Raw genomic sequence first — 288,358 nt, 5'->3', positions numbered from 1 at the left:
ATGCCGGAATGCAGTGTGAAGACCTCCGGAGTGCATGAAGAGTAGGTAAGCCTTTGTCTTTCAGATGCCGGAATGCAGCGCGAGGCGTTGGTGACAGCCGATGGACCAGGTAAGTGAAGAGCTGTCACTGAAGACCGTAATGCTAACCTGTTCTTTCTTGTCTTTATAGGTGTTGCTGAAGACTGGATTCAGGATGGTAAGCCTTTTTCCTTAGGCCCAGGATCAGATGCAGAAGACACGATGAGCGTTCTGCTGCAGAGGATGCAGAATAACGCAAAGCAAGATTCATCTATCGGGTGTGGTTTAAATAGCCTCCTGTAGTGCTTAGGTGTCTCCTTCCACAGCCACGCCTAGGTAAGAAAAGAGTTCCTGCTTTCCAGAAGAGTTCCAGTGTTCTGAATCTAGGGAGTGGCTCCTGCCCCACCCAACAGGAAAAGTAGTTCCAAACAGAAGAGGATCAGAGGCTCAACTGGCAGGCAAGTAAGCAGCATGGTCTGCTGCAGGTAAGTCCACCCAAGCATTATGAGCCCGGCGCTTCCAGCGCTGGGACTGGGCATATTTATGAGCCTGGTGCCACTGGCGCCAGGACTGGGTCCAAAAGGTCCCAATTGAGACTGGTTGGCACTCGGAACCTGGGTTATGGATCTGCTTCCAAGGGAGTTGGGAAAACCCTGACCTTTTGGAAGCAGAGATCATGACAGTACCCCCCCTCAAGGCCCCTCCCAAACCGGGCTTCTCCGGGGGTTTTGGCTTGTCAGGAAATGTTGGGTGAAATCTTTTGATTAGGCGAGGAGCGTGGACATATTCAGCAGGTTCCCAGGATCTCTCTTGGGGGCCGTAGCCTTTCCAGTCAATTAGGTAAAATAGTTTAGATTTGGAGATCTTGGAGTCCAGAATGCTTTTGACTTCAAACTCGAGTTCTCCATCAACTAGGATAGGTTTTGGAGATTTAGTTAGTCGGGTTTGAGGTTGCACAGGTTTTAATAGAGAGACGTGGAAGACCGGATGTATCTTCATGTGCGGGGGCAAGTCCAACTTGACCGCTACTGGGTTTACTATGGTAGTGATGGAATAGGGACCAAGGTATCTTGGGTTGAATGTGTGTGGCCCTTTTAGAGGTAGATATTTGGTGGATAACCAGACTTGATCCCCTACTTGATATTGAGGGGCTTCCTTCCGATGTTGATCTGCTCCTTTCTTGTATTGTTCTTTAGCCCTTTGAAGGTGAGAAACAGCTTCCTTAAAGGCTTGGGTGATTGTAGAATGCAGGTAGTCTACTGCTGGTGTTTCAAGATCTTGGAGGGGATCCAACTCCGAGGTTCGAGGGTGACTGCCGTACAAAAGAAAAAACGGGGTTTTCCCAGTTCCCGAATGGACAGAGTTATTGTAGGCATATTCGGCCATCCAAAGGATGTCTTTCCAAGTATTTTCAGTTTGTTGCAGCATGCAGCGTAAATACTGTTGCAGAGTTTGATTGGTCCTCTCGGTTTGTCCGTCGGTCTGAGGGTGGTGACTGGTCGATAGTCTCACATCAATTTGAGCCGACCGACAGCAACTTCGCCAAAAATGAGAAATAAATTGACTACCTCGATCCGAAATTAGAACCGAAGGAAAACCGTGCAGTCGGACGATGTTTTCGAGAAATTCTCGGGCCAGAGTTGCTGCTGTTGGCAAGCCTTTGAGCGGAATGAAATGCGCCATCTTGGAGAATAAGTCCACGATTACTAGAATCGTATTGTATCCGGAGCATGGAGGTAGATCGGTGATGAAGTCCATAGAAAGCGTATGCCAAGGGCGAGGTGGGATGTCAGTAGGGCGTAAGAGGCCTGCTGGTCTTTCCTTTTGACTCTTGTTTTGGGCGCATACTCCACAGGACATTATAAAGTCTCTGATATCTTTTTTCCAAGACGGCCACCAGAAGTAGCGCTTGATCTTTTCTGAGGTCTTGGCCATACCGGGATGTCCTTCCATTAAAGAATCGTGATAACAAGAGATTACTTTTTTCTGTAAATCTGTGCTGGGTAGGTATAATCGTTCTTGGAAATACAATAAGTTGTCCTTTACTGCAAAGTCCTTTCCCTGCAGATGCCAATTCTGTATGTCTGCTGGAGTTACAAGTTGCCTGGCTTTATCCTTAACTTCCTCTATGGATTCTGTGGCGATTACACCCAGAATTCTTTGTTCGGGAATGATTGGTACAGGTTTAGGGTTGATCAAGTGTTCTTCCACTCCCATCCGAGAAAGGGCATCAGCTTTACCGTTCTTTATACCAGGTCGATAGGTAATTATGAAGTCAAACTCGGCAAAGAATAATGCCCAACGGAGTTGTTTAGAGGATTGGGCTTTTGCGGTTTTCAAATATTGCAGGTTTCGGTGATCCGTAATCACAGTAACGGTGTGTCGGGCCCCCAGCAGATAATGCCACCAAGCCTTAAAGGCAGACTTGATAGCCAGAAGTTCCTTGTCAGTAATCGTGTAATTGATTTCAGGAGGCGAGAATTTGCGGGACCAAAATGCCACGGGATGCAACTGATTGGTTACCGGGTCCTTTTGTGATAGAACTGCCCCCATGGCAAGGCTTGAAGCATCAGTTTCCACGATGAAGGGGAGTTCGGGGCGAGGGTGTTTTAAGATTGGTGCAGAGATAAATTTAGTCTTCAAATCCTGGAAAGCTTGTTCCGCCTCGGTAGACCATTCAAAACGTTTGTTTTTCTTTAACAAGGCAGTGATGGGCTGGACTATTCGAGAGAATTCGGGGATAAACCTGCGGTAAAAGTTAGCGAAGCCTAACATGCTTTGCACACCTTTTACGGAGGATGGTGATGGCCATTTGAGAACTGCATCGACCTTCTTTGAATCCATACGCACTCCGCCAGGTGATAATATGAATCCCAAGAATTCAACTTCAGTCACGTTGAAAACACATTTTTCCACTTAGCGAAAAGTTTGTGTTGACGCAATCTTTCGAGGACCATTTTCACGTGTTTCCGATGTTCAGATTCCGATGAAGAATAAACGAGGATGTCGTCAATGTAAACAACAACACACACATCTATGAGCTCTCTGAGGACATCGTTCATAAAATATTGAAAGGCGGCCGGGGCATTGCAAAGTCCGAAGGGCATGACCTGATATTCAAATAGCCCATACTTGGTGCGGAAGGCCGTCTTCCATTCATCGCCCTCTTTTACTCGTACCAAGTGGTAAGCTCCTCTAAGATCCAGCTTTTGTATATATGCGTGCTTTTCTGACTTGGTCCAGGAGTTCAGGGATCAAAGGTAACGGATATCTATTCTTAACGGTGATCTGGTTCAGGGAGCGATAATCTATACAAGTTCTAAGGTCTCCTTCCTTTTTTGGAACGAAGAACAAAGCTGAAGAAGCAGGGCACTTGGAAGGACGAATAAACCCATTTGCCAGGTATTGATCCAGGTATTGTCGAAGGTGAAGGTTCTCAGGTTCGGTGAGGGCATAAATTCTACTACAAGGAGGAGTAGATCCAGGTATCAGGTCTATCTGGCAGTCATAAGACCTATGAGGAGGTAGAGAGTTAGCCTGATCCTTCCGGAAAACATCTTGGTATTCTAGGTATTCGGGAGGTAACTGGGGAGTCTCTGAAGAAATTGCTGCCAGTGCAACACCAGGTGGAGGGTGACAAGCAGAGACACATTCTGGAAACTGGACCGTTCTTGCTCGCCAATCGATCAGAGGACTGTGTTTCTCTAACCAAGGTTTTCCTAGAATAATCTGAAACTGAGGGGCCTTGATCACATCGAACACGATCTTCTCATGGTGTCCATCTTGACTTACTAGCGTCACCTCTTGAGTGGTATGCGTTACTGGCCCGGAGGCTATCTCCGTACCATCCACCGTAGTAATGACGTCCTTTACAGCCTTGGGACAAAGAGTTAGATTCATCCTCAAAACCATTTCATGATCCACATAATTGCCGATGGCACCGCTGTCGACGTAAGCTTCAATTGCATGTAATCGATCCGGATTATCAGGGCTAATGAGGACCATAGGTATCACGAAATGCGAGGTCACGGAACTGGTTTTCACGCTCGGCAAGAGGACCTCTATTCTTGTCGGGCGAGGTCGTTTCCCTGCTCAGAGTTTGTAACTTTGGTAACTGCAGCTCCTACTGCCTTCTTGGCAGGTTTCACCGGACAGTCTCGAAGAAAGTGCCCTGAGTTTCCGCAATAGAGGCATAATTGCAACTGTTTTCTCCTTTCCCGCTCCTTTTGTGTTAGAGGACCTTTCAGACCCCCTATTTGCATGGGTTCCCCGGAGTCTACTCCTTTGGAAGGAGTTGGCGGTTTGGAAAATACTCGAGCATCAAACTTGGAACGATCGGCCTTCCTGTTCTGCAGTCTGTGATCTATTTGAACGACTAAGTCTATATAGTCCGAACAATCTTGTGGGGGATTCACTACTTGGGCTAACACATCTTTGAGCTCTCCACATAGACCTCTATAAAACAGCGTAATCCTTTTGTCCTCAGGCCATTGAGTTTCCACTATCAGTCTGTTGAAAGACGCAATATAAGCCAAAGGTCTTGATTACCTTGTCGCAACGAAAGAAGCTCATTGTCCAAGGCCTGCCCCTGTGAATGTCTTGTGAACAGTTTTTCCATACTGAGCTGAAAAGCTTGAAAATCATGGAGGACTGGATCATCTTGATTTACTAGAGGGATCGACCAGTCTGCCGCATTGCCACTAAGGTACGAAAGCACGAAAGCTACTTTAGCTTGATCAGTTGGAAAGGCTGCTGGCCGGCATAAGAAATGCAACCGGCACTGATTGATAAATACTGCAAACCTCTTTGGGTCACCAGAAAATCGTTCGGGCGCAGCCAGAGGTACATTCCCAGATAGGTTGATCTGCACTGGATTCATAGAGGATGTAGAAGGAAGATTTTCCCCAGATGCGGGTAACGGGGTCTGTCCGGCTTGTGACTGTAGCAATTGTCTAGCGAGATCATCTGTTTGCTCCTTGGAAATAATCAGTTCCCTTCTTAGAGCGTTTGTTTCCTGACGGGCTGCATGCACTTCTGCCCTTAGTTCCCCAAGTAACTGGGCTAGCTGGTCGGTATCCGAGGTTTCCATAGCGCCTGGATGGGAGTTTTGTGGTAGGCTTTGCGTTCTGTAACGCTCACCTGATTCCCGTAGAGGCGCCGGTCTTGACTGGGCGTATACCATATCTTCAAAGGTGATGTGTAACACACGGCTGGCTCTTTGGGCTGGACCTCTGTGCACTGTATGTCTGACTCGAAGGGTAAGATGTCTGCAGATAGAAAATATGGGATTAAGGAACTGGGTTATTGAATGTCTCTCTCTTCTTCCCTTTCTCTTCTCCTGTAGAACCCCAAAGGTTAACTCTCTCACCTTAGGTAAGTGAACGCCGTGCTCTCCATCTGCCTCGGGGCAGGGTGCTGTAACCAGTTTCTACACTGGATAAGGGGAGCAGGCCTCTTGACTTCAGAGGACTGCTGTCCGTCGTTTACTGCACGAACGGTAAGTTTCGAGTAATTCTAATGTCTTTAAAGTCTTTAGTAATGATGTTTCTTGTTTTGCAGGGTTCCGGCAATGGCGGATGACGGGCTGAAGTGAGTTGAAGATGGAGCCTGTGTGATGAATAGAAGCGCCTGGAAGCACGTAAGTAAGCGCTTGTTGCCTGCTTCACGATGCACTCTAACTGTCTTTTTATTTTGCAGGTACAAGTTCGGAGCGGCTGCAGGGTGCCGGACTACCCACTGGGTTAGATGTGGAAAGGAGTAATGGCACGTGAGTATTAAAGTTTCCCAATGTCTTTAAACGCACCTTGTTTTGTCTTTCAGATGCGGGATGCAGCGCCGAAGGCCTCCGGAGCGTGCGAAGAGTTGGTAAGCTTTTGTCTTTCAGATGCCGGAATGCAGTGTGAAGACCTCCGGAGCGCACGAGGAGTAGGTAAGCCTTTGTCTTTCAGATGCCGGAATGCAGCGCGAGGCTTTGGTGACAGCCGATGGACCAGGTAAGTGAAGAGCTGTCACTGAAGACCGTAATGCTAACCTGTTCTTTCTTGTCTTTATAGGTGTTGCTGAAGACTGGATTCAGGATGGTAAGCCTTTTTCCTTAGGCCCAGGATCAGATGCAGAAGACACGATGAGCGTTCTGCTGCAGAGGATGCAGAATAACGCAAAGCAAGATTCATCCATCGGGTGTGGTTTAAATAGCCACCTGTAGTGCTTAGGTGTCTCCTTCCACAGCCACGCCTAGGTAAGAAAAGAGTTCCTGCTTTCCAGAAGAGTTCCAGTGTTCTGAATCTAGGGAGTGGCTCCTGCCCCACCCAACAGGAAAAGTAGTTCCAAACAGAAGAGGATCAGAGGCTCAACTGGCAGGCAAGTAAGCAGCATGGTCTGCTGCAGGTAAGTCCACCCAAGCATTATGAGCCCGGCGCTTCCAGCGCTGGGACTGGGCATATTTATGAGCCTGGTGCCACTGGCGCCAGGACTGGGTCCAAAAGGTCCCAATTGGGACTGGTTGGCACTCAGAACCTGGGTTATGGATCTGCTTCCAAGGGAGTTGGGAAAACCCTGACCTTTTGGAAGCAGAGATCATGACACAATAACTGCAGAACCACAATCCAAAGCATGGGAGAAGAAGAGACTGCCTACTATGAGAAATTACACTACAAGTGAGGTGAAAAGAAAAAAAGGAAAAAGCAGAACTCTTGAAGAGACAAGAGGAGTTGGAGAATAAACCCATAGAGACAACATTAACAAGCACACATGATCCAATGAAGGGCACGAGTAAAAGTCCTACAATGCAGCCGATTTCAGAGTGGATGATATGGGCATTTCTAACCAGAAGAAAAAAGATGCAAGAGGACGACGATAGAACTGCCAGACTTTTGTCTACTCAAATGGTACAGATGAGAAGACCTGCAACATGAACAAGGATACCCGAGAATCCTCCAGCAAGAAGAAGCCATACAGATGCATTCAGGGATGTAGTTATACCGAACTACATGAAAACTTTAAGAATCAAGAGAAGCATATACAGAGATGACAGTGAACTAAACGATTACTTGGACAGCACAGCACATTTGGGAAACAACATATGGTACCAGCACATAAAAGAAGTTGGAAGACAAAGTTCAGAGGGGAATGTTTTGTTTGTGCACTCCTGCCATACAGCATGGGGAAGTCCAAGATCTTCGTAGCTGTCAAAATTGATGTCAAGACAGCGCACAGTCTTTCACACGTAGCAATGTGCAAAACCAGAGGCCAGTTCATGGGTAGTGATGCCTCATTGAAATGGGCAACTGAAGCAACCGATCCAAATGAAGATGATTATGTCCAGGACATAAAGACAAGAAACAATGGAAAGACAAAACACATTGTGATCAGATATGAGAAGCCTGGAGTTAAAGGAACGGAAATTAGAAAAGAAGCAAATAAAAAATTGAACGTCCAAGGAAAAATTCCAGAAGAGGCTCGAAATTGGAAAAACAGAGGCCAAATGCAGATTTGGGGAACAGTGCTTTCACCAGACGAATGGGAAAAAGGAGTAGTGGTTTTCAGGGCATGGATGGTCCTTGGAGCCTGCAAAGAAGCAAATGAAAATGCCCAAGGGATATGCAAGCCATTGTGGAGAAAGCTTGAAAAACTATTGACATGGGTCAAAAACAGAGGAGGACCCTTGCAGATAGTGCCACTGGAGAGTACAAAATTATGCTTCAGGAATAATGGCACAAGAAAGATGGTAGAAAATCAGAACTGTGGATGAATCTTTGACGCTCCAGGAATGATGCATGCAACTGCACTAATTATGGATCATTACTGGGCATGTGGATCCAAAGCATACATCAGATAGCCGAGAAACTGGGGAGGTATATGCACAATAGTGAATGTCAACGTTTCAGCATTGGTGATCCCAAAGAGTGACCTAAACATTGACAGTTTCCCGAAAGCAGATGCTCACCTGAGGAAGAAGAGATCTGTGGAACTGCTGAATAGAATGAAGAGAGAGAATTACTTTTCTGCAAATCAGAAGAAGCTTTTCATGCAATCCCATTTGAACACAGGCTGTTCAGCCTCACCTCATCACTGTTCACGACAATCTTCATGCCAAGATTTCATTTTGGAGCAAATACTAAATGGTTGCAGATAACCAGATGGTAGTTACTGCAGACCATCAACACAACCATAAAGAGATTCAATGCAATCAAGGAAGAGTTAAGGGCAGGCCGACTGATGACTCCCCAGAACAGATATGTACTTGACATGATCACAGCTATGGGTGGAGGTGTTTGTGCAAAAATTGGAGGATCATGTTGCACATTTATACCATCTCACAATGAAGAAAATGGAACTCTAACGGAGGCTGACGAAACTACAGAATCAGATGATTGATGAAACTGATGAAGTTGATGATGACAGTTGGTTTGGATCACTATTCTCATGGGTTCCACAATGGATGGCAGATGCATTCAAGTTCCTGGGAGCCCAGCTTGTGATGATATTGCTAGGATTCTGTGTTATCAAGATAATAATCTCTCAGTGCCAGAAAACCATGAAAAAACCTATAGGGATGAAAATCATGATTGATATTGAGCCAGGATGGAAGCCCCAAGACCTGACTGACGAAGAAATAAGAGACTTTGTAAAGGGCAGCATTTATGCACCAGAAGAAACAAAGTTTCAATATCCCAAGAAGCATAGAAATTATGTGGGAAGATGGGTTTACTGCAGCCCAAATGGACAGTGCCAACTGATGACGTGGAACAAGGACGAACACGTGAGAACAGCAGGAAGTTTAAAAGGTGTAATAAAGATATGGACCCCAAAGAGACATTTCTTCAGACCATCGTGTATAGACCCAGAAGATGAAGAAAGAATGAACCCAGACAATGAAGCTAAAGTGAATACAGAGGAACAAAAGAGGTTTGATCCAAAGTAAGATGTGAAAGTGGTCAATGAATCGCCCAGAGGGGGGAGTGTAGAGGAGGTCCCAAATATAGCCTGCACTCCAACCATCCATTTTGAAGTACCAGGAACGTTCAAAATGAATGTTCACGCCGGAATATGTGTGGTATGATGAGCAAATAAACCAGCAGAGAGCCGCAGTGAATTCTACCACCCCAACCAAAACACCAAAATAAAGGTTTTCAAAACTTGCATCTATTGTGTCTGTGTCTGTGTCTACTATTGATAGCATGCCTAACAGTCTAAAGCCAGGTCCAGCATCGCATCCACTACAGAATAAACATCAGTGTAGGTGCATGCCAACTTTTAAGCGTTAAACATCAGTGATGACGAGATTTTAGTATAAATGATGTTGTTTTTATGAAGTTCGTTGGAGTTGTGAAGTGAGAGAGAAGATCATGCAGCGGCTGATATTCATGAGACTCCCCGTTTTTGGACTTGTCATTAAACAGACTCCCTTTGCCAAACCGTTGAGTTGTCATTATTGATTTGGTGTTGGAGTATTAATCGGCACCCCCATCCATCTCAGGGGTACTGCTATCTTGTCTTAAAGTGATTCTGGGCAAACCCGACTCTATGGGCCTGTTGGGGGTCCCGGAGCACAACACATTTACCAGACCTGTTTTGTTAGATTAAGCCGCTCGGAGAGACTAGGTGCTGGCCTAATAAGAACTGAAGAACTTTTACTTTGAACACTTTTGAACCTCCCCAAGAGACACTACCCTTTGAGTTTACCTAGAAATATGACCACATCCTGGTGAATGATTTGAAAAAGAGTGCACCTTCCTTTCCCTGATGGAATTAATTTGCTTTGCCCTTGCAAGATAACATAAAAAAGGACCGTTAAAGACAGTTAATTCCTGTCTGGCCTCTGTTTGATCCCACTCGGTGTCTTGAAAGACTCTATAGCTTTTCAAGCCATCCTGGTATTTTTGGTAACTGCCCCTGTGGCTTAAATACCATAAATCATTGTTTTCACTCCGTTTAGCCCTTGTATACTTCCTGGTATAATCCTCTTCGTTTTGGCTGCAAATATGATTTGGATCGGTTAGAGATCCTGTGCTGGTCTGTAAAGTAATTATTTGATCTTTTCTAGCCACTTGTCCTTGTGCATAGGCAGTACTGTGTAGCATCCACTGTTCCGTCACTCATGTCATGAATTGCTGCACTGTTCTTGCCATCAAGTATTCTACAAGCTTTAGAAGTATTGTGGGTCTCTGTGTAAAAACCCTGTTAATGTATTTGAATTACTTATACGTAAACCATACCTGCAATGTATATATCGCTTACTTGCTTTACTTCTGTTAAAGAGTATATTTGTCAATAAGTATATTGTGTGAACAGTCCTGTATTGTGTGATTGTGGGTTGACAATTTGTTCTTATGGCCCCCAACTCCCCTCCTAAGAGTGAATTCTAACTGTTCTCTCACATTTCCAGGATGAGAATCAGGTCTAACTTGAAGGAAAACCCTGCCTAGCACTGCAGGTCGATTTCACTAAGCCCTTTCCAGAGCATACTTGAAAGATCGCCCTGACAATGAGCAAATATTTGCTTCCACGATTTTTCTAATTCTTCTTGGTGTTTTTTCCACAGTATTTCGACTCCTTTTCGTGGGAGGCTGAAGCTGAATGCAACGCCTCCTGACTATGTCCCAGCAGTCTCATCTCTTCCTCTCCTGCTCGCTGTGCGTATTTCAGATCAGTTATCCGCGATAGTCTTACTGAATGGGAACCCTCAGCACTATGGAATCTTTTTTGTTGACGGCAAGTCGTAATTTCCCAACATTATTTTCTGCACTCAAGTGTCACTGGGGCAAGGTCAGGAAAGACTTTCCAGGTTTAATTGCGGAAATGAACCTCTGAAGTTTTTCGAGCTTTTGTTGAGAAGGCTTCTTGGTATGCTCTAGTTAGATTTCTGGCAAGTAAGGAAATTGTAGTAGAGTTTTGATGAGATGTTGTACATATTCTTGCAGTTCTGTAGTAGAAATTCCAGTTGGTATACCTCTTATATGGACATGTATTCATCAAAATCTATTTTCTTAGGCCTCTGTGCATTGCGGAGCCAATTGAGTTCTAGGGGAGTGAAGGTTACTTCCAAAATGTTATTGTCAGCCTCTATAATACTGTTGTCTAAAACATTAACTCCATCAGTGAGTTCGGAAAACATTTCCTTCCATTTTGCTCACAATTAACCCATTTCTGATGTTTCCGTTGCTGCATGCTTTGGAGAGTTAGAGCTTTCTGTGATTGTGTGCCTTTTTTGTCCTGATAATGTGTGTTTGTTGGACTGCCTTTTCAGCAAATCTTGACACACCATGAAGTCTTAGATAGATGCTCCTCGTTCATTGATCCTTATTGTGGTTTCCATGATGTTAGGAGCACGCACTGTGAGCAGCATTGAAAAATTTGTATAATTTATCAAGTATTTGGCCCTTAATATTATGGTAGCTATAAAAAAATAAAATTAAAAAATGTGTGTATCAATCTTCATGCCGAAATCCAGCCTCTAAGCACGGGACTAGATTTTGAACTCTAAGCACGGGACTAGATTTTGAACCTGTGCTGCTTTGCATTGTTTGGCTTCCAAGACAAGTGTGCTGCCTCTAAGCTATTCTCCCGGCTATAAGTGCCGGTCACCTTATTCATGGTCCATGCACATTTTGTGATTACCTGATCATTTTACAGTTATTATCATTGCTCATTGTAATTGAGAATGTCCACTTGTCATGATTTGCATCCTATCCGAACCTAACCTCCACTCCAAAGGCGGTTGAAATGCTCACCTGGGGCTGTGACTGGTTTCGGGTCAGAGACTTATGATGTACCCGACGTTCTGGAGAGAGTTGGATTGCTTCTTTTAGTGCAAGAGAAGCCACTACCACTGAGCACCTGACAGACTTACTAATGGACAGCAATATTGTCGTAGGTTGTAATATATGACCCAGAGATGGTAGGTGAATGCACACTTATTTAATTAGGGTAATGATAGGGATTATAGTGGGATCTAACTTAAAAGGGAGGAGGCACCCTTTTTTGACACATATACCCGTACTTCAGCATGTCTCCCTTTGAAATCCAGCGTCGCTTTGACCAAGCCAATTAAATCAATGTTCACCACTCCATATGCTCTTGGTTTTATGCCAACCTCATGTAAATATGTAGGGCTGATACTCTTCCACACCCTTTCCGGGATAAGGGTGTATTTAGCACCCGAGACAGCCATCATGGTGATCGGAGTACCGTAAACTTGAACAATTGCCATCGGCCTGTCTGTTGTATCTTCTCCATCTCCTACAGCAGATATACATTCTTCTCCTTCATCACTCTCTTCAGACCCAATCGAATTGGCAGAATTTTAGTTTCTACAACATGTCGCTATGCAAATCCTACATATCATCCTTAATGCTGGGCAAATTGGACTGTTGGCTAGATGAGAGGTGCTGTTACAACTACAGCACGTTTTAACCATTCTTCGTCCTCTTGAGTATTGCCCTCAGCCACGTCCTTCCATGTACGATATTCTACCAGCACCTTTATTCATTGCCCCTCTTGCTTTCATTGTTGTATCTGAAACCTTTGTTATCGTTACTCCATTGTCTTAATCCAACTTGGCCATTTCTCATCGTTATGAAATGCATGGCTGAGGGGTAGCTGCAGGTGTGGGATTAATAAAAGTTACTTTTATTCTGTCCTTGGAGGTCTTTATGCATTTTTCTGTATGTTCAACCTCTTAGGCCATCTTCCAAACTGTTTCCGTTGGTGGCTCGTTTTATGCCCACAACCTTTCTCTTACTTTGCTACTTCTGCACTCCAACATAAATTGGTCCCTAAGTCTGTCATCTAGCTGTTGATTAAATCTGCAAGTTCTAGCTAGTTTGCGTAGTACAGTAATGTAGTGTTCAACACTCTCTCCCTCTTCTTGTGTGCGTTTATCAAACTTGTATCGCTCTAGGATTCTTCTCAGTTTCTTCTAATAATGATTATTCATTTTCTTTATCGCTTTTTCGTATTCGTTCATATCTTGACCCTCATCAGCACTTAGGTCCAGTAGATCCTCAAATTGTTCCTGGCCAGCTGGCTCTAGACCGTGTAAAAATAAAGTTCTCTTCCGAACAACACTATAATTTGCGCCGCACACTACGTTGGCATAGCGTTCAAAACACTTTAGCCATCTTTTCCAGGGTATGCACGGCTCACCAGCCTCTGGTAGAAACATAGTAGGCGGAGGAACGCTGCCCATTGCCATGTCTCCAAACCTCTGTAAGTAGCCATGCTGTTGAAATCTCTATGACCAGTTCATATATTCAATATCTTATTCACTGCATCATATTGCATTAATGTGCCTTTCCTTTTTTTTATTTATATGCAAGCACTGGGACAAGGAGGGGCGTATGAAGAACAGATGCAGATCCCTGTAGTGCTGCCTGGCCCTTAAAAAGGGCCGCACGTCACGTGACAGTGACACCTGGGCTGGGTCCTTTCCTTGAAACTCTTCCGACTCCGTTTTTTTTTTCAACACAGAGCTCTTCTGTTGTACACTGTTGTAAGAGTAATTGCAGGCACACCACTCCTTCACTTCGGCACGCTCACTTGAATGCAGCCGTCATCGCTTCACAGCAGCTGTGACCTCCCGACTGCACACCAGTCCAATATCGAGGCAGGGCTTGCTCCTCATCGCCATCTGTAATATATGATCCAGAGAAGGTAGGTGAATGTACACTTATTTAATTAGGGTAATGATAGGGATTATAGTGGGATCATATGAGCCCCGCTCTCTGGCCACGCCAACCGTCCTCCTGCTTGCAGCGTCCTCCATGGGCTCGTTTCCTCACATCGTATCATGGTTCCATGACGCAATGTGCCCAACACTACATAGGTCTATCCCTAAAGTATACAGAAACCAGTTCTTATTACCTTGTGCGAATGATTACCATTAGATGTTCTTGATATATACCATACGCTGTTTTATCACTAAACAGCAAGTATTTTCATTTTCAGTGTGTCGACTTTTCATACTCATAAATAAAAACACACCAACTCTTTTAGTTTAGCATTTATGTATTTATTCTCTTGGAGAGATGATATATGGGCATTCAAAATATTTATTGGCATTTTTAAAGCGTGCCGCAGCCCGTGGGCATCGTGCCACTGTTACAAAAAAGATCTTGGTGATTACAAAGGAAAAAGAGCTTGGTGGTTATATAGCAATCAGGGTTACAGCTTGTTGCAGGGGATACGTAGAATGTCGTTTGTGACTCACTATTTTTTATTTGTTTTTATTGATTCAGCTGACATGTCAGCTTTTCAAGTTTTTTATATACAAACAATAAAACATTTTTAAAGTATACAGAATATTAATGTAACATAAGAAACGAAAACATAGGCACATATTGCAAATGTGATTATGCATCTTGCCATTCCAATTTAAGAGCTTTTAAGAAATTAACTGTGGCTAAGTAGATTGACAAATTACCAGCACATAAGATTTACTGCCACAGGTGGTCTGTTACCAAAGTACTCAAAAAAATAGAATGAACTCCACAATACATCTGCCGAAGACCCATCAACTTACAACAAAGAGTAATTAAATGCTGGAGGGACTCCGGGGTATCTGGGTTTAAACAAAAGCGACAGAAAGTCGATTCTTGAGATATTGTTCTTCGTCTGCCTTGGTGTTCACGAGTGGGCCACAGATTAAACCGTAACCTCAAGATGGCATTTCTTATGACAGGAGAAGGATATTTCAATAGGTATGGTTCCATCATTTTAACATGTTTCGGGTAAAAAAGATGTTCACATTGATTTTTATATTTCAAACATGTGTCTCGAGTTGCAATCCAATCACATTTGTATAACAATTGTTTAACTTTGTCTGGGTTTGTGATTAGTGTCTCTATCGAAATATCAACTCTGCTTAGGGTCAGATAGATTTCTCTCAGCCATCTTTGGACAAACACATGGGTAGTTGAAAACAAGGTGACAAAATTCGAAGAATATTATTGGATTCTGTGGGAATCAGACATTTTCGAAATAATGCACATAATCTCCACAAGTAGACAGCATGGAGTGAAACTAGTCCGAGTTCTTAACGAAGCCACGCACTAGGTAAGCAGTGCAGTAGGACTAGAATACTATGCCAAAATGTGGCTTCTAATTAGTCTAAAGTCATTTGTGTCCAAATAGGTTCGGTTTTAAGGCTATATAGGAGGCACAGGGTGGCCTTCTGATGCCAATAGACTAATGCTGTTTTCACTGTGAATTTGCCATATTGGGATAGAGTGATTTTCGTCTGAGAAATGGCGGTAGCTAATTTTCGCTCCACGATATCTGCCTGCCCAGACGCATTTGGATTTCCTTCAAAACTTGAACCTAGATAGGTAGAACTTGGTACTATTAAAAGTTTAGTTTCTTTCACTGCCCAAACAAATTTAGTGTGTGCTATTTTGGAAGCCAAATAAATCACAATTTGAGATTTGATGGTATTGATTCTAAGTTGGTTTAGATCAATATATGTTGTGAAGGCAACAAGTAGCTTTTGTAAACCTAGCAGTGTTTTTGCAATAAGAACTAAAACATCCGCATAGATGAGTGCTTTGATGGAGACACCATGTATGCGTGGAGAATCAGACAGCACATCAGCAAAAGATTTGCTGACATCGTGTATGAAATAGTTGAAAATTGCTGATGCCAATAGGCAACCCTGCTTCAAACCTCTGGCGGTGGCAATAGGTGTCCATAAGAGGCCATCCAAATTCAATTTAATGCAAATTGAGGTCTGAGAGTGCAGTGCATGGATAATTTCGCGTAGAGATGCAGGGCAGTAATCTCTTTCCAATTTTGCCTCGTGATAGAGTCAAAGGCTGTGTGTAAGTCTATGAACGCAAAATAGATTGTTTAGTTGCATGGCATTGGGCTTTTATTGCATTGAGACATAGTAGGTTGATGTGAATACCCATTCCTGTTACGAAATCCGATTGTTGGGGGTCTCTATATTGGCCGGTCTTAGTCTAACTGTTGAAGTCCCGTAGAATCAGTTTGGCAAATCATTTTCCTGGGACATCCAAGAGTGCAATTGGCCGGTAGTTCTGTGGTAATGTATGATAGCCCTTTTTGTATATTGGCACGATGATGGATGTTTCCATGACTGAGGTATGTTTTTGGTTCGTAATACTTGCTTAAAGATTTTGTTCAAAATGACAGACCACATCTCTGAATTGGATTTAAACAATTGATTGTGAAGGCCATCAGGCCACAGACTCTAGATGAACTTGCTTGTTTAATGTAAAGTTCTAAGATTTCAGGGGAGCGCTCCACAGACCACTGTGGAGCAGAATTAGACATTAGTACGAATTCATCGAAGCCTGGATCACTGTATAAAGAAGTGAAGTGATCTATCCATTGTTATTGACTAAGAGTAGGAAGGCTTACAAACTTGCAGGCAGATATAATGAGACCACTTTGTCTTGTCTGATTGCCGGTAGAAGGATTGTGTCATAATTACGCCAGATTGGGGTTTCATATAGCCAGGTTTCCTGAAGTGCCATGATTTCATAGTTAACTGGGAAGTCAAGAAAAGAGGTCTGTAAATGTGGAAAGCCCCGGGTATTCCAGCTTGCCAAAGTAAATGGGGTTGCACATGCAAAAGGTAATGGTTACTGTGTGTGACGGGTGTCTGAAAAAAGCTCAGAATCATTTTGCACACTGGAATATATATTTGAGGCGGGCAGCTGATGGTGTGATCTGGAAGAGTGCCTTTCCGGGTCTTGTACTACTAGGAAAGCCATCTCAAATAGTTTCATCTTTACTTGCCAGATAGTATTAAGCACAACCCCAGAGGGTACCCATAATCTAATGATAGAAGCAACTTTGTCTGAAATGAATTTGATTTGTGCAATGTCACCTGAAGTGATGTCTTCTAATTCAGGCACATTGCCACAGATGTTGAGCACGCTCTGTCTGTTAAGAGTGTATGATGGAAACGAACCCTCTCAGCATTTTATTATCAGTGAATGACAGTCAGAGTTGAAAGCTTCGGTACGTCTAGATGATCTATGACTGTCATCCAGAAACATGACATCAGAAGATTGTTTCACTCCCAGCCAAGAGGGGCCAGGCTTACTGGGATAGGTGGGAGCTGGGATAATGGCATATATCTGACTTGGTAAAGAACCAATGGAAATAGAAATTGTTTTGAGATTTCCTGTGTATCCGAAAAGGACACTTGTGTCGGCACTTTCGCTGTTGATACAGGGTGAGCGACTGTGGTTGGCATGGGTAGTCACCTTATTAAGTAACTATCCACCGCTCTCTTCAATTGTTCAATTAAAAGGGGTGAAGGCTGTTCTTCATTAGCTTGTGGTTTTGTACTTACTGCCTGAGGGAGGGTCGGTTACTATTGGCGCTTGTTTCATGTGTCATGGGCAGACTAGCTTTGTGAATTTCATTAATTAGGTCATTTAAAGGGGGATAAGACAACAATGGTGTTGTTGACTGAGTAACAGGGACAGCAGAATGTGATTGCGTCCTTGGAGCATTGATTATCACAGATGGCTGTACTTCGGTCAGTTTTTGAACAACACCAGATTTGGACGTGGGTGCAGTTCCTAGTGCTTGAAAAAAGGAGGTTAATGTGTTTTTTTGTCTGCCTGACAGAAGGTTGGTTTTTTGATTTTTTCATAGTGACAGAAAGACCCTTTTTTCGTTTTTTTTGGGGGCAATATGCATCTATTTTGGGGGGGGGTGCCCCGTTGTTCAAAGGTAATTCAGAACCTGATGTAAACAAGCAGCCCGTAGGAGAAGGTGGAATGCTTGTTCATGATTGATTATCTGCAGGTTTGACACTCGCATTCACAGGACGGACAATCGGTCGAATGTCTGCGGAAAAGGTAGGGAGCACCGACTGCGGTGATATTATGGAATTCACGGAAACCGTGTTCTCACAAATACATACATCTTCATTATTAACAGCCAATGTGGTCACAGAAGGTTGATTTGTGGGAAATCGGTCAATATGAAGGGAATTTAGCCATTGCGTTAATTCATCCAACTGTTGTGACTGTTTAGAGATTTTAACATCCATCGATTCATATAACTTGAAAAGAGTTAGCATAGTGGTGTTTATGGCAGATAGAGCTCGATCATTGGGTTGTGTGTGCTCACAGCTTCTACGGGCGGTAGATGGCTGGGGCGCCTCGGTGTAGGATGCACATAGGACAGCAATGGTGACCGATGTATGGTAGAATTTGGTTACCCCCCTTTGCACGTAGAATTTGTACTATAAAGTGTGATGGTGGATTCACATTGACTGGCATAGATGGAAATATCTGTCATGTCATGCTTGGTCGGTGAGGGGGAAACTGAATGAATGGGGCTAACTCTAGGTAAAAATGCTGGTCTGCTTTCTTGTAGTTATAAAAGCGTTGTGTCTGACAGCGTGTTCGCCTCTACAAGGCCCGTCACCACCAACTGTTGGGTAGTTTTAAGAGTCTCAATGGAAGAATAGTGATGTTGCATGCTTGAATTATGAGAGGCAAAGAAAGGAGGTCTGCTTAACCTAATTGATACTTCAACGTCATGTGGCATTGTAAAAGCAGGTGAAGGGGTGAGGACAATAGATTTATAACTCAAAAGTAGACTCGCATTTGTGGGCGTACGGGTAGCAGGACCATTATTGTGAATGTCACTCGGCATGTTGGTGTTAAAGAATACGGTCGAAATGAGATAGACATGTTGCAATACACAAACACAACTCAACCAAATGTAGTATAAGGTAGGTACACTGTGCTACCAGAGTGAAAATAAGGCCCAAGTTATGTCAGGCTAAGAAAGAGTGATTTAGGCCGAGCCGACGCTGCTGCACGGCGAAGCAGAAAAGCGATACTTCTTCGAGTACTTCCATGAGCGCGCACGCTGTGCACATGCGTGGTACAGTTATAGGAAGCAGGCCAATCCCGTCGCCGACAGGCAAACCAGTCCCACTGTATAGAACAAAACAAAGATGAGCTACGGTTGTCATAACAAAAGAAATCCGTGCACATGTGCACGTGCCACAGTCATCAGCCACAGTCACCTTAATTCAGCAGGTGGTTTCTCCGTGTTGCAAAGGTCCACAGGTTATTTTTCAGTAACGACTGCAAAGGGCCAAGCAAGACCAAACGGAAAAGCGGTACTTCTTGACTATGCTGAGGTGTATGATCGGTGTGAGCTAGATGAATAGAGTAGTTTTGAGTGATTTGTGAAATGCTGATAGGGAAGGTTCAGCTCTCCCAGTGTTGGGAAGGGCATTCCAAAGTTTGGGTGTTAGGTGAGGAAACCCGATGCCTCCGCTATTTGCTCTTTTGATGGGGGGGACGCGGAGTTGGTTGGCGTGGTGACTTCTTATTCGGCGTGTTGAAATGTTTCTGTGTATTGTTTCTGATAGGTAGGGTGGGGCAGTGAGATTGAGGCATTTGTGCGTGAGGGAGAGGATCTTAAAGTTGACCCTTTCTTTTACAGGGAGCCAGTGGGCTGCTCGTCTTGCCTGGGATATGCGGTCTCTTTTAGGCATGCAGAGGGCTGCGCGGAGCGCATTGTTTTGTACTGTTTGGAGCCTGTGTAAGTTTTTTTGCTGACGTGCCTGCGAGTAGAGCATTGCACTAATCCAGTTTAGCTCCTATTGTGGCTCGAGCTATAGAAAGGCGGTTCTGGATGGTTAGAAAAGGTTTTATGGCATTTATAAGTTTGGTGGTGTGTGCTGCAGAAGAGGCAATTGCGCTAACTTGTCGCAACACGGAAAGGGTTGAGTCAATGTAAACTCCAAGAGTCTTTACTGAGGTGGAGACAGGATGTGTTGTCTGTGGTGAAGTTGTTGTATTTGAGGTTGAGTTTGGGCAGTATTTAATTGGGACCTAAGAGGATGATCTCGGTTTTGTCCCCATTTAAGCAGAGACTATTGGCTGCCATCCATGTTTGGATGGTAGTGTAGATTTGCAGGAGTGCTTCTGCGTCGAGGTCGTATGAACCAGTGAGGGGAAGGAGGACTTGGGTATAGAATAGTCAAACAATAAACAGTTCCTAATATTAGCAATAATGCCGTTGAATATAGTCCTAGCATTCTCTGCTACAAATTTGATGCAACCTAAAAGCAATCAACAATTTGTGTAGCCATCTAAAAATGTGTAAAACTAAGGTATACTCACCAACCCATGTAAACCCATTAAATTAAAATGGCTGAATAGATCTTCATCAAAATCCCATGGCTTTGAAGAAAAGGTACCTAAAACCATCTAAAGCATTCTAAAGCCATGCATTAAGGAATAGTAATTAAGCCTTTTAAATGTACATGTTTTGATTCCTCTCTGCCATCCTACTGTTTTGCTTGGTCAACCTATCCTTGACAAAAATATGATGGGGAGCAAAGGTCTTAATGTGCTATGTCCAAGCTCATATCATGATAAACCCAGTAGCTCAAAAAGATAGTTGAAAGCATGCCTGACAACAATATCTTAATGACTGAGCCATAGAAAAGAAACACGTATTGCAGAAAATGTATTGGCATTGCTTATTTCTGCCCCCCAAATATTGAAGCAGACAAAAATATTTAAATTTTGAAAATACCAAAGTGCCTCATTTTTTAGGCCCTTAGTCAGATTTTCTCTGCCATCGTAAATGCATGGAAACAATTGATTGCTTCATCTTACACGGGCAGTCTAGCCTTGTGGTTAAGATATTCCTCCCATCTCTGCCCCTACTTATTTCCTCTAACTATTAACACCACATTTGTCGGTCTCTGTGTCTTAGCTTTGTGATTCAGATTGTTATATAGCCTGAAGCCTACTTCATCTAAACAACTCCTTTTTCCTTGCCAGGCAATCCTGGTTTGCGCGTGTCATTGTCCTAATCACTGGTTTTGATCATGGAAGGGCATTTCCCCTTGATTTGTTATTAATTTCAAGAATTAACAGGGCAGAAATCAACCATGTGGTGTGTGATCTTCCCTCCATCCAAAACGGAGCCAGCACACCATCAGAAATGAAGAAGTGTCCAGGAGGTCTGTTTTCCATAGACTTGCATGGATTTTGCAGAAATTACCCAGCACATGTCAATCGGAGACTATTCTAAGGTGACCACGGATAATATAATCTTATCCAGCCCATGAGGAAAAAACATAGTCATACAGTTGCTGTATGGAAGTATACTTTGAAGCCTCCAATGTTAATTTCCCATTGGCATTTGACACTCTATTTTTGAATAGGATAATACTATATTTCTGAAAATGAAAGTGCCAACTAAATGACATTGTAAAAAAAACTGCCTACTAATACATTGTTAAAATTCTAATTTACAGAATGGCCAAAGAGCCAAATTATATTTTGCATGTATCCCGCATTTAGCATGACTGTGCAGAATTGCCAAATCCAGCATTTAGCCTGAATGTCTTTAAAGATATCTCACATCTAGCCTGATTGTGCTCAGTTAGCGATATCTCGCATTTAGCCTGATAGGTGCTTAGTAAGTCATACTTCACATTTAACCTGACTGTGTTTTAGTTAGCGATATCTCGCATTGAGCCTGATTGTGTTTAGTTAGCCATACCTCACATTTAGCCTGATAGTGCTTAGTTAGCAATATCCCGCATTTAGCCTGGTTGTGCTTCGGTAGGCATATTCTGCACTTAGCCCAACTGTGTTTAGTGAGCGATATCTTCCATTTATCCCCATTGTGTTTAGTAAGTCATACCTCACAATTAGCCTGGCTGTGTTGAATTGCCATAGCCCGCATTTAGCCCGACTGTGTTTGGTTAAAGATATCTTGCATTTAGCCTGATTGTGTTTAGTTAGCCATATGTCGCATTCAAACTGATTGCTTTCTGAAACCACAAATGTAAGTGTTACTGCATTTACTGTTGTGCCCCCATTTTAGGCCATTCTCCCTCTACCCAGGTGCCCTAAACCCAGGTATCACTACAATTTGACAAATTGTTTTTGGACCAACTGTGTTACTTAGCCATATCTCACACTTTAGCAAATTCTGTTCTAACCATATTTGGTTTGGTCTTAGACCAATTGTGTCAGTTAGGCAAATCTTACACTTGATCAGATTGTGTGAGCTAGTCATACCTCACACTTGGGCAAATTGCGTTAGTCAACCATATCCCACGCTTAGGCGAATTGTGTTTTAGCCATTTTTGAATTTAGACCAACTGCGTCAGCCATATTCCACACCCAGACAAAAGGCAGAAAACAAACTTTCAACAAATATAGAAAGGTAGGAATCCCGTCCAGGAATCCTCAACAACCGTAAGTGGGACAGAACCCGGAACCAGATTAGTGGCATAACACCACCCCATGGCGAGAAACTAGGACTCCCAACAATTCCTACCCATCATCCACACAATTACCTGATCCCAACTCATCAAGACCACACACTGCGTGAGACCACCACCTCCTTCACCCATGGAAAGAAAACTCATTAGGAAACCACCATTGAAAGAAACTCAACCCAAAACCTACAAGACGGACAACCGCAAGGCAGACAGAAACACAGAATAATCAAAGTAGGAGGACCTACACCCCTATAACGCCAAATAAACCAGATCAGGGGAAGCCACCTGCAGCCGTGAGGCAGTAACCAAATAACCTCAGATCACAGGAAGCCACTCACAACCATGAGGCAACCTGAAAAACACCAGAAAACAACAATAAAGGATATCCAGAAGGGAATCACAAAAGACCCCCACCTGACAAATCCCAGAACATCATCAGAACACACAGCCACAATCATCACAGGAATAAGAGCCACAGCAAAAACAAGACAAAAAACACTCTATCTTACACCATACCTCTCAACAACCAGATCAACAAAACAGATGCCCATACACAACAGCACGACACCGGGACCCGATAGGAAAAAGGCAGAAACAACTTTAAGGATGAGGAGCTGCAGCCCCACTCCATACATCACCAAACCCCAAGAGAGTCGCCAACACCACACTGAATCAAAAGAGGAGCCGGAAATGGCCATGAACCCAATTAGAAACCTAACCGACTTATTCAATCATGAAACAAGAATAACTGAACACCCCCAACAAGCAAAAGACAATAAGGAGATTCACCAACAAAACCACCCAAAGATGCAAACCAGAACAAATCTATTGACTACAAAGAGAAAACTACAATGCAACCTAATCAACACCAGATCTATGTTCAAACATGCAACCGAGATCTACTACCTACTCTGTGATGGGGGAATTGACATCTTATTCATCACAGAAACTTGGCTAGCTGAAGACTACAAAGTCATACTACACAGCTGCCTATCGGATAACTTCAAATGTAAACAGGTAAACAGGAAAGGAACTTGCAGTAGCTTACAAAGAACACCTACAATTTAAAACAGCCGAACCTGTAAACGTACAGAACTGCGCATCCCTCGTCCTCCACCTTACCAGGGGCCCACAATCAAACCTTACATTCTTACTAGTCTACAGTTCTTCAACCTATGACGCCACCTTCACAGATACCTTCATAGAAGCAATCGCCAATCTTGCCATCAAACAGGATCATATAATCATTCTCTGGGATTTCAACATATGGTTCGAAGAAGGGAACCCCAACACGCAGAAAACCTTAAAGGAATAGTGCACTCAAAAATGTTATTCTCTCGAGGGTTCGGGCATGTGTTTTTAAGCATACGTTGATTGATCGTACAAACATTTCCTATGTACCTTACCATAGTTTTCCTCTTTTTTACACATGCAAAATCAGGCAGCAGGGCACGGCCATGTTGTGATAATCTTATCCGTTGCCGCATCGCCCTAAGGTGAACTGCCCTGGCGGCACTGAATCATATCCCCCGCCCCTGAGGCTGAGATCACTAGACGCGTACCACCCATTCCACAACGCCAATGCACGTCTCGTGTCAACATTCTCTGCGTTTCAGCTAATGACGTATCTCCATGGAACTGGCAGGACGCCTCTTTCCTCAATAAGTATAAACAGACCGCTTCTCATCAGACAACATCAGATTTGCTTTTCAAATCGTTTCACTGTCTTTTTTTGAGTATTCTGTGCCTCCTTTCTGTGCTCTGGTCAGATACCTTTGTTGCTCGTATTCCGTGAGAACAGATACTAGTACCATTACCATCCATTTTTATTTTGTCCCATAATGGCAACAATACAGCCCTATCAGTACGAGCCGGAGAATCCTGAGGTGGAATTACTCGAAAGAAAAAGATGCGGAAACGATGGGGCTTTGGACGACAGTTGGGAGGACGAATCAACAGGTCAAGAGCCTGAGCCTAGTCGCATGGACGACATTTCCACCTGGTGTACCTGCATCCGGTGCGCGCTAATGACAACCGAGGAGGAGAACTGCTGCTGCCAAGAAACCTCTGGATGCTTGTCCTACATATCTGAAGGCGAGACATGCCCGCAATGCGTTACCGAGCTGCAAGACTTCAGGGCAGCCTGCCTCACATGGTCCGTGTTGTGGATTTTGATGGTGTTTATGTACCCTATCAATGACTGTTAGTACCTGTGGCCGTGCCCTCCCGAAGTGGCTGGCAGGGTGGGAACGGCCATGGTGTCACACAACATGTACACTTCAAAGGTATCTTACGCGCAGGGGCCATTGTTCACATGCCCTCCTCAGACCCAGTGTCTGCAGGCAGGCTCCCCTGAAGCAGGCAGCGCCGCTGCAATCCACATAAGTGTGTCTCCATTCTGCAGTGTTCCGGCCCTTTCCTGCATGCCGCATGCCTCATGCCCCTCCATCCACCCCTCCAGAATCAATTACTGTTAGCAACTTTGAAAGTGCCCTCCCAAGAGGGGCTGGCAGGGGTGGGAACGGCTAAGGTGCCAAACACCATGTACACTTCAAAGGTATCTTACGCCCAGGGGCCATTGTACACATGGCCTAGCCAGACCCTGTGTCTCCATGCAGGCTCCCCTGAAGCAGGCCATGCCCCTACAATCCACATAAGTGTGTCTCTCCCTTCAGCGCTGTTTCGGGCCTTGTCTGCACGCCTCATGCCCATCCATCCCCCCTCCATTATCAACGGCAGTTCACACCAGTGGATGTGCGCTGCCAAAGAGGGCTGGCAGGGGTGGAAACGGCCAAGGTGCCAAACACCATGTACACTTCAAAGGTATATTATGCCCAGGGGCCATTGTTCACATGCCCTCCTCAGACCCAGTGTTTCCAGGCAGGCTCCCCTGAAGCAGACGGCGCCACTGCAATCCACATAAGTGTGTCTCCATTCAGCAGTGTTGCGGCCCTTTCCTGCATGGCTCATGCCCCTCCATGCACCCCTCCAGAATCATTGACTGTTAGCACCTGTGGCCATGCCGTCCCAAGGGAGGCTGGCAGGGGTGGGAACGGCCAAGGTGCCACCCACCATGTACACTTCAAAGGTATCTTACGCCCAGGGGACATTGTACACATGGCCTAGCCAGACCCTGTGTCTCCATGCAGGCTCCCCTGAAGCAGGCCGCGCCCCTACAATCCACATAAGTGTGTCTCTCCCTTCAGCGTTGTTCCGGGCCTTGTCTGCATGCCTTATGCCCATCCATCCCCCCTCCATTATCAATGGCAGTTCGCACCAGTGGATGTGTGCTGCCAAAGGGGCTGGCAGGGGTGGAAACGGCCAAGGTGCCAAACACCATGTACACTTCAAGGGTATCTTATGCCCAGGGGCCATTGTTCACATGCCCTCCTCAGACCCAGTGTCTCTGGGCAGGCTCCCCTGAAGAAGGCTGAACCCCTGCAATCCACATAGGTGTGTCTCTATTCAGCAGTGTTGTGGCCCTTTCCTGCATGCCTCATGCCCCTCCATCCACCCCTCCTGAATCAATGACTGTTAGCACCTGTGGACGTGCCCTCCCAAGGGGAGCTGGCAGGGGTGGGCACGGCCAAGGTGCCAAACACCATGTACACTTCAAAGATTTCTTACGCCCAGGGGCCATTGTACACATGGCCTAGCCAGACCCTGTGTCTCCATGCAGGCTCCCCTGAAGCAGGCCGCGTCCCTGATATCCACATAAGACCACACCATATACACATCACTCATTCACATACACACCCACTTTTCTAATTCTTTATAAATCGCTTGATATTTAACATGAGAACATCTGTGAGCACTGCAAGTCAACTCGTGAACGTGCTACCTGAGAACTTCTGTGACCACTGAGTGTCAGCTCGTCATCGTGCTACCTGTGAACATCTCCCTGTTCTCCTGCTTCTAACTACCCTGCTTGCTGAATCTAACTGTTTGTTGGTGAAGGTAAGGGCAGGTCTTTAAATTTCTATCTATTTCGAACAAACATACCCAGTAGTGTAATGTTCATTCATCTCATTGCCATTACCATTGACTTGAGTTTAATTTGTTCTGTTCTCGATATATAGCAATTGTCACCAGTGTCAATTGGGATCGAACTGCATCCCTCACGGACCGTGTCTATAAGCATGTTTCCTTTTGATGCATGATAGTACATTCAAGGGATGAGTAACATGTAACGATTTGCGTCACATCAATCAATTGTGTATGAAAGTTATCCTATAATACAGTCGGCTATGTTACACAGGTTTTCCTTTGGTGACCAAAACATAGATTGCATAGAAAAATGTATGATATAATTCCATTTTGTCGTGCTTTTATGCGAAATAATTTTTTAATGATGTGGAACTTTTTTTTTAACAGAATTTCCAACAATGTCTGCATGTATGGTTTATGGTTGCCGTTCTAAGACTCATAATAAACCTAAAGGCACAATAATGCATATATTACCAAGGAATATAGATCGAATAAGAGAATTGGTCAGATATTGCAGATTTTCGCTGGACGAGATTGAAAGTAGAGCCAAGGTTGTCTTGGCGGACTTGAGGGTTAATCGATTCCGCATCTGCAGCCTGCACTTTACCACGAATATGTACGACCAATCGCAGTACACAAAGAAGCTTCGACTCAGAACGTCTCGTAAATTGCTTCTAAATGCAATTTCAACTCTATTCATGCAAACGCTGCCGCAGGTGAGTCACAGTTCATGATTTAGCTCTAGGCCTTGTGGTACTGAACAGGTGAACAGATTGGTAATTTAGGTGTAAATGTCCCTTATAATACTTTTCACATTTACAAGATTATATTGCTTTATAACTAAACCCCATTTTGCTACACATCTGTCCTTGGTTTTAGGAGCATCATAGAAACTATTTATGGGCACAGATAACTATGCTACAGTGCCCTTAGAAATAAGCATAATCTTTTCGTAATCGGTTGCTTTAGATGTCAATTGTTTTAGGTTAGCATTTCTAATTCAAATCTAATTTCCCCTTTACTACTCCATGACAATGCACTGAATATGAAGGAGCAAGATTCGACATCCATGTTGTTCCCGGAGGCAACAACAATTTCGAGCGCATATAGTTTTATTTCGCTATTCAGTTCCGGAAATGAATTATGCATGGAATTAGAGATAATATGATAAAGTTTACGTATCCTGTCGTTTGTCTACATAATGTTTCATTTATGGGTTTTTATTGATATGTATCATTGTCTGCATCCCAATCCCATTGTGTGTGTTCAATTTCACTTTTTTCATTCATACTAAAAGAAGTACTGTGTTACAGGGTGATGCTGGTACTTCGACTACAATTACATCATTCTTTCAAGCTGATCCAGAGCCTGAGGTATGCGTACTGACAGTTCCCTTGAATGAAAGAAAGTATATTGTACATCTGATACTATTAGACAGTGACATTATTATAAATGAGCATCTTTTGCAAAACGCTTCAGTGCAACATTACAATCAGTGGGTTTCGCATAGTGATCTCTGATCGAGTACACTAGCCACCAATCAGGTGCAATTCGAAATGTATATTTTGACTAAATGACGTACACAGTGTACAAGGGTATCTATGTAAGCCATGTCTGCAAGGAAATATTTTGATTTCAAATACGATTGACTTTTTTTAAATCAATATTCTATTCTAGGCATGTATACAAGATCGGGTAATAGAAGAGGAGGCACGTGGACCCGAGGTGGCGGACTAACTTGCTGGTGCAGTCGTTACAGTGAAGAACACGGTTTCAAAGAAAATCAAGAAAGCAAGGGCAACTAGTGAACAATTGAGATTACAAAAAGTGTTTTGGGGAGGTGTCTTCATAACATGCTTTATTTTAAATCTAAAGTGTTATATACTGTATGTTGGTTTTACATTGAACATGTTTTCACAACCCATCTCCTAGAGGCCCAGAAGTAAACAAACTTTGGTGACACAGACAGCTACTAAAGCCAGAGATGCTGCTTGCCAAACTGATTTCACAATGGAGCAACTATTATTTGAGGCGCAGCGTGTTCAAATCATTAAGCAGACTCGAGATGCTTATGCCTGATGGCCTGAAAATGAATTGAATGCGAAGCCAGCAAAGTGTTGTTGGACCATTGCTACATTGCGAGAACTCCACAAGATGAAGACGAAACTGAATATAATGATGATGCTTTTGAAGTACTCGCAGACCACTTGACAGAATCGACAGCAGCAAAAAAAGGGCCACACAACAAACAATCGACATTGATGTTTTCTCTGATTCGTGTTCAAATAACACAAGCTGAATTATCAGAGACTGAAGCCTCAACATAATTGACCGAGGAACTTGCCAAAGATCTCAAATAATCATCTACTTGACCAGGCACAAGTAGGTTTCAGACCCTTGAGAGGAACAGAGACAGCACTAGTCTCAATATGGGACAATCTAAAGATGAACGCAGAATCCAACACCAAATCTGGTATGATCCGCTCGCCCACCTGGTCTCTATGGCGCAGATGGAAAAGGATAGATGTAACATAGTATTATCCACAACCAAGTTGGAGTCAATCTGTTCTAAACAGCAGTCTAGTGTTTCGTAGAAACGGCATCCATTTTGCATCACCTAACAATGCTTATAGCAAGTAATTTCCAGCATTCGTGCTGTTGCTTCTTACTTGAAACGGTAGCTCCAGTGAATGCCCTTCGGTTTCACATTTCCGACTTTATTGCAGGTTTGCCCTTTACTTTCTGCTCATCGCCGCTGTCTTTTCCCTTTGCTTGAGCTTATCCTGTCCCTGAGTATATCTACCTCCCTTGGCTTTTATTCCTTTCTTTTCCGCATCTATCTTGGAGCCACTCTCCCAATTAGAACGGGTCCCCCTTGCCTGGGATCCTTTCCGTCCCACTGTTTCTCCCTCCGTTTTTAACGGTTCTGCAAGGCTCTTGTTCCCACCACCGCTACGCTCTCAGAAGCTTGCTTGTAATTCTGGCTCTCCCACCCCCCTTTCTGCAGCACATCAACGGTTGAGCATTTGTTCTGGGACAGTTCATAATCCCGGCTGTGCTTCCTCATTCCTTCTCGGCACAGCTATGGTTCAAACTATCACACTTCTGCAAACCGCAAAGGAACATATCCCGGCTGTTTCTAAATCACTCACTGACGGGATCTCTCTTCCGGATAGCTTCGATTTATCACAGAAACACGTGTCATCAGGATTACCGGTCTACAAACCACGCCTTGCATCACTTCTCAGCTAAGAATGTTCTGCTGCTACATCCCGTGGAATTTCAGAGAAAGAAATAAAGAGAACATTTTCCATTCTACACTTAGGTTTTATTCCCTGGAAGGTTTCCCATACATTCCTTGACCCCATGCTTTTAACCACTCAGCGGCTAGAAGGATATTTGAGAGGCTTTTCCCTTGCACCCGACAGTCTGGATAAAACTTCAGGTCAGTGACTAATTATTGTTACATAAATCGCTACTAGTCATCACAAAATCAGCACAGATATTACTGGATCCCTCAGCTGCCTTTGGCACAGTCAACCACAACATCCTCATAAAAAGACTGGAAGAATTAGGGCTCACTGACACAGCGCTGCTCTGGATCAAATCCTTCCTCTCCAAAAAGAACAGAAACAGTTTGTTTAAAACCTTTCGAATTCGCACATCGGGAGACTGCATGTGGAGTACCCCAAGGCTCATCACTATCACAGCTACTCTTCAACATTTACATGACACCGCTAATCAACCTCATCAAAAAACACGGTCTAACATGCTACAACTACGTAAATGATACACAAATCATCTTCAAATAAAGTGAGATACAAGAAGAGGATGCACCCCTAATAGAGTGTCTCAAGGAACTCTACCAGTGGATGAACATCAACAAACTCAAAATTAAACAAGGCAAAACTGAAATTATGATTGGACCTGAAGACAGAGGAACAATCAGCAGGTCCCATGGCCCACACAACTGAGAAAGCCACCCACACCATCTGCAGCTGTAAAAAACCTTGGACTCATCATGGGCAAAGAGTAAACACTAGAACCCCAAGTTGATACGATAATCCAGAAGTGCTTCTTTCAACTACAAATGATTAAAACAATTCTACAATTCATCTCATTCATACACAAAACACTGGCTATCATATTCCTCATCATGTGCAGGATAGATTACTCTAACTGCAGATACATAGGAAACTGCAAAGAATACAAAACACGGCAGCCAGACTTCTCCTTAAGCTCAACAGAAGAGATCACAGCACACGAGCACTTAGGATGTTAGACTGGCTCCCGGTCAAAAAAAGAATAACTTTCAAAACCATGTGCATAACGCACAGAGCAATACATGGCCACAGAGCGGAATTCCTTTGAATGAAACTCTCCATCTACAAACCAAACAGAACCCTGAGATCATTCAACAACATCTGCCTAGAACCCAGACAATACATGAAGAACACAATGGGTGGATCAGCATTCTCCTGCTTAGCCGTGAAACTTTTGAACTCACTTCCCAGAAAAATACAATATATGAAGGACCATACAAAATTCGGAAAACTCCTTAAAATCTGGCTCTTCAGCTCCGAACACAATAACACTGACTGAACAGTGCACGCATACTCTGTAACTGACCAAGCACTGAAAACAGAAAAGTAGTCCGAAAACAATACAGGAATAAGGGATAGGACTGGGAAGAGGGACCTTAAACAGAGACGCCCCCTCCCGTATCCCCTAAAGAGGGACTACTAAGAAACAGGATAAGCTGGCAGGGCCAATATGATTAGGCCAGGGAAGGAGACTCAAGAGAAACCGGGGGAGGGAAAATCAGGCAAGGGGTTACTCACGGACATTCAAGGCAAAAACCAGAACTGGCAACTAGAAGGAGACAAAATTCACATCTACCACAGGTGACGCAGTTAGATGAATTTCGTGGGTAGGACATTTTGCACACTGGGACAGATTTCAGGAGAGGGAATTGTGCTTGGAATGGGATGGATTTCAGGGCTGGTAATCTGACATGTTTGGGTGGCTTTGGAGGCGAAAATGTGATTCACTCGAATGAATTTGCAGATGACGGGGAAGGTGTGACACACTCGGATTGACTCCTGGGGTGGGAGGTGTGACACGCTTGGATGGATTTCAGGAGTGGGAGTTGTGGCATAGCTGGCTGAACTTCAGCCGTGAGAGGTCTGATGCACTTGGATAGATTTTTCAGGGGGTTGGGGGCATGATTCACTTGGCGCGATCTATGGGGTGGGGGGAGTGGTGCACTTGGGTGTTTTTTTCGGAGGAGGTGGAGCGCAGCTAGATGGATACCTAGAGTGTGAGATGTGGTTGACCTAGGTGGATTTCTGGGATGGGAGTTTTGGAACACCTAAATGGATTACCAGGACTCTCATCAAAAACCTCTAGCAATAAATTCACCCTCTGCATACACCTCTCAAACTCTGAACTTAACACAACCAGACCTCCACAGCACTACAATCCGCACATGCTTCACAACACCACAACAGAAAAACAAACCACACATAAACCTTGCACACCGGCACACGGTGCCCAACTTCCAAAAATCACATTTATGCTCAGTGAACGGATTTTCTGAACTGAGGCTGCCAACAACACATCACAGCTCTATTGCTCTTCTCCCGCTCAACCCCACTAAAAACCAACCCTCCGACCTTGCATTACAAATCCACCTGAGCGCCTGGAGATGACACAGTTGGCATTGGTGCACGGTATGAAAACCATTATCATTAACATTCTTATAATGAAGAAATGTATTTGACTAACAAACTGTATTCTATTCATTTTTCCCAATGACATATTTTAAACAAAGTGTTCCAACTGAATAATACAATGAAAATAAACCCTATCAGGGCCAATCATTTTTTATTTTTTTAAATAACACTTTCGTGCTCACGTTCATGGGGGCGTGTGTGATGCTGGAAATGCATTGGAGGGACAGGGCCTCCATGTCCTTGTCCTGTGCCCCTTTTATCATGTGCGTTCTGTGTTATTTTCTGCACAGGAGTCCATGTGGAACTCCTGGCAGTGCAGCTCTTCCTCTTTTTGGTTTGGTGAGCAGACCCTTGGGATACCCTTATGGCACCCATGGGTGGGAGTACAACCCTGTATCCCTAGTGTATGTTTTTGGGCACCTATGTGTGTCCCACAGAGCAGGGTATGCTGAATTTCACAGGTGCTCTGAGTATCCTCCATTTTGGGATACCCAGGCCCTTCCATTGGAATCATTTGGTTCCTGATAGGAGACAAGATGACCCCTGTGGCCTCTTGCTTTCTATTGCCTGTTACCTTGTATTGCCTGAGCCCTTACTCTGTCCCTTCCCCTGACTGGCTGTTGGGTGGAAGTTCCATATATGGTATTGTGGGGAAGTCCAGGCCAGACTGACCGGAGCCTTCCCAGTGACTTATGTTGTAGGTACACCCTTGGGGTGTGACCTGTGTGAACGGAGTGTGTGACCAATATGCATTTCATGTTATGAGTGTCTGGTTTCTGGTATGTGACACAAAGACTGAGACAGCCCTATCCGAAACTGGTATGAATGCAGTGTGGAGTGCTGAATGGCAGCGTGCTTGTCCCAATCCACATTCCTTGTTGTGAATGTCTTGATGGAGAAGAATGGCCTGAATGCATTGTGACCCTGATTGGCTGCCTACCTGCATGAATGCCCTTCGGAATGATGGGTTGCCTGTGTGTGATCCAGCAGAGTGAATGAGAGACCAAACAGTATATATGGGGACCTCTCACTGATTCCGCCGACGACAGGAGCCGCAATGCTCCATTGCCTAAGAACCCTTTGAATTAAGGACCCCCTTGCTCATCACCGTCGACCGCTTTGTCCCGCCGGAGAAAGTGAAGGTCACTGACGAACCGAGGAAAATCCGCTGGTGGGTTTCCTGCCACTCGAAGACCACAAAGATGCTGATGGCCCAACGCCCTTGCTTGGCCAAAGTTCTTCATTGAATCTTTCCGCCATCGAACTATCACCGCAGAGGTGCACCGCACGCCTTGTCTACGTCCACGAGCACCGTCAGGAGCGAAGCTGCTGCCTCAACGCCATTGTTCACCCTTTTCTTCGAGGGATCTCGGCGATCCATGGCTCCTGCCTTAAAGGGAGTTCACTCAAGAAGGATCCATCTACGACCCAACGCCAAGCTCTGCAAAACCAGGTATATTGGGGTAGTAGAACTTTTATAGAAGGAAATAAGACTCTTATAAACAATATATGGACTGGGGTTGTCAATATTCTTTATTTACAGGTTGCCCAGGTAGGGGATCCTCACACAGAACTGTGTCTATTGGTAGGGGCCAGAATTTTGCCAATTGTTTAACCAACTTGTTTTCCTCCTCAAGTCTATTGTTGGTTGACTTTATTAATTGATTTGTGTGCCATTTGAAACTGCCTGCAGTTGATGCATTTTAATGGAATCAAAGAAGAAATTGTGGTACCACATAGAAACTGTATATATTTATCATTTTAGAATTGCCTGAGCACAAAGTGTGTTATTGGCTGTTTACATAATCCAAGCCTTATTTATATAAAGAACTGTGTTTTCACTAACATAGTGTGTGGATATTAAGAACCAGCCTGCATCACCTCCTGAGAGCTTAAGCCTTGATTGCTCGCCCATTACTACCCTATAGAGAATCTTGGCTGGGGTGCTCTGTGCTTCTACTCTGCCATCTAGAGGGCAGGAGTACAGATAACCCCCCTCCAGTCTTTACAGCGTGACATGATTGAAAGGCGTAAAATTGAACACCTTTCAATCATGCTACACCACATTTTCATGCATTTGTATGGCATAGAGGAGGGGCAGAACGCAACATGCATTTCTGTTGCCTCCCTTTTTCTCTGCCATACAAATTCTCCAGCATTTGCACTGGCATGGATTTTCAAGCCAGCGCAAATGCTGGAGATTCATATGGCAGCATAAAGCAGGCAGACCACATATGTATCCATTGTACGTGCTGCCTGCCATGCTTGCAATTAAGTGCTGCCCAACATGCTCGCATGTTGGACCCGTTTCTTTGCAATTCTGAACACTACTTACCATGCGCCCATGGTAAGGAATGTTCACAATGAAAATTAAACGTTCCCTGACATATAAGCATGCAGGGCAGTGCTTAATTGTAATTGTGAGCTCCGCTGGCCATCCTCACATGGCCAACGGCACTCACAATTGACAACAAACTCACTTTGTACAATATAGTGCAAAGTGCAGGACAAAAGGTGGCATACACACATATATGTCGCCTTTTACCGTGTACTTTTGCACTCAGCCGTGCATAAGATGAAAATTTGGCAGCGGGGAGCCGCCTACGTTGATGTCAAGATTTAATGGCTCCCTGCCGCCAAATCACTCATTTAAATAAAAATGAACTCCTCACCAGTGTCTGCAAACGTGTCTGCTCAACCTGCCGCCACTCTTAGTTCTGTTTCTGCTGCTGCCTCTTTCACAGCAGTCTGCTTTGGGGTTTCCCATTGCCGGTGCCAACCGGAAAGGAGTTTCTCTTGATCCCAGAGCACTCTGATGCTTGCCAGACACCGGGACACAGCACGCCAGTGCACTCTGATGTTTGCCAGCTACTGGAACACAGCGCACATTAAGGAGAGCCTCTCTCTCCTGGGGGAACACTTGCTACCACACCACTTCCCGCTGTGCAGCCTGTGCAATTAAGGCCATCAAACTTGGAGGGAGACCCTCTCAGGACCGACATCCACATATAAGGTAGTGACAGCTCTGGCAGCTCCTTTCTCCTTAATCTTTCAATGATCAGTCCCCACGTTTGTCAAAGAGGCAAACTAATTATGTCATAATTGGGAGGACGTTAGTCTAATTTGTATTTTACCAAACCAAATAAATGTTTTCCCTGAGGAAGCACGAATGTGTGAAACATGTGCCCATGTAGGGTTGCTTCTGCTATATTTTTTTTGTAATTATGAACTGTTAGCAAAAATGATCATTTATTCTTATGGTGAAATAATCTTTACTGTGTACATCAATTCAATCCACATTTTGAGAAATCTTAGTTGGAATGTTTTTAATTATTCCTAAATAGATGACCTTTTGAATTATTGAACCTTTACTGTCTCCAGCATTCAGACACAGAGGTCACAAGAGCGCAAACCAAGCCGACAGAGAAACTTTTCTTCTAGCCTGTACATATTTGACACTTAGCAGCTTTACTATCTCAAACACATCAGAAGCTCAGCACAGAAGATGGAACACATACATGTATTTGAGACTTGAGAATGAGAATTTTCCCACGTCGAAACTATGACTTCTTTAGGGTATAAAAGACGTTCTGCTTGGAGAAAAAAAGGGAAATGCTGGCGGATCCATCCTCTTCCTTCTCTTTTTCATCAGACCAATGATTTTACGGGGGAGTTTGATTCCAAAGCTGCATCTAGGGGACAGATTGTTTTGTAAGAGGCACCAGACTCAGAATTGTGTTCTCTTTGACTCAGATAGTCCAGCTAGAGTGGCCAACTACCCGGATTTAATCCAGACTGATCATATTTTTGGAGCTCTATCTGGTTGTCTGGTTTGAAGACAATAAATCTGGATTTTGTTAAGTATTTCAATTAGGCGATACACCCTGGTCTCAGCCTAGTATGCAGCACACAACTGAAATGCTTATTTTGTTTTATGTATGGATTCAATATTTGAGAGATACATCACTCATATCACACCGCTTTTTCAAATACCCCAGGTCACGATGGACCAGGAACCAGGCTGGTTGGTAAAGGCAATATTTATTTAACTTTTTAAAATTCAAAGAATTCATACTCTTTTTAATATGGAGCAGCAATCACCAATGTGATGATAATACAATAGGAATGTAGGCAATGCACTTAAATTAACCCTTTAGCAACACAGGTAGAAAACACCAGAGAATAGAGACACTTTTGAATTTTGGGAAAGATAGCACTCAAGTTAGGATTTCCCCTCCAATATTTCTCAACCCACAAATAAGCAATTCTAAATAGATATAAGGAGGCAGCGGGTAATCAGGAATGAGGAACAAGAAACCAAATTCAAATCCAACCTTCCCTCCTCAAACAAGAGAGAAAAACGTATCTAAAACCCTTGCAATGTTAAAATGACACTCAGAAATGGCTGAAGAAAACAATGAATATGTGCAAAAATCCCTAAATCAGTACAAATCTTTACTAGAGCAACATTGGAAAGATACTAGCAATCATAAGCAACAGGTTGAGCAAAAGCATACAATTCGAAATTGAATGGAAGGTTTAAAACATTTGATAGTAAAAATAACACGTGTAAAACTTTTCAAAAATGTTAATTCCTGCCTGAAATTAACCCGGACGTTTTTTGGTAAAAATGGGTGAAATTCACTGATTTGGTTGGGGTGTAGCAATAGATCTAAGGTAAAATCAGGAAGTGAAATGAAGTCTCTAGCTATTAAACAGAGGGAGATATGCAATGTAGAATAAGAGGTGTTTTTAGAAAAACCGGGTAGTGAAAATAGAAAAGAAACTCAGTTTGGACAAGAACAGTTTTACTCTATACTAGAGCATTCAGGCTAGAATACCAAAGAGGGACACAGTAAGCTCCAGGGTTGATTCATGAGGACAAAATCAGTGGGCATGGGCTGGATACCGAGTAACACTTCTGGTTACTGGATAAGATAGGGCATCAGAAGTGCAGGATGGCAGCAGCATGCAGTGAGTGGCAAGCCAGGTTAAATTCAGGATGCTTTCCCAAAACACCACAGCATTTCCCTTTGGTTGTTGGGATAGTTAAAAATTGAGGCCTAGCTGAAGCAAGATCAGCAAGGTTTGGCCTTGTAGTTGGGATCTGGAGTCTAGATGAATAATTGCAAGAAGACAGGAACAGACAGGACGCCGGGCCGGAAATCAGGAATCAGTCAGGAATCAGTGTGTGTCCTGAGTGCTAGTCAGGGGCCCTTATTTATAATGCCAGATGACATCATTACAGTATATGAAAGGAGTAGGGTTTACTACCCACGCCCCTAACAATAGGATTGGGCAAGGGAATAGTCTCTGCCTTGTTCACAATTGGTTGGATATCAGAAAAGAGATGTCATGTTTATGAGGTGATTTTTACTATCTCTAGAAACTCCCACATTTACTTTACTGAAAATTCGTTTTTTGCCAAAAACACATAGTTCTGCAGTTGCAACCTCTTAGTAAGTCAGATACACAGGTTACATATTTTGTGCAGCGCAGATTAGTCCAAACCTCCAGTCTGTGTGACCTTGTTTCGCCTTTCTGACACATTTTGGTAATTTTACACATTAAAGATTTGGCCTAAAATTCCACCATTTTATACGCAGATGTGAATTGTGCCCAGGGATGTATGTAAAAAAATTTGACATTTGCAACATGGATGCTTTTCTGGTAATACAACATATATCACCATTTCTGTCCAGAGTGTGTCACGACATTCTACCAAATTTTCAAACACAGCCCACAATTCTACTTTTACGCTGTGAAAATTTCACATTTTTACCAATTTTGACAGCTGAGATATAAATATTTTTAAAGTTCTTTATAAAATAGTCTTAAGACAACTGGGAGTCATTGTCTGTCATTTTCTTCTTCCCAGCTAACAACAACTGGCAGTTTCTTCCAAGCAGGTTGGGGGCCTCTCTCTTAATTGAAGGTTTTATTGCCCTTCACACTTGACAGGTGAGTGTCCCAAGACTGCTATTGTCCCAGCCTGGAGCACAGACAAAAGCATGATGAGCTTGTGAACTCCATTGTCCTGTCCCATACAACGTTTTTCAAGCTGGCAATTAGCACTTTTGGTGTCCTGGAAGTTTATGGTGTACCTCACTTCCTAAAGGAAGTTACAGGGCTGGACCTTGAACAACTGGAAGACCAGGTTTTTTTGAGAGCTTGTCAACTCAGCCCAGTTGATTTAAAAGTCTTTATGTCCTGATTTCTGAGTCTCGATTTAACAAACCTGTGGAATAAAATAGCCTATGCATGTATCATCACCAGCCACATAATCCCTTTACATTGCTAAGTAAGCAGGCCTTCACTCAACAACATACTTTGAAACAGGGCATTTCTCTTCAGTCAGCAAAGCCCATTTTACCACATGTGTTTAAAAACTGCTAACATTTCTTTCTTCTAAATTCGATTTTCATCTCCAGCAAATTCACACACTGCCATGTAGCTATGGTTATTCTCTTGAATGCTGTAGTTGTTCTGAAGCATGGATACATTTAAAGAGGCATGGTTCAGCTATTTAGAGTCTTTCTCTGAACAGCTGATTTTTAGATACTTTTGCAAAGCAAATAGACGTGTTTCCCGTGTAAACTGAAAACAAAGCCCCTGGTTGATTTCTTTCCAAGCTAAAATGACTGGGCCTGTCATTCAGGAACTAGACATGGTTTTGCTAATGCACAATGACTTCTCCTGGGCATGGCCGGGCCTTTTCAATCACAGCAGTTTCATAGTACATGGATGGATTTAGTCTCAAAACAGAACTTTTAAAGGTTTGAAAAGGTGTCATTTTAAAGGGAATTTTGGGGTTTTCAGCAAAGCAATGTTGCCTATTTCACTTAATTCAATGTTAAACATTGCACAGCACACTGGCACACTCCTGCGGTGTATACTCTGTTCCACCCCGCCTGAAATGTGTGTGGCAGGATGATGCAGCCATTTTCTTTGGTGGTTGTAAAATCGTATTTTGAGATCCTGGCGCGCACAGGAGTTAGCGCACAATTTTGCTGTTTCTTGCACCAATGCAGCAAAGTGATGTGGTAAAGCACATCTGAGTGGGTCAATATATCCCACATGTATGTGCCCCCAACCCCCGCCCTCTGGGACATTAGTTTCAGACTCAGAAGCCAGGATCGAGGGAACAGCCTGTGGGGTTTTAAGGTGGGTCACCCAGGGCTGAATAGGCTTCCCACAGTGTTCCTGGGAAGCTGTGATGTATTGCTCTGTTATCAGATAAGGGTTGCCCAGTGGGCAGAAGTTAATGGAAAATGGGTCACAAGGAAGTTCACATTCAGTGATCCTTTTATTTGAATAATCCCACCTCTTCACGCAAAGTGCTAGCGTTAGAACTGTTCATTTTGATTGCCCAAATGCATTTTCAAGGCAAGTCCAGGCAACAGATCTCCCAACCTATTTGGTTTATTTGTGAACGAATAGGCCAACTGCATATTTATCAAAATGTACACGCCGCCAGTAGCGGGAACCCACCTCCTCTTGACAACCACCATGCTGAGGCAGTCGAGGGAACACACCAACTCTTCACATCCAGCATGCGGAGGCAGTGGCGGGAACACACCTCCTCTTCACAACAACCATGTGGAGGCAGTGGGGGGAACACACCTCTTCACAACCACCATGCAGAGGCAGTGCCGGCAGTGCCAGGAACAAACCTCCTCTTCAACACTCCTGACTAATGGTCGGAATGTTTGTTTTTAGCCAATGACAACTTTAATTTGATTTGCGGTATACACATTTGTGAAAAGCTTATATACAACTCCCAGAATGCAAACTACTGTTGCATGAACAGCCAGGGGAGGACGGGAGGTTCCAGGAACCTTATGGGACCTCTTCTCAATATTTAAAGCTTTGCTGCAGTGTATTCCCCCTCGCAATAGATTTATCTTCTTAGCCAAAGTCAAGTGAGAGTTACACCATTCACTACCTCCCTGCCAACACCAGCCTTCAACCGTCATGCCTCCTACTAGGAGATCTGCAATTCTGTGGGGAGGATTGTGGAAGGGAGCGAGATATCTATAATATTGCTGTATGATATGCTTAACAAGTGTAAAATAAAGATATAATGGGGAGATTTAATGAAAGAAGAACCGGGTAATGGGATGCACAACTCGTTCACTTATCCTATGTGTTTTATGATGATTAATGAAATAATCACTATTTGAGAATATGCTTCAGGTGAACTGTGCAAGTCCCTGGCTGCAAGGACTAAAATACATCTAACAGAGGTAATGCCCAGGCACTCCTATGGGGAACCGCCCTCCAAGAAGACATTTTTATTAAAGTATGTTAGAGTACTATATTTCTTTGTCAATTTCAATAAGATTTATTGTGCAGGTAGTGAGATAAATCCACTATTTTTATCGCATTTTTTTATAGCATAAAATAAACAAATGCCTATTGGTTCAAGAATAATTATAAATCACTGGCCACCCCCCCCCCAACCTCTGCCCTAGAGCTGACCGGAAACGCTTTTGTGCTTGCAAACACTGCTTTAAATGACTGTAATGTAGTAACTATTCTATGTGACCTTTGTTGGCTTGTTTATTTGTTGGTATTTAATTATTTTATTGGAAATAATAAACAGAGTTATTTAAAAAAGAATAATAATTATAAATCACTTCTGTCTTCACTTCACAAATAATACAAAGGATGAATACAATGGAACAACCACATATTTCTGGTGATTCCAGGCACATATACTGACATAACACTGCCTATGTTTTATATAATATGACCATGTACATAATACAACAGTAATAAATTGAACATCAGATTGACACATCATCTATTTCTCTCTTGTAACCACTATGCATTTCGGAATGTGTCTGTCCCTTCTTCAGGTGAGTATGCAATGTCTCACTGTATTGATAAAAACGTGAAATAATCAATATAAACTCTCCTACGTTTGTGAAATGCTAAGATAAACAATGAGGATCCTGTAAACTTCATAATCTGGTATCTGCGGATACTGAAGTGTAAATGTCTTAAAATCCAAAATAAAGGGCGCTTTCAATGTCTAGATAACCATTGCTGGCTGTGCACATAAAGACCTTAATGTGAGATCTGACTTACTGTCCCACCGGAATATCTCTGCGGTTACCAATCTTCAAAACTGTTATCTCAAAGTACTGAGCTGTAAACAGACACAAAAAAGGTCTTAGATGAAAAGGTTCCACTCATCATTAAATAAATGATACCCGCTTTCTCAATGGGCTTACTTTCATATGATTAACGCCGGGCACAGAGCAGAATAAGCTGTGAAAACAGCCTACTGCTCCGCGTTCGGGTTTCTACCATTCCTTAGGTCACTTCCCTTGTTTTGGGCTCCACTAGCCATTTCCTGCCCAGGTCCGTTCCTCTTCTTTTTCTGCTCTTCACAGAGGTAGGGCTTGCTCTGTGCGAGTTTGTATTATTATGTAGATACATGTAGTTTATTGACTACATTTTCATGGATATATGTGTGATACAGTGTAAGCATATACACTAGATGCTAGAAGTTCATTCAGTAACTCAGTAACTTGCCAAATGTGGGTTTATTGCATCGCACGTAGCAAGTGCAGGACTTTCAGGGGCGCGAGCCAGGTCCGTAAGCAACTATATCACTCTCAGGTTACTGGATCGCACCACCGTAACCCAATAACACATCGATCCGCGCGCCTGCACGTGTGCATAGACTAGAGGGACCCCCACCTGACAATGTCGGAGCAGGGCACAGTCCACCTGCGTCATCAGAAGTGCATCAGAGCTCATAAGCCAGCATAGGAGCATAGCGACAGCGGCATTGAGCAAAGCTTTCAGCAGCTGTTAGCCAGTAGAATGAGAGCCATAATTAGCATGCTTACAGAAGCGACCAGCATTTCATTTCATATAGGGGTTAGTTTAACTATTGGTCAGGAACTATCTGCTAACTCCGCATTAGACTACCTTCTAAATTGCAGCAGCTAAAAACATGTCACCTGTACACTATATCATTGGACTATACAACACTGTGTGAGGCAACGTGGACGGGAGGGTATCTTGTAATAAGGTCCCTATATATATGGTTGCCATACATAATGTCGCTGGGAAAAGGTTGTGGCGACATTATATAGGTAACCATATATAGGGACAGGAGGAGCAGGGGGTGCAGGGGTGTTTCCTGTGCCCCTTGAAAAAAAAAGGTTTTGGGGTTTGGGGAGGTGTCCCAGTATGTTCCATGTAATAACATATCTGCAAAAAACAGCAATTTTTTGGCAAATTATTTGCATGGCGACATTTTTGCAGGGACATTATCACATGGAACCGACAGGAGGTCGTAATTGGTCAGCAGTGGCTTTCTCCACCTTGGAAGTTTACCAGCACATGAGCACAATAGGGGGTGGTGAGAACGACACCAAGGTGCTACTTGTCCCAATAAGGTTACCATTTCAGATTCTCTAGGCCAAGGGCCGGGACATTGAGCTTTAAACATTTCACTACCTTGTATCCTTTGCACCGAGAAATGGATGGGTACGAATGTCTCTGTCTGTGTTTGCCTTTAATGAATAGACATTCTCTTCTATCTGTGGGTCATGTGTGTGGAGACCACATTTTGGAATATTTTGCTTAGTATTTAGGAGGATTGTAGCCCTTTTTTATGGGTGTCATTACTTCTTTTGGCCTCTAACAACTTGTTTTTAAGTCTGAGTTGGCGGGAATCTGACCTTCCAATATTACTTTTTCTTTGTTAATCTAAAAAAGACTGTGTCTCTCGTCTGGGAACTAGAAATCATCTGTACCTTTTGGGTGCTGATTCAGGCCTTTACTTCTCGTATAGTCTTGCAAACAAGTTCCTTTATTGTCTGTGCTATTCACTGTGGGTTTTTCTGCTCACTCAGTGAGCCAGGTGTAGAGGAGGAGCCACTCCAACTGCCCCACCTACAGTACCTGAAAAGTATGAACCAAAATATGTGATGTATACTGAACAGTTAAACAAGCAAATAGAAGAGTGTGGACTCTGTGCAGTACCCATAAGGATACCTATACCTAAGGGAATATGGGAGGTAAAGTACACATTAAAGCAACCATACCTTCATACAAGACAATATAAAGGCCATTTGAACGAGATTCCTGAAGAAGCAGAGAAACTAAAAGGCAATGATGAATGGTGACGTCATACAAAATCAAATTGACACACATAGAAGAGACAAACAGACCAGAGGATGCAGACAATTTATAAACCATCAAGAACGTATTAAGGATAAGAGACATCTTGGGATCAAGGTGAAGAAACATATGCCACAGACGTGATGAAGATACTTAGTTAGTTTAAACGTGTAAAGATGCATTGAAACGCAACTAGCAAAGCAATCATTAAGCTAGCCACATGCTTTTGAATAATTAGACCGCGGCAAGCGCCAGCATATATACATATATAGAAACATATGGACAAGTAAAGGATGGATGTTTCCACTATGCATATAAGCAGTACTGAACAAAGCAAGAAGGCCTCATTTTAGCGCTGCATTTAAGAAAAGCAATTGACTCAAACAGAATAAAATCTCAGCTGAGGATGACTAAGCCAAGAAAACCAAGGTCTTATCAAAATGGAATTGGCTGACATTGGATACAATAAACGTGAAAGAACAGAGGCTCCTGTTCAGAGAGGTCAAGCAAAAACAAAAGACGTCAGAGGACTATTGGAAAATAAAATCAAATACACGAAAAGCTCGATTTCATGGTGTCCAGTCACGTGTTAGAGGAAAAATGGATGGGCAGGATGTTCCAACCTACGCACGAAGTCTGTCTGGTGCCCACACTCCCTAAAAATTCTTAGAGCACAGTACATACTCAAGGCCAAACTTCAAACATTAATTGACACTGGACCATTGAGGTGATGATCGATGATATGCTAATTGGCGAGAAGCTGGTGCTAAGATGAGCTCAGCCGCACCTGGTTGTTCAGTCTGCGTGCTGCTAAACGTAGGTGGAAAAGTACTGACAGGGGTTAGGAGCTAACCAATTGTAGGGGACCACGTACTTGGGAGTCCTATAGCTTGTGTAGCAAATGGGACGTTGTACATTTAGTGACGTTCATAGTGGCCATTTTAAGGGGAGGGCTTAGTTGCCCCACCTGATGTAAATTATCCTACCACCTTCTTTTGTTACTCCATACAGATATAGAGCTTATACTTAGAACTTCACTTAGACCCAATCACACCCTCTGTTAGGTTTTTGTAGTTTTCCACGTAGGATGATGTTGGTAATGACGCAGGTCAAAACATCAATGATGACCAATTGTGGGTATAAAAGGCCAGTTTATTATGAAGTAAGTAGAGTCAGAGGATCAAGCGATGGCTGATGTTCGTTGTACTCCCTGTTTTAAACACTTGATATTAAAACAGACGAACTTTGCCAAACTATTTGTGGCATCTTGATTATTGATGTATGAATATAATCTGCATCCCCATCCTTCTACAGGGTATCACTACTTATCTTAAAGGGCTGTCTGAGAGAACACCCAGCTCACTTGGTAGCAGAGTTGGATGGTTAGATAAAATAACCATCGGCCGTCAACATAAGTAACTTTAAAGTCTCGGCAATATCGCACAACCTTTGCCATTCGGCTGACAGGACGTGAAGCTCCCCGTAGATAGTGGATAGTGTAAACAATTCCTTGCAAGGGACGGTTTGATGGGACCGCTATTTTCAGATAAACACCCCTGCCACAACTACGAGAAGCGGATCAAAAAGCAGCTCAAAGAGGCGGTAATGAAGGCGGTAATCCCGAGGGTCCGAAGAAGAAAAACATGCGAATAGTGAGTAAATAGACCAAATAGTGTGGCAAAGGAATACATGTATAGTAAATCATGGAGAGTAATGGAGGGAGGTGGGATAAAATATAACGAAAGAGTATATGGGAAAGAAGATATTGGGCCATATTACGAGGTGGACAGTGAGGGGTTAATGGCGCCGGTAAAGGTGCCGGAGCCGTTAACCCTTTAACGCCCTATTACAAAGGTCCACTCGCGGGACCCGCTCTGGACGCCTGGTTTTATCAGACATCCTTAGCGGGTCCAGCGAGTGGCCCAGCATGCTAATAACGGGCCCGTCATTAACGGGCCAGTTGTTAGCATGTTCCCCATTCCCATTCGAGCCCTATAGGGGATGGTCCAGGTCCGGGTTCCCTGAATGGGGAAATACCGGGCCCTCCAAGGTCGGAATGGCCCGGTATTTACCCATTCAGGGAACCCAGATCTGGACCCAAGTTTGGAGGTAGCCATGCCCTTGTTAAGGACATGGCTGCCTCCAAACTCGTAATGAGGCCCATTGTCTTGAGTGTGGCTGGGCAATATATAAAGAATAATAATACCAAGAAGAAAAGGAGGAGGAGCCTCCTTTAGCTTGGATACTTAATGTATGCAAGCGGGGGGTGAACAGCCTTCTGCTCCGCCCACCCCGTCTGAAATAAAAGACGAAACTAAGAATGACGATGGGTTAAATCCATTACGGGAACTTAAAGCAGCGGCAGGATATATCAATCCCTTATATGAATCACCTATGCAAAGTAGTGATGAGGGCCCAGAGAAAGATGTAACCTCCAAAGGCCCAAGAGACAAAGAGAGACGCAACAAGGAGAGTAGTGATAGAGCAAGCACATCTCTAGCTATAATGAGAGAAATAAAGAGATGGAAAGGAGCTAAGCATAAAACTGATGAGATAGCGCTCTTACAGAACAAATGGATGGGTTGTCAGATTTTACTTAAACTTGTAAAGGCATCGAGGATGTAAGACAAAGAGGAGATCAAGACGAACAAGACAGAAAAGACAATGAAAGGGAGGAACGATTGAAAGATGAAGGAGTGAAAAGAAAAGATAGACAAGGACGAGAACAGTTATATCAAGATGAGCAAGATAAAAAACAAGAGAGGGCAGAAGAGCAAAGAAAATGTGACAATAGACAAACAACGGCTGATGAGCAGGATAAGATAGAAAGACAAAGAATAGATCATGAACAGGAAAGGTAAGAGAGAAAAGAATACAGAGACGACGGGATGAGGAGATACGAAGGGCATATGAACGAAGGGATATGAAAAAGAAAGAGGAAGACAGCGTAAGAGAGGAAGCAGGAAAGCGCAGAGAAGTCGATGATGACATGGAACGTAAAAGAAGACAGAGAGCACGCGATCATGAGTATTTGGAAAGGGAAGTAAGAAATCCCGATCCATTGGTAGTATGGAAAGATATAGAGGAATCTTTTTCCTAAATACGAGTCATTACCAGGCCCATCTAGAGCAAATCTAGAAGACGAGTTTCTCAGAAGGAAGCTCAGGGGAAAGGAAAAAATATCATGTTGAGAGTACACAGTTGTATGACACAGAGGAAGCCTCACGTAGCACAAAACATAAGGAGCTGTCTTTAGACAGACTAACTCTGAATAGAAATGATGGTGAGAGAAGTTGCACAAGTTGAGCACAGGATGTGTCAGATGACAAAAGGGAAACCTTGTGGCGGGAAGAGAGAAGTAATGTATGTGGTCCAGAGGGATGTTCGCCTATGGATAAGGAAGTAAGATGGTCAGATTTAAAAATACCTGGGTCTAAGGCATCAGAGCCACTGACACAGTCAGACCGACATAAGGAGCAACCCCACAGTCAGAGGGGGGAGTCCCCGCCTTATGTAAGCAGGTTAGGATCATTGCCAGGCAGATGGCGATGTGGAAATATCACCCCTGCGGTGGATAGACAGATGATGAGAGATGAGAACGAGTTTGGCGCGTCACAGTTCCCTTTGCCCGCGATAGGAGGAACAAGAACACAGTATATACCATGGCCTCAAATGGACAGAGATAATTTAAGGTGTAAACTCCCGATTTTGACTTCTGGTGCCTTCTGGTGCTGGGAAATGGACACATGAGCTAGAAAAGAGAATGGGAGGAAATACGTTGGCTATAGGGGACATTAAAGGTCTCTTGATCGCCAAACTTGGTGAGAAAGCAGACAATGTATGGACACGAGCAGGCTACCCTAGTGTAACTACAGTCAACACCGTGCATGAAGGAGGACCATTTAACAATTGCAGAGCAGCAGTTTGGAAAGCGCTTCGAGTACTATATCCGGACACGTCAGATATGGGAGATATAATGACAAAAAAGATGAAAGAAGGAGAGGATCCTTTGCTTTACATTCAAAAGAGGTTTGGACGCTTGAAACTCGGGAATCTTGGGGGAAATCTATACCTGTGTTCTATCATATATTATGCCAATGGCTGCCAGGGCAAGTGCAGAAGCAGCTAAAGGAAATTAGTGGGCATATAAGCTAAACTGTGGTCGGAAATCCAGTTAACCATTGCACATTACTGCAGACTCCTGCAGAAAAAGAATCGCAAAAAAGATGATACTCGAAAAGGCGAGAAGGCAAAATTGGTACAGAAGAAACTGTCCAAATACTCCATTGAAGGGGCAATGTTAACTAGCTTAGATGGATCAAATTCACAGCAGGCAGTAAACATGCCACAGGTGAATAACCAAAGACAGTTTGATCAGACAAATAGTGGATATGCTCCATGAGGAAGGCGATATCGAGGAAGAGGTTGACAAAGTAATCAAGGAAATTGGCAGAATAATCAGGGAGGTTGTCAGAATATGCAAAACGGTAATCAGAATATGCAATATGGGCAGATGGGTCGACCACCGCCTATATGTTGGACATGTGGAATGACAGGGCACATGGCTCGTATGTGTAGAATTCAAGGGATGGTGCACAATGATCCGTTTTCAAGACAGGGAATGCCAATCCATCTGCATATTCTTAGCAGAGTGGAAATGGAGTTGTGCAAAATCAAACAGTGCAGCAGCAAGCGCCAAGAGTGCAGCAAGGCTTGCAACCAAAGCAAATGGCAGGTAATCAACCGCAAGGACAATCGCAGCAATCCCCTATGCAACTTCAACAGAACACAAACACAGAACTACCAATGACTCGTAGAATAGGAGGTGTCACTGTTGATGGAGGGAATCCATCCATGAGTGATGGAGCGAGAATGTACCCATAATAGGACAGCTCACGGGGAGACCTGATTTGTTAAGTCCTATCTATAACACCAAATCTTCATGAGGAACCAAGGACATACGTAAAAATAGGCAGCAAAGCTTTTTCGTTCTCAGTGGGCACGAATGCAATGCGCTCATGTATATGTGAGGGCATGTTTTTAATGTCTGGCAATGCGATGAATACTCAGGGTTTTACAGAAGCAACAAGTCGAGTTCCTTTCACAGAAGAATTACCAGTCTCTGTAGGAGAATGCAATATGAAGGTGCCACTGCTTTATTCGAGGCAAACACCTGTCAACATATTAGGACGAGATTTGATGACAAAATTGAATATGACCATTTCGTTTACAGACGAAGGCATAATTTGTTCAACACCAGGAATGCATTATTTTAACATGTGCGAAATGATCATGGCATTTGCGGGGCAAATAGCTCCTAGAGCGATACCGCTTGAACCCTACGTTTTTCATTATGGGATACCTATTCTGTTAAAAAACACCCGTTCTGGACTAGCAGGGGGATTACCTGTAGATCCCCCTTTTATCTGTGTTACACAAGCTAGATATCCCAGGTATATGATTCATTAGCTGTTTGGAGCATTTCTACCAAATGTGTAGCCTATATTTACCTTGCCCTCCAGCATTCTAGCTAAACCCTAGTGACTATTCTATCCCTAGCCAGCGCTGGTGGTCTGCTTATCTAGGGTTAGGGTAAAGAGAAGAGAAACTTGCCCTAATCTATTTCTAATCACCAAATTCGACTTTATTAACAAGATTTTATTAATAAAACCGTGTGTAATTGGCTTTGCAAATTAAATTGTTCAATTTTATTCATTTTCTTTGCTCTGTATTTTCTCACTTCTAGAATGTATTCAAAGCAGATAGTAGATTGCTCTGTTTTAATTCATAAAAATCTAACACCGTTTTGCCAGTGTTTGCAACAGCACACCTTGCACCCACATTTGTTTGAGGTGCAGTATGTGTTGTTAATGGGAATGATTTTCCACCCAGATGGGCAGAAAGGAATAGTGCTAAAAAAGCTGAAGAAGAAACATTTTCTCCATTTAATGACCCATTCTTCTTGCTTAGGGTCACTTCTGGCCTACCGGTTTCAGTGGTTTCAAAATGTATTTCCCACTTTCTTCAGGGCCACAGCATATAGTGCCATGCTGTCAGACAAAAGAGATTATATCTCTGCACAAACACCCCACCTGCAGATGAGACACAAGATGAAAAAAAGGAAATGATTTTAGTACATTTCCGATGTCTATTGTGTTGTTCCCCGCCAAAGGTTATTATAGTATTGCTTACCCTCGTTTTCCAATGGTTTCCTATGTACGGGATAGATTCGGTGACTCTTAATTCATTCGGATGCAAATTTATTTCACTGCATTCCGCTGCAACCTGTGGATGATTAAGTATTTGTTAGGTTGTAGTAGTGGAGGGCTCAGTATTACACGTATGAGCCATGTCTACATGATTTATGTTTAATTGTTCTAGCGTTAAACTATCTTGTGCACCTACCCCTGCTGGGCAGTGGTGCATGATACAAAATACAAACTATGGGTCAGAAATCTATGCCACACCTTCACATATAAAGAACAAAGGCCTCGTACCTGCTCATTCCGGTCGCGTACTAGCAGAAAGCATCTGCTGTTTTCAAAAACGCACTCCCGATCTCTGTTTATTAGTTTTTTAATTCCGTATACGTCACGCTTGCGCATGCGCAGGCGTGTAGTGCGGATGCCACGTCTGAATTAGATGAAGGACTTCAACAGTGCGGTTGCTGTTGAATAGATGCCATCTTGAGATGGTGTCTAGTTTCCCCGTACCTGTCATATTCTAATGGGTGAAACTGTCTCATGGGTCATTGCGGAGGGGAAATAGTTATACATAGCAGTGGGTGAACTGGCTATAGTGTATTGTATGTAAACTGCGGCTCACCCCAGTTATGTAGAGTCACGACAACATGTTGGAACATATTTTGAAAAATGTCGAAAAATATATTGAAAAATATTTTGTTGAAAAATATGTATTTTGTGAAACATGTATTTTGCCCACACCCAGGGATGCTGAAGATGATCTCTTACTGATCTCTGATTTAACCAAATTGAACCGAATGGGAATGCACTGGGCTTCATTAGGAACCTGGCGGCCGTGGAATGAATGGTGTCGGTAAGGGACCGGCACCGGTCATTCCGGGCCGCCTCATTACAAGGTCTGTTGCAGGTCCCGCTCAGGACGCCTGGCCAGACCAGGCATCCTTAACGGGACCCGCTAGCAGACCAGGATAATAACAACGGGCCCCTCATTAACGGGCCCGTTGTTAGCATCCTCCCCATTCCCATTGAGCCGTATGGGGCTCAAATGGGAATGGGGATACATTTTTTACCGGAGCCCAGAAACTGGCAATTACTGGATCCGCCAAGGTCGGCATGACCCGGTTATTGCCCTTTTCTGGGCTCTGCTAAAAATCATTACCGGCAGCAGCCGTGCCATTAATAAGGGCACGGTTGTTCTGCCAGTCGTGTTTTAATGGGGCGTATAGTCATGCCCACGTACCGTATATCACATGGACATGTGATTAAATATATAACATTGCTGCAGTTGCAATTAGTCAATGTTTGTTGTGTCCATGGGTAACGGCAGCCAATTTCAATGGTTGTCGTCCTGGTTGTATTGGGTCAGGCACTGCATTGGCCACACAGTGTATGTCCCATTGGCGGGAGTTGGTTCCAGAGAGTGGTTTGGGAGCGTTCACTTGGTTCTTTGTAGGTTTTAATAAGTGTATCTCATAGGTTTATTTTCCTTTTCATAGCAAATCTTGGTTTATCCAGTGTTGTGTCATTGACATTTAGAATGGGCCAAAGTTTCAGAATTTCCTTTTTCAATTTATTCACCAAAGGTGAGAAACTCAGTACTGCTTTGATTTTATCTGGTTTGGATCTTCTCTCCTGTTGATCTAAGGTTGTATCTACCTATTCTGGTAACATGGCTGCCAGGTCTAGTAGATAGAACCATGAGGATACCAGAATATTTTCCATTTAGGCCTCAGATACCCATGAATGAATAGGAAGGGCACATTTTTCCCTTAGATATAGAAGCAGCAATAGTCTGAGGAAACATGGCTTTACTTGATGCAAATGATGATAAGGGTAGATGATGGAGCACAATAATTGCCATCGAGAAGTGCTGCACAGTGACTGATGTCACTGATGAAGAATTGTTTGGAGATTATTTATCTGATGACTTTGTGGTATTTGAAATGTGCATTACTTATTGGGTAAGGGCAATCAAGAGAGAAGTGCCTCAGAAAATGATGTTAGCACAGAAGCGTCCTAAATATTTTGATGAAGATATGGCGAAAATGCCAGTTTCATTATAGACCACTGGCCCCTATGAAGTAGGCTTACTAAAAGGGGTTGTGGAGGTGAAGATTAAATTAAAACCAGGAGCTATTTTACCTCGAGCACAACAATATCCCATGTCTCGAGATGCAAATGAAGGCATTTTGAAAAAAAATTCCGCCATGCTGGACCAAGGTATCTTAGTGACGTCAGAGTCACATGTAATACGTCAGTGTACCCCGTGAAAAAAATTAAGGGGGGTCGTGGCGTTTAATACAAGATTTGAGACCAATGAACCAAATTGTAGAGGCCGAGTTTCCTTTAGTCCCGAACCCGTCTACAATTCTATGTAATATACCTGTTGATGCACAATATTTCACAGCGATTGACTTGAAAAATATGTTTTTCTCAATCACATTGCACAAAGACTCGCAAGATTAGACTTTTTTTAGCTTTAGACAAGTTCGCCTGAAAAGCACAAGGCTGCCCCAGGGGTACTTTGAGTCCCCATTGATCTTTAATAGAGTCCTCCAGATGGATTTAAGCAATATTGCCTTAGAAATCGTTGTGCTGCAATACGTAGATGACATTTTAGTTTGCAACACCTGAGGGGAAGAGTGCAGACGCGATTCTGTTCAGCTGATGATTATACTTGCTGACAAAGGATAAAAGGTTGACAAGTAAAAGTTACAATATTGTCAACAAGAAGTGCTGTACATAGGCCAATTGATCTCACATGAAGGAAAGAAAGTTACTCCAGAAAGAGCTGAGGCTATTTTAAAAACAGCTAAACCACACACGATAAAAAAGATGCAGAGTTTTTGGGGACTATGTAATTATGTCAGAGCATGGATCTTTGACTACAGATCATGTACAAGGCCTCTTTTACAAGCCCTGAAGAAAGCACAGGCAATGCAAGAAAAAATTGTGTGGACTAAGGCAATGGAAGAAGGGTTTTATGAATTGAAAAAAGCCATTTGCATGGCTCCAGTTTTAGGGATCCCCAATTATGCAGAGGAATTCTTTTTATTCTCACATACAGATGATACTGTTATGACAGCAGTGCTCACGCAGAGAACCACGTTAGGGTACAAACCCCTTGCATATTACAGTGGAATCTTAGACCCAGTGATGAGAGGAAATTTTCCGTGTGAACAAGGTTTGTGGCCTTCTCTATGGCCACGTTCGCCATAGAGAAGGCCACAAGCATAGTGATTGGATGCCCTATGATGTTATTTGTTGAACATGCACTATTTGCTATTTTGGAAAAACCGAAAGGCACGTTGACTTCTCAAAGGGCTTCTGCCTATGAGGTAGTTATATCAAATCCAGCGATTAAAATAGTTAGATGTAAAATAGTGAATCCAGCTATGTTTATTGTTGAGCCAATCACAGAAGGAGAGCCCCTACACGATTGCTCGAACTATGAAGAGTTCTGTGATGAGATCCCTAGAGTAAAGGAGAATGCAATAGCAGGGGCAGAGATTGTGTTTATCGACTGGTCTTCGAGAATCGATCAAAATGATGGACAGGGATACACAGGGGCCGCTGTGGTGAAACATCTGGCAAATGGAGAATTTCGAGTGCTTGTTAGTACTCGATTGCCATCTAATTATACAGCGCCAGCTGCAGAATTATTGCTGTTGAAACTCGCGATCGAGAATCACGCAGACCAGGAAGTAACACTGTACAGCGACTCCGCCTATGTGACTTTGACGGTGCACGCAGGATAAGCGCGCTGGAAAAGTAGGGGCTACCTCCGAGCAGATTGCATGCCAGTGCAGCACGCAGCCTTATTGGACAGGCTTATTAAGGCACTACAACTCCCAGTGGGCATAGCAGTAATGAAATGCGCTGCTCACACTAAAGGGACAGATTTTATCTGGCGCAGAAATCAAGCAGCAGAAGCTGAGGCTAAACGTATAGCAAATACAGATATAGGGATGATGAATGTGGAGACTTTTGATGTGAATAAAAGGATGACTGTAATGATGATTGTAAGAAAAGGATATGATCATATGTTCAAAACACAGATAATGGAGCTCCAAGGGGAGGCACTGCAAGAGGAAAAGAATCTATGGACCAAAGAGGCTGTTCTTTAAAGCCCTCTGAAGCATTGTGGCATCAAGACAAAACTGGTAAACCAGTGATGCCTATAGCCTTATTAAGGGTGGCGCTGGAACAGCTACACTACCCCGCGCATACAACTAGGGAGAATCTTGCTGTAACTATTGCTGAGGAATGGTTCGTACCTAACATAATGGAGCATGTTGCATTTTTTATGGTAAATTGTATAGTTTGTCAACAATTCACGGCTGGGCATACACTGCACATAATTAGGGGAGTCATTCTGAGACCCAATGGCCCTTTTCAGCACTTGCATATCAACTATGTCGACATGATACAAGTATGCAATGGATATAGATATTTGCTTGTTGTGGTATGTCCTTTCTCAAGATGGATAGAGGCAGGTCCATGCACACACCCAGACTCTTCCTATGCAGCCGCATTTTTAGTGCGAGAAGTGTTTCCTAGATGGGGAGTGTGCGAGGTAATGAGATCGGATAATGGTCCTCATTTTGTTAATACAGTTTTTGAGCAGATCACCTCGCTGCTTGGTATAAGCAATAATTGGTATTTTCTTCAGCTTATTATCTACATGGAAATGGGCTCTGTGAGAAGCTCAACGGCCTGTTAAAAGAAAGTATAGCCAGATTGAAGCTAACTCTGAAGAAAGGGTGGCTGCATTGCCTACCACTGGCATTATATGCATTGTAAATAGAAGGGGTACCTGTTTTAACGTCCCTAGTTTTACAGGTCAATCAATCAGAAAATACAAAGGGGCTCAAACTAGTAGACAAAGATAAGGATGACGAAATGCACAAGTGATTTTCTAACTTGGTTTCAGTTCCCAAGATTTTTTATTTTTTATTTAATTTATTCAAGCAAAGAAGCTATGTCTAAAAAACATATTGAACAATTCCTGCAACACTATGGCCCATTCACTTTTCCATTCGTTCACATTCATGCTATTCTCATCAATCTCTCATTCCACAATTCATTCTTTGAAAAAATGGTCTGTATATAAAAAACAGTTCAATATCTGTTATATCTCCATGTAATTATAATTCATTGTAAACCATCCCCACAAATTTGGGGTATCACAACAGTCTGTGTTCTCTTATTCCCACAGATTCACGTGAATCTGTGGGAATAAGAGAACACAGACTGTTGTGATTCACGTGAATCTGTGGGAATGAGAGAACAGACTGTTGTGATTCACTCAGATGTGGTAACTTTTCTGAGAGATCCAAGAAACACTACAAATCTGAATGTAATCTTGGAGGGCATTATCATTCAAGTGAGCATCTATTCTGAAAGAAATCACAGAGCAGTGTAGAAACTTTCCTCCGAGGGACATATCGAGAAAGTGTATAAAGGACAAACGTTGTTGATGCTGACAGGGAAGCAACATGTTGTCTGGACTGAAGCAGATTCGATTGGGAACTGATATATGAAGCAGAGCTCTTATAGACTCACAGAGGTCATTTTTCTTCACAACAAAGGAACATTCACATTTCATCTCCATTGGTGAAAAAACTGGTTCCAGATATACAGAGAAAATGTATACTTGTCATCCAGTGAGCAGACAACTTTTAATAGACGAGGCACTGAGTCAAGACAGCAGCTTCCAGAAGAAAGTCATCATGCAGACCTATTAAAATACGTTTTTCCTTCCTTAGCATCAAATGATTGAGAGGGGGAATTTTAATAGTAACGTTATGCTGCCCTACGAGAACAGACGCTCATATTGTCCAAGAAGTAGATGTTGTAAGATAACTTACCACTGCATAATATACACATGCATTGTGTTTATACTTATATTGCTTTCACTGACTGCGAGAAATGCATTGTTACATAGGTGCAAATGGAGCTAAGACTCCTGTGTTTCTTCCTCAGAATAAGGAAGATGTACGTGTGGCAACTACAAAGCAGCCTAGACCCTACATAGTTATTCCTGTCCCAAGAAAAGGCAGTAGGATACCTGAGCTTGAAATGGATGTTGTTAGTAATCAGTCACACACACAACACTTGTTTCAGAGAATGCTTTTAAACACCAGAGACAGAGTCGGCGAATCAGGCAAATAAGGGGTTAATAGAGGTTGGGCCTACCCAGAAAGTGCATGCAGACACACCTTGTCCAGTGACAGGAGACTCAAAAACAAGTCCCAGATTATGAGAGACATTTTTGTACCTAAAGGATTTGATGAGAGAAAAAAACTTGCTGAGAAGAAGAGACCTGCTGAACTTCCTTCTACACAGGGAACCCGGATGGACGTTCCTATAATTAAGCCAACAAGAAGGAGTTATGTTGATACATTTAGAGATATAGTCATAGAAAATTACAGGATTCCGCCCGCAACATGGGACTGAGACAGCTCTAATAGATCTTAAGGCCCAAATAGACAAATGCAGAGATAATGGCCAAGCAGCCCTTCTCCTCCTTCTGGATCTATCAGCGGCATTCGACTTAGTTGACCACACAGTTCTATGTAGCCACCTTGACTCTGCAGCCCACTTCTCAAAAGAGGTGATAACATGGATCAAGTCATTTCTGAGTAACCGGACTATGAGAGTCTTTGCTCCATCAGCCTCAGCAGATCCGATCCCTATAACATGCTGTGTACCACAAGGATCTTGTGTGTCACCCACCCTCTACAATGTTTTCATGAAGCCCCTCTTTGATGAAATGGATCATCTGGGTATCGCCTACACCAACTACGCAGACGATACCCAGATCCTCCTCCCGCTCTCAGGAGTTTACGCCAAGGATCTGGCCCTAGTGAACAGAATCTATAGCATCGTTTAGGCATGGATGGCCACACACGGCCTATGCCTGAACGATGATAAAACCGAGCTTATCATCCTAGGCACCCCAACCTATATATCCAAACTCAGCCCTGATTATGCCAACTTCATTATTGATGGGAACCACATAAAAGTAGCTAACAAAGTGAAAACCCTAGGATTCTACCTAGACGCCACCATGATCTTTACCAAACAAGTTAACTCACTAGCCTCTGCCACAGCATACACATGCAAACTTATCAGAGCTAGTAAACAATTCCACAGACAACTGCATTACACTTGCCAGAGCCCTATCCAAATTGGATTATTGTAACAGACTCTACATTGGGGCTAATAAACAGACCATCCACAAAATTCAAGCCCTCCAGAACAATGCCTTGAGAGCAGCACTCAAGATTAACAGATATGAGCACATATCCTCTATAAGAAGAGAACACAAATGGCTCTCCACCTCTGATAAAATTAAACTCAAGATCACCTCCCTCACCCACAAATGCCTCAATAATAAAGCACCACCCTACCTCATGGACAGGTTATGCAAAATAACCTCTTCCAGGCCAACAAGAACAGCTAACGCAAACTGCCTCCAAGTTCCGCACTTCAAACTCTCCACTATAAGAGGACATAGCTTCCCAGTCAAGGCTGCGCAGTTATGGAACTCCCTCCCCCATGACATCAGAGAACCTCAGCCCTTCGCCAATTTCAGACAGAACCTAACTAGGTGGCTGAGAGCCAATGACATCTAACTACTCTAACCTGCATGACCCTTTAAATGCTCCTCCCTTGACTCCCACTCCCTGCTCCTGGAGCCTAGTTACCATGTGATTTAAGTTCCGTGCGCAGCACATCATTCTGACATTGGTGACCTGATATGTCACACTGTACATAACTGTACATCACTACCCTATGACTATGCAGGAAACATGTACCCTGTTACCCTTTGTTCCTTGACCCTGACCTTACCTTGTACATACCTGCCTATTGTAACATTGTTGATGTCTGTATTTTTTCCTACTTATCATGTACTTGTAACTAAGTTGAGCATATCCTTGTCTGTTTGCGCCCTGATGCCCCAGGGTATGGCGCGCCATATAAATAATAAACTAAACTAAACTAAACATGAAGAGTTTGAGAACCTAAAGAAGCACCCAAGAAGATAATTATGAACTAAATGATTTTCTGGACAGTACAGCACACTTGGGAAATAACATATGGTACCAACACATGAATGAAGTTGGAAGAAGTATGTCAAATGAAGAATGCTTTGTATGTGCACTCCTGCCATATAGCATGGGGAAGTCGAAGATCTTCATAGCTATTGAAATAGATGTCCTAACTGCACACTGCATAGTGCACCTAGCTTTCTGTCGTACAAGAGGCCAGTTTTTGGGTCGGACTGCCACTCTCAAATGGGCAACTGAATGGACAGATCCAGATGAAGATGGCTTTATCCAAGATATAAAGACAAGAAACAACGCCAAGACTAAGAATCTTGTGATCAGATAAGAGAAACCTGGAGTAAAAGGAACTGGAATAAGAAGAGAATTAAATAAAAAACTGAAAGTTCCAGGAAAATCTGTAGAAGATATTCGTAGATGGAAGAACAGAGACCAGATGCAGATTTGGGGAGCTGTCCTATCACCAAATGGCTGGGAGGAAGGAGTAGTGATCTGCAGAGACTGGGTTATAATGGGTCAATACCAACCAACAATCGAGAATGCACAAATGTTATGTAAACCATTATGGCCAAAACTTGCTAAATTACTGGCATGGGTCGAAGACAGAGGAGGACCCCTGAAGATAGTACCATTGGAGAGTTCTAAACTTTACATCAGGAACAATGGTACAAGACAAATGGGGGAGAATAACAACTGTGAGCGAATCTTCAATGCACCAGGAATGAATATCGGAACAGCAGTAATCATGGATCATTATTGGGCTTGTGGATCCAAGGCCTACATCAGACTGCCTATAGATTAGGGAGGAATCTGCACATTAGTAAATTTTAGTGTTCCTGCATTGGTGATTCCTAAAGGTGACCTGAACATTAACAGTTTCCCGAAAGCAGATGCTCATCTGAGGAAGAAGAGATCTGTGGAGCGGATAAAGAGGATGAAGAGAGATAACTACTTTTCAGCCAAATCAATACAAGCTTTTGACTCTATCCCGTATGAGCACAGACTGTTCAGCCAGACTTCCTCAATGTTCACATTGATCTTCATGCCAAGGATCCAGGTTGGAGCAAATACCAAGTGGCTTCAGATCACCAGATGGGACTTGCTGCAGACAATTAATACTACCATAAAAGGATTCAATGCAATCAGAGAAGAACTGAGAGTTGTAAGATTGATGACTCTCCAGAACAGATATGTCCTGGATGTGATCGAAGCTATGGATGGAGGTGTTTGTGCAAAAATTTGAAAATCATGTTGCACATTTATACCTTCTCATGATGACGAGAATGGAACCTTGACAGAGGCCATAGACATGTTGACGAAACACCATGGCCGGATGATAGAAGAGGTAGAACACATTGCTGATGACAGCTGGTTTGGATCACTCTTCTCGTGGGTTCCACAATGGATGGCAGACATGTTTAAATTTCTTGGAGCCTTGTTATTGTTAGTGATGCTTGGATTCTGTGTGATCAAGATAATAATCTCACAGTGCAAGAGGACAGCAAAGACCGCCACAGGGATGAAAATCATGATTGATGTTGAACCAGGATGGAAGCCTAAAGATCTGACTGATGAAGAAATCAGAAACTTTGTGATGGCCAGTATTCATGCACCTGAGGGAACAAACTGCCTGTATCCAAAGGACCATAAGAAGTATGTGGGAAGATGGATCTAATGCAGTCCAAGTGGACAGTGCATGCTCATGACATGGAACAAGGATGAGCATGTGAAATCAGCTGGATGCCTGAAGAGAGTCATAAAAATATGGATCCCTAGGAAGCATCTCTTCAGACCAGGATGTCTAGATGTAACACATGATGTGAGAGTGGTCGATAAATCACCCAGATGGTGGAGTGTAGAGGAGGAGCCAAGTACCACCACTCCAATGCCCTGCCTACAGTACCTGAAAAGTATGAACCAAAGTATGTGATGTATACTGAACAGTTAAACCAGCAAAGAGAAGAGTGTGGACTCCATGCAGTACCCATAAAGATACCTATAGCTAAGGAAATATGGGAGGTAAAGTACCCATTAAGGAAACCATATCTGCATGCAAGACAATATGATGGCTATTTAAACGAGATTCCTGAAGAAGCAGAGAAACTAAAAGGCAAAGATGAATGTTGACGTCATACAAAATCGAACTGACACCCATAGAACAGATAAACAGACCAGAGGATGCAGACGATTTATAAACCATCAAGAAAGAATTAAGGATAAGTGACATCTTGGGATCAAGGTGAAGAAATTTATGCCACAGACCTGATGAAGATCCTTAGTTTAAACGTGTACAGATGCAATGAAACTCAAGCAGCAAAGCAATCATGAAGCTAGCCACATGCTTTTGAATACTTAGACTGTGGCAAGCACCAGCATATATATATATACATATATAGAAACATATAGTAAAGGATGGATGTTTCCACTACGCATATAAGCAGTACTGAACAAAGCAAGAAGGCCTCATTTTAGTGTTGCAGTTAAGAAAAGAAATTGAATCAAACAGAATAAAAGCTCAGCTAAGGAGTTGACTGAGCCAAGAAAGCCAAGTTCTTATCAAACTGGAATTGGCTGACATTGGATACAATTAATGTGAAAGAACAGAGGCTCCTGTTCAGAGAGGTCAAGCAAAAACAAAAGACGTCAGAGGACTATTGGAGAATAAAATCAAATACACGAAAAGCTCGATTTCATGGTGTCCAGTCATGTGGTAGAGGGAAGTTGGACGGGCAGGATAGTCACACCTACGCACGAAGGCCAGCTGGTGCCCACACTCCCTAAAAATTCTCAGAGCACAGTACATACTTGAGGCCAAACTTCAAACACTTATTGACACTGGACCATTGAGGTGATGATGGATGATATGCTAATTGGTGAGAAGCTGGTGCTAAAACGAGCTCACCCGCACCTGGTTGTTCAGTCTGCATGCTGCTAAACGTAGGTGGAAAAGTACTGACGGGGGTTAGGAGCTAACCAATTGTAGGGGACCACTTAGTTGGGGGTCCTATAGCTGCAACATTGTACATTTAGAGACGTTCATAGTCGCCATTTTAAGGGGAGGGCTTAGTTGCCCCACCTTATGTTAATTATCCTACCACCTTCTTTCGTTACTCCATAGAGATATAGAGCTTGTACTTAGAAGTTCACTTAGACCCAATCACACCCTCTGTTAGATTTTTGTAGTTTGCCACGTAGGATGACGTTGGTGATGACGCAGGTCAAAACGTCAATGATGACCAATTGTGGGTATAAAAGCCCAGTTTTTTATGAAGTAAGTAGAGTCGGAGGATCGAGCGATTGCTGATGTTCGTTGTACTCCCTGTTTTAGATACTTGACATTAAAACAGGCGAACTTTGCCAAACTATTTGTGTTGTCTTGATTATTGATGTATGAATAAAATCTGCATCCCCATCCACCTCCAGGGTATCGCTACTTATCTTAAAGGGCTGTCTGAGAGAACACCCAGCTCACTGGTCCCCCTGTAACCTCAAAACTTCTCCTCTGTTCCCCATTCACCACATGTGGCTGTGTCATCCATCTTGTTTTACAAAGCCACTCATATTAGTCGCATTCTGCATAGGCAAGCATTGTATGTACTCTTGTGCGTCTTGCGTTTCCGCATAGAAAGGAATCTGTGTTTTGTAACCTAGTGTATGTAAGCATATTCTTCATGTCTAAGTGCAGTTTGACCTGTTGTTCATGTTACTTCGTGATGGATGCTTATGTGCTTCGTGTCCAATGCACCTACGTGTGTCACTGCTCAGTAGTGACGCCATTTCAATCACAGCTCGTTCATGTCCTCGATAGCCTGCAGGTTTAGTGTTTTTTCTATCCCTGTGGGGTAAGGTCGGTAGGGTTGGCTCAGTGAGTACGTCTCTCTCATCTGCGCTACGGTGGTGAGGATGAGTCAGAGATCACCAATGACGTAACACCTGCCATTTGTGTAGCGCAGGGATGGTGGAGTGGCGGACGAAATGAATGACACATTCACTTGTGTCTCTTCACAGAGAATTCTTGAAATCAATACATTGAACACATTTCTTCCAACTAAACATGAGAAAACATGAGGTCAAAGCCCTATATTACGGTCTGGTCTCCAATCCTAGCTTGATCATTTAAGTCACATGTCTGACGCTGGGGAAATCAGTTTATTGTTCTGTGCCTTACCTGTGGCATGTCTATTGTGAACAACATAAGCCCTGTCTTTGCATCAACTAGAGGAATATTTAATATATATATGTAAATGTGCCCAGATAAAATAAATAAAAAAATGTGATGCTAAATTGCAGTTGTTGCATTTTTTTCTACATAGTTCAAAATGTTGGTATGTGTGTGTGTGTTAATATTATAGACCCCCTTTTTGACCTTGAGATGAGGCAATGGCAGAATATTTAATACCTAGGAATGGTGGTAGACGTACATTGCAAATAGCAGAAAGGGTGTTTTCATTTTCAACTGTAGGCAGGTCCGATTTCACAATCATTGGATCGGTTTTTTTTTTGTCAAAAGCAGCTCAGCTTTTCAATGTTCCTAGGTCAAAACATGTACGTCTATAATTTAGCGAATTGCCATTTTCAGCCTTACATTATTATCTTATTTTTTTTACAAATGTAGAATGTTTAAAAAAAAAAAAAAGATAGGTCTGTTAAAAAAAGAACTACCAGCGTGATGCGTTTCGTTTCTCTTCCCTTGCTATTGTACTGCAGTTCTTAAATCTGGAAAGGGTGTGTGGCTTGCAGTCCGATTTTTGCTTCAAACAAAGGTGGAAACCCTTGGTCCACTAGGTCATATCATCAGCGGTTCAGATGAGGCCAGAGGTCAGTCAGGCCACGCCTCCAAGAGTTTTCAAATCCATGTGTCAATAGTAAAATCGGGACAGGTCGCATTCGCTCTCCCTGCTCCCTTCTGCAGTCTGGATTTGAGTGTGCCTCTGGTAGGCATAAAGGTTCCCAGGTACTGACGATGTGATAGGTTATTTATAACGGGCTTAATTAATACCCAGAGGTTTGTAAGCGCAGATCCGGGGATCAAATCTGCCTTGCTCCGCATCATCTTGCTTCAAAGGCGAGCACGTTGCCCCTGAGCTATCCTCCCGAGACCGAGTGTTGCGATTAATGTATGCGAACTGAGGGACCAGATGTCGGCGCTGGACTCCGAGCACCGACGAAAACAATGTGCCGTGCATCCCGCAGACAAGAGCATTGGGGCGTCGGCAGTGCAGTCGCTGCCACACAACCCGGCCTAGATGGTAAGCCTGCCACAGAAGGGGTGGCAAGACCACTGGGGCAGATCGCCATTCTACCTCCATCATGCCCATCACCGGAGTGATTGCAATCTCTGCTGCTGGCGCTGCGCACAGGCTTCGAGATTGGCGCCAGCCAGGAAATATTCTCAGTTGTGCAAACTGCTGCCCTCTGTGGGCAGGAGCAAGGAACTCCATAGAGAAAAACTTAAGAATGCCCATAGTTAGAGCTGTCAAATTCAATCCATTTCTCACAAAAGGATTTAACCTGGTTCTGTCTCCTCTGAGGTTAAAAGCTGCTACTTCCAAAGATAGCGCAGCCCACCAGATCTTAGCAGTAATCCGCAGGTCACGGCCTACTCCTCACGCTGGAACACATTGCTGCACAAGCCAAGCGGCAAGCAAAGCACACTCATCACACAGGCACCGCGCAGAGTGCTTTCTGGCTTCGTGACCTTTCCAATGGCTAGGGAGCAAATATTCCTCCAGGCTTGCGCAAGTAAAGAGAGCAAGCACTAAAGGAGTTTACTTTGGTTGTTGTGCCCAGTGCAGGCCTACCTTGGATACCCTTGACCCTTTAAATTTGAGACCCATCGTCATCCTCCCTCAAATCTTCGAAACTCTAGAAAAAGTTGCTACCTCACGACTTCAGTCTTTTACCATCTCCCATTGTGTCCTTGAAGTCTACCATGGGGTGAACTGGGAACCAAAAGAGGCCCTGGAAATAATTTTCAAAGGGGCCACCTATTACACATTTTAAGCAAGTCCCACCCTTTTCCCATGGGAACATTTGGAAATACCACAATAAAGAGACCCGGCCAACACAATCCTGTCTAAATACATATATACAAGACCAATGGGGTCTAAAGGGTTAATGCACAAAATGGGTTCACAACCTAAAAAGGGGAAGGAAACAGGCAGTGCAAATAGTCTTAAGCTTCTTCTGCATCCAACACACTCCTAACTAAGAGGCAGTCCAATCCCTAAGAAGAGTGGAGCCTAATGCTCAAATGTACATGCAATGCCAGCACACGCGGTATTTCAAATGGGCAAAACTGGGTCTCTTCAAGGGACTGTAGCAACTCAGGAAGGTGGGTGAGGCGATGAAGAATAGTTTCCCACTATTCGAGGAGGGTCTCCACTTGAGGGCAGAGTAGATTCCAAGAGTTGGGACTAGTTTGCTAGTTCTCACTAGCAGTGGAAAGGAGAGGGTCCCGCAGGGGTCACTCGTGCGTAAAAATGGATTGTGGCGCTAGGAGCCACCGGTTAGGGTTGCGATTACTCACCGACCAAACTTTGGCAGTCGAGTCCACTCCGGTTGCAGGTTCAAGTGTGGCAATTTGACGGCTCTGCGGCTTTCAGCGGCGAAGATACAGTGATGATTCCCAAACGGGACAGTGGCGATTTCTCAGCTCCTGGTGGATGGATTAGGCCAGTTTCACTGCAGCAGGCTCCAGGGGAAAGAGGGTCACAAAAGCAGCTCACCTGCACAGTTCGTCACCACGGCTGGGCGATACGGTACCCGCGTATGCTCTGGTTCTGGCGCATTCGTCTCACTTCAGACCTGGGACTGCCAAGTATACAAAATTCGACGTGAGGGTGCCATGAACACAGAGCTAGCGATATTCCAAGTTTCGAGGGCCTCCTCAAAACAGCGGCGGTATCAGGGCAAAGAGTCTGTGTAAGCTGGTCAGCCCACTGGTTGGCCCAGGGACACTTCCAAGAAGGCTTACTTGCAGGTTTTGATGAAGGTGCGGAGAATAGTTGGTCCCACTATTCCAATGGGTCGATGCGTCTTCCCTGACCTTCTAGGACGACCAGATGCAGATGGGTCCCATGGGACGACAGCGGACTCGGGGTGCCAAACCTTCCAGCGGGTCACCAGCGGTTCCTCGACTCAGCTTCTTAGTTTCAGGATACTCAGATCCTATCCTTTGTTCAGTGAGAACTCCAGAGATCGACATGTTATGGGTGTTTGGGGCCTTCTCTTCTCCAGAATCTCCTTTGCGCCAAAATGAAGAAGACCCAATGGGAGATCTGCTCACATACAGGCATACCATACGTGGACCAATCACACACCACAGTGGTCCCAGGCATTCACAGCACTCCAGACTCTCTGGCACCCAGGATGTGTATTGGAACTAGACGTTCCAGCCCACATGCTGGAGGCACACACACAAGGCATGCAGAAGCCAGCGAAAGCTTGGCGTTTCACGGGAGAGTGCATGCCCAAATAAGGACTGACCCAGGTCGGCTTGACCTGGGGAAAGGGAAGGGGCAAGATGGCCAAAGGACAGGACAACGAACCTTGTGGCATGGCCATTTTGGAGCCAAGCCACCTATTTGTGCCAAACGCGGTAATCGCGGTTTACCTGGCATGAAAGTGTTAAAAAGATAAGCTGCCACCAGCCCTGACCAAGGCACATCTGCACTTCTAAAAAATCCTTCAAGAGTATCTAGGGCCTTTGGAAATGACGAATAGACCCAAGTGTACTGTATTGGAAGGTACATTGTACGCTTGTTTCATATTGCAGAAAATTTGCAACATTGGAAAGGACTAAGGGAAACAAAGTCTCCCAGTATTGACTGTCTTACAGGCATGTCAGTTTCCCCATAAAAAGTGAGTGAAAAGCCCAGGGGAGTGCAGCAGAAGGCTGGGCTCCCCTGGTAAAGTCAGACTATGGTGTTGAACATCAGCAAAAAGTTGGGGGGTACACAACTGGAGGGAAAAATTACACATGAAATGGAAATCTTTCCTAACACAAAGACTAGGACATGTTTGGCATCGCCTTGCGTTTGTCTGAGCGTAGCTCCTATGCCGTAAGTGCTGGCCTCAGCTGTGATGTCGGGTTACCAGTTCAGATTAGACGGTTTCAAGTATGATGCTTCAAGGATCATCTTCTTTACATTTTCTAACTCTTCTCTTTGTGTCGGTGTCCATTCAAACTCTGTACCTTTTTCTCAGTAGGCATCTCATGTTGGCCATTTGACCTAAGAATTGTAGGACAAGCTTTGCATCATACTCGGCCAACTCCTGGAAGGACCAAAGCTGGTCTTCATTCTTGGGAGGAGGTCCATCTGCAATGGTCTGTAGTAGGTTCCTCTTGGGTTTTATCCCATTTTCTGAGATCATCTAGCCTAGGCACTCCACTTCATTAGTTTTGTGCCTGCATTTGTTATGTTTCAGATTGATTCTGTCATTTCGCAAAGTGTCCAGCGTGTCTCTCAATGCGTTATCACACAGCTTCTCATATGCCGCATATACCAGGATAGCCTCTTGAAAGTATGACACATGCTCTACATTACTCAATAGAGAGTCCATCATGCTTTGAAATACAGAGGCTGCACAGGCCAACCCAAACAACATACGGGTAAACGAAAAGGTTCCAAACGAGGTAAGAAAGGCTATAAGAGGACTGCTTGTGTACGCATACCTTTTGGTATGTGTCTCTCATGCCCGACATGGAGAGGAATTTTGCCCCTTTCATCATTGGTATTAGTTCATTGTAGCTGGGTAGCAGGTGACTACCTCCTAATGGAGACTGTGCAAGTCAGTGCAGCTTCTCAATTCCTTTGATTGGGAATTCTTTATCAACACCACTGGGCTCAACAATTCTGATGATTCCACCGGTTCAGTGGTAACTTGTTGCAGAGTATTCTGCAATTGTCCCTGAAGTGCACCTCAGGTCGTGTCTGGGACTGGACAAACTTAACATTTAACTGGAATAGCTCCAGGCCTCAACAGTCACCTTAAACCGCTATTATGAAGAGCCTCTTGTGCCCCAAGCCATTCATCGGGCCACCCTTTGGGGTCCAGCCCCACAGTTTGAAGGCCACTGCGGTGAACAGTTTGCGATAGCCTTGTTTTGACAAGGTAATTTACGCGGATGACCCACAAATCTATGTGCGGCTAAAAATCACTGTGGATGCAACTGCCTGTGTTTTACGAATGCTGAGGCAATCAAAATCTGGATGTTGAAGAACAAGTTGCAGTTAAATCCGTCCAAAACGGAGATTATTGTAATTGGTCCTAACAATAGACTAGGAAACCTTATGTCAATTCCCTGTCCCTCTCTCTTTAATGTCCAGACAAACTATTAGCAAAAAGTTAAGAACATCGCCTGGATCTAGGAGGCAAATATGAATTGCAATGCACCGATTAATCAGACTATTAAAACAGTTTTCTTTCACCTTAAAAAGTTGAAGCCTCTAATGCCTCTCATTTCGGACAAAGATCGGTGTGCAGTGGTTGGAGCCCTTATTAATTTGAGGTTCGATTATTGCAACTCCCTTCTGCTGGGTATTCCTGAATACCAGGTTCAGCGACTGCAGGTTGCTCAAAGCTCTGCAATAAGACTTATTTTCTGACTGCCCAAGAGGGCATCTATCTCCCGTTATCGTAGGAGTAGTCACTGGCTCCGAGTGCAGCAGTGAATCTTGTTCAAAACTCTGTTTTGTTTTAAGATATATTCATGGCTTGGTGCCAGCCTATCTTTCAGCCAAAATCGTCCCTTACCAACCAGACCGATCGCTGAGGTCATCAGAGGGATGCCTTCTAATGGTCCCATTCTCAAAATCAGTCCCTTATGGGAACAGATGCTTCTCATGTATGGCTCCACAGCTCTGGAATTATCTCCATTTTTGACTTAAGGAGAGTGGAATCTCTGGAGCTGTTCAGTAAATGTCTGCTATCACTGCTGATTACATTTTCTTAAATACCAACTGCGCCCAGATGCATCTCTTTGCGTAAATCCATGGTTATGTGAACTATAAACGTTTATTCATTCATTCATTCATCTTTTTTACAATCCACTGATAGTAACTGGTCGGTGGCATAAGGGTTCAACTTGATATCAAGTTTTGCTTGGTCATCCCCCAACCTAGCAAATCCTTTCTCTGAAACGTATATCTTCGTCCAAGCTTTTCTTCTCTTACATTCTATCCAGCATCTCACGTATCCTAATAGCTGGATACTGGCACCTCTGAAAACCTTTGTTGCTATTATAATGTTTTCTTGTCCCACTATCAGCTCTACTGGCAATAAGGTAAGGTTAGACCCCAAATCAGCCATAACCTTTGTTTCCTTTCCGTCAACTTTAATATTGACCTGAGGGTTTTCTCTTCTGTGTTTCCCGATGCCTACCATTAATAGAGTAGACTCACCATCATCATCATCGGATGGTCTGTCATCCATTTAGTCCTCTTTTGTTTCTGCCAACATTGTTTTGCAGGCTTTGGCAAGGTGGCCTATTTTCCCACAATGGCCGCATTCTTTCTCCTTAACCAGGCACCACCTGTCATTGGCTAAGTGCCTGGAGGCTCCACATCTGTGACAACTCATGGATTGCCTCCTCTTCTCTATACTCTCTTTAGTGTCACTGTACTGCCTCACTCCTTGTCTGCTTCTCCTGATTTGACGTGGATGCATCTCACTGGTGAGTGAGTTTCCTGCCATTTCTTAGGGCGTAGTCAATGTTTCTTTTGCTGCTCTGGCTATCTGGACAGTCGTGTCTAATTTGACTCCTTTCTCTTGGATGAATTTATCTTTTACCTTCTTGCTGTTTGTGTGCACTATTGGCATGTCTCTAATCCTATCTTCCCAAGCAGGTCCCGTTCATAATAATTTCTCCTCGGTGGGCGCACCGCTCCTACTCCTTCTCCTCTCATCTTCTGGGATCGCCCGAGGGCAGTGGATCCTGCGAAATGTGCACTCTACAGTACCTTTCCTATGCAGATGATAGGTAAATATACATCAGCCTTTCCAAACACTCAGATTCAGGGCAAGTTCACAAACTAGGGATATTGCTGCAAGACCTACAGCTTTATTATTCTCTCAGATGGTCTTCATCTCCAAATCCCTTATTAGGCAACTTCCTGCAGCTGCAAATGTTAACCACGTCAGGAGTCAACATTGATTACACCTTACATCATAGAAAAACACCTTACTGCCATCTTTGCTGAAGCCAGGATGATCACTTATCTTAATCTGTTTGACCTTCTACACGTCTACATTACTAACCTTCCTTCTCATCTATATACCACCCTCCTACAGCCCTTCCTTCACAGGCAACCTGGCTGACATTGTTGCTAATCTTTCTGTAGAAAGCCAACACCTCGCTAAATTGGGAGACTTAAACATCTGGGTTGAGAAGGAGGACAATGTGGCTACAAAGTGACCCCCCCCCCACCATCCTCTGTGTGCCACACCTCAAACAAGTGTTTAAAGATCCCGCTCGTGAAGCTGAGCCCACATTGGATAGTGTTTTATTGCAATGAGAACTTCACCACTGTTTCCTCCCCAGTCTGCTTATGCCAGTGCTCCTGAAATCATCCAAGGAACTCCCAGCGTTTACAAGGCCAAGGAAAGAGATCCAATAGGACATCTTCTTGGAAACATGTGTAGCATCAAAACCCATCACACAACCGATATCTAGACATGAACACTGGACCAAAGCAATGACATCCACAAATAGATAAACACCATGCTGGACAGCATAACAACAAAAAACCATTCAAACTCTCACAAAGGAAACAAGCCACCAAATGGTTTACTATCATGCTTAATCACACAAAAATTAGAAAAGACAATTCAAGAAAATATGGAGAAGAAACTACCTTCCTATGGACAAATTGGCCTACTATCTGCAGCTATGGTTTTCAAAGAGGAAACTATCAAAGCAAAACAAAAAGAAAACTTTTCCCGTTGATTCGAATCAATGTGACAAAGTCATAAGGAAGTCTCCACGATCATCCAAGAATTCCAAAACTCTGCAGCCTGCAACGTAGCTCCACCACCTATGGAAAACACTTTGTGAATCACTTCAGCAACCAAATGCAAGACCACCTGGAAAGGAAAGAACTAACCACAGCATACTCAACTATGGAAACTCTACCGAGAGAACCCCCCAACCACAGACATTAACAGTCTTTTATCCATTTACTTGCCAGGATCTCCTCTGCACAGTCAACTCCAGAAACCTAGCAGGCTCTCTGAAAGGCCTGCCCCACCCCAACATCTACAAAATGAAAATTTAGGAACCCTGATTAGCACAGCCCTTTATAACTCTACTCACGGATGCCACATGAGTAGGTGGTTGTCTCTTTCACCTTCAAAACAGCATTAGTCAAACCTCTTCTTAAAAAAACCCAGAGGCAACACAAAATGACCCAGCAAATACCTTCCAATGTCCAACACAACTTAAATCCCATAGAAATGCATCTATCTATTGAGGTGACACTTGATTGACTGTTGCGGCTAGAGGGAGTTGTTTGGCAAGGTATCTAGAGATGAAAGCCGCCAGGGGTCTCTTTGGGAAGATAATGGGTTACCTCCTTGATGGATTTGTAGACATTGTGAAAACAGACTCCTGTGCTTACATGCTTCTTTCTTCCACTGAGAATCTGCCATCTTTCTGACGTGTAGCAGGTTCTTGCTGTGCCGTAGGTACACATGCAGAGGTTCTATAAGGTACACTGCTGTGAGGCATTCTGTGTAACCCTCTGCACGGACCGGACAACAACACAAAAGCAATAAACAAAAGGGAAAAAAGGAGCCCTGGCGTGAGAAGCCGGGCTGGGATCCTTTCAATCAAAGGAAAACAAATTTAGAGTAAAAGAACCCCATGCGTGATGCCGCACACGGAATATTTACTCTGAAAGAGAAAAAAAAACATTGAACTTGGCGCGAGCAGTGCACCGTTATAACTGACATCTCAACGCTCACCGAGGAACGCGGGTCTGCGCCCTTTTACCGCCACCTGGGCTGCCAAATTACCAGCTTTTCTCGTGGGAAGGGGAGCGCCCAACAACTGGCCCGCCTCCGGGCTGATACTGGCATATGCAACGCTCTCTGTGAGAGAGAGGGAGGGGGAGCTCTGCATCCATTAAAAAAGACCCCCCCACCCCCATGCCAGGTCCACACAAACTCTCTGGGCCACTGCTGATGCATCCTAAGGTGAGCAAGGACTTTGCCGTCATTTGGCTTTCCTTTTGTGTGCCAAGTTAATATAACTAAGTGTTTCTTCCCTAGGGGTTTTGGGACATCCTAACCTTTGCCGTTCCATCCACGTAATTTTCCCAGAGATGTGCACCAAGGTGATTTTGAGCTCAGGTAAGCAGAGCTTGGAGACTTGTAAGACTCGGATCAACTGTTAAAGTGTCAAAAGAAATATATTGATGTGCCCGCCTACACCTCTCTCCCAGTCAGTATGGAAAGAGCATCCCCTGCTACACCTGCATAGGGATGCTGAATTTACTTTGGTGCTCCATGAGTCACAGCAAGTAATTAGGCCAAGCAGAGGAACAGGATCCTCATTATGCTTGATATAGGACATCCAAAAGAAGAAGAACAGGCACAGAGGCTCATGCAGTACATCCGTCCTACTGGGCATTCCAGTTGACTTCCACTAGTCTGGAGATTCTATTAAACAGACTATGGGACAATGGAATAAAATGAACTGTCCTATCCTGGACTGTCATTCCTGATGGAGAGAATGGAAACAACACTTTCAAGTTACGTCGTCTTAAGCTGAGATGCGGAGTACCTCAAGGATCCAGCTTCACCACTTATATTTAATATCCATGACCCCACTACTAGATCTTATTACACAACTGTGGCATAAAATGCTTCAACTAAACAGATGGCATGCAAATCGTTGACAAGCTCACAAATGACCCAACAATGAACACACCAGAACTCAGCAAATGCCTTCCACACCTAACAGACAAAAGTGCTGGTAGGGGGACTGTAGGGATACAGATCAACGGTCCCCAGGTGCAGGGGTTGCCAGGGAGGCAGTCCAAGTGGGCAATTGCCGGGGCTTGGGCCAGAGATTAGAAAGAGTGGCCAGGTAACCCGAGCAGTTTCAGTCAGGAAATCAGCAGGGGAAGGGGGAGAGAAAGCATAAGCAAAGAGGAAGGTTTTGAGGTGCTTCTGGAACCGGAGATGGTTCTCCTCGAGTTTCAGGGAGGCAGGAAGGCTGTTCCAGAGAGAGGCCCCAGCCGAAGAGAGTAATCTGCCACCAACTCGTTGCTTGGAGAAGCGACTAACACTGAGGGAGTTGGAGGCGGATGAGCGAAGAGCTCGAGAAGGAAGATATTTAGGAAGAGAGAGTTGAAGGTATTGCGGCCCCAGACCCCAGAAGGCGTTGTGTACAATGCAGAGGGTTTTGAACTTAATCCTTGCAGCCACTGGCAGCCAGTGCAGAGATTTCAGTCCTGGAGAGATACAATCCCTGGGCTTGAGGCCAAGGACAAGTCTCGCAGTCCTGTTCTGGATAAGTTGCAGAGGGTGGAGAGTAGAGGCAGGCAGATTTAGATAGAGGCTGTTACAATAGTCCAGCCTAGAGAGGACCAAGGCTCTGGAGACAGTGAGCTTCTGGGGGAAGGAGAGGAAAGGAAGAATACCTCTAATGAGGTGCAGCTGGTAGTGTGACTTCTTAGAGACGTGACGGGAGAAGGAGAGAGCATAGTCAAAGATGACCCTGATGTTTTTAGCCTTGCAGGTGGGAGTAGGAAGAGGGCCAAGAGAGGCCGGCCAGAGAGCTACAGGGAAGGAGGGAGTGGGTGTACTGACAAGTAGAATCTCAGTCTTACTGGCATTAAGGCAGAGGTAGTTGGCGGCACACCACTCCTGGATGGCAGACAGACAGTCAGATGAGGGAAGGAGAGGAAGAGGCCGTGGGTAGCCTGAAAATGAGCTGGGTATCGTCCGCATAGCACTGAAAGTTGGGACAGAGAGCGGCGATGCGGTGGGCAAGGAGTGCCAGGTATTGGTTGAACAGCCAGGGAGAGAGGTTAGATCCCTGGGGGACACCAAAGGTAGAGAAAAAGATGTCGGAGAGGAAGTACCCCAGTTGGACCTGGGAGAGTCGGTTGGAGAGGAAAGAAGTCAGCCACACCAGAGCCTGACCAGTGATACCCAGGTTATCACGGAGACGGTTGAGCAGGATGGCATGGTTGACAGTGTCAAGGGCAGAAGAGAGGTCAAGCAAGATGAGAACGCACGGGGTATTAGAGTCAAGGTTGGTGAGCAGGTCTTCACAGATGTTCAGGAGAGCAGTTTCCGTGCTTCTGGCAGCTCCGAAGCCAGACTGATGGTCATGAAGACAACCAACAGATTCAGTGTGGAGATTGAGCTGGGAGATGGTCAGTTTCTCCAGGAGCTTGCCCAGGAAGGGAGTGATGGAGATTGGGCGATAGTTATCTGGGCAGGAGGGGTCTGAAGAGGGTTTCTTTAGAAGAGGGTGCACAAGGGAGTGCTTCAGAGGGGAAGGGAAGACTCCGGTGACAAAGGAGTGGTTGCAGAAATCAGCCAGTGCAGGAGTCAGGGAGTCGATGTGGTCCTTGATAGTTTTGGAGGAACAGGAGTGAACCTGTTTCAACGAGACTTTCATAGATCGGACTTGTCTAGAAACCTTATCTGCAGGGAAAAGGGGAAAGGCAGAGAAGGAGGGAGGAGGGGTGGCTGAGGAAGGGCCAGAGGAGGAGCAGGGAGGCGAAAGGAGGAGAGTGAGGGCAGGATGTACTGAGTTTTAGAAATGAAGTGAGAAGCCAGTGCCGTGCAGAGGGCCTGGGAAGGGGCAGGAGAGGTAGAGATCGTGGCAGGATTGGCCAATTCCTAGCAGATTTAAAGAGTTCAGCCGAGTTGTTAGATGCCGCAGAGACCCGGGCTTAGATATGAGCTCTCTTCTTGGTGAGGACGGAGAGCCGGTATTGCCTTTGCAGCAGGCGGCAGGCCAGTTTGTCAGAGGATGAACTTGAAGCACGCCATTTCCTCTCTGCCACCCTGCACTTGCGTTTTAGGGTGACGAGATCCGAGTCATACCAGGAGTTACATTTGGCTTTGGGCTTCAGGCGGATTCTCATGACAGGGGCTAGGATATCAAGAGTATCAGATATAGCAGAGTGGAGCGTGGAGAGGGCTGTGTCAGGGTGAGACTCAGCCAGAGGGGGAGGAGGCGGTGAGAAGGTTGCGGCGAAAGTCTCAACTGACACGCGTTTCATGGGTCGGATGACCGAGAAGGTGGGTGGCAGTGACGGAGGTGGCTTGGCCTGCGGGGTAGGGAGGGTGAGGTGGGAGGAAAGGAGAAAGTGATCACTCCAGGAGAGAGGAGTGGAGAGAGGGACAGAGAGGGGAAGGTCAGAAGAGATCAGAACATCAAGAGTGTGTCCTGCAGAATGAGTCGGACCAGAGGGGAGAATGGTGAGTGAGAGAGAGTCACAGAGGTTGCGAAAGAGTCCAGAGGGGGGACAGGAGGCATCCAGGTGGATGTTGAAGTCTCAAGAAGGAGGAGTTGAGTGGTTGAGGCCAGGAGTGAGGAGGACAGGTCTGCCCACTCTGAGAGGAAGGAAGAAATCTGACCAGGTGGCCAATAGATAGTAGCCACGTTAAGGGAATGGCTCGGGGAGAGAGAGAGCCTGCAGACGAGGCATTCAAAAGAGGAGTAGGCTTGCGTAGGAGTAACAGAGGCAGGAATTCACTCAGGAAAAATAAGGGCTACGCCCCCACCAGAGCGGTTGGGCCTGGGCACGGAGAGGATCTTGAAGCCATCAGATAGGAGCATGTCAAAGCTGGTGGCTGGTGGTTGGTATTGTTAATAACCAGAATAGTTGGTAAGGCTTTCTTGGCTTCAGCCAAAGGGGAAAAGGGTCTTACAATGTCTCTAGGGACCTTCTGGGAAGGTCCAGCAGGACAGGAACACAATGCACCTTTTGCTGTTGGTGTTCTTGGTACTCAACAGGGTCAAGTCGGCTTCAGGGTGGTTTGCAGGGCCCTGTGATCTCGTTTGAGATGGGGTCAGCTGCAGGTATCAGGCAGCAAGACAGTTCGGTGAGCGGAGCTAGACGAATGGCTTTAGGCTGGCCTACATGTCAGCTCGAGGTCAGAAATCATTGTCTCATTGCTGATCAGCGGTTCTGAAGCTCTCGTCAAGATTTCTCAGCAGTTTTTAAGGCACTGCGGCTTGGCAACAGTCAGCGTTGCAGTCGGTTGCAGATCTTAAAAATGTCTTTTAAGGCGGTCAGTGATAGGTGCTTGTCGAGGTACTTCTCCCAGCATTTTCAATGTGCTTGTGTCATCCTTTAAGGTGGACAGTCCAAACCTGAGGCATCTGTTGCAGGCAGCTGCCTTCTCCTTGGTTGTGGTTTCAGAGACCTTCTGACACTTCCTATCCAGGAAGCTTGCTGGCGAGCCTAGCAGGGCACGCTGTGTGCTGGCTGGGTTCTGGTTCTTGAGCCGTTGGAGTGTCCTCTGAGCTCTGTATCTCCCTCTGTTGTCTGGGAGAAGTGGCTATAGCACCTTGAAGCATCTCTTGTGCTAGATGGAATTACCAATAAAGATCTCAGACTAAATAATCGGACAGACTCATGGAATGTGGCAAAGTACTACTTTATTCTCAAGTAAATAAAGCAGGGTCAACTGACAAACATCAGACAGATGTTTGGACACACACATAAACTTCATTACACAGTGGTCTTATACCCCAATATGCGTCATCTATGACGTCATCCTACGGGGCATACCATAAACCTATTAGCGGGAGGGATTGGATTAGGGGAACATATCCACTTATAGAATACTTATGGGTTAGCTTTATTGGCTGTCTCTTATCTGTAAGACAACCCTTGAACTATCTCTAAATATGTATAATACTGATTATAGCAAACAATAATAGCAGTGGGTTGGTCTATGCAACATTGTATAGCAGGTTGCCCCATAGACCCACTAATTGGTTGGCATTCTCACCCAACCTTGGACTTTCAACTCAGCTAGCAGCACGTAAGGAAACCGAAACTCAGGTGCTTGGATCACGTCAAATTACTCCCCAGTTTCCCAATTCGTCCATCATCTCCCATCAGACCGGCCATGAGACAAAGTCTCAAATCGGTAGTTGACCTTAAAGCCTGTTCTCTGTTCTAGGACATTCGAGGGAGTGAAAGTACATCACTATCTTCATACAAGGCTTAATCAATAGCCTTTGTTTTCATCTTCTGAGTCACATGAGAAGAGACCACGAATTTGTACATTTCAGACTCTTATTTACTGCTATTTGATTTAATTATAGTTGGTGTCGTTACTCCTCTTGGCCTCTAGAAACGTGCTCACTCTACTTTCTATAGACTTTATACACTTTTAATTGTCCAATACTTGGCTCTTGCAAATGTTTTTTTTCTCTTTTAATCTTAGAGAAATATGTCTTATGTCCATGATTCATCCGTCTGCCTCCATTCGTGCTTTGCAGCTGTTGCTTACAAATAGCATCCTTGATCCCAAGCCAACATTGACTGATCTTCGTTTTGCACACAAAGCTGTTCTTCCAGCATCTCCTGATTCTGCAACCCTGATCGGTTCCTGAGGTAATTGAATTGAATATTTACACGTGCCAGCATCCATTTTCCAATAATGGCCACCCAAGCCATGTTGTATATTCCTCTATAGCAAGCTTGTATGTCTCTTTTCTACCTTGGTTTACTGCGTATTTACACTTATTGGTCAGCAAGTTACTTTTTCTTCTTTAGCATTCATGATTACTTTATTGTTTCGTACATGTCTCTTGTCACTTCATTTACATCGTCACTTCTTAAGCATTTTCATATTGTTTCAGCATGGCTTCATACATCTTCTCTATGACATCATCCTGTCCTCGTCAGATTTCACTCAGCACTCCATAATGTCCAGTGGTGCCCAGTGGTGCATGCTGACATCCTTCTATACAGCATCATTCCACCCTTTCAGTGCAAGGGTACATTCGGCATGGCTGTCTGAGTACATATTTTCTCTCATACACTTGATGCGGTATAGGCATAACACATGGGGTCCCACATATAGCCCTTCTCCTGCTGCTCCAGTAGGACGGCGGTGAAGGGACGGGAGCTAGGGAAAATGTATCCACCTGCTCCTCTACATTCCCCCTCTGGTCGAGTTCTCGAACACATTCGTCTCTTCATTCTCCTTTTAATTCTCCTTTATCATCTCTTCATATGATCGTTTCTTTGGAAACCATATCTTTGTCACCCCGCTCAAGTGACCTGTATTTTTCAAATTTTCATCCACACTCCAGGTCATGTGGCAGCAATCTCCTGATGGTGGACAGAATATCCACCATCCTATACATTATGTATGCTACTTAGGGTAGTAGAAGGTCATTCCTAGAGTTGCAAGAGTACTCTTCTTTAGATTCTCACAGCTATTTTCTTCATTTTGCATCTGCTCGCCAGTTCCAGCATCTATATCAATCATGATATTCACCCCAATAGCTTTCTTGGCTGTCTTCTTGCAGTGTCCCAAGATGATCCTTATCAGACAAAATCATAGCAATACCAACACTAGTACTGCTTGGAGTAATTTGAAGGCATTTGACAACCAAATTGGAATCAATAAGAACAGAGATGAAAACCAGCCATTGTCCTCAATTGTGTCTACTTCATCCTCCATCTTTGTATGCAGGGATGACAACCTCATTATTGCTTCTGTCAAAGTCCCATTGTCTTCATCATGGGCAGGTTTAAATGTACAGCAAGAAGGCCCGATCTTGGTGCACACGTCTCCTTCCATTGCTGTAATTAAATCCAGGACATACCTGTTCTGGAGGGCCATGAGCCTGATTGCCCTCAACTCTTCCTTGATTGTATTAAATACTTTTATTGTCGTATTGATCATTTGTGGCACCTCCCATCTGGCGATTTGCAGCCACTTGGCGTTCACTGCAGTCTGGATTCCTGGCAGGAATATAGTTGTAAAAATCACTGCTGTTCGGCTGAACAACGTATGCTCATCTGGAATGTCATAATAGGCTTCTAATGATTTTGCTCAGAAGCAATTGCTTCTCCTCTGTCTGCTACGGTAAAAGGTGTGTGTCCATTTTGGGAAGTCTGTAATCTGCAGGTCACTTTTTGGTATGCTTACCAGCACCAATGAACAAACTCTTCCCCATTTTGGTGGCAACTTTATATATGCCCTTGATCCACAGGCCCAATAATGGTCCATCAGGACTGCTGTTCCTTCCTTCATGCCTGGCACATCGAAAACTCTGCCACACTTGCAGTTTTCTCCAACTTTCACTGTACCATTATTTTTTAAACATAAGGATGCATTCTTCAGGGGTAGTATCTGCAATGGTCCTGCCTCATCATCGACCCATGTCAACAATCTTGCAATCTTAGGCCATTGGGTTTTGCATTCCTTTTGTGCACTAGCCAAAACTACTTCCCATTGTCCGGTAATGCCATTGCTTTGCACACAACCAATCCTTCAGCAGTAAGCATTGTTCCTTTAATTTGTAGTTGACCTCTTTCTCAGCATTCTTGTATTTGCTTCCCTTTCATGTCCTTGCATTGTAGCATCTTGTTTTCTTCAATCTTGATTCCTGCTCCATTTATTCCAGGCTGTTTGTATTTTGTTATCTGATTAATTGTTTTTGGCTTTTCTCTTGACTTTATATATTGTACAGAGTTGTCTTTGCTCTGAGATGTCACTTTATTCACCCACACTATGGATGATGTTCTGCCTTGGAACTGTCCTCTGGTTGGGCAAAGGGCCAGATGTGTCAAGCAATGTGCCGTTTTCACAGATACTTCTATTGCTATGAATGTTTTAGATGTTCCCAAAGCATAAGGTATGAGGGAACACATGTAGCAGCTTTAATCTGATGGTCTCCTTCCCACCTTTTTCATGTGCTGATACCATAGGTTAGTCTTTCATTTTCAAGATACGTATTTATATCTTCATGATTTTCCCCAACATCCCTTTTAAATCAAGATAAATGCCTGAATTATAACAAATGCTGTTCTTGATTTCATCGGGAGCAACAGTAAATGTTTCATTGTCACTCATATCTGTATTATTTCTTATAACTTGTCTAAGTGTCATAATGATCAGGAGGAAAACACAAATCATAATGTAGAATGAGACCACAATTACAATTACATGAACACTCAATTTTCTTGATGGCAATGATTCTCTTGTATCTTGAAACCTCATTTTTGCTCACACTTTTAATATGTATCTGTAAATCTCTATGAATCATACCTTTATGTCAAGAGCTGTAAAATGATTGCAACAATTATTCTGAAAATAATATAATTGTTTTTAGGATTTCCAAAATAGTTTAGTACATTAATGTATCTTCTTAGTAAAGCAGGGTAAGACTGTAATATGTAGGTAAAAACAGAATACAAGAATGTGTGAAGTGTTATTGCAATAGGTAACAAAGATAAAGTGTGCTTTTCTACTCCCAGGTCCGGTACCTCAATGCATAGTCTTCAAAAAGTTCCAGGATACTGCAAGTCTATTTACTCCAACCGAATGTTAAAGGCTATTGGCCCTTAGTCCATGGTGCTGCTGTGGTCTTCACTTTCCTTGTCTCTACTCTTGGCCATAGAATGAGTCTGCATACGTGTAACATCTTATCTTGCTTCACTGTGGGTAGTTGCAGGAGGGGTTGAGGTTTCTCCTTTATATGGCTTGATGTTGTGCAAATGAAGCCACGGTCTCCGTCCTTTCAACTTGGCTGCTGTAGGTGTGACTTCCTCCACCTCGAATGGACCTTCAAAGCAAGGAGTGCTCCAAGTACGTATGAACTTGAATACCAGCACCTGGTCTCCTAGGTATAAACTTGGCTGTTTAATAAATCCTCTACTTCAATGGGTTGATCATCACTTCTCTTTGACTCCTCCCTTCGATTCTTGACCTGTTGAGACATGAAAGAAACACTTGCAGTCATTGTTGTTAAGTAATCATGCATCTCATCACTTAATGTCTTCACTACGCTATGGGCATCAGTGTTTAACCTAGTTGGTGGAGCAAAGGGTGTTCTCATGCAGTGTCCAATCACCAACTCTTGATTTAGATTGTGGTCTCAGCCAGGCCAATTCCTCAGAGCGTATAAAGCTAAGGGTAGGAAATGTAGCCATCCCTTCTTCAAAGTTATCTTTATCTTTGCTATCCTCTGCACCAATAATCTATTTAATCATTCACAAACACCATCCGCCTGTGGGAGATAAGCAGAAGAAAACTTGTGCTTAATGTCTAATAGAAGAACTATTTGTTCAAACAACTCATTTACAAAATGAAGTCCATTGTCAGATCGCAAAACCTCACACACACCCCACCTTGGGAACACTTCACGCACAAGGAACTTGTCAACGTACATGGATCTGCCTCGATCCTTCTAGAAAAAAAAAACTGCGACCGGCATATATCTGTAACCGTTGCGTGTCTGCAGAATATCTACATAATCTATAAGTAGATGCTGAAATGGGCCATTGGGTCTTGGAATTGCTCCTCTCACTGTTCTCAAAGTGTGCCCTGCATTAAATGCCTTGCACACAATGCAATTTACAATAAACTGTGCCACATCTTCTAACAAATTTGGCGAGAACCACTCTTCTACAATTGTTGCAGCTAGACTCTCTTGAGTCATATGCACGGGGTAGTGGAGCTGCTCCAGCACTACCCTCAATAACTGGCTTTCCAGTGCTATCCTGTCTCCAAATTGCCTCAGTGTGGGACAGAGAACACCCTTTCCTCTTCCATAGGTCCTTCTCTTATTGTGTTGTTCGCCCTTGTATCTCAATTAACTGGACAATAAACAGCATGTTAAAGTCCTCCTTTAGCAACATGCATCGTCCTGTCATTTGTTTAACACTTTTGATTTCAAAATTAGAAATGGTTGGAAAATAGGCTGCCTTTTTGGCATCTACATCTGCAGCTTTGTTTCTGCGATAAATTACGTCTTCTCTTTTAGTGTGTGCTGCACTTTTTTATAACTGCTAAAGTCAATGGGAGTGCTAGCACCTCAATATGTATATCCAATTGGGCCGCATGTTGCACTGGAACACCGTCTGCATGGAGGAAGCCCCGCCTTTTCCAGCGTGACAGACCTTCATGTACAGTCGACGTCACATAGGTAAAGTCAGTGTACACCGTCACTTCCTCATCTTCAAATCTCTGAAGCATGACCATTAGCACCACTAATTCTGCAGCCTCTGCTGTGCAATGCGAAGGCAATCTCACGCTTGTCACTACTTCAAATTCACCCTCTCGGTTCAGCTTTATTACTGCTGATCCAGTATGCCTTTCACCTGTCGTTTGGTCAATTTTTGAGGCACCAGCAATAAAAAACAACTTCCCTCCTCCGTCTGGCTTTTTCTCTGACTTGGGGAATTTCATTATAGTTCTCAATATACTTTGTGTGATTATGTACATAATCATCTCCTACTGGGTCATCTATGAACGTTGCTGGGTTCACTGTCTTACATCTGACAATTTTAATGGCAGGACTCAATATTATTACCTCGTATCATGATGCTCTCTGTGTGGTCAATGTACTTTTGGATTTCTCTAAAATTGCAAATAATGCATGCTCAACAAATAATGCTACTGGACATATACTTGAAGCTTTTTCAATCATGAATGAAGTAACAGCTAAAGACTGCTCACAAGGACAATGCCCTTTCATAACTGGATCTAAAATCCCACTATAATAGGCTAATGGTGTATGTCCATGTCCAAATGTAATTTTCTGTGTAAGAACTGCTGTCATGACTTCTCCATTTGAATGGGAGAACAAATAAAATTCTTCATGATAATCTGGAATTCCCAACACAGGGGCTGCTGAATGCCTTTTTTAATTGATCGATTTATTTATTTCTTCGAATCCTCCAGTCATTTCATCTGCCCATATTATTTTGCTTGAAAACCCAGGCCCTGCAATAGTAACAGAGGCCTAAAAATGTTTGCATTTCCCTCAAGGTTTTAGGTTCTGAGGTCTTCATAATTGCTTCTGCTCTTTCAGGTGTCACTTTCCTCCTTTCAACTGTCCTATGTACAAGACCTCTTCGGGACAGTATTGTAACTCCTCTTTATGCACTGTATATCCTTTCTCTGCAAGGATAGTCATGAGTTTAATTGAATCTTCTATACACCTTTCTTCTGTCTCACTGCACACCAAAATATCATCCACATATTGAACTATTACACTTTCAAGCTGACAATTGCCCAAGTCCATCTGGAGGACTCTATTAAAGATTGAAGGGGACTCTCGGTATATTTCAGGCGGTTTGTTGTATATGAAAGGAAAGTGAAATCCTGTTAGTCTTCGTGAAGGGGAACTGAAAAGAACACATTTTTTTAAATCTATGACTGTAAAATGTTTGGCCTTTGATGGGATGTTGCACAATATTGTTGCAGGATTTGGAACTAAAGGAAACTCAGTTTCGACTATATTTTTGTCATGTCTCCTGTAACAAGGCCCCATTCTTCTAGTATCAGCGCCCCTTTAGCAACCCATCAGTCCCCTTCTACTACCCATTCACCTCCACATACCCGGCGGCAGCAGTTTGGTGGTCAGATTTGGCACACCCGGAAGGAGGCGGGCTTGGACGGTCGCCCGAGATCCTTGCAACCGTTCCTTCATTGACAGTTCCCATGGCGCTATTCAATGGTGTGCTGTGGACTTCGGCCCAACTTGGTTCCGCATCACGTGATCAGGAAGAGCAATCACCTGATATCACCACGGAACACGTGACACGGAAGCACGCGTCATATGACTTGGGTCACATGATTCATCAGTGCAGTTAAAAGAAGCAGGTATACGCTCAAACAATGCTTCCCAGCTGCTACGTTTCAAGTACAGTTTGGTGCTTCTTTCCTCTGCTATTTACGGTTTATTTGACTACGGAAAGCTTTACGGATTCCCTTTTTTTCCCCCTCGGCCTGTTAACTGCCTCATGTTTATCTGGAACTCCTGGCGCTGCTACCTGGTTTTGATCTGGACTCCACCTGGATTTGTTGTGATCCTCTAGCTTCTGATTTCGGATTGTTTCTGGACTGCTCACGGATCATCCCACTTGGCACACTGATCACTGGTCCTCTTAGCCTGCACAGGTGTTGGTACTTCCATCCGGAGAGCTACACAGGACTTTCTTCGCCTCCTGCTGCTGCCGGTTATTTGCAGGCTCCTGCCCCCATTGTCTCAACTGGGGCATGGTTGTTACCCACTCCATTTCCATCTAGGTAAGACTCGTTGTGGTGCATCCCTTGTGTTCTGATTATCGACTGCATTGCCATATATGTCCTCATTGCTTGCCTTATAGCGGTCAGGGGTGTTTCCGGTGTTCCTGGTTCCTGTTTCTTGGCACTCAACACCTGTGGCCTCAAGGATTGCATGGGTAGTTGTATTACTATCTTCCCGTGTGGTACTTGGGGACGGAGGTTCTAATAATCTACATGACCATCAAGACAGAACAATAGTTTAGAGGGCAAAGTTCCTAAATACATCTCCATGACCCCACCCCCCCATTGATTTTCTTACTGGGTACTGTAAGGAACTCATGGTGGCAACAGTAAAGACAGACACAAGTGATAACAGTTCAAGGGTGTTTATTAAACTGTCAAGGTAGGTTGGTAAACGCCTAATCTAAACCTAAATCTAAGATGGGAGCAAGCTTCGACCATCAAACAAAAATAAGGCTAATAAAAAACCTATTGCCAATCCTTACGCTAAATACAAAAGAAGTGTGGGATAATATTCATCAGAAAAGAAAGAAGTGTTCTCAAAATGATAAGTCAGGATATTTTAGTCGTGTGTCTCCATTCCCCACATTTTCAGCACGGGACAAGGTGGGACTAAGGAGCACACACTTGAGCTTTCCAAGAATGAGCTAACAGTTCTGCTCTCAGGCATCAGAGCCTTTGGTGGTTAAGTCTCTTTTTTTACAAAAGTCTCTTGCCTCTGTGGACCTGATGTATCCAAAACAATAAACAAAAGTTTCTGTTGCAATCCTTTCTTTTTGGGCGACTGCTCTTCGCCTCTTGGATCTCCCTATGCCGTGCTTTGATCCTTTGTGCAATGCTAGCCTCCGTAAGCTGGGTTCATTATGGCTTTTAACACAATGTCGTCTGTGACATTCACAAATGTTAATGTCTTTTTAAACAGTTCACCGTGGTCACTCTTGTCAACACACTGTATATTGGGACTTTAGACTTTGCCACCTCTTTTGTCGGCATCCCTCCTTCGGGTTCACTCTTGCCAGCTTTGTCACTCGCACATTTTCTCAATAAATTCTTACGATGCAGGATTCACTCCCCTCAGCTTCACAAACATCTGTCGTCCAAAGATATTCGACTGTAAAGAGGATTTTACAAGACCCCTATATGACCACTGACCCCCTTCTCGTCTTTCTCAAGGGCTTCTGGTAACAGTAGTTTCAACAATTGGGTAATCACCCAGAGTTTCCTAAGTGAGCACCCATGTGGTGCCATACTCCTATGTTGCTGGTTTCCCCCTTTTGGTATCAACAGTTCTTTGTACTTTCAAAGTTCAATTAGCTGTTTACTACTTGTCGTTCAACAGTTTTTTTATCGGCTCTTCCCTCGACTCACCAGCTGTGATGAACCGTTTGGCTTTTCTTCTCTCTGGAGTCAAGGTTGGTACCACGGAGATGAGCATCTCTCCCAAATTGGTTATCAGCAGAGGAGGACCCAGTGTACCATTGATATCTGCTGCAACACACGCTGGCTATTGTTTGCGGTCTTACGATTCCTTCCGCTGAGGTTTCACAGGCTTTGGAAGGAAAGGACAAGGTTGCTTCTCTCCTTGTCTCCCTCTCGATTCCTGCCGTCTTTCTCCTCCTCTTGAACTGCTGTGCTGAGTTAGCTCTATCTTGGTGCAGTCTGCCTTGCTCATATTGTGCTCTTGTGCTCCACCTTTTATCCCTGTGGGGAAGGAAAGAGGCATCGGTGTGCGCGATTCTGGTCAACTGCCTGACTTTGCCTGACCCTTGTGTTGGGACAAGTCAGGTAGACGGCTCTGGTGTTTGTCCGTCATCTTTCATGGTATGCAAAAGTTTTTGTGTTGGAAAAGGGGAGGGGCAGGGAGGTTGAGTGTCCTATATAGTAGGATAGGGAAGAGGGGTTAACAGAAGGGTAATACCGCGTCTCACCCATCAGTGTTCCTGCTCCACTCCCCAGGGACCCCCCATCCAGGTGATCCTCGCGTACAGGTCCAGCCCCAGGAACTGGATCCAATAGTAATAGCTGTGTCCTGGCCACCTGGATGAAAGATCCCCAGGGACTAGTTTGGGAGACACCGTCGAGTTTCTCACAGTACACAGCCGGGTTACATGAAGAATCAGATGGTACCAGTATTCCTTGCTTCATTAAAGCGCAAATGGCCTCATATATACCTTTATCCACCTCTCTGGCAATGGGATATTGTTTTGCGCATGGCAAAAGTGCTCGTTTTAAGCTTGATTTTAACTACTCCTACTCCTTTAAATAGACCCACGTCATATGGTCTTGAGGTACATAAAATCTTTGGCACTTTGTCTAAATCTTCTTGGAAAAATGATGGTGTCTTTTTTACCTACGCCATTCTCTGCAGTATTTCTCTATTTTTATCCAATAAGTGAGACTTATGAAAACTACTAATTCATCATCTGAATACTTTAAACAGCTCCTCGTCTGTCAAATCTGTCTACCTGTACCCTTCACTGAAGGCTATCACTGTTCTCCATCCTCTTCCCTCATCATCTGTCCCATGAAGAACCACCCTTTCCTCTCTGACCACTGCTGCTTCTTACTCCAAGGGGATAATCTGCCCTTCATCATCCATATGAATTTCTGGTCTGAACAAAAACTCATCGGGTATTATTATAGTTTACCCATCAATCTGGGCAAAGGGACCCCTCATAATGCTTTAAGGCCTGTAAAGGCTAATATAAACTCTCTCCTCATATTCATATAATGTATCCCTGGAGTGGAACACACTATTCTTTCATCAGTATGAGATATTGTCATGTTAAGCTTTGTCATTAACTCACACCCTAATACGTTAACTGGTGTTGGCCTAGAATATAATAATGGCATAGACATGTTGTGTGCTCCTATAAAGATTGATAATTTGTCTGTAAAAGGAACTAAACTCATAGCCCAGAGAATGCCTGTGCATTCATTGCAATACCTGACATTGGGTATTTTCCCTCACAGGCACAGCAATTTGCTCCAGTGACCACAAGAAATGAAAATGTCTTGCCTCCTATCGTCACCTTGACCCTTGGTTCCTCTTGGGGGTCTGGTGTCACTGATAGTACTGAACACATCAGGTCGCTCTGTGGGCTGTCCTATTGTGGATATAAATTCATCCCTGTAGCTGTGAAAGGATTTCCTCCTACCACAGTCACGCTCCCCAATTTAAGTGCAGGTGCTTGCTGAGCTCCTGTAGTCATATTCCATTGTGGTACCATGGCCTGTTGTGTCTGTGCTTGCTGTGTTTGTACCTTTTGTGCTTGCATGGGTACTTGCTGTGGTTGCTCTTGTGGCGATTGCATTTGTAATGGCGCTTGCTGAATTTGCTGTGGTTGCGGCGCATATATCTGAACTTGTGTGTGATCTTGGGCATAATATTCCTGTTGTTCTGTATTATATTGTGGAACGTAACCCATCCCCCCTCTTGAAGCTTGCCAATTCTGCTGCATGCCTCCTCTGTGTTCTTCCGCAATTTCAACATCTTTGCGGTTGTCCACCATTAAATCTTCCTCTTCCCTGAGAGTTTTGGCTACCGGCCTACTCCCGAAGGCCCATTCCACTCTGATCTGAGAGATACACTGCGTTATGTTGCTGCCCTGACCTCATCTCCTGTGTCACCCCTCCTTCATTTCTTGTCAATACCGCTTCCGCTATGGCTATTTTTGACAACTTCTGGACTAACTTCGCTTCTTCCGACTTTCTATTCTCGGCTTTCTTCTTATTCTTCTCCTGCATTAATCTGCAGTGGTGCATGATTGTCAATTGTATTTCTGGCCATGGCTTCACTTCCATTCCCACCTGTTTCTTCAGTTGCCGTTGCACTGGCTCAGGCAGTCCCTGACACAAAATGTGGTAAAATAATGCTACCGTTTTATCCCATGGATCACATGTCTCCTGGCACCATCTGTCTTTACTACTTTGAATATAAGCAATAGGATCTTCATCCTCCCCCATTTTCCTAGTCATAATCGCACCCATGACTGATATAGCAGGTTATTGTACTGTGAGCACCCGCCATGCATCTGCTCTGCAATTATTAAATGGTGCTCCATCGTGTGTCATGTTTTGCACAGTCACACCTGTGTATCCTGCTCGTTTCCAAATGTCGTCAGCTCGCTCTCTTATGATAGCTGCTAGCAAGCCTTTTACATCACCTATGGATAACCTCATTCCTGATGTCATACTCTCTCATGAATCAATTTTCTCGCACCAGAAGTTAAACTCAGTAATTTACATATTAAATTGTCTTTATCCATTTGTGGCCACAGTATATATTGTGGTTGTCATCCTCCTTTCTCTAATAATGGAAATTGTGAAAACCCTGGCCCATAATCAAATTGGTCTACACTTCTTGTCTTCCAGGCGTGGCTAGTCTCCCCGTTTATCTTCGTCCTGGTAGTGCCCTTAACGTGCTTACATAAGGCAGGGATACATCCTCTGCACTGCGCAATCGTGCTTGTGGTCGCTCAGTGTATGGTATCGGTTCTGGTGTTCTCTCTTCGAGGTCTTCTAAGTCTGACCATTTTACCCCTTTTAATACACTCAATTATTTTGAAAAACCACGTGGTCTCTCTTTTCACGCTTTCTCATTTTCTACCCTTTCTTCATTTTACATCATTATGCCCCAGCCTGTGTGGCTTTCATCCCTTTCCACATCATCAAGATCTAATCTACTTAAAGACAGTGTTCTGCCTTGTCTGTCATAACGTCATCTGGCCTACCTCCAGTTTGCCTTGAAAGAGAACCTTCTACCTTCTCCAGGGTTTTATACCCTTCTTTATCCCTCATTTGCCAATATAAATCCCCAAGTCGTCATTTCTATGCTTTCTGTATCTCACCCCTCAGCCCATGATGATATTCTTGGTATCCCTTACAGCTCCCTGTGGGGCTGTTGTGACCCTCTCTCTTCCTCAAGTCGTTCTTTAGGTTCGCTCAGCACTATGCTTCTATGACATAGATAATCGATCTCGCAATCTTTCAGTCCCATACTTTTGTTCATTTCTTCTCCCCTTCTCCCTTTATTGATCTTCCTTTTGCCTTCTTTGCAACCTACCTTTTTGCATTCTTTGTGCCTCTACCTCCTCTCGTCTCTTTTCTTCTAATCTCTCCTTTTCTTTCCTTGCCTCGTACCTTCTTCATTCTTCCCTTCGCTTGCATTCTCTTCTTTATATGCTCTTTCTTCTTCCTCTTCCCGCTCTTCTCTTCCTCAAACCCCATCAATACCCTTATCCTCCAGCTTGAGTAATATCTGTTCTCCCATCCATTCATTCTGTACTATTGGTATTCCCTTAACTTTGCACGTTATTTCTTTCTGCTTCTTTGCTTCTTTCTCTATCTCCATCTGCTTATCTTGTAGGTCTATTCTCTCATCACACTGTTCACTTATCGTGTGTCGAAATATATTTGCATGCTCTGCTTTTACGCTCTTCCGCATTATCCTCACGCTTAAAACCAGGAGGCTCATATGTTGGATTAACTTACCCCGCCGGTGCTTTCAATTTCTTTAAAGGATAAAGTCCATAATCCTTTGTGTCTACGGTCTTGTTTTCAGGAGGGGAAGCAATGCCAAAGGCATGTTATCCTCCCCTTTATGCCGATTGAACATCCACCCCTTTTCCGCTGGATCTTCTTTCTCACTATGATGCATCTCCCACAACTCTAGAACATCCAACCTTTTCTGTAACGTCTTTCCCTTACATGTAGCATGCAAATACATTGCCATATGTCGGAATACAGTTTTTCACAATGAACCCTCCTGAGGCCATGGCATGTGTGTCTTGTTGGTCGTGCCTCGGACCCATTCTGTATGATATTTCCTTATCTTAGCTTTGTAGCTTGGCAAGTCCTACACAATTGTACAAGAGGAGATTCTCCCATGATGACAAGCCAATTTCGATTGCTCATACTTACCCAACTTTTTTATTCTTCTCTTTATGTTATCAAATATACAACACTAATCAATTTGAGCAGGCAACATCAATTGCTGCTTGATTATCCGAAAATCTAAATATTATATCCGCTTTTAAAACACACCAATATTCTTTTTGTTCCTTCATTTACACTTTCTATCACTTTTTAATATCTCGTTGATCTACTATTAGTATTTTAAGAGCCTCTTCTTTATTCATTAGTTGCCTTTAATTATTGTCCTTCTGATTGACAAAAATCACCTTAACTTTTTATTATTGTTTTATATCCCTAGTTTAAACACAACAGCTTTATCCTGACATAGTTATAACCCTATACATGTTCACTTTAATATTTTCCCTGCATATGCCTTCCTTTACTATCTTCAGTAAATGTATCTCATCTCATTTCTGCCCATTTTAGAGCTTGATACGCACTATTTTTATTGGCTTTGCCTCAGGTATCCTTTACACCCCTATTTTGAGTCTTTTTAGTGCTTACCCTTCCATCCCCTTGGCACCAGGAATCGAGTTATCTACTTCTCTTCTTTATTATCCCAAAAAATCCTGTTACCTTTATACATATATATATATATACCACTGTCCCTCCCCTTATTTTTGCCACCTTCAATGTTCTACTTACATCTGTGGCTCAGTTTTGAGTCCCTCTGCATCGACTCTCCATCAACCGACAAGTTTGCCTTCCATCCATGTGGCACCTGCAGGGACAGGCCAGGAATTTTGGCAGGAGCAGGCAACAGTCTGAGAATCTGGATATGGGCCTAGGCCGATTATACCTGAACCATCAGTACTACTACCAACATGTGCTCTAGCACCTTGAAGCATCTCTTGTGCTATATGGAATGGCCAATAAAGATCTGACCAAATAACCAGACAGACTCAAGGAATATGGCAAAGTACTACTTTAGTCTCAAGTATATAAAGCAGGGTCAACTGACAAACATCAGACAGATGCATGCACACTGTGAGAAACCAGAGGGTGTCTCACCCGCTAGTCCCGGGGATCTCTCTATCAGGTGGCTAGGGCACGGCAATCCACTTTAGATCTAGACCCTGGGGGTGGACCAGTGTAGGAGGATCACCTGGGTGAGGGGTCTTTGGGGAGTGGGGGTGAGGCAGCCAATGGTGAGATGCAGTATTCCCTTCTTTTTTGTACATCCAACCCTTCCTATTGTTTAGGATCCGATGTCCCAACTCCCCCCCCCTTCTGCAGAAACACTAGGCCAAGGAAGATGGCGACTGAGAGTAACAAGACTAACACTTATACATTGTACTGGACATGTGCTGCTAATTGGGTCAGGCAAAATCAGGCAATTGACTTCAGGTGCATAGACCTGATTGCAATTGGCTCTCCTCACACGTATAAAGGGCAGAACCTAGAGCACACTCTGAGCAAGGTGAAACACAAGTACGAGCAGGACCTCCGGGGCAAAGGCAAACCTACTGGAGCAGAGCGATGGACCAAGGGATGATAGCAGCGGGTCGAAAACCCCAAGAGATCCCTACAGGAGGTTGTTGCCTCCACCGGGCTGCAAAAGACACGTGGAGAAGGCCAGATCCCAATAGTGAAGACTGCACTGTGTTTCAAGGTTGCCAGGTGACCGACAGAGTCAGGAAGGTGAGGCCAAGCCTGTGGTACTAACCTTGACTCGTGAATTGGAAATCAAGAAAGCAGAAAGAACTGCACATAGCCAGTGAGTTGGTAAGCGACCTGAGAGACCGGTGTGTGCTAGGAAAGACTTGACGTTTGCAACAATAAATCGCAAGTGGAGGCTGTACACGTGTAGATGAGATGCAAGGAAAGGCAGGCCTCTGAATTAACTTTATCATAAAGACTGCTGTGGAATCAGCAATACTGATTAACGGAGTAGACCCGCGCAGAGGAGTAGCCCACTCGAAAGTCTCTGTGAAAGGTGCATTGTTTGAGGCGATAAAAGTGAATGAATTGTAAAAGCAATGGTGAACGAAGCTAACCCGAGAGAAGGGGAGGAAAAGCTGAACATTGAATTCTCAGTCGAAGTGGTCCTGCGGTGGTCTGCAAAGGAAACCCAAACATTCAAATGTCTTCGATATCCGAGAAGCGGTCTGAGTCTGACTGAGGGAGACCCGAAGTGTAAAAGGCCTGGGGAAGGGAGCCCAGGCAAGTGTTGTTGAACTGTGAAAGGTCTGAGCCCGGCAGAGGGGACCAACGTTGAACTGTGAAAGGTCTGAGCTCGGCAGAGGGGAACAACGTTGAACTGTGAAAGGTCTGAGCCCAGCAGAGGGGGACCAACTTTGAACTTTTGTTTTGTTATTTGAGGAAGGACTGGAACAAGAGCCTTTAACGCGGCAGGCCAGGTGGGCCTCGATCCAAGTTCCAAGCTGTTTCAGTGTTAATGCCCGAGACAGAGTTTGTCATCCTGGCAATAGAGACTGCCTTATTCCGTGCTGTCTAAACCTGGGGAGGAGGCAGCCACATTTATACTTTGGCAAACACTGATTTCCTTTTATATACATACCTCCTTTCCACATTTGTCTGTACAAGAGATATGGCAGGCATTAGGTTTTTGTTAGCATAGGCCATTTTGATTTGACAGGCACGACTAAGACTGTTTTCTTTTATATTTGATGGTCGAGATGACTCTCATCCTAGTTATAGGACAAAAAGGGAGTATTTCCAAACCCCACAAAGTTAATAAAGGTTTTACAAATTGTATCTTCTGTGTCACTGTCATACTTTTGATACCATGCCTCCCCTACAACACTCACACAAACTTGATTACACAGGAGTATTATACCCCAATATGTGTCATCTATGATGTCATCCTACGTGGCATACGATGAACCTATTAGCGGGAGGAATTGAATTAGGGGTACATATCCACTTATTGAATACATATGGGTTAGTACTTTATTGGTTGTCTCTTATCTGTAAGACAAACCTTGAACTACCTCCAAATACGTATAATACGGATTATAGCAAACAATAATGGCGGTGGGTTGTCTATGCAATATTGTATAGCAGGTTGCCCCATAGACCCACTGATTGGTTAGCATTCACACCCAACCTTGGACCTTTGACTTGACTAGCACTACATAAGGAAACCGAAACTCAGGTGGTTGTATCATGTCAAATTACTCCCCACTTTCCCAATTAGTCATTCATCTCTCATTAGACCGGCCAGGAGCCAAAGTCCCCCATCTGTAGTTGACCTTGTAGCCTATTCTCTGATCTAGGACATTAGAGGGAGTACCAGCAGCACATCACTATCTTCATGTGAGGCTTAATCAATAGCCCTTGTTTTCAACTTCTGAGTCACATGTGAAGAGACCACGAATGTGTCGATTTCAGACTATTATTTACTGCTATTTGATTTAATTATACTGGGTGTCGTTACTCCTCTTGGCCTCTAGAGACTTGCTCACTCTACTTTCTATAGACTTTAAACACTTTTAATTGTCCAATACTTGGCTCTTGCAAACATTTTCCTCTCTTTTTATCTTAGAGAAATATGTCTTACGTCCATGACTCATCCGTCTGCCTCCATATGTGCTTTGCAGCTATTCCTTCAAAATAGCATCCTTGATCCCAAGCCAAAATTGGGCCTCATTACAAGTGTGGCGGTCCGGATTCTTCAAGGGATCTCGACAATCCGTGACTCTTGCCCGTAAGGGAGTTCACTCAAGAAGGATCGGTCGACGACCTGTCGTCGAACTCTGCTAAACCAGGTACATTGGGTAGTAGGCCATTTGTAGAAGGAACTGACTCTGCTAAACAATATATGGACTGGGCTTTTCAAAATCTTATTTACAGGTTGACCAGGTGGGGGGGATTCTCACACAGAACTGTGTCTAGGTAATGGGACAAAGTATTCTGTCAATTGTTTAACCAACTTCTTTTCTTCCCAAGTCTATGGTTGATACCTTTGCTATTGATTTGTATGCCATTTAAAACTGTCAGCAGTTGATGCATTTTAATGGAGTCAGAGTAATTGTGGTACCACATAGAAAGTGTACATTTATCATTTTAGTGTTGCCTGAGCACAAAGTGTGTTATTGTATGTGTGTATAACTTGAACCTTATTTATATAAAGAACTGCATTATCACTAAAATAGTGTGTGGACATTCCTTTGTGGGGGCATGGGGACTACACTGTACTTAAGATCCAACCTGCATCACCTCCTGAGAGCTTAAGCCTTGATTGCTCTCCCATAGTTACTGAATAGAGAATCTTGGCTGGGGTGCTCTGTGCTTCTACTCTGCCATATACAGGGCAGGAGTACAGATAACCCTGTCCAGTCTTTAGTCTCCTTTTGCGTTCATCATTACTTTATTATTTCGTACATGTTTCTTTTGTCACTTGAGGTACATCGTCAGTTCTTAAGTGTTTTCATTTCGTTTCAGTATGGCGTCATACATATCCTCCATGACATCCTGTCCTCATCATATGTCACTCAGCACTCCATGATGTCCAATCTTGCGTGCTGACATCCTCCCATACGGCATCTTTCCACTCTTTCAGTGAGAGGGTACATTGTGTACCGCTGTCCGAGTACATATCTTCTCTCATACAAACGATGCGGTATAGGCATGACACACGGGGTCCTACATATAGCCTTCTCGTGTTGTTCTAATATGTCGGCGGTGAGTGGGCAGGAGCTAGGGAAAATGTATCCATCTGATCCTCTACAGGACTGAAATCTCTGCACTGGCTCCCAGTGGCTGCGAGGATTAAGTTCAAAACCCTCTGCATTGTTCACAAGGCCTTCTGGGGCCTGGGGCCTCAATACATTCAACTCTCTCTCCCTAAATATCTTCCTTCTCGAGCTCTACGCTCATCCGCCTCCAACTCCCTCAGAGTCAGTCGCTTCTCTAAGCAACGAGTTGGTGGTAGATCTCCATCTTCAGCTGGGGCCTCCCTCTGGAATAGCCTCCCTGCCTTCTTAGACTTGTGGAGAACTATCTCCAGTTCCGGAAACATCTCAAAACCTATCTTTTTGCCTCTGCTTTTTCTCTTCCTCTCCTCTGCTGGCCTCCTGGATGTTACCGAAACTGCAACGGCTACCTGGACACCCTCCGATCCCGGACCCAGGTCCCTCCCCTGCCAGCATCACACACCTGCACTGCCCGTCTGGCAACCCCTGCACTTGGGGACTGTCTCTGTATCCCTTCAGTCCCCTCCAGCCTTTAACACCTAATGTCTGCACTTACCCATGCACTTGCCACATGCTGGCCGTTACTTACTTATTGTTTATCTATTCCCATGTACTGCACTGTCCCTGCCCCCTTCCCATGCACTTGCGCGATCTGAATGACACCTGGCCTAGTAGGATCGCTGTCTGTCCTCCCTTTGTTCCCCTCCCTTGCCTCGTCGCGCCTTGAAACTCTGGTGTATAGGCACGTTATAAATGCCATATCATACAGAACTTTAGGGGAGCGATCTTGCTTCCCTCGTTGGATATCCTGACCTTCTTTCAATGGCGGAAGATGTAAGGCAGACAGTACCTTCAGCCTGGGTCCAAGGTTGAGTTCTTCCTTCTTGCAAAGTCTTCAGATGATCTGACAAAAGAGGGGCTCAGCCTTCTTTCAAAGCCAAGTGGGCCACAGTGATTGGTGTAGGATAAGCCTCCATAAATGTACCAGTCCTGGTGTCCCTGTCAACAATCTTCTGCATGTGTAAGGTCATAATGAGAGTGCTATGCAACAGGAAAGGTAAAGGGGTGAAAACCTGAAGGTGTGCCCCAGAACTAAAATGGAGGAACCCTTCTCTCAACAGAAAGAGCTCTGGGCTCACTCCCTTGTGTTACTAAGTCCCACTCATCCTCCTGTCTGTTGTGTTCCTGCAAACCACATTCTCGTACCTTATGAATGGGGTCTTCCTAGTGGGGTGGCCTACTGTAAACAATATACCCAGACATGACAGTTCACTGTCATTGATACTGAGGGTGGGAGCTAGCTTCAGGTAGATGCAGTTACATATGAAAGGTTGTTGGGTTTCCCGTCTCCTTGGTCAACCTCTGCAGCTTGGGCCCATGTGGGTCTGTTTGAAGTACCCGCTATTGTTATGTTAATCACTGCCACCAGCTGCAGGGCCTAACAAAAGAGCAGGACGGTTCTATGGAACCTTAGTCAGTTAATCAGGCTGACCATGGCAGGGGAAAGGTTGGTCCTCCCCCTTCCTGGAGATGAAATTGTGTAATCCTGGCTGTCACATTCAAACTAAATATGACAGGAGCGAACGGTGTCTGTAGGCTGTGTCCACACCAGAGTACACAGGTCTATGCTTTTGTTGTGGTGCGAGCATAGGACAATGTGTGTGGATTAGACCTACACATTTTCCTGAATTTATTCTGCCATCATTCCATTTAATTAAATATTTCAAAAACGACCAAGCGAGTGCATGCCCACCATGAAGGGTTCAATTCCTCACACAGTTATTGCACTGGAACTATCAGATTTAGGCTACACTGACAGCGCTGACCTTCATACACAGGACAAAGGAAGTTATTGCACTGGCACTATCAGGTTTAGACTACAGCAACAGCCTTTATCTTGGACTCCCGGAATATCTCCTCAACAGACTACAACATGCCTCATTATGACTTTGCCGGTTACCTGGCAGGAAATCCATCAGGATACTGGGAGATGGTAACACTGTTGTCGACACTTGGTCTGGCGGTTTTACCTCTGGATTGCGAGTCCTGGCAACGATTGAAATCCCCATTCCAAAACCGGTGCAGGTTATACTGGCGAGTTTTGCCAGTAAGGTGCCTGACTTTACCTCCAGCAAAAAGCTGGAGGTAAATCAGGTGCTCCACTGGCATACTTGTACTTTGCTGCTGCAAAAATGTGCCGGTACACAGTAATACCAGCACATTAATTCTGCACTGGCAAAGTTATAATGAGGGCCAGAACTCGAAGCATCACCCACTGTGCCTTCCACAGCCGGGTCACACAATCCATCGCAAGGAAATTCAAACACTGAAAACACTTTGATTCAGCAACAATGCACTCTTAACAGTGCCAAGCTTTAATCACAAACGACATGGGATATATCCTATTTCCATCCTAGAAAAGACACTCTGAAACATCATGGCCAAACCCCTGCGCTTAGAAGAAGATCACCTGACCTCCAGGAAACAACTAAAAACCTAGCTATTAAACTGACACCAGTATAAGGAAAGCACTGAAATCTACTCAATTGACATCAGCATGGGACAGCCGCTTAAACCTCACCAAACACACACATACTAGAGGCAATATCATCTGACTGGGTGGCACTCCCAAAAGTCAATGAACATTCCAGGAATCCAAGCACAACACGCCAACAAAGTCTGTTGGAAAATTAAAACATCCAGGTCAGATGGCATGATACAGAAAGGAACTTGAACAAATACTTGTTCCACAAATCTTCCTTCGAATCACCGACTCATCTACCTGAAAAGTCACCAACACCTCAATTCCTCTACATGCACCCCTCATTTGTCTATGTCCTCTTCTGCACAACATAACTTCCCCCCCCCCCCCCCTCTAAATTCCCATACCACCATAAACTACACACACTGAGGACAGGATTCCATTTTTGGGGGTTCTCCAGTCTCATTTAATGGGACCCTACACTTTTTGCTTTTCCACCTTTATTTTTGAGGTTTTCTAATGTATTTTGGTGCTCAGTGGGACGTCTGCTGAAGCTCCTTGCCCCCAAATCCCGTTTTTTACTCCTTAAGAGTTTATGTTCCTGAGTCAAAGCAGTGGGCTTGACTGGGCACTGCAAGTATATATTTGGAAATTGTAAAGCTAAATATTTTCTGTAAATTTTAGAATGTTATTTGGTTGTGTTGCCATGAAAAGCCCCACTTGCACAGTGGGGTGCAGAAAGTATCTAGGAATGTTGTCTGGGTTAGGATGTTCCAGACATCTGGAAGGACATAGTGTGAGTGTATCACATATGGTTTACTAATACATTAAACATTCTTGTTGCATGGACAGTCCGTATTTTAGTTTGGGAAAATTGAACATAAAATTGTTCACAACTGTTGTGATATTTCCGAAAAAAAAGTGTTTTATTCTTATTCCAGAGACATAGGGTTTCCTAGGATGTCCAATGCATTTCGGTCCTAAGGACCATCTTCAAGGAACAAAGTTCTACAGAAGAATAATCAAATACAACTTGTGAGTGACTTGTTGCACAGTATATTGCTTTGATATCATTACATGTGCCTTTTCCATACACCCTAATTACCTACCTATATTGTCTTTACTATACTTCTATGCATGCTTTATTTCCTTCTATCAGGCTATAGAGGGTATTTCCCGATACCGGTGTGCTTCCTGGACTTTAGGCCCTTGTGTGGGACCTATGATAGCCAACCTATATTTGTCATCTTTTTTTTCTTTAGTGCACATGGTGAAATTATAGACTGGTAGCTAGAGCAATCATACCTTAGTGATGTAAAGTCTTTTTCTTGCAGTGTGATTCTTTTCCGGGTGTCCTATATGTAAATATCTACAATTAGGTGGGGTCCGTGAATAGGGATTTTTACAAGTACATCTTCATATAAGTTCTATTTTTGGCCATCTTTATGGATTCTTACCTTTGGATTTTGGAAAACCGGATGCTCTGGACCACAGGACTGCTGGTGAGAGGTTGCCTCTGTCCCAGGCAGCGTTATTATCTTGAAATGTTGCTGCAGATAATTGGCGTGATTACGTCATCAGTGTGATGACATTGTCGTCCGCTGACTGCCATTTTGTGTGGTTTGTTTATGTGTGTTCGTTTTTTTATTTCAGAGCTATTGCGACCCATAATGGGGCCAATGTTTTTATGCTATGCAGGATTCTGTGCATTACCTAATGCAAGGATGCATGGGTTGCAATATGTCAGAGTCAATTGAAAACACATTAATGACAAAAGGTGTTACTTTGCTTAAGGGAGCACTGAGGTTATCTTAGCTCACAAGCAGGTTGATGTGGTTGGTACAATATATTGTATACAAAATTTGACTGTACAACCAGTGTTTCTACAATCAGTTATTTTGCAGTATCAACAGGAGTGTAACATTTTTCTAGTTATCAGGTGGTTGTGTGTTCGTTATTAAACAATGGGTGTTTCAAAAAAGTAAACAGCGTGTTTCCATGTGTATTTGGGGACTGAAAGTGTGATGCTGTAGATGGTCGTTTCATTACATTTTTGTATTGTATTCATCAATATTTGGATATCATTTCCATAAAATGTATATGGGTATATTCTACCAACTGCTCATGCCAGTGTTAGATTCAATGGATGTATAACAACTATTTATACACGCTAACATACTGTTTTTCAACATCACTTTCTGTCCTCCGGCTCCACTAAGTAAACTGGGACCCACACAATTTACTTACCGTTGTATGTAATCCGAATAATGTAATCATACAATACTTGTATCAGATGGACATCTCATGTAACCACTGTTCCCTCTAAGCTGTGTGCATGTGCGCTTGCCCAGCTTACTTCTGGGCACCGCTCAGAAGATTTTTAGCAGAGCACACAGACAATTCTCACATAACTAAAGATTTAATAAGGTATAAGCCATAACAATTACCTGACATTTGCTTTCTCTTAAAATGACTGACTATTCTTAATATTCTGGTATAGCTCATTTGCATTACCCTACTATGCAAGCATGAACTTAAAAACAGAATACACCCACAAGAGGTTAAATCCTAATATGAAAACGTGGCTCCAAGAAAGGCAGAATCTAACCAAGATTTGCCTGGACACATTAACCAAATAATGTTCCCTCCCCACCTGTGACTCTGATACTTGGCTCTACCATGCTTTTTACCTTATGATTCTAACTTGCGCCCCAGAACACATTTAGATACCAACCTGGACTCTTCCTCTTTTGGCTCTACGAAAAGGTTACCAGCCTTGTACCGACATCCACTTATTTTTTTTTTTTAAACTTTATTTATTGGTTGCGGTATACAACATTGCAACAACATGACAAGACCCAAAGTGAAAGCCAAGGCAGGCAGAAACACAACGCGGTTGTGTTTCTGCCTAAATCTGCTTTCCCATTTGGTGCTCTCGGGCTCCCCACGGGGGCCCGAGAGCCCCAAATGGGAAGGCAGATTTAGGCAGAAACACTGCAGCATTTAGCATTTCCCATTTGGGTCTCTTGGGCCCCCCGTGGGGAGCCCAAGAGCCCCAAATGGGAAATCAGATTTAGGCAGAAACAATGCAGCATTTAGCATTTCCCATTTGGGGCTGTCGGGCCCCCCGTGGGGAGCCCGAGAGCCCCAAATGGGAAATCAGCTGTAGGCAGAAACACTGCGGCATGTAAACACAAACGCGTTGTGTTTCTGCCTGCCTTGGCTTTCACTTTGGGTCTCCGGTGCTCCCCTGGGGGAGCACCGGAGACCCAAAGTGATAGCCACAGCAGGCAAAAACACAACGTGGTTGTGTTTGAAAACGCTGCGGTTTTTCTTTCCGAGTTTCTCAGGCTCCTCCGAGCCGGAGGAGCCTGAGAAACTCGGAAAGAAAAACAGCAGCGTTTTCAAACACAACGTTGTATTTATGTTTGCGGTCGCTTCAAACAAATATGTTTTTAAAGCTGCGTTTTTTTTTTCTAAGTTTTCCGGGCTCCTCCGCAGCTAGTGCTTTTTTTTTAAAAAAAAATAAATAGCACTTACCGAGATTCAGCTGCAGCTTTCCTGCTCTGGTCTCCGGTCCCCGTCCTCCGCGTACAGCACCAATGAAGGAAAAGCCACCCAGCGGTAGCTTTTGTTTACTACAGCTGGCTGGCTTTTCCTTCATTAGTGCCGCAAAAGCAAAAGCCATCACAGGTGGGCATCCATTTCACAAAATGGATGGCCTATGTGCTTGCTTTTGCGAATTTTGAGCTTGAATAGCTCAAAATTTTACATAGGAAGTTTTAAAAAAAAAAGTGCTAGTATTATTTTTTTAATGTTGCCTATCTATTTTTAAAATACAATTTTTTACTGGACCATCCCTTTAAAGAGTCTTCTGTTTTTTTCTGATTGTTCACCTATATCCCCGAATAAGTATTTTTGCGGCGTGATGTCCGCCGGTATGTGAGTCACCTCTAGGATTTTCGTCACCTCTCCCCAGAATACACAAATGCGAGGGCAGCTCCAGTACATGTGCATTGAGTCTGCCCAGTCTGCACCACACTTCTGACAACTACTTGCACTACTATTTGAGAATTTCGCAATTTTTAGGGGTGTATAGTGTAACTTGTTTAACACTTTAAATTGGATCAGCCGGAGGCCCGCGTTCATGGATACATTCTTGGTCAGTTCAAAGTACCTTTCCCGGGTTTTTTCAGGCATGACAGCACCCAGGTCCATTTCCCAGGAAGATTTCATCATGTTTGCCGATGGAGTGTTGGCCTGAATGGCCATGTATAGCCCCGAGATGCTAGTTCCCGCCCGGGTTGACAAAGCTATCAGACATGGGTGTGGTGGGGGTTTGTCCGGGAACATTGGCCAACTAGCCTTAAAAGCCATCTTCATTCTATGGTATTGTAGGATCATTAATTGGCCCCTTCCCACCCCGTTTTGAACTCCTCCAGTGTTATAAATCTACCATTAGGAAGTATGTCTTTGATTTTAAACTCTCCCTCTAGATCCCATGTCTTCCGTACATCTGGATCATATGTGGGTGGTATACCGGGGAAGTTCCAGAACGGGCCCTCAGCATAGTAGGACGTTTCCAGTCCGAGCCTACGGTAAATTCTGGACCATGCATACACAGTTGTACTGACTGGGTCAAATGGACATTCATCTCTGTGTTTTCCCTTAAAAATGACTGACATTAAGTCAGTTGGGCGTGCGGCATGCGTTTCTAAGCAGATGTGGGGTGAAGTATCCTGCTCATCATACCAATGTTTGACAAACTGAGCCTGTGCTGTCAAATAGTAGAATTCAAAATCAGGGGCCGCTATACCCCCTTATTGTAGGGTTCCACCATCTTCTCCCACTTTATTCTGGGCGTCCCTCCACACCAGACAAACTCAACCGCCCGGGACCTGTGAGTATCAAAGAATCGCCTACCAGGCCATATCGGAATATTAGTGAAAATGTATAGTAGTTTGGGGAGAATGACCATTTTCAATATAGCTACCCGGCCTATGAGCGAAATGGGAAGTTTGGCCCAGAAGCAGAGTTTAGCAGCAATCGTGGTCAACAAGGCATCATGGTTGTTGGAGAACAGGGATGCCTTGTCTCCCGACACAATTACACCCAGATACCTTATCTTATCAGGGGACCATTGTAGGCCGTGTGTGTTGCTTGGACAGGTAGTGGCAGGAGTCAAGGGAAACATTTCGGATTTGGAATGGTTGGTTTTGTATCCTGAATATTCTGAAAATGTATGCACGGTCTCCATTGCAGGCCTCAGGTGTATGTCCGGTTTCCGTATGTATAGCAGGGTGTCATCTGCATATAGTGATATTGACTGGGTCAGGCCCGCCATCCATACACCCCTGTGCTCTTGGTGTTCCCTAATCGCTGCTGCAACTGGCTCCATAGTAAGGGCAAATAGAATGGGAGAGAACAGGCAGCCCTGCCTTGTACCCCTGCCCAGCCTAAACCACACTGACATGGTGCGGTTGGTCAGCACCATGGCTCGCGGGTTATGGTATAATATCTTGACACATTTTAGAAAGTATGGGCCTATTCCAAATTTCTCAAGCACCATTAACAGGTATGTCCATGACACCAAATCAAACGCTTTTTCAGCGTCCCAGGGATACCACAACCGCCTAAGCTTCTGGTCTGATCTGGGCCATGACACCAAACAATCTACGCAGATTTAGTGCCGTTGATCTGGTGGGGATAAATCCACACTGGTCCGGGTGTACCAGCACAGGCATGGTGGGCAGGTGCCTAGTGGCCAGGATTTTAGCAAATATGTTGGCGTCGCAATTTATGAGGGAAAGGGGTCGGTATGAGGACATCTTGCTCGGTGGGCGCCTGGGTTTGAGGAGTACTGTTATTATGGCCTCTCTCATGGACGTTGGGAGTGTCCCTGTCTCCATGGCCTCCTCCCACACCGACAATAGCATCGGGGCCAACTCTTGAAGGAGCACGCTATACAGCTCAGCTCCCAGTCCATCTGAGCCGGGAGCCTTCCCATTAGCCAGTGATTTAATTGCTTCCTTTATTTCATCTACCGTTATGGCCTGGTCTAATAGTAGTCTATTTTCTAATGAGTGTCGGGAGCGTGATGCTATCTAGGTACTCTTTGATGTCATCGGGGGTTTTCAGATCGTGGTTGGCATATAGTTCTGTGTAAAATCGGGTGAATTCTCTATTTATGCCCTCCTCGCTAGTGGTTAGCGTGCCATCCCCTGCTACTACACTGGGAATCCTAGTGTGGTGTCTTTCGGCCTTCAATAAGTTGGTTAGGGTGCGACCCGCCCTGTTCCCTTCGCCATACCGGCGTGCTCGAACTGGAGTAGCCATGTACAGATGCTCCCTGGTAGCCAGTTTATTAAATTCTTGTAGGGTACCATTTATATCTGCAAGGGTACTATCCTCGTGTTTGGCTGTGTATCGCTGTTCCAACACCCCCAACCGCTTCTCTACTTCAGCCAATTCCCCTCTAACCACCTTCAGCAGCCCCGTGGATTTGGAAATCAGTATCCTCCTTACCTATGCCTTAAATGTCTCCCACAATGTTGCAGCGCTGTCAACAGAGTCCCTATTGATTTCAAAGGAGTGTTCTACCTCTGTGTGTAGTTCCTCTGCCACTGCAGGGTCTTTGAGGATGCCAGCGGGCATTCTCCACCTCCTGATCGGGGGTTTCAGATTAACTAGTGTCACATCTAACTGGATGGGAGATAGATCTGACAAGGTGCGGGGAAGCATTTCGCTGTTATCAATATGGTTTGCAAGGGACGCAGAGACCAGCCAGTAATCTATACGGGATTCGGTATCATGCACCGAGGAATAAAAGGAATACTGTCTTCGATGGGGGTGTAATGCTCTCCAGGCGTCCACCAGTGTTGATTGTGACATTATTTGTTGCAGCATAGCAGCCGTTTTTGCAGGATTACGATGTGTGGATGTGGAGCGATCTAGGGCAGTGTCCAATATGGTATTGAAGTCTCCCCCCACAATATTTGCTCCCTTCCAGAGAAGCCCACCTCTTGCATTACATTTGTGTAAAAGTCTGGGTCGTCTAAATACGGACCATAAGTGTTTATTAGTATCAATTCTTCCCCAGCAATGTTGCCCCACACTATTACGTAACGACCCAAAGGGTCAATTTTACTTTTCCCCAATTGGAACCCAACAGAGGGGTGGATTAGGACAAGTACTCCTCTGGCTTGCGAAGAGTATTTAGTATAATATCTATGCTTACCCCACCCTTTCAAGAATTCGGTGTTGACCTTCTGGAGCGCATGAGTTTCTTGTAACATGAGTATCTGGGGATGGTGCCGAGTGACATAAGCTCCCACCTTGTTCAGCTTAGCTCGGTTGTTCAGTCCCCGGACATTCCATGTAAGAAGTTTAAGTTTAAGCCCTTGGGCCTTTATAACAGTATTAACCATGTCAGTATACCCTTGTTGTGTCTCTAGATTTGCGGTTACTCAGGAGAGGTCCATGCGCTGCAATGTCACCACGGTTTTTAAATTGTAGGACTCTTCCAACTGAGTTCCAAACCCCCTATCCCTCCCACCCCTCCCCGAATTGCTCAACGGAGCTAAACGCCCTGTGATCCTTCAGCCCCCCCACCCACATCATCTCCCCCAACTTGACAATGCCGCCCTATATTGGTCATCCCCTTAAACTGGTGGAACCTTCCTGAGGGTCGCCCGTTGCTTGCACCTGGCTTACCCTGACGGAGGCTCTCGGCTCAATAATCCAAAGTCTTTGTCCAGTCCGTCCATGATGTAGAATTTCCCCGCTCTGAGCGGTGAGGAGCCGGCCACCCCTCTAAGAAGAAAGAGAACAAATTTCCTCCTGCTGATTAGTGTTTAGAGCAGGCGGTTTACCCTGGTCATCCAACCGCATCCGGCATTTCCTCTCCGAGTGGTGGTCTGGTGTTCTGGTCAACCATCCGGTCTCTGGGAAGTAGCGGCATGGAGGCTTCTATGTATTGCATGGCTTCTGTGGGGTTTTCGAAAAAATGAGCTCGCCCTTCATGCTGTATTCTCATTTTCGCTGGGAAGATGAGGGCGTACGGCACATTGCGCATTCGCAGCTGTTTTTTGACTGGTTCATAGGAACGCTCTGCGCCTGTATACCGGCGGAGAAATCCGGATATATATGGATCCTGTTGTATTCAAAATGTAAAGTGCCTTTCTCTCTGGACATTCTGAGTATTAAGTCTCTATCTCTGTAGGTGAGAAGGCGAGCTATTATTGTGCGGGGAGGTGCCCCTGGTTTCGGTGCTGGTGCCAACGTACGATGGGCCCTCTCCACCAGGAAATGTTTGGAGAAAGTCTGTTCCTAGGATGCTCCTCAACAGGTTTTCCACTTGCCTTTCCATGTCGTTTTTCCCAAATGTTTCTGCGATTCCAACAATCCGGATGTTGTTCCGAGATCTTGATTCTAAATCTTTGCATTTGTGTTGTGTTTTGCGCCCCCCTGTCTGGAGATGGGCTATGTCTCGACTGTGTTGTAGGATAGTGTCCTCGCTAGTGCTTATCCTGTTCTCCGCTTCCGTAATTCACATGCTCTCTTTTTCCACTCGGGCCTTCAGGGACCCAATTGTTGCGACTTTGTCATCGAGTTTTACATTTACTGCAATGAATCCATTTTGGACCAGTATCGCCAGACGATCTAGAGGATCTTCCCCTTGCTTGCCGTGGTCTTGTGGCACCTCGTCGGCCGCCCTTTGTGGCTGGGAGCTGGGGAAGGAGTCCATTGGGCCAGTCTTTCTCCCTCCTGTGCCTTTCCTCTCTGTGCGTCCCATGTGAGTGATGCGCAGCCTTAGAGTGGACTGTGTCCTCCCTCGTATTACATGCTATTGTAAAAAAAGAAGTTCAAGGATCTCAATAAGGTGGGTGGTGTGGGTACAATTGGCTTTCTGCACACCTTCGCCTCCGCGGTGCTTTAGTATTTGTGTGTGCCTGCAGCGGGACCAGGATCTTCTCCAGCTAGTTCCTGGAAGTCAGCTGTAGTAGGAGCTCCCTCTCGGCTCTCAGCAGGGCGTCCCCCCCCCGTACCACTCCGACCCTGATGGGATTTTTCAATCAGCGGGCCCCATCAAGGACTGTCCTGACGTGCAACGGGAGTGTTTTTTGTTTTTTAAATGGCACACCAGTGATGGTGCTTTCGGGCAGCGGGCCCTGCCAGGTACCAATGAGAGGGAATGGGGGGGGGAGTGGGAAGCAGCCCTCCATAACCCTCAGCGACCTCCGCCATGCCCCCTTCGTTGTTCGCCGGGGCGCTATCTTCTTTCATTATGTTCTTACATAAGATTTAATAAAGGTTCATTTCAACAAAAGTTCCCAGGTTGTGTCTGTTTGCTCCCGTGGTCTGCCAGAGGGTTATGGCGTGGCCCCAACATTGTCGTGGTGGGGGGGAGAGCCCCTCCGCCCCGCTGCACTTACTTGTTATGAGGGGGCACAACACGGAGCCCCCCTGTTCCAGCACGTCTCCTCTTCGTGTTCCACAAGGCCCGCCGGCGCAGGGAACGGATGGGCTGTCCCACAGCAGCAGACGCGGCACTGCGTGTATCACGGCTTCGGGGCCGCCTCCAACACCTTCGGCCTCTCGGCCTGCTGCACGCCCCGCTACTCTGCCGTGTGCAGCTGCGGGTTGTGGCGCCTCCCTCAGGGGCCCCTTCTCGCTCCGGACCGACAGCAGCCACGCTTCCCCTCAAACCACGGGCAGCGCAGCACGAAGGCTACCGCCGCGCCCAGCACCCACAGCGGCCTGCTCCACTCGGCGCGCCACCAGCACACAGTGGATATTCTGTGGAGCCGGCGGTCGGCTGCGCCAGCTTCTCCTGACCGCCGGAACCCTTCTCATCGATTATGAGGGGTACCCAGTCACCTATCCGCTTGATTTTTCGGGTGCCTGCTCCCACAGTCTTCCGCCAGCAGATTCTGTCTTTTCCAAGTGTTTGGAACGGCGCTGGAAGGATTTTAGAGCGACAGGATTTTTGTTAGAGCCGGAGCTCTCCCTCAGGCGGCCATTTTACATTGCACGCAACAGCGCCCCCCGACATCCACTTGTTTTATATTTGTTATAATATGAATAACGTTCAAGTACTAGAATTTCTGTTGCTCATGGTGCCTCACCAAAAGTGTCACCCACACTTTGTAATCCAACTATCAGCCAAAAATTGGTTACTGACTTGGAGTAAGCAGTCTACTTGGAGGTTTAGCCTCATATGATGCGTCCTCTTTGTACATTTGTCACGCAAGTGTTTTGCTGTGGTCCCCTGGCAAGTTAACATATTATGAAAATCAAATAATAATTTGCCATCTAAGGATTTTGAGTAGACAAATGTTATGCTCAGCATCTCCTACTTTAATACTGCTAACAATACCCTATAGGTGGAGAACAACATTGCAATATCATGTTCATGGGCTGCAAGGCAAAATCGACTATGCCTAGCATGACTCCTCTATAATATTAGGGCAATGGATATTCAGATAGTTAAATGATTTTCACAAAATCTGCATCCTTTCCAAGTGCTCAGACTTCCATTGGGCATAGACCTTAACACAATATATGGTAACTTCCTGGTTTACAGAAACGGCTTCACTAAGCACTTGTTTTATATTATAGGGTTGTAGGTGTGAGGTATGTTGCAAGATATCTTGTATGCACTGCAAAACAATTATGTACATGCCGATTGATGACATTTTCTTAAAATGCACATAATATCATAATGAGACATTAAATATGTTTTGCTTGTAAACTATTGTTGGTATGCAAATATCCCAGTAAATGTTTACTGCTCCAATTCCTCACTTTTTACAGTGCATTGTTGATCCTCACTAACTCTGAGCCCTTCTTCCTTGTCTCAGTACCACAGGCATTAGGGATCCTAAAGTCCATAGCAGTTTTAGGGTTTGATATTTAAATCGTTGCTTTGTGAAATGAAAGATGTTAGAGTTAGGGAATGTGGTGTAAAAGGTTTGTGTTTAAACAGTTCGTTTAGGATCTCTATTTAAGTCATGATCATGACAATTAGAGGATGTCATATTTAATTCTTGCACCCCTAAAGTACACATCTTATTTTAGTTAGATAACTTTTCATAGCATGTTCTTTGGGTAGTTTCATAGGAGGGACTTGTCCAATGGCAACATGACATTAGGCATCTGGGAATTATGAGAATCTAATCCTCAGAAGAATATGAATACTGTGTCTCTCCTAAAGGAGTCACCACTTTCCCTCACAGCCATCTCCTCCCATGCAATCCTACCTTCTGATACCACCACCCGGGTTAGGATCAGGTAGCGGCTGCCTTCCCCTGGCCACATGGGAGGATATCATGAGCTGGGGTCCAGTGATGACTCTGCAGGATTCATCACACTGCTCATTGTGCCTGAAGGCAACCCAACACCTTCTCCTTCCAGCCCCCTTCAACCTCTACCTATTATAGATATACCTATGTCACGCATAGGGATAGATATTGTAGGTCCTCTTGAACCATCCCGGCTCAGAAATAAATACATCTTAGTCATTTTAGACTATGCGACCCACTACCCGAAGCCTTCCCAATGCGGAAATAGTTCAACCCAGCAAATCCTCAAACATCTCATCCCTTCCTGTCCCCATCGGTTTCCCTAGAGAAATCCTCACAGATCAAAAAACGAATTTCATGAGCAAACTAATGGCCGAGGTGAAGGAGATCCTTCAAATGAAGGCGCTCTGCACATCAGTATATCATCCCCAGACAAGCAGACTCATTAAAAGTTTTAATAAGACCCTTAAAACGGTCCTCAGAAAGCTCATGGAAACCAACAGAAGGGACTTGGACATAATGAACCCTTGGGCTCTCGTTGATATAGGAAAAGCTCCCCATGCATCCCTAGGTTTCTCACCATTTGAACTTGTATATGGACATAAATCGAGGGATGTGTTGGATATGCTTAGAGATACCTGGGAAGAGAGGGAGGAAGCGGCATTACCTTTATCCCAGACAGCACAGAAAATAAAGAAACATATGAGGATGGTTCAAGATCTAGTCCATTCCCACTTAACCAAGACCCAAGAATAAAAAGGGTGGGTGTGACCGAAAACCGTCTACTTACTCTTTCTCCATTGGACAGAAAGTATTGACATTGCTTCCTACATCCAAAAACAAAATGTTGTCCTGGTTGCATGGCCCATACGAGGTCTTAGATTACATGGCCCATGTAATTATAGAGTGTACCAGCCAGGTAGAAAGCTCAAGTATCAGATCTACAATATTAACATCTTAAAAGAATGGAAGGAAGATCTGGTAGAGTCTTCTTCAGTACTGATGGCCAGTCTATTAACTGAGGAAGGAGAGAAACATGATCTAATGCCATCTGACCTTCCTCTAGTCCAGCACCATAACATTTAAGACCTCTTAAACCAGTTCTAACATGTTTTCAATGAGGAGCCATGAAGGGTTAACGGCACTGTTAAATGCATTCATACCCCCTATTGAAAAGTGGTGAATCTAAAACCATACGGAATCCCAGATGCCAGATAATAAATAATCCTCTAGGAAGTGGACAAGATGCTAGCAGCTGGCATTATAGAGCCCGCTCAGAGCCCATGGTCCTCCTTGATAGTCTTGGTAGCTAAACCCAGTCAATCGTGAAGATTCTGCATTGATTTTCGGAAACTAAACGCTGTGTCCCAGTTTGATAACTAGCCCATGCCCAGGATGGAAGACCTGATTGATCGACTGGGCACAGCTGTTTATATTTCCACTATGATCCTACCAAAGGCTATTGGCTGGTCCCTCTGAACTCTGAAGCCAAGTAAAAGACCGGATTCTCCACCCCTGCAGGATTGTTTCAATTTAAGGTACTTCAATTTGGCCTTCATGGTGCACCAATAACCTGCCAAAGGCTAATGGATTGCATACTAAGACCATATTCAGGTTTCTGTGCGGCCTATTTGAATGATATCACCATCCACAGTAAGACCTGAGAGGAGCATATGGCACACCTGCATAAAATCACAAAAGTCCTACAACAACCCGGGCTAACTGTCAACCCAAAGAAGTGTATATTTGCCCAATCGCAGTGAAGTATTTGGGCTTCTTTGTGGGTAATGGGCTGGTCCAACCCCAGGTAGAAAAGGTTAGAGCACTAAAGGAAACCCCAGTACCAAAAACCAAATGGAATCTAAGAGCTTTCTTGGGTCTCGTAGGATACAACAGCCGCTTTATTGGTCAAACAGTCTGTGATGGATGAAAAATTGGGAATAAACTGAGAAATGCGGAACCTCAGAAGATCAAATGGGGTAAGGAAGAACAACGCTGGTTTGATACCCTTAAAATCATACTATGTAGTGAATCGGTTCTTAAGGTCCTTAACTTTAATAAAGAGTTGGTACTTCAAACAGACACATCCAGGGTGGGCCAAGGAGCAGTGATCTCACAAACATATGGTGAAATAGAACATGCAGTGATGTATATTAGTGGAACATCATTTCCCAGGGAACAAAACTATGCAACTATAGAGCTTATAGTTATAAAGTGGGCAGTGCGACATTAAAATATCTCACTGGAAGAAAGTTTTCTTCAATCACGGACCACTCACCCCTTACATGGCTTGGTTTAGAAAACAACACATATCCCTGAATCAAGTGCTGGTTTCTCGATCTGCAGCCCTTTCATTTTAGCATAGACCATTTCATAGGTAAGGAACAGGGTAATGTAGATTTCCTGTCCCGATTTCCTTTTATCAGATGGAGAAACCAGCGGCATGAGGGGGAAGGTTATGTGACGAATCTGAGGAAATTGTTCCTGCTTCCATGGGGGAATCCCCTTCCCATGAGGCAAGGAAGGTGAGGCTGCTACCTGATAGTTCCCCTGGGGGTGGTACTCAGCGGGTGGATCTCATGGAGAGGAAAGTCCTCCATGGAATCAGTGAAGATAACCTTGGGAGAACACTGTATTCACCACCTTCTTTTCACTCCCCTCCTTCCTATCACCCCACTCAGGGCACTCTGCTTCCCCATACCTCCATGTATCTCTGAATTCATATAGAATGTACTGGGCTGAGGAAGAGTGAGAATTACCTAGCTAGAGTAAATACGATCACTGACAGGAAGATCAAGCAAGGAAGCAAGGAGGCAAAAGACTGCTTCGGTGATGAAAGGTGAGGAAGGACTATGTGCGAGAAGAAGCCAGCCCAGGAGCAGAGACAGAGAAAGCCAGCCCTGGCGGAGCGAGGAACCAGACACTGGTTCCGTGGCAAGAGATCTGACAAGAAGGGAACGGGACGCCATCAAGGAAGCACAAGTGTCCTTAGGGGCCCCACAGAGAGGGAGCATGTCCGGTGACAGGGAGAGAAGAGATCCGACCGGTGAAGCCAAAGCAAGGAGGAGACGCGTATTCGGGTGTGCAAGAGAAAGCTTACCACTCTGGAGCCACCAAGGACAGAATGCCAAATGCAGCTGTGAATAAGACCCACACTGCTCCCCGGACAGATCGGGGACCGCAACAGCATTTCCCAAAGGTAGGGAAAGGGTTTAGCAGGTCGGTGGGAAGCAGAGGGCACGAAACAAGTTAAACAGATACATGCCAATATCCCCAATACAGAAAGGGATCATTAACAAACTGTAAAAGCTGGAACAAACTTTGTAAAACTTCCCATGTGGAACAGTACCTCGCCAGAGAGTACAGCAGGTCTGTTCCTTGGGGCATTGAGTGAAAATGGGGTAGAGAACCGCAAAAACCAGCACACCAGGGTCTGGGACCCATATGAAGTATCCGAGAGGGGATAATGAATAAACTATAAAAGCTGGAGTAAACCTTACAGAGTATCCTACGTGGAACAGTACCTGGCAGGAGAATGCACCAGGTCTGTTGAGTTGAACATTGAGTTAAGAAGGGGTAGAGAACCCACATCAGCACACCAGGTTCTGGGAGCCATATGAAGTTGGGTGAGGCCCACAAAAGCCAAACGCAAGACTTGCAGTCAAGGGTCTGGGGCCCATAGCAAATTGGGAAAAACCTGAGAGAATATAAAGGGGTCTGGAACACACACAGAGGAAACATAAGTAGAAGAACAAGTTGAGGAAACCGCGAGATAGCCCAGAAGGATCTGGGTCTCATGTAAGAAAGAGGGATGCTAGAAGCTGAACAAAGGGGTAGAGGACCCACTCCCAAAGGAAACGACACTTACAGAAATCACAAGTGCTACAGTTAAGTCTGTCAGGATAGTGTACCAGACATGAGCCTGCAAGTTTAAATAGGAGAAAGGAACAAGGGGAAGGGTCTTTCCCACCTGAGATGAGGAAAGCCTATTTTGTGACGAGACAGTCTACAGTTAACTCTGGCAGGAGAATGAACCACCATAGTTAGTATTTTGTTTGTGAACTGAAGAGAAGAGCAAGAGGAAGAGGCTCCCCCTTAGTACTCACACATTTGGTTTAAAGAACTAATCAGTGCACATTCTCATCAAGGAACTGAACACTATATTGAGAACGAGAGAAGTCTTCTTTTGGATCAAGGAGACACCCAGTATTCCTTAGTTAGTTTAGTGTAAGGGACAAAAATAGGTTTGGACACAGGACGGTGGACACTTTATGTTAGAAGCCATCCTGACAGTCTTCTTTTTTATTGTATTGTATTGTAGTCATTATTTATATAGCGCCTTTTCCCATCTGTTTGGCCTCAATGCGCTTTTTGGTGGGAACGCCATGCGGGGTCAGGAAGGTGAGGCGGACAACTATGTGAAGGTTTTTCAAAAGATGCCATTTTATTAACTCAAAAGTTTAGATAAATGCCTCACTATCCCTACCCTGATGAGGATTTCCCTCTGTAAACTAAACTAAAACAAGGGCAACACTCTAATAAAAAGATTTCTATCCCTCACACATATATACACAATAAATCAATAAGGAAATATATGGCAGTTTAACAACAACAAATATAACAATTATAAGTCACACCACAATTGCTGCTTCTTCTGATAACCTGGGAGAACCCCCCTTCTCTAGATAGAAGCAGGCCTTTCTTTAAATGTTAAAAAAGGATTAGGAAATCCTGTGTCACAGCAAAAGGTTACACTTCAGTTCTCTTTCTAATCCAACTTGACAACCCAAAAGTTCCAACTCGGATTCCAAGGATGATTCATAATTGTTTAACAAAGCTTTTCTCTTTCCACTTATATCCAAGGTCTTGAGATAGCTTCTTGACATCAACAATGAACTTCTTTAACTTTAAAACAAATGTCTTTCTAAGGATATTTTGGCACCACTTTAGCTTCTGTCATGCGGCACCGTTTCCTTTGGTCACTGTGGCACCGGTGGAGACATGTTGATTGTATTCATTTGCCCACTTCTAACATGGCATCTGCAGGTCTCTGCAGCATTGCAGTCTCACACGTGTCATGTGACAGCTTGGATCCGCCTCTCCCTTCGGAGAGGACTCTTCAGCCAGTAGATCGCGGAAGACGCCGCGTTGCTACCATTTCAAGCGAACGCTACGTGAGTTCGGATTAATCCTTACTAAGATTTCTGTGCTTATAGATATCTGTTAAACCCTTTCTCTTCTGCGCACAGAACTCTGCTATAGTTTCCTCTTTCGAGCATCATCCTCGACCGCTTCATCATTTTTCATGGAAATCGCACTTAAGGTAGGCTGCAGAATAATTCCCCTCTACGCCTTTTTGGAATTCCTAGCTGTCTCTTTAACTACTCTGCTCTGTGTTTAGATCCGATTCGCCCGACCTGTACGAAGCTCGCACTCCTATTGACAGTTTGACGGCAACTCCGACACAGAGCACACAAACGTTCTGCTTTCATCTTCCCAGGCAGGCAATAAAGAAAGGATTTCTCCTGCATCAGTCCTCGGCCATTGTATCACAGGTGTGTGGGAGTAAGGGGTTGTTTGGGCCCCCCTCATGCATTCAGTACGATGTGCATCATTTGCTCGACCAACAGTGGGGGACGCCTCCATTGCCCTTACGATATTGAACAGCCCTTATACTGACAATGGCGTAGGTGGGACTGTTGCAGAGACACTTGGCATCCATTTTGTGCACCCTCTGCTCCATTTTGGATTGGGCCTCCCTGCGATAATACGAAAAGGCTTCTCTCCCCTCTGCAGAGTCATGCACACCACGCTCATGGCCCCCAGCTTTTCTCACTGTACCTGAAAGCTTTTCAGCTCCATTCTCACGCTAGAGCCGGAGGTAATTGCAACAAAACAAATGTAACATCTCGCCCTTCCTCTGAGACCACTGTCCCATGTGTGAACCAGTCTGAACCATGCCTTCTAGCTCATCCATCTCTACAAACCTGCCTGTGCCCTCTTACCCCCGCTGTTGGAAAATTACTGCCAGTATAAACCTGTGTCCCCGCAAGATATTCCCTTGATGTACCAGACACGCGACCCTGCCATGAAGCCCACCCCAGTGTGCCCCCCACTAAAATCGGACCTCTGTCACAGTATATTGCACCCTAGAACTAACAAATGTCAGCATGACCCCTAGTTTCTGTGATGCGCTCAGGCCCACCCCACGATCGATGTTATTACACGTGTCAAGACCCCTAAGGCCGGTACTCCATATAAGTCTCAATGAGTAATACAGTGATTATATGTATACAATTTATAGGTTTCTGATGATTTGCTCAAAGGAGCTGTAGTGACTATTTATTGCATGTCTAATGGTAGTATCTCATGTTAGTTTAGTTAGTGGCCACCATGCTTCACAGTGACCCGACCCTCACCCCGCCTGGACACAGGCAAACGGACCTCGTGACGCTCACCCTCCCGCCAACCGAACAGCCAATCTGGAGGGAGCAGCACCTATAGATACATATGTTACTTCATTGTTACCCAATCCTGTGTCCATGTAGTCTTATATCTTTGCATTGCACGTTTAAGATGGGGATGGGCCTTTACATTTGGTGACCCCCCCGCGACGTGATTGGGACAGGTGCCCCAAGGCCCTGTACTGTGTGGCGAGATCCGGGACGCCCCCCAGCAAAACCATTGCCTCCGCAGTTGACCAGTTTGTGCGCACAAACAAGAGGGTCCTAGGGCTCCTGCTTACCAAATACCCAAATAAAACTGCTCGCCGAGGCGGGTCACGGCTTGGTTGGGGTGCGGACCAGATTGTGGATAGACCGTGAACGGTGGCTCTCAGACCACCCGACTGAGCACGTGAGTAGGGGCTTGCAAGACTGTCAAGAGAAAAAAAAAAATAAGAGGGTTTTGGAGAGGGGGAACTGATAAAGGAGTGGGTAACAATAAAAGTTAGGGTAAGGTTTAGGGTCTGTGTGAATGTCACTGTGGCTTTTTCCTATCCATCCTTTATATGGCCATTAGGTTTTTGTGGAAAAAAGGAGGTAAAGAGAAATAAGGGAGCCTAGCCCGAACGGGGTAGAAGGCGGCGCTGCGTAGCATTATCTCTTCCAGTGCAGGGATCAAGTGAAGATAGAGAAAAAAGTAGTAGTCTCATATATATAGTAGACTCGGAGTAGCAATTTAGAATATTATTTTTCCGTGTGAGCAGAGTTCTTGGAGAGGTAGCCTGAGGGGGCTCAGAGGTGGGGAGTGCATGAGAAAGCAAGAGTGAGGGGCAATAAAATGAAATAAATAAAAAGGGGAGTAAAGTGAAGGTAGTTCAGGTTACATGTTCTATGTGTTGAAGTGTTACATGTTATTTTGTCAGTAAGTACCTCTGTATCTGTGATTCGACAAGCATAAGGGTTAATGAGAAATATTGGTAATGAACATTGTGATTCATGTTGAGAAATAATTTGAATACTGGTAAATAATTAATATTTCCTGTTGAAATAATTTGTGGTTCCAGCAAAAGGGTGTAAGTAAAAAGAGTGTTGAAATTTGTCGTGTTAAGAGTTAAACAAGATTGAGTAGACGTGTTACAGAAAGGAGATTATCGACTAACTGATAGTGTGTATTTGTACCCAGAAACGAAAGTTAACGTAAATAAAAGTAACAAATATGCCATTATGAGGGGGACAACACCATTAGCGCATATTTGTCAGCACCTCCCTTTATATAGTGAAGAAATACAGAAGTATCATGATCAATGGGTCGTGGAAATGAAAGGCGACAGTGTATTGCCCATATGGCCAGAGGAAGGGTCCTTTGATAAGAGGGTATTGGATCTAGTATCCACACACCTGCTGGCGAAATACAGGGGAAAGCAATTGCAGAATAGAAGGGAAGTGCTAGATTTGTGGCGGATGATTGAAGAAGTAGCGCTTAGTAACAAGGTATGTAAAGACACAGTAATTGAGAAAGAGAAGGTCCCAAAGGAAGCAGATGGGTCTGCAGGAGCAGAATGCACAACAACCAAAACAGAGAATGACCCCACTAGAATATATCCATTACTGACAAGTCCTGCAGTGGGATACAGTGAGCCTCTGTATGTACCAGCGTACACCACACCAACCACCCCGGCAACAGCATCAGCCACCACCCGCCCCCGTATGAAAGGGAAGTCTGTACGGCCCAACCAGTGCCCCACCAGTGAATTTAGCACGATTAACAGGAGACTTAGACAGGCAGCTTGCACATGCACAATTGGAGATAACGCGTTTAAGAGCATTGTGCGACAAGGGCCAGATGTTGCCAGGGGGAGGGGAAGTACCACCATTGACAGCAGTTAACCTCACGCCTCCGCCAAGTGTAGCAGGGGAATCCACACCATCCCTGCCGCCACCGGCGCCAATACCAAAAGGGCAGGAACAAGAGTGGCAATCAGGTGAGTTCCTGTTCCATTTAAATGGCAAACCTGTAAGAATAATGCGACCTGCAAAACCAGACAGCCAGAGAGGGGAGGGGCAAGAAGGAGGAGAGGAGCAAGAGGAGGGGGTAGAGGAAGTATGGAGTGATTTAGATGAATATGAAGAGGGAGCAGCAGCGGCAGCGGCGGGATCTCCACTGCCATTTCCCTTTGACCAAGAGGATGACAGGGCTGCACCAAGGTAGCAAGGGAGGTTAAGACAAAGAGTAGGGAACATGCTGGTGAGTAAAACAAAGAAGGGAACAGTAAGTAAGAAAGGAGGAAAAACAAAGCTACAAATGCCTCTGATACACAAGGGAGCAGGGAGGCCCCACTACATACCGTGGGCGCAGATGGATAAGAATAACTTGTTGAAACTTCTCCCTCTACTTTCGGGTGGGGTGGGGAAATGGATACATGCATTTGAAAAACATACAGCAGGGGTACCATTGCCTATAGGAGATGTGAAAAGTTTGCTGGTGTCCGCTGTTGGTGATCAAACAGACGCAGTGTGGGTGAAGGCGGGGTTCCCGGGAGTGACGAACTGTGACCACCATGACGGGTCATCGTTTAATAACGTTAGAGCACAAGTATGGGATGCGTTGCGGAGAATGTTTCCAGACACTCCAGACTTACACTTAGTGATGCAGTACACTTTGGGAGATGACGAGGAGCCTACACAATTCATCCTCTGGGTGCAAGACCTGTGGAGAAGTGAAACAGGTACGGCGTGGGACCAATTTACCGCCTTGTTCTACTTTATAATAAAGAAAGGGCTCCCAAAGGAGGTACAGAAGGCCTTGGAAAAAATAGCTGGGATAGAAGCCAAGGGCTGGCCTGAAATTCAGAGCATCATTGTGCATCATTGTAGGTGGATCAAAGAAAGAGAAAGGGAGATAGCACAGCGAAGGTTGGCAGACAAGGCAAAGCTAGTGCAAAATAAATTAGTGAAGGTCGCAGCGCTGAATGCCACAACATCAACTGACAGGCAAGGCGAAAGAGAAGAGGGAGGGGGAAACACCAGCCAGAATGGCCACAACATGGGTTGCAAATGGACAAGAACAGTGGGACGGAGAGGAACAATACGCAGGACCCCAGTGGCCAGGGAGACCAGCCAGAGGGCGAGGTGGGTAGAGAGGACCAAGAGGGGGTTTCGGGGCATGGTAAATAGAGGATTTGGAGGGCATGGGATGAGGGGAGGATTGCAAGGGTCGTGCTGGAACTGCGGGAGGTGGGGGCATTATTTAAGAGTATGCAGAATGCGACCTATGGGTTACTACCAAGGACAGCCCCCCCATAGGAAACGAACAGCAGTATTTGTCACCCACACCCAGGCAGCCCCTATGGGTTACCTATGGGAGGAAATGGGCAGAACAAGCAATATTATAATGAGCCCCAAATGTAACACAGACAGCAGCCCCAACAACAACCACAGCAGAGAGGTATGCCACAACAAATGGCAAGACAGAATACTATGGGAATAATAATATATTTGCAACATCAGCTAATGGCTCACCGGCACCGTTTCGCGGTGTAGCAGTGGTGGGAGATAATGTATTCTCTGTTCCAGGAATGGAGATATATGCAGATTAGGACAGCCCACAGAGAGCACTTGTGTGTCCAGTCCTATCCACTACCCTACGTGCAGAAGAGGAACCACTAGTGGGGGCGCAGATAGGGAACAAACAGTTAATCTTTATGGTGGACTCAGGAGATGAAAAATTGTGCCTCATGGAAGGCCGGTTTCCTCTCCTCTCTCAGGAAGAAATTTGGAAACGCATGGGTTCTCTGGGACTATTTTAAATGTTCTTTACACAAAGGATCTTGACATAACAGTGGGGGGGGGAAAACAGTGCGAGTACCTCTAATGTACCATGAAGACTCGCCAATAAATTTGTTGGGAAGAGACCTCCTAGTAAATTAAACATGACAATCTCCTTTACTGAGCGGGGAATAGTTTGCTCCACCCCAGGAGTGTGCCCAGTGCGTGCAATGTTGATGATTAGCACAATGACAAACGAAGTTGCAGTAAGGGGGTGTGCCTATTGATATGGATATGTTCATTGTGTTAGCACGAGTGGTGCCAGAGATAACAAGAAAAGAATGGAAGATTCAGATTTTGTCTTCCGCCCAATTGTGAACACAGATATTGTACCAGGAACAATTTTGTCAATTGATCTAGAAGGGGTACAGGTTTCAAGCAAACGTATTGCAGTAATAGGACTGGACATGCATGGATGTGAGTGGAGAACAGTGCTGTGCATAGACCCAAACATAATGTTGCGCGACTTAACTGATGAGGAGCTGTTCACTGACAATGAGAGTGATGGGGAGATAATAATGGAAATAAGTGTACCATGTGATATCATGATTCAGCACAGGGAAATACACAATCCTCTTATGGCCAGTGTTAATGTGCCACCTACAATATTGGAGGAGGACATGGAAAAGGTCCTGCCAGAAATGTGGACAACAGGCCCCCATGATGTAGGGCTGTTACAAGAAGTTACGCCAATCAGAATAAAATTGAAACCAGGTGCCATACCCCCTAGAGTGAAACAGTACCCACTATCAAGGGAAGCGGTGAAAGGAATAAGAGAAACAATAAATGCACTGCTAGAACAAGGAATAATAGTGCCATCAAATTCACTGTGTAACAGTGATTTTTCCGATCAAAAAAGCAAAGTGTGGGGCTTGGAGGATGATCCAGGACCTACGTCCACTTAATGACGTCATACAGAAAGAGTTCCCATTAGTGCCTAATCCTGCATCAATATTGTGTAGCATAGCTAAGGATGCTACGTGTTTCACAGTGGTAGGTTTGAAGAATGCTTTCTTCTCCATACCACTTGACCCAAGCTCCCGGTACCCCACACCATTCACGCTAGGGGGCGGGGGACAGATATGAGCATTGTAGATTACCGCAGGAATACTGTGAGAGCCCAAGCATTTTCAATAGAATCTTGCACGAAGATCTTGGAAACATCGATGTAGAAAGCACGATACTACAATACGTGGACGATTTACTCGTCTGCAGTAAAAGTGAAGAACAGTGCAGGGCCAACTCAATAATAGTTGTATTTGTTGGCCACAAAAGGATACAAGGTGAACAAGGGCAAACTTCAATATTGCCTAGCAGAGGTACTATTACTTGGGACAGCTAATTTCAAAAGATGGCAAAAGAATATTACCAGACCGAGCAGCTGCCATACGCCACCTGATCATACCAAAAACAGTAAAAGACATGCAAAAATGTCTCACCATCTGGAATTACTGCCGCGCCTGGATACTTGACTATGCAGCATACACACGCCCATTGTTATAGGCTCTGAAGGAAGAGTAAAAGAATAATGTCCCATTAAAATGGACAGATGAAATGATGACACAGTATTTCAAACTGAAAGATCTCATTGCACACGCACCAGTTTTGGCAAACCCAGATTACGATCAGGAATTTTATCTATTTTCACACTGCAATAGCATTTTAATGACTGCTGTGTTAATACAGAAAACATCACTAGGTCACAAGCCATTGGCCTATTACAGCGGTACATTAGACTCAGTAATGCAGGGCCACTTCGCATGCGAACAAGCTCTCGCTGCAGCGGCCTTCACAATAGAAAAAAGCGCCACCATTGTAATGGGATGCTCAGTGACCCTATACGCAGAACACTCAGTCTTTGCAATTTTCGAAAGGTCAGAATCAACATTAACAACACAAAGAGCAACAGCCTACGAGATAATAATCTCAAGCCCGAATGTTCATGTGGTCAGATGTAAGACTGTGAACCCAGCAACCTTCATTACAGAGCCCTGCACAGTAGAAGATATCCAGACACATGATTGTGCTACATATGAGGGAGAAGAGGATGATATTCCCAAAGCAAGTGAGAATGCACTACAAGAAGGAGAAATATGCTTTGTGGATGGGTCAGCATCAATAGACAGTGCAACAGGAGAAAAGCATGTGGGTGTGGCAGTTGTAAGAATGGAAGAGGAAGAATATGAGATTATTGTACACAAACGCCTCCCCTCTCATTACTCGGCTCAAGCAGCTGAATTGACAGCGCTAATTGAAGCGCTGCGCACTGCTAAAGGATGTGCGGTCACAATATACTCTGACTCAGCATATGCTACAACAATAGTACACTCAGGGCTCTCACGATGGCGATGAAGAGGGTTCCAAAGGGCAGATGGTTTGCCAGTACAACATGCCGCATTACTAAATGAACTGATAGACGCATTAGCAGAACCATCAGTAGTAGCATTGGTGAAGTGCCAAGCACATACCAATAACACGGATGCAAACTCATTGGGAAACACGGCAGCAGATGCAGCTGCGAAAGACGCTGCATATTTTGATATCCCACAAGCAATAGAATGAATTGTAAGAACACCAAGCACAGACGCGTTAGAAGAAGGATACAGTCGCACACCAATTGCCCAAATAGTTACAAAAACATGCTCCTACAGAAGAACAAGAACTGGGGGGGGGGGAAGAGGATGTAAACAGTCACCAACAGATCCAATATGGAGACAATAATTAACAGGAAATTTAGTAATGGCAGTGGAATTATTAGAAGTAGCATTCCAACAATTGCACTTCCCAACACACGTGACTAAACAACACATTGCAGCAGAAATACAAGAGGATTGGTTTATTCCAAACATACACAAACACTTGTCCAAATTAACAATAGAGTATACAACATGTCAAACATATAATTCAGGAATGACTCTAAGAACGTTTCGAGGAACATTACCGCGCCCTGTAGGTCCGTTCAGAGAGCTCCACCTTGACTACGCGGATATGGGGGAAAGATATAATGGAGCAAGGTACCTAATTGTGATAGTGTGTCCTTTCTCAAGGTGGGTGGAAGCTGGACCCTGACCGCACCAGTATGCGAAAAGTGCTGCCAAGTTCTTAGTGCAGGAGGTTTTTTCAAGGTGGGGTATATGTGACATAATAAGATTTGACAATGGCACAGACTTTGTGAATGACCTCTGGGGATTAAGCACAAACTGTGTTCTATTTATCACCCAATGGCTAACGGAATGGTGGAAAAAAACAACGGCCTGCTAAAAAGCAAGTTATCAAAGTTATGTAGCACGCTCAAGAAGAACTGGGTGTATTGCTTGCCTCTAGCACTGTTCCAACTCAGAACACAGCCAAGTAAAGACCATTTTTGAGCCCGCACGAAATAGTGATGGGAAGGCGCATTCATATGCCACTCTCCCCAGTGAGAGAAGCTTCAGATGCTCACAGAGCTGCCACAGTGCTGGGGGATGAATTTAAGGAATACCTCACCCATTTAACACGTGCAGTGCCTAGTATAGCAAAACAAATTGCACCACCATTTACAGAAAATGCTGCAACAGACACTGCAATGCCAGCAGATGACAGTCCAAAGGGTCAATTAATGCCAGGAGAAAATGTGTATGTGCGAAGTATTGTGCGGAGATGGAGCTCTGAGTTTTTCACGGACCATATGAAGTGATATACTGCACACCCACTGCAGTGAAAGTTAAGGGACTGAAATATTGGGTGCATCTGTCAGATGTGAGAAGAGCTTGAGATAGTGCAATCCCTCAGTGTGAACAAAATAACACCAATCAAGTTGCAAGTGGGTAAATGAAAGAGTATACAGGAACAAAAGTAGAAATGAGCAAAATTAAAACAAATGAGCAAAAAATTACGTTGAAGTTGTGTACCTTCTCTTACACCATGGGCCTCATTACGACTTTGGAGGTAGCCATGGCTGCCTCCAAAATCGTGTCCGGGTCTCGGTTCCCTGAATGGGGAATTACCGGGCCATTCCGAATTTGGAAGGCCTGGTATTTCCTCCTTCAGGGAGCCCGGTCCTTCCCCATCCCCAATCGAGCCCCCATAGGGTTCAATGGGAATGGGGAGGGAGCTAACAGGCCCGTCAACTACGGGCCCGTTGTTAGGTCCCTGGTTCCCTCGCGGGACCCGCTATGGACGTCTGGAAAAACCAGACATCCACAGCGGGTCCCGCAAGAGGACCTCGTAATAGTGCGGAGTGGGTTTAACGGTGCAGGCACCATCACCAGCGCCGTTAAACCTATTCCGCACTTCTCGTAATGAGGCTGCATGTCTCCCTTTCACTTTTTCTTCCTTCTTTTTTTCTCTCTCTCACTCTCTTTCTCTCTCCCTCTCTTTTTTCTCTCTTGCTTTCTCTCCATCTTCATTAATGATAAGAAAGTTGCTTCGCATGTATAGAGAAATGAGTATCAATGCTAAAGAAAATAATATGGGATGCAAGATAAGTTTATTTTAATAAAAGCTAAGGTACAAGTAATAGAATAGTGTTAAGGTGTGTACACCAATAGCAGTATAAATACTGTAATAGAGTAGTTGAAATTGAATGTGTTGAGAGTAAAAAGTTAAATTATGCATGCATGTCACTTAATAATTTTATATCGCCCCTTCAGGTGAAACAATGGCAGAAAGGAATGCATTCACCGATGACGACACAGTGTTAATAAGCGATAGGGTAGCTAATAGAGTTAACAAATACTATAATATAGAATGTGGTATAAAATACTGTGCAATACTGTGTTCTACAATTTATTTTTTATGGCATGGTACTATTCTGTGTCTTTCATTATTGATAACATGAAAGAAGGGGAGAGTCGGGTAAACCTAATACGTGAAGGCTCAGCACTCATCTGGGTGGGTGTAAAAACTATGTGGAGACATAATCCCTCAACCACTGCAAATCTCACTACGTTGCATAAGAACCGCACAACAATAGCCCCCTTTTTTCCACTTACTGCTGTCAGGTCAAATAAGGTGAATGAGACCAATCAGTATGATGGGGATTACTTTTGGGAGAGTGAACCTGATCTGATAGATACTGATGTACAAGCAACCACAGAACCTACCTCACAAGGCACTACACTGCACTTTAATATTGCTGCTACCAACAAATCAGAGTCGCCAGACCCAAAGTTCTGGCAAGCTGCTAGCGAACGTAATGACACAGCTTGGGCAGGTGTTTTTCCCATACACTATCGAATAGTAAAAACGATCAATGACAGGGAAGGGAGGAGGAGGAGACGTAAAAGGAGGGAAAAGATATGATAATTGCCATGGCTTGGGATTAGATGAAATAGAAGACCCCCGCCACCCAGACCAGTCTAACAAATGGTACTCCGACATGAGTGCAACAGCAAAACAAGCAACAAACGAGAGCTGCTATGTTTGCTCTCTCATACCGCACACATCAGGCACGCCTAAAATACTTGTACCCCTAGAAGTGCCCTTGTAGACTCCCAATGTTTAATTCATCTCGTATTATGTAGGATTCGGAGCACCTTCCAGGCACACATGGTTACAATAGAAATGCTGCAAAACGAGAAAACCTGCACGAGCAAGCGCCAAGGAGTAATTTGTATCAAGGAGCAATTTTTCGTCATAAGAGGAACGAGATTTACAGAAAATAAGTGGCATGACGAAACAATTGAGTGCAAAGCTGAAGCGCTCAGAGGACTGACTGAAGAATACTTTCAATGGGTCAAAGAAACGTGTGCTCCCGTCTGGACCCAGCACATTGCAAAACTCACATGGGTTACCACTCTCGAAAAACCTATCAAAACCCAAAAAGAAATCGCAAATGAACTTTGTTTTCACGGAGAAGGAAAGGTGCCGATGGGTGCCAACAAGCAATGCAACAAAACAATTATTCCAGACATGAAAACAGGTACAGCTGCACTCATGGACATGTACTGGGTCTGCGGCAAACAAGCCTACCTGCATCTACCGGCATCGTGGAGAGGTACTTATATCTAACATCCAAGGGGGAAGAGGTTCGGCTGGCATATCGGCAGCAGGGCAATCGGCTGACACACCGGCAGCGCCCCAAACAGCAACCACAGAGCTTTCATATGACATTCTGTCTGAAAATGACCTAAAAGACAGGACGGTCCCACAGAAGGAGGTCATCAAACTATATTTCCAGCGAATCATCCAACCTTCTCGCTGAGATCCCAGCAAAATATAAACTCTTTACCTCTGCAGAGACATTCTTTGCCTCCCTCCTAATGCCAGGACTTCAGGCGCAGACAAACGTCAAATGGTTACAGATCGTCTGCTGGGAGCAAATACAACTGGCCAACGACACTGAAGAGGGATTCAACGTGATCAAGGTGGAACTTCGCGCCTTGCGTCTAATGACAGTGCAGAACCGGTAGGTCCTAGACCTCCTCACAGCGATGGACGGCGGTGTTTGCCGAAAAATCAGGAGCGCATGCTGTACATTCGTACCTTCTGAAGACGCAGATAATGGGACCCTCTCCCACGTCATCTCAGCAGTTCACAGCCTGGTGAAAAGAATGCTGAATGAAGGAGGAATAGAGCCAACCAACTAGTCTGACAACATGTTCAATTGGATACCATCCTGGTTCAGCATCATGATGAAACTTTTTGTCCCAGTCATCGTGTTTATTTTACTATTTTTCTGTGTGTGCCAACTAGGTATCCGATGCTGTGCAAAATCTATGACTAATTCAACAATGATGATCGTAATGATGGGCCAACAGACAACGGTAGCCACTATGATAGATGCACAGATACAAACTGGAGAACCAGACACACCAAAATACCGCATGACAGCCGTCTACTGCCAAAATGGAGATAGAGTGGATAAATTGTATCACACAACCATAAAAGAACCAAGGGAGCTGCAATGGTACAGGGAGGTGTGGGTGGACCTTGATGGGGATGGAGGAATATATATGACATGCACACCTGACGAGTATCCTAGGAATGGGCATAGCCTGGGAAGCGCATGTCGGGCTTGGATGCCAATAAAATGTACACCTGCTTGGGATGAAGCAATAGCAGAAGCAGAGTATCATTGGAATGAGAATAATAAGAAGTAGTTTATTACTTTAGATGTACCGTAAGGGGGGAAATGTGGGAGTAAGAGGTCATTTGGGGCCCCATCATGCATTCAGTACGATGTGCATCATTTGCTCGACCAACAGTGGGGGACGCCTACATTACCCTTACGCTAACGAACAGCCCTTATGCTGACGATGGCATAGGTGGGACTGTTGCAGAGACACTTGGCATCCATTTTGTGAACCCTCGACTCCATTTTGGACTAGGCCTCACTGCGATAATACGAAAAGGCTTCTCTCCCCTTTGCAGCGCTGTGCACACCGTGCTCATGGCCCCCACCTTTTCTCACTGTGCCTGAAAGCTTTGCAGCTCCATTCTCACGCTTGAGCCGGAGGTAATTGCAAAAAACAAATGTAACATCTCGCCCATCCTCTGAGATCACTGACCCATGTGTGAACCGGCCTGAAGCATGCCTTGGAGCTCATCCATCTCCACAAACCTGCCTGTGCCCTCTTACCCCCGCTGTTGGAAAATTACTGCCAGTATAACCCTTTGTCCCTGCAAGTTATTCCCTTGATGTACCAGACACATGACCCTTCCATGAAGCCCACCCCAGTGTGCCCCCAACTAAATTCAGACCTCTGTCACAGTATATTGCACCCTAGAACTAACAAATGTCAGCATGACCCCTAGTTTCTGTGATGCGCTCAGACCCACCGCACGATCGATGTTGATCACGCGTGTCAAAACCCCTAAACCCTGTACTCCATATAAGTCTCAATGAGTAATACAGTGAATATATGTATACAATTTATAGGTTTCTGATGATTTGCTCAAAGGAGCTGTAGTGACTATTATTTAGTGCATGTCTAATGGTAGTATCTCAGGTAAGTTTAGTTAGTGGCCACCATGCTTCACAGCGACCCGACCCTCACCCCGCCTGGACACAGACAAACAGACCTCGTGACGCTCACCCTCCCGCCAACCGAACAGCCAATCCGGAGGGAGCAGCACCTACAGATACATATGTTACTTAATTTTTACCCAATCCTGTGTCCATGTAGTCACTTATGTGATGATGATTTTTGCCTTCATAAATTTTGTATTTGTAATGTTTGCCAGAGCGTTCTCAGGCAGCACAGTTCTCTGGATGCCAATTTTACATAAAAGACAAACTCTTGCAGCCTGTTCTCTTAGTCTCAGTTCCCTGTTGGGGTGCGTCTTATTTCTTTGTATTGCATGTTTAAGACATGGGTGGGCCTTTGCACAAGGTACAGCAGATATGCAAGTTTGTGTTATTTATTATTTGTAAAGACATTTCTCTTGCCATGCATACATGTGTCTGTCAATGTAGGTGTGACACGCCCCCTCCTCTCTGGCTACAAGAATACTGAGGTCGCAGGGTAAAAGCCAGTCTCTGTGTGTGCTTGCAGGTGCTTAATCTGAATTCTCTATTCTATTAACCTAGTCTGTTCCTCTTGCTCATTCTTGGCTAACTTACCTACTTTCTTGCTTATTACCACAGCAACTATTGTCACCCCTAACCTCTGCTGACTTCTGAGATTGAAGGAATATCAGCCATCCAGCGTTCTCCACTCCTGATCCCTTCCAGAAGCCTCCTCTTCTGACAGAAGACCAGGGTTTTTCCCGAGAGGGTTTCCCTGGGGGGCCTGGGTTTCTGCGGCCGTTCATTGGTGCTGGGGCTCACGGTCCACATTTCCGCACTGCTGTTGCTGATCCAGGCATTTCCGAAGGTGGGTCATTTATATGTGTAATAATATTAGGTGTTGACATTACATCATGCAGATAATAAGATAACAGCTTCAGTACTACTTCATCAAAACATTCAACAAAAGGTATGGAAATAATATTTCAGCACTGTTCTTGAAACAGTTTCTTGACATTAACAAAGACTATTTCAACACTTCATTTGTTTCCAAAACGAATCTCTTTGGGGTCTATCACAAGGTTGGCAGAATCCCAGCAATAAATCTGCCGGGATACCGCCAACGTAAACAGAGTTACTGCAACTCGGTTAGTCGCCATTAGCGCTGGATCCCAAGTTGCGGTAAGGCTGTGAGTCCCCATTTTTGTAAGAGTCCATAGGACTCTATGGAGCATGCTGGGTGCTATTACTGTGGTTCAATTTGCGCCATGGTAATAGGCAAATGGGTGGAAAGTGGAGATTTGAGCCAACAGCAAAAAGCTCAAGATAAACCATCCACTTTCAGCCCAAACTCGGTATTGGGCAGAGCGGTAATGCAGCAGAAATGTATTTATTTATTCGTATTTTTAAAGCGCTCGCTCAGCCCGTGGGCATCGTGGCGCTGTTACATATAAGCATTTGGCTGGTTACAGTAGGAAGGTTATTAGTTTACAGACATTTTGATTTACGCTATCATGTTTTAGATATATACGTTTACAAGGCATTTAGATTTACAGTATACAAGGCATTTAGATTTCACAGTATCATATTTTTTGTAACATACATACGCAGTGCAGACATCAGGGCGTTTAAGATATGTGTCTTCATGTCGGAAGGGAAGGTGGGAGGTGATTATGTGAAGAGCATGGTTTTGAGGGATTTCCGAAAGGAAAGCAGCCCTACTGCCGCATTTCTACCACTTCGCCCAACTCCTGATGACCCCCTTTGTCAGGATATTTTGGCACCACTTTTGCTTCAGCAAAAAACGTCAGTGATTCTTCAATAACTTCTTCCTAAGCTTTACCCCACGACAGTACTTCATGAACTTCCACTTGGTTTACTCTCTCCAGGGTTACTACTACTACAACTCTCTGCTCCGGTGTACTCCTGAAAGAACAGAACCAATGGTTACAAAAGCTCTTGGTCTGGTTCACTCTTCTGCCAGCCAAGACAAACTAATGCAGTCCTCTGTGCCGGTATACTCTGACTGAACAGAACCAATTGGCACAAAGTTCTAGGACCTGGTATACTCCCTTGACAGTCCAAACTACTACCTCCAAGTACGTCTATAGTAAGGGTCAACTTCAAAGGTTTTAACAATGTCTTCAGCTTCACAAAATTAGGTTTGGGAATTTCTTTAAATGATACAAGAATCACACTGGTGCTATTTATTACACCCACGTGTTTGCCACATGCAAGACAGGCAATGCTTCCTTCCTCCTGAACTTCTCATCAGAATGCCAATCTTGTTCCACCTTTGTTAACCAAATGCTGACAATAACTCTTTCTCTCCTTCACGCATCTTTGGCTTTGGCAATGTGGGTTTAAAACATTTTCTATACTTGGGCAATATTCTCCACACACTTTGTCATACTCAGTTATTTTCATTTGTTTTAGGAAACCCTGGTTGTTTATCAATTGCCCTAGTGTGTGTCCCTTTTGGTTTTGGCAATAGTGGTTTGGGTTCCCTTCTAGAGATATTGCACCCTTCGTGTGGTTGGCTGTTATTATTACCAACTACATAACAATCACCTCCTTCAGGTGGGATCTTTAAAGTCGCTTTATGCCATCTGCTTTGTTTTACATCAGCTTGGTATGCATCAAAATCAGTGATTTGTTTTACATCAGTTCAGTGTTCAAAAGGGAGCATGGATTCAAGCAATGGGTAGACACGCAGTGCTCCGGGGCCGCAATATAATAGTGAACTCACAGGATTTGGCATGCGCATTCATGAACCTCGCTGCTTCCAGCTCATCTGCTTTAGTTCTGCTGCGCGGCGCATCCCTGCAACCTCTCCAGTTTCCCGAATCTCAGATCTTTGGGGCTTCCCCAGCTATCAGGCTCTCGCCTGCCACCGCTGAATGCTTCACAATGGTGACAAACAGGTATGCTTTCCGCTGCGTGACCTCTGCAGCCGAAGTCTCCCCAGCGACCCGGTGTTCGCCTGACACCGTTGAGCCCTTCACACTGGGGAAAGTTCTGAAAAGGTTTGCTTTCCGCTGCGCAACCTCTGCAGCTGAAGTCTCGAACCCATACGACCCCTCAGGCCCAGCATTAATCTCTCTCACCACTCTGGTCCCGGCGCCCTGGCTCTGCCACGATTTCTTCCTCTGCTGCTTTGTGGAGAATTCAAAACTCCTCCACACACTACTACGACTGCTCTCCTGCCGCTGCTGCTGCTTTGGCTGCCTCACCTTCTTCCACCTTGGTCTAATGACCTGCACCTGAGGGGGACTTTTATCCCTCTCAGACTTCTTCAGGTGTGGGTCATCAACCTTAATGGGTTTCACTCTGCAACCATTTGCCTCTGCAGCCCTATTTTTCATCCCAACACTCTGGAAATTCTGGGACTTGAAGTCCCTAACACAAGTCAGTTTTCCTCAAAGGAATATCATAAGGATAAAAAGATATATTTAGTTTGACTGAGTGTAGAGGTCCCAGATATGGACTGCACTCCAGCCACCCATTTTGAAATACCAGGAACATACTCGCCGAGATATGAGACGTATGATGAGCAAATAAACCAGCGGCGAGCCGCGCTAGGGCTTTGTCCAGTGTCCATCGGAAGAGCAATACCTGTTGAAGTGCCAATTACCAGACAACCATGGGCAGCAAGTACCCATTGAGACAACCATACCAACAGCTGACACAACATGAAGACTACTTTCAAACTGTCCCAGAAGAGAGCCAAAGGGCCTTAATCAAAGGCGTCAACATCCATCTCGATTCTCCCCGTTCCTCTTCTGTGCTCTTTTGCGACCTCTGCGATACCCGCTCCCTTTCTATCCTCCCCTCTGGCCTGACTCACTCTGCAGGACACACACTTGATGTCTTGATCTCCCCTGACCTCCGCCTCTGTCCCTCAGACCACTCCTCTCTCCTGGAGTGACCACTGCCTCCTCTCCTCTCATCTCTCCCTCTCTTCCCCCCAGGCCAACCCCAACATCGCCAGCTACCTTCTCGGACATCTGGCCCATGAAGCGCGTGTCAGTTGAGGCTTTCGCTGTCACCTTCTCTCCCCCCTCCACCTCTGTCTCACTCACACCCAGACACAGCCCTGTCACGGCTCTACTCTTCTATTTCTGATACTCTTGATGCTCTTGCCCCTGTCATGAGGATCCGTTTGAAGTCCAAAGCCAAGTGCAATTCCTGGTATGACTCTGACCTAGCTACACTTAAATGTAAGTGTAGGGTGGCTGAGAGGAAATGGAGGGCTTCATGTTCATCCTCTGACAAACTGGCCTTTCGTCTGTTCCAAAGGCAATACTGACTCTCTGTTCTCACCAAGAAGAGAGCCCACATTCAGTCCGTGTCTCTGCGGCATCTAACAACTCAGCCAAACTCTTTAAAATCTGCAAGGAGCTGGCCACCCCTACTGCAGTCTCTACCCCTCCTCCTACCTCCCAGGCTCTTTGCAATGCCCTTGCCTCTCGCTTTATCTCAAAAAGCCAGGATATGCTGTCACCCTCTCTTCCTCTCCCCCTCCGCTGCCTTCTCCGTCTGCACCTGCTGACCCTCCTTCAGCCACCCCCACCCACTTTCACATCATTTCCTCTTTTCTCCCCTGATGAGGTCGCTAGACAAGTCTGATCTATGAAAGCTCTTCAAAACAGGTTCATCCCTGTTCCTCTAAAACCATCAAGGACCACATTGATACCCTTGCCATTTTTTGAAACCTCTCCTTTGCTTCAGGATCCTTCCCCTCCCCTCTGAAGCACTCCCTTGTGCATCCTCTTCAAGAAACCCACAGCTGATCCTTCTTGTCCGGCTAACTATCGCCCAATATCCATTACTCACTTTTTGTGTAAACTCCTGGAAAAGCTGGCCATCTCTCAGCTTAACCTTCATTCCGATTCTGTTGGCTCTCTCCATGACCACCAGTCTGGCTTCAGAGCTGCCAGAAGCATGGAAACTGCTCTCCTGAACATCTGTGAAGGTCTGCTCACCAACCTTGACTCCAACATCCCTCTGTCCTCATCCTACTCGATTGTTCTTCTGCCTGCGACACGGTCAACCATACCACCCCGCTCAACCGTCTCCGTGATAACCTCGGTATCACCGATCAGGCTCTGGCCTAGCTGGCCTCTTTCCTCTTTGATCAACCCTCCCAGGTCCAACTTGGATCCTTCCTATCATCTATCTCCCTCTCTACCTGCGGTGTTCCCCATTGGTCTAACCTCTTGCCCTGGCTTTTCAGCCAAAACCTGGCAACTCTCGCTCACTGCATTGCCATTTTCTGCTCAAATTTGCAGTGCTACACTGACGACACTCAACTCATTTTCAGGCTGCCCTCAGCCACCACCTCTCCTTCTTTCATCACCGATTGCCTAACTGCCATTCAAGATCGGTGTGCCGCCAATGTTCTTTGTCTAAATGCCAACAAGACAGAGGTTGTCCTCATCGGTACACCTACACCATGCTTTCCCCTCACTCTTTGATCGGCCGCCCTTGGCCCTCCTCATACCCCTACCTGCGAGGCTAAGAACCTCAGGGACATCTTTGACTCCACACTTTCCTTCTCCGCCCACATCGCTGACATCTCTAAAAAGTCAAACTTCCTACTGCACCTCCTCAGAGGTTCTCTGCCTTTCCTCTCCTTCCCCCAGAAGCTCATTGTCTCCCAAGCTCATTCTCTCCAGGTTGGACTATTGTAAGAGCCTCTTTCTAAATCTACTTGCCTCTACTCTCCGCCCTTTATAACTAATCCAGAACAGGACTGCAAGACTTGTCCTTGGCCTCAAGCCCTGGGATCGTATCTCTCCAGCTCGGAAATCACTTCATTGGCTCCCACTGGATGCAAGGATTACATTCAAAACCCTCTGCATTGTTCACAAGGCTTTCTGGGGCCTGGGTCCAAAATACGGTCAACTGCCCCTCTGTAAATACCTCCCCTCTCAAGCTCTTCACTCCTCTACCTCTAACTCCCTCAGGGCCAGTCGTTTTTCAAAGAAAGGAGCTGGGGGTAGATATTTGTCTTTGGCAACAGCCTCCCTGCTACTCTGAAACTTGAGGAGAACCATCTTCGGTTCCAGAAGCACCTTAAGACCTTCCTCTTTGCTTCTGCCTTGGCCCCGCCTCTCCCCTGCTGATCTGTTTCTCTCTCAGCACCGTGCACCTGGCCACCCTGTCCTTCGGGCCCAGGTACCTACTCACACTGCCAGCCTCCTGCACTGCCTCCGGGCCACCCCTTGCACTGGGTTCTGTATCTGTACCTATACAGTCCCCCACCCCCTTTCTTTTCTTTCTGCACTTAGACATACACTGTCTGCTGCCTTAAACCCAGCGCTTGCCACTTGCTGGCTGCACTACTGCCCCTTGCTCTAGGAAAATCCATAGACATCCCCAATATGGCGCAAAGGGCCGTGCTAACTGTGGACCAGTTTACAGGCCCACTATACTGTAATCGCGTGAAAAACTATGCGTATCCCAATCACGGCAGACGAAACACGTGAAAATGTACCCGCACACCCCCTTGAATATGCGTACCCCGCTTGTGGCAGCCAAAACGCGTGGAAATAAACTCGCGCACCCCCTTGAATTGCGTACTCCGCCTGCGCCAGGCAAATTGCGTGGTGTAGGGTGCTCCCCTGTGGTGTGGGCTGCCTGTGGGGCATGGCCAGGGGTGTAGGGCGTTCCCCTGTGGTGTGTGCTGCCTGCGGGTCATGGTTAGGGGTGATGGGCTGCCTGCAGGGCATGGTCAGGGGTGATGGCCTGCCTGTGGGTCATGGTCTGGGGTGATGGTCTGCCTGCGGGTCATGCCCAAAGGTGTAGGCTGGTCCCCTGTGGTGTGGGCTGCCTGCGGGGCATGGCCGGGTGTGTAGGGTGGTCCCCTTGGTGTGAGCTGTCTGCGGGTCATGGTCAGAGGTGATGGGCTGCTTGCGGGGCAGGGTCAGGAGTGTAGTGGGGGGCCTGCGGTGTGGGCTGCCTGCAGGGGGTGAATGTGGATCCTCACCACACTGGTGTGCGAATCTGGGGGTACGTGAGTGAGCTATACATGCAATTTTGCTGGATCAAGCAGGGCACATGTATTCCGGGGGGTGCAACCGAGCATTTCACGTGATTTCGCTGGGGCAAGCGGGGTACATGTATTCCGGGGTACGCGAGTGAGAATAACACGCAATTTCACTGGTGCCAACGGGGTACATGTATTCCGGGGTATGCAAGTGACCATTTCACGTGATTTCACTGGGGTGAGCAGGGTACGTGTATTCCGGGTACACGAGTGAGAATAACACGCGATTTCACTGGTGCGAGCGGGGTATGTGTATTCCGGGGGCGCGAGTGAGAATAACACGTGATTTTGCTGTGGCGAGCGGGGTACGCGTATTCTGGGGTACGCGAGTGAGAATAACACGTGATTTGGCAGTGTGTGCCCTCCCCATGGCCCACAGGCAGCCCACACCACAGGCACCCCCTACACTGCGGACCATGCCCCGCAGCCAGCCCATCACCCCTCCCCATGCCCCGCAGGCAGCCCACATGGCACACAAGTCCCCCCCCCCCACCAGTGATGGGCACCTGCCAGCGGGCCCCGACTCATGTCCCCCCAAACACCACCTTATAACTAAACAGACCCATGGCCCTAATGCCAACCCAAATCCCACCCCCCGCTCCCTAGTACAAACACCCAACGATCCACTGCACCCACTCCCTAGTAAATTACCCATGCCATGAGAGCCTGAAAAGAACCAGCATGCCCATCGACAAATATCCTACAGAGCCACACAGTGGCAACACATGACTTAGCCAATGCTCATGGAGACATGCACAGAATAAATCATAGTAGACCACACCAATAATGAAGAATAATGAAATGTATTAAAAAGAAAACCAAATGACAAAATGAAAACCACACATGCAAATGAAGAAATAATGATTGCAATATGAAAAAGTGAAATTCAAGGAAAAATAAAAATCCAGAAAATGAAAAAATAAAAGTGGTCCATCCCCAAAGTCCATAGAAAGAAGTCCTAAGTTGAAAAGCATAAAAAACATTACTCCATGTGAACATCAAAAAAAGTATGTACATGTCCGGAAATATTGAAAACTAAAGTCTGAAGGGTCCATTATCCCAAAACAAAAGTAAACCTACCAAAAACCCTATCCAAAATACAACTATATACAAAAAGTGGAGCAAAGTCTGCAGACTCCAAATCATAATAAAAACCATATGAAACCTAAACCTAAATAACTATATAGAACGGCAGTGGGCTAGTCCGACGGCTCACTTATTGATGTCCTGGGCCAGGGCATCATTTAACTCCATGTCGGTGTTCCGGAGGCGGGCCTGTTCCCTGGCCACGAGGTCTCGCAGGGATGCAGCCATGGCCTCCTCCAACTCCCTGTGAGTTGCCTCGAGGCACTCAGTCCGCCTCAAAGCCCGGTGCATGGATTTCTCCGCCCTAACCATTGTTAGCCGTGCCCTCTCCGCCCGCCGCCGCTCCGCATCTATTTGCTGGCCCAACTGCTGCCACACGGAAGACACTCCCAATCCTGGGTGCTCCTGCCTGCCGGCCGATGCCTTCCCCAGGAATGTTGATGGCCCCCAGCCATGATCACTCCCACACTCAGCCTGCTGCTGCCTCCAATGCCACTGCCTTTGGCACCACGATGGCCTCAAGGCTGATGGAATCCTCTGGTGCCGCCGTGCAAGTGCCCTGCTTGATGATGCCTGCACGTCCTCCATCTGCTGGGGTCCAGTTGGTGGGGTGGCCACCCCTGCTGGACCTACGACTCCCGATTGTGGCAGGGATGCATCCTCCACCAGCCTGGCCGCTGGCTCTGGGGCAGCTCCACAGGGGGCCCAGTTGACACTTGGGCGGGAAGATGGCACGGAGGATGACTGGCACATTAGGGGTTCAGTTGAGGAGGGGGGCGCAAGAAGATCCAGCACATGGAGGAACCCAGTGCGGACGACCTGTCCTAGTAGTGTGATGCGGCCAAACAGGTATTTGAAATGACATGCATTGTCCTCACGCGAACCCTGCACGTCATCCCGAATACTACGTTGGCGCAACGCCACACCAGCTAGGACAGGCTCAATCCGGTCACGGATTGCCACGTCCGCAGGGAGAGGAAGGCCAGTTGTTGTATGCGCATCCCCTCCCTGAAAACGGGTCTGGATGGAGGCATCCCTGCTGGTGCCAGATGATGCAGTCACAGGATCAGGGACAAGATTATACACAGGCACCTCCGCGGCAGCCTGTGCTGCGTCCTGTCCCTGCCCCTGGACTGCACCACTAGCACCAGTGGAATCCCCCTTTCCAGGCCCCGTGCGTGGGGCTTCCACAGCCTCCTCCTCAACCAAACCCCCCAGCAACCTGGATGACTCTGTGCCATCTTTCTCCGTAGGCCCCTGTGGGGGCTCAGCTGCCCCTTCTGCGGCCATGGATGCAGCACCAGACTCCTCACTCCCGGAAGATATCAGTACCTGGGAGGGGAGCTGGGCCTTGCATCTCCGGCTGGCGGGATCCCTGCCCCTGTGCTCCACAGCACCATCTCCGCTCTCTTCATCAGTCAACGATGCAGACAGGGAGAGATAGAAGACAGGCATCAGGGCACTGTACACTGGTCTTATACACACATGACAGTTTCACATGATTGGCAGTGTCAAACTTCAAACTCCCCAACACTCATCATTTGAACCCACACACATGCACAAATAAACTGGTATCATGCAACAGGCATCAGCATCCATACACACGTCACTGCATGAACAACCAAAGGTTGGCATGACATCACAAGCAACATGGAAGTGCCGATCACATGCACACACACCACCAGACAGACATGTATCTGTACATCTCCAACACCTGTCACAGTGCAATCAACAGCAACTAAGTCACATCCGCCAATCAGGTAACCACATGTCCGGGTCACATGCATCCATGGTGTATCACAGTCGCACACATGTCAAACACATACACGCACATGTACATGAAGGTGGAACCAGCATCCATGTGTCACACCCCAACCATGCCATAGTAGATACACAGAAATGCCAACATGTGTGCATCTCCACATGCAGTTGTGCGTCATGCTTTGGAACACATACACCATGACTGGACTCACATGCAGCACAGTCATGTCCCTGCACATACACATACACATACATGAGCCATTTCGGACATATGTCCAAGCTGCACACTCCTGGCACACCTCAACATGCACTGCGTCCAATGAGTATGCATGGACACTTACCGCTCGACTCCAGATGGGTCTGCCTCTCGAGGACCTGGAAGTGAAGCACTGGACGAATGTGTTCCAGGACCCTCATCTGATCGTTGGTAAGGCGGACCCGGCACCCCACTGGATCCGCTGCGTCCAAGAGGGTCCAGGCCTTCCTGAGGGTCCTGGACCTGAAGTCCTCCCAGCGCTTATGGACGTGTTGGAGGTTGCCACCCCCTCCACGTTGATGGCACCCACGATGTCCATCCAGATCCTCTTCCATCCATCCTTGTTGGCGCGTGGCCGTCCGAAGAGGGCATCATGATGCCCCAGGACTTGCTCCACCAGGATGCCAACTTCTCCTGCACTGAAGCTGCCAGCCCTCTACCTCTCTGCCGGGGGGGGGGGGGGGTCGCCACAAGTCCCAGATGGAATGTGGCCCGACATGGCAACCCCCGAGGCAGGTGTGGGTGGGCAATTGGGTCCTGGTGCTGGGCTGTGGAGCAATGGAACTGCAGTCGGGAGTCTTCTGTTACAGCAGGGGTGGTCGCAGCAACTGGACCCCTGCAGATGGCTGATGTGCAGGCAACCCCCGAGGCAGGTGTGGGTGGGCAACTGGGTCCTGGTGCTGGGCTGTGGAGCAATGCAACTGCAGTCAGGAGTCTTCTGTTCCAGCAGGGGTGGTCGCAGCAACTGGACCCCTGCAGATGGCTGATGTGCAGGCACCAGATAGCAGGGCACGTGACCAGCAGGCAGGCAGCAGCAGATAGCTTGTGGGAGGTGGCTCGGGGGGGCAGGAAAAGGGCCTTCTGGGCAGGAGCGTGGTCTTCCATGTGTTGTTGCGTGGCCAGCTTGATGCAGAGTGATTTAGCATGTGAAAAAACAGCATGTCAGCGTGTAATCCGAGGAAAGGGCCTTAGCGCGTAAGTGACGTGACGCATGCAGGCATTTCCCTTGGCACAGGTACTTAGTGAACCCGCACGTGCAAAAAACAGCACGTCCGCATGTGAATGCGTGTAATTCGAGGAAAGGCCCTTAGCACGTTAGAGCGTAAGTGGCGTGGCACGCATGGGCGTTTCTGTGGGCAGGGGTTAAAGGTCCACGTAGGACGCCATTTTCTTGTACAAGCTTTTTGTGGAGAACGAGCGGGTGATTCTTGTACTTGTCAGTTCACACGCGATTACTTCACAACGGTTGCAGTGCATACTCCTGTGAAAACAAAGAAAGTGATATGAGGCTGGGAAGCCCAAAGGAAACACACCAACACAGGTTATAAAGGACATACAAAGTGCTTTATTTAAAAGCTACAACAGTTACCAAAAAGTCAATTGACAAACAGATAGCTATTCGGCTCTCAGAGTAACGTAACGAACTTCAACGAAGGTTCGATGCATTAGTAGAGAGACCGTACATTGGAATACTTGTGCTTTTATACTCTTTATCCAGCCCTGGCCAACCCTCTCGCGGGTTAACCATTCTTAGTACCAGGCCTAGGGTTCCTTGCCAGGTCAATCCCATAATGTATGCATTTTGATCAGTTCCGCTGATACAGTTGTTCATTTACACATAGGTCAGGGATAGGACAAGGTCTCAGTTCGCGACCCCGACAAGTGGCCTGCAGGCATATTACTTATTCATGTGTGCGGAGGTCACAACGGCCAGAATTCCACTCAGAATGTCATTCGGCCGCCATTTTGATGTTCAGGGTGACTTCCACATTACAAGAGAACCTAAAATGGCGGCTAAATCCAAGATGGCGACTTACACAATTTTTCGTTAAGGTCAAGACCTTGCCGCGGAGTCTATTTACATGATATTTTAGACAACTTGGCGTAGGCCAACACACATTCAAATACAAGGACTTAAGAGGAATGTATGTTTATCCACTATAGGACCCATGGAGACCGCTGCAGGTTGAGTCACAGGGTGCAGAACAGGTTGATTAGAGATACAAACATCTTTGACTGAAAGAAAGGAAAGAGTAGGAAAATCTTTTGGGGGCCAACTCTACGAAATCCGCAATACAATGCAATGTTTAATCTCTTTTACAAACTGTACATAAGGCCCTTCATGTTCGACAGGAATTAAGTGGCTTGTGGTAACATTACTATTTTTAGGCTATCCTTGCATGAAATCTCCACTGAAGCAGCCATTGCAGTATTTTGCTGGGGACAGGTTGAAGCATCAGGATTGGGAAATGAAGGCAGATTAGGGAACAGGAGTGGAAAAGCTTGCTGTGGTCTGTTAGAGCATTCAAACTTCAAGTGAGCCCCTGCTTACATTAGTAGCCGGTTGTACCTGGTGTCCCCTTCTGATAGGCGTTTACAAACATCTCCTTCTACCCCTTGCATTTCCCCTGCCTGCTGCTTGAAACCTTTGCAGTTGCAATGCCATGAACTTTGTTTCCCTGCTTTCTTTCCTCTGCTCCTGAAATGCTAAGCAATGATTTGCTACAGTCACAAACTCAGCTGCTGGCTTCATCTGCCGACCCGTGTAAATGACCGTAAATTGCTGTTGTAATTTATGGTGCAATTCTTGAACAAAGGCAGCAGGCACTGCTTCTTGAGTGGTATTTGTGGGTGTATTGATAGCAGAGAGTTATATGAGTGTAACTGTCAGTCTGTCAAGTAACAAGAGATTCTCCCTTTTTTTGTTTAGTTATTTATTTTCACCAAATCATTTTTTCCCCAGCAGACCTCTAGAATAATTGCCAATAGATTGTCTCTCCTTTTACTTAGAGGTTGTTAGATTGTATCTTGTTCTGTTCAACGTGAATGACATCATGGGAAGTTATTCCATCTGGGAACTCTGGTGAGATTGTTGATGGCTAAGACCTGTGGGAGCGCTAGAGTGTGGGGGCAGTTGGAGGAAAGCGAGAGGTGAACCACACTACACTGCAATGTCTCATCAATAAAGAAGTGTGTAACCTACTCATCAGGTGTCCACTTTGTAAAAGTGGCAACAAGCTTGTGTTGGGGCCCCCAGAGATCGTCGGCTAGTGCTCTTTGCAAGGTCCCAAACCGCAGTGAAAGGAACATTCATGAAAGCGGAGGTGCAGCGTGAGGAGGGTCCAAGACTGCGTAGCTCCCAACGCTCTCAGAAGAGTCCTGGGTGGCTGCGAGTCCGACGGTGCCAAAGGATTCTTATCTACCACCACTGCCTTATTGAGACCCCTGGGGTCTACACACAATCTTACCTGCCCATTTTGTGTTTGGACCATCAACATATGTAAAACCCACTCTGAGGCTTCTACTACCTCAATCAAACCCTCCTTTATTAGTTTGCTGATCTCCTTTTTGACCTCTTGCCTCAAGGGGATGGGAATGTTCATCACTCGTGCAACAACAGGAACAGCACCCTTTTTTATTTTTTATCTGCAGTGATACCTCTTGAGACATCCCAATTCCTCCCTGAAGATGTTGCTACTTTGCTTCTCTGGGCACATCTTGACTCACCATCACAACATGATCTGGCACACTGGGATCAATCTTAATCCCCATCTCACTTTGATCATACCATCCTAGAAGATTTCCTTCCATTTTTGAGACATATACACTAGCCGTAATTGTCCTCCCCTTACACTCTAGGCAAGCTTTGAACACTCCTAGAAACTCAATGTTGCTCCACTTTCTTGGAACTTCCTCCCTTGGCAAACCAAAACACAGTTCACATTTATGTATTCAAAAGCAAATTGAAAGCCCACCTCCGTGCTTCAGAGTTATCCTTTTGACTCACCTCTCCAACCTTACTGCTTGCACCTTCCCTCACAGCTAACCAGACTCTTTCCTCTCTCTTTCCCCACTACACTAAAACTTAATAGTTTAAGATCACAGCTCATGCTAGATGGCTGAACTGCCTACCTGCTGACACTTGCCCTAGGTTTGTGCACAGTATTGTTCCTGGTATCAGTATAAAATACCATTTCTCAAACCTGGTCATCGTGCCAGTCAAACTCTCCCCATTATAAGAAGCTCACTGCCCCCTGTGTATCTTCTGTATTACCTTTTGCACACTCCATTGTTACCAAATGAGCTTGTTTCCCTGTATATATTTATGTATGTAAATAAATACATATGCATGTGCTATTGTATCTAAGGTGTATGTTTCTTTTAGTTATACATTGTGGAGTTATTTAAGCAATTGCTACCCAAATCTGGTAAGGTTTTGACACTTCCAGCATATCGCTCAACTAGCACGCCTTTGGCCGGTCTCACCCACCAAGTCCCTTACACATCCATTCGATCCAACCAGCTCTCACCCGCCCAGGGGTATGCTTCCATGGAGGCCACTTCATGTCAGATCATGGGTGCCAAAGATCATGTTATGTCAACTCACTTTAACCATTTTGATAACTTGAGAGCTGTGTCTATATTCAGTGCAGGTGCACCAGCAATTAAGTGCACATGATCTATGGAAGGGTGCCAGAGAATGACTATTCCTACGACTGCAAAAGCCAAAGCATCTCAATGTAGGGTGACCAGACGTCCCGATTTTGCTGGGACGTCCAGGAATTAGGCTCTCTGTCCCCCTGTCCTGATTTTTTTTTATTTAAAAACCATGTCCTGTTTCGGGAAAGGAAGGGTGCCCGCTGCTGAAATTTAACGATTTAAGCTGACATTTAAAATAATAAACAGCTTGGGTCCCCATCTTCCCATTATCACCTTTGTCAGACACTCCAGGGTAGCCTCAAGCCACCAACCTTTTTTGGGTAATAGCTATGTGTATTTACTGATAGCGCCACAGCGACTGATTAATAAACAAGCGTAGCATACGCTATAACAATTAAAGCAAATACTCCTCAAAGCTCTAGTGAGATAACATTTTGCAACCCTGCATGTCAGGGCCAACAGTATACAGTTGCTCTGCTCTGCAACTCCTGGTATGCCCACCACCGTACACCGGGTCGGGCCCAAGACAAACGAGACCGAAACAGCATGCATTTTCAAGTCTCTTTATTTCTTTACACTGCCTTCCCTTTCTTGTACCCGTCACTTCCCTTGTCCTGCCCCACACCCCAACTAGTCCATCCCACATAACGAGGCCAACAGGTCCCATAGTATTATGACACCACCCGCCTTAAACACAAAGAGGGGATCAGTCCATTTCTTCCATCAGTCTTGTGGGCTTTATCTTGACCCTCACAGGCCATCCTGTTAACTGGTCTCTTGGGCTTGTCCATGTAGTGGGTGTTGGGGTTGTCTAAAGTCCTCTGTCGTGTTCCACTCTACGTCCGGCGCCTCACTGTCCCCCAAATAGAACTTGTCAGATTCCCTTTGTGACTCTTCATCAGTGCCGCTCTCCCCAGCGATTCATCCCTCACTTTCTTGAAGTGGGAGACATTGACTGTGATGGACCTCCCCCCTCCTCTCCGGCACTCGCTGTGATCAGAGTTCCTTTCCGGTGTGACACGGTGAGGGTCCTGGGCATGAATGTGGAGTCTTCCTTTCTTTGTTTTGCCTGCTTTACAAGGATGCAATCCCCCCCATGTCAAAGGTAGACGCTTTGGCACCTCATTATGTCAGCCATCCATTTCTTTTATTGTCCGTTTGGCAGCTGCATCTTGTAGCTGACGATCTCTGGAGGCCCCAACACAAGCCTTCCTCTTGGTTATGCGGGAGTCGTTTCCTGATCCATCAGCTGAACATAAGGTTGGCTGGACACTCGCCAGTGGAGCAATGTGCGGTGTGTCTGTATTCATTTAGGAATTGATACAGAACTTGCTTGAACCGCTTGCCGGAGTCTTGGGCGATCTGTAAGGTTCTTTTGATGCTAGACATGAACCGTTCCGCCATGCTTTGGCCTGAGTGGGGTTATTTTGCAATGTTTGTTAGGCAGAAACCTGTGCAGTTCCCTTAGGGACCACTGCAAAAGGCTTAGGACTACAGGTGTTGGCAGTAAACCCAATTGGTAGCAGTCTGTACCACACAGATTTACCTGGTAGCTGTGGCTGAGCAGCCAGACTTCTCTCAAGAAGAGAGAGACAGTATATAGAGTATACAAATTAGGTACAGAGATACAGTAGCACAAGCAAACATTGACCAGAGCTTGGGTATCAAAGTATATAATTATTTATTTAAAACACACTTGTGAAGATACACTAACACTTATATGGCAAGCAATTTCAAACAAAGTTACTGTCAATACATATACATCCCTGATTACTTATTGAACAAGTCTTAGTTAAAACACCATTTATTTTCAGACAGAGGGGAGCGCTTAACCTAAGATGGCACTCCAATAAGTTAGTTAAAAAGGGTGGGAAAAGGGCAGAATTAGGAAAATACCCAATACCAACACTTTAAGAGAACCAGAGCAAGTCAGAAAAGGCAGAGTCTACTGAGGAGCAAGAAAGTCATAGGCCAGGCCCACTCTTGGAGAGAGCAAGGCGGAATGTGTCCAAGATCACACAGTTGAATAGTACTTTAAAGAGTCGTTGCAGATAGTTCAAAAAGGGTTGAATCAGTTCAGAAAAAGTTAGTTAGCAGGTCCCAAGTCACCCCAGGATAGAAAGTCAAGGATTCACGGGACACCTTGAACCGTCTGTTGCAAGGGAGACCAGGCGGGACGCAGTACCTGAAATGGCAAGAAATCTCCAGCGGGGGCAGTTGTTCCTGGCAGTGGTTGCAAGTGGGTGCTTCGTCCAGGGGAAGAGAAGATCTCGACGTGGAGGAAAGCTGGAGGTCGTTGCACTGCCAGGGAAGAAACCAGCCGCAGAGTTTCTCGGTTAAAAGGTACTACCCTTTTATTCGCGTTAGTGGTGAAGTATGGCTATCCGGCCGCCGGGGTGCTTGGCACGGGCGATTCGACCACGAGACGATCCAGGAAGGCGAAAAAGAGGGCGAACTGATTATCCCCACCAGTTCAGAGGAAGAAGACTCTCCGGGATGAAGATCTTCTCTGTCATCGGGAAGTGGTGAGACGGTTTAGCAGGGCTCCACCAGTGGTGTCGTCGTTGCAGGACGGCTCAGCTTCTCCCTCTTTGGATTCTTTGGTCCTGTGGCGACTTCTGAAGTTCAGTCCCCAAAGCCCTGCTTTTATGCAGAAAACCCCCATTCATCAGTCCTAGCTGTCACTCAAACATGCTAAGTGGTGAGCCTGGTGGCTCACCACTGGGCCAATCACACAAGAGTGCAACTCTGTCCAGGGTGCCTAAACCCCCCCCCCCTCCCACACATCCTGTAGATCCAGACAGAGTGGCACCACTTTTGGAGGCTTCTGTGAAGAAGCCCGCCAAAAAGTGGAACAAAGGGCTCGACTTGGGTTGGAGTTACAGAGGCGAACACAAACACCATTTTAAAACCGAGTCCTGGCAAAAAGACCCAACCGGGGAATAAATATTAAATAAATAACCCGGCGGTATCTTTAACATTGCACCAAAAATAAGGGTGCGTTTAAAATGAATGGAAAAATCCTATAGGAAATATTCCGGTTGAATATTTCGCATGGTAACCACTGCCACCAGCCAGAATCTTGACGAGGGGGGACTGCACAGTGCCCCCTCGAAAAACAGACCCAGGGGCAATCTAATTACCCCCACAATATGATGGTTTGTACTGGTTCTGTTCACAATTTAAGACTAGTAAAGTCAATGGTGACTTTACATGCCCTGGGATACAGTAGTCAGTCCCAGGGTATGGAGTCTGTGTTTCGGGGTCACTAGGACACCCCTGTGTTACTGCACTGAGGGTGCTGTGTAACACACTTACCAAAAATACATGAAACCCTATGGAGTAAAAGACCCGATAGCCCATAAAACACATTACAAAGTCAAAGGATATCTCAAATCATGTCAAAATCCAGCAAAGCTGCTGGGGGACTCACTAGGTTTGGGAAATTAGCCTTACCAGAGAATTCTCCCTAACACTGTTTGAACCCCATGAACGCCACAAAGTGTGCAAAGTCATGGCTTGTGAATGGTGGTCCATTGTCCAACCTGATGACCTTCAGGATGCTGTAAACTGAGTATTCGATACAACGTGGGGATGACCACTGTGGCTGCTGTGGAGGGTATGATCTGGACATCTGGGAATCGCGAGTATTCACCAATCAATACAAGTACATAGGAGCTGTCTCTCATGGGACCAAAAAAGTCAATTGCCAGTTCCTCCCACACACCCTCTGGCAGACAGGGCATCTGCACTGGGGCCAATTAACCTGCATATGGCACAGTTCTGCAGCATGTTTTCTACCCTGCTGTCAAGTTGGGGAAATTATACATTCTGGCAAAGGAGCTTCTTTGTTGACGCTGTGCCTCTATGACCCTCATGAGCGAAGTCAATAACCCTTTCGCAGAGTGACCTGGCTAGGACGATTTTGCAGCTTTTGCGAATGTCTTCCGTAATGGCGAGTTCTTAATGATCTAGGCACAGGCTTTGTATGTCATCCTGGATTGGTTGATCCAATGTTTGACCATATCCCTTGTCTGTCTCAACCTCCCCTCTCGGATGTATTGAGTCATGATGTCTGACCAGGCCGTCAACTCACATGCTTGCTGGAGTGTCTTCCACGGGATTGGATATGGCTTCATTTGATGTATGACGTAATTCAGGTACTCTTCAGCTATCGAGGGTAATTGTTGGGTGGCCACCCGCAGGTGACGCAAGTAGTCAGCCGGGTTTTTGTCCTTTATAGGTCTGTGCTGAATCGTAAATGTATAGTCATGCAACCGGAGACCCCATCTGGCTATACGTGTTGGCATCCAAGCTTTTGGTCTGTGATAAATTGTGAGAAGGGCCGGTCTGTAATGATGGTAAAAGCCTTTCCATATAAGAAGTGGAAATACTCACATGCCCAGACCACCGCTACGCTCTCTTTCTCAGCCTGGGAGTACCTTTGTTCCATGCCTGTAATGGTGCGGCTCGCATAGGCAACCACTTGTTTAGCATGTGGCTTCCTCGGGTCAAATTGCGACAGAACGGCTCCGAGCCCCACTGGATTGGCATCTACTGTTACTTCTCTGTCCTTTGCGGAGCTGAAATAGGCCATGTCTGCTGCAGATGTGATTTTCGAGCGGATGTCCTCGAAACTGGCCTGGCATTCTGGTGACCAGATGAAAGTCTGCCCCTCCGGTTACATGTCTTTATACAGAAATATTTTATAAAGGATGAATATATATCAAATATTTTATAACGAAAATTTGTATAGAGAATGCACTTTGTTTTCTTTTTTGGGGGTGGGGGATCCCACCCCAAACCCCCATTTCCCATCCCTAAAAGCCCACCCCAACCTTTCCCAAAAATATTTAACCATTTACCCCACCCCTAAATGCATGCCCTATAAAACTTTGTTATAAAATATTCAATACATGTTATTCCTTTATAAAATATTCGCTATAAAGAATGCATACCTGCCCCTCCCTGGTGAGCTCCCGTAGGGGTGCACTGATGGTGGCGTTGTTTTCCAAGTAGCTGGCTAGCCCAAGGAATTACCTGAAGTCGGAGACAGTGGAAGGCATGGATGTTTCAGTCAGACCTGCCACTTTTTCAGGGTGTCTCATCCCCAGCTCTCAAAAGATGTGTCTGAAAAATGTTAACGTGTTTCCTGAACTTACTTTTGTCCTTGTCCAATGTTACTCTGGTGGCTTCCAATGCCATAGAGACGAGGTGTAGGGTGTCATGTTCACCCAGGGATTTACTGAAGACAAGGATGTTGTTGCTGTAGTTCAAGCAATTTGGTATGTGCTTTACGATCTGGTGTACTTCATCTTGGAAGATTTATGCCGCCTTCGAAATACTAAAATTAAGTCTTTTGTAACGGAATAAGCCCATGTGTGTTACTGTCAGGATTAATCAGGTGAGTACAAAGGCAGCGAATATGGCAAGGGAAATGTGCACAAAATCGCACAGTGAATAACCTTGAATCAAACAACGTGCACACAAGAACCACGACTCATAATACTAAAACCCAGGAGTGCAGATAGAGTGAAACAAAAATACCTATATATGAAAAGGGATGTGGGGTAAGCACTTAGAACCTCCTTATGACTGAAAGGAAAGTCGGCAAACTCCTTACCCACTATGCTCTTACCAATACTGACAGCGCTAAGCCCATGTAGAGGGCAAGCAAGGACAGGATCTGTGTGCTGACACTCTGGATGATACTGAATAAGGAACTTAGAAATAGTACTCACGAGAACCGGAAAGACCACTTGAATGTCAGTAAACCCACGAACCCAGTTGATCAAACAAGGACCCAGAAGGCTATAACAGCAATGGGTGGAGGATAACTAAATACCTAAGACCTAAGTCAAGGAGCAAGTAGGAATTGTGATTAAAGAAATAGTGAGGAAAACAAAAGGCATTCACACAGGGACTAGTTACTACAGCACCCCACACCTAAATAATCAAATGGGAAATAAATGCAGAAGTGAAATGGAAAACATGGCATGGATCCCAATAGGAAGTAAGGATCAGGAGCAGGGAAAATGATATCACAAAAGGAAACCTTACCCACCCCCATCCAAGGAGAAAAGGCAGCCCCCCCAGCCCAGCAGAGGATCCAGGCTCCAGCGGGCACACGGACAGAGCCTGCCTGACCCTGTCCCATACAGCGCCTGACCTGCCCATGCCGGGCGCGGCGCGGCGCGAAACCGAGGCTGAGCCTCGATTACTCCAGCTGGTTCCGCCGGCAGGCGGATTCGCCGGCGGCCAGCACTAAGGCCATACAAAGGCCTGTTCCTGCGCCTGTTACGCGCATGGGAGCGCGGCGTGGCCACCCCCCCTGCACAATTTTTCTATTCTCTAACCGATAGACTACCACCTGGACAATGAAAAACGTACTCTTTTTTCAATCAACGAGGGCACCCACAAAGGCACTGTGCCTGTCCTCAGCCTGTCTACACCGTCGAGCCTAGAGCCAGGACCCCTTGCCGTCCACCTACAGGGTAAGCATACTGCCCCCTCCTCCACATTCCATTCCCGACCTTCGAGCTAGAGCCCTGATCTAGCACCTCCCAACATTGCTACGTCCAAGGTCCCACATGCTCCGTTGTGCTCTTGAACCGCAACAAAAATATTTCAATGTACAATCTATAGCCAACCAACCATACTCTTGCCCTGCTTTGCAATATGCTGTCACTTGATAATAGCACCGGCACCACGGTCACCTAGAGACCACTGTGATACTGTGTAGTGCCTTATGGTCACCTAGAGACCACTGTGATATTGTGTAGTGCCTTATGGTCGCCCAGTGACCACTGTGATATTGTGTAGTGCCTTATGGTCACCCAGAGACCACTGTGATATTGTGTAGTGCCTTATGGTCACCCAGAGACCACTGTGATATTGTGTAGTGCCTTATGGTCGCCCAGAGACCATTGTATTGTAAACCACTCACCCACCAAACTAAGTACCAGTCACGCACAATGTCCAGCCTACTTAGCTTCTACTGCATCATGGCTATTGCTACACTTCCTGCTACTAGCAAGCTAAGCAGCTACACAGAAACCCCACTTTACTCACATGCACCTCTATCACATATATCACCAGATATTATTACTAACACTCATGCCTACACTGACTCTAAACACCAAACTCTGTTAGAACCACTAGTTTACACTTCCAAGCCTAGCTCCACCCACGATAGAAATAGCAAACTACGCGCTAGACTTAACAAACTCCATGAGACACCTAGACGACTCCTCCTTCCTACAAAATCTGAAATGAAACATCAAATTGGCAATACAGGCTACGCTTCTAACCACACCCGAGCTTCAACGCTTACCCAAATATCTGTGCCCAAGACAAAATCCAGCGCGAAAAACACTCCTAATCCTACACATACCAAAGAGGAAACTAAGGAACATTCCTATAAAGGAGCACTTCTCAATGCCAGGTCACTAGTTGCACATGCCCTTGAGATAGCTGATCTAATCACTGAGAATAACCTGGACTTCATTGCTATAACTGAAACTTGGCTACACCAGGCAGCAGGCCCTTCACTCATGCTAGCCATACCTGACGGCTACACTATATGTAGACAAGACCGAGAGGGCACCCGCGGAGGCGGAATTGCCATTATCTCTAAATCAAGCCTCTCACTAAGACTAGCCCCTGCACTAACGCTACAATCCTGTGAAGCCCTCACTGCTAAACTCCTTATAAACAATAATCAATCCCTAACTATTCACCTAATCTATAGACCTCCAGGCCCACTTGGGACCTTCGAAGAGGATCTACACAAGTTACTAACCCTCAATGCTAAAACCACCTCTCAATTGTTGTTATTAGGGGATTTTAACTTAGGATTCAATGACAAAACAGATGTGCATGCCGCGACTATTTCCCAAGCTATTAACTCTCTAGGGTTCTCCCAAAAAGTCAACAACCCTACCCATACGAAAGGTAGAATATTAGACTGGGTCGCTGACTCTAACTGTACTACAGTCATCTCCTCTATCTCAGCTTTATCATGGTCTGACCACTCATTAGTGTCCTTTGACCTCCTAACCTCCCAACCATCCTCTACAGTCGTCCCCATGGCACCCTCATGCCCCACAAGAAACAAAAAGAATATGACAATAGATAATGTCATACCCGCTATTCTTCCAACCTTAAACGCCTTGCCTGACAATTTAGACCCCGGCACTTTAGTTCACGAGTATAACAAAATTATGACTGATACTCTGGACAAAATTGCCCCACTTAAAATGCGTACAAGTAAACCCAAAGCCCATCTAAATAAATGGTTCACGCCCGAACTCAAGGCTTTACGTCTCACCAAGAGAAAATATGAATCCAACTGGAAAATATGTGCAACTGCTGAGAACAAGGCTAACCTAATATCTATCTCCCGTCAATACAAAAACGCAGTCTGTCTGGCTAATAAAAACTCATACAACGATCGTATCGCCAACTCCAAATCAAGCATGAAGGAACTCTTCTCCATCCTAAAGGAACTTGAGTCACCTATTGCCATACCAGACACCTGCACTAAAGATCAGACCTGGTGTTCTGACATCCAATACGCTCTAACTAATAAAATTACTACCCTCCAAAACAAAATTCAACTTAAAAAAGACTCGCTTAAACTCCCTACACTGTCACCACCTAAGGCGATCCACATGCCTCAACATACCAAATTCTCCTTCACCAAAACCTCCACACTCGAGATTGAAAAAATCATCCTCACCCTCAAACCATCCAACTGCAAAGGTGACATCTGCCCAGCACAGCTAATAAAAGACGCTGCCAGAGACCTATCACCATTTATCTCCAAACTTGTCAATGCATCTTTCTCCACAGGTATCATCCCAGCTAACCTAAAACAATCCTGGGTGCTCCCGTTGCTTAAAAAGCAAACTTTAGATCCTCTCATCCCCACCAATTACCGTCCAATCACCACAGTTCCGTTTCTGCTAAAGATCCTGGACAAAGTGGCCTATATACAGATTCAAAACTACCTTGAACTGCACAAACTACTAGGATCTAGACAATCTGGCTTCCGCCCACTACACGGAACGGAAACAGCCCTGATTGACTTAAAGGCCCAAATAGACGAACTGAGAGATCAGGGTAAGACAGCCCTCCTCCTCCTACTAGATCTCTCAGCTGCGTTTGATCTTGTGGACCACAAAGTCCTCTGCAAACACCTGGACGTTGCCGCTCACTTCTCCACCCAAGCCATCAGTTGGATAGAATCCTTTCTGAGTGAGAGAACTATGAGAGTCTTTTCCCCTTCGGCAGCAGCTGACCCTATACCCATTACTTGTGGTGTCCCTCAGGGATCCTGCGTCTCTCCGACCCTTTACAACATATTCACCAAACCTCTGTTCGATGATTTGGACAATCTCGGTATCACCTACACTAACTATGCAGATGATACACAGATTCTCTTCCCACTTTCTGGGGATCACAGTGAGGATGGGGAGTTGGTGAATAGAGTGTATCTCATCATTCAGGCATGGATGGCCACTCACGGTCTTTGCCTGAATGATGATAAGACAGAGTTGATCATTCTGGGCACACAAGCCAATATTAACAAATTGGGCCCAGATTACTCAGCCTTCAGCATAGACGGAAATGTCATTAAAGTCTCGAGGGAAGTAAAAACACTTGGTTTTTATCTCGACTCTACCCTGTCCTTCACTAAACAGGTAAACTCCTTAGCCTCCACCACTGCTTACACCTGTAAATTGATCAGAGCAGGCAAGCCCTTCCTGTCCAATACCAGCTGCCTAATCCTGGCTAGAGCCTTAATTCTTTCCCGACTTGATTACTGTAATGCCCTATACAGTAGCGCCAATAAAGCCACTACCCTAAGACTTCAAACTCTACAAAATAATGCTCTCAGAGCTGCATTAGGAATAAGAAAGAGGGAGCATATCTCCTCGACTAGGCGGCAACATAAATGGCTTTCTACTGAGAATAAAATCCAGCTAAAAATGATCTCATTAACCCATAAGGCCTTAAATAATGCTGCTCCTAGCTACTTGATGGACAAAATAAAAAGAAAAACTTCCAATAGACCCATGAGACTCGCCAACTCCAATTGTTTGGCAGTACCTAGATTCAGACTTGCCAAAATTGGTGGCGTTTGCTTCCCTGTGAAAGCTGCTAACCTGTGGAACGCCCTGCCACCTAACCTTAGAGCTGACCAACCCTTCCCCCATTTCAGAAGGAACCTTATCAAACACATTATCGCCAACAATGACTTAACACCCGAACACTCACAAGCGTAGTCCTACCTAATGCACCCCGACGCGACATCAACCTTTATGTTTATTACTGCTAATCATGTATATTGTTAACTGTACATTCATGTAAATACGGCAACTCTTTATCTGTACATTCTAGTAATTTGTGTAATATGGCGTAATATTGTAAATTCATTTATATAACATTGTAACATTGTAAGCTTCGCATATACTTGTTGCTGCGCCCGGTAACCTAAGGGTCTGGTGCGCAATATAAATAAATAAACAAACAACAAACAAACAAAAGGCAGGAAACTAAATCTAAAAAAGGAAAGACTAATGCATCAAGTTTTTTAGTAGCAAAGGACAGCATCAAAGAAATAGAAAACACAGGCAAATTGGCCTGAATCAAAAGGGTGAAGCACAGAGAAAGGCTGCCTGCAGACAGAGGAAGACAGAAAGGGAAATCCAGAAAGCAGAAATCAATTTAGCACATGAATCCGTAATCCAGGGCGGAGGAACAAGAAACAGGAGCTAGGAACTAGGCAAAAAAGCTAGGAACAAGGAACAAGGGACTAGTCACAACAGGAACACTGCAATGATGACCAACGCTGGACTGAAGTAAACTGAGGCTTTTAAAGCTGCTTAACGAGCACACCCCTCAGGTGTGCCGCCTGCTGCACCTGCAGCCACAGGTGTTGCCTATCCTCCACCCAACCTTGTCCTGCAAGGGAGGAGGTGAAGCAGTGAGCCAGGCATTCTGGGAAGCATAGTCATTTGAGTAAAGTAGCATGCTGGCTGCCAAAAACCTGGAATGGATCCGGAAGGGAAGTAACTTAGAAAATAAGGTTTTAGCGCTCCCAATTCATCACAGCACTGTAGCATTAGGTTCGGAGGAAATGTCCAGTAGGGAATAAACCCCAAAACATGCCCCCAAGTGGCGGGAACGGGAGCGAAGGGAGCGAGTCGTGACAGTTACAACTTTGTAATGTAGCGGGATTCAGGGGCCAGTAGCAGTTGGTGGTAGCCCTTATTATGATTGAGCTTGGAGAAGACTGTGGAGACGTTGAGAAGGTGGATCACGTCCTTTCTCTCTGAATGGCTTCATTCGGCCTACGCATATCTATGCACAGGCAGATGGATCCCTCTGCTGACTTCTTCGGCACAGGGACTTATTGGGGGGACCAAAAGGTGCCGAGCCGCTCCCTCACTCAATGATGTTGAGGTCTAGTAGGTGGCGGAGTTCTTCTTCGCCCTGATTTTGAATGTTGATGGGGATTCCCCTATTGTGTTGGGCGACTGGTTTGACAGTGGGGTCAATGTGCAGTTTGCCTTTACGGTTTCCCTAGGCATTTGAACAAGTTCGGGAACATTTTGACCACATCTCCATCCGGAGCCATGTACTTGTGCACTATGATACAATAGAGGATGTGGACCAGGCCCATGTTCAATGCTGTTTTAAAAAACTCAGTATACACACACTGTTCGCCGACGTGGACAGCACATACAGTTGCATTTGGGCTCTGTGCGATTTATGTTCACACATGGTAGTGAATACCACTTTGCATGGGAGAGGAGTATCAGATCCATATGGTTAAATGTCCACCAAAATGCTTGAGGTTTGGGGGTCGCTGGAGCTTGTTTGTCTGTCTCTTTGCTCATGACATTTAGTTGCCTGTGTCGATGAGAAATTCTGTAGGTGCATTGAGGACTTAAGTGAGTATGGGGCTATGTTCTTTGAACATGGCCCACACATATCCTCTCTTCCGTTGGTCAGCCGAAGAGCCTGAAGATTTGCTCTCAGATTGTGAGCCCGTCGCCCTACATACGTTTCATCTTGGGCGGCAAGCTGTCCTCTTGGGAGACCAGTGCGGTTTCCGTTCATGGTCCCCTTCTGTCGGTTTATGTCTTCTTGGGTCTGAAGTGCTTCTGCGTTCCTCCCTGGGGTACTTTTTGTGCCGCCTGCTCCCTGTCAGTGAGGAATTTCGAGGCAAGGGTTGGGGAGCGCGTTCGCATACTGCTCGGAAATGGTCCTCTCCCCCACAAGCTGTGCACTTCTGCCCCAGAGCGGGGCATGTGCCTTCATGTGGGTATTTGTAGCCACACTGATAACAGGTCATACTAGGTTTCCTGGTGCTTTCCCCTTGCGTGATAGTTTTTGGACCCACTCATGCTCTTTGGTCGAGGCCACGATTTTTATCTTTCCATGTTTTGGACTTGTAGGGAGATGGCAGAGTGAGATCTGACCATCACAAGGGTTTAGTCTAGCGATCTTTGCTTCTGTAGCAGTTTTTTGCAAAACGGTGGCGACTCAAACCCAAATATCACTTTGGAACGGAGCGCCTCGTCATTAGAGTATTGGTGAAAGACGCAGTGTTTCATGCGGATGCGTAGCCTCATGATGAAGGTATCAAGGGTTTCCCCCGGCTCCTGGGATGATGTTTGAAACACACGCCGTTCGAAGTCGAAATTTGTGTGCAGTGCAAAATATGTCACCTGGGCCTCTTGGAACTTCGCCTTCTATTCCATATTGGATGCCTCAGACCGCTGCAGCTACAGCCAGGGTCAACAGGTTATTTTTCCTCTCATCGTCCATGTATCCCATTGCCCCGATGTAGACCTTGAAGTCCTTCGCCCAGCATGCCATCTGGATCCTAAATTGCTTGTGTTGGTCAAATAGAAGGCCACACGGACTTGCCACCGGATGGTATCACCCTGGGCTATGCGAAAGGTCTCTGAGGGGCATGCAGACACAGTAGCTGGGATGTCAAGTCTGCGCAGCTGCCCTCCTCTGTGGGTCCACAGTAACAGGTGTGTGTCCCCGTCTTGGGTATGCAGGGTACAATATGTGTGCTTAGCTAGAGCACCCAGGGCTCAGATGCTGTACCTGTGGCCTGGTGGTGGACCCGCTAGATTGGGCCTAAATCTCCTCTGGCGCTGCTTTTGCACCCTTTAGACCCATGTTGGGCGCGTAGTGAAAATAGGAACTGCTCATAGTTTTTCTTCTCGCGACCACAAGATTATGGCACAGGAATGGGGATGCCTGGTGCCGCCTGCACTTTGCTTCCCTGCAAGCGTGGCCAGACGCCCGCTCTGTGTTCAGCAATCACTGCCGTTGCCCGGACGTGCCACTGGCACAAATGCGGCTTCAATCTGCCGCTCTCGCACCTTTAGAATGTTAACACCGCCTGCGAGGATCGAGCAAGGCTGTGGCGCTGCTTCAGAGTAGGTGCACCACACCTGGACACCTGTGGGAACAGGAACTTCTTTGTTGCCAATGTGAGAGCCAACAGTACGCAGTTGCCCTGCAACTCCTGGTATGCCTGCTGTTATATCCGCCCTACGTCCCGCAGCGCGGTGACGTAGGGCAGCTCAATAAAAGCCCCGCCCCCTGGAGAGGGAGGCAGTTCCGGGCGAATGCATGCCAGCGTGTGTGTGTCGTTATTTAGCGCTCCTGCCTAGGCCACGCTCCAGGCCACGCGGCCTCCGGGACCGGAGCCAGCTCCTCGCGCTGGGCCTCCGGAAAACCAGCATCTAACAATGGCGACGAGGAAGTTAGCGAGCATCCACGCACTCCACCACCATTTTCGCACGTGGATGCCACACGGACGCTCCGTGTTAATTTTTGGACACCCGGTGGGGGCCCCCACGATCACGTGACCCCCACCCCCAAAAAAAAAAAAAATAATAAATTTTTCTCATTCCCCTCCCACACATCTTCAAGGGGGTGAAAAAAAATTTTTTTTTTCTCTCTTCTCGTGTCTTCCCGGTCATCACCTGCACAACGCCCCTCGCATGGCACACGGGCCACGAAGCGCCAATCCATCGGAGCACAAGTGTCGGTAGGACACCGCCTCACCACAGGGCGCGCACGAACCCAGAGGGCGGAGTATCGTTGACCAAGCGCACGCTACACCATGGCGACTGGGTCATCTACCCCTGGACCCTCAACACCGTCCAGGATGGCGGCAAACCTGTCTATGGCGTCACCGCCGCCTCGCACGCAGGGGAGTTCGTCGACGTTGATCCAACCATTCGACCCATTCACGGAGCCATCGTCCAGTGGGCGCAGATGGCAGCTATGGCTACAGAAGTTTGAGATGGCCATGGAATGTAAGGACGTCACGTCTTCCAGAAAGATGAAAGCTCATCTACTCCTCAGTGTGGGCGACGAGGTGCTGCGCATTTTCAACTCCCTGGATGTCGATGACGGCCAAGACGCATACCGGAGTGTGAAGGACGCACTAACAGCACATTTTCTCCCGCAACTAAATCCAGACTATGAAACCTTTATCTTTTGCACGACCATCCAGGCCACCGATGAGACTCTCGACGCTTACCACACGAGGCTGAGGAAGCTGGCCATGTCGTGTGAGTTTACGAACACTGAAAGGGAGATAAGGAGGCAAATCATAAATGGAATTCACTCGGAGAAGCTGAGGCGTCTCGTGCTCAGTGAAAAGGGCATCCCCCTACAACGCATCCTGGAACTGGGTCGACAGAGGGAGCTCGCCCACTCCAGGGCCGCCAACATGGAAGTGACCCTACAAAAACTTCAGCCGTCACTTTCCACAGCGATGGTTGCTCAAATCTCAGACAATCTACGAGAAGTGAAAGTGGCAGCGGTTATACCCAGAACAGGTGGCAGCCTCGAGCACCAGGACCAACCGAATGTGGATGGTGTGGGGTCAAAGGCACGGAAGGCGAAACTGCCCGGCGCAAGGCACCACGTGCGGAGCATGTGGCAGGAAGGATCACTACGCGAAAGTGTGCAGATCAGTGAACACGCCACTACAGCCTCCACAAGGATCCCAGGAAAAAGGGTCATCGAAAAAAAAGAAACAAGCCAGCGCGAGGAGGGTAGCGGTAGTCAACTCCTCGACGGAAGAAGAGGGAGATGACCTCTCAGCCCTACGACAAACAGCAGGCACGGAGAACGAAGGAAAGGGCCGAAAGGTGTACTTAGTATCGACACTAAACAAAGGGCCAGCACCGCCAAAAAGAACCGCCAGGCGACGTAAATGCATGGTCAACATACAAGGCCAGGACATACAGATGACCATTGACACGGGGGCCTCGGTAAACGTCATGCCAACCACCGTTTTCCAAACTCTCGCACCACGACCCGAGCTAAAATCCACAGACACTCGGCTATTTGCCTACGGCAGTCGGAAACCTCTACCAGTCATCGGGAGGTTCCGCACCACTCTTGTGCATGGCGAACAGAAGTTGTGGTCGAAGATCTATGTTGTCAAGGCGGGGATTGAAAGCCTGCTGAGCGGAGATGCGGCAGAAGACCTGGGCGTGGTCAAATTCATATGCCACGTTGACGACACATCCGAGGTCGAGAACTTCCTCAGGCAACACCCCAAGCTACAGAGGGGGATAGGCTGTCTCAAAGGAAAGACCATCAAACTACATATTGATCATTCAGTGCAACCACGCGCGGTAAGACACCGAAGGACACCCTTCCACATGAGGGAACAAGTTGAGAAGGAGTTAAGGTCACTCGAAGCCGCTGGTATTATTGAAGAAGTCACAGGACCAACACCGTGGGTTTCCCCGATGGTGGTCACCCGGAAGCCCAAACAACCAGGAAAAGTTTGGATCTGCATTGACATGCGCCTGCCCAATGCAGCCATAAAAAGAGAGCGACACATAACACCCACAATTGATGAAATCATCACTGACCTCACTGGATCGTGTGTGTTCTCAAAGGTAGACCTAAAGGCGGGGTACCACCAGCTGAAGCTACACAGAGAGTCGCGCTATATCACCACATTCTCAACCCACCTAGGTCTGAGGAGGTACAAGCGCCTGAGTTTCGGCATATCATCGGCCGCGGAGGTTTTTCAACAGACCATCCAGGAGGTCATCAGAGGCATACCAGGGGTATTGAACGTGAGCGATGACATCCTAATACATGCACCGGACACCAAGGAACACATCGTGAGACTCAAGGCACTACTGGGCAGGCTGGAAAGCGCCGGACTCACAATCCATCGAGAGAAGTGCGAATTCCTAAAACCAGAAATAACTTTTTGGATACAGGTTCGACCGCACCGGCATATCACCTGATCCCCAGAAAGTGGCGGACATACAAGCTGCCAGCCCCCCCACGACTCCCACCGAGGTGCGCAGTTTCCTGGGAATGGCCACCTACTGTGGCAGATTCATTCGGAACTTAGCAACCCTATCCGAACCGCTGCGGGAGCTAACAAAGGCCAGCACCAAGTGGGACTGGGGGCCCGAATGCCAGGAAGCATTTGAGAGCATAAAAGACTCCCTGTCAACTGATACCAAGATGGCCTACTATGACACGGACCTCCCGACAGAACTATTTGTGGATGCCAGCCCAGTCGGACTTGGAGCCATCCTGATGCAGGTCACGAAAGAGGGCACAAAAAGGTCGATTGCATATGCATCCAGGGCGCTCACAGCAACGGAACAAAGGTACTCCCATATAGAAAAGGAGGCAATCGCCGTTCTATGGGGGTGTCGACACTTCCACATGTACCTATATGGGCGCAAGTTCACGGCGATCACCGACCACAAGCCCCTACTGCCAATCTTCATTGGGTCATCGGCACACCCACCAGCCAGAATCACCAAGTGGCTGCTACACCTCCAGCAATATGATTTCGAACTTTTCTACCAACCGGGCAGCGGCAACCCCGCGGATTTCCTGTCGCTACACCCACGACCAGCCACCCAGCAGGAAGTGTTAGTCGCCGAAGAAACGGAGGAGCACATTTGTCAATTGGTCCACACCATGAGGCCCAAAGCGATAAACATTGAGGACATTGCAACAGAAACCCAGAATGACCCCTGTTGCGATCTGGTAAAAGATCGCATTATGTCAGGCAACTGGAAAGACTTCATGTCGCACACACGCAACAGAACCGAGGGGGCCAAGGAGTTCCTAGCAGGCATGTTCACGGTTCGACAAGACCTCTCAATCACTGAGGGAGGGCTCCTGCTAAGGGGTGACCGCATCATCATACCCCCAAGGCTGCAAGACAGGATAGTTGCCTTAGCACATGAAGGACACCAAGGGCTTGCAAGAACAAAGGCACGGGTCAGACACCGGGTATGGTTCCCTCACATCGACGATCGTGTTGAGGACCTAGTGAACACATGCCTACCCTGCCAAATAACGAGTGGACCACCAGACCCAGAACCGATCCCATCGGCCGAGCGTGGCCGGGCACGATGGGAAGCGATCAGCATTGACTTTTGCAAAATCAGAGAGGGTCTACATCTACTGGTGGCAATCGATGAGCACTCACGCTATCCAGAGGTCGAGATACTGGAGTCCACTGCCGCGGAAGTGGTCATCCCGGTGATAGAAAAGATGTTTGCCACCCATGGTCTGCCCACGACCATTAAGAGCGACAATGGACCCCCATTCACAGGGGAGGAATTTCGGTCATACATACAAGAACTGGGCATCAAATACCACCACATCATGCCAAGGTGGCCACAGGCTAATGGGGACGTCGAGCGATTCATGAGGACCATCAACAAGGTACTCCGAGTATCAAAAGCAAACGCCAGCCCGTGGAGGATCGACCTATTCCGGTTCCTAAGGAACTATCGGGTCACCCCCCACAGCACCACGGGCATACCACCTGCGGACCTTATGTTCGGTACTATTATCAACTCGTCGATTCCCCATCATCCAAGCAGAACCCCTGACGACGTCGACCATGCACGCGTGGAAGCGAGGAGAACACGGGCCAATGCTCACATGAGCGCCAAGAGAAGAGCAAGGCCCTCAAACCACAGAGTGGGCGACCAAGTCATCATGTTGCGAAATCCCACGAAATCCAAGTTAGACACCAGGTATGATGAACTGCCATGGACTATCAGCAACCGGCGTGGGACCATGATAACCGTCACACGGGGAGGTCGGGAAGTAACGAGGAACGCCTCCTGGTTCAAGCCCGTGCCCCAGCACCTCTGGACGGATTGCGAGGGGCCTCACGACGACAACGAGCAACAAAGCAGCGACGTGCCGGCGCAAGACCCCGAGGAGAAATCCGCGGGGGATCACAGCTGGCAATCACCGAGACTGCCCAGCAGTGAGGACACATGCAGCGAAGGTGAGCAGACTTACGAACCGAGCGGGGACAGCCCCCAAGCGAAGCGGTACAGTCTGAGAGAGACCACGAGACCGCCTGCGAGGCTGAATGACTATGTATGCTAAGCCAACAGCAGTGGCAGGAGTTTATAGTTGAGCATGGTGTTTATGTTTGTTTTGTTAGGCCATTTTGAAATAAAGGAGGGATGTTATATCCGCCCTACGTCCCGCAGCGCGGTGACGTAGGGCAGCTCAATAAAAGCCCCGCCCCCTGGAGAGGAAGGCAGTTCCGGGCGAATGCATGCCAGCGTGTGTGTGTCGTTATTTAGCGCTCCTGCCTAGGCCGCGCTCCAGGCCACGCGGCCTCCGGGACCGGAGCCAGCTCCTCGCGCTGGGCCTCCGGAAAACCAGCATCTAACACCTGCCACCTGTGCACCAGGTCGGGCCCAAGAAAAACGAGACTGAGACAGCACATCTGTTCAAGTCTCTATTTCTTTACACTGCCTTCCCTTTCCTGTGCCCCGTAACTTCCCTTGTCCCACCCACCCCCCTTAGTCCCTCCCACACAACAAGGCCAACGGGTCCCGTAGTATCACGACTGCAGTTTTATGAGAAGTGCTGGAAATATTTATTTTAATGTTTGATCCCATGGAGGGGGGGGAGGTGACAGTGGTGGTGGCATTGGAGGGGGCAGGGGGGAGGTGGGCTTGGGTTTCTAGTCTTACTTTTATGTTGGCCTGTCCAGATTTTGAAAATAAAAAAATGGGTCAACCTATTTTCATGTTGCTCTATAAAACGAATGCTGTAGTCCTTGGTTCGCACGCCTTTAAACATACTCCTGCTGCTTTCAACTGACGTTTATCATCATCACACTCGTGGTTTGAACACACGTTCTAATAGGTTCCTCCTTTATGCTGCACAATAAGTAGTTTCTGAACCAATCGCTACTTCATTTACGGTATATTGAAACTCATCCTCCTTGTAGTAACCAACCCCTAACGGCGTGACTCCCAGTGGGGCGCCTATTACGTCTCTGCCCGTGCGCTGGCTGTCCCCCAGCTGACCGCTGGCCACCCTAACATCCCGCCCTCGTCGCCTAGGCGCAAGCAGCGCCCACGCGCTCCACCCTCCCCGAATGCTTACTGTACATCGTCAGCTCCAGTTTTTTCAATCTCCCGCGCACGCACGCGCGACCGCGCACTTCCGCACTCTAAGAAGGGGCGGCTTAGATAAGCGCATGCATGGCAGGGCGTACCAAGTGGGGAGGGGGTATGCGACGCAGGTCCATGCCGATGAAGTCCGGAACAGGTAAGAACCTCCAACTCCCAGTGTGTGCACTTCAAACCACACAGTGGGGACCTTGCTGCGCCGCGCTTAGTCAACTCTTGGCAAAGGGACACGGCTAGGGGCGATGTTCCAGTGATGAGAGCAACCCCCTCGTATTAGTGACCTTTATGGATTCTTCCATTTCAACTCTTGTTTACAGTTGTTGGGGGGCAGAGCAGACGGTACCATAGTGGGTAGGAAAAGGTAACTTTGTCAGCCTTCCGCGTCCCAATCTTCTCCCTCTCTCAGTAAGGGGCTTGCGTGACAGCTCTGCGCAATTCCACATACGCACAGTGAGCCTAGTATTCTAACTGCCTGTACGGCGTAGTGCTGAAACCAGCTTTCATCCTACCCCCCGTTTTGTAATGTGGTCTCGCCCTGCTTGCTTCACTTGCCCGCCGTTGAACTACTGGCTCAGTCAGTCTCTAAGAGGCCGGCGCGTGCGCTTAGTGTACTCTGTCTAGCCTTCTCAGGCACCACCACCACTCCTCCTCAGTACGCCTCTTGTTTTGTCCCACTACAGCTGCTGTGAGTCGTCGCCGCCGCCGTTGGAGCCGTGATGAGGGCGGGGACCGGCCCGGTACAGCCATGGAGACCGCGACGCTCAACGGAGGCACGCGTGGGACAAAGAGCATTGGTGGCGGCGCGGAGCGTAAGAAGCGGCGGGGCCCAGCCCTGCGCCTGCTGCAGCCGCTCGTGAATTCCCCGGAACCGGAGGCCATGGAGACAGGCGGGAAACCCCCGCGCCGCCCTCCAACTCCCAGTCACTTACCCGCGCCCTCCCGACCCCGTTACTCTCTGCTATCTGAGATCGGGCGCGGCAGCTACGGCGTGGTGTATGAGGCGCAGGCCCGGCGTTCTGGGGCCCGCGTGGCTGTCAAGCGCATCCGCTGCGATGCGCCCGAGAACGTGGAGCTCGCCCTCTCCGAGTTCTGGGCTCTGAACAGCCTGCGCCGCCGCCACCAGAACGTGGTGCAGTTCGAGGAGTGCGTCCTGCAGCGCAGCGGCCTGGCCCAGCGAATGAGCCACGGCAACAAGAACTCTGAGCTGTACCTGCGGCTGGTGGAAACCTCGCTGAAGGGTGAGTGCACGGGTTGACCAATTGGGGGAGGGGCAAGTGGGTACTCGAGCCCGGGGATCTGAGGCCTACACCATCTGCGGGGTGTGTAATCCATGTCTGTGACGGAGGGAGACCTCTGGGGCAAACGCTGTGCTAGAAAAGCCTGGCGTTGAAGGCCTTTGCCATCTGTGTAGGAAGGGCACAGAAGCAAAGTCTAGCGTTTGAAATGGATACTTGGTAGGCGAGGGAATTTAAATGCAACAGTAGGAGTCCTAAATTAAACACTGTTCGGGCATTCTCCAAGTCTAACGGCGCAGACTGGTGGGGTCAGCATATAGGCAAGTGATTTTATTCGTATCACCTTTTTGTGGGGGTCGTGAGCAAGAACCCCTACAGATAGGGGATCCGAGGCCTGCCCCACTGCGCGACCTGGAGAGAGGCGGAACCATGTGAACTCAAACCCTCGTACCATTTGCAGGACCTACTATTGCTTAGATTAAAAGGCGAGGTCGGGGGGAGGTGTACCCGAGCCCCATAAAAAGGTGTGAGATTATGGTTTGATGTCACGCAAGGCACTATCCAACAATTTCCCCAAATATACTAGGAATGGGGGTTGTTTATATAATTGCACCAGTCCAAAAATATGTTGGGGGCGGTGGTTTAGTGCTTTTAAAAAAAAAGTCAGTGGATGTTATTTCCAGCGACTATTATCGCATACTACTGGTACGTAATGCAATATGTTCACTAGTGTCCATTTCAAACTAGTGTGATGTCTCTGGAAAGTCCTAAACCCTGCTTAAAGAAACACATCAGCAACCTTAAATTCAACCCAGCTAAAACTGAACTGCTCATACCATGGCCTACGGAAATGGGGAACCAGACCAGAAACCAAGTGCAGCCTCGGAATGCTGATGTACCCTGAAACATTAAGTTTTGCCTGGCCGATCATACCTGTTCTCAATTTTCCATACCGAACACTTGCAATTATCTCGATTGTCACATGTTATGCTAACTCTTCTTATACAGTGCATGGTTTCCACCTGAATGGTTTCTTGGCTGAGCCGTAAAGCAAGGGAAGCTGGAGGGTAAGTTGGTAGGACTGATCAGGGGAGAGAGAGCAATATAGCGGTGATGTGCTATTGGCAGCTTAAGTTTGGTTAACACTTTATTGAGCGTAGGTGTATTTCGGTTGGTAGCTCGTATGTTGCTTGGCATTTATATAGCGCCTTATGTATCCTTGGTATGACCTCAGTGCGCTGGTAGGTTGAACGCCATCAGGAACTGCAGTTCAAGTCAGTAGAGGGAGAGGGTGTCGTAAGGTGCATAGCATATACATAGCATAAATATGAGGTACAGAGATATATCCACTCTGTCCTTTCCATCCATCCGTTCCATGTGCTGTTGGGCGAGGTATATAGACTATGTTCATGTGCTATGGAGATCCGTCTCTACGTTAAGGAAAATATACTTAAATGATCCTGCTCCTGCCTATCGATTCTTGGATTCGACCTCGCAGCATCACCACGATGGTATCCTGAGGTGCTGGGCCAACAAAATAAAGTTAATTTTAGCCGAGGCCGAAATAAAGTGGGACACTGTGATGTCCTCCCCACAATTAGCCCAAAAAAAATTGCGGCAGTGGAGCTGGATACAGAACAATGAAAATTGTGCCGCGTTGAAGGCCTCTCTGTACTTAGGTCTAGCGCCTAACAGCCTAGATCTGTTACCAAAATATCTTAAAAATTTCCTTCAAGGTAACCCCACACCAAGTTTTTGAGGCTACGGGTGAATGCATACCAAACAAAAGCTGTACTTTGAATCAAACACAATATCGACACAATTGATAACATTTGTAGATTCTTTTTGACTGCTGAAGAACATCTGATAACGGAATGTGCAGAATTAGTAAATGTGAGATCTTATGTTGGGGGAACTACGATCCCGTTTACAACAAAATAAAAGATTGGTGGTTCACGGTGCTTTCAAGCAACGATGTCCATCGAACTTATGCGGTAATTGATTTCCTGGACAAAGTCTTACCGGATGATTTGAAGTTGTGAACTACTTGCACACGTACTTGAGTTAAAAAACAAGAGAGGCGTGGGGTGTTCCGCAGTGTAGTATATTACCGCAGTGTTGTATATTAGAGTTCAGTCGAAAGATAGAGGATACAATATTTCTGTAGTGAATAAGTATTAACTATGTGCAACCTTGTAGAATTAGAGGATGCCCGAAAAGGTTGTCTGATGTGTCTTGTCTTGAACTTTCCAAATCTTTCTCTTGTTTTGTACGGGATTGGTTGTTTGTAATAAACATTTGTATAAACTAAATGTTAAAATAAAAAATATAGGCTATATGGGGTTGATGAAGTACGTGCGTTTGTTGTGCTCCAGGGGTATAATTGTTTTTAGCTGAGTCTGAGAGGTATATGCAGAAAGGTGAGTTTTTAGTAGGGTTGGTTTGTGGAAGTGGCCTTTCTTAGCCCGGTTATGGCGAACTATGTTGGCCCATATCCCTTCCCTTGTTGAACATTCTGGTTTGCAGAGTGGCTGGGCCGGACGGAGGTTGTCTCGATTTGCTGTCTCCCGAGAGTCACTCCAGAGAACAAAGCAATTCAGGACAAACTGTGTCCTGCACAGCCACTCTGCAAACTACGGGACAATCCTGCAAAATACGGGACAGTTGGCCACCCTACCCAAAACTTATGCAGACTGTGGGTTTTTAGGGGATTAGTCGCAGTACTTTTCCTACCCCCAGTGTGCTGCCCATGTCGCTTGCTCTTTAGTACATTTGGTGTGCTGCAGTTACAATTCCCACGGGTTCCTCTAGGGCATGGGAGTTCCTGTGCCCTGAGGTCCATCCTTTCTGAGATCAGGACGCCTCTCCCCTGTTTCTCTATCAGGGGTCCAATTAAATCTGGCCCATCTCCCTTCCCTGTTTCCCCTTTGACCCTCTATAAGGAAGGATACACCATACACACTCCCTCGCATTCAGACACCTCTACTTCCTGCACCCCACTGCAGCATTCTCCCTACTCCTCAGCTGTGGGTTCATTTCATGATGCCAGGTTTTGGGAATTTTAGATTGTCCTTCATATTAGTATTTCTCGTGGGAGGGAGTTCCAATGTTTTAGAGCTAAGCAAGGGAATGCTGATCCACCAAGCTTTTTCCTCGTGTATGGTTTAGGGTCTACGCGTATGTCGTCGCTGGATCTGAGTGGGCTGGTAGACGATTTTTTTTGTATGAATTCATCTGAAGCCGTGGATTGCTCTGTTATGCACATTGTTTTGAATGCGATCACTATTTGACTCGGGCCAATGCAGCATCCTTGGCACTGGAATTATCTTTTTCCTTCGTGTGAGATTGAGAAATCTGGCAGCTGTGTTTTATATTCCTTGCAGTTCCTCAGTAAATAGTCCAGCAATCCGAGGTGAACCTGAAGGTGTTATCTATCCTGGACACGAGGGAGATGATAGCCAGTGTTTTGTGTGTGAAGGATAATACTGTTCCAACGAAATCTGTGTCGTGCATGCCAACCTCACCACAACAAATGAATCCAGATAGTAATTTTCAAAACTGAAGGAAATTCAAGAAAGGAACCATTTCAAAACGCTTCATAGGAGCAGTGCTTAATGTGCCAAGCTAACTTGGCAAACTCAGCTGTCCACTGCCACCCTCCGTCTTCAGCCGGATCTCTGTAAATTCCGGAAACTTCTCAATATCTTCTCTCCGGCTAACTTTTTGTTCTTCCCTTTCTCCCTCCTCTTCCTTACAGCAGGCTGCCTGGTGTACCTCAGTCTCACTGGTCCCCAGCACGCCCACCAGTCCTTCCGCACTTGCCTCAGGGCCCTACACCCCACCCAAACTCACTGCACTTGACAAATTAACCCACAGGTGGCTCTCTTGGCACTTACCCCAGTCTCAACTGACCGGGTGCACTTGCTCGATGCGTCTAAGATCGGCTATTCTCCCTTGTCTTCTCCCCTTTAATTGCACTGTTAAAACTTCAGAATTGCAATCAGACCTATTTGCTGTGTCGCCAACTGTTAAATGTATTTTTTTTACGGACTTACTGTCTGTTCAGACCACTATCGTCCCCGAAATTCAAAGGCTCTGAGCGACTTTTTTTTTTCCCACCCTCCTTGAGTGCTTTGAAACACTTGCCTGTGTATAGGCATTGCTATATAAATAAGCAATTCCATACCACTGCACACTGGGTTTGTTACCCAACAAGCTACCAGGGAGACTGACTTAAGCTGTTGCTAGGTGGATTGCAAGTTTCTCCCACTTACCCATACTAAAACATTCCATACTCCTGCAAATATACCACACACCTGTTATTCCCCAAACAGAAGTACTTTGCACCTCCTTAAATAACTTGTACAATCTAAATCTGACCAATCCATCCTTGCACCATGGGAACTCTCAATGGATGCAACACCTTGCATGCTCGCCAAGAAGCAAACTCGGTGACCAGTTTTTCTGAACTGAAATTACCAACACTGTAGAAAAAGTGCTCATGTGCTTTCCCTCTGACCGACAAACCCCCTCTTATTTTCATATCTGCCTGGAGGCCATGTATATGGCAGAACATATATCCTCATCCTAGTGCACCTGTGAAACTTCACAAAATGTGCATTGGGCATAATGGGTAAGGTGATGAGCATCTGGAACGATGGGTTTTGCAGCCTAGATAACTTGGCATAACCCAAACAGAATCACATATACCCCTGAGAAGGCATACCCGTAATGCAACGCTGCATGTTTCTTTTAGTGTAGTAAAACCATGCAGTGCAACTCTGTGCACGCTGATACACCTGCTAGCAGTTTGGCAGCATGAGCCGGCGAATGCAATCAACACACAACGTTGATGAAGTGCATTGGTACCCATTGCTTTTGACCTGGTCTCGTACATGTGCAGGGATTGAAATTGCTGGAGGTTATTTAAGGCTCTAGTTATAGTTCAGGGCAGCCTGGTTGGCTTGACATCGACAGCTAACTAGCCACTCTTGATTTACCAGACCGATTTCGTGTCATACGAACATACTTGTGACATTAACCCAATGTTTGGTAATCTATACCTGAGCATTTGGTCACATCTAGAAGCCTTTTAAAGCATAATGGGGTATATATGTATAAGTCCATTTGCGCCAAGTCGCACATTCCACACCACCTAGTAACCATCACTTGAAGTTCCTCTAGTTCACAGCAAGGCATTGTGGGTATGCAAGTTAGCTCAAATGCAACCCTTTTTCTCCAGGAATTTTTTAAAAGCTATGTATAAAGTAGCGTTATCAACCCAAAAGGTACGGTTTTGGCACATTCGGCATAGGTATAAAATACACGGGTAGGTGAGCAGGGGTGTGCCCGCACTCCTACTTTAGTATTATTGGGTTCAGGGGCTACAGGGGTGCCCCCCGTATACTAGAAATCATGCAGGGGACAAAAACACGAAGAAAAGCTTGAGTTTCAAAACGCAGCAGAGTGGGCATCAGTATTTTTCAATACGTTCTTTTAATGTACCCGATGGGTATGATATGATGGTTATTTATGACGCATTTAATACCCAGAGGTTTCTAAGCGCGGACCGAACCTGTGTTGCTCAGTGTCGTCTTGCTTCCAAGGCGAGCACGTTGCCGCTGGGCTATCCTCCCGAGACCTACATCCTAAAGTGGTACCACCCTCTTAAAGACAATTTCCTGGAGAAAAAGGTTTGTTTTTGGCTAATTTGCATACCCACAATGCCTTGCTGTTGTGGCTCAGAAGAGGTGATCCTCCAGCAATGCTTACTAGGTGGCATTGTCGAATGCGTGACTTGGCTCAAATGGCCTTTCCTATTTTTTTACATATCAGGTTGAAAGTTTCTTTTCTCCCCCAAAACCTTTTTTTAAACTCCCCATAACATACACCCCCCAGTGTGTGTGTATATAATCTCTTATGGGAGTATGAAGGTACAGCAAGGAAAAACGTTTGTCGCAGGGAAGTTAAGGTGAGAACTTAACACAACAAAACCCCTGAAATTCAGTTAAAGCCACCTTAACTTTGCACCCCTTGTGGTGCAGCCTATGATGACATCACTAGTGACACCACTGATGGAATGTGATTAGATTACAACACTAACGTCCTATGGCCAGTGCCCACAGCCTCTGGCCATGACCACTGTAAAATACTAACCAGCCACTAGCCATGGCCTTTGGCCATGCACTGTGTCCAAAGCCTTCGCCATGGTAAAGGCAGCGGCCTCGTTTTTAGTTCATAAGGACCTTTAGATAAGTTATTAAGGATGTCTGATTCCATCACGGATTTAATCAGTGGTGTTAACATGTCTCCAGTGATAACCCTGACGACGTCTGTGATGCCATCATTGTGGTCCTAGACTGCACAACAGTGGCCACCAAGTTAAGGTGGCTTTATCTGAATTTCAAGGTTTGTCACCTTAACGTCCATGCAAAATACTTTTTTACCTTGAATTTCAAGGGCCGTACGCACTGTTCATTTGAAAACACTAATATTTAACAAATGATCAGGGTGCGAGGGTCGCATGTAAAGTCCTTTGGTGTATTATTACACACTCGCAACATACAGCACATTTTTACTAATGGGTCAACCAAATCTTTGACCCACGGTTGTTTATTAAACAAATCAATTTCTTCATATTCCACATTATGACCCAAAACCGGACATTTTCTTTCAGCGTGGTAGTACCACTGTGTACCATCCAATTTGATCCAAAGGATTTGACTCATAGAATGCACATTTCCTGTCATTCGTGACAACATTTCCATAAAGGCATGTCCTCTCCAGAGCGTGATGCATTTCTGGAGTACAAAAACCACAATGTGATAAATTTACAACAAGGAGGTCGACACTATAATGTTGCGGCCAAATAAAGCTATTTTTTGAAGCTTCTAGTGAGAATGGCCTTCTTCAGGACTGGGGGGACGAAGTGTTATCCATGTCTGTGGGGTATCGTCTCTATGATTTGCTACGGTAAGTGTTCGCAAAGATGTCTTTCTGTGCATTAGGGGTGCTTTCTTAGTCCAGCTCATTTTAAAAAAAAAATGAAGGTGGTTGCGAGGATCTAATCATTGAGTCACTGCTCAGTGTTCAGTATTTAATGTCACATTGTGGTTTATGTACTCCAGAAATGCATCACGCTCTGGAGAGCACACACTTTTATGGAAATGTTTTGTCACGAATGACAGGAAATGTGCATTGTATGAGTTAAATCCTTTGGATCCAATTGGATGGGACACAGATCACGATGGACGATTGGTAAAATGTCGTTTTTGGGTCATAATGTGGAATATGAAGAAATTGATTTGTTTAATAAACAACCTTGGATCAAAGATTTGGTTGACCCAATAGTAAAAATGTGTTGTATGTTTGTGAGTGTGTAATAATACACCAGGACTTTACATGTGATCTCGCACCCTGATTATTTGTTAAATATTATTGTATACACTCCTGGGCATATCGGGGCCTAGCCAGGTGCCCTTTTTCTTATTTCATTTGAAAACACTGCCAACCCATCATTCAGACTGGTTTTGACGGTGGTATTATGTATAAAAGATGGCAGGCTCTTTTTTTTTTCTGTAATGCGCAGTATTTTCCAAGGATCACACATTTTGGTTAAGCAGCTTGCTACAAGCCCCATGTTTATGGCCTGTCTTCTGGCGACTGTTGTGATGCACCGCACAACCCCCAACTAATCTCCTTTAAGCAGCACACGGGTGGGGGGGTGACTGGCTGCAAGAATAACATATGCCCAGGTACTTTTGCTCCATGGCGAAATCAAAAGCTGGCACACTTGAATATACGCACAGTAAGTGAACCTAAATCTTAAAGTGAAATATACAAATGTAGTTCAATTGACCTTCCGCTTAGAAGAAAGTGCACTTGACAAAATGGCGTTGGACTTTAAAGAAAAAAAGCAATGAACGCCAGGAAAATAACCTGCGAGGAAATGTTCCAGTAAATATGCTGACAAAGTATAAAAGGTGCTCACCTTTTTAACCCAGCTTGACCTTTTTAGAATGCAATACTTTCAAGGACTAATGCAGTTTAAAAAGGTGTGTTTTTAGTGTTGAGACATTACTAAAAGCGCACTGCATCCAGGAATGTGGGCGGTCTACCATCCATGCAGTGACCAGGGCTGACGCTGCTTAGCGTCAGGGTCCAGCCCCCTCGGTCCATGTTGCTCTACATGGTCTTGTAACTTGTGCTCATTCATTAAGCAACACAGACTGCAGGGGCTGGCACCTTTTTTCTTTGGAGCCAATTGATTCCCGTGAATGGTCTACAGATGGCCGCTGCTATGTGAAGTTTTATAGCCACGAATATCTGGGTGAAACGGGACAGTTGAAAAAGCTTTTTTGGAGCTTCCTGTCTTTCTCTCCCCGCCCCCCTACACACCTCCCACGCACACATTAGTGTTTGTGTTTTCTTTGAGATGTTGGCTATAGCGGAGCTTAAACTCGGTCCCTAGACCCCCTCCAACATCCAAATGCCTTTTGCCTCGCCCCCTAGCCTGGTGGCATTTACATGTTTTTCTTTTGTCCTGCAATAGCTTTTTTGTTTGCTTTTATCCATGGCTATATGATCTTGTGCATTGATGGGTGGGGTGGGGGGCGTGATATAGATGGTAGCTTTTTAATTTCTAAATCCTCTTGCAATGCACCATGGAAAATAATATAATCATTTTTTTTGATGTGGGGGGGGGGAGAACTATCGGATGGAATGACCACAAATGCCTCGAGTCAACGCTTCGCGCCCAGGTTATGTTTTGTTCCGGACCTGGTCCAATTCCGTCCAGTGGTTTGGACATTACTGTCTAGGAAAAATTGCTCTTATTTTTTTTATTTTTTTTGTCAATGGGGGAAAATGAGTTTAAGTAGGCTGCAGCTTTTCTTTTTCATTTTTTTTTTCAACAAATCTTTGCAATCTGGGGTGCCCCACGCGCCCCTAATTGTCTTCAAAATTTCTGCCAACAAGTTATTAGCAATCCTATAATATACATAATTGCAGCAGAAAAATCAGCGGCACTTGCTCCAATTTAAAGTTCTCAGCCCATGGTATATTGCCCAAAAAATATCTTTTATGGGGCTCCAAGCGGATAAGGGGGAAAAACGTACATCACAAACTTACACATTTCACCCGTCCTGTGCTTTGTCAAAGTAAACACCACTGCTATGATGTGACTATCTATGTATAGTTGTCCCTTGTCTGTTGCATTGACCTGTACCACTTCTCCCGACCTAGTACATGCAGAGCGCCACCTCTTGAACATGAAACCTGCTTTCTTTCGATGCAGTGTTATAAAGTTAATAAACATCATACGTGACTGCTAGCATACTTGTTCATCCCTTGTCCTCCAATATACACTTACACATGAACACTTTTAATTGCTCTGCATATGCCATAAAACACTGGGAATTTGTCTTGTCCCCCATACCTGGTTATATACCTTGTCTCGCTCAATAATTTCGATTCCCTTTTTAAGAGTGCCTTGCGCCAGTTGCATTTTGCCCATACTTGAGCATTTGTAAACACGCATGTGCATTCATCCATGTCATGCTGAGTCTTCATAGTGCGCATTGTCCTCATTACATACATTTCAACTGCAACAGGCTAACATATTGAACATTATATTAATCTACTCCTCCATTGGCCACATGTACTGAATTGCATGTAATTCAAGATAGTTGGTTTCTACTTATCTCCTGCATAAAACACGCTGTGACTTGCCTCTCACTTATTTGTGTAGTAAAAAGCAATCTCCATATTTTGCCTAAAGTGCAAATTCCATACATTAGGCTGCTATATATCCACATCTAGATTTTTACATAAAGGCAGAATGCAGTCAATTTCTAAAATGACCCTACTCGGTAAAGTGCATGGTGCAAAATGCAAATGAATGCAAGTATTTGAGTTGCATGTTACATGGCGATCTTTTAACATTCTAAATATAATGTAAGCCACAAATTACTTACCTTTACAATGCAATGGAACATTGCAACATGACCTTTGCAATCAATTTCCGAAAATGCTGCCTCCTTCCAAGTAAAATGCAGATTGCAAATTGATGCACATATTTGGAATTGCATGGATCCAACCCTCAGTGGGCCACATAAGCAAGATTGCATACAATCCAAGGTTCAATTGGTTTCTAAGGTCTGCCATCTCCGGAGCTAAAGTGGATAATGCCAAGTGCAAATTATATACATGATGTGAATCTGTTAACCTCGTGTATAATGCAGATAACGTGCATCTAAATTGCAATGTCCCAACCTGTGCAAATGAACATATGCCAGGTTAAAATCAATTTGTAAGATGACCTGTCTCGGCAGCTACATGGTCAAAAATGTTTCAACCAGCAAAGATTTAACTGCCATGCATGACCATATGTAAATCTAACATGTAGCACCTGATAACAATTGTAAGGAACTCATGGTGGCAACAGTAAAGACAGACACACGTGATCAGTTCAAGGGTGTTGAACTGTACAGGTAGGTTGGAAAAATGCCTAATCTAAACCTAAATCTAGGATGGGAGCAAGCTCGACCATCAAATAAGGCAGTGCTTGTGGCGTCTTCAAAAAAACAAACTACAAAGTGTGGAATAGTGTTCACAAGAAAGGCCGAGGTGTTTACAAATGGTAAGTCGGGATGCGTTAGCCAGTCCCTTGCCCAGGTTTTGAGCTTGGGACAAGGCAGAGCTCCTGAGCATAACCCTCTCGAGCTTTCCCAGCACGAGGGAACAGTTCGGCTCCTGGGTATCAGGACCTTTCTACAAAGTCTTTCGTCTCTGAGGACCTGTTGTATCCATGTTGGGTGATGACCTTTCACCCCTGTTTTCCCCCCCCCCATCCCCCAATATCTTCCGGGCTCAGATCCTCAAAGTTCTTAGCAATATTGGGACCTTCAGTAGATGGGTTTCTTGCTTCTGAGGGTCTGACGGGTTCAAAATAAAATAGGTCAACAAGTTCCAAGTTCATATCTGATTTTCTGGGCTCAGACCCGTCTCGACTGTTTGCCACCCTCTGGGTTCAGGCCCCCTCCAAATGCCTCATCGAGGCCCCAGAGAAGGACTTCCCCACTTGAGGTCCCCTGAAGAGCGGGGACCTCAACAGCATCGGAGCCTCCCCGTTACATTTTTGGGGCCTGCAAGAGCGGTATGTTACTGCAGTGAGCAGAGTTTAGGCTGCAGTTTTTGTAATTTATTTACAATCTGATCTGCAATCCAAAAATCATTGTGGTGTAATGCTTGCTGCGCCAGCTGACTGCTGGCTTAATCTCACCAGCCCTTTTCCACCTGAGCCCGCCGAGTGCAGCATGCCAACAGCATCCGGTGCCTGACTCCATCGGTCTGCTGCGCTGTTCCGGCACCACGTGGCCATCCCATCATGGCTGACAGTTGCACACTCTACAAATATGAACAACTGAAATTAATGACTGGCTGTAATCCTTTGTGCAGGCACCCTTCCTGCCCTGCTTTCCACCCTCCCGCACCTTGATTGGCTGGCCTTTGTTTTTGAACCATATCGGGGGTAACCAGCAGGCTTCAGCCGGCCCCGTCCAAAGGCCCGCAGCTACGGCCCCTGTCTGCTCCCTCTCCACTGCTAGTACGCTGCGTCAGTGGAACCTGGATAACCATAACTTTTGCACGTCCATAACAATGGGTTAGTTCCCTACAACTGGACATATTCCTTCCCCCTTTAACTTTTCTCTCCTGTCCCCAAGCTTTCAGCCTGCGATTCTATGTACCCACTCACTGTTCCAGTTTGAATTTAGTTGTACCCTCATGGTTGTATTGCATGCTTTTTCTCTTGTACATGTTGGCCCAGTGACTCCATTGTGCTACTCTGCCTCGCTGTTACTATTCTGACCCTCACCCCCTGCTTCTCTCCCACTCTCTACATCACCCATGGCGCTCTTGTTTCTCCTAGCTTCTCCAACTGTTTCTCCCTTGACTAGCCTGCTCTCCTCACTAAGTCTGGCAGGAAGAAGTTCAAAAGGGATATTTTGGTCTCTAACCCCCAGTCTCCCCATCACTGACACATACACTAATTCTTCCTCCTGACAGACCCTCACTGACCTCCTTTGTCGTTCCTCGCCAGATCTCTGGACTCTTCATATGGTCTCTGTGCCATCTTCTCTTCTCCCATTAACGGTGGCATCCAAGGCCTTCCTGGCCCCCTTTGACTCCTCTAAGGTCATCATTAATGTCTAACTGAATGGCAGTCTTGGTCCAAGGCCCTCAGGCCAACCTCCTCCTCTTTGATGGAAGCTTCCTTCACCTCATTTCCTCCCTTCTTCAGCGCCCTTGCCTCTGTCTACACCTCTGTAGGCCGTACCTCTGATATGTACCCTACGCCAGAAGTCCTTCTCCATATTGCCACTCTCGCTCGGCCGTCAAACACTCCTGACATCTGTTGCCTCCTGGAAGAACTTGACCTCAACGTCCTCGGTCTCACTGAGACATGGTTCACTTCCAGCTCTGTCACGAGTTTTGACTCTCTCCTCCCTGAAGGCTACACAATCCTCTGCACCCAGATCTGCCCGGTCGGAGGGGGTGTAGCCTTGATGGTGGATTCCTGCCTCTCATTCCTATGTAGACCTACTCCTCTTTCAAATGCTTTGTCTGCAGGCTCTCTCTCCTGGCAACTTTTTTACTGTGGCTATCTATTGGCCACCTAGTCGGATCACCGCCTTCCTCTGAGTGGGCGGACCTCTCTACCTACCTCCCAGGCCTCAACCACTCAACTCCTCCTTCTTGGTGACTTTTAATATCCATCTGGATGCTGCCTGTTCTTCCTCCTGTAGTCTTTCCTGACCTTTGCGACGCTTCCCCCTCACTCTGCAGGGCACATGCTGGATGCTCTTATCTCCTCTGACCTCCCCCTCTCCATCCCTCTGACACTCCCCTCTTCTGGAGTGATCACTCCCTCCTTTCTTCCCCTGAGGCCAAGCCAACTCCAACACTGCCACCTACCTTCTCGGTCATCCGACCCATGAAACGTGTTAGTTGAGGCTTTCCTCGCCACTTTCTCTCATCCTCCGGCTGACTCACATCCTGACCCAGCCCTTTCCATGCTCTTCTCTTCTTTCTCTGTTACGCTGGATGCTCTCACCCCTGTCATGAGGATCCGCTTGAAGTCCAAAGCCAAGTGCAAATCTTGGTACGGCTTTGACCTAGCAACCCTTAAACGCAAGTGTATGGTGGCTGAGAGGAAATGGCGGGCTTCTTGTATATCCTGACTGGCCTGCCGCCTGCTCCAAAGGTATTACCGGCTTCTTGTCCGAAGTAAGAGCCCACATCCAAGCCCGCGTCTGTGCGGCGTCTAACAACGCAGTTGAACTCTAGAATCTGCAAGGAGCTGGCCAACCCTGCTGCAGTCTCTACCTCTCCTGTCGCCTCCCAGGCCCTTTGCACGGCATTGCCTCTCATTTCATCTATAAAAAATACAAAAAAACAGGACATCCTGTCCTCTCTTTCTCTCCCCTCTGCCCCTGGCCCTCCTTCAGCTGCCCCGAAGCCCTCCCACTTTCTCTTCCTTTCCTTTTTTGTCACCTGTCAAGGTTTCTAGACCAGTCCGATCTATGAAAGTTGTCAAAACGGGTTCTACCCTGTTCATCTAAAACCATCAAGTATCGCATGGACACCTTTGCTTCTGCATCCACTCCTTTGCCTCTGGAGCCTTCCCCGCCCCGCTGAAGTACTCTTGTGCACCCGCTTCTCAAACCCCACAGCTGACCCTTCATGCCCAGCTAGCTATCGCCCGACCTCCACCACTCCTTTCCTGGGCAAACTACTGGAAAAGCTGGCCACAACACAGCTTAATCTTACCACCGATTCTGCTGGTTGTCTGCATGACAATCACTCGGGCTTTAGAGCTGCCAGAAGCACAGAAACTGCTCTCCTGAACATCCGAGAAGACCTGCTCTCCAACCTTGACACTAACATCCCTTCTGTCCTCATCCTAATCTCTTCGCCCGGTTGACCTCTAAACCCCCCCACCCCACCCCACCCCCCCCAATTCATTTCCTCGATCTCACTGTCTACCTGTGGTGTTCCCCAGGTGTCTTACCTCTCTCCCCGGCTGTTCAACCAATACCTGGCACTCCTTGCCCACTGCATAGCAGCGCTCGGCTCCAACTTTGTGCTATGCGGATGATACTCGGCTCCTCTTCAACCTTCCCGCCGCCTCCTCCCCTTCTCTCATCTATGACTCTGTCCGCTATCCAGGAGTGGTGTGCCGCCAATGATCTAAGCCTTGTCGCCAGATTCTCCTCCTGGGCACACCTGCACCCTCCTTTCCTGTCGCTCTATGGCCGGCCTCCCTTGGCCCTCTTCCTGCTCCCACCTGTGAGTCTAATGACCTTGGGGTCATCAACTCCACACTCTCCTTTTCTCCTCGCATTTCTGACGTTTCCAAGAAGTCAATCTACCAACTGCACCTCCTCAGAGGTATTCTTCCTTTCCTTTACCAATCGTTGCTTGGATCTATGTCCAGAAGGGATATGAGACATTGGCAATCCTTATCCCATTTGAAGTACATTTCTCTTCTGAAAGTTGAGGCCTGTTGATCTGAACAAAGGTGGTTTGGTCAAAGCGGAAATTGACAATTTTCAGAACTTTTAAGCGTACAGGCTTGTGTTCCAAAGAATCTTTGGCCTGTAAAAATACCCTTGTGATCCTGCGGGGCAAATAACTTTTTGGATTCAACTGCGTGTGCATTCATAATCTTCCTCTGAAGATTGTGGGTTACACGATGCAGAGTGCCCTGGATGCCTTGGATTTACTTTTTAATGAAATGGTATTTTTTTCTCCAGTGATACTTTAGCTCTACCACTGTAGATCAAATCCTTCGCAAACCTTTTGTTTTGACTCAGTAGTGTTGCAAGGGGATACTATTGCCATGTGTGTCTATAGAGGGGATGTGGATATAAAAGTATACATTGGGGGCGGGAGTATAGCAAATAGTGCTGTAATGGGAGACTTTCATTGTCACCCAATGTAAGGCATAAAATAAGCATTGTCGGATAGCAATTTGCTATGCAATTCTGTAGGTTTGCTAAATAAATTGACACTGGTGTAGCAAATCTAGCTATTGTACCCTGGTCAATGAAGGGACAGCTCACCCTGCATACCCCTCTTGCCCTCAGATATCTCCACCCTCCTTTCTCTGTTAACTGCAAGTCCAAATGGGGATAGCGAGCACAGCAGTAATCCTCTCCTCCACTCTGGTGCCAAAGGCCTGTGCAGGATTGCTTGGCAAGAATTGTTCTTGTTCAAATAATTCCAAACCAGAAGTAATGGGATGATCCATTTATTGAACCAACTATATCCTGCCTGGCAAAAAACAGTAACTTTTACTTAACAATAAAGACACTCCTACAATTGCATTATATTTTTTTTGTTACCCAAGTACAGTATTGCTATTGTAACACTTGTCTCCATGCTTACAGGAAAGTTGACATTGGTGTAGCTAAATAGTTCCAACTATATTTCATTTTGTTTGAGAGGAAGAATCATTTTGCACGTGGAACAGTTTTGAAAAGAATGTTTCTTACCTGTAACTCCTGATCTCCAGTCTGTTTCATAGATTCACATGCTGTGACGATTAATTTTTTTTATTTGTTTTAGTTGAAATGAATCAACCTTTCAACTACAAATATAAAACTTTATAGATTTAAAACAAGCGGTAGAAAAAATGAGTGAAGGAACAACACAAAATTATTAATCTTAGATTTCGACATAAATTATTCCTGTTATAAATTATATTTAATAACAAAGGAATGAACATAGAAAAAATTGTGAATCTTAGACTTTGGCTTTAAATGAAGTTCAAGAAAAATAAATATCAATCTCTAAATTTAAACTTGATAAAATGTACAGTAGCAATCTGTAATGGTAAGTAATCAGAACCTAGTATTAGAGACCAGGTCAAGTCTTGAGATGCGAGACATAGATAATTACAATGTCTCGCAAAGTGAATTTCTCACAGGGGTCTAAGGACTTTACATTCCGTAATAAAGGTGCACCAAGGTTTCACGAGTGTCCATCGAATTGCAACAGCGGCAAAAATTAATTGAGTTACTCAGCAGTCTCCTTTTAACTTGTCTGGTAACCCATAAGTTAAATCGTAGTCTTAAAATGTTGTTCTGATATTTGTGAGATGGACACCGAATTAGGTAAACTGGTAATGTGTGCATTTTTTAATGTGGAAATCGAAGTTTATCGGCATCTTGATATGATACATGCGGTACGGGTGAGAATCCAATCTATATGATATATTTTCAATTTGGCTTTGTCTGGGTTTTGCAATAATAAATCTAATGAGACCTCCGCCAGGATTAGCACGCGATAGACACTCGTCAACCAGGATTTGATAAACAGCGGTTTTGTTGAAAAAATATGATGAAACATATTTTAACAGAACTTGGAATGTTGTTGACGACAAACATTTTCTAAAGGAGCATTGGCGCCAGTTCAAGATTGCCTTCACTGAGACTAAGCCAAGTTCATACCTTGGAATGCAATTTGGCAGATGTAGTACTCGGCGCCAATATCTTGCCTCCCATTTTGCCAATTGTAAAGAAGGAATTTCTTGAAATGTTTCCAGCCCATATAATAAAGCTGGAATGGTTTTTGCAGTCCAAAAATGCCACGCTGGCAATATAGAAAATGTGCCATATTTGCGCATTAGAATACTGGCTTGTGATGTGAATGATAACCTAGTTTCAAGACGCATTAAATGGCTTGTTGGTTGTATTAGACTCTAAAACAATGCCGAGATAATTGTAATAAGGCACCCTATTTATAGAGGTTTGGTTAAGGGTCCATACGTAGGAGAGCGGACATCGCCTTTTCGGAGAATAAACTACGATTTGAGTGAGATATTTCCTACTCCTAAGCCAGTTTTTATAGCGGCATTTAGCAGTTTTTAGGAGTTGCCAGCATGAAGGATCGTTCAGGGAGAGTATTTGTTTCCTGATTTTTCTATATTCAGCTTTCATATGCTTGATTTCGGGGTCAAAAATGTGTGAATGGCAAACATGATTGTGTCGCAAAATGGTCAGGTTTTGCATGAAGGGTTTTAATAGGTCTGGATATTGTGCACCATTATAATGCCACTCATTTGCTTCTAAGATGTGTGCAAGAGACTTAATCCTGCCAACACTCCATCTGAGACGATTTCTTGCATTGTTTACTGTTGCCACAGCACGCGAGACTCGACTATTTGGGACATACTCGAAATTCCATGTGATCTGTGCAACTAACACACAATGATCACTATTGAGGTGATCCATGATATGAAGATGTTGAACGTTTTGAAACAGAAATGGACTCCTATAGATATAATCCAGAGTGCTCGTACTGGACCCGCGGTGCCAAGTGTAATTTGAATGGACATCACCTGTAACGGAACCATTTAGCCTGTATAAATTACGATCAGACATGATACTTGTCCATTTCTGTTTAGACCAAGAGATATAAGATATATATCGACAATCCAAATTGAGATCTCCAGCAACAATGGTTGATGGTGTGTCTGGAAATTATGAGGTCTAGGATCTTAATCAGACCATCATAAAAAAAAAAACATCATGGGCCATGGTGGTAGTGTTGCGATAGACATTTACTAATGCCAGTTCTTGAGAATGCCCCGAGATGAGAACTAACTGGATCTGGGCTCCTACCGAGGCCCAATGTGTGATGGAAAAGCCACTAGCTCTATGCACACCCACTAAAAGGCCAGAGGAGGGGCGACCACTGCTCGGGATTGCAGGAAGAAAGGATAGCTCATAACCATCCCATACCGGACTCGTGATGAGCCACGTTTCTTGTAAGGCTATCAGGTGATGGACTTTGTCGAAATTGGCAATGGAGGAATGCAGGTGGGAGTAGCCCCTTGTGTGCCAACTTAAAAACAGAATTGAGTCTTTGGCACATACTGTTAATGGTTACTGATGATTAGGGGCTTCAGTTAGTGCCTCATCGGTCTGCCTCTGCACTCCGTGGTAGATGTTAGATTTCCGAGTGAGATGTTGAATTTTTGGAGGCACTTTCTCAGGTTCCTCTGCTATGAGGAAGCCCATGCTAAACAATTGCATGGAATCTCGAACAAGACAAGAAGGGATCCACAACCTGACAACTGAGCATGTGAATTCTGAAATGAATTCAATTTGCTCTGTCACTAGATGCCAGATTTCTTAAGTTAACAATATCTCTGAATATGTTTAGACACTTTGCCGATTCAAATCGTACCATGGGAACTTTTCCTTCTCTACATTTATAAATGAGTGAAAAATTGCTCACATCGGGGATTTAAATTACGTGAGATTGCCTGAGTGTTAGTTTTCTCTGGAGCCCATTGCAAGCGACAGATGTCGCTATTTGTGCTGGCATGAGGGTGGCAACCTGCTTCTTGCTCCACTTTTTGTGCGGTGCTTGATTTCTGAGTATGTTGGACATCAGAGACAGCTGCCGCTGAAGCAAGGGAGTTTTGTGCTTTTGCTAAGCTGATCACCAGATATTCTATTTTTTGTCTGAAATTCTCAAGTTGAGTCATAGTATAGTTGTGGGCACATCAATAGTATCTGGCGATTTCTGTTGACTTTGGAGACTAGAAATTTTAGCAGAGACCACATCAACGGGAGATGGAAGGTTGTCAGGATTGGCACCTGCTGATGCTCGATTAATTATAGTATTGGTCAGTAAAGGGCCCATTGATGAAGTAGTACGAGCGTTTGGAAAAAAAACCTATGGACAGCATTTTGTGCTTTTAAAGCAGCTAGTTTATCTGCCTCAATGTTGTGATCTATAGCTGATACTAGCTGCGACATAGGAGACAAGGGGGCACAAGCTTGTGTATCAGTATCCTGTTGGGCCCTCTTTCATGCCCCCGAGAATATCCAAACAGGTAACTTTGAGGGGGCTGGATGGAGCGAGTTTTGTGGCAGGGTAGTCCTTGTCATGTCAGCCAAGATTAATGAAGGCGGGGGGAAGGCATGTGGCAGAAAGGGGTAGAAAGACTGGTGGATGAGCCACCGCTGATGTAGGACCAAATGAGTGCAAGCCAGTCGACACTGATAATGGCAGATGAGGGGGTGAAGGAACATTAGCTGGTTCAGGAGGAAAGGTTGCTTTATCTTTTAAGGCAGTAGATTTGCCCAGAGCTTTAAAGAAAGAGTTCAAAGTCTTTTTAGTTTGCGTTTTTTTTTTTTTTAAATGCAAGAGGCTTTTGTGGTGAGACTTTTGGATTTCTTACTTTCAGCGCATCCTTCTCCAATCGTAAATGTGCCAAAGGCCTGTGTGGAAGTGTTGGGTAAGAAAGTTCATTCTTTTCATCTAATTGTAAACCAGTGTGGGGTCATAATAAGCAAACTATATCATTGTCTGTGTTTACATGCTGCATAATTACAGCAGCTGTGCAACTGGTGCAGTCCATGAGCTGATCTCAAACTCCTTGACATCCCATCTCATCACCCGGTTTCTTTATTCCAGCTACAGCTACACTAAAAGTATGATGGACGCAAAATACAATATTCCCCCACACATGCCTAGTTCTCTGCCTGCTATGCCATCTTACTTTCTTTTTACATAATAAATACGCAAAGCGAAATTAATGTTTATGCAAGGTAATTATCCATAGTTCCATCTACTGCAATACCATACACTGTAGTTAGCCTTCCAAGCTCTTGCATAATAATAATAGCGCGTGAGGGGGGGCAAGGGGGGGCAATCTGGAGGACAGGAGCGCAAGCAGAATCTGCGCCACCTGCACTTCTGCCCAGCCTAAGCCCTGCCTTGGAGGCAGTTATGCAAGCTGAGTCTCTACTGCAGTGTCGCACCACCTTTACCCGACGCCACCCACTCACTGGCTCACTCACCTTCAGGTCCTGCAAATAGTTATTTCCAATCAGACAAGTGTAGCAATCGCGCAAAGCCTGCTTCCCTTAAACTATTTAAACAAATATATATATATATATTGCCACTCCAGATGGCGGCTCGGAGTGCCAATTGTGATAAAAACTGCTTTAAATGGGTGGGCAGGGTTGAACGATGTGCTTGGGCCTGCTTGCTCGGGGTTGAGGACCCACCCTGCCCTCCCCTAAAGTGGTATTTTAACGCTATAAAAGCTGTTTAAAACCTTGATATCAATGATGGGCACAGGCCACCTGAAGTTGACAATTATCCTACCTGCCGCAACACCATATCACATACTTGGCCTCTGGCTATGATTTTCCATTAACATTGCAAACTTTTTGATTTATTCTCCTCGCACAGCAAATGATGGGTCATGCATAACAATATATGGGACCGGAACAACTGTAGCTAGCTGCTCAGAGCCTTGCTTTGAAAACTGTTTTCAAAGACTTTTTATCATGCCCATTTGTGTTCATTCACAAAGCTAACCTTTGCATTTTAGACACTTATCTCAATAATGTCTTTCTTCAGTTGGACACATACATTCTGTATTGTTGCTCATTTAATATCTTCTCTTCTGGTGACATTAAAAATATTACACAATGGCTAATCAAAGGAGTTTGTTTGCTAATGGAACCTTTTTGGTTTGCAAACTCTGCTAATCAATTTTTAAAACTAATTTATGCCTTGCCAATGGGACTTTTATTATGCTGCATCTAGTACAAGAAGTTTTGTTACTTGTCCTAGCAAAGTGTAATTATTGCACACACACTCGGGGGCTCTACGCACTGCACAATCATGCACTACCGCAGCAATGCAGGCACATTCATACGCAGCATGAAGTGCTACGCACAGTGGGCGTTCTGGAGTCTGCGGTTGCTGATTAAGGGCCTAATGATTATCTTGCTTTACTATGATGAATTAAGAATATTGAAATGCATCCTTACCCTGCCAAGTAAGCAAAATGGACATGCCATTGCTGCCCCAATCTGACTTTGCTAAACTAACTGCTGGTACTACATAACCTAATCAGACACTCCTTAATAATAATACCAGGGAGTTGGGGGTCCACGGTGCAAATTCTTGGATTTGAATGGCAAGTGAGTCCGTGGGATTTTCTTACCAAGATATTGGATTGGTGGGAATGTGTAGCTACATGACAATTGATGGCACGTCCAGGATGTCCAGGATGGCGATATCTGGCAAACGGTGTAGGAGGCTCGTGACACCAATGTCTAAATTTGGGTGGGTCGTGGACTTAAAGTTGCAAGCTACTAGCTGACACTCTCTCCGCGTGCACCAAAGACAGTTTATTTGCAAATGGACAATTCACATTCGCCATTGTCCAGTGTTGGAGGCCTGTCTAGCTGCTGAAACCTATGTTTTTCAGTGCTTGCTCTGTATACCTCTTTCAGATTTCATCCCGCAATTTTGAGTATTGTTTCCAAAACTAAGCATAGGAAGAGCAAATCTACCTTGAGTTCCATTCCTTGGCGGATAGAGGCAACTGAATGCAGCTAAATGAGTGAACACGTTTTCAGTGTCTGAGCTGTATTTGCATTTCGACCGTCGTAGCCCATGGGGCGTCTTCAGGATGATTAGTCGTAAAAGTTGGCTTTTCATTGTCAGTAGCTTATTTTTCGTAGTCACCTGGGCTGTCGAATATTTTATAATCAAATGACTGAATTCATTCTAATTTGTATCAGTTGGCTGTGAATACCAGAATCCGCTGCTTGATGTGATACAGGGGGTTACCAGACATTTGGTCGACCAGACAAATGATCGAACCAATTTGGTCGAAAACCAAATGGTCGAATTTTTTATTTTTTTATTTTCACCTTTTTTGGGGGGGGGGGGTCCCCCCAACCCCCTTTTTTTTTTTCTAAAAACCCATTTTTGTAAAAAAATGAAAACCCGAAAAATAAATATATAATTAAAAAAAAATTCGACCATTTGGTTTTCGACCAAATGTCATTCGACCAGTTTTAGGTCGACCAAATGTCTGGACACCGATACAGGGCCCTTTCGAAGTGTAGGGGGCATGGCGGTGCATGCGGTACTTGAGCTGACGCTTCAATACACGGGAAAGAGTGATGCTCTGTTTGCGCTATGGTGTCTGTGGCTTGTTGCTATGTTTCTGCAAACCTACCCAAGCCGTGCGAATATTTGCCTGGAAAGGAGTTGCTTACATTGAGGGTTTTGCAAGTCCTTTCAGAAAGAGGCTCTGTTTGCATAGCAACCTATTTATGAGTGGGCTAAGAGACCACTGGGACAGATGCTCGACTGACGTAAGTGACCTACTTCTGAGTGGGAAAGGAGGGCCTGCTCGGCCAACATTGGCTGTGACTCTTATTCAGCTGGTAGATTGAATTTGAGGGATTGTATGTTCGATGCAGCAGGCGTAGTTTGCCAACTCTTTCTTCCAGGGCAAGACTGCTCAACCGTCTTGGGAAGTGGCCCTAACAAAACGTTGTATTTATCCATCGTTGGTATGAGATGTCGGTAAGGCCAGTGGCAGTATTTTTATTTTTCTGATCTGCATGGAACACTGAAGCAGGGACAAAAACCACTACAATTTGTGCAAGTGATCTTGTTAGTTCTGTAAATCCCTTTCTGCTGTGTTGCCCTTTGTACTCCTGAAGACTTGGGCCCAGACCTCTTGCATGTGATGCTGCTAATTTTCTACCATTTGCCCAGTGACTGGTAATGGTGGTGCTCCATATTTCCTGCTGACATGGTTCGCCAACGACTTCAAATTAGTCATGTTATTACTAGGTGGTGTCCTGCACATTCTGCGCAAAGATGTATTGCTGCCTCGTGCATTACTGCTATGGAAATGGAGCAGTGAGTAAGCTGGGGGGGAAAGTGTGTTCTCAGCTTAAATATCACAAGGCAGAGCGGACCACGTTAGGTTTGTTTCACTGCCTAGAATATTAATGTTTGACTACTTGCTTTGTAACAGCACGATTTCTGCTATGGTGATAGTGTCTATTTTTCCGTATGGCAATTGGGGAAGCACTGGTTCAGTGTTGGGCACCGATGATGGGACATTAACAATTGAATAAATATTTAAATCCAACAACCTGCAACACCACCACTCCATGGTTCCTTTTTTTGGCAGTCTAACCTGCTCCCCATCTACAGAATCCCCATGTGTCGAGCACAAGGAAAAGGTGAGGCAAGTGAAATATATTTTAGCATGCTTAGCATTTTCCATTTTAAGAAACGTTCTTCCCATCAATTTGTCTTTGTTGTATACGCTTGCCACCATAATTCTACAAATGGACAGAGTACACAATTTCTTAGTCGCTAAGACCCAGTTATCACTAGCTAGTGCACATTTTGCACACTGTATTGCATTCAGAATGGGGTGTGCATCCTTGTTGTCTAGCTCATTCAATCTTACACACAGTCCCCTCTGGGCTGTCGCTTCAACGGCTGGCTGGGTAATGGGGTCTGGTGGGTTACAGTAATGCTACAACACAATCTTGGATGCCTTGCGCGCCCTTTTTCCTTATTTGCACGCTTTCAGCAATGCAGAGCAAGCAAATTGGCACACTATTACTTTCATCAACTCTAACGTTACAAATCAAAATCTGCATCCCTCCTCCCCATATCGATTCTGTTGCTCACTTTTCTGCAGACTAAGGTCTGGAGACCAGGCATAGGCACAACAAAGCAAACCTTTTTGCAAGCTTAGATGAGGAATACGTGGGAGGACACAATCCATTCAAAGATATTCGTATCACGCCAGCTTTGCTGCTTCGGATATTTTTTTTTATCGGCAGAGAGCTCTGTGCATGAGGTCGTGGCGTTGATGTCCCTCAACGGTCTCCAACGGTCTCCATAGCTTGTTGACGTCACCAGCAGTACAAGTAGCTTGCGCCGCGCCCGTTGGATACAGTTCCGATTTTCTGAGAGCTTCGCAATGGAGTTAACGGCGCGCTTTGTATTTTCCTCCAGGAAAATGCCATCTTTGACCCCTTCGACTCCTTACACTGGGTTTAAAGTGTATCGACTGCAGTTCAAAAATAGACCCTCGCTGTGTCTGCCTTTGGTGTTTAGGTTCCAACTGTCTCCTGTCCATCGCTGACGGAGAAAGCTCTTCTTGAATGAAAAGGTAAATTGGCAGTGGGGCGGGAAGCTTTGAAGGCCGCTTTGAGGGAATCTTCGAAGAAGCCTAGGAAGTCCGGTGAGTTGAAAGACTCGATCGGCATAAGCACTTGAAGAGGTCTCGTTCTACTCTAAGCCCATAACAGGCCCACTGAGAAAATCAAGACACTCTAGCCGCACCATCATTAAATATAACACCTCACACCCTCTCAAAACCACCAACCCTCAACTAGTGACCAGCACCTCCAAAGCTCTGAATCTCAGTACACCAATGTTTGCTTAAACCAGTTGCAAGCAAATGATTAGATACAATCTCACTGCACCCCCAGCACAAGTTAAACTCCCAACACCCACAATACAAACACCACCACTCAACTGAACACACCACCACTAAAAGGTGCACTACTCAACGTAAGATCATTAGGACCTCATGCTATCGACATACATAATCTTATCCTCGAATATAACCTTGACTTTCTAGTCTTAACGGAAACCTGGCTACACTCAGCCTCAGGTTTGCTACTTATCGCTATACCACCTGAATATACAATTCAGAGCCGACCGACAAGAGACCACAGGTGACGGAGTAGCCATCATCTCAAAATCCTCTCTCCAATTTAGAGAATGCAACACCTAAACCATACCAGGATATGAACTCCTAGCCCTTAAACTATTAACTGACCCTAATACCACTATAAATTTCCTAATAGTTTACAGAACCCCCAGTTCTTCTAGTAGCACAGATACAGAACTTCCACTCATCTCCCCTGCACTCAAACCCAATACTAAATTAATTCTCCTAGGAGACATCAACTTGGGGTTTAATGACGCGTATGACCCCAAGGACACTGCTGTCCTAGAAATGCAATTCTCTCAAATTGTTAACTCCAATACCCACTCAAAAGGTCTCGTCCTAAACTGGATCCCTACCTTGAACACCACAGTTCTACTTGATGAAATTCTAGGGATCTCCTGGACAGATCGATTTCCTTATCAGATGGTCTTATCCAAAGAACTCGCACCACCCGCTCCCATACTAGCAAGAAATACTAAGAAGCTCACGAAGGACAATGTATCTCCCTTATTAGACAAACTACTCTATGCTCACCCCATAGACTATGCAAACCCTGCCGACAACTCCATCTCGCTACATTATCACAATTGCCTTAAAACTGCCATAGATGACATGGACCGCTCAAACTTAAGCACCCTAAGCTTAAACATAGGAACACATGGTTCAATGAAAACTTCATCGAATTGAAGAAAAAGGGCCTTTGAACACCTCCACAGGAAAAATTCCAGATGAAACCAAAATACAGTTAAAAAATCTAAAACCTACAAGAAGGAAGTATTTACCCAGAAAGCCAACTCCCTCAACCTACGCATAACGCCACCAGCAAAGAGTTATTTACCATCAACGGAGAAGTAGAGGCCCCTATCCCTCCATCTCATAGTCCACACTAACAAGGAATGGTGCACCACAATTCAGGATGCTCTAGCGTCGAAGATAAACACCCTCCAAAACAAAATGGTCATAGAAAACTTCTGGCTCCCTTCGCTGTACCATCTCTACAAATATCAGCCAATGCCACTTCTAACTCTCCTGAATTCCACTTCAAATCAGTGAACACTGACACCATACTCAAAACCATAGCCTCACTCAAGCCCTCAAATTGCAAAGGTGACTAGTTAAGGACTGCACACCCTTACTAGCACCCATCACCAACTTTGTGAACGCCTCTTTTAATTCTAACACTGTCCCCGCCAATATCAAAGCAGCTTGGGTAACCCCGTTCATCAAAAAACCTAAACTAGACGCTACCACACCCACAAATGACAGACCCATCACCACAGTGCCTTCCCCCTCAACATAATAGACACAATTGCATACACCCAAGTCCAATTCCACCTAGAAAATAACCAACTTCTAGGAGAAAGACAATCCGGTTTTCGCCATAGACCTAGCACAGAGACTGCCTTATTAGACCTCAAAAAACCAGATGGATACCATCAGGGATTCGGGCAAACTATGCATCCTACTACTCCTGGCCCTATCGGCGGCCTTCGATTTAGTAGACCACAAACTGTCTTACGCTTGCCAACAATTTTCACTTCTATAAAGAGTCCACCCACCGCTTGGATCAAGTCCTTCCTCGCAGACCACACCTCGAGAGTAGCAATAGGAGATGTTGCTGCAGACCCAATCCCAGTCCCACTGGGAGTCCCCCAAGGATCCTGCCTCTCCCCGACACTCTATATACAAAATTACGCTTTACAGCACTTGACGCCATGGGAGTAATATTGGGGACAACACACACAAATAATCATCCTCATCTCTGGCAACCTCAAACAAGACACCATCACTGTAAACAAAATCTATTCAATCATCAAGAACTGGATGGCGACAAACAGCCTCTGCCTCAATGGAGAGAAAACAGATTGTAGGATCCCCAGACTGGTTCAGCAAACTACAACCACACTACACAGCCATAGCCATTGACGGAACTCCAATCAATATATCCAAACAAGTCAAAACCCTAGGGGTCTACCTAGACTCGAGCCTCACTATGTGCAAACACGTTAATGCTCTCTCCTCATCCACGGCATACACAGCCAGTTATCAGACCTCTTCTCACACCACAGAATTGCACCACCTTAGCCAGAGCCCTCATACTAGCAAAAATAGATTACTGCAACATACTGCTACTAGGGACCAAAAAAAAACGAAACAAACAAAACCTAAAAAAAAATGCACTAGGTACAAAAGAGAGCATATCTCACACAATAGGAGAGAAGCCCACTGGCTGCCCATACAAGCCAGGATCTTACACAAAAACCCTCACTATAGCAAACATGAGTTACAGGCACAGCGCCAAGCTATCTCAACCAATGCACATATCTAAAAAACCCCATCCAGATCACTTGGATCCAACTCGGACAACATCCTCTACACCCCCACCGCCCCCTCACCGCCGCTTCAGAAATTTTGGAACAGGCAATTCCCGCAGAATCTGGAATTCACTGCGTACCAACATTTCTTGAACTATCCCTCCCCAAATTCAAGAAAGCCCTCAACCTGGCTTTTTAACAAATACCAATGAGCCCTAAGCCCATAGCATAATCACCTAAGCCGACTCGTCAAATGTGCATCAATGTTTAATTCTGTAACCCTGTGTATTTAAATTGTATATCCAAGACCCTCTTGAAAAATGCTATGATTATCTACCTGCCAATATGTACTAAGTTATCTAAGTTCAATGAAGCACCAAATATTCCTGTAACCTACTCCATGATACCTGAGGGTTTGGGCGTATAACCAAATGTAATAAATAAAATGGGAGTAGATCAAGATGTTCTTAGTCTTCTTCCAAGAAGGCGAAGAGGAGACATAGATCTCGCTCTTTTTCGACGGATACCTCTACCGAGGTTGTACGATGTCGGACTAGGTCGGATTTCCCTAGAAAATGGAAAGAATGAGTGCACATGATAAAGGGCTTGGAATGCAGCCTGACCCCCTCAAACCTCAAAAGAGCCACACCCTGGTCGCTCCTTTGGACGACGCAGGAAGGCCAAACTGCTTCGGCTAATACCTGTAGTAAGGCGGAAACTTTACATTCTCGAGTGATTCCCCAACACCGGCTAAGAAGCATTCGACTAGTTCATCGTTGGTGCCAATTGCTCGATGCCAAAGAGACATTGATTCCATTATCGAAGATGTCATCGACTCTTTCGAAGATTCCTTCGATTCCCTCGAGGCAAATTTAAGAGCAAGAAAAAAAGTACACACCTTTACCAAAATCAGACTTTTTAAAGTCTGTCCTCTATTTTTGAGGAGGAAAGGGCCTCTGGGGAAGAAATTTCTCCATTTGGAGTAAAATATGGTACTAGAGATGTACCAGAGGAATTGATTGACTCAGAGTCTTTGTGACACCCTTCACTCTGCCAGTGGCCTTGATACGTCACCAGAATCAGATTTTGCAAAACCTGATCCTGCAGAACATGCAGACTAAGGGTACAGGAACCTGATGAACAGGGTTGCTGATTATGAGTTGGGTGTAGATCCTCACCAACCTTTGAACAGGATGACATGACCGACATCCTGGACCAGGGCCCCCAAAAAGACCCATTTCTTCCTTTTTCATAGGGCTCTTCAAAGAACAGTGGTAGCAAACTGGGAGGCTACTGAATCTGGGCCAATGGGAATTCCCCCAAAAAGTATAGACCATCGAGCTGTGAACCTAACTATCATAGTAAGCACCATACACTTGAGTCTAGTAGTCTAGTGGTCCAAGCTGCAACTTCCACAAGACAGTCAGCCTAGCCAGCCATCTATTCCCCCTAGGATAGAGATAACAAAGTGGACGCTTGGGCTCGCAAGATGTTTACCTCTGGCAGTATGGCCCTTAAGTCCGCTAATGTTACCTGCACCCTAGCCAGGTTCACCCATACCTTGTGGGATTGTGTTGAGGCGGTTGAACATAATCCAGAAGGCGAAGAAAGGGAAGGTTTTCTGAATATTGTTAAAGATGGCAAGGAGGCAATGGGAGAGTCTCCAATCGGGACTGGATACTGACAGCATCAGCTGATCCATGGCTGCAAGCACAGTACTGTGCAGATTTGCATTGTTGAAGGTTTTGCACCCAACGTGCAGGCCAGGCTACTCGCATGCCTTTTGACGGCTCGAGGCTGTTCGGCAGTAAAGCTGATGAGAGCTTGGAGAAACTGCAGACCTCCAAAGCGGCGGCTAAGTCCCTTAGCGCCTCTATGCGACAGCCTCCAGAACCTTATTCGGGCTCCTCTTCCCGGAGAGGTTCTTTTCGATACTACTCCTCATTTGGTAACGTAAGAGGACAGGCTGTGCAGAAAGGCCAAACTCCAAGACTGGTTGGTATCTTTGGACCTTCAGGATGCCTACTTTCATGTGCCAATCCATCTCGAGCACAAGTACCTGAGGTTCGTGATTGGCGGTTCTCACTTTTTCGAGTTCTACCATTCGGGCTGACCTCTGCCCGATGACGGTTGTGGCAGCGAGTCTGATGGGGGGGGGAGGGGATTCATGTCTACCCCTACCTGGACAATTGGTTAATCGGGGCTCGTTCCCCTGAACAAGCTGCACCTGCCACTCCCTACACAGACTGGGCTTCTCCCTCATTACAAGGAGTCCCATATGGTACCATTCCAAAGACTCCAATTTATCAGAGCACTCGTGGATACTCATGGATACTTCCTCGGAACATCTCGCCTCCCAAGGTGAGAGCTCATCACATTCTGCAGATGGTACCGGCCTTCGATTTTTCTGAGGTTGGTCGGTCTCATGGCATCCTGCATTTTTCTGGTGCCCGAGGCCAGAGGCCCGATTGAGGATGAGATCCCGGGGAATATGTCAGATCTTCTGCAAGTTCCAATCCGAGTTGCTCAGGACCTTCTATGGTAGGCTTGCAGCGGCTCAAAAGAGAATCTTTTTGGCAACCATGGCCGGCGATAACAGTAGTGACGGACGCCTCACTCACGGGGTGGGGAGCCCACATCAACGATCTGACAATCGTTGGTCTCCATCGAAGTCCAAACTAAACATCAACCTTTTGGAGCGGAGGGCAGTCGACTAGCGCTGAAGGCCTTGCTGCTCTCTGTAAGGGAACAGAATGTCCTAATAATGACAGACAACACAGTGGCCATGTACTACCTCAAGAGAGGAGGCGTAGGGCACTACCACTGTGCAGAGAGGCAATGCAGCTCTCCTGGGCAATACAAGAAGGAATCTATTGGCAGTTCACCTAGCTGGAGAGCAGAACACAGCGGAGGATGCTCTGAACAGGCAGAGCAGTCTCCCACGAGTGGGAACTAGCTCAGGAAGTCCTTCACCCTTTGGGGAACCCTCTCAGGCGGATCTGTTCGACCAGTGCCAACTGTACTGCTAAAGGGAATTTCCTCCCAGAGGAGCTCTAGGAGGCACGTTTGTGGGGAGCTGGGAGTTTCCACTACTGTACGTGTTTCCTCCAGTCCACCATAATCGGGAGGTTGAGAAAGTTTGGGAAACGCATGATCCTAATTGCCCCGGATTGGGCCAGGAGGACGTGGTACCTGGACCTTCTGGACAGGTCCATCTGCCCTCCAATACGTCTTCCATCCAGAGGTCAAGACACTCAACCTTCACGCATGGTTTCTGAGAGGTTGAGATAAAAGAATTGGGACCTCCTGGACGACGTAATGGAGATTTTGCTTTCGACCAGAAGGCCAGCAACTAAAGCCTTGTACCAGTGTCGTTGGAAAAAATTCTGTAACTGGTGCAAGGATAAGAATGTGGACCCTTTTCAATGTGGCACTCGTATGGTGCTATCTTTTGTTACATTTGGCCAATCTGGGGCTCCAGGTTGGAACAATAAAGGGATTCCTGGCAGCGCTTTCCATTGTTAAGCCCTCCTCGGAAGAAGTTTCCCATTTCAAGATTCCATTGATTATCCAATTTTTGAATGGGCACCAACGTGTACCCTCCAGTACCGTTTCATGTCCTTGCTTGGGATTTGTATCTTGTGTTGAAATTCCTAACTTGTATACCTTTTTGAGCCTTTACATTACTGTCCTTTAAGGCTTTTGACACTTAAAACTGCCCTTCTTGTGGCTTTAATGTCAGCCCGCAGGTTTAGTGAGTTACCGGCTCTCTCATGCAAACCTCTACACTACCTTTCACAAGTACAAGTTAAGCCTTCTTTCTTGCCGAAAGTAGTTTCTGACTTCTCCCAACTTTCTACCCTCCTCATTTTGTGCAAAGAAGTGGAGAGGTTACACAGACTGGACCCAAAAAGGGCTCGAGTGTTATATAACGAGGTCAAAATTGCGCCACGATGACCAACGTTTTGTGGGATATACTGGTCATAAACTGAGATTAGCGGTGACTAAACAAACTGTATCCTGCTGCATTACTTTGGCTATTGGGAGTGTTACAGGTTAGCTGGGAAAGACCCGCCGGAAGAGCTTCGTGCCCATTCCACGAGGGGTAAGGCAACTTCTGCAGCGCTTCAGAGTAGTCCCTGTAGTTATCTGTTCAGCTGCAACTTGGGCATCAATACATAGATTTGGTAAACATTACTGCTTAGGCGCCTCTTCTTCCCATGAAGGATTGTTTGCAAAAGCTGTACTTCATTCTATCGGTGATAAAACTAAATGGTACTCCCACCTCCTAAATTATCACTGCTATGATGGTCTATCATAGATGAATATGTGGGAGAACACAATCAATTTGAAGAACAAGTTACTTATCAACTGGTAACGTATTCCTCATTGCACCTCCCATCCTACCCAACTGTAAAATTTACGTAATTTACCATTTGCGTTTCATGAAGAGCTTAGTCTGGGGCACGACTGAATGATTAGTTGATTATACGAAAAAACAGAATTGAAGCCAACTGGCGCGAGCTACTTATAGTGCTGGTGACGTCGACACGCTAGAGAGACCGTCGAGGGACCTCAATGGCACAACCTTGTGCACAGCGCCCTCTGCCGAGAATTTCTTTTCCGACGCTGGCGAGATACGAATATCATAGATGAGGAATGCGTGGGAGGAACATCCAGTCAAAAAGAACATTACCAGTTGGTAAGTAACTTGTTCTTCTGTGCGACTGGTACCGTAAAGCAGCGGAACACAAAAATCAAACCACAAATTTAGTACCGTGCTGACCATTTGTGTCCCACACTGTCCTTGTCAAGTTGGTATGCTTCTCCTTTTCATGTCTGGCAGATTGCATAAATGTCATGTCTCTTCTTTTTCTGAGCTTTTATGCTTGTGTATTGCTTTCTACTCTAGCCGAAGATAATTGTGCTGGGGTGCCTACCCCCACTGCAACCCCCAACAAACAAGGTTTCTGGTAGCATTGCCATTTGGAAAACACACAGAATACATGGAGGGGCATGCAGCTTCAAATGAAGACCACAGTGCATTTTTTTTTCCCATGCTAATCGCTAATCTTAGTAGTTGTGCATGTTGTTGGGAGGAAATGGTTGGTGTGAGTCCTTCATGGACTTTTGCCATTTTAAAGAAATGAGCCGGCTTTGCCCGATTCAGCTGCATATGGCATATACTGCTCCTATCTGTCCCCAGGTTTATTGATTGGAGCCGTTTGTTTTTTTGTGGCCGCCCTATGTTACTTTTTGTCGACCTTCTATTTTTATCTTTTTTAACTTCTGTTCTTTTATGTTTCAGGTGAAAGGATTTTGGGCTATTCGGATGAAGCTTGTTACTTGTGGTTTGTGATGGAATATTGTGAGGGTGGTGACTTAAACCAGTATATCCTGTCCCGCAGACCGGACCCAGCAACCACGAAGCGCTTCATGCTCCAGCTTACCAGCGCAATTGCTTTCTTGCACAAAAACCACATAGTGCACCGAGATCTGAAACCAGACAATATCCTAATCACAGAGAAGTCTGGCTTCCCTGTCCTCAAAGTGGCAGACTTTGGCTTGAGCAAGGTATGTGCTGGGCTGACTGCGCGGGGCAAGGATGGCAGTAGCTTGGGCATTGAGAATAAGACTGTGAATGTGAACAAATACTGGCTGTCATCTGCCTGTGGCTCAGACTTCTACATGGCCCCAGAGGTCTGGGAGGGACACTACACCGCCAAGGCTGATATCTTTGCGCTTGGCATAATCATCTGGGCCATGATTGAGCGCATCACCTTCATTGACGCAGAGACCAAGAAGGAGCTGCTGGGAACCTATATCAAGCAGGGAACTGAGATTGTGCCAGTTGGGGAGGCACTACTAGAAAATCCAAAGATGGAGCTGCACATCCCTCAAAAGCGTAGGACTTTGATGTCGGAGGGGATCAAACAGCTCCTTAAGGACATGTTGGCTGCTAACCCGCAAGACCGACCTGATGCTTTTGAACTGGAGACCAGAATGGACCAGGTTACATGTGCTGCTTGAATACAGTGGAGACGCGCTGCAGTTTACAGTCAAAGTAAGTGCTGCATTGTTTGATGTGGTTCTACCCTCGATATCTGAACCAATGCATAGATTGTTGATTTGGGGGGAGGAGCAAAAATGTCCGCTAGAAGACCATTGAACTCGCCTTCTGCTGATCTGTATTAATGGAGTCTGATTGTTCTACCCATGCCCGGAACGTGCAGTGCAGCACAATCTGTTCGCCTGCATAGGGATTGTAAACCTTACTTTACCCATCAGTTTGGTCGAGTGAAAAAGATTTCAGAAAACCCAGAGTAGTCTTTTTTTTTTTTTCCCCAACCACTGGTTACAATGTTTTTATTTTTTTGGTCCGTCTCCTTCATGTAAGCGTAGAAATTAACATGGGTCGGCTGGTCAGTAGATCAATAGATAACCAACTTGATGTTGGCGACATGGCAATTCCCTCACCCCACAACCCCCGCCCCACAAACGGGATCAAATTAAAATGCCAAAGGCTTTTTACAACTTGATGTTGGGCATCTGGGTGTTTTTGTCGTGGCTTTCTCTGCACCTCTGTTTTGGGGAGGTTCTTTGTTCCTTGAGTTAACTTGCCCGATTTAAATCGGGGCAGATGGATACTCAAATCGAAGTCAGCTATTTTGTAAGGAAGTTGTAAATCCTAGGGTTTGGGTTCAGTGGGACGCCACGATGAAGCTTCATAAATCATGGGTTTTCACGTTTTCCCCTGCCGATGGACCCCCTCTGCCCCCACTCCCCATTTCATAATCTTTACTGTCCCCATGATCATTTAGATTTTGTTTGACTGCGGGCTGTGCAAGCCCCCACCACCATGGACGTATAGTGCAATTCTCATATTTGTATGGCCATTTGTATGGCGCCTTTACACAAGTGTTTCTCATGGCAATTGCAGGACCTTTTCGTTCTTTCATACAGGTGAAATTTTGGTGTGCCATCAACCTCAGTATCCTGCAATTTTAAGCGGTATTCATGAAAATCGCGTATTAAAATTAAGATCATTTAGCTAGTCACAAAAACATGCAGTAACTTGTGTATTTCTCGTTGGTCAAAGGATGGAAACCTACATTGGAGAGCTTTGCAGAGCAGACCTAGAGGCCGCTGTGTTGATTGTGGTGGCGTGCTTACTACATGTGCAGCAGGAGACCATAACCTGCCAGTAAGAAGAAAAGCACGGTTATGCAAAATTACTATTTATTTTATGTTTCATTTGTGGAATGGCCAAACCCATGGGTAATGCTGCGTTGGTACAGTAACGAAGTTTTCAGGGAGAAAGACCCACAGTCATATCTGGTAAACGGCCACGTTTTTCTAACAGGTTTTTTAAGGTGGTGCAGGACTCTTCGTTTCTGATTGGCGGCAAGAAAGTGTTCCAGAGGGTGGGCACAGTGACCCAAAAGCTGACGCCACCTGTGCTTTATGTAGTGGTGAACAAATGGCGAATGATCTTACTGAGCACACGTTTCGTGGTGATAGGGTTGAGGTATTTGGGACTTCTTCGTGGATGCAGCAGTGTGCCCTTGTCAGTGAAGTCAATTTGGGCTTTAATGGGCAGCCAGACTTCTTGTTGGCGAGATGTAGTCGGATTTGCATAGGCCTAGTGCAGCATGCAGGCCTTTGTTTTGTAGCAGCTGACGAATTTGCCGTTGTACCCATCGGGGGTATATTGCAATGGTCCAGGTTTCTGATGAGCGCTCTGGCCAGTGTAAGGCAGGTACTAGAGCAGAGAGGTTGTCTGCTCAGGTCAATGAGTTTGGATGTGTGGGCTGTGGCTGACGATACGCTAATGTGTTTAGTCATGCACAGCTGTGCATCAAGGGACAACTAATGTTTTAACATGATTTAAGTTATGTCAGCGCCATCAATGCAGAAGGTGGAGGCTGTGTCAATGTTTTTGTAGTTGGTGGGCTGAGCCTACAGTGAGTAGGTTTGCCATCCTTGAGACAAAGGATATGGGATATTGTCGCATTTGTGATTGCCTGAGATGGGAATTTCTCATCTGTAAAGTTTGTGTAAATGATTCCAAGGTTGTCCAGCAGATCAAGCAGTGGCTTAGTGTAGGTGTTTTAGAGCTTGAGAGGCAGGATCATTGGGGAATGCCGCAGGGAATTGGGATGGGATCAGCGGCTGCCTCCGCAAGAAATGTATTCTTAATGTGCGATCATTAAACGATTTTAATCCAAGCTGTGGCCTGAAGCGAGAAGTGGGAACTGAGGTGTTCGCAGAGTGATGTGGTCCACAAGGATAAAAGGTTGTTCAGAAACTGAATTCCTAATGGCACACACTGTCATTTGGTTATACAGAGTGGCTGTAGGGTGAGCTGCATCAAAGGCCCTTTACTACTAGTTAAACACTACCTTGAATACCTGCTAGCTTTTCTAATGATCAATCTTCTTTACTGCTGATAACACGCTTTCTAATTGTTTGCCGAACCTAGTCACCAATTTGGCCAACCCTTAGATATATTAACAATACAGATTTCCTTCCTACAGTTGCCCAACATGCATTGAACAGCATAGTTCTGTCTGCAAAACAAAATGGATGTCTGTCTTGATCAAAAGCCATCTCAACATGGAATAGCCTACCAGTCAATGATGTCCCAGTTGCCTTTCCATCCCACAAATCCCGCTTCCTACCAACATTTTACTTTTACTAGACTTATGACATTCCAGCTTTGGTTAAAGAGTGGCACAATTTCCAAGTAGAGACCACAAGTCAGGGGTGATCTTTGGGGCAGATGTGAGGTACCTAGCTGGACTTAGTTGGACTGCAAGGCGCTCACACTCGCACGTGTGTCCCTGTCCCAGTGACATCTGACCCATTGCCCGGGCATGATTCTGCTGGTAGGGTTTCCAAATGTCCATCTGCCATACTTCCAGAAATCTCTATGCCACGGGGTACTCCAAAGTGGTTTCCCAGGATTCATGGCCAGCTGTAGTGCTGCACACCTTCATGGATAGTCAAGTTCAGAGTTAAGGTAGTCTTACGCCTCTTTACAGGCGATGGCCCATTGCATAATTCGACCTGACGTTGTTACTCTATTGATCATTTGGATTACGGCGTCTCTTGTGATCTGAGAGTCCAATATTGGTATTTGTATTGCTGAGCTCTGCCCCAGAGAAGTCCTGTGGCTCAGTGTTGCCTAAATGGTCATCTAAGGTTTTCCCCATATATACCCCCAAGCTGCAAGTGCTGTATTTGCCCAGTTCCATATTCCATCTACTTCCCATGTCAGTCTTCGTCTGCGCAGCTCCTCTTTCTGTTGCTGAAGACCGATTGCAGCTCCCTCTGAATAGTCAGGGAAACCTGCGTTGCTACCTGAAATGCAAACAAGGGAGATGGTAAAATTAAACTAGCTAATGTGGCATTCAAAATAAATGTGCCATCATCCAGACATTTTTCCTCTTGTCTTGTCCCATATGGACGTACTAGGTAGCTTTGTGTTTTATTAATGAACTATAACCTTAATGGTTTGCTACACTAGGTAGGATATCCAGATACATGTTCTATTATCAGAATTCTCTTTGTATTGACATTAGATATGCATGTTGTTGGAACACATTCTTGTCCACACAGCCCTATTTTCAGAGTGGTTAGTAAAAAGCAGGCCAACTCTATGGGAATATTCAAGTCCTTTCCTAGAGTTACACGTTTGCACTTCTATGTTGCTCTGACCTGGTGCAACCACATGGTGAAATCCCATTGGCATAATTAATGGCCATGTTGCCGTTATGGCTCTGATCCTTTCTCTCACCACCCTAAGAGTACAATACAGAAACACCATGTTAAATTTGGAATATAGGACGTTTCATGGTATACTTCAGGATCGGGGGTAGGTTTAGTAATTGGTTTTATTCTTTGATTACCCATTTGGTGTGGGGATCAATTTTGAGGACTGCAATTCAGCCTTTAGGCTTGGAGAACCGTCTGAAAACAAGTTTGCGGTGTGCCGAGCATGGGATGGGAACACTTTGGGGGACACAAACATAACCAGTCTCGGGGGAGGGCGGAGGGGGCACCCCAACCACATCTCCACACCACATTCCCATTCAGATCACAGGTTCCTCTCTTCCAGTGTACTGGGGCCATACCTGGCAGTGGGAAGTATTAGATTATAGCTTCGTTTTAGTTAGCTCTGTTTAAGCTCATATGTAAGAAGACCCCCCCTCCCCAAGCATGTCTAAGACTGCAAAATGAGCATAAACGAGATTTTGATTATTCATTTCACCGCTGCTGCAGCCTGTTTGCATTGGGTCACATGGACCCATGTATGGTGCCCTGGCAATTTGACAGCTGAAATTAAGAACCTGTAGAAAGAAGCCCCTTCCACCATGGAAGCAAAGCTGACTTACTCTCTCTTCAGTCGGACATGGTCTCCAGGTTGCTTTGAGTGGCTGAGCATGGCATGTCAGAGCTGCTTTCACATGGTTGTGAACAAAACTGACAAGAGATCACATTCCCCAATAATCTGTCTAGTGCAGATTAATATCGGCAGCTCTGATGGATGTAGATTAAGGTAATCCTTACTGCAATACAATATTTCATGGGAACAAAGCCCCCACTTTCTGCTAAGGGTACTTCACATACAGAAACACATGTGGCAAGGCTTTGGAGCGTTTCAGCCCAGTTTCTTAAGTTGGCCAACTTGTTCTTAATTACCCCATTAAGTCTCGGTTTCACCTGCCGATTGGGGGAGGTGTGAACAGTGTAAAATGTCTTAAAAAGCAACACAAGTGCTTTTACCACAATAGTCATTAAGAGGACCTCTGATCAATGACGGGCACTCCAAATCTTGGTATTAAATCGGAATAGTATTTTAAAGAGTCGCTGCATCTGCCATCCGGCAGAGGTATGCCACCACTCACGCAGGGAAAGCATCTAGAATAACAAGATGCTGTCAGTTACTGCAGCAAGGAAGTTGGATAAAGTCGCAGTGTTCCAAGGTACAGGTATTCCTTCTGTATTCCGCATATGGCCCGTCCTGATCTATCAAGATTAGGGATCCATTGAGACCTTGCCCTCTTGCTTTAGTCCGAAGGGGTGCTGGTCAATTTGAAGAGCAAATGGAGGTCTGGCCGAGGTATTTAGATTTGGGGAGAAAGTTCTCACACTGGTTCATATCCGCAAAGGGGGCGATTGTCTGTGAGGGAACCTTGGATGTTCTGTGCCAGATTGCCCAGAAAACAGGTTCTCTGTCTGGGCACTACTAGCACTTTCAAAGGTCTCCTTTTGCTTTTGGCACATGCTACAGTGGTTTGAAACTGCCACTAGGGGTTGTTGGCCACTTGATGCAAACATTCTTCAACTGTGCTTGCGCCTTGACTGCTGTAGCTCCTGCACTTAGTTATTACCAGAATGCTGTGCAATACTCTTTTTAGCCAGTCTAAATAGTCTGCTGGCGATGCTCCCTCATTTTGTTTACAGTTACCTATTTACTAGTATTTTTGGTCAGCGATGGCCCTACCCAGAGTATCTCGGAGCACCTTACAAGGTTCAAAGGTGGGAGGTCAATCTTTGTTAATCTGTTCTGGTGTAAAATTTCAGGGATAGCTGTGATTTATTCTTTCCCTGAACAAGGATATCTCTCATTCCCAGGTCTTTGCTTGGAGCATTCAGTTAGTTGCTCTCTGTTTTCGGGTAGCATCACTACCCACAGCTGATTCATATCTGCCCATGCAGGGTTGTACTATTGAATGATCATGCGCAGCTCTATGAATCACTGCATGTCCTCGCTAAGTTTTGCAAATTACTTTGCCCGGCTTTGCAAGTCGGCTGGTGTCCCTGGAACATGTACAGTAACACGGTTGGGTTGCTGCTCCTTCTTGTCCTTCTCTGCCTCATTTTGTCATAACTGGCTCTTGTTGGACCTGGGAGTGTTTCCCATGCTCGGTGCCGCCCTGTCCCTGACTAAGTGGTATGTTGTATTTTGTGGCCGGTGTGACCTTTGCCACCCAAATTGCTTGGTCTGGCTAGATCTGGTGCAGATGCCCGGCAGTTACCTGTGGCCCCTATCTGACTTGCTGCCAGCCTGCACTTGCTGCAGTGCACGCTAGTGAAATTTGACAATTTATTTGGCTGTCTCGCTCATCCTGCTGTCTGCTTTGCCTGCCACAATCTGAGGCACAGGTGAGTTTTTTTTATTTTGAACTTCTATAGCGTTTTATGTTGGCATTTATATAGTGCTCTGTGTATCATTGATATGACCTCAGTGGGTTTAATGCCCTTGGGGACCGTAGTTCAGGTCAGTCGTGAGTAGGGTACCATAGGGTGCTTGGGTGCACTCTGTGACCTGTTGATGCGATTGCCTGGTTGTAGCTGCATCCTTAGAGATCAGTCGAATTTGTGCAGTCTCTTGGTTGGGCTTTGAGACTGCATTCTGGCGGCATTAGGCCTGTGTATGTGTGCAGCTAGGTAAATGTTTTCTTTTTTTTTTTCTTATGTGGGGTATAGCTGCGTTCTAATGTGTGTTGGTGTAGAGTGAGCATAGTGGTGGGAGAGGTGAATGTCTGGAGTGGGTGTTCTATTCTTTGAGCCCACACTTTCAGCGTTATGTTCTGGGTCTGAATGAGCTGGTAGCCATCCTCTTCAAGCTTCGTGGCATTTGCCCTTTGAGGTAGAATTCAGTTAGGAGCACAGTAAGATATGTTTGCTCGGGCAGAGGCTATTGTCCTTAGGCTGAGCATTATCTATCTCGGGGGCCTGGAGTAGCTGGTTATGGTCTATGGGGGTTGCAGGATTGGATTAGGCAGGTTATAGGGCAGGATCTATCTTGCACTAATGTAGTCCCAAGTTCATTTTCCGGTCTGGTTGTGGTTAAGGATGGGGTGCAGGGTATTTGGAGTTATTTCTCACTAGCGTGGTAACATCGAGGCAATGACGTTAAAGAATAGAGTGGACAGACTCTGTGTAGAGTCAGGTGTACTGGTGCTTGGGGGGGGGGGGGGGGGGTGGGGGGGGCAGGGGGGGCAGCGAGTGGGTAATCCTGGCTAGAAGGTGTGAGAAGCTGCTAGGCTTCTGTAGTAGACTCATGAAGCGGAGATCCTGTAGTTACATATTTTATCGTTTGTAGTACGCAAATGTTGGTAACAGTGTCCAATTCATTACACCAAAGCGCTGATCAGAAAAGGACACATTTTACAGTAAAATAAAAAGTAATATTAAAAACAAAGGCAGTTATAGTTCAGATGAAGGAGAATTCTTGTGGTACGAAATAAAGAAAAGGAAGTAATAAAAGTGGGGGGATAGAGGAAGAGCATTACAGTGAGATGGAGCTAGCACAGCCTTTTAGTGTGGGTTCCGGCTAAACTGGTTCAGCATCTCGAAAGCACAAAATATCGACGTTGGATTAGTGTTTGGAGTAAGGAAGTTTCCACCCATTTCTGTTTATTCCGCTCTCTACATTGGCTGGCAGTGGAGGAAAGATCACATTTTAAGATTGTTGATTTTTACACAAGCATCTTAACAAACTAGCACCTGCACACTTGACACAAAATAGAATTATGAATCTTCACAGGCACCATAGCAAAGTGGTTGGGAATATACTTCATGCTGGAAACTGTCCTTAGCGCTTGTAGCCTATTGTGCCATAATATCAGTCCTCAAGTTAGTCATGCAGCATGATACAAAACCCTCAAATCTAAGTGGAAGAACAAAACTGTGACTGGGTCCAGCCGGTGGGTGGGGGGGGGGCGAGGAACTGATAATAGAAATTTGAGACGCAGGGCGAAGCACACGAGGAGCATGAAAAGAAACGAGGCAGGGTGGGTAGGAAGGTGCAGCGGCAGTCGCAGGGAGTACCGACTGAGTCCCCCATCCCTTCCTGGAGGGAATTTCTGTAAAGCAGCCCAGCCAGAGCTCCAGGATGGTCGTGGGTGAGGTCCCTGGCCTTGGGCATCCATCTCCCATGTGGGCCAACCACCCCCAAGAACAGCGGCAGTCCCAGGGAGCCCCGGCAGGGTCCCTGGCCTTTCCCAGAGGGAAAAGCTGAAACACAGGTCAGCCAGAACTCCAGGATGCCTTTTCTCCCTTATGGGTCGACCGTCCCAGTCCTGCAGCAGTTCCGGGGAGCCCTTGCAGGAACCATTCTCCCTGGAGGTGACGTCTGTAAAGCAGCACAGCCAGAGGTGCAGCCTGGGCTTGCGACGGTCAACCCACATGGGAGACGGGCGCTCCCTGGGAAACGCCAATGTTCTGGCATGGTGTGCAATTTGTGGCCTGACCCTGCAATTGTGTCCCAGCCCACCAAAATATATCCCCAGACGGCCCACTCTCGCCCACACCACCACCAATCCAGCCCCAGTCCCACCCACTCCACTGACAATGGGCCCTAACCGTAGAATAATAAACAGTACTCTCATAACGTTGCAGCTGCTTGGTAGAAAAGCTGTAAACAAAACAAACATTTGTTATCTATGGTCAGCCCAGCAAAAACAAATCAGAACTATTACTCTCTGACCCCGACCCCCCCCCCCCCCCACCCCCCTTTTCAGGCCATCCTTGGTGGTCTACTGACCCCCCACCCCCAGTAAAAACACATTTGCCCCTTCCTTCGGGCAGATTGCAATATCAATCGGGAGAGGCACCCTCCATTTTGGGTGGGGGTGAGAGGACACCCCCTTTACACTAAACAACCGTGGTGGTTTAGTGGCCCACCACCACACAACACTTATTAAATTTGGCACATCTGCCCCTAGGGAAGGGGCAGAACAATCTGCCCCAGAGGGGGCAAAGCATACTGCCCCATGCTTTGGGGGGGGCGGGGAGAGGCATTCCAAATGTTTCTGGGATGCAGTTTATGTAGCTTTTCCTATGAGGCGTCCCTATCCATTGGGGGTGGGGGGGTGGCAGCCCCTTCCCCTAAAAAGATCCTTTGTGTTTTAGTGGGCCACACCCACCATACAAAAGTGTATTCCCTCCCACCCCGATTTACCCTTTCCTTAGGGGCATAACGTGCTGGCCCATGCTTTGGAGAGAAGGCAGTTTGCATAGGAAGTGCCCCACCGATCGATCCATGGTGGTCTAGTGGCATTGCTGGGCACAGATCAAGCAATCTACGCCCGGTCCGCACCCAGCAATGCTTCAAACAATGTGTTGTTGGAAAGGGGAATGACTCCTCCCTTGATCTGAACAATAATGCCGCAATCGAGGGAGAAAAAGAAGGAAACTCGCCTTCTGTTTTCGCTGCGGCAGCCAGAATGAAAATGACTTTTCATATCCGCACACATTAGCCTGCTGACGGGAACTGGAGGAAATCCAATCTCCCCCCTAACCTCCCTGAGCCGTGAGGACCCACCTCCTCACATAGCCCGGGTTTTGGAGTTCACTTTTGTGCGATCCCTGCAAAGTGCCAAAAAGGACGAGATGGCTCGTCCTTTTAACTTAAGGGGTTATAGACGTGAGAGACTGGAAGTCCAAAGAGTGTGGCAGAACAATGGGATAAATTAGAGCGAGTGTAGAAACCAAAAGCTAGTGGCATCAAACGTAAAGTAAGATCGGGATTTATGAATGTTGAAAAGATGATAGCAACACACACGTAAAGTAATAGACTTTCTCCTATCATATTTCTTTGTCAACATGAACCAAGATTACGAGCAGAAATGATGGGTAGTTATGACAGACGAAATGAAAGCAAGGAAGCGCAGAGCATGGATGGCATTGGCAGGAAAGATCACTGCAGTTTTAGTGACATTAAAGATGAGTTATCAGACATCCAGGATTTGATAGCCACGAGACGAGAAGCAAGGTTGTCATGAATAGAAGAAAAAGACAAAGCAAAAAAGTTGGCTGTCATTTGTGTAGACGTGATGCGATTATCCATGATGGCAGCAAGAGGATCTGTATAGAGAGGAGGGTCCTAAAACAGAACATTTTGTAACGCTGATTAAGAGGTAAACTATCAGAAGAGGACCTAGCCCAAGGTGCCAAATCGGTTTGGTTAGATAAATGCAAGCAAAATCAAGATAAAACGGACCTTGTAAACTCTGGAGAAAGAGAAAATAGATGGGTATGATCCAGTGTCAAAAGCAGCCTTTAAATCCAATAGGACCAAAAGGAGTAGTGAGCAGAGGATCATAAATTCTAAACGGTTTCAGTGGAATGTAGAGGACGAATGCCAGACTTGGTGAGTGAATAGTTCTCAGCCACAAAATTAGAAACCTGGGAATAGACAAAACGGTCAAGAAGCTTGGAGAGGTAATGGGTTCGAAAATAAAGGGGGGGGTCCTAGAGAAGGTTTCTTTAGAATACGAAAAATTGAAGTGTGCTTAAATGAAGATGGAACGGTCGACGTGATCGGAGAAATATGAGGTAAAATAAGAAAACAGAGGGGTAGACCTTGGGGGTGAGTGAAGAGGGAAAAAAGGGTTGGAAGGCGTAGTGGTAGGGTGGGTTCAGGCAAGTGGAGAAGTCTGGTCATTTCATCCTTTTCTCAGATTTCCAATTCAAAGTGAGAGAGGAGGATGTAGAGGACAAGAGAACCGTGGAGGAAGGAACAATGGCTGCTCGAAGAGTGGCAACCTTTTAAGCAGTACAAAGCAAGATCAGAAGCAATTGAAGTAGAGTTAGAAGTGAATAGTCAAGAGGGGTGGAGAAAGAACGTGAGATAATGATTGAAACAGATGCCTGGGATGAGTAGATTGGATTGTGGAATGAGTTTCATTTCTCAGACATCCCTTTGCAATTTCCCTTTGCTCTCTAATTTTGCAGTGATTGCCTCCCTGTTACTACTTCTAACCAAGTTGCAAATGCCATCCACTATTGGAGGCCACATCTTTCACTTTCACTTCTTTTTAAATCATGTTCTCCAAGTCCTTTCTATGGGCAACTAGGGTGTCCAGTGTCTTAATAGTGACGGGTGTAAGTTAGCAAACCTATGGTGTGCTGGCGAGCCCTTTGCAAGGGCTCCTGCATCTGTCCACTGCCCTTTGCCTATTGTCTGTCCTTAGTTTTATTCCCGTGTCCCCCGATGTTCACTTTCCTCTGTACCATTCACTCTGTGACCCTGAGACAGGAGGGGGTTTTATCAGGGACGTACCAAGGATCTTCAAATCGGCATATATTAAACCACTTCTAAAAAACACAAGTGGCGACATAAAAGACCTCCAACTACAGACCGATCTGAAACATTCCCTACCCAGCAAAACTCCTGGAAACCTACGTATATAAACATACCCAAGAATACGTAGAAAAACACCACCTGCTAGACCAAGCTCAAGTTGGTTTCAGACAAGCAAGAGGAACGGAAACGGCACTACTATCCATCTGGGACGACCTAAAAACCAACGCAGACTCGAACACAACCTCAGCCCTTATTCTGCTCGACCTCTCCGCAGCCTTTGACACAGTTAACCATGATACCCTGTTAGGCAGAATCCTGTGCAGTTCCCTTAGGGAACACTTCAAAAAGATAAGACTACAGGAGTAAGCAGTAAACCCAATTGGTAGCAGTCCGCACCACCCAGATTTACCTTGTAGCTGTGGCTGAGCAGTCGGACTTCTCAAGAAGAGTAAGGCAGTATATAGAGTATACACAATAGGGCTAAAAACACAGTAGAGCAAACCAACCCTGACCAGAGCTTTGTATAAAAGGTATATATTTAAAACACACTTTAAGCAATATACTAGCCCTCTGAATCAAAAGCAAGTTACAACAGTCGGGTAAAGTATACACACCTCCCTTGATGACTATTAGACAAGTCAGAGTTAAAACACCACGATTTGTTAAAACGGATGTGAGCGCGTAACCTAGATGGCACTCCAATAGTTAAAGGGAGAGAAAAAGGCAGAGCATAAAAATAACAGGTCCCAAGTTCTCAGCAAGGGAATAAAGGCAGTATACACGGTAGAGCAAAAGTTCATAGGCCAGGCCCACTTTAAATGGAGCAAAGTGAAATGTGCCCAGGATCACACGGTTTAAAATGCACAAAGTCTTTGCAGAATGTTCAAAAGAGGTTGGGGCAATTCAAGAAGGTAAAGTTAGAAGGTCTGGGGCCAACCCAGTCGGAAAGCCAAGGATTTAAGGGTCACCTTGGGCAAACCGAAGAAAGGGAGGCCAGGCAGGACACAGTACCTTAAAGAGAGGAAGCTCCAGCGGTGGCAGTTGTTCCTGGAAGTGGTTGCAGTTCGTTGTTTCGACCAGGGGAAGAGAGGATCTCGTCGAGGAGGAAACATGGAGTCGATGCACTGCACAGGGGTGAAACCAGCCGCGGAGTTTGTCGGTAAAAGGTGCGTTTCTTTTATTCACGGGCAAAGTGGTGAAGCTTGGCTATCCGGCTGCCGGGGTGATTGGCACTGGCGATTCGACCAAGAGACGTCTTTGGAAGGCGAAAAGGGCGAACTGGTTGGTCCCACCAGCTCAGAGGAAGAAGACTCATCCAGCAGAAGATCTCTTGTCGTTGGGAAAGTGGTGAGTTTGTTGCAGCAGGGCTTCACCGGTGGTGTCGTCGCAGATGGCTCTGCTTCTTCCCTCTTCGGATTCCTAAGTCCTGTGGCGCCTTCTGAAGTTCCAGTCCCAAAGGCCTTGCTTTTATGCAGAAAACCCCCATTCAACAGCCTAGCTGTCACTCAAACATGCCAAGTGGTGAGCCGCGCGGCTCACCACTGGCCCAGTCAGAATAGAGTGCGACTAAGGCAACGCAGTCCAGGGTGCCAATTTCCCCTCCCCACACATCCTGCGGAACCCAGACAGAGTGGCACCATTTGGAGGGCTTCTGTGGAGAAGCCTGCCAAAAAGTGGAACGAAGGGCTCGACCTTGGTCCGAGTTAGAGACGGACACGAACGCCATTTTAGAAAAGAGGTCTGGCAAAAAGACCCAACCGTTAATTTAATATTAAATAACTAAACCGGCGGTATCTTTAACGTTGCACCAAAAAGTGGTGCGTTTAAAATCAATGGGAAAATCCCATAGGAAATATTCTGGTGGAATATTATTCTGGTGGAATATTTTGCGTGGTAACCACTGCCACCAGCCAGAAACTCGACAGTGCCCCCTTGAAAACAGACCCAGGGGCAATATAATTAACCCCTTCCAGTAGTTCCACATTATGGGTTTGTACTGGTTCTGTTCACAATTTAGGACTTGTAAAAATGGTGACTTTACATGCCCTGGGAGACAGTAGTCAGTCCCAGGGTATGGAGTCTGTTTGGGGGGTCACTATGACACCCCTGTGTTACTGCACCAAGGGTGCTGTGTAACGCACACAAAAAATAGATGATACCCGATACCCTATGGAGTAAAAAGAAACCCCATAGCCCATAAGTACACAGAGTCAAAGACATAGCTCATATCCTGCCTAAGAGTGGGAGGAAAAGAGTCTAACTCTTAGCAGGAGAAAAAACACCCCAAAAATCAGGCCAAGCTGCTGGGGGACTCGCTAGGTTTGGGGAAATTAGCCTTATAAGAGAATTCTCCCTAACACACCCTGACCAAAAGACTAGAAGACATAGGCATAACAGACACAGCACTACTCTGGACTAAATCATTCCTAGCAGGCAGAATAAACCGTTTGGATTAAACCCTTCAAATCCACTCCACGAGTTAGACTGTGGAATGTCACAAGGATCTTCACTATCACCACTATATTTCAACATCTACCAGACTGCGGTCATCGATATCGTCAAAAAATAACTACGCAGATGACACTCAAAATCATCTACCAAATCAAAGACTGAAGCGGATCATTCAGCTCTAATCGACGGTCTGAAAAATCTTCAACTAGATGAATGCCATCAACCTGAAAATCAACCCAGGAAAGACAGAAATCATGATCGTATCCAAAGACTGAGAACAAAACCGCCATCCTGTGGCCAACGGAAATGAGAACCACCCCAACACCATCTATGGTAGTAAAAAATCTTGAGTCCTGATGGACAATACCCTAACCTTAGAACCACAAATAAATGCAACAGTGAAGAAATCCTTTTCCTCCTCCACACGGCAAGAAGAATCCTACCTTTCCTCTCCTTCACGCACAAAACCCTCACTATCGTCGCCCTCATCATGTCAAGAATCGACTATGCAAACAGCCTCTACCTTGGAATACCTCCTGAATAAACTACAACGGACCCAATTAGCCGAAGCCTAATTTTGTTTATATGGTTGCTTAGCAACAAGCCAAACGCTCTCCTTATTGGAGCGAAGGACTACCGGCAGGCGTAAGCCAGCCCCCTGCGTCCAAGCCCCCCTCCTTCCCCCCCAGAGTCTAAGGCCAAACCTGTTGGTGCCTGTCCGGTGCCATACTAGCCATCTGTCTGCCTTACCTCTTACTGGCCTTTCCTCCATGCCCCGAGCCACCATGGTGCCCACCCATCTCTGCATCCAGTCCTCATCGAAACGTGTAAGCATCAGCTCCCTGACTACGCTACCTCACCGGTATCCTGTGACATTGTGCGGCTTCCCAACATTTTGCACGTATTAAGCCCTCTCTGCTCTTTATGGGTAAGCCATTCCTGCTTATTTGACTGTTCGATACACCTGGAATACTCCAAAACTGATGGGTTTGAAAACTTGCATGTGCCTTCTGCTTTCATAAGCTCCGCAAGCTCCACGTCCCGTACTCCTCCAGGCATCATAGTACATTTTAACTTTTGCACAACTAATTTGAATGTTGCAGCATGCACTGGCTTCCCTCCTTTTTATATACAACTGTCTAGCCTCGCCACAAGCACAATCCAAGTTACGGTACTTACACCGTGATAATTGTTAAGCCCTGTTGCTTGGTACGGATCTCTTTACAGTCCATACAACCTAGCGTTACTGCCATACTGTTGGATTTTTAAATCGCAATTGTCCTGCCCTACCTTTGGTTAAACTTGGTTACTGCACTGTTGATCTATCTTGCGTATTAGACCGTACTATCAGGCCTAATGCTTAGTTATCGCTGATTCTAGCAGCACATGTATCATTCTTTCGTCGCTAGATACTGGTGCTACACTATAGGATTAGCCCATGTACCTAACTACTGGACTACGCTGTATGACGGGATTAGCCTCACCACTGCACCATATACCCACTTGTTAGATTCTACCACCTATTATTTTGAATAATCTACTATCGGGCAACAGCATCTGGCTCCACCTGCACACACTTGGATTTATGTATAAAAGTAATGCCATTTATCTATGACTGTGTTCATGCCAGCATATTGAAACTTGGATTTAGATGTTATTATGTTTATGCCTATATACTGTAATTCGAATCCAGATATGCACTAAGATAAATTCTATGCTTAGGATATACCCTGTAACTGTGTGTGCGCCAGGCGTAGATATGACTCTGGCTCCTCTTGATTCCTTCTATTGAAACGGTATTCAGATGAACCTATGGTTAGACTAGTAAGTTGTTTAGGGCTGCTCTTCATAGTGCTATATTATAACTACATTTGCCGCATGTGCTGAAATGCCGCATGTGCTGAAATTGAACCTAGATGTGTTTACAGTTAAAATAACAAACTGCTTAAGGTTGATATCATACCTTTGAATGCTATAAATAGCCATTTCTGTGGCAGTGGCCATACCTACCGAAACCTAAATTTGAACATAGTTTAAGCCTAGACACCTCGCCAGACAACTACCTAAATAGCGGCGGACCTTGCGGTATCCTATGACTGAACTCAGGCATGCCTATAGTATTAACTCTACCATCTGCTTAAACTCTTCTAAGTGCTAACATACCTGGGGACTACCACTAGATCCACCACCCACACAGACAGACTTGTCGCATAACACATCATGCAACTCACATTGTCTAACCCAGTACACCTGTGTACCTTACTTACATTAGCGATACTCTACACAATGTCTTCACTAGGAGGTACATTAAATACTCCTAAAAATTACATACCATTGACAATATCAGTCAGCCTTCAACATACTCCACCATACCAAACTACACCGTGCGACATAGCCGCTAGAAATATTACGCACGACTACAAAGAATTTTTGACCCCCTCATCAGATATGCGACCAATATCCACCAAATTAAAACTGCTTCTGATACCACATCCAAAACCAAATACAACTATAACAGTTTTACCTACAAACTAAGAGGTAGAGCCAATTGCTGCCAAACGGGCCCACCTCCCATAACCAAATCTATACCTAAACTGAAAGACGCCTTAATAAACGCCAGATCATTAGTTTCTCATGCCATAGAAATAGTTTAAGTCATTTCCACTGAAGACTATTTCTTAGCGATTACTGAAACTTGGCTCCATGAAACGTCAGGTCTAGCATTTTCCTTAGCCGTTCCCAGTAACTACACTACCCTCAGAATGGATAGATGTGATGCTCGAGGCGGTGGTCTGGCTATTATTGCCAAAACCGAACTTGGCATGAGACTATCTCCTTCACCTGTCATTGATACCTGCGGAATAATGTCCATTAAAATACCTACAACCAACTCTCAAACATTGAACATTTACTTGAAATATAGACCCCTTGGTCTCATAAAAACTTTCATAGAAGACCTATCCACTATTCTCTCAAAACTTAAGACACATCCCAAACAATACTGCTCTGTGACCTTAATATTGGTTTCAATGACCAGCAAGCTACAGCAGCATCTTAACATCCTGACAGAATTTGGCTTCACTCGGAGTGAATGAGCCAACTCGCATCAAAGGGAGAATCTTAGATTGCGTTGCTGATCACAACTGCAACATTTCTACCCTAACTATCTCACCCCAAATTTGGACAGACCACCACTTGATATCATTCACAATGGATACAAAAATGCCTAACCCACAAACTCCTGGCGCCACTTATTCTTACCAGAAATAAAAAGAACATGACAGACAAATTAATTCCTGGCATCTTGCCCACCCTCAACGCTCTACCTGCAACTCAGATCCCAACCTCCTAGTTGTAGAATACAACAAAATTATAAACAAAACTCTCAACAACATTGCCCCTTTAAAAACCAGAAACAGTAAAACTTATCACCTAAACAACTGGTTCACCTCAGACTAGAAAAAAGAAAATGCAAAAATACTTGGAAACGATACCCTACGCCAGAAAACAAATTGGAACTTTCATCTCAATATAAGAAAGATCATTTTAGCTAAACAAGAGACTTGCAACAATAGAATCACTCAAGCAAACTCCAGTCCTAAACCTCCAAGTAAATTGAACTAAAGAGATACTAGCCACTATTGCACCACCTAAAATTAGTGCCTTCCGAAACCAAACACTACACCGAATTTCACTTCTCTAAAGTCTCGATAATTGAGGTCGAGAAAGTAATACTCTGACTCAAACCGTCTAATTGCAAAGGTAATCCATGTCCAGCCCAATTTATTAAAGATGCGGCTAGGGATCTAGCACCATTTATCACTAAGCTGATTAATGCCTCCTTCGCCACTGGCATTATTCCCAGCAACCTAAAGGAATCCTGGGCACTCCCACTTCTTAAAAAGCAAACTTTAGACCCAGATATACCCACCAATTACAGACCAATTGCAACTGTACCGTTCTTGCTGAAGATTCTTGATACGGTTGCATACATCCAAATCAAGAAATTCCTAGAAGCTAATCAGTTACTAGGCTCGGGTCAATCCGGCTTCTGTCCCTTACATGGCACTGAAACCTCACTTCTAGATCTCAAAGCCCAAATAGACAAATTAAGAGATAATGGAAAACCTGCATTACTTCTCCTCTTGGACCTATCTGCGGCATTTGACCTAGTGGATCATAAAGTCCTATGCAACCACTTGGATTCAGCAGCCCACTTCTCCAGTGAGGCAATAGCATGGATTCAATCAGTCTTCTCACCCTCTGCAGCTGCCAACCCTATCCCCATCACTTGTGGAGTGCCATAGGGCTCATGTGTATCGCCAACTCTATATAACATCTTCACTAAACCTCTGTTTGATGACTTGGATGATCTGGGTGTCACCTACAATAATTATGCAGACACTACCCAGATCCTCCTCCCTCTTACAGGGGTTTACAATGAGGATCTAGCAATGGTGAATAGAATTTACAGTATCGTTCAGGCATGGATGGCCACCCATGGCCTCTGCCTGAACGATGATAAAACGGAGCTACTCATTGTGGGTACTGCAACCCTTCTCAACGAACTAGGCGCAAGTTATTACTCCTTTTATCATCGTATTCAACTAGCCAAGGAAGTAAAAACATTAGGTTTATACTTGGACTCTACACTCTCATTTACCAAACAGGTAACACCTTAGCTTCATCAACAGCATATACATGCGAACTTATCAGAGCAGGTAAACAATTCCTATCTGTGAACAGCTGTATGACCCTAGCCAGAGCTTTGATTATTTCTAAATTACTGTAATGCCCTGTACTTTGGAGCGACTAAATCCACTATCTACAAAATACAGACATTACAAATCGATGCCCTTCGAGCTGCACTGAATATCCCCAAGAGAACATATCTCTGACACTAGAAGGAAGTATAAATGGCTTTCTACTCATGAGAAAATTAGACTTAAAACCGCTACCCTCCCTTTCAAAAGCCTCAATAACAAAGCCCCAAAATACTTAACAGACAGATTCTCCAGAACATCTTCCAGACTAACAAGACTAGAAAATACTAACCGCCTTCAGGTACCCCCGATACAAACTCTCTACTATTGGAGGCTCTAGCTTCTCTGTCAAAGCAGCCCAACTGTGGAATGAGTTACCTTCCACACTGAGAATGGAACAATCCCTCAATAAATTTAGACAAATTCTAATCACTTGGCTAATAGAGACAAATGATAATTAAATGTACAAACATGTTCTTATTGTATATACTTCTGATCTTGCCTACAATTGTTATGCCCATGTCTATACTGTTAATCTAAACTCCTTCTCTGTCTAATCCTGCTCAATATCGACATTCTGTAACCTGTAGCTTTGCATTAAGCTGTATGTTTTTCTTATGCTCTCGCGCCCATATACCCTCGGGTCTGGTGGGCACAATAAATACTAAACAAACCCTCCCTTCCTCCTTCAGAGCCGCCAGGGGACCACTACGGTGGTGATAGTGCGCGGTACAAATGTCCTTTAACATTAACATAGACTGTGTAGTGGTCTTTAAACTTTACCTGCTTGCATTTGTCCTTTCCATTCTTTAAACTGGCATTACTATCCCACCATTTCCTGTTATTTTCTCTATCCAGAACAGATGTAGAAAACTGAGACACTTCCTCTGGACTTGTGCTTTTTCCAGGATCTGAATGCATCCAATTCACACATGTATCGAACTTTCAGGGTTAGTTACCAGACCAGCCTAGCTGAATCGCCATTCCATGTATTTTGCCAGATCTATGTCTGGGTGGAAGAAATGCACAATATCCAAGACCACTGCAATAAAACAGGCAAAAACAATATACCGTACCCAGACTTTCCAATCCATGTTTGCATATGCCCTAAACCTTTCCCTTTAGCGTTCATTAATGAAAACCCTTCTCCCCTGAGCGGCTATGCGTGCACTGTACCAACTGACCTGGTCGTCGTCCTCCGGTTAAACCCCCTGAAGTTTAATAAGGACTCCTACCTCTTCTTGTGTGCCTTTGGGGTCTTCGGGAGGAGGCAGCCCGCTAGTCCGATTCTGTACTGCATTGCGTGACAGGTCAGAGTTGTTGCACCAATCTGAACGAAGTCTTCATTTCAGGTCCTCATTTGGGCAAAATGTTTATTCACGTTAACTTGCAAGTTGAACCGCATCCTAGCCATTAACCCTCAAGGAACTGCTCCTTTTATTGCATTTCAGACTCTTGAAGCCCTAAGTGGGCCTTCTGACATGCTATATCGCAAAGCAGAGGGTCCACATATGTACTTCTACTGGATGGATCTCCTTGGGTCCCATGGTAGGGGCTAAAGACACTTGCAGCACAGAGGTTTTTTACCTTGTGTGGCTAACACCATGGCTGCTAAGAGGCTACCTCACTGAGTGTTCACATGAAGGCGACTAAGCACAGAGCAGCTGACCGTCTCAATGTTATGGGAAACAAGGTTCCTCTTGTCACAGGGCTTCGGTTGCAGATATCGAGGCTGATGTGGCTAACTTCTCGCTCCACAAAAAATTGCCTGCTTGTGTGACCTCACCAAGGAAGACATTGTGATACCCATGTCATACCTTTTTTGGCAAGCTGTGCACCAAGCTCTGACCACTGCCCCTTCCCCAACTTCCCCATTGTGTCCCACCTTCTGTGGCTCATTTGGTCTCCCCTGTATTATGCCGAGTCCTCCTTGGAAGCCAGCTTCTGTGGACTCTTCGTCTATGCCTACACCTTTCACTGTAGCTTTGTTGGAGTACTGGGGCTTCTGAAAACTTTCTTTGCTAGACTGTAAATGCATTCAGATCCTATCAAAGGTTATTTTAGAGACTTGTTTTGGTAGCTGCTGAAAATAATCTTCCGGGGATCCCTCTAGCTCAGATGGTAGAAGCTGCGCGTTAGGAAGGGGGGGGTGCGGCGTGGTGAAGTTTCTCCTTTTACTCTGGTCTATCACGATGGGATGATAAACCTCTTAGGATTCCCTAAAATCACTTTCTGGAAACACTGCCATCAGAAAATGTGCTGGCAGGAGCCCATTTATCAAGGTGTCAAAGGTTTGGGATAGGCCTGCAAAAGGATGTACTTGGACAGCAAGGAAACGTTTAGGTAAAATCCCTGTTCAGGTCTAACGGCCAACAAAAGCGTTGATTAACATTACTGCTTAATTTCACCTGAATAAATTGGTCTTGGTTTAAGCCTCGAACTGGCCTCGTCCGCTGTGGCGGCAGTCTAGATGTAGTCTAGACACCTTCCTCCTGCTTGGCTGCTTGCCTTCCACTTCACATGTCCTTGGCAAGGCAGATAAAGCACTGGAAGAGATGGGGAAACAAGGGCTTCACCAATTCGGCTCTAAAACTGACTTGCAGCAGGTGACCACATTCAGTGTTCTCCATGCAGATTTGCGAAGAATTCAACAGAAAACTGGGGGGCAGTGTGTCGCGGGAAGCAAACCTAATTCACCGTTTATTTACATCAATACGGGACCAATTTATGCTGTACTGTATTAATTCAAATGACTTGTGGCCACTACTGATGGGTTGACATTAGACTGCGTAGTGTATGGCTGATATTGACCATTGTTAAACTATCTTGAATCATACAGTATATCATCTGGTTTAAGTATCATGATCTGTGCGCTTACCATGCTGTACTTGGCACAACAAATCTTTACATAAGAGACTTTATTAGGGTCTCGTACATGAATCTAGATGTACAGATGTTTTGCTCTGCTGTTTGCACTTTATTGCGGTTTGATGTATATTCGGAGTTGCATCGTTTGTGTAAAACATTGTCATGTATGTTCTCCAATAAATATTTTTTATGGGATTTTACTGTGTGCCCATTTTTGACTTTGTACCATACAGCGTAAATTGGTCCAGTATTTGTAAAAATAATGGTGAATTATGTTTGCTTCCTGTGAGACACCGCCCCTATTCTCCCCCCCCCCCCAGGTGCCTCTGAGTAGCAGGGTACCCATCCATAGTTTTATTTTACTTTCAAGAATAATTCAGTGGCAGCCTAGCAAATGGTAGGGTCATAATGCTAGATTTCTTTTAGAGGTAGTGGTATAATATATATTCTCCATCTCCTGGACACCCTATGCACATCCTAGATTTGCCCAGATTCAATCTGCATTTGCCCATAAAGAGTAAATATGATCTCCCATCTGCATTGATGGTCTTCCTGATGAACAGACTATCTGTGCTGTGGATCTGAAGGCTGCTTATTGGCATCACCTTACCTGCACCCTCTACCTCATACCCCACCTGTCTTGGCTTTCTCTGCCTCATGCATCCATATATGGATGGATGGATGGATGGACTGGCTGAGGGTAGTCCCTGCAGAGTCCCACTTCTGGATATTGCTAGATGACCTGATCAGCTTGGTCCTTTCGGCGAACTGCGACAGTCCTTTTTTTATAGGTTTCTGCTCATGTCCAACCTAGACCAGAGTTTTATGTCCACGGAGAATGGATATTAAGAGCATGTACATTTTTTCTCAATCCTCTCTAGCTGGATGGCAGATCCGCAACTGGGACCGAAAAGTCTCCTTCGGCCAGCTGAGTTCTACGCGCTTTCAATCTCTGGTTCCGATTACAGAAGAAATGCGGCAGGACATGGTGTTTGTTGGCCCACACGCAGGACCGACAATTCAACATCCATCCGTTACATAAACAGTGGTACAAAACCAAAATCCCCCTAACTATTCTAGCAGTGCACATTTTGGTTTGGGGCCACTAAGGGTTCTTTCAGGCATTTGACATCCTAGGTGTAGAGCACCATGGTATGCAGTATTTATAACGAATGGAAAATTATATTTCATTATTTTAATTAAATGCACTATCCAACACATCCCAAATATTCTACGACTTACTAGTCCTTAAATATGTTGGGGAGGGTGTTTGGTGCATTTAAACAAAAGAATGAATGTGAAACGCAACGTTATAAACACAGGGAACTGAGAACAGCACTGATTTGGTGATCTGGCTAGTGGGAGCTGAATCGATCCCGCCAAGTCGGTTTGCTGCGTGGGGGACTCCCTCGGGTAGACTTGGTGTCAACAAGAATTTCCCCTTATACCACTTGTGAGTCAAGGTGTAGTATGGGACGGTGGTGGAAATCTTCTCACCCCAGATTCATCGGGCACTTCATAGTTCTAGAAGTCAGCTGCTCCATGGTGGCCAGATATCTGTTTTTTGGGTGTCGTGAGTCTATATATTCTGCACGGATCCAGCTTCCAGGTAATCTAAACTGTTATCTGGGTGGGGGGTTCATTCTATACCGCTCCCCTTGATCATTGAGTTCGGTTGCTTTGTACCGGATTTGTGGTCCCTAGGTTAACTGGGAATATCAGAGAAAAATGTATCATTCAGCCTGAAAGGACAGCATGCTCCGCTCAATATAGGGGCAAGGGGTGATGGAGCTTAAGAATAAAGAGATTGGTTAGCCTCCTTAGACTATTGTTCATATAGAGCTTGGCTGACTTGATCATCCAGACTGAATCCTGCAGGACGTACCTCTGCTTAGGAAGCTTGCCTTCATTTTGACCACAACCCTGTGGTGAAATGTTACTTTAAGGTTTCTCATTTGTTTCAAATACAAAAATCTAGTCGCCCACTGTGAGGGGGTCGGGGGGGTCTTAATGTAGTGCTTGCAACCATTTGCTACAAAGCCTTCAGGCCATCACGGCTGCTGATATTGGACCGTTACAGAAGACAGCCCTCTTGTTTGCTCTAACTTTTTTGCAAGACTTGCAGGTGGAGAACCGGCCCTTTTCGACTGAGGAATCCATTCTGAGTATTTGAGGAACATGGGTGTTTTTCCACTCACCAAAAAGTACATCAGACTTTCATATTGACAGATTTGTTCCCTACCCTGCCTGAGTTGGATAGGGTTCTCCACTCTGGATGCAAAAAGAGCCCCAAGATGCTCTTTCGACAGGACCAGAGTTCACAGCCTCTTGGCTGATCTTTTCTACGTTTGGAAACTGTTGAAAAGGATTCCTCGACCTTTTTTAAGCAACTATTTTGATGTGTCTTGTCATACATAACTGATTCAGTTACTTGATTCAGGTTTTGCCCCACCCTTAAGGTCTCCACGCCCACATTGGGAGAGCCAGAGCTGCTTCGCTTTTCAAAGGCATGTACCCTGTGGCCCAATAGCCAGGGCTGCAACTTGGGCTACTCCTTCTGCACACATGATTGCCAGGATGTTAGCACATGGTATTAGGCTCAATCCGCCTAATCTATGTTAATGGGGCCATCCATTACTAAATGTAAAGTATAGCGGAATGGGGACGGTGCTTGGAGTAAGAAACGTAGTGCCTTTTCTTCCATACACCTGCCCACCTACCCCTCTAAACACAACTGCCATCAGTCAGGGATTGACCTCTGTGCTTGGGGAAAGGACTGCAGGGTGAAGCAAAGCATGGGTCCAAGGCCACTCATGCACCTGGACTTCGCATAACAAGGCTGGTGTTCCACTGACTCAGTGGTTCCATCTGACAGAATGATCCATAAGTATGGAGGAAAGGGGCTGTGGACTGAAGAGTAACATAGTCCTTGTAATTAACCGTTTTCATTCTCCCCACATACCTTTTCCAGCCCCTCTCCCGGTCATTCTTCATTTGACACTAGCTTTGCAGTCACCTCTAGACTATGCAGACTTCACTTGTATTCATCCAGGCCTTTAAGAAACGCGCATTAGAATTCCACAGCTGAATCCCACACTACATAGGGCATGAGATTTCTGGGGCTGTCACGTTTTTGTTGAGAAGAGGCATTCGCTGTAGAGGACACGTCAATAAATAAAAAGCCTAATCCCTGCACCCGCAATGCTCGTTATCCCAAATTGCTTCAAACAAAGTCTATGAATACCACTTTTAGAACCCTTCTAGGCCAAAAACCCACTGAGAAAACGGTTTTATGCATGAGCCAATTTTTAGTATGAAGTGCAACTGAGCAACTTCACTGAGGGCAGCAATCTGTAAAATGACCCTGACCGGCCAAACAGCCCAATGTATTAAGCGGTACAATGCAAAGGTAAATGAAGTATAATTGAGATTTGTGGCATAGTGGTCCTCTGTTGGGCCTTCGTTCCTTTCTGGCCTGGTGGACCTCTCCCAGTGTATATATGGTGGAATGGTGACAAGCACCTACTTTCCCTTTTTGGGTGCCCGAATGGGACACCCAAGGAACAGGGCGGTCTGTGGCATTGAATCCTTGTGGCCTTTAGTGCTCCATGTATCTCCTTGCCAGTTCTACGCCTTGCAGTCGCCTAGTTCCCTGCATGATAGAAGTCATTATAGAAAACAAAAGTGTGAAGGGCGCATTGGCAAAATCGACTTGTTTTGGCTTTGTGTAAGCATGAGAAAGTAGTTTTGCAGGCACTGCCGTAATGGTCTGCCCATAAAGTTGCAGCAGCTGGAAAATGGTGTTAGCACCACAATAGATTAAAACCATGCCTGGCAAATGCCTATTTTATTCCTAAACAAGAGCCAAAACGGTGCTGGATATTAACAGGAATTCAGTACAAGGAACGCCTACACGCTCATGCATATGGATTATAAATGAAGTTTCTGAAGGAACACTTGGTTGAGAAATTTGTATTGCACAAGGAGCTGGGTTATAGTTTAAATATGCAATCCCCTGACAGAAAATGCTTTGAAATGACCTGGGCATCGTGGTCCACTGACTTGCTGGTTTGGCCCACAATCACCCTGTTGCAAAAAAAATGTAGGGAAACACGCATAGCAGTCTGATTACCAAAGTTATTGACTAAAGTGAGTCCTGTTTTCTTGCATGCAAAGCGAGCCTTTCATCTGCTACAATGGGTTTACTGGGGTCTGCTTCTGCCAGTGAGCTTTGATCTTGCAAAGTTTGCAGTTGCAAAGAAACAGTGCTTTGAGGTTAGGGAACAAATTATTGGTGAGGCCGGGTTGAAAGTTCTTTGTTTTTTGGTCAGTGTTTTAAAACACTTTATTAGCATTTTCTTTAACATCACAATCGCCACAACCCCTGAAGATGTCCCATCCGATTTCCCACACTCCCACACTCAAATATCCAGGTCTCTTCGCTCCTCATAGTTTATCCTGGTCAGCAGTGTCACTAAGAACCGAGCAACTCTGCTGCAACTCCCTCGGACCTTACCACCCCTACTTCCCTCTTCCACCCCAACCTCCCTCTCTGGCGGGCAGCCCTTTATGGCGGCCTTAGGTCGTTGGCTTTCGACAAGTCGTTCAGCAGCTGGGTCCAGTGTATGTTCACTCCCTCCCGTTTCTGCCCTCTGCAGAGTCACCAGTTCCGCTATCCCATCTACGAACATCCGCCCCCCACATAGTTATTGCTGGGCTTTGTGGGAGTTTCCATGCTATGGCTACCCTACTTTGGCGAGTATTAACAGAAACCGACCCATCCTATTCTGTATTTTGTCGACCCCCTCCCCCCCCACCCATGGGAGATTTACCCAAATACATACTCCTGGATTACGTTCCAGCTTTATCCCCAACAGTTCATTCACCCCTTTAACCATCTCATCCCAGTACTCGGCTATTACACCACACTTCCATATCATGTGCCAGAACCCTGCCTGGCTTTTTCCACACCTGGGACATTAATCTGACAAATCTTCATTCATTGCCCGTAATTTAACTGGGGTCACATATGCCCTGTGTATGAAGTTAAAATGGACCAGTTGAAAGCGGCAATGCGCAATTCCTTCTGGACCAGTCCCTAAACCCGTGCCAACCCCTTTTCCGATACTGGTGTCCCATGTCAGTTTCCCATTTTTTTTCTTCAGCTCCCCTTTAGGATCCCCTTCCCACAGGGCTTTATAGACCTGTCTCTCAGACTCCCTACTTCAATCCCCGCCTCAATCATTTCCTGCAGCAAAAATGCTGCCAAGGGCTCCAGAGCCAAGGCAAACAGAATTGAGGAGGCTGCACACCCCTGTCGTGTCCCCCTGCTCAACTCCTATGTTCCGGACACTCAATTATTGGTTCTCGCCATTGGTTTACTATATAGCAGGCCCAACCATCTACATTAATCGCCAAACCCGAATTCCCTCAGTACTCTGAATAGCCACTTCCATTCTATCGAGTCAAACGCCTTTATAGCGTCAAAGGAGGCTTTTGCTGTCACTAGATCCATGATATTCTGAAATTGTCCAGAGGATGTAATTTCATAATTTATCAAATTTTATTTAGCATGATACAAAACATTTTTTTTCCCCCTCACAAAACCCGAAATGTCCATTTTAAAACAAGATCTTTCCTTTGTCCCTACACAAACCCCAAGCGCCATGCTCCTTACTGGGCCCTCATCTAGAACTATCAGAATTTCATGCCATTGGAGCTCTGGCCCATGGGCATTGTGGTGTGGGACGTCAACTCCTATGATCAGGAAGTACAAAGACTGTTGGACATCCCATGCTATCACAAAAAATTGCCAAAATCCCAACAGTTATGATTAAGAAGAAAATACTTGAGTGAAAGAGCAGTACAGGAAGGATATTTATCTACTAAAGAATTTGAATTTATCAAACGTTCGAAAGAACGCACTCTTCCATTTTTATCATTCCAAAAGTGCATAAGGACATCTAATCATCGGACGCCTGACTGTATCGGGGTGCGGGTCAATTCTTGAGCCGCTGTCCAAATATATTGGCATTTTTATCAAACCTATTGCCATGGCCACACCCACTTTACTACTTGATTCAAGGGATGTGATTAATCTAGTGGAAGGCCTGGCGTTTGATGCAACTAAACAAATTCTTTTCACACTCAACATAAGGGCTTTGATCGAATATACCTCAAGATAAAGCGGTCCACAGTCTATGAATTACGGTAGACTTCCAATACCACACAACATTCCTACAGACTTTGTATGTGCGCAGAATTGGTTCTTGCTAACAGTTTAAGGAGAAATTCTTTTTTGCAAAGCAACGGGACCGCTATGGGCTTTACTTTTGCCCCTAATCTGCCCATTATTTTTATGGCACTGTTAGAAGAAAACAGTCTTGAGCAACACCAACCCATTTGTTGAACAGATCAAACTATATCGAAGATATATAGACATTCTACTGATCTGGGAGTGCAACGTCAAGATATTGATTTTGTTTGTAGATTGGCTCAATCAGATCGATTAAACATACACTTTACGTTGACTATTCCATCACAAGAATCTCATTCTAGGATTTGTCAATCTATAATGAAGCGGGCATCCTGCAGACTGAACTCTATAGGAAACCCACCGAAAGAACCACGTTACAATTCTCCAGTCAACACCCTAAGTTTGTTATGTAATCTTGCCTATGGGATGTTTTTATGTTTACGTCGTACAAACATCGCAAACTTTAATAAGCACGCTGATGTGATAGAAATTGGGCTCCTCGAGCGAGGATTCCCTCAAACTGACTAGACATTCCAGAAAGAGAGTACGATAAATCAATCGTGAGTCACTGCTGTGCCCTAAGGCCAGATCTACTGATCTAGATCAAATGGTGTCTACTTTTTGGCAGCATAGCAATGCAATTAAAGGAATCGTCTTAAAGAATTAGAATTCTCAATTCGACAGAAGTCCAGTTACAAAAACCATTGTTTGCTTGAGACAAATTAACTTGTGCCAGCAGAACTTCTAAATGCAAATTAATTAGAGAACAATTTGAACTCTGTATTGGTTCACTATCCTTGCATTTCATGCGTGGCTTGTAAATATTCCAAGAAAACTACTTATTTCGTTTGTGAAGATAAGACTTGGGACTTCTGTATTTTTACTACATGTAAAAATGTAATCTATGCGGTGCAATGCCCATGCCAAATGTTTTACATTGGTTAAAAAAAAAAAAACTCGAGAGGTACATGTGCACCTTAATGAGCAGCGTTCAAAAATTAGAACATGCAATTTGAATGCACCGATGGTCCTCCATTTTGTGGAGATGGGTCACAACGTGGACCAACTGACATGGTTCTGTGTATAAAAAATCGATGCCTGCAGTACTGTACAAACAAAAAATAAGCTGGCCCATAAGGAAAAACTGGATTTTCAATTTCTAAACATTGGATAAAGGCCTCAATACACTAAAACCATGGAATTTCAACTCGTTATAGAACGCTCCCAAATAAAACTAAACTAAAAAATAGTTTTGTCGTCTGGCAAGATTTCTGTGATTCCTTGTGTTTCACAAACGAGCGATCCTTATGTACAGAAAGCCCAACGCAAACCATTCTCATTTTACATTTTGATTATTTCATATACCAATGCTGGCAAATTGGACCATTGTTGTGGTATTTCTCCCCCCACCGCAAATGGTTTCCATGCAATTAGATTGCTAGAGGATCTTTTTATTTTTTTTTTTTCACTCCAGTGGGTGGTTTAACCATATTTAGCAGTGTACTTAAGTTGCCGCGGCTACAGTGTAGATGTGGCTGTTTCCAAGACGGCTCTGGTACCTTTAAATAATATGGGAGTGTTTTTCTCCCACGGCGACGCAAATGCCGTAGCTCGATACAACTTCTGTAAATAAAGGAGACCGTGCATGCTTCTAGTTGGCATTGCAGTAGCCTGCGGACAGAACATGAAGCGGGCTCGTATATACTTGTACGCACTATATTTGTAAGTACTTTCTTGACTTGTTCATCCGCTTCAGGGCAATTGTGTTATGATAAAACCTGTCCACTTTCTTTATCAACTTTGTTAGTTTATGCAATTGGGTTTTATCCCGTAAACCATTCACTTTCAACAGTCCTGTGCTTGCAGCCCCTTTTTTCCTCCATTTTAGGGAATCCTAGGAGAATAGTGTACTGCCTTTATGATATATATTGTGTATATCACAACCAATTGGCAAGAGAAAATGGGTCCTTGGATCGAACTCAGTAAATAAGATGGGGCTCCATAGTTGCATACTTTTTTGGTGCAACCTTGGAGATGGTATCTTCTGCACAACAGGGGAGCGCCTAGGGATCCTGTGTATCCAAGGTGCAACGCAATTGTCAGCTTAACTTTGAAATGTCCCCCTTTTTTCTTTTTACTTAGACTGTGTGGAACTATAGCTTGATTAAATCATGTATGGACTCATCAAGTAAGAGTCAATAGTTTGTGATAAGCTCACTATCCATGTCAAAAACTAACGTTGACAATATCCAATGTGAACAAATTTTGATTTCCTCAAAATAGTGAGGTGAGTATTTCGAGACAGTACTTATTTACTATCAAAACTGGATAATTACTGGCATAAAATGACTTCTTTATAATTCGATCTTTGTCTACCCTAGGCATTGGCACGATTTTGGTTTAAGCCAGTCTGCCAAATTGACGGCTGCTGTTGAAGCACTTGACCGTAGTTAGGTCAGTTAGCCATATTTATTCTCTGGTTTCTTCTATGGTACACACTGAATTATTTACACCATGGCCGTACCATACTACTGATTCCTTTTTGGTGCAACTTTTGCTTCACCACAGGGTACAGAGTCCCTTTTCAGTGTCTCAAACCTTTTCCCACTGGGAAAGGAGGGTAACCAAAATGAATTCCTATAGGTAAACTGTTAAATATTCGGTTTAAAAATAAAGGTTTTTAGAATTTGACTTGTAGGCATTTGTATATGGAATTGTTTTCCTTTTTGTTTTTCTGCCTCTTTTGTAGTTTGGGTAGTGTGCTAATTTCGTGCACATTTGTTTTTAGTACATCACATGGTTTTCCTGATTAAGACGTGGACCAAATTATTTCAATATGTAAACGGGTTGAAGAAAGATGGGATCATATGGACTACATTAATTTGATACACCATCAGTTGCTTACATGCTTTATAACTGTAGTGATCTTAAACATTGAATGTACTTTATAAATAGGGTTGTTTGATGCGACCATTGGCATGTGCTATTACACATTGAATGGACTTTGGTATATGTTTTAGTGATTTGTGGATGGATGATGGCACCGATTGTGGACAAATGAGTGAATGGCTCACTGTTAGTTTGCTCAATTGGTATGTATTTAAATCTAAGCTTCCCTGAAATGCAAATGAAATTTGAAGTGTTGATTAATACATGATTGATTCATCTTTTAAAAAATGGTTTTATCATGCTAAATAAAATGTGATACTTTATTATGAAATTACATCCTCTGGACAATTTTTTCAGTACATCCTGGTTCGGTGATACCCGGGTCCAGAGCGTAGGGTCTTCCTGCATCTTTAAGTTACATGCGTTTCACTAGATCCATGACATGATGAAGGCAAGAGATGTTACCAGACGTGTCGCATTGATCCAGATGCACCAGTTGCAACGCTACCGCCAGAATTTTCCCTGTCCACATTTAGGAAGGATATCGGCCGGTACACCGTACAAACAAAAATGTCCTCCTTTCCTTCACTATCACCATGATCACCGCCTCGGACTCGGGAGGCGGCCCTTATGAAAAGCTTCCTCATACACCTTCTTGAGCTGTGGTGCTAGATCTACAAACGTAGAGTGAACTCCACTGGAAATTCGTCACTACCTGGTGCAGTCCCTCTCCTCTTATTGCGGATCGCCAACAGATATCTCTCCTCAATTTGGGCTTCCAATTCCTCTCTTGGATCCCCCCTAATTTCGTTAACTATCGATTCCATAAGGTCTTCCACATTTATATCTACATACCTGTTCTCGCTCATGTACAGCTCTTTGTAAAATGCTGCGAAGACTTCGTTAATCTTGTCCTGGGCCCCCCCTTACCCCTCCCCCCCACCCGAGTTACTCCTGATTTGGGTGATAACTCTACTCTGGTTTTCCTTGCTAATCAGCCAGGCCAGTAGCTTCCCCGCTTTGAGCCCTTCCACATGCAATCACACTTCCCGCTTACTGCTATCAAACTGCAATAGGTTCACCAGGGTATCCTGGTGGAGTGCAAGTTTTTGCACCAGGCTTTCCCCCCTTGCCGCCTCCCTGTCTAGATCCGCCACCTGGGCTTCCATTCGCCGTAGCGTGTCGAGCAGCCGTCTGCGCATACCTACTGTCATGGATAGGCACTTGCTTCTTATAGTCTCCTTGGAGGCCTCCCAGAGCGACTCGCTGGACTCTACTGATCCCTCATTAAGCTCAAAATAGAACTGAGAAAATATTCGTCTCACTGCGCCAACACAATGATCAAACAAATATTGCTTAAGTTGCACATTTATTGCAAAAATCAAACACCAACAGCCTGACATGTTTTCGAGCAGTCCTTGCTCTTCCTCTGAGGCTGGTACAATATATACATTCAAAAATAATCCAAAATGAATTGCATTAAAATGCAAAACAATGAGAGATGTTTATATACAACATTTTAAAGGTTTAACCATATTGGAGCATAGTAACGCACAATTTGCATGTGTACATTGTCACATAGGTAGTTTTGGGAGTGGGGCGGGTGGTTTAACAACCCAAAATAAAAAGCAATTATGCATACCTTTCAATGACAGTTTATCCATTTTTCAGTACAGTACCAATGATAATGAATTAACAAATAGTCCAACATTGTTTGCAATCAAAATATTGTAAATACCGTAATTTAGATGTGTTTGTAGATACACTGTAGCCCAATTTATGTTGTAGCAAATTGGTAAGGCAGAGTAGTTCTGGATAAGGGAGAGAGAGAGAGGGAGGGAATGGACAAAACGGTGACACTTAGATTAGTCCTCCATTTGCAATAGAATTCGATACCAAGGTTGGACATATACAACAGTGGGTTCACATTGGGTTATAATGGTGAATTACCTTATAGATGAGGGCATGCTAATGCGGTCTTATAGGTTGTAGAATTGCTGTTAGAAGAAATTATTAAGTTAGTGTGCTATCATATATATATATATATATATATATATATATATATATATATATATATATATATATATATATATATATATATATATATATATATCTCCAATTTAATACACCATAATGGTGATAACCAATCAATTTAGGTGTGAATTCCATTATTTAGCTTAAAATAGAGATTCTAAAAATAATTAAACGGGTACATGAATTATGATTCATCGCGGTTGCGGCAAATTGGTGTATAGCTCTCTGTGCTGAACATGTTGAGAAAGATTATGCCGTAGTTTAAGCCAGACGAAATGCACATCGAATCAATCCCAATGTAGCGAGGAGGAGAAAATGGCAAGAGTCAAAATTCCTAATTACAGATGTGACGCGTATTCTTGCATCGCTGCTGTGACTGCAGGTGCTAAATTAATGCGCCCCTGTCAGTAGAGGGGGGAGGGGGGTGTCTAAGGGGCCATGTTCAAAGTGCTTACCTCAGGGGTCTGGTGAGCGGCGTGGCTGGTTCCGACGCGACCGCCGGTCTGAATGCGCTTGAATCTAAACGCTTGTGCTGCGCATGATAGCGGCAGTCCACAACATCTAGTAACCAGGGCGGCCATCTTGGAAGGGGTTCGGATATAGTGATTCATAATAGCCATTGCATTCGAAACTATATGCACATTAAGATAAGAATTCATAATTGCTAACAATTGCTGAATTAATGGATCGTACTTAAATTATAGATAATCGGTTTGTCCTAGCAAGTACGGCCGGCCAGGTCAAGATATACAGTTAACACCTGATTGAGCCTGAAGGGAAGGTTATTGTGATTATGTTGTGATGCACTTGGTATACGGCATTGGGTGATCTGATGTGTAAGCCCAATTATGTTGCGTGCTACTTGACGAGAATTGCGGTCTGGAGATAGACCTACATTATGATTAGTTGGATAGACCTACATTATGATTAGTTGGTTGGTGTAACTTGATCTGTCATGTGACCTGACATGGAAGTGACCCGTGTAGTTTCAACAACATTACCTCTCATGTTGCACCTATTTCTAAAAATGGGCAACTAGTCAAGTACGCTAGGAGGCACAATTCCACCTGGAATGTGGACAATGAACAATGGCACTGGGTACAATGCAGAGGCTGAATAAATAGAACGGTGCATGTTCTATACAGAAATCATGATCGTATCCAAAGTCCAAGAGAACGAAACCACCATCCCATGGCCTACGGAAATGGGAAACACACCAACACCATCGAAGATGGTAAAAAAAAATCTGAGTCCTAATGGACAACACCCTAACCCTGGAACCACAAATAAATGCAACAGTGAAGAAATGCTGTTTCCTCCTCCACACAGCAAGAAGAATTCTACCTTTCCTCTCCTTCACGCACAAAACACTCGCCCTAATCATGTCAAAAATCGACTATGCAAACAGCTTCTACCTCGGAATACCAGAATACCTCCTGAAGAAACTGAAACTGATCCAAAATGCAGCAGCAAGACTACTCCTCAAACTATCCAGAAGAGACTTCACTCCAGCCCTAAAACACTACACTGGCTCCCAGTAAAACACTGCATCACCTTCAAAACAATGTGCATAACGCACAGGGCAATCAGCGGAAAAGGAGCAGAATTCCTACAAAAGAAAATAACAATCTACAAACCAACAAGACCCCTCCAATCGAGCAATGAAATCCGTTTGGAACTCAAACCGTACCTTAAGAAAAAACCTGGAGGCACCTCCTTCTACCACTTAGCCGCAAAAACCTGGAACATCCCAAAAGAAATCAAACACTGAAGATCACCTAAAATTCTGGAAATCACTAAAAACCTGGCTGTTCAACACCACAGATTAAATCTGGAAACCAAAAACCGGGAAAAGGATGACAAAACCGGAAAGGACACAGGGCAACCCCCCCCCCCCCCCCCCCCCGGCACCTGGACGGTTGACACCGGATAGACAAACACAGGTGGCATGCACAGAAACTGAGTCAACTACCCCAGACAATCCCACCAACACTTTTGCCCGCCCCCCGCCAGGCACCACAGTGATGTGGTATTGTCGAGATATTGGCAATCGCCACACTGCCTGAGAGGTTGTCATTGGCAGGTGCACTGGCCACAGGAGTATGAAGGGAGGATAAGGGGAGCTATTAGAGAGCAGGTTAGAGCTGGGCACCAGAGGAGGAAGGAACCTTATATGCTAGTCGTACCCAGATCAGGACAGAGCCGCATCAGGGGAAACTACGCAAGCCGAGCGACTCAACTCAGGATAGACTCAAACTACCAACCCTACTAACAATTTCCCTCTCTGCATACACCTCTCAAACTCCAAACCAAACACAACCAAAACCTACAGCACAACAAACCGCACAAACTTCACTACATTGCAACAACAAAACAATAACAGTCTCGCACAACAATACACGACTACCGGCCGCAACACCCCAAGCCCAGCCAACGGACCCACCTGGCTGAGGCCGCCAACAGCACATTAATGCTCTCTTGCACTTTTCCTGCTGCCTCCCACTAACTCAACCTTGGATTGAAGTATTCCCCAAACCCGTCAGCAGAATGACCAGGCCATAAGTCAAACATGGCTCAATCCCTACATATATTAATTGCAGACGTTTGTTTCCAAAGTCTTTGCTAGTGAAGACATGTTCTCCTGAGACTTGCCTAGCCTTTCTGACTCCCTAAGTGGGCGGGATCAGACTGATGTGCAAATATTTCTCCTCCGTGAAAGGCACAGTGAGCTAAGCGTTCACTCTCGATAGGAGCTCCGAGAGCTTTTTGTGAATGTTCTCAGAACCGTTTTGCCCAAGATCACAAGGCACTGCAGTGAAATACCAACACTTCTGAATACCTACAAAGAGTTAGTCAAAATGATAGTAGTGTGAATATTTTATTTAAAAAAAAAACTTGCCTTCTCACAGCACTGTGCCTTCAGCCAGGCAGTCCCGTCATCAATATTGAAGACTGATGCCCTGGCTGAAGGCACTGTGTAGCGTTGGGCGTGAGATAAAGGTACTTTTTTTTTTTTTTTACTTTAATTTTACAAAATAAAAAAAAAATGTGCACCCATGTATTGGTTTACACGGTTGCTAATGGTGATATGCCCCCTCTGTGGCTGAGCCCACAACGGCCCGCCACCCTTTTTAAGGGACCCTTGCTGCGCTCACCACCATACTTGGGTGGTGGGCTGTTACCTACAGGGTGGGCCTGCCACCTTGGGGCATATCTCCTCATTCCAAAAACGTAAATAAAAGCAAACTCCTTTTTTCTAATGCAATTGTGCTTGATGTGATGGGTTCAAAGAACAAATTGTGCTTTCAGTGAGGTGGGTGGAGCTATGGAAATTATTGGAGTGTGGGCCATGGGATCTTTTTTTATTGTGAATTTGTAAGGCGCTTATACAAATGCGCCCACAGGGGAGGGAACATGGGAATGCAAATCAATATAACAATATAAGGTAGATGCAGAGCTGCTAGGTCTTGTGAGCATTCAGAACGTGCAAGTGCAGAGTGTTGCCACATGTCTCTTCAACACTTGTGACCCTCTAGCCCACTGTCAAAAGTTGGCATCTACAGGAAGGGTGTTTTGAGATGACCTGGCACAAGTAGTGGGTGAGGCTAGTCATAGGGACTTGCATTGTGATTGGTTGTCCATGAGTAGATAAAGATGCAAACAGTACCAACAGCTTCAGTTCCATTAGTTGTCTGTTATAGGCAGCACTTAAAGCACCACTTAATTCACAAAACGGTTTGGGGGAACTATACCCAAAGTCCTCCGTCTCATTCTAGTGCTACTTTTCAGAGTACTCACTTTTCACGTGGCTGGGCATGGGCAGGCAATCCAAGCCATCAAGAGTAAAAGTTGTTTGGGGATTTTCCCATTGCGAAAGTCACATTTGCGCACTGCTATAACTGCTGGATGCTATTGGACCAAGTACGAAACAACTTGGGCACGAAGCATTGACTGGGAGGGATCTGCGGTTATTGTGGCCAGTAGTTTAAAAAATATTTAAGGGGGTTCGCATTATCCCAAAATTATAGCTGTAGCTCACATTATGCATTGCAACAGAAGATTAGATTTTCAGAACCGAAAAAACAGCCATCCCAAAATTTTGTTGCTGACTTGTTGATGGATTTGGATGCAATCTTCAGTTGTCAAGCTCACCCCATGCCCCCTGCACTTTTTGGAAGTACAGTTCTAGAATTAAAAGGTTATTCAGAAAACACCAGTTTCAGTCAATTCTTTTTCCCCATGGAGGAAAAGTAGTTTTTGAACGCTGTACAGGAAAAACCGCTGGGCAGATTTGCCAAACAAACCTGGGCACAAAGTGTTTGTCTACTAGTTTGAGGTAAAACCGTACATTAGTTTTTAAAATATTTGGCAGAAGGCGGTGGCCCTGCTCCTTGCAACCGATATCTTCCTTGGTAGGTGGTTCTTTTTTATTTAAAAAAAAAAAGCAGACCAACTGAGCGAGGCTAAAAACATTATTTGCTGAATGGGTTTGGATAGAATTTTCCAAACTTTATCAAGAGCCCAACTAAAGTGGACATTTTGGGAGCCATTAGTTAAGAAAACATGTTTTCAGCCTACTCTTTTTCCAATAGTGTGCAGTTTCTGAACACCCATAGCATGGAAACTGTTCGGCAGATTTGGACGAAATAAGAAACGATTTGGGCACAAAGCATTTATTGCATTACGCCCAAACCCATAGGTGTAGGTGGGAGAAAGATACGAAAATATTGTGCAAGACCACCAATCCATCGTATGGTTGACAAAATGAACGGCAACAGTAAAGATGGATGGCGATGATCTGGGACACTGAATTTCAGTTAGCGTTAGAGCCAAAACTTGGCAACTGATAGTATTTGTTGAATAGCCAAGTCTTTAGGGATTTTTTTTAACTTGGGATGAGGGGGTTCATTTCTCAATGCAACTGGGATGGATTTCCAAGATTTTAGAGCAAGTACCAGAAAGCTGCTACCCAGCCCTTGTGAATTTAAAACTTGGGGCTCTGAGTTGGGACATGTTATTTGATCTTGCGGCTCTTGGTGTGGAGTTATTACTGTATTATTGAGATACACAGGAGCCTTCTTAGCTAGGCATTTGTGTGTAATACAGAGGGGTTAGAATATTCTTGCTTTGATGGGCAGTCAGTGCAAATCTCTTATGTTGGAAATATTTTTTTGATGCCAAGTGCTACTCTTACCACTTTATTTTGTAAGAGTAGTTTTGCTAAATTGGATTGTGAGGACCCTAGTAATAGTACATTACAGTAGTCTAATTTTGACAGAATTAGTGCGCAAGAGAGTGATGCAGTTATGTGGAGTCAGGCATTTGTGACTAGTGCTGTAAGTTTGGCTGTGTAGGCAATCGAAGAGGAGAGGCTATTGATAAGCTTGGTCAAGGTGAGGTTACAGTCCACAACACCTAATGTCTTAACTTGGTTAAGAAGCTGGATAGGCGTGCCGTCAATGATGAGGGAGGTGTAGTCTGGATGAAGGGATTTGATTATTGGATGGGGCGTCTACGAAGAGCATCTCCATCTTTTCATCATTGAGGCAAAGGCTGTTGGTTGCCATTCAACTTTGTATGATGGCATAGATTTCATTTATTAGGATTGTGCCTTGCTCGTAGTTACCTGAAATGGGGATCAGGATCTGGGTGTCGGATGCAAAATTGGTGTAGATCACACCCATGGCGTCCAGAGCGGCAACGAGAAGCTTGGTATAAACATTGTAGAATGTAGGTGGGAGGCAAAAGCCTTGTGGAACGCTTGAAGGAACAGATGGGATCCGCTGCTTCCTTTCCTATGGCAACTCTAGAGGTTCAATCGGTTAAGAAGGATTTGACCCAGGTGGTGGCTTCACCTGAGAAGAGGAAGTTATCTGACAGCATATTGCAGTTTGTCATGGTCAACCAGATCAAATGCCGCTGATAACCTCTGCATCCTACTTCTGATAGACTTATCTGAATCTCTGCTATCCATTTGGATTTTTAAATCTAGTAGAGCAGTTTACATGCTGTGGCTGGGTCGAAAACCAGATTGTCTTGTTCCTAGTAGGCGGTTCGATTCCAGATGAAGTTGAATTTGAGAGTAGGCTATTTTCTTATTTTCAGGTGGAAGGGGACGGTGGTGATAGGGCGGTAGTTAGTGGGTATGGTCGGGGTCCAGAGGGTTTTTTCAGGAGAGTCGTGACCCAGTCTTCTTTAATGTTGGTGGGGACTACATTTGATCTGAAGGAAGCGTTGACTAAGTCGGCAGTGATGGGAGCGATGGTAGGGGCACATAGTTTGATAAGTTGGGCTGGGAAATGATCTCCTTTGCAGATTGAGGGTTTAAGCCCTGCAATAATCTCTTGGATCAGAGTTTGGTTAACCTTAGCATTGATTATCTTCTTGACTAGTTCGGGGTAAATCCATCTAGTCGAATTTTAAAATATTCGACAGAGAACATGGTACTTCGTGCGCCTTAAAACCCTTATCGGTATTGGTGCTTTGCAGCAGAGAGGATAATAACTTGCGACGATGGATTTGAATGACTTTTCCTAAACCAAAAGATTGTCAAGGTCCCCTAAACTGGAAATTTGGAACAATTTAGTCAAAAGAATGGTGTGAAACGGCCATGGCAGGTATAGTGGGTCCAAAAAATGTTTGGAACCTGTACAGCGAATGTGGCCTAAGAACCTGGCTAGTGAGCCCAAAAGACATGTATAGTGGCTGTGGCCATCTAGTGGGAGTAAAAGAAACCTGCTGGGGGAACATGTACAGTGGCCACTGGACATGGGCCAAGGCCGTGGCTAATTAAAAAATAAACCTAGACGAGAACAACCCTGGCAATTCACTGAACTTTTAAGTTGACAAGATTTAACGCAACAAAACCCTTTCAATTCTGTAAGTCATGACCGCACTTTGTAATAGTTTTGCAAATGTTTGAGATCTCTCGGATTATTCGTTGAAGAAACAAAATTCCATCATATATGGCATTTATAACGCACCTATTCTCAAGTGTTTCAAGGCGTGACGAAGCAAGGGATTGGGAACAGAGTGAAGACGGAGACAACAATCTTACTAGGCAAGGTGACATTGAGATCACACAAGTGTAGGGGAAGTGGACAAGTGCGGGGGGAATTTGGAGTGGTGGGGAGTGCAGTACATGGGATCTACAGTAAAAGTGCAGCCAGCTGGTGGCAAGTACAAGGGTAAGCGCAGACATCTGGTGTCAAGTGCTCGTAGGTGGATGTCGGGAGACAGAAAATGGTCCCCCAAGTGCAGGGGTTGCCAGGGAGGCAGTGCAGGGGTGCAACTGGCCAGGAAGAGACCTGGGCCCTAGATCAGAGAATAGCCAGGTGACCAGTGCAGTTCCACTTTCAGCCAGGAATTCAGCAGGGGAGAGGCAGAGAAGAAAGCAGAAGCAAACGGGAAGGTTTTGCGGTGCTTCCGGAACCGGAGATGGTTAGTTTCAGGGAGGCCCCAGCCGAAGAGAGATCATCCACCACCTCGTTGCTTGGAGAAGTGACTAACCATGTGGGAGTTGGAGGCGGATGACCAAAGAGCTCGAAGGAAGCTATTTAGGAGGAGAGTTGAAGGTATTGAGTCCCCAGAAGGCCTTGTGGACAATGCAGAGGGTTTTGAACTTGATCCTCGCAGCCACTGGGAGCCAGTGCAGAGAGTTCAGTCCAGGAGAGCTATGATCCCTGGGCTTGAGGCCAAGGACAAGTCCTGTTCTGAATGAGTTGTAGAGGAAGGCAGATTTAGAAAGGCTGTTGAGAAGGAGAGGAAGAATGCCTCTGAGGAGGTGCAGCTGGTAGTGCGACGTCTGAGATGTGAAGAGAGAAGGCGAGTTTGGAGTCAAAGATGACCCTGAGGTTTTTAGCCTCAAAGGTGGGAGCAGGAAGAGGGCTAAGAGGCTGGCCAGAGAGGGACAGAACAGTAAAGGAGGGAACAGGTGTGCAGATCAGGAGAATCTCAGGCTTGCTGGCATTGATCATTGATGGCACACCACTCCTGGATAGCAGTCGGAGATGAGAGAAGAGGTGGCTGAAGGGAGCCTGAAAATGAGCGGAGTCCTCGCACTGAAAGTTTGGGCAGACGGCAGCAATGTGGTGGGCAAGAAGTGTCAGGTATTGGTTATACAGCCAGGGAGAGAGGTTATACCCCTCGGGAACACTAGTGATGGAGATTGAGGAAACCCAGGCACTCGGCCATACTGTGATTAGCTGCAAAACATTTAACCTGCTAACCAAACACTAAACTTCTCACTCAAACTAACACCACCTCCCGCACCGCAATACGCATGCACTTCACCGCTACAACACACAAACCATGACCGCACACGAGGGCTGACATTGCCCCGATACTCGCACCATAAGCTCAGCACCCGGTGTATACCGAGTTGAAGCTGCCAACAGAACACCACTCCTCTACCTATCCTACTCCCTATTCACCCGACAAACCCATCCCAACTTCTCGTTTGCAGATCCGCCAGAGCACTTGGGGACCAACTCTGTTGATGACGGTGCGCGGTACAAATATCTCTAACATTTGACTAACTCACTATCAAGACCAATACATACACATCCTATAAGGAATACACACTTTCTCAAACCTCGAACAAAATACTTGCTGGGCTTTCCATGTGATTTAAGCTTTCCATGTGATTTAAGCTTGTGCTTTATTCTTGCATTTTGAATTTTGAGTGCACTCATCATTGGCAGAAAAAAACGATTGAACAAAATCGGCATAATCCATTGTCTACTTCCCAATGACCCCTCAGGGTAATTGTATTCACATCACTTGTATATGCTCTACATTTGAGCATGCTCTGAAATCTATATTTTGATGAAATGTTTGTAAAGATTTTATGTATAGAACCAACAAATAGTGGCTCTCGAGCCAAGGTTGTCAGGCCAGCGGGATGATCTAGTGGTTGTCTTGTCAGCCCTTTTCCAGTCTCTGCAGTGGTGGTCAATGGAAAAGCTTCTGCAGAGGAAAACCTTCACCGCCCCCACAGGGGAAGCCACTTACCACAGACTAATCTGACTGGGTGGGGAGCTCATCTCCAGACTACAGCCAGGTACTACGTAAAGGGGCACTTACTCTCTATGGCTGTCCAAACACGGTCCCAAAACATGTTCCTCCTTTCACATGTTTCAATCTTCTGGCAGACTTACTCAGCAGAGACTCCCCCAAACCCCCCACACCAGTAGACCACGAGTGGCGGCTACAGGAAGACATTTTACTCGTCTTCAGAATTGGGCTTCCCAGAGATCAACTTGTCACTCTGGAGAACACCCAATGCCTAGATTACGCCTCCAGGTATCCACTCCAAGGGGAACAGTCTTTGGATAACATGGTCCGGCAGATTTGTTTACTCTTTTCCCTCCGATTCCCTTGCTCAACAGTGCACAAGGTGCACCAAGAACCACTCGCGATAATCCTGGTTGCCCCTATGTGGGCCTGCCAACCTTGGTTGTCCCCTCTCATGGCAATGTCAGTCTCCTCTCCCAGGAAGCTGCTGTGCCCGTACAACATGTGATCTCAAGATCAGGGAGGCACTACATCCTTGCCCTCAAACTTTCAACTTAGCAGCCTGGCTCCTGAGGTCATAGAGTTCAGCCACCTTCAGATTCCTCAGATGCATGGGCATACTTGGAGGGGCACAGAAACCTACCACCAGACAAGCAAATGGAAGCGCTTTATCTAGTGTCATTTCAAAGGCATCAATCCTATTAATTGCGCACCTAAGGAGATTGTCCTTTACCTAACTTGCGTGTTGGCTTCAGGACTGGTTTTCAATTCTCTTAAAGTCCATTTAGCCGTCCCAGAGCACAATTTCTTGGTTGAAAATGCCTGTAATTGAAGCCTTTATGTAAGGGGTAAAGAGATTGCATTCCCTCTGCCCCCTTATCTCCAACCTAGCTCCCGGGTAGGAACTGAATGTTATAACCAGACTAATGGGACCTCCCTTTGAACCAGTGCACAAGGCTAGCCTTGAAGCACTTGCCTACAAGACCGCCTTCCTGGTGGTTATCACTTCTATAAAGAGTTTGTGAACTGCAGGCCCTTTCCGTTCAGGAGCCATTCGTCACGATTCACAAAGACATGGTGGTCTTGCGCACACATCGCTTTGCGCCCAAATTTATCTCAAAGTTCCATGTAAACCGGTCCATAGAACTACCCACCTTTTTTCAGTGCCCCACTAACGTGGCGGAAAGAAGCCTCCGCACACTGGATGTAAGGCGAGCGGTTATCTACTATCTGGAAAAGACCAAACCGTTCTTCGCAAAAGAATAATGCAATACTCTGCAATATCCACTATTCTGATGCTTGTTAATCTGCTTAGAATCACATGCTGTGCATATGGTCCGACATCCAGTGGTAACCGTGGAGTATTGCATCTTGTCTTTCGGGGACCGAAAGGGGACGTCGGCATAGGCGTGTCTGTAACACTATCCCTATTGTGACGTGTGTAGTACCCAAAATCCCTCACGCGCCGAGGTCCGTCAGATTGTTTTTTTCCGCCCAGATAACTGATCGCCCTATAGCGGAGCTCTTACTAGAGACAGTGTTTATCTTTACTGAATTGTCTTTTTATTCCCTGTTAAGTCCCTTCGCCCAATAAGAACATCTTCGACGAAGACTACGGGGAATAGTCTACGGCTGTGGATTTCAGCACCTAAGATCCGGCGGACGGATTTTCCACGTGGTCGGGCCCTCTGGACGACCTATACAGTAGGGAGAGTGGGGTTGGGGTGGCCATATTGTTTAGTATGTCTTTCCTCCTTTCCCCTCTTTTCCCCTGTCGGTCTGGTCATCCTTTCCTTTTGGAAAGGACTCCTTTTAGATTCTGCCCTAAGTGTAGGGTCAGATATCCCTGGAAGGACGAACACAGGACGTGTAACGCCCGTCTCACCCTAGAGCACGACGAGTAGCGGTGTGCGGCGTGCAAACTCCTTCGGCCCAAGACCCTTAAGGAGCGCCGTGTAAAGCGGTGGGCCGTGTATGGTGTGTCACGCGTGGAGTCCCCCACGACAGGGGTACTTCGGTAGACCAAACGTCCAATGCAGATGTTATAGACCTTGAGGCGGACACTAGGTCTGCAACACCCGTCCCTGACCCTTCCAGGCTCGACTCTGGTCTTGTTACAGGGACTACACTTGGCGACAGGGGCGTACAAGCGCATCACACTAAGCACACAACCCCTATGCCAATTTCGACGTCTTTGTCGAAAAAGGCGAAGGTGCCAACGGGGCCGCCGAAAACTTCACCGGTTCCTCGGATCAGTCAGATCAAAAGCCTTCCCCGCATCCGCAGCAGCGCATTGCGACTGGGCAGTTGAAACAGACCAAGGGAGCTACTCCAAAATCTACACACGTCGAAGCTCGGGAGCCCGACGCTTTGGCAATTTCCAAGGCCTCAGTAGGCCTGATAACTACGGCTAGGCCTCTACCCGGAAAACCGACCGCTAGGCCTTCTAGTGCCGCGGACGGTATCTCTACTGCTGATAATCATCGGGGCCGTTGTCTCACGACGATTCGGCGGCTATCCAGAGTAGCATCGGAAGAATCGCAGCGACGGTGGGCCTTGCTCTGGTTCCGCCTACGATTATGGGCCAGGCTGCGGAAAAGATTTTGGCGGATTTGGTTCCCGATTGTGATGACTTACGTAGATGGTCAGAGCCCCTCTCCGACACCCTGAGAGGTTTCTCTTGACGCCACAGTGCAGAGAACGTTGTTTCTCCTCACGTAGGCCCGTTTGGGTCCTCTAAATGGACTACAGAAAAATGTGAGGGTTGTATGGATAGGCTAGAGCAGATTTATCAGTTCTGATCGTCCTCCCCCGAAAAGGGCTCTGGTAGACCCTAACCTCCAAATTCAAGAAGTTCAGTCTGCGGTTTTCCAACAAGACTTGGTCCATATGGACATATATAGATGCATATATAATGAAGAAGCATCTTTTCTCAAACTACGAAGAAGATCAGCAGGATACGACTGAACTAGGAGGAAACCCAGCAGGTCGGTCAAGACCCTTGGACCGAGCAAGATCAGGACTCTGATATTTTGTGCCTAGACTCTCCTCAGTCCACCCAAGCTCGCCAGGCCTCCCCTGTGGATGACCAGATGGCTGTCAACTCCATGTTGAAGAAAGCAGCTGAATACTTCAAAATTACCACTCAAGAGGCGGTACCTGAGCAGGATTTTGTGGAGGATATCATTAAGGATAAACCTCTGGCGAGCCAGTCCATCCCCCTCCTTAACTCTGTTAGGGACTGGTAGCGCCCTCATTGGTCACACCTGCTCAGACAAGGACAGTGAACCCGAGAGTCAAAATTATTTCGACCTTCTCCTTCTGACCCTCTGTATATCAAAGAGCACGCCATCCCAGAATCACTGGTAGTGACTACCACTCGACAGAGGGCAGGGGTACCCCTTGCCACGGGAGAATCACCACCAGACAAGGAGTCTAAAAGGTTGTATGCCCTGGGCAAATGTCACATCAGCAGCTGCATACACCATTTGGTTTGCTAATACTACGCTATTAGCCAGCTATGCTGATGCCCAATGGAACTCGCTGCAGGAAGGCCTCCAGGAGGTTCCTGAACCCGCCGGGACAAAGCTTCTCTCCATTGTTTCGGAGGGAAGACTGGTTAACCAGAATGTGGTGAAGAACACCCTAGACACTGCTGAAACCGCAGGCAGGTCTCTTGCACAATGGACTCTTCTGAAAAGACATGCATGGCTGCGTACATCAGGATTTAGACCTGAGACTCTGCCCTCCCTCATTAATAAACCAATTGAGGAGACTAACCTCTTCGGGGAAGCAGTGGATGAAGTGCCAGGGAGCATGAGACTATAAGGTCCTTGCACCATTACACAGAAACCCTCCTCCCAGAGGGGTAATAATTCTCGGTGGTCCTTTCGAGGGCAAGCCCGTGCTGGTCAAAACTATGGCATGGGTAACTTCAACACAAATCAAACATCTGGAAGCCCCACTTACTACCCCTCAAGGGGTCAGAAACGAGGCAGAGGCCCCAATCCCAGAGGACCCACAGCCTCTGGCCAGAAATGACGACCAAGTCCAGGTCCCCTCCCAAGTCTCCCTGGTCGGAGGGCGATTAACATCTTTCCTCAAGGCATGGCAGAGGATAACTATAGACCAGTGGGTCTTAAAGACGGTCACCCACGGTTATTGCGTGGAATTCGCCCGACATCCACAGTTCAGACCGCCGCGCTCACGGTGCTTTTCACCGGACCATCGGGAGATCCTGATCCAAGAGGTGGAAGCACTGCTGGGAAAGGACGCCATAGAAGTCGTCCCTATTCGTCAGGTAAACTAGGGTATTTATTCAGTGTACTTCCTTGTACCCAAAAAGGATCACCATGCGTCCTGTTCTAGATCTGCGCCCAGCGAACAAGTTTATAAAACCCCAGAAGTTTTGCATGGTAACGCTGCAGGAGGTGAACCCTTTGCTGAAACAGGGGGGACTTGGCAACGTTGGACATGAAAGATACATACTTTCATATTTCAATGTTGCCAGCGCACAGAAAATACTTAAGGTTCATGATCCAGGACAAATGCTACCAATTCAAGGTACTCCCCTTCGGCATCGCCTCGGTGCCAAGGGTGTTTACCAAAGTCCTGGCAGTGGCAGCAGCACACCTGCACGGACTATTAGTCCCAGTTTACCCTTACCTCGACGACAGGCTCATTACGGGGGATATATTCGACGCTTGTTTTTCGAACACCCAAAAAACAGTAGATCTCCTTCAGCCTGGGTTTTTCAATCAACGAAAAGAAATGCAGCTTAGTCCCCAGCCAAGTAAAACAGTTTCTCGGAGCACTAATTAGAACGGAACACTGTCTTGTCTTCCCCTCCAGCGAGAGGGTTCAGAACATGCTTTCACAGATCCCTCAATATGTAGCCAGTCGGGAGGGGACGGTACGCAAAGCAATGCGCTTGCTAGGAATGATGGTGTCATGCATATACTTGGTTCCCCACGCGCGGCTGCGCATGCGTCCCATGCAAGAGTGGCTCAACAGCCAGTGGTGTCAGGCCAGCGGACAGTGGGAAGTTATGGTAGTTGTCTCGCCAGCCCTCGTTCTCTCTCTGCAGTGGTGGTCAAGAGAAAACCTCTTGAAGGGTAAAACCTTCACCACCCCTGCAGTGGAAGCCACACTCACGACGACGCATCTCCCATGGGGTGGGGGGTCGCCCCCCCCTGCTTCAGCAGACGGCACACGGAGTGTGGTCCTCTAAAGTAGCGTCCAATCATATAAACTTACTGGAGCTATTAGCGGTGTTCAAAACATTGAAAGCCTTTCAGAGGCAGCTACAAGGGAAAACAGTGCTGATCCTAACCAACAGCACTACAGCAATGCATTACCTGAACAAACAGAGGGGCACTCACTCTCCAGGGCTATCCAAGCTGTCCCAAAACATTTGGATATGGGCTCTCAAACACAAGATGTTTTTGTTGTCCCAACATGTTCCAGGGGAACTCGTCTTCTGGCAGACGTGCTCAGCAGAGATTTTCCTCTGGCAGAAGAATACGAATGGCGACTGCACGAAGAAATTGTGTCCAACGTCTTCGCAGAATGGGGTTTCCCAGAGATTGACCTTTTCGCTACTCGGGATAACGCCCAATGCCAAGATTACGCCTCCAGGTACCCCCAGAACTGATCCAAGGGGAACGGTCTCTGGATAACTTGGTCGGGGGAAATTTGTCTACGCTTCTCCCCCACCCGCCCCCCGACACCCCTTCTCAACAAGACAGTGCACAAGATGCACCAGGAACCAGTTACCATGATACTGTTGGCCCCCATGTGGGCCCGCCAACCCTGGTTCGCTCACCTGATGGAAGTGTCCCTCTCCCCACCAGTCAAGCTGCCATGCCTGTACATGTTGTCTCAGGACAGGGGGGGGGGGGGAAGACCCTACACCCATGCCCACAGACTCTGAACTTGGCGGCCTGGCTCCTGAGATCATAGTTTGGACACCTGCAACTCCCTCAAAGGTGCACGGACATAATCAGGGAAGCGAGGAAACCTAGTACATGTTGTTGCTATGCCTGCAAATGGAAACGTTTTGTCATCTGGTGCAATTCCAAGGGCGTCAATCCCATTGATTGCTCACCCTCGCACATTGTGTTGCATCTAACCCACCTGTTGGACTCTGGGCTAGTCTTCAATTCCCTAAAGGTTCATCTGGCTGCTCTGTCCGCCTACACCACAACAAAAGGTATTGTGCTGGAAAATACCAGTGATTAAAGCCTTTATGGAAGGGGTTAAGAGGATGTATTCCCCCATCTCTCACCCAGCCCCTGGATGGGATCTGAATGTGGTTTTGACCAGGCACATGGGAGCTCCCTTTGAGCCTATGCATAAAGCAAGTCTGAAAGACCTGACTTATAAGACAGCCTTCTTAGTGGCTATCACTTCTATCAGAAGGGTTAGCGAACTACAGGCTCTTTCTGTTTTAGACCCCTTTGTCACAGTCCACAAAGATAAGGTAGTTCTGCGCACCCACCCCAGGTTTGCACCTAAAATTCATTTTGAAGTTCCATGTGAACCAGTCAATCGAACTACCCACTTTTTCCAGAACCCTACTAACCTGGCCGAAAGAAGCCTTCACACACTAGACGTGCGCAGGGCAGTCATGTTTTACCTGGAAAGAACTAAACCACTAAGGAAGACTAAACAATTCTTCGTTTCAGTAGCAGCTGGTAGAGAAGGGCACCCTGTCTCTAAATCGGCTATCTCCAGGTGGATTGTCAAATGCAACACTCTGTTTCTCTCTCTTGCTAAGAGGGAACTGCCCTTCATGCCTAGAGCACACTACTCGAGGCACTGTGGCATCCATAGCATTCATTGCAAATGTTCCTCTCGAGTCCATTTGGATGTGCAGACTAGACTTCTGCATGCCATTTGACGGGTCTCGCCTTTTTGGCAGCAAGACTGACGATACCCCCGAGAAGCTGCTGCAGTTTGGCAGCCTCAGCAATGGAGGGGTAGATATTTTTGCAACTACTCATTTGGAAGGGCAAGAGGAATTGCTAGTTAGAGGCCAAAATAAGTTTTCTCATGGTGGATGAGGTAGAGGTGCCAAGCCCGCTTTGCCATCGGGCTCTGCTACAGCTGCTTGAAAACCGGTCTGAGGCCTTCAGTCACAGCTCACCTGTGGGGAGTCCGGGGGGGGGGCGGGGGAGACAGGCTGTCTCAGCATCTAGAAGACTGGCGAGCCATTACTTTGGATGCTTGGGATCTGTAAACAGCCCACGGGTACTGCCGTCCTTTTCTACGGATGCCTCACGAGAATCTACCGGGAGTACTCTTTGAGGGTTCCAGATCCGCTCATTCTGCAGGAAATATTCCTGCTAGAGAAAGGCGCTATAGAACCAGTGCCTGTAGCAGAGAGAAACTAGTGATGGTACTCGCCTTACATTTTGATTCCCAAAAAGGATGGGGGACCGAGGCCCATTCAAGATGGTGACTTTATCAGATCCTTCAGGCCCTCCAACTTCAGGATTGGTTGTTGTCATTGGACCTTTTAGAATGCTTATTTCGAAGGGATTGTGTCCTCCGACGTATTCCTCATCTTAGATATCTCCTTCCATCTCTGCTGGCCTCGGAAATTTTTTTCTCTAGAGGGCGCTGCGCGTCGACGTCCTTCGAGTCGATGTCCCTCGACAGCCGCCGTATCGACGTTCGACGTCATCCTGCCTATAAAGGCCGCGGGCAGCGTCCGTTGCTCAGTTCCGTTTTTCCGCGCTTACTCGGTGCCTCGGAATACCGTTGCTCAGTTCTTAGTCAGATTAATCCTATTTACCTCGAGTTATTCGATCCGTACTCTATGGCTTCCTCGTCGGAACCGACAACTCCTCGATCCGGCTTCAAAAAATGTCGAGATTGTGGGAAAAAGATGTCGTTGACCGATCCTCACAGAATTTGTCTGTGGTGCTTGGGAGCTGAACACCATTGTTCGGAATGCGAGGACTGTATGTCCATGACAGCTAAGGCCCTGAAGGAGCGTAGGGGGAAGCTGGAGAAAGGTAAGACTTTTAAAGCTTCTTCTTCGTCGACGAAGTCGAGACATTCGTCTCCTCGTCACCCTCCTCGTCACCATTCGCGCTCCAGGTCTCGGAGTGGGTCTCATCACTCCTTGAGATCGAAGCACTCGAAGAGGAGACGTCGAAGATCCCCTTCTCCGTCTTCCTCTGTTTCGCCAAAAAGAATCCCTTGCCCCACGAAACATAGTTCCCGGGCTGAATGGGAGGAATTCCGAAAGAATATGATGAGCGTCTTCGAGAAAGCGGCCTCGACCCCCTCGAAGACTGCCGAGAGCGATGCTCTGGTCGAAAGACCCGAAGGTCAAAAACGCCGCGAGTCGCAGTACCCGGCGAAAGAAACCTCTCGAGCGCGTTTCGAACCCTCGAGCAGGACTATGACCTCCAAACCTTCCTCGAAGGTTCCGTCGAGGTCGATGTCTTCGACGCCGTTGTCGAGGAGACCTTCGACACACGGGTCTGTCGACTCGCCGCCGGCCTCGACGCCAAGAAAAGTTACCACAGATCCAGTGACTATCCCCAGGCCCTCGACGTCGATGGCTTCGATATTGTCGAGTAGAATTCCAATTCTGTCGAGGCCTCCACCTCTGTTTTCGACGCCACGCTCGAAGCCTTCGGCGTCGACGACATCAACGCTTTCGAGGCCAATAATGACAAGTTCGGCACCCTCTGCCTTGGAAATGGGATTTACTCCCTTTATGAGTTCAGAACAATTGAGAACTATATCCTCAATTTTAGAAGAGGGTGATTTGTCTGAACAAGACACATTTGAGTTACAGGGACCTGTAACCCCAGTTAGAGAGGAATTTTCCTCTGAAGAGCGCAGATTAAAGGATCTTCATGATTCTTTACATGAGGCAAGTGGGTTAGACACTTCCCCTGAGGTGGAGTTTGCTAAGCCAGACCCGGGGGAGCATGCTGAAACCCCCTACAGAGCCTTAATGGCCAGGATTACAGAGTTCATGGGGTGGTCTGCACCTTCACAATCTTTCCAACAAGATGACCTCACGGATATTTTTGACAAAGGCCCACAAGAGGATCCTGTGGTGCCCTTTCATAAAGCTCTTCAGAGAAAGATCATGACAAACTGGGAAACCCCAGATGTAATACCAGCAGTAAATAAAAAACTGTCTACAAAGTACAGGGTATCTTCCACAGACCCAGAGTTTTTGTCTAAACACCCATCCCCAGAAAGTCTGGTGGTACAAGCAGCATCCTCTACCGATGTCATGACGGCTTATCCTACAGTCCCACAGGACAGGGACGATAAAAAATATGATGCTATGGCAAAGAAAGTCTTTTCAGCATGTAGCATGGCGTTAAAGTCTGTTAATGCTACTTGCACCCTTGCTAGGTTCAGCCATACACTTTGGGAGTGTGCCTCTACAGCGGCTGACTGCATCCCAGAGGGAGAAGAAAGGGATGCGTTCCTGAATATTATACAGGACGGTAAAGACGCTATGTGCGAATCCCTCCAGACGGGCATTGATTCGGCTGACAGTATCAGCAGAGCAATGGCGGCAAGTACATCAACCAGGAGATTCGCTTGGTTGAGAAGGTAGGGTTTTGCCCCAGATGTGCAAGCCAGGCTCTTGAACATGCCATTCGATGGCTCTTCTTTGTTCGGGAAAAAGGCGGATGACAGTTTAGAGAAACTGCAAACTTCAAAAGCTGCAGCAAAATCCCTAGGAGCTGCAATCCGTCACTCCTTTTCGTCCCACAGGAACCTCTGCGAGGGGCAAGTCCTTTCGCTTCTACTCCGCATTCGGAAGAGGTAGAGGACGACCGGCTCAAAGGGGTCAAAGAAGAACTACCCGAGGTGGACTGGGTAGATATTCTAAAGCCGCAGCAAGAGCAGGTGCCTCTTTACCATCGGCATCTGCCGCCCCAAAACCACTCTGAGGACTCCCCTCACAGGACACCTGTAGGAGGTAGGTTGACTCAACATCTGACGGTATGGCAGGCTATCACGTCAGATGCTTGGGCATTGGAAACAGTCGCCCAAGGTTACTGCCTGCCTTTCCTACGTATACCTCAGAGTCATCCACCGGGGATCAGCTCTCAGAAAGCTCCAGATCCGCTCCTCTTGCAGGAAATTTTGGACCTGCTAGAGAAAGGTGCCATAGAACCGGTACCTGTAGCGGAGAGGAACAAGGGCTGGTACTCCCCTTACTTTCTCATTCCGAAGAAAGACGGAGGACTGAGACCCATCTTGGACTTGCGAGAATTGAACAAATTCCTCAGAAAAGACAAATTCAAGATGGTCACTCTTTCTCAGATCCTCCAGGCCCTTCAGTTCCAGGACTGGTTGGTATCTCTGGACCTTCAGGACGCTTATTTCCATGTGCCTATCCATCTCAAACACAGGAAATACCTGAGGTTCGCAATTGGCAACTCTCACTATCAATTTCGAGTGCTGCCATTTGGGCTGACCTCCGCCCCGAGGGTCTTCACCAAGTTAATGTCGGTAGTGGCTGCAAGTCTAAGGAGGGAAGGGATTCACGTCTACCCCTACCTGGACGATTGGCTGATCAGGGCTGTTTCTCCGGAGCAAGCTCAGATCCAGCTAAATCACGTGTGCCACTTCCTTCACAGACTGGACTTCTCCCTCAATTTAAAGAAGTCACAAATGATACCATCGCAGAGACTCCAGTTCATAGGAGCGATCCTGGACACTTCCCTGGGAAAAGCCTCGCCACCAGAGGTGAGGGCTCAAGATATTCTACAGATGGTTACCAAGTTCCAGCATGCCCAACGTCTCCCAGCCTTCGACTTTTTGAGGTTGCTAGGCCTCATGGCATCCTGCATTTTCCTTGTGCCAGAGGCTCGCCTGAGAATGAGATCCCTCCAGTGGGCACTGAGGACTCAGTGGTCACAATTCTCAGGGAGAATGACAGATCTTCAGGTTCCCGGCAGGGTGGCTCGAGACCTTCAGTGGTGGGCCTGTCAGGAGAACATTCTGAAAGGAGAACAGTTTTGGCAACCCTGGCCGGAGATAACAGTAGTCACGGATGCCTCACTCACGGGGTGGGGAGCCCACGCCAACGACTTGACCATCAGCGGTCGTTGGTCTCCATCGGAGTCCAGACTACACATCAACCTGTTAGAGCTGAGAGCCATCAGACTTGCGCTGAAGGCGTTCCTGCCAGCTGTACAAGGGAAGAACGTCCTGATAATGACGGACAACACGGTGGCCATGCATTACCTCAACAAGAGGAGGCGTAGGATCACTACCCCTGTGCAGAGAGGCGATGCAGCTCTGGTTTTGGGCAATCCAAGAAGGAATCTCTCTATCGGCAGTTCACCTAGCCGGAGAGAAAAACTTGACAGCGGACGCTCTGAGCAGGCAGAACAGTCTCCCACGAGTGGGAGCTAGCTCAGGAAGTCCTTCAAGAGATCTTCGCCCTTTGGGGAACCCCTCAGGTAGATCTGTTCGCCACCAGCCTAAACAGGAAATGCGACCTGTTCTGCTCAAGGGAATTTCCTCCGAGAGGAGCTCTGGGAGACGCGTTCATAGTGGACTGGGAGTTTCCGCTTCTGTACGCGTTCCCACCGGTCCCTGTCATTCCTCAAATGATCAGGAGGTTGAGAAGATTCCGTCGAACCATGATCCTAATTGCCCCGGATTGGGCCAGGAGAACGTGGTACCCGGACCTTCTAGACTTGTCCATCTGCCCTCCAATTCGACTTCCACTCAGAGAGAACCTACTCTCACAGAAGGGAGGTCAGGTTCTCCATCCAGACATCAAAACCCTCAACCTTCACGCTTGGCTTCTGAACGGCTGAGGTACAAGGATTGGGACCTCCCTGATGATGTTATGGAGGTGTTGCTTTCGGCAAGGAGGCCAGCAACTAAGTCTTTATACCGCTGCTGTTGGAACAGATTTTGCAGCTGGTGTAGAGAACAGAATATCGACCCATTTTCATGTGGTACACCAATGGTTTTGTCCTTCCTACTATATTTGGCAAATTCAGGCCTTCAAGTTGGCACCATTAAGGGCTATCTCGCAGCGCTATCCATCTTTAAGCGTACTGCGGAAGAACCATCCTATTTCAAATTACCCTTGGTAATACAGTTTCTAAAAGGGTTAACCAATGTTTATCCCCCAAGACCATACCAAGTTCCCCTATGGGATTTAAACTTAGTACTAACTTTCCTGATGGGCACACCTTTCGACCCTCTCCATTCTTGTTTGTTAAGATTCCTTACCCTTAAAACTGTTTTATTAATAGCACTTACATCTGCTAGAAGGGTGAGCGAATTACAAGCTCTTTCTTGTAAACCCCCTCATACAATCTTTCACAAAGACAAAGTTGTCCTGCAAGTGAAGCCTAATTTCCTCCCAAAGGTGGTTTCTGAATTCCATATCTCTCAGAAGATTACCCTACCATCTTTCTATCCTCCTCCTCACCCGGGGAAAGAGGAAGAGAGGTTACACAGACTAGACCCTAGGAGGGCTTTAAGTTTTTACATTAGTAGACTAGCCAGGATAAGACAGGCAGACCAGCTGTTTGTAGGTTACACAGGTCACAAGCTGGGGTTACCAATAACTAAGCAGACCATTTCCAGATGGATCATTCTAGCCATTCTGGAATGTTATAAACTGGCAGGAAAAGAGCCCCCTCAAAACCTTAGGGCTCATTCGACCAGAGGTATTGCAGCTTCATCGGCCCTCAAGAGGCGTGCCGGTTAAAGACATATGTGCGGCCGCTACATGGTCGTCTGTCCATACCTTTACACGTTTTTACAATCTGGATTCCTCCTCCAGTCAAGAGACTAGGTTTGGAAGGGCTGTACTGCATTCTATTCATCAATAGAAGACGGCGTGAAGTCAGTACTCCCTCCTCCGAATATAGAATACTGCTATGGGAGTCTATCTAAGATGAGGAATACGTCGGAGGACACAATCCCTTCGAAGAACAAGTTACTTCTTACCTTGTAACGTTCTTTCGACGGGATGTTCCTCCGACGTATTCCTCATCGACCCTCCCATCCATCCCCGCAGTTCTACTTCCCTTGTTGTTGCAGCTTACGCTCCTTCAGGGTGATTAGTCTAGTCCAGACAGTAATACTGTGGGCTACAAAACGGAACTGAGCAACGGACGCTGCGCGCGGCCTTTATAGGCAGGATGACGTCGATACGGCGGCTGTCGAGGGACATCGACTCGAAGGACGTAGACGCGCAGCGCCCTCTAGAGAAAACATTTTCCGAGGCCAGCAGAGCTGGAAGGAGATATCTAAGATGAGGAATACGTCGGAGGAACATCCCGTCGAAAGAACGTTACAAGGTAAGAAGTAACTTGTTCGTTTCATGTGGCAATCCATCTGAAGCACAGGAAATAACAGTATGGAGGAAAGGGGATGGGACGTAGGGGTAATTTATAGTTACTCGCAGTAGTGACTAACGTACTTGGTCCATAATCCCCTTTCCTCCATACGTCCCACCATCCTCCACCCTAATTATAATGGTGTCATTAGGCAATTCTGAATTGTTGACGCGTCAATGGGGACTGAGGAATGGCACTGGTGTACGGAGGAAGAACCTTTAAGGGAACCTTTTTCTGGTACAGTATGGAGGAAAGAGGCCTATGGACTACGAGTACGTTGGTCACTACGGTGAGTAACTGTTAATTTCTTCTTTCTGTTTGTTGCTGCTCAATACAGTTGGGTCAACCATCTTGTAATTGGTTTCCAACCTCAGGTAAGTTCAGAAAGTTGCTTTTTTTGGTCGACCACAATCGACTCAATGCGTGCAAATTGCTCAAACATTTAAATGAGGACCATTAAAAGGTGGGAATCCTCGCTCCGTTCCTATCAATATTTCCAGATGGGAAAACGGGTTTGGATTTGAGCAGAAATGCAAGCAATCGAACAAAGGAAGTTAGACTCTTTGGTTTAGTATTTGGAGCAAGCCAAATGATCAGTCTTTGTCAAAGGTTTAGGATGGTTGTAACATCCATGGTGCTGACGCGTGTTTCAACCCAACATGGGTCTTTCTCAAGGCGGGTGGAGAGTGGTTCTTGTCGGGTGTTTCGCATGGAAGGCTTGAAGGTATATACTGTGCTGATTAGCGAGCATCTAGACCAGGCAGGAATCTGCAGTCAGGCTGTGCAATCAAAGTTGGGTCAAATCTTTTTGCTGACTTTTTTTGCAGATTTGAAACTGCACCGTTTATAAGCCACTCAATTATTTTGGGTCCTCTGATCTAATTTTGCCCCCTCTTGGCGAAACGTCACCAAACTTAGCAAAAACCTTCTAAATATTATATTGCAAAATGTCCCTGAATGTTACACAGCTCTGATGGGTCCAGAGGTGTCGGGACAACTATCAGGAGATCTCTACATTTTTTGGGGCATTTTTAAATCTACTGGATGGAGTAACATGCAAATGCACGCTTTAAAGACCAGGCCACCACTTCTTGCGCAAGTTTGGCACCAACTCCCCTATAACTTTGTCACCCCTTTGACGAAACTGCACGTAACTTAATTCAGAGGTGGTCATATACTTTTAATTTTGTGCAAATTCATCAGAGCCAAAGTTATAAGCTGCCCAAAAACTGCTCTTCCGAGGGGACTTATCTGGTTGCAAATCGGGGGTGCAAAATGCTGCTACTATTTGTATTTATATCTCAGCACCTTACTTGGGCATAGTGCAAGGCTTTGGTATCGCAACTCTAGCAGGGGCTGACTTTCATTACCCACTGCCTTGACATATTCATGGCTAATTGGGTGTGCCGCCAGATTCTGCTGTTTGCAAAATGATCCATTCAAGTGGTTATGTTGGTTTGCCGTCATAAATTGTTTGTTTTTCTGGTGTTTCTCCATTGGGACCATGTACTCATCTGTTCCACTTAACCATTAGAGGGTGTCTGGGATCCCAGTTGTTAATGATGACATGCAACCTATACTATGCAACACTTCAAGAAAATCATGGCAATTGCACTTACTAATTTACTGTTGCAATTTCAAACTGGATAACCGAAACAAGGTTTTGCGACTGGTTTCAGGGAGCTATTGGCAACCATTTGGCAGCCAAATGAATCTTCTTATCGTGACGTCACATGGGATTATGGTAGGCCTAATCACCTATGGCGTCACAGCAAGGGTTGCAATATTTGCTCATGTATGTATGTATGTATGTGAACTTTGGGCTTCATTGGAAGTTTTGCAGCGTTTCATTTGGCAACAACACCAAGCTAATTTAGTCCCTGCCACTATCTCAGAAAATGTGCATTATTACGGTGGGTGTAATGGTGGCGTTGATCCCTGTTGCTTGAGTTCGTTGGGCTCCACTGGGGGTTTTGAAGGTTTACTGCCTGTGGTGAACGTTTTCCCACCCAAAGGCCCCCTTCACTGCCAAACTTGTACCTTGTATCGGAAAGCGCATGGATTGGAAAAGGGGTACAGGAACGCAATACAATTGTACGTGGGTAGCTTTCAACTACAGTGGTTGTCTGCTGTCTGAGGCACTATGGGCGTTTTAAATCAACTTGCATGATGCCCCACCATTGACTGTTGGATAGGGTTTATGGGAGTTGGTCTTCTGAGAGCCAGACGTACCCCCACCCACAAAACACCCCCCCCCCCCCTACACCCCTTTGCACTGCAGGGTGATTTCACCTCCTGATTCCAAGCAACAGACCTAGGCGAAGCTAGAGTTGCCCATCATTTGTTGCTCAACTTCTGGAATGGTCTGGAGCTTATGGCTACCCATTTATATATTCCATGGTCCCGACCAAAGGAACGGCCTGAATAGCTCTAGATGTGTTCTTCTTGCCTGCAGTAATTAAATTTGTGAAGTGATCTTGTCTCCTAGAATGCAAGGCGAGGGTAGAAGGAAAGATAAATATTGTATATACCTTTTTACACTTGCTTATGCCAGCAGGATCTGAAGCGTATCTGTAGAGATGCCTGCTTTAATGGCTTTGTTGCATGCAACTCATTTTTGTTTGTGTTTTTTTTTCTATATAAAAACGTAATCTTTTTTCCCGATTTTGGTAGATGTTGCTCTTGCTCCCCCTCCTACCCGGTACCTGTCCTCACCATGAGTTGGCTTGGTCTCTTCTTGCCCCCAAAGCGCCCTCTTTGTTTTCGAGGTTGCCATCTGCGACCACTCCTGCTTCACTAACGTGATGTTAACTTATGCAATTGGGTAATTCCCTCTGGCCAGGGAACTGTCTGTACAGATCTGCAGAATGCTCGGTTGCGTGCTTGCCGTCTAAGGAGGCAGATGCACGCTGGGGCTCAGCAGCTGCTTCCTTTGTGAGCGGTGTTATCTGCGACCCCAGGCAAATTCCTGCACATGGAGCACAAGCTTTCCCAGATCTGCCCAGTACCTCTAGCTTCTGTGATTTGGATGCTTTCAAACATGCTCTCCCTGTCCACTTGGTGCTATGCATAATTTTATTTTTAATTTTTGAAATCTGAATGCAACGTTACCTTTTTGACGCTCTTTGACGGTTTGAGAACGAGTTTGACTACCCCTAAAGCGTGCTTGTTAACCTGCTTGTTTAACCTGCACGTAACGTTTTAGTTTGCAGTCATTTGTTCTTTGAGCACGGACTGCCTTGAAGTGAAATGTGCTTATCCTAGTAAATGCTTCAACATTTTTTCAGTGTACTCTTGTCCAATGCACCAGAAAGTGGGGGCTATCCATAATGGCAAATATGAGCAGGGGCAGTTTTGGCTTTACTATGGTAGGCATCCAGGGGTTCGCTTTGGCACCACTCTACGATCTTATGGGCTAATTAGTTGGATGTTAGGATTCGTGTCAAACTGCACGTTTGTGCTTTTTTCTTTCTTTTAAAAGGCTGTGAACTGAAAACTTAGGAATCAACTGAGCTTTCCAACGTAGTTTCCCAGTGTATTTTCAAGTCTCCCTACCATTCCTTATTTTCGTTTTTCTGCCCTTTAGTATCGTTGCAAGAACTGCATTGTTTTACCCAGTCTCCGCCCATTGGAGCTCCCGTATGTGCTGGGGGATGTGTGGATGGGTGGGTTTGAGGGGTGCGGGGGTAGGGGGAGGAGGTGAGAGGGGCTCTACCTGGAACCCACAGCTAAGCTAGTTTGTCAACATTTTCGGTATAAGTCTCTCTGGTGCTGTGCTCAGACCAGTGGCTCGTTTAGCTGGAGGTTGTTAGCCTAGTTGGTGCTAATCCTTTCTAATGCTGTGATGTCAAGGGGGAGTATATCCCAGGGTTGCTGGTTGTAATGGTCCTGTATGTAGTACATTGACTAAATGGGTATGCTACCTATACGACGGAAGGTGTGCATCCTTCACCATTTCCCTTGGTGCCAGCGCAGATGTCTTCCCTTGGGTAATCAGCTGTTCCCTTAGCTGTCTGTCCTTACGATCCCATGTTCAGCTGGCACAATGTACATTGTTATACAAATTGCCTCCATGGTTACAGCTCTTGTAGAGAGCAGATGGACCATGGCACTCGGATCTACATGCGGGTTCCACCCCTTTTAACATGCTGCTCATTGCAGTGTTTGGATATGGAAGCTGTGGTCATGAGCCTACGCCCCCCACTTGCACTAAGCTTGGGCTGCATGCATTCATGAGCATTGCTGTTTAAAGATTGTGCCTTTTGAAGCTCAAGGGACAAGAACTAAAGAGCATAGGATTTGAAGGTCTGTCATGGGCTCCCGGCACGTATCCTTTTTTTTTTTAATGCGAGCGGGTTAGCCACATGTCTCTTTGATCTGTTTTGTGGCTCTGACGCCAACTCGAAGTCCTAATGGGAGTAGGATCTCGTATTGCCTGTTTTGACATGCAGGAGAAGATGTTTTCTAGGAATATTTTCCCATTTGTGGTGATGACTGCCCTGCCTAGAAGTGATGGCTCTAATCTTTTGAACTTTCGATTTTATTGTGCTAGTCAGATTAAAAACGTTGATACTAACCACCTAGAAGGCCAATTCCTTCTGGGTGCTTAGTTGTGGGAAGAAGGGCAGCAAATTCCACATCTAAGACTGGCTCCTGGCCCTGTGAAACTGTACTCCCTTGTTCTTTAGATATGGGTGCTCCACAAGCATGTGTAATACACAGCAAGTTGACCTGCTTAGTGCTGGCGGTGGTCTGCAGTGCTGCATGTTCTTTCTGGTGGTCTGCAACCATCGGATCGGCAAACTGGCTCAGTACTTGCTGTGTTTCAAGCTCTAGTTTGATCAGATTCGTCTTATTTGCTTAAGTGAAGTATTGAGATTGAGCTTTCTCTGTTTCTCTACTTTTAATACCTTCCAAGTTTTTTATTTTGTGAATTTGATTTGTTTAGGGGTGCTGTCTTTATCATGCTCCACTTTGCACCTCCATCCCCGAGGTCTGTAATGTAGAATAGCTTTGGGGATTGCCGCATGGAAAATTCACATGATATATTTATGCCCTAAAGTACTCGCAGCACGAGGTCCTCTACTGCAAACGCATCCAGGGCACACGTTTTGGGCAGGATCGGCCTCTGCGTATGACCTCGCACTAGGGGTGTCACAGTATAAGTTTTATGGCGGTACGATAACCTTCTTGCCAAATGACGGTATATCATGGTTATCGTGGTATAGCAGGTGGAGTTAACTAATCTTAAACCTTTTGTAAAAGGTCATAAATTGTCAGATTTATCACACATGAAACCAGGCACCTGCGGCCAGAATTGGGCCTTTCAACATACTTTCTACTGAAATGCCACCCCTTGCTTCCACCAAACACGGGGGGGGGGGGGAGAGGAGGAGGAGGACTGAATAGCTTTTCTTAAGTGGTCATACTCCTACGTCCTGTCCCCTTTCCTCCATACTTATGGGACATCTCTCCGTCCTGTGGGACGGGACCGGAGCACATTATAAAAAGCATAGAATTTTTTTTCGAAAATGTATCCCTCCTCTTTCCTGCACGCGGCCGTAACCCCGCCCACCTTGGCTCTGCCCCGCACAATGCCCAGTCCTTTTCTCCGCACGATCGGGGCCAGACGCAGTTGCATCGTCGGAAGTTTTTCTTCCGTTTTTCCCCTCTCTGGCTCTCGCTAGCGTTCGTTTACTAGTCGGTCTATGTCTCTTAAACTAGATTTTCCAGACTGTTCATCGTGTCACCGTCGCTTCGCGAGGGCGGATCCCCATCCTCGGTGTTTGGGTCCGGAACACCGTTGGGACTCCTGTTTTTACTGTGACTCCCTTTCGGTCCGGGCTCTTCAACGTCGGTTGGAGCGGTGGGAGGTGGTGTTCGGCCGGACTCCTCCTTCGCCTTTTCAGGCGTTCATCGACGAGAAGAAAAAACGCCTGGTAAGTTCTTTGATTATCAGAGCACCCTGGTCGGGGGATACCTTCCCGGGTTCCTCTCGAGCCGGGAGGGTCGTTGATCGCTCTGTTACCGGGGTTCGCCCTGAGGTTCCTGTCGGGCCTAATAATTATACTAGAGTTTTCTGAGGGTCTCCGTAAGGAGCCTGTGTTCACCGGAGAACACTCCCAGGCGCCTCCTGTGGGGGCTGTGTAGACCCAGTTCTACTGAGTCGTGGGGTACCGGAGCTTGCTCGCCGTTCTTTCGTCTTCCCTCAAACGGGGTACCCCCAAGGTCTTGGCTGGGCTTGAGGTTACCGAACGCAAGTTCGAGGCCCGTGCCGATCAGGCTTCTACCGGGCCTAGGTCCGAGGTTCCTCGTAAAGAGGCTAAGGCTACCAACAGTTCTGAGGGGCCGGGCAAGGCACCGTTCCTGCTCCTGTGGTGACACCAGATCTGTTGAGGGGACAAAGAAGGTGTCTTCTTTTACCGGCAGTGCAGAGGCTCTTCCTTCGAAAGGCTCAGTTGGCGGTTGGTATGTCGCAGAAACATTCCAGGCAAAATTAAGACCCCTGATCCATCGACTGGGACCACTGCCTCACTTCCTCACGTGCCGCAGTTCCCCTCAGATGAGGACAAAATGGCGCCCGTTCCCGCCACAACCACGGTGGCCATTTTAGGTACTACCCCTACAACTACGCCATCGGCCCCTGGTGTAGGGTTCGGTCCTTCGGGTGAACCTAAGGTCCCTTGTGCGCATCCTTACCGGCCAGTTTTTGATTGGAATGCCCGGATGCCTCTTCCGCACAATGTTTCGTTGCCCGCGGGGGCTGCTCGCTTGATTTATGTGGATACGTCGGCGGAGGGGCCGGTGTGGCACCCGTCCACGTTGCGTCCCTGGTTTTGTCCACCTCATGAGAGGCCTCCTCAGGTTCAGAAACAATCTCCTGAGGGCGCCTTTTTCGGTAAGTTTGAAGCGCTTAGGCGCACCGACCCCATGAGGGAATATTTCAAGGGGCAAGGAGATCTGTCCACCCGTGCCTCCGGCTCCAACCGTCCCGTCGGTGATTCCGCCGGCGCCTCCCTTGCCCGTGGCACCTCCCCCTGCGCTTCCACCTGTGCCAGCATTGTCCTCAGTGGACAAGGCAGTGCCTGACTCTGCTCAGCAGGAGCCGGACCTGTCTGATGACCCTAAAGGCGATCAGGACAACAAGGACCTGCCCCGCTCTACCAGAGCTTTCCATGACCGGGTACTGGACCTGATGAGCTTCTTGGATGTTCCAGTGCCCGAGGCACCTGCTCCGCAGGAGGGCGTGCTTTCTCGGGCGTTCACCTTGTCTCCTTTGGAGCGTACCGGCCTGTTGCAGAAGGACGTTCTGGCTGAGGTCCGAAGAGTTTGGGGAAAAGCCACACTCGGGACTTTTGTCAATAAAAAGATTGACGCGAGGTACAGGCTACATTCCTCAGAAGAAGTGGCCTTGTCTTGTCCGCCTCCCTCCTCCACAGTGGTGGCTGCAGCCACGTTGCAATCCAGACCTGCAGCTTCCTCCTCCGACGGTGACTTGGGTCTTGGGGAAGGACTAGCTCCTGGACTCCCTAGGGAGGAAAATCTTTGCCAATTCGGCCTTGCAGCTCAGGCAGGCCACTGCAGAATTGATTTTGGCGGGAGCTAACATGCGGATGTGGAGAGGTCTGTCTGAGTTTGAGGAGCATATCCCGGTCGAGAAGCTGGAGGATTTCAGAGGAGGCCATTCAGATGCCAGGGTCTTGGCCCAGGATCTCCTGGAGGCTGCGGCTCATCACGTAGACACCTTGGCTCGGGGTCTGATGTTAGGGGTTGATACCTCGCGGCAAGCATGGCTGCATGCCACTAAGTTCTCAAAGGAGGTGCAAGACAAGGTCCTGGACCTTCCATATGATGGTAAGGAGCTTTTTCACTCTTCTACTGACGTAGAGCTCACCAAAACCCAAGACAGCACTCAGACAGCTAAATCTTTGTCTGTTCTGGTTAAACCTCCCTTCAAGACTCAAAGGCCATTGTCGCAAGGTCGACCTTCCTCTGGTTTTAGGGGCTTCCTCGACCGCAAAAATCGCAGAGTGGATACTCCTGCGGGGAATAACCACCGTAGGCAACAGCGTACACGGTATTTCTCCCGCTCCACAGCCGCCTCCTCATCAGGTTCAGGTGGCACCGCCACCGATAAACCTGCCAAATGAGGGTTTTCCGCGCTCGCACGAGACCCCGGTGGGAGGGCGCATTGCGTCTCATTGGGAGGCGTGGCAGACCATCACAAAAGACAGATGGGTCTAGTCAGTCGCTCGAGCGGGCTTCCGCTTACCTTTACCCCCCTACCCCACCCCTCCTTTTCAGCTGTCGGGCTCACCCTCCCTCAAGGCCGAGGTTCAGAAACTTCTGCTCCTCAGAGCTGTGGAACCCGTTCCCCTTGGGGAGCGAGGGGAGGGCTTCTACTCCCGGCTGTTTACGGTGCTCAAACCCAACCAGGCTGGCCTGCGCACCATCCTAGACCTTTCCCAGTTCAATCTTTCCCTACCCCCAAGAAATTCAAGATCACGCCCGGCCAAATTCGCTCGCCTTTGCAGGCGGGCGATTGGCTCAGCGTGGTGGACCTTCAGGATGCGTACATGCATATCCTGATTTGGAACCCACACAGGAGATATCTCCGTTTTTCTCTGGGAGAGGAGTACTTCCAGTTTCGGGTGCTTCCTTTTGGCCTCAGTTCGCCGCCGCGTGTCTTCACGAAGATGTCGGTGATCGCGGCCCATCTTGGTCTCCAGGGTATCCATGTGTATCCCTATTTGGACGACTGGCTTCTACGCAGCCCTTGCCCGTTGGCAGCAGCGGGCAACCTCCAGTCTCTCCTTCAGCTCCTGTTCTATCTTGGGCTGTCGGTGAACTGGCGGAAATCCTCCATGATGGTCTCACAGGACCTGACTTTCCTGGGTTTTCGTTGGAACACGATAGACTGCCGTGTGTATCTGAGCGGGGACAGAATGGCGGATCTGTTGGCCACGTGTCAGATGTTTATGCAGTCGGAGAGCATGTCGGCCTGGTGGTTCCAGAGGCTTCTGGGCCTCATGGCCTCGTGTGTGCTGGCTCTTCCTTTTCCTCTTGCTCGGCTCAAAATGAGACGGACCCAGATGGCTCTTCGGAGTTCCTGGCGTCGGGCTGTGGACCCGGATTCCAAGCGGATAATGATTCCGGATTCCATGAGTGTGGCCCTGGATTGGTGGTCTTCTCTCAGCAACCTGTCAGTGGGCATCGGGTTCCAGGACCCAAGCCCCATGGTGACGATCACAACAGACTCCTCCCTTTTCGGGTGGGGTGCGACGTTGGATCTCCTTCAGGTCTCGGACCTCTGGTCACCTCAGGACAAGCTCCTGCACATATCATTTGGAGCTTCTGGCGATTTTTCTGGCGCTCAAGGCGTTCAGACCTCTCATTGTCAACAAGGTGGTACGCATAAGAACGGACAATGTGGTGTCAATGTACTACATAAACAAGCAGGGGGGGAAACGAAGTCTCCCCCTCTCGTGGATCTGGCCATTCAGATTTGGGAGTGGGCCATGCTTCATGGGGTCTGGCTGCTTGCAGTGCACATCCCGGGCCGGCTGAATGTCACCGCGGATGCCCTCAGCCGGCGGACAGTGGTCAGCTACGAGTGGGAGTTGAAGGCAGAGATCCTATCATGGATTTTCTTGCGCTGGGGCACACCGGAGGTGGACCTCTTTGCCACGGCGATGAACAAGAAGCTTCCTCAGTACGCCTCCAGAGGGGTGCTGGGAGCCTCCTTGTCAGGTTTCGTGGGATTTGGTTGAATGTGGTAGAATGAGGATATGATTAACATAAAGTATGGTTTGGGCCTTAACTTTCTGTGCAGAGTGTGGAGAGCTTCCCAAGTCAAAATGGAGACTTCCAAAAGGATCAGTGATTGGTCAGAAGTAACAGAAAGGCATTGTTGGAACATTCTAAACCGCCTTTCATTGTCAGAAGCCCAGCTGGAAGGTCCTATGTTTGAAGCTCTTAAGATTTAGAAAACTTTAGTTAGGCCCTTGTGCCTAAAATTAGTTATTTTGGTTCTGGAAAGTGTTGGAGATTTAAGAAGAAACTTAGAAAACATTCCGGTGAAAGAAAGAAGCAAGCTAAGTGAATTCATTATCTTTTATGGATCTTTGTGATTTTCAAGCAGGAGTTAAATATTAATTCCATTAATTAACTTGTTCCTGTTTTTATTAGTTTATGTTAAAATAGTAGTTCATTTCGTTCTTTCATGAATCTATTTTTGAACTTCTAGAACTGTATTTAAATTTACTGAACTGCGTCACATTTTTTGCAATTGGCTAGTTGGAGTGTGGAGGTCTGTTTATCATTTTAGCGTCGTGTGTTTTTTCGGCCGTATAAAATATTGAGTATTGTACCCTTTTTCGGTAACAGTGCTTTTATTAGCGTCGGACTAGCGTTAGAAATCTTACACTGTCTGCGCAAGTGACAGTGTGGTAGCCACGCGACTCTGAAGCGTTATGTTTAATTTACTAACATTCTAACCTGGCGCGTGATCATCACTGGGCTGCCTCTTCAAGGATTAGTGTCCGGAACTGAGGACTTTCTCCTTCCTGTTTGAACACTTCATATTAAGAAGAGTGGAATACTATTCATTTACGCATGCGCCCATGCCAGTTTCATTTTTGAACTCATTTCCTTGTTTTTGTGCGCTTCCATTTTAGAAGGAGTAAACAATATCTTCACGCATGCGCATATTCTGGTTAAAAGAACGCTTCTTTTATGAGCGATCATCTTTGCCAGCAAAAGATCCAATTAATGAACACTTTTATATATTCAGGAAACAAACCATTTTAACTTGAATAGCCAGAGTGTCATTTTTGGAATTGGTATTGAAGCAGCTAGAAATCATCAATACAAACTACATGTATAATATTTCCAGCGGGTTGTTTGGGTAAATGACATTGGAACTGCTTGAAGATTAACTCATTAAACTGAGAGAGATTAGCAGCTTTTTCACAACCGAATTGAAGAAATTAGTAAGAGCATCTGAGACTCTATTTTTCTGTTTTCTTCATTTGAATTCACACACACGTCCTCTAAGTTATTCACAGAGGATAATCAGGTATGGTGTTGTGTTTATTTACTTAATATTATAACGAGAAGTCAGAGCCAAGGAATTCAAAGGTTAGTGACTAAAGTGAATTTGTTGTTATTTTCACCAACAGGTTGACAGATAAAGAAGCTGAGCAAAACCTGAAGTTTATTATTTTGTCCCATTTTCCCCCTTTCCCTTGGGGGTGCTCTCAACTGAACTGTTTGATACCAGTTAAGAGGTTAGCATCCAAAGGGGACTGCGGGGGTTCAGCAGCTTCCGGGGACAACATCAGATTTGAGAAAGCCTGACAGTATGAAAGGCCAGAAAAAATAGTCCTCCTAAGCTGTCATGAACCCCGAGTTCTCAATGGAAGCGTTAAGTGTTTTAGTGAGGGAATTACAGGAAGAATTAAAGGTGGCATATCAAGAGAATAAAAAATTAGGACAACGAGTAGATGAGTTAAGTGAAAAGATGGCACAGACGCAGGGAATTGGGAGAGAAGAATTTCCCCCGGAATTGGTAAGGGTTGGTGAGGAGAGAGGTGTGGGTAGAGGTGATGGGGCAGAGGGAGGTTTTAGGGCATTAGTTATGCCAGTACCTTTGGCAGCTCCAGAGCGTTACTACGGAGATTCAAGTAAATTTCAGACATTTGTAACCCAATGTGAGTTGCACTTTCTTAGTAGGCCCGAACTATTTCCTTCTGATGCTTCCAAAGTTACTTTTATGATGTCTTATTTATCTGGAGAGGCTTCTACTTGGGCAGGTTTATTGGTCAGGCAGAAGAGTTTATCTTTAAAAAATGTTTCTCTTTTTATGGAAGAATTTAAGAAAATGTTTGATAAAAGACAAATGTCCTTAGAAATTGATGGTGAATTATTAGATTTGCGTCAAGGAAACAGAGACTTGGTTACATATATCACACAGTTTAGGTCTTTGGTTTTAGAATCCCAGTGGCCAGCAGAGAAGAGGTCTTCTCTTTTTTATAGAGGCCTCAAGGAGGAGTTGAAGGATGCCTTGTCCAGTGTAGTCCAACGCCCTTCTTCTTGTGAGGAATTGATTGATTTAGTAGTTCAGTTGGACTATCGTATAAGTGAAAGGAAAGCAGAAAGGCGTCGTTGTACTCAGGGGGAGGTGAGGTCAGTCATTAGAGGAGAGCGTTCAAAGCTTGAGGTGGGTAGTAAAGAAGTGAAACCAAGGGTGAATGATCAACAAATTAGAATAAAAGGTCCTTTATCAAAAGAGGAAAAAACTAGGAGGCGTGAGAATAATTTGTGTTTATATTGTGGTAGGGGCGGTCATTTTTTAGGAAATTGTCCCTTTACACCCAAAAAATTTTCATCAGCCGGAGGAAAAGCACAGCAGGTTGCAAATACAGTTCAGTCAGCGGTTCCACATATAACTGTAAATGTATCCTTGTATTTGAAGGAGGAAAAGAAAGGGTATGGACCGGTAGTGATTGATTCAGGAGCCACCGGGAACTTTATGGATTGGGGAGTAGCTAAGGCATTGGGAATACCACTAGTGAGGAAGGAAGTTGTGGAACAAGTTCGGGCTGTAGATGGAACTTCTCTTTCATCAGGTCCTATAACTCATGAAACTGGTGTCTTGGTTATGGAATTACTTGGAGGTCATAGAGAAGAAATCTCATTTGATTTAATTGATACACCAATTTTGAAAATAATTTTAGGCATGCCATGGCTAACCTTGCATAATCCTCAAATTGATTGGAGTAGGCGAGTGGTAGAATTACAGTCTAGTTTCTGTTTAGAAAATTGCCTTTTGAAAGGTAATCCTGGGAGGGAAGAAACACAAGGTTTGGTTTCCTTTTTTCTGACTGATGCAGGTATTACAGGACATAATATAGGAGCGGTGTTAGGACATCTTCCGGAGTGTTATCAAGGGTACAAGGAGGTGTTTGATGAAAAGGAGGCAGGAGAATTACCTCCACATAGGAGTTTTGACTGTAAAATTGATTTGGAGCCCGGGGCGGTTTTACCAAGTAGTCGAGTGTATGCATTAACTGAAAAGGAGAATGATTATCTTAAAGAGTACCTTGCAGAAAATTTGGCTAAAGGTTTTATTCGTCATTCTCAATCTCCAGCCGCATCTCCATTATTTTTTGTACCAAAGCCAGATGGGTCTCTCAGAACATGCATTGATTATAGAGCTGTGAATAGAATTACAATCAAAAACAAGTATCCTCTCCCTCTAATTTCGGAAATCTTGAATCAGGTCCAGGGAGCCACAATTTTTTCCAAACTAGATTTACGTGGTGCCTATCATCTGGTGAGAGTCCAGGAGGGTGATGAGTGGAAGACGGCATTCAAAACCCGATTTGGGCTTTATGAGTACTTGGTGATGCCTTTTGGTTTATGCAATGCTCCAGCTGCCTTTCAATTCTTTATGGATGAAATTTTAAGAGATTTTTTAGATATATTCGTAGTAGTATACATTGATGATATTTTGATTTATTCTCAGGATTTAGAGTCGCATAAAATTCATGTGGGAAAGGTTCTACAAAGACTCAAAGAGAATCATTTGTTTGCTAAATTAGAAAAATCTCAGTTTCATACTAATTCAGTGGAATTTTTAGGATACATTGTTTCTCCCAAGGGATTGGAGATGAATCCGAACAAAGTTCAAGCCATCACGGATTGGCCAACACCAACGAAAGTAAAAGAAATTCAAAGCTTTATAGGTTTTGCGAATTTTTATAGAAGATTTATTGAAGGATTTTCTCGATTGATTACTCCCATAACAAAACTTTTAAAGAAAGGTGCCAAATTTGTGTGGTCGACAGAGGCAGAGGAGGCATTTCAAGAATTAAAGAAAAGGTTCAGTTCGGCCCCTATTTTAATTCATCCAGATCCATCTCAGCCTTTTTATGTAGAAGCGGATGCATCGAATCTTGCCATGGGGGCTGTTCTTTCTCAGAGACATCGAGAGACCGGACAACTTCATCCAGTGGCTTACTATTCTAAAAAATTCTCTATGGCAGAACAAAATTATACGATCTCAGATCGAGAATTATTGGCAATCAAGTTTGCTTTTGAAGAGTGGAGGCATTTTTTAAAAGGAGCAAGACATACAGTGACTGTGTTAACAGACCATAGAAATTTGCTTTTTCTGAAATCAGCCAAGACTCTCACACCAAGGCAGTTAAGATGGTCATTGTTCTTTGCTGATTACGATTTTGTAGTGACATTTAAGCCAGGTAGGCTTAATGGAAAGGCTGATGCTTTATCACGTCAATTTCCTGGAAGTGAGATGGAATCAGAAAAGGAGATGATATCCATTATCGATCCATGCTGTTTTATTTCTGCCGGAATACAGAAAATTGAGGATGTTGAGGAAGAAGTTCGAAAGTCCATGTCAATTGCACAAATGGAGGAATGGGTCCGAAAGGATCCGGTTCGAAAAATTGAGAAAGGATTGCCGTTCTTTGAAAATAAACTTTACTTACCTATTTTGGAATTGAGAGAGAGAGTAATAAGAGACTGTCATGAATCTATGCTGTCCGGACACCCAGGGTTTAGAAAGACGCTAGAATTGGTCAGGAGGAGCTTCTGGTGGGAAAAAATGCGTCAGGACATCTTAAATTTTGTAAAAACTTGTGCTATTTGCGCTCAAATGAAGAGTCAAACCGGAAAACCAGTCGGGTTGTTGGAGCCGTTGCCTATTCCACCTCGTCCTTGGCATACAATTTCCCTGGACTTCATTACAGATCTTCCTTGTGACAAGGGTTGTACATCTATTCTAGTTGTGGTGGACCTCTTGTCAAAAGAGGCTCACTTTGTTCCAATGGAGGGAGAGGTTACTGCAGACAATTTGGCCAAAGTCTTTTTGCGAGAAATAGTTAGACTGCATGGTCTGCCTAATCAAATTATCTCAGATAGAGGTCCTCAATTTATTTCTAGATTTTGGAGGGTTTTTTGTAAGGATTTGGGTGTGGAAGTCAGTTTATCATCAGGTTATCATCCCGAAACCAATGGACAAGTAGAAAGAGTAAATCAAGAACTGGAGAAGTATTTGAGGTGTTATCTACAGGCAGGGGAAGAATGGGTGGATTTGATTTGGCTTGCCGAATTTGCTTATAATAATTGTGCTAAAGATTCAACTAACATGTCTCCATTTTATCTTGGAAGAGGTTTTCACCCACGGTTTTTAAGTTTTGAAATTACTGAAGAGTCAGAAAATCCTGGAGTTGAGGTTCGATTAAAAACTATGAGAAAAAATTTGGAAAGAGCAAAAAGGGTACTTTTCGATAGTAAACAGAAGTACAAAAGATTTGCAGATCAAAAAAGGAGGTTGGGTCCTAAATATAAGGTTGGTGACTTGGTTTGGCTTTCGACGAGACATTTGAGAATTAAGGGCAAAAACAAATTTACTCCACGTTTTGTAGGTCCATTTAAAGTAGAAAAGATAATCAATCCAGTGTCAGTACGGTTAAAACTACCTACTTCCTTGAAAATACATCCAACTTTTCACATTAGTCTATTAAAACCTGTGATTCCGGGGACTAGAGTTGTACATCCACCTTCACCAGTTCAGTTAGAGAATTCATCCGAAGAGTTTGTGGTGAAAAGAATTGTAGATTCCAGGAGGTTAAGAGGGAAACTACAATATTTAATAGACTGGGAAGGTTTCGGACCTGAGGAACGTACATGGGAAGACGAGGTGAATGTGCATGCACCACAATTAGTCTCAAAATTTCATAGAAAGTATCCTTCTAAAGTTGGCCCTGGGACAGGGCATTAAGGGGGGGGTACTGTCAGGTTTCGTGGGATTTGGTTGAATGTGGTAGAATGAGGATATGATTAACATAAAGTATGGTTTGGGCCTTAACTTTCTGTGCAGAGTGTGGAGAGCTTCCCAAGTCAAAATGGAGACTTCCAAAAGGATCAGTGATTGGTCAGAAGTAACAGAAAGGCATTGTTGGAACATTCTAAACCGCCTTTCATTGTCAGAAGCCCAGCTGGAAGGTCCTATGTTTGAAGCTCTTAAGATTTAGAAAACTTTAGTTAGGCCCTTGTGCCTAAAATTAGTTATTTTGGTTCTGGAAAGTGTTGGAGATTTAAGAAGAAACTTAGAAAACATTCCGGTGAAAGAAAGAAGCAAGCTAAGTGAATTCATTATCTTTTATGGATCTTTGTGATTTTCAAGCAGGAGTTAAATATTAATTCCATTAATTAACTTGTTCCTGTTTTTATTAGTTTATGTTAAAATAGTAGTTCATTTCGTTCTTTCATGAATCTATTTTTGAACTTCTAGAACTGTATTTAAATTTACTGAACTGCGTCACATTTTTTGCAATTGGCTAGTTGGAGTGTGGAGGTCTGTTTATCATTTTAGCGTCGTGTGTTTTTTCGGCCGTATAAAATATTGAGTATTGTACCCTTTTTCGGTAACAGTGCTTTTATTAGCGTCGGACTAGCGTTAGAAATCTTACACTGTCTGCGCAAGTGACAGTGTGGTAGCCACGCGACTCTGAAGCGTTATGTTTAATTTACTAACATTCTAACCTGGCGCGTGATCATCACTGGGCTGCCTCTTCAAGGATTAGTGTCCGGAACTGAGGACTTTCTCCTTCCTGTTTGAACACTTCATATTAAGAAGAGTGGAATACTATTCATTTACGCATGCGCCCATGCCAGTTTCATTTTTGAACTCATTTCCTTGTTTTTGTGCGCTTCCATTTTAGAAGGAGTAAACAATATCTTCACGCATGCGCATATTCTGGTTAAAAGAACGCTTCTTTTATGAGCGATCATCTTTGCCAGCAAAAGATCCAATTAATGAACACTTTTATATATTCAGGAAACAAACCATTTTAACTTGAATAGCCAGAGTGTCATTTTTGGAATTGGTATTGAAGCAGCTAGAAATCATCAATACAAACTACATGTATAATATTTCCAGCGGGTTGTTTGGGTAAATGACATTGGAACTGCTTGAAGATTAACTCATTAAACTGAGAGAGATTAGCAGCTTTTTCACAACCGAATTGAAGAAATTAGTAAGAGCATCTGAGACTCTATTTTTCTGTTTTCTTCATTTGAATTCACACACACGTCCTCTAAGTTATTCACAGAGGATAATCAGGTATGGTGTTGTGTTTATTTACTTAATATTATAACGAGAAGTCAGAGCCAAGGAATTCAAAGGTTAGTGACTAAAGTGAATTTGTTGTTATTTTCACCAACAGGTTGACAGATAAAGAAGCTGAGCAAAACCTGAAGTTTATTATTTTGTCCCATTTTCCCCCTTTCCCTTGGGGGTGCTCTCAACTGAACTGTTTGATACCAGTTAAGAGGTTAGCATCCAAAGGGGACTGCGGGGGTTCAGCAGCTTCCGGGGACAACATCAGATTTGAGAAAGCCTGACACTCCTCTCTGGGGGACGCACTCAAGATCCCATGGCACAACATGAGAGCTTACGCCTTCCCGCCTCTTCCTCTGGTTCATCAAGCAATTTGGAAGTTGAAGAGTTCTGTCAACTGTTCTCTTCTACTGATGGCTCCGTGGTGGCCGGCCAGGTTTTGTTTCTCAGAACTTCAACACCTGTCGGCGTGTCCACCAATCAGGTTACCAGTAACTCCCGACCTTCACCAAGGGGAACAGCAGATTTGGCACCCCTCCACACAATCGCTCAACTTGGCGGCATGGTGCCTGAGCTCATGGCGTTAGAGCCTTTGGGTTTGTCTGCAGATAACATGCGCATTATCCAGGCAGCCAAGAAACCCTCGACCAGATCCCAATACCTGAGTAAATGGCTCAGGTTCTGTCATTGGTGTTTGAAGAAAGTTGGACCCGAGGGTGGCGACTATTGACACGGTGCTGTCCTTTGTCTCCTCCCTAGCAGAGTCAGGGGTTCATGCCTTGTCCTGCAGGAATTATCTCTCGGCGATTTCCGCCTACCTCTCTACAGACCGGTGTTCTTATTTATCTAACCCGGTGGTGAAGAGACATTTTGCTGGTTTGACACGCATCTACCCTCCGGTTCGTAATCTGCACCCACCCTGGGACTTAAACGTAGTCCTGACGGTGCTGTGCCATAAACCTTTCGAGCCAATGGATACGGTTGACCTCCAGTACGTGTCCTGGAAAGTGTCCTTTCTGGTCGCCGTTACGTCAGTGAGGAGACTGAGTGAGCTCCCGGCATTGTCGGTGGAGCATCCTTTCTTGGTTTTTCACAAGGACAAAGTAGTCCTTCGGACGAACCCAGCTTTCCTACCAAAGGTAGTGACCGCAATTCCATCTGAATCGGTCTATTTCCCTTCCGGTCTTTTTTCCGAACCCTGCCTCCGAGGCGGAAAGGGTTCTACACTGCCTGGATGTCCGAAGAGCTCTGAAGTTCTACCTGGACAGGACTGCCGAGCTTCAGAGCTCTTCCCAATAGTTTCTGACCTTAGGTACACCCCAGGGCAGGCCGGGTGTCTAAGGCATCCGTTTCCAGATATATTGCTGCCTGTATCACGGAATCTTTCACCGTCCAAAAGCTGAAACCACCTAAGGGTATTCATGCGCATCAGGTGCGAGGCAAGGCAGCTGCGGTTGCTTTTCAGAAGTATGTTCCCTGGGAGTCCATCGCTAGAGCAGCTACCTGGGCCTCCCCATCTGCTTTCTATAAGCATTACTGCCTCGATATGAGCTCTAGGGCCGACGCTCAGTGCGGCAAGACTGTGCTTAAGAACCTGTTTCAGTAAGGGGTATTTCCATCTACCCATAGTTCCTGTAAGGAGTGCTTGGGAATCTCCCATAAGTATGGAGGAAAGGGAACGGGACGTAGGAGTATTACCAGGTTACTCACCGTAGTGACCACCTTACTCCTTGTCCATAGTCACCTTTCCTCCATACGCCCGCCGTCCCCTCTAATAAGGTTCCTGTTATTGCTAATGGGTCTTGGACCCTGCGATAGAAAAGGACTGATGGGCGATGCGCGGGGCGGAGCCAAGGTGGCCGGGGTTAGGGCCGAGTGCCGGGCCCCGCGCAGGAAAGAGGGGCAAATTTTTTAAAAAAAATTTGGATGCTTTTTACAAAGTGCTCCGGTCCTGTCCCACAGGCCGGAGAGATGTCCCAGAAGTATGGAGGAAAGGGACTATGGACTAGGAGTAAGGTGGTCATTACAGTGAGTAACCTGGTAATTTAGGCTTTTAGCTCCCCCCACTGGCTACTGGTGAAGATGAACATGTTGCCATCTTGATAACCTGCATGCCACAGATCAATGGAGGCTGATGGTAGTATATGCTTGTGCGCATTCTCTGTCTGTCTCTCTCTTCCCCCCTTACAGCCTTTAGTTTACCTGCGGGCCAAAAGGTGTCCAGTAATCACGGACATGTTACCCTTTGGTATGGCAGCAGGGAATACCCACAGAGCTGAGTGAATTTTGCAGTGTGACTTATTATATGTAAATTCAATGATGAAACCAGGGAAATCCCCCAGTGTCCTATATTTAGCAAACATTATCCATTATAAATATATAAACCCAAAAGCCGCCATCCCAAAGTAAACCCTTTTCCTTCTTGGCACTATATTTATTCTTCCTATTGCTAACATACTGATTTCATGTGAGGCACGTTTTATGGAATGGCATTAAAAACTGCTCCAACTAAAACTACTTGGCAGACGACACATCCAACAGTGCAAGACCAAGACTGCGAAGCACTTGCTTACTGCAGCCTTTCCAAATCAGATTGAAAAGCACACTGAACAGTATAAACAATGACGGTTATTATTGTTCAATTAAGTTGTTCACGGTGTCTTAAACGGTATACCGTTACATCCCTACCTCGCACCCCCTCCTCCCACTGCAAGATGAGGGAGGGGGTGTCGTGGGTGTTGCTCAGTTTGTTCCTGGTGTTCACTATTGTGTGCTCTTTGGTAGATGGTCAGGGCTTCAGATCTTTTGTTGCAGGAATATTTGACTACATTTGAGTGGTGAGTTTAATTCTCTACTGTACTTTTTGGAGATTAGGGGAAACTCAAGTATATTTGTCATACTCCTACGTCCCGTCTCCTCCATACTTGTGGGACACCTCTGTCCTGTGGGACGGGACCGGAGCGCTTTGTAAAAAGCATCCACATTTTTTTCAAAAATGTGTCCCTCTTTCCTGCGCGGGGCCCAGCACGCGGCCCATCAGTCCTTTTCTCTGACGCACTTGCATCCTCAGATTTTCTTCCCTTTTTTCCTCTCTGGCTCTCGCTAGCGTTCATTTACTAGTCTGTCTTTCAAATTAGACTTTACAGATTGTTCATCGTGTCACCGTCTCTTCGCGAGGGCGGATCACCATCCTCTGTCTAGAGTGTTTGGGTCCGGAACACCGTTGGGACTCCTGTTATTACTGTGACTCCCTTTCGGTCCAGGCACTTCAACGTCGGTGGGAGGAGGTGTTCCGACAAACTCCTCCTTCGCATTTTCAGGCGTTCATCGACGAGAAGAAGAAACGCCCGTTAAGTGCTTTACTTTTCAGAGCACTCCGGCCGGGGGATACCTTTCCGGGTTCCTCTCGGTCCAGGAGGGGCGTTGATCGCTCTGTCACCGGGGTTCGCCTGAGGTGCCCGTTTGGCCTAATAATTCTACCGGAGTTTTCTCCGAGGGTCTCCGTAAGGGGCTTGTGAACACCGGAGTACGCTCTGATCTCCCTCCTGTGGGGGCTGTTTGTAGACCCAGTTCTTCTGAATCGTGGGGTACCGGAGCTCGCTCTGAGGCCTCTGTCGGCTTCCCTCAAAAAAAAAGACAAGGGTGCGCCCGAGGCCTTGGCGGGGCTGGTTGTTACCAAACGGATGTTCGAGGCCCGTGCAGATAAGGCTGTTACCGTGCCTGGGTCCGAGGTCCCTCATTCAGAGGCTAAAGCTACCAACAGTTCTGAGAGGGCGGACAAGGCTTTGTCGGTGAAAGCGGTTGCTCACCGTTCCCTTGTGGGGATAACAGATCTGTTGAGGGGGCAAAGTTCTTCTTTTACCGGCAGTGCCGAGGACCTTTCTTGGAAGGCTAATTTGGCGGTTGGTATGTCTCAAACATTCAGTGTCTCATAGTACCGGCTCTGCCGAGGTTCCTTATGTCAAGGCTAAGATTAAGACCCCTGATCCATCGACGGGGACCCCTGCCTCACTTCCTCATGTGCCGCAGTTCCCCTCAGATGAAGGACAAAATGGCGCCCATTTTTGCCACGGTGGCCATTTTAGGTGCTACCCCTACAACTACACCATCGGCCTCTGGTGTAGGGCGCAGTCCCTTGGGTGAACCTAAGGATCCTTGTGCGCATCCTTACCGGCCAGTTTATGATTGGAACGCCCGGATGCCTCTTCCACACAATGTTTCGTTGCCCGCGGGGGCGGCTCCTTTGATTTATGTGGATATGTCGGTGGAGGGGCCAGTGTGGCACCCTTCCCCGTTACGTCCCTGGATTTGTCCACCTCATGAGAGGCCTCCTCGGGTTCCGAAGCAATCTCCTGAGGATGCTTTTTTTCGGTACTTTTCAAGCGCTTATGCGCACCGACCCCTTGAGGGAATATTTCAAAGGGCTTTTCAAGGACATATGTCCACCTGTGCCTCTGGCTCCACCCGTTCCTCCGGTGGTTCCGCCAGCGCCTCCTTGCCTGTGGTGCCTCCCCTGGCTCTTCCGCCTGTGCCTCCATTGTCCCCAGTGGACAAGGCAGCGCCTGACACGGCTCAGCAGGATCCTGACCTGTCAGATGACCCTCAAAGCGATCAGGACAGCGAGGACCTTCCCTGCTCTATAGGAGCCTTTCATGACCGGGTACTGGACATGATGAGTTTCTTAGATGTTCCGGTGCCCCAGGCACCTGCTCTGCTGGAGGGCGTGCTTTCTGGGGCGTTCACCCTGTCTCCCTTGGAGCGTACCAGCCTGTTCCTGCAGAAGGACATTCTGGCTGAGGTCCGAAGAGTCTGGGGAAAAGCCACACTCTGGACTTTTTGTCAATAAGAAGATTGACGTGAGTTACAGGCTGCATTCTTCAGAAGAGGTGGCCCTGTCATTTTGTCTGCCCCCCTCCTCCACAGTGGTGGCTGCGGCTGCTTTGCAGTCCAGGCCTGCAGCATCCTCTTCTACGACGGCTGCTCAGGTTCTGGGAAAGGACAAGCTGCTCAACTCCCTTGGGCAGAAGATTTTCGCTAACTCGGCCTTGCAGCTCTGGCAGGCTAATGCGGAACTGGTGTTAGCGGGGGTGAATATGAAGATGTGGAAAGGTCTACTGGAGTTCATTCGAGTCGAGAAGCTGGAGTATTTTAAGGCGGGTTTATCTGATGCTAGGGTCTTGGCCCAGGATCTGCTTGAGGCCGTGGCTCATCACGTCGACACGTCGGCTCGGGGCCTTACGCTGAGAGTTGACACCTCGACGGGCTTGGTTGCATGCCACCAAGTTCTCAAAGGAGGTGCAGGACAAGGTGTTGGACCTGCCGTTTGACAGTAAGGAGCTTTTCAATTCCACAACGGATGTGGAGCTCACAAAAACGAAGGATAGCACCCAGACAGCAAAGTCCTTGTCCGTCATGGTTAAAACTCCTTTCAGGACCCAGAGACTGCTGTCGCAAAGCCGTCCCTCCTATGGTTTCAGGGGGTTTCTAGACCGGAAATCCCGCAGAGTTGGATACTCCTTGGGTAATAACCGCCAGAGGCAGCAAAGGACTCGGTTTTTCTCCCGCTCCTCAGCCTCCTCCTCGGGTTCAGGTGATAACACCACTGAAAAGCCTGCAAAATTAGGGTTCTCCGCGTTCGCACGAGACCTCAGTGGGAGGACGCATTGCGTCTCATTGGGAGGCGTGGCAGACCATCACCGAGGACAGGTGCGTCTTGTCAGTTGCTCGGGCGGGCTTACACTTGCCCCCTACCCCACCCTTCAACCCTCCTTTCCAGCAGTCTGGATCGCCCTCACTAAAAGCTGAGGTGCAGAAACTGCTGGATCTCAGAGCTGTGGAACCGTTCCCCTTGGGGAGCGAGAGAAGGGCTTCTACTCCCGGCTGTTTACGGTGCCCAAACCCAACCAGGCTGGACCTGCGCACCATCCTAGACCTTTCCCAGTTCAATCTTTTCCTACCCCAAGAGAAATTCAAGATCACGCTCGGCCAGATACGGTACGGTCCTCCTTGCAGATGGGCAATTGGCTCAGCATGGTGGACCTTCAGGATGCGTACATGCATATTCTGATTTGCAATCAACACAGATCTCCGTTTCGAGGGGATTGGGTCCTCCGACGTATTCCATATCTGACGGGTAATGTCCACAGCTGTGCTGCTTCGGAAAATCTTTGGCGTCCTGCGCCGTCCCCGAGGACCTCCTCCGATGGCCGACGTCACCCCATTTGTGATAAGTAGGACGCACAACGCCCATAGCCTCAGTTCCGTTTTTTCCACGAACGTGTTCGCTTCGTGAATCTCGGTACGCCTCGACTCGTTGGAGTTTGCTATTTGCTATTCTCGGTTCGTTGAACCTGTTTGTTTTTTTTGTGCAGACCTGTTCGTGGCGATGTCTACTTCGTCTTCAACCCCGCGTCCGGGCTTCAAGAAATGCGGGGACTGTGGGTCCAAGATGTCGGTCACGGACTCTCACGACGCCTGCCTCTGGTGCCTCGGGGAGGCCCACGATACGGACTGTCGACTGCCAGTCGCTCACAGCAAAGGCCTTGCGGGAACGCAAGAAGCTGTCGGTAGGCCGGGTGTCTAAGCCCCGGGAGTCGAGGTCTGCGGGGCTTTCGACGAATGACTCGAGGGGCGACTCTGCGTCATCATCGGAAGTCCAGTGGGTCTCCTTCCAGGAGTCGGCCTCGCCACTCCTCCGCCTCTTCGAGGCATTCCCGGAAGCGCCAGCATAGGTCGCCTTCCGAGGACTCCGCCCGTCGGCGGGTCGCTTATCCCTCCATGCAAGCGACACCGGAGGAATGGGCTTCCTTCGGGAAGCAGATGCTAGCGATTCTTGACTCGCAGGGCACCGATCCGTCCGCGCCTCCGAGTGGGGTCGGTCGGCACTGGTCGAGACACCACTCGTATGCCTTCGGGCTCGGGTGGTCGGCACGGCTCGCGGGAGAGGTCCCGCTCGGGCAAGGGTAGCCGTTCTCGCCATGCCCGTTCCAGGTCCCGGTCCTTGACGCGCTTGAGGCCGCATGATCCTGTGCCGTCTTCAAAGAAGACATAGACGCCTGTGGTGCCGAGGTCGTTGACTATTTCTCTCGAGGCTCCGCCTCCGAGGGGGTCGTCGGCGCCTAGGTCGTCGAGAGACCCGCTCCGGTTTCGAGGCCTGTGTCGCTTCCGATGCTGGCGGCGATGCAGCTGACATCGATGCCTTTTCTTTCGGCGCCGACTCCTTTGGCACCCTCGACGCCTTTCGAGGCGGTGCTGTCGGGGGGCCCCGTGGCACGGGGTTTGCCCCTAGAAAGGCTCCGGCTAAGGTCAGGCACTGCTTTGGTCCCCAGAGGTCTTCCGCTCCTCGCCTGGAGTACATTTCAGAGGGTGATGAAGGCTCTGACGGCTTGGTTCCGGTTCCAGATGAGCTTATCTCGGGCCATAGCCAGTTTGATGACCTGGGGCAGTCACTGCATGATGCCAGTGGACTGGACACCTCTCCGGAGGTGGAGTTTTGTAGGCCGGAGCCTGGCACTCATGCCGATTCTTCATATCGGCGCCTTATGTCTCGGGTCACCGAGTATTTGGGTTGGTCAGCTCACCCAGGGGAGTTCGTTCAGGATGATCTCACAGACATCCTTGATCTCGGTCCCCCACTGACCGGTTTTGCCGTTTCATATGGCTCTGCAGAGAAGGGTGGCAGCGGATTGGACTGCTCCGGAGAGTCTCCCGGCAGTGGGCAAGTCTTTGTCGCGAAAATACCGTCCAGCCAGTAGCGACCCCTGCTACTTGTCCAGGCACCCCACTCCGGAGAGTTTGATGGTGCAGGCGGCTATGGCCCCGGCAAAGCAGGCGTCGTATCCTACCATCCCTCCGGATAGGGACGACAAACGTTTTGACGGCTGGGCGAAGAAAGTGTTTTCTTCGGGGCATATGGCGCTTCAGGCGGCCCACTCCATATGTGCTTTGTCTCGTTTTCCACACACTCTGTGGAACTGTGTTGCATTAGCGGCTGAACATATTCCCGAAGGGGACGAACGGGATGGTTTCCTTGCTATGGTTCAGGATGGCAAGGATGCCATGTGTGAGGCCGTTCAGTCGGGTTTGGACTTGGCAGATTGTGTCAGCCGGTCCATGGCGGCGAGCACCATAATGCGCCGGTTTGCGTGGTTGCGGAAGTCTGGGTTCGCTCCTGATGTGCAGTCCCGGCTCCTCAACATGCCCTTTGACGGTGAACACCTTTTTGGCAGCAAGGCTGACGAGAGCCTTGAGAGGTTGCAGACCTCCAAAGCTGCAGCAAAGTCGTTGGGCGCTGCAGTTCGCCAGCCTCCGCCTTTTCGTCCTAGGGGACAGCAATGGAGGGGAGGTTCCTTTCACTATTACTCGTCCTTCAGTAAAGCAAGGGGAGCTAGCAGTCAAAGAGGCCATCGTAAGAGTGCCAGAGGTGGAAACAAAGGTACTCGAGGTGCCAAGGCTGCTCGGGCAGTTGCCTATTTGCCCTCCGGCAACACTGCAGCCGCTACCACTCAGTCATGAGGCCAGGTCCCATGGTTCGCCAGTTGGGGGAAGGCTGGCGCAGCATCTTGTAGAGTGGCAAGCCATTACTTCGGATGTGTGGGTTCTGGAGATCATAACCCACGGCTACTGTCTTCGTTTTCGGCAGAGGCCTCACGACAATCCACCAGGGAACCTCTGTGAAGTGTCCGGATCCGCTCTTTGCGCAGGAAATTCAACCCCTGCTGGAGAAAGGCGCCATAGAACTGGTGCCTGTAGAGGAGAGGAACAAGGGATGGTATTCCCCTTATTTTTTGGTTTCGAAGAAAGACTGGGGATTGAGACCCATCATGGACTTGCACGGTTTGAACAAACTCCTCAGGAAGGACAAGTTCAAGATGGTGACTCTTTCTCAAGTCCTCCAGGCCCTTCAACTTCAGGACTGGTTGGTGTCTCTCGACCTCAAGGATGCTTACTTCAATGTGCCAATCCATCCCAAGCACAAGAAGTACCCGAGGTTGGCGACTCGCACTTTCAGTTTCCGGTCCTGCCGTTCGGATTGACCTCCGCCCCGAGGGTCTTCACCACGCTCATGGTAGTGGTGGCAGCGCACCTCAGGAAAGGGGGATTCACTCTCCCGAGCAAGTCCTGGATCATCTGTCAGTCACCTGCCACTCCCTCCACAAGCTGGGCTTCTCCCTCTTCTTAAAGTCCCATTTGACACCAACTCAGAGGCTCCAGTACATCGGAGCAGTGCACGACACGTCCCTGGGGCAGTGTTTCCTCCCCAGGTGATGGCTCATCACATTCGGCATTCAACTTGCCCAGACTCTCCCAGCGTTCGAGTTCTTGAGACTGCTCGGCCTCATGGCATCCTGCATTCTTCTGGTGCAAGAGGCCAGGTTGCGGATGAGATCTTTGCAGTGGGCACTCAAGCTCCAGTGGTCTCAGTCCTCCGGCAGGATGTCGGACCCTGTTCAGGTGCCGTCTTCGGTCGCCCGGGACCTTCTGTGGTGGGCCGACAAAGGCAATCTGAGGGAGGGGGCTCCATTTTTGGCTGCCCTGGCCGGAGGTGACAATCGTGTCGGACGCATCCCTCACGGGATGGGGAGCTCATGCCAACGAGTTGACAGTCAGCGGTCGTTGGTCTCCGTCGGAGTCCAGACTCCATATCAATCTGTTGGAGCTGAGGGCTGTCAGGCTAGCTCTGAAGGCTTTTCTGCCGACTGTGCAAGGAAAGAATGTCCTGACTTCCTCTGTGCAGGGAGGCGATGCTGCTCTGGTTCTGGGCAATCCAGCAGGAAGTTTCGATCTCGGCAGTTCATCTGGCAGGAGACGAAAACGAGATGGCAGATGCTTTGAGCAGGCAGAGCGCGATCTCTCACGACTGGGAGTTGGCTCAGGAGATTCTCCTGGAGATCTTCGCCCTTTGGGGAACCCCTCAAGTGGACCTCTTCGCCTCCAGTGTCAACCGGAAGTGCGAGAGGTTCTGCTTGCGGGAATTTCCTCCACACTGAGCCTTAGAAGACGCGTTTGTGGTGGAGTGGTCATTCTCACTGCTGTACGAGTTTCCTCCAGTCCCCGTCATCCCGCAAGTACTGCGGAGGTTCGGTTCCCGGATGATCCTCATTGCTCCTGCGTCGGCCCGGAGGACGTGGTACCCGGACCTTCTCGACTTGGCCATCTGCCCTCCACGTAGTCTTCCCTACCGAGACGATCTGCTCTCACGGAGGGGGGGGGGGAGGGGTCAGGTTCTCCATCCAGAGGTCGGGTGCCTCAACCTTCATGCATGGTTTCTGAACAGTTGAGGTATAAGGATTGGGACCTCCCTGAAGACGTGATGGAGGTGTTGCTTTCGTCCAGAAGGCCCGCAACAAAGTCCCTTTGCCGTTGGAGGAAGTTCTGCGACTGGCGCAGGGTTAAGAATGTGGATCCTTTTGCATGTGAAATTCTCATGGTTCTGTCTTTTTTGCTTTCTTTGGCCCACAGGGGCCGGCCTTCAAGTGGGTAACATTAAAGGTTACCTGGCAGCGCTGTCCATATTTAAGCGCTCGTCTGAAGTGTTCCTATTTTAAAATTCCTTCTGAAAGGGCTCACTAATGTGTTCCCTCCGTCACCCTTCCAGGTGCCCGGTTGGGATTTGAACCTTCTGTTAACTCAAACGGTATTTTTAGTTGCGGTCACTTCTGCTCGCAGAGTGAGTTAGTTACAGGCACTTTCAGTTAAGCCACCCTTCACTGTGTTTCATAAGGACAGGGTTGTCCTTAGAGTTTGTCCTTCTTTTCTTCCAAAGGTGGTGTCGGAATTTCATTTAGGCCAGAATGTTGTTCTTCCGGCATTTTATCCTCCTCCACATCCTGGTAAGGCCGAGGAGAGGCTCCATAGGCTTGATCCTAGGAGAGCGTTAAGCTTTTACATTTCACGCATGTCCCGGGTCAGAGTGGACAATCGGCTCTTTATTGGTTACGCTGGAAAGCATTTGGGACAGGCTGTGAAGAAACACTTAGTCTCGCTGGATTATTTTGGCTATCTGAGAGTTGCCGCTTGGAGGGTAAGGACCCACCGGTTGGCTTACGGGCCCATTCTACCAGGGGTATGGCTGTCTCTACTGCCCTGCAGAGGGGTGTTCCTATTAGCAACATCTGTGATGCAGCCACCTGGGCTTTGGTACATACCTTTGTACGTCACTATTCCCTCGATTCCATCCGGGGGCAGGATCTGGCCTTTGGCAAGGCGGTCCTTTACCCCGCAATTTGATTGGGCATGCTAAATTTCTGTTTTCTAAATCCTTTTCCCACCTCCTTACATTGGTACTGCTTTGGGAGGCTGTCATAGATCTGAAATACGTCAGAGGACCCAATCCCCTCGAACAAGTTACTCTCTTACCTGGTAACGTTCTTTCGATGGGATGGTCCGACAACGTATTCCATATCGCTCCTTCCCTGCTACAGAATTTCTTATGCGATTGCAGCTTACGTTTCCGCAAGGCTTTGTGTCAGACCGGCAGAAGACTGGTGGCACAAGTTCTGGGGAAAAAACAACTGAGGCTACGGGCGTCGTGCGTCCTACTTATAACATCCAGTGACGTCGGCCGTCGGAGGAGGTCCTCGAGGGCGGCGTATCGACGTCTTCGACGCAGATGCCGAAGATTTTCCGAAGCGGCACAACTGTGGTGATTACTGTCATAGATATGTAATACGTCGTCGGACCATCCCATCGAAAGAACGTTACCAGGTAAGAGTAACTTGTTCTTCTCACCCATAATCCTAGCCTTGTCATTGCATTCGCTCCCTTCACTGTTCTTCTTCCTTTACTTACCAGCACTATTGTCTCCTTTGACAATCTCTGCCCCCTTGTCCCAAGTCCACAATCTCTATCAACTTGCTCAATTGCTCCCATATCATTCATTCCCTCTTGATTCCCATTCTTTCCTTTTGTCCTTTCATTCTGTCTGTTCTGTTTCCCTACCTCACTCATTTCCTCTCCTTTGTGTTTCCTCACCTACAACTCCTGCTTTTTCTCTCTGCCTGCCTAATTCTTCTTTTCCTCCTATTGGACACATCTTTGTTGCCCCCTGTTTTTTCTTCATCCCAGTTTCCATGAGCTCTCCTCTTCCTAGTCTTTCCTCCAATCTTCTCTCCTTTCCCTTCTAGCATGTCTCCTGCAGCTTCTCATATTAACTAGTTTCTCGTTTAGCTCTCTGCCTCTTGCCTCCTGGTTGGCCTCTTCCCCCTGCCCCCTTCTGTTCTTCCCCACCCCCTCCAGTCTTTACCCAATATTTTCTCTCCAAGTTTTTGTTTTTCTTCCTACTCTCCCTCCTTTTTGTCTTGTCGCCATTGTTGCAACCTTCTGCTCTTCCTGGCTTTCCTTTGTTCATCCTGCTCCTCGTTATTCCCATTGGATACGGACATGTGAACTGCATCCGATCCATTAGCTATGGCAGATGAATGATGCAGTCTGCAGTGAAGTAGCTACACGATTTACAGAGGCATACATCTAGCAACTAGGGATTTAAACTTTGAAGTTGATTCACAAGTCTTGCAGTGCTGGGATCATACTTAAAGAAGGTACCCGTTTTTCATTGAAAGAAGGGTTGCATGCAATAGGTTACAAAATTGGGCATGAGCAGGCAAAAAGTAGCACCTGGTGAGTCAAAAAGTACCCATGTTACTTTGAAGGCATCAAAAACACACCATTTGAAAGCTGGGTGCTCTGCTTTGCGTCTACCCCACACAGATTCCATAGGTGTTAACAGGTACGCTCAAAATACCTTCACTGCAGCTATTCTATTCCTCAACAAAAGATTTGTATGCGTAGGTGTGGCATCCAAGAAGATCGGGTACCTGTGACTTCAATGTCTAATCATACTTAAGAATGGCACTTACCAACAGTGTACGTTGTCGGACGTAAGCATGTGTTGTAGTCCTGACCTGCAAGAACTTGTATCTAGTACTATGACATGGATTGATGGGTGTACATGGAGGACTTTCAGATCCATTGACACAGCTGTGCTTCCGCTGCATCTATGTATTAGTTTGCAGGATGATCAAAATCGCCAAGCTTCTAACTTTTTTTTTTTTCCTTCTCTTCCAGGCTTGGACAGGGTCCTACATCTCTCTGAACACTGAAGACAAGAGGCTGATTGCTGGGAGACCATCTGAATACCCCACACTGAGACTTATTTTTCACCCTTTGTTTATCAGAGCCTCTTCATCAGATACGATGCTATGCAATGATTAGCCTGGATGGGGACGAAGAAGAGACAACAAGATGTGTTTTGAGGGTTGCTACCCCGACCCACTGTAGTTTCCAAATATAACTAATGGTACTTCTGGGGAAGATACTTTCTTCGCATTAAAGCCTGTTGATCTAGCGTGCAGCATGTAGCGCCCCTTCAACTTTGCCAAAATTCTGCCAACCTCAATGCCACCCCCCCACCCCCTTGCCCAAGAAACATGTAAAGTTGTATTTGTGCTGCTGCTTTTGGGGTAGTTTTGATTTCTCCAGCAGTGCCTCAACAGCAGTCATTGGGCCCTGCCTTGCTGACTGCGTTGGTGCTGTGCAGAAGGTTCTCGCCATGGGCGAGTAAGGAAATGTCCTATGTCATTGCAGGTTGCACTTACATAGTCTTCACACCTGCTTCTGGCACACTTGGTTCTGGTCGAACATTAAATCAGTTCCACTACTTGGAGCAACATGTCACACTAGTCCATCTTGTATCCTACCCTTTCCCAACGGATGCAAGTGGGAAGAGTGGAGTAGGTCTTGGAGTGGGTGAGTAATCTGAACGCCTGACTTCAACCGAGAACATAGTCTTGTACTGTTTTGCTTAAAAACAATGCTACAGCCGCCCTAGTTTTACATGGAGGTCCTGATGCTTGTGTATGTAGCATTTGTGGCAGACGTATATTAAGTCGTCGAGTCGCATGGAGCGCTTCCATTTTAGACTCTAGGATATCAGTTTATTGGAGAGCAGGCATCCATGATTGAACTCACTGCCACACTATTGCATTCTTATTACACAATACCTAGATTGGTAGGCACCAGTGGGTCGAAGTAATGGATTTATTCTTGCACATGTGTAGTGTCTGCTCTTTTTTTAGCAGTGACCACTGTCGCCTTGCCCTTGCCTCATTCTATATTTCACCTTCTCTAGGTTGCTTTGCTGGCCATTGAGAGGTTAAAGCACTTGCCTTCTGACTAGGTAACAAACAAAACATGTAATCTGTTGAGTTGTTGGGTAGAGCTTTAAGCTGGAAATTTTAAATTACCCAACAAGTTATAATAGTACACCATTCTCTGCAATCCTAAGCACCGTTATCTGCTTCTGTATCTGAAACGTCACCACGGCTTAATGGGCACTGCTGTACCAAACGTATCGTCCAGCAGTGTGTTCTCATACTTAGCTGAGGCACCAGTGGTTTTTTTTTTTAAATTTGTTTTTTTTATTTTTTTATTTTTATTTTCCTCCGCCCCCTTTCCTGGTCCTTTGGTAAACTAGTGATGTGATGAATGCCTCAAAGAACCTTACCATCCTCTCTATCAGTTTAGCCTTTTTTTCCATTCAAGTTTAAATGATCCAGGTAAATTTCCCTTTGTCTGGTAGTTAGTATTGCTCTTTCTCTGCATTCTGCAACTCCTTGTTTTCCCAGATACTAATGTGGCCCTAAGATTTGAAAAGCACGTTTGTTTTGATTGTAATATTTGCCCTAGGTATGCAGGAAGGTTTGGCGCTATGGTGATATCCCAGAAACTGTGTTCTTAGGCAGGTCGTTAGACTTCCAGGTTGCGTGTCACTTTGAAGAAAGCCAGGTTTGCTAAGTGCCTGCCTACTGTTTGAGATTGCTTTGTTGCTGAGACCCGATGGGGGAAAACTCTGCCTGGTATATCCTGATTTTTGTTGAAAACCGCAGTGCCTTAAGGGGGAGAGGGTGAAGTATGTTTTCTTGAGCTACAATTGAGCTGTTTTGGATTTTGGGAGATGCCTTAAACTTTCAGTTCTATACTGGGTGGTACCTTTTTGTTTGACTGGGCGGGGGTGTGATATATGCCATCTGAAGCTAATCATAGCTGTTGAGTAGAATGACAGTTTGGCTTAGTTTTCACCTCCACTATTTTAGCGTAGCCACATTGCCTATACTTGCAAACAGATTTCATAGATGTTCCTAAATTTGTCCCTAAATTTGTCCCTATATCTATTCAATCTAACATCTTCTCCAAAGGACTTTGGTAGTGTGGGGATTGATGCATCCATATACCTGCATTGTTCCATCGTGCCTTCATTCGTGTCCCTGGCACACATGAAGCTGCATTTTTTTTTTCTTTTGCTTTCCTTTATTTTACACCATGAAGGGTTAGAAACCTTCCAGTATCCCAAGACCCCACAGTAACCTTCCCCATTGTAGACAATGGGCTTTTGCGTGGCACTGCACAGGTGTCTTGTTTAAAAAAAAAAAAAAAAAAAAAGAAATACCCTTTGCACCATCACTTGTGCCTGTGGCAGCTAACATTGACTGCTGGTTTCTCATGCTTTTAGGTTCGTATCTGAGGGGGTGAAGAGTGTTTTGGTGGATGTTGGTTTATCATATGAGTATATTTTATGTACACTTCCTGCCTGACAACCCTCTACCCTCCCCAAACACTCATGCTTAGTTTTTCTTTGTATTGCAGGGGCTACAGTATGACCCATTGTGTCCTTTATCTTAACCTCTTTTAAATGAATATTTGCTTAATTGCATTACGCACACGTGTGTGCTGCTCGTTTCCTGCTCCAGCTCTTCTCTTTTGTGGTGTACCTGCAATACCTGTCAAATTTTGATGTGCCATAGCTTTCTCATTTTTCCTTTTTGAATTTCGAAATCAATGCCTTGTATGCGGAGCAGCAGAGTCGGTTATACCGGGTTTGTCATTGTAGTCATGGGGCTGTCTTCCAACGCTGCTCGACTTTGTGTAAACCATTTTACCCCCCGCCCAACTGATACCATTGACCTTGTCCCAGTGGCTTTGCCAGTAAATTCAAATGTGCCAATCTGTTCATGCATTGGGTAACACGTCTTCCCCCTTGGATCCTACAATGCTGTTTTTAATGGGTAATTACCACATCCAAGATCATGTGGAAAAGTTCTGATGCCCATGTTCCTCGGGTGGTGGTCTACTTTGTTCCCCATTGCATATCCTGCAATGTCACCATAGTTGTAGATGAGCAGTTTATTTTTCCTCCTTACATTAATTTGTATTACCAACTTCGAGGCCACTTGTGGTGATGGCCTGTTCAGGAACCCGTGATTATGCTCCTGCAGCCAAACTGCTTCTAGTTTACTGAATCTGGTTCAAAGGAGTGGTGAAGTGTTGGCTCGCACAACCAAGAAGCCAACATGAGAGCTAGCAAACTGGTCCTCAACAATGTTTACAGAGCCATGTTCTCCACAATGTTGAATGGGGTTGATTTGGGAGCTACTGAAATCGGACCCAACACTGGGCATCTATTGCTTATTTCTACATCTGAAAGGTGGCCAGTCCTGTGGGGGATGGAAAGGCGGGTCAGAATAACTAGCAACCTGCTACTTCTGTTTGGCATTTAAGTCTCCTCTCAAGCCTAGGTTGCCATGTACAGGACGGGGATAGGAAGTGCTAGTAGGACTGTTGCACAGGTGGGTGGCATAACTAACATTTTGTATCATGATGGTGTATTGCATAACCAGACGGGGGCACAGCATCAGATGGAAATGCATGCTGTGTAACTCAAAGGAGGGGTTGGATCACATAAAGAACAGCTAGCTACTGTGTGTAGGGTTCCTGCTCCTGTGCAAAACCTATTGGGCTTCAGAATGGCAGGGTTTCATTTGGCATGTTGGCAATGGCAAGAGCTACCCCTTTTCTTCCATGGGGAGTGTGGCTCGCGAATGAGTTATTTGAGCAGGGAAGTGTAGTCCTGAAATGCACCTTGCAGCAGTCTCCATGTTGGCTCTACTATAGGCTAACTTGAACAGTACTGGGAGGGTGTTTTCTAACATGTTGGTTCTCCTTCAAGATGCGTCACTGAAGAGCTACTGAGGACTCTTAAGGTAACATGCAAAGGGAACCGTTGAACCCAATGTAAGGGAAGATCTTTTGAACTCTAGTCAATTCCTCTGTATTCGTGTTTTTCTTGTTTTGCACAGAAGCTGGTGATAGGACCTTTGTGTAAACAAATTCATAGAGCAATTTTTTTTTGTACTTGGTTGGAGTTTTCTCCTAGTCATTGTATTTAAGTTCTTTGAACACTGTGGTTACCCTGATGTGTATGAATGGCCGAGACACTGTAAATTAAAATGTTTGCGTGAATAATAAAATTGGGGTTCAAAAAGCCATACACCATACAGAAATGACTTGTTTTTTTTGTGTTTTAGAGCGCTGTTGATTTGAATGGCGTCCTTAGTGTCTGGTCTTAAGCAGCACCTTAGCTATGATGGCATTTCCTAATCAAATCTTGCAAGTTTAATAGATGTTTGGTATTCTTGATCCTAACTCTAAGAACTGTTTCAATTGCAAGTGTGCATGCACAAAGTGATTTCTTTAACATGCTGTCAGTGACCTTGATCCCAGCCCTACAACTACTGTGTATGCCTGACCAGTCATACTTGATTATCAGACGGTGTGAAGACCTGCACTGGGCAAATGGGCTTGCCACGCTGCTAGATGGTGAAAGCGTGGAAACCCAATCTGATGGATACATTCAATGGAGAATGCAAGCTCTGCATCTTGGTTACGGAGAAGCTGGTGCCTCCTGTCCAGAAAGTGAGGTGTGTGGGGGGCGAAGGGGTTAGAGAAGTAAGTTTTCTTACAGTTCTTTACTGGTCAAGCCTTTTACTCATTTAATAAAAGCAAAGTATCTTAACGTATACATCAAAATCAATTTCATGATGCACTCCAAATAAATTGCATAATAAACTTCCAAAACTGTACGAAACCTGAAATGTGTTTCCTATTCATAAGTCTGATCTAACTTCATGCGAGAAGTTGAATTACGGACTTTAGTGCTGTACGTTCAATGTAGAGATGCCTTAACGTTTCTATTGCATCCGGTCTTAAACAAAAGCAACGCATGCAATCCTCACTGTACAGTTCTTTTGGATTCTGTTTAATTCATTCGATAAAAGTAAATTGAAATTTCATTAAAGTGCTGTTCTACAAGCTTTTATTTATAACAAATGCTATTAAATATTCTGTTATACTCCTACGTCCCGTCTCCTTTCCTCCATACTTGTGGGACATCTCTCCGTCCTGTGGGACGGGACTGGAGCACTTTATAAAAAGCATCCAAATTTTCCAAAAATGTGTCCTTCCTCTTTCCTGCGCGGGGCCCTGCACGCGGCCGTAACCCAACCCACCTTGGCTCCGCCCCACGCATCGCCCCTCAGTCCTTTTCTCCGCTCGATCAGGGCCGGACGCACTTGCATCCTCGGAAGATTTTCTGCCCGGTTTTCCTCTCTGGCTCTCGCTAGTGTTCGTCTTCTAGTCGTCTGTCTCTTTTTAAATTAGACTTTCCAGACTGTTCTTCTTGTCATCGTCGCTTCGCGAGGGCGGATCCCCATCCTCTTTGTAGAGTGTTTGGGTCCGGAACACCGTTGGGACTCCTGTTTTTACTGTGACTCACTTTCGGTCTGGGCTCTTCAACGTCGGTTGGATCGGTGGCCGGAGGTGTTCCGACGCACTCATCTCATTTTCAGGCATTCATCGACGAGAAGAAACAACGCCCGGTAAGTTCTTTACTTTTCAGACCTCCCCCGGCCGGGGGATACCTTCCCGGGTTCCTCTCGAGCCGGGAGGGTCGTTGATCGCTCCGTCACCGGGGTTCGCCCTGAGGTGCCTGTCGGGCCTAATAATTCTACTGGAGCTTTCTCTGAGGGTCTCCGTAAGGGGCCTGTGTACACCGGAGTAACTTCCGAGGCCCCTCCTGTGGGGGCTGTGTAGACAGAGTTCTGCTGAGTCACAGGGAGTCACTGAGGAGCTTGCTCTGGGGCCTCTCTTTCGGCTTCCCTCAAACAAGAACGGGGTGCGCCCCGAGGCCTTGGCTGGGCTTGTGTTTACCGAACGGATGTTCAAGGCCCGTGCCGATAAGGCTGTTACCGGGCCTAGGCCCGAGGTCCCTCGTACAGAGGCTAAGGCTACCGACAGTTCTGAGGGGCCGGGCCCTGTCGGTGAAAGCGGTTTCTCACCGTTCCCGCTCTTGTGGTGATACCAGATCTGTTGAGGGGGCAAAGAAGCAAGGTTCTTTTACCGGCAGTGCCGAGGTCCTTCCTTCGAAGGCTCAGTTGGCGGTTGGTATGTCGCAGAAACATTCCAGGCCTCATAGTACCGGGTCTGCCGAGTTTCCTTATGTTAAGGCTAAAATTACGACCCCTGATCCATCGACGGGGACCCCTGCCTCACCTCCTCACGTGCCGCAGTTCCCCTCAGATGAAGACAAAATGGCGGCCGTTCCCGCCACGACCACGGCGGCCATTTTAGGTACTACCCCCTACAACTACGCCATCAGCCTCTGGTGTAGGGTTCAGTCCTTTGGGTGAACCTAAGGTCACTTGTGCGTATCCTTACCGGCCCGTTTATGATTGGAACGTCCGGATGCCTCTTCCGCACAATGTTTCGTTGCCTGCACGGGCGGCCCCTTTGATTTATGTGGATACGTCAGCGGAGGGCCCGGCGTGGCACCCTTCTCGTTACGTCCCTGGATTTGGCCACCTCATGAGAGGCCTCCTCAGGTTCCGAAGCAATCTCCTGAGGACGCTTTTTTTGGTAAATTTCAAGCCCTTATGCGCACCGACCCAATGAGGGAGTATTTCAAAGGGCTTTTTAAGGAAATTTGTCCACCAGTGCCCCCGGCTCCACCCGTTCCTCTGGTGGTTCCGCCGGGGCCTCCTTTGCCCTAGGTGCCTGCCCCTGCTCTTCCGCCTTTGCCACCGTTGTCCCCAGTGGACAAGGCAGTGCCTGACACGGTTCAGCAGGATCCTGACCTGTCAGACGACCCTCAAGGCGAGCAGGACAACGAGGACCTTCCCCGCTCTTTTCGACCGTGTACTGGACATGATGATTTTGTTAGCTGTCCTGGTTCCGGAGGCACCTGCTCCACAGGAGGGCGTGCTTTCTGGGGCGTTCACCCTGTCTCCTTTGGAGCGTACCGGCCTTTTCCTGCAGAAGGATGTTTTGGCCGAGGTCCGAAGAGTCTAGGAGAAGCCACACTCAGGACTTTTTGTCAATGAAAAGATTGACGCGAGGTACAGGCTGCACTCTTCGGAGGAAGTGGCCTTGTCGTCTTGTCCGCCGCCCTCCTCCACAGTGGTGGCTGCGGCCACGTTGCAGTCCAGACCTGCAGCATCCTCTTCCGCGACGGCTACTCAGGTCTTGGGAAAGGAGGACAAGCTCCTGGACTCCCTAGGGTGGAAAATGCCGAATTGATTTTGGCGGGAGCTAACATGCGGATGTGGAAAGGTCTATCGGAGTTTGAGGAGCACATTCCGGTCGAGGTTGGAAGATTTCAGAGGTGGCCTTTCCGATGCCAGGGTCTTGGCCCAGGATCTCCTGGAGGCTGCGGCTCATCACGTAGACACCTCGGCTCGGGGTTGATACCTCGAGGCAAGCGTGGTTGCATGCCACTGTTTTCGAAGGAAGTGCAAGACAAAGTATTGGACCTTCCATTCGATGGTAAGGAGCTTTTTCATTCTTCTACTGATGGGGAGCTCACCAAAACCAAGATGGCACTCAGACAGCTAAATCATTGTCTGTTCTGGTTAAAGGTCCTTTCAAACCTCAGACCATTATCGCACGACCTTCTTCTGGTTTCAGGGGCTTCCTCGACCGAAAATCGCGCAGAGTGGATACTCCTGCGGGGAATAACCGCCGTAGACAACAGCGTACGCGGTATTTCTCCCGCTCCTCAGCCTCCTCATCAGGTTCAGGTGGCACCGCCACCGATAAACCTGCCAAATGAGGTTTTTCCGTGCTTGCACAAGACCTCGGTGGGAGACGCATTGCGTCTCATTGGGAGGCGTGGCAGACCATCACAGAAGACGGATGGGTCTCGTCAGTCGCTCGAGTGGGCTTACGCTTACCTTTACCCACTACCCCACCCCTCAACCCTCCTTTTCAGCTGTCGGGCTCACCCTCCCTCAAGGCCGAGGTTCAGAAACTTCTGCTCCTCAGAGCTGTGGAACCCGTTCCCCTTGGGGAGCGAGGGGAGGGCTTCTACTCCCGGCTGTTTACGGTGCCCAAACCCAACCAGGCTGGCCTGCACACCATCCTAGACCTTTCCCAGTTCAAGCTTTCCTTACCCCAAGAATAATTCAAGATGATCACACCCGGCCGGCTCGCTCCTCGTTGCAGGCGGTCGATTGGCTCAGCGTGGTGGACCTTCAGGATGCGTACATGCATATCCTGATTTGGGCTCCACACAGGAGGTACCTCCATTTCTCTTTGGGAGAGGAGCACTTCCAGTTTCGGGTGCTTCCTTTTGGCCTCAGCTCGGCGCCGCGTGTCTTCACGAAGATGTCGGTGATTGCGGCCTATCTTCGTCTCCAGGGTATCCATGTGTATCCGTATTTGGACGACTGGCTTTTATGCTGGGGTGCGCCCTGAGGCCTTGGTGGGGCTTCGTGCTACCGAATGGATGTTCGAGGCCCGCGCGAGTAAGGCTGTTACCGGACCTGGGTCCGAGGTCCCTCGTACAGAGGCTAAAGCTACCAACATTTCTGAGGGTCTGGCAAGGCCTTATCGGTGAAGGTTCTTTCTCACCGTTCGTGCTCTTGCGGCGACACTAGATCTGTTGAGGGGGCAAAGAAGGGAAATTCTTCTTTACCGGCAGCGCCAAGGTCCTTCCTGAGAAGGCTAATTTGGTGGTTGGTATGTCGCAGAAACATTCCAGGCCTCATAGTACTGGCTCTGCCGAGGTTCCTTGTGTTAAGGCTAAAGTTAAGACCCCTGATCCATCGACGGGGACCCCTGCCTCAAGTGCCGCAGTTCCCCTCAGGTGATGACAAAATGGCGCCCGTTCCCGCCACGACCGTGGCGGCCATTTTGAACGCTACCCCTACAGCTGCGCCATCGGCCTCAGGTGTAGGGCTGGTTTCTCGGCCTTGTGCGCATCCTTATCGGTCAGTTTATGACCGGAATGCTCGGAAACCCCTTCCGCACATTTTTTTGTTTCCTACGGGGTGGGCACCTTTGGTTGAGCTGTCCATCCAGATATAGGAGTGGGTCATGCTTCATGGCGTCTGGCTGCTTGCGGTGCACATCCCGGGCCAGCATAATGTCGCAGCGGATGCCCTCAGCCGGCGGACAGTGGTCAGCTACGAGTGGGAGTTGAAGGCGGCGATCCTCTCTTGGATTTTCTTGCGTTGGGGCACACCGGAGGTGGACCTCTTCGCTACGGTGGTAAACAAGAAGCTTCCTCGGTATGCCTCCAGAGGGGGCTGAGAGCCTCCTCTCTGGGGGATGCCCTCGAGATTCTATGGCACAACATGAGAGCTTACGCCGTCCCGCCTCTGCCTCTAGTTCATCGAGCAATTGGGAAGCTGAAGAACTCTGTGAACTGTTCTCTTCTGCTCATGGCCCCGTGGTGGCCGGCCAGTTTTTGGTTCTCAGAACTTCAACACCTGTCGGTGTTTCTGCTGATCAGGTTACCCGTAACCCCAGATCTTCTTCATCATGGGGAACAGCAGATGTGGCACCCCTCCCTACAATCGCTCCACTTGGCGGCATGGTGCCTGAGTTCAAATCTTAGAGCTTTTTAACTTGTCTATGGATAACATGCGTATTATCCAGGCAGCCAGGGAACCCTTGACCAGATCTCAGTACAAGAGTAAATGGCTCAGGTTCTGTCATTGGTGTCTAGAGAAGAAATTGGATCCGGGGGGGGGGGGGGGCACGGTTGACACGGTGTTGTCCTTCGTGTCCTCCCTAGCAGAGTCAGGGGTTCATGTTCTGTCATGAAGGACTTACCTTTCAGTGGTCTCCGCTTATCTTTCTACGGATCAGTGTTCGTATTCTCTGACT

General features: G+C 46.0%; 1 protein-coding gene and 1 long non-coding RNA gene across 3 annotated transcripts; one reads left to right on the top strand and one right to left on the bottom strand.

Annotated features, from left to right (window-relative positions):
* Positions 1 to 75,064: 75,064 nt before the first annotated feature.
* On the bottom strand, positions 75,065 to 159,353 carry LOC138580395 (uncharacterized). The gene is made up of 3 exons (XR_011304246.1): positions 159,291 to 159,353; positions 118,736 to 118,802; positions 75,065 to 79,343 (listed from the first exon to the last, which is right to left on the bottom strand). It is a non-coding gene; the product is annotated as an uncharacterized lncRNA (long non-coding RNA).
* Positions 159,184 to 282,679, top strand: STK35 (serine/threonine kinase 35). 2 transcript variants are annotated; one of them, XM_069650910.1, is made up of 4 exons: positions 159,184 to 159,455; positions 159,997 to 160,554; positions 192,779 to 193,534; positions 278,426 to 282,679. In XM_069650910.1, exons 1-3 carry the CDS (start codon positions 159,389 to 159,391, stop codon positions 193,498 to 193,500), a joined length of 1,347 nt encoding a protein of 448 aa, XP_069507011.1. In that variant the 5' UTR covers positions 159,184 to 159,388; the 3' UTR covers positions 193,501 to 193,534; positions 278,426 to 282,679. The 2 variants fall into 2 exon arrangements, with proteins under 2 accessions (XP_069507011.1, XP_069507012.1); XM_069650911.1 differs by lacking the exon at positions 159,184 to 159,455 and adding an exon at positions 159,589 to 159,677.
* Positions 282,680 to 288,358: the final 5,679 nt, after the last annotated feature.

This window comes from Ambystoma mexicanum, chromosome 3p (genome assembly GCF_040938575.1).
Source record: "Ambystoma mexicanum isolate Mex_15411 chromosome 3p, UKY_AmexF1_1, whole genome shotgun sequence".
In the NCBI taxonomy this organism is placed as follows: Eukaryota; Metazoa; Chordata; class Amphibia; order Caudata; family Ambystomatidae; genus Ambystoma; species Ambystoma mexicanum.
Note: the sequence above shows the minus strand (reverse complement) of the source record. Positions and strands in the feature narration are given on the sequence as shown.

Excerpts from the sequence above, each read along its gene's own strand:
- STK35 (XM_069650910.1), top strand. The coding sequence starts at position 159,389 with ATGGCAGGGCGTACCAAGTGGGGAGGGGGTATGCGACGCAGGTCCATG. Across the intron at positions 159,456-159,996 it reads GCCGATGAAGTCCGGAACAG|CTGCTGTGAGTCGTCGCCGC; the intron begins GTAAGAACCTCC and ends GTCCCACTACAG. Across the intron at positions 160,555-192,778 it reads GGTGGAAACCTCGCTGAAGG|GTGAAAGGATTTTGGGCTAT; the intron begins GTGAGTGCACGG and ends TTTATGTTTCAG.